Below are 288358 nucleotides of genomic sequence, written 5' to 3'. Positions count from 1 at the left end.
CATATAAAATTATATCATTCTTGGAAAGGTCATACATCAGTAAAGCAATAGATAAATGAGGGAAAAAATTAAAATAATAATTAGAAAATACAATTAGTTTAAAAGTTTTTTAAAAAGCTGCTTGCTATAGAGTTGAAAAACTATGAACTTAATGAGTCCCCTACTTAATAATATTTTTAGAAATATTGTAAAGCAGTAGAATTCTACCATAAAATATTATAAAAAAAAAAACATGTGGCATCAGGCATCAAAAAAGAAGGCAGCTGGCACATGCCTATAATCCCAGCAGCTCAGGAGGCTGAGGCCGGAGGATCATGAGTTCAAAGCCAGCCTCAGCAGAAGTGAGGCACTAAGCAACTCAGTGAGGGGAAGAATGGGGGTACAGAGGAAAATAAGAAATAAAATATTAATTTCAGTAATTCACAAGATTCCACTTACAAAACTGGCTTACCAAGATGCACGTAAAAGAAACATCAGTACATTTAAAAGGATTTGAAATATACAAACCATGCTCCATGATCACAGTGAAGTTAAATTAGATATTGGCAACAGAAAAATATCTAAAGTTCTCCCAAATATTTGAAAACAAAGTAAACCGATTCTAAGTAACCAGTGGTCAAATAATAATACAAAATGAAAATCATAAAGTATGTTGATTTTATAAAAATAAAAACATTATGTGTGAAAATTTGTAGGAAGCAGTAAGAGAGTGAATAGAAAAAAAATTATCCCACAAACTCCACATATTAAAAAGAAGTCACTTAAACATGACCTTAGCCTCCATCTTAAGAAACTAGAAAAAGAAGAGCAAATGAAACTCAAGCAGATAAAAGGATATGATAAAAATAAAACTGAAAATCAACAAAGCAAACAATAACAGATATGATATAAATAAATAAAATTGGTAATTCAATGAAACAATAAACAAAATTAGATCAATAAAATATAGAAATTTCTAGTCAGACCAGACAAGAAAAATAGGGAGAACAACTTTCCAGTGATATCACTACAAACTGTACAGATGTTAGAATCAGAATATAAGAATATATCTGCACATGTTGTTATATATTAGAAGAGAAAATAAATATTATACACTAAATAAATTTATTAATGTGAAAAATTAGATTAAACAAATTGAAAGACACAAACTACCAAAGCCCAATCAAAAGAGATAAAAACTGAATGGCCCTACACATATTAAAGATTTAATATTTAGCTCCAAATATTCCCTAAGAAAACTCCCTGATGGCTCTATTGAGAAATTCTTGATCAACATCAATTTATTGATAAAAGATTGAGTCATTTTTCTTCCCTAAAATCAGAAATAAGAGTGACCACTCCTGTCCCTTATTGTCAACATATTACTTGGGGTATTAATCATTTCAAGAGTCAAAGAAAAGTAATAGAGCATCTAATCTAGAAAGATATAAGTAAAGCTAGCATGGTATCTAACATTATTTATGTAAAATTTAAAACAGACTCTATAGACTATTAGAATTCATTAGGAAGTTTACTTAATTGCAGAATACAAAGTCAATATACAAAAATCAAATGATTTATCTATACAATATCAAAGAGCAATTGGTTACTGAACTATCAATTATGGAAGCATCTAAATATATGAAATAGTTTATGATAAATCTAACAAAAAGTGTTCAAGCTTAGACACTAAAATCTACAATACATTGATGAAAGTTATTTTAAAAGATCTATAATCCCAGCTACCCAAAGAGAGTAGGAGAATCATAAGTTTGGGTCCATCCTGGATAATTTACCAAGAAATAGAACTTAAAAGTGTCAAGAAGTAGTAGAGCATTTTTCTGGCAAGCATGTGGCCATGGGTTCATTCCATACTGGAAAAAAAATAAGTACATAAACAGAATTATATTATGTCAAATCCCAATCAAAGCATGCTTTTTTTTTATAGAATTTGGCAAAGTGATTCTAAAATCCATCTGGAAATGCACAAAACCTGTACTAGCCAAAACAACTTTGAAACAGAAGAACAAAATGAGAGGAATTATAATAATTACTTTAAAAACTTCGTAACGTACCAAAAATCTACAATAATCAAGACATGATGGCATTGGCTTTAAAATACATACCCAGATCAGTACAACAGAACAAAGATCTCAGAAATATGCCCAAACACACAGGGACAACTAGTTATTTGAAATGTTGCAAAGCCAATTTTGGAGGCAAGGATAGTTTTTGTTTTTTTTTTTTCATCAAATGATGCTGGAACAATTTTGATATCCCCAAACCAAAAGATGACCATCAATACATAACTCTCAACAGATGCAAAAATTAACTTTGATGTATCACAGATCTCAATGTAAACCTAAAAATTGTAAAAGATCTAGAGCAAAGCACAGAAGAAAATCCTTTTGGCCTTAGTTATACAAAGGTTTTTCAGACACATCACCAAAAGTATAATCCACAAAAGGAAAAATTAAGCTCGATTTAATTTCTGAATATGATGAAGAAAATGAAAAGGTCAAGTCAAAAACTGGTAGAAAATATGGGTAAATCATGTATCGTTAAAAATCTTACAATCCAGAACTCAGCAATAAAAAAACCAGTCCCTTAAAAAAAGGAATGAGCAAACAGACCCTTCACTCAATAATTTGTCATCTACATGATGGCAAATAAGCATCTTTTGCTGTTCACCATGATTATTCATTAGAGAAATGATAATTAAAACCAAAATGAGATAACGTTTTATTAGAACATCTATCCCTAGTGATGGTAAAGAAGTGGACCTTATTGAATTCTATTCACAACCAGAGGGAATGTAAAAATGGGACAAACTATTGCAAAATAGGTTGAAACTTTTTTTAAAAAGTTAATTCAACTTTCAGTTCCAGCACCAACATATGGATATCATCATTCTCACCTATACGACAAAGAAAGTCTGGCCAACCTGGAAAGAGATTACTTTTCTTGAACCTAGAAGTGAGGTTGTGTGTTGAACTGGCTTCTTGAATTCTAAGAGGCAGGTAATTGCATGTGGATTATCATGAGAATGAGAAAAAAAAAAAGTGCTGCAGTCTTAAAGGGACTCCCACACTTTCCTGAACTCTTCCTCTAGGAATTCCACCAAGTTTTCATACTGAGGCTATGAGAAAGATTCTCTCCTGGTCCTGGTCAAGGGAAGTAAAGAGTAATTATTGTGAAACACATTCAGAGCCCTCTCCACAATAAAGAAATATTGTTCAGGGAAAATCAAACACATCACCAGAGAACTATTCTGACAACTTATGCTTCTAGTAAAAGTGAATTCCTCTAAACTCCAACCCCCAACAAGATTATGATCTCATTTGAGAGAAAATAAGTCAATAAGAGACAGGTCTTCAAAGAAATAGATTGAGACTATGGCATTCAGAGAAGTTATTAAGGAGTGAGGGAGAAAAGATATATTGCTGGGAGAGGGACAAGGATATTTGGGAAGCCACACCCCTAAATTGTAGGCCCAGGAAAAGACTGAAACTGAATCAGAAGATTATTAAATGCTCCCACTCCCCCACATCCATCAATCTGCATTGTATGACTGTGACTTACAGCTACAAAGCTGGAAAACAAACTTTATCTAAGGTGTAATATGCAGAAAAGACTCAAATCCAAAAGGAGAGCCCAAAATAAGGAGACTAGAAGTTGAAACCTCTTGTACCTACAGATGTAAGACACTGAATACAGCTTGACTCCAAACCAGGTTAACAAAAATTCTCACTCCAAAGCCCTGTTTACCTCAGTTTTTATAACCTGATACATATCTAGCTTTCAATAAATATATGCCAAAAGACAAAAAAAAATACAGCCTAAAAATGCAGAACAATCATAACCAAACTCAGATATGACAAAGATGTTGGACTATCAGGAAGGCAATTAACATAACTATGATTGAGTAAATATGTTAAAGACACTAATGGGAAGAGTAGCCAACATGTTAAGAGCAGTTGGGCAATGTTAGGACAGAGGTGGTAACTATGAGAAAGGATCAAACAAAAATGCTAGAGAGTGATTTCTTTAGATTTATTGAGGGGGAAAAACTGTCAACCTAGAATTCTATTTTCAATGAAGTTATAATATCATCATTTAAAGATAGAAAAGAAGAAAACAATGATTTTTTTAGATAAACCAAAACCGAGGGAATTCACTCCCAGCAGACCTTCCCCTCATGAAATGTTAAAAGCTGTTTTTCAGGAAAATGAGAAATGTAGTTCTGAAAGTTGGCTATAAATAAAAAAAAAAGGAATAGCATAAGAAAAAGAAAGACAAAGGTAAAATAAAATCTTCTGTTTTTCTTGTTCTTAGATGATTTAAAAGATAACTTCCTTTACAGCTATAATAGGAAAAATATAATGGGTAATTATAATATATATATATATATATATATATATATATATATATAACAAAATATCAACATATATAATCGAAATAAATAAATATAAATAAATAAACAAATATATATTTGTTATATATATAATCAAATATATATATATATATATATATTTGTTATATATATAATCAAAATAAATGGTAGAAATGTCACAGGGAACAGGAAAGAAGAATCAAAATAGTTTATCATAAGGTACATCTGTAATATTGCATGTGGAACAAAAGCATTGTTTTAAAGTGGACTTAAATTCTCTAAAAATGTACATTGCAATTTCCAAGGAAATGCTAATTTTTTAAAGCAAAATATAAATGATGTGCTGAGAGAAGATAAAGAGGAATCACATAAAATGTTAACTTTAAAGTCATCAAAAGCAGTAAAAGAAGGAAAGAAAATTATAAAGAAAACAGGCAAAATATAGTTCCAAAGCTAAGAGATACATATCCAATCATATCAATTATCAGTTTAAATACAAATGTTCTAAACACACCAATTCAAAGAAACTGTTAGTGTAGGTTACAAAAACAAGACCAAAGTAGATATATACAACAACAATGCCCTCCCCCACAAAGAACAAGAACAACAACAACAACAACAACAACAAAAAACAACTTTTAAATATACAGATTCAGATGGCCTAAAAATTACATGGATGGTGAAGTGAAAGCTCTACCATGTTTATATTAAGCAAAATCTGAAGTAACTGCATTCACTTTAGGCAAAGGGGACTTTAGAACAAGAAAGTTTACCAGGGATAAAGAAAGACATTGCACGAAGTTCTTGTGATCAGTTCTCCAAATGTGACTTAACAATCAAGCATCAAAACACACCATGCAGAAACTGACTAGTCCCAATTCATGGGCAGTTTATGAAACAATGAGGTAATCAAAAGCAAGGAAAATCTAATAGAACATGTTATCCTGATGGAATCCTGAAACAGGAAAAGGGTAATACATAAAAATTAAGAAAATCTGCCAAAAGTATGGCATTTTCTAACAGTATTATGTAAATATTGGTTCATCAATTGTGACAAAAGTACCACGTTGTTGTACAAGGAGAGGCTATTTCACCTCCCACCCCCCATCCCCCTAAAATATCAGTGTAATGTCGCAATGCTCAATCTTGGATGGAGTACAAAGACAAAATATTAAGCAGAAATAATTTTAGCATTCTTACTTTACAAATCAGTTTCCCTGCCTAAAAATGTTAGGGTAAGAAAAATGCTAATCTCATAGTAGTAGAAGTTTTTACTTTGAAGGGCATCTTTTATGACAAAAAAAAAAAAATAGACTTATCTAGTATTTTACAAGAATAAACAAAAACAGAAAAAAATAATTACAGACTTCATAGTCCCAGAAAGCTCAATGATGAAGCAAAGAACAGGAATAGTAAACAAATAGAAACCAAAAAGATCCAGATTCCCATTCTCAGACACTTAGCCCGGTCCATTCCACTAAAACTTGTAGGAATGATGCCCATGCTTACAGAACAGCAATGAGTTTTTTTTGTTGTTGTTGTTGTTCAACAGAAATAGAGCTGCTGCAGGCAAAGGTAAGAGATTTTACCTTCTAGAAAATCACAGTTTCAATTTGGCTAAAATCCACATCTGATAAGTTTTTTAAGTGCCTTGTAGGCAATTTTTCTCTTCACAGTATGCACTGAGTATCAAAAGTAACCCTAGGCCTAATTTGTAACAACCATTTGAGATTATTCTATATCCTAGAAAAGATAAGAACCCTGGGCAAATGCAAGGATGGTAATTTATGAGTAAGGAATTACTGGATTTTATTTGATGCCTACTTTAGGAAAAAATATTTCTAGAAGTTAGAGGCTGCCTCCATGATCCCATTCAAGAACAATCATTAATAATAACAAAATTATTACTGCTAATTGCACATATCTCTTTGTGAGAGAGAGGAGAGAGCTACACAGAGAACAACTTGATAAACTGCAGTATGTCATGAAGTAGGCTGAGAACAGACCTGAATGAACAAGGCCTCCAAGAACAAGAAAGATAAAGCCCAAAATAAACAAAACTGATACAAAGTATTAAGAATGATGAAAGGTTTTTTTGAAATATTTGCTTGGTGAAAGAAGAATAAAAATATACAGGTCCATTACTTATAGCAGTAATGTTAGTTATAACAGCTATAATGTAATAGCCCATCTTTCTTTCTTTATCTTCTCTGTAAAAACTATACTAAACTGATGTCCATGTGTCCAGTTTCCGACTAAGTGCTTTGGGCAGATTATCTCATTAAACCCAACAATACCACCACGATGTAGATAATATGATCATTCATTTTCTTGTAACTGGGGAAATTCCACTTTGAAGAGTTTCTGTAACTTGTCCACAGTCACGGAGCAAGTGTCAGAGTGAGAATCTGAACTCAAGTATTCCAATTTCAGAATCCATGATTTTAGTCACTATGCTCCACTACATTCTATATCAATAAAGATCATTCATCAGAACGGAAATGACAGAACAAGCAAGAGTACAAGAATATCGAATCCAAGATAACCTGTGAGGCATCTGGACGTTATGTGATGATTCATCTTGGTTGTCAACTTGACTGATTGAGAGATGCCCAAGAAATCGGTAAAGCACACTTCTTAGTATATATGTAAGGGTGCTTCCAGAGCCTGTGAGTCAGTGAACTGAGGAAGGGAAGCTATAATAAACATAAATTTTAATATGTGTTCTTGGCTAAACAATAACTTCACTGTTGCAGAATAAAGGAGATGTTCCAGAAACAAAGTACAAAATTGTCCTGAGACTTGGAGGTGACATAAAATTCAACAGGAGTCTGCAGAATGCTCTATACTGGATGTTCCATAAGGAGCCATTGCTTTCAATCCTGGCCTTCAACAAGATAATAATTATCCAGTGGAGAGTGATCAGGACTACCTAGGCTCAGGAAAAAGAAAAGCACACAAGGAAAGACTGAAAGCGAATAAGTAGGCTGCTTTGTCTGGAGAGAAGCATGTGCTCATCAGTTATCATGCTTTGGGGTGAAAGTAACAGAAATTAAAGCCAAGATTAGCTTTAAAAATAAGTTGCATTTTTTCATATAAGAAGAGGTCCAGAATTGTAGTAGTTTTAAGATAGTAATGACAGACCAAACTATCAAACACAGCGAATGCATCCAACAGCAATATCTCTCTTCTGGTGTCTAATTATATGTAGAGGAAACTCCTCCCATAAGATTTCCATTAACTATATTGGAGTACTGTATCTCATTGTAATTTCTTGCTTCTTCATTTGCAAAGGAATGGTCCTACACTAATTAGGACACTCTACAGCTAATAAGGGGCCATATTTCCCTGAGGCATAATATATTCGAGACAAGGAATGTGTGTTTGGATAAAACCAAGACTTGTGGAGCTGGGGATGCGGCTCAAGCGGTAGCGTTGTCGCCTGGCATGCGTGCGGCCCGGGTTCGATCCTCAGCACCACATACAAAAAACAAAGATGTTGTGCCCGCCGAAAAAATAAAAAATAAATATTAAAAAAAAAAAAACAAGACTTGTGTTAGAAATAATAAAAGGACACCCTCCACACTTGCCACAAGAAGTCCTAAGAAAGTTTTATGGTGTCAACTGTTTAGGAGTTGCCATATGGAAATAGTTCCTAATTTGGCAGAAGGGAGTATAAGGTTAATGTGTGGAAGTTAAGGGAAGATACACAGCAAGCCAGTAACAGTTTGGATTTGCTGCATAATGATTGAGTCCATTCCACTAAATATGCTCTCTGGAAGGGGAAAAAGAAAATCCTCTACCACATGCCCTCCAAATCATCTTCCAATCAAAGCCCAGGCCACAATTCTTCACATTTCATTTTACACAAAATCATAGCCAAACAGATGAATGGAGACTGAAATTTCAGCCCTTGTCAACTTTCAAAATAATGCTGGAATCTCTGCACTGAGGCATCTGGAGCTGACAGAGATGATCCATGTTTGCCGGGCTCCTTCCCGCAGTGTTAATACCTCCTAGAGGGGTGCCCTCTCAGAATTTGCACAAAGATGCCATGTGTACTAGTTAGCCTGACAATAATTCCAATGCCTGAACTTAGTAACTTACTAAAGAAACTTGGAAAGAAAAGAATTTCTATTTCCAAATAATCACAACAAAATAAAAACTATTTTAACACTTGTTAACTTGCAAAGCTCTTTTCCATCTTTAAAGTAGGTGTTATGATTATTCTAAATTAATAGAAGAGGATGCTTGAGGCCCAAGTTTAAATAGCACCTGTGAAGAGGTGGTGGGCTTGGGTTTTTCAACCAGCACAACCTGATGTCAAATAAATGTACAATAGTAGCAAATCTTCTCCCCTCTCTTCTTTATCATTCATTTTTCTTTCTTTTTATTCATTCCTTTTCTTTTTCTTTTTTTATTCTACTGAGTTTAACAATCTTCCACTAGAAATAAATGTTTTTATAATAATAGTAATTATTAAACCCATACAATTTCGAAGAGCAAAATTCTGACTTTCCCATCCTGTATAGCCCACTGAGAATTTTTATGCTTTTTCATGCATTCAAGAAATATTCAAATTTCACAGCAATGTTCTCTTTCCAGAATTTGATTCACATATATGTTCCAATTATAACTGTTTCCAGGAAAATAATAGAGTTGATATTAGCTCCAGTTTGATATCAGTTCATTTTTTAACTCATATAGTCTCTCCTATGATGACATAGAAGTAATCTGTTAAGAATAAGTGTTTATATAAAATTATATTCAATGTGTCTCAGATTCATTAATAATGTATCTGTTGTTGCTCAGTGAAGGCTCATAATTTCCTTTCTTAATTAACATATGACATTACATATATATGTAAAACTTAGTGCCACTTTACTAAAAACAACATTGAGCAAAGAAAGTAAGATTTTTTTCCATGTGTAAGTCCATAGGTATAATTTATATTAAAAACAATTAAAAGGAAAGTCATAAAAATTGGAGACTGATAGCAGGGACTGAGAACTATTAGGTAGGAGAATAAGAGTGTTAGGGAGAGTTTTCTTTTTTTTTTTTCCACATTCTGCATCTTTATTCATCCTCTGTTGGCTGGATTCCACTGTCACATTTTTTTTCAAGAAAGGCTCATGGATAATTCTTTCTCTAAGATTTGTACTTGAGAAAGTCTGTCTATGTTTTTTTTTATTAGTTGCTCAAGACAATACAATGATCATGACGTATCATACATTTGATTCAAATAGGGTATGAATTCTCATTTTTCCACGTGCACAGATTGCAGGATCACATTGGTTATACATCCATGTGTATACATACAGCAATCCTAGTGTCAGTTATATTCTGCTGCCCTCCCTATCCCCCCCTCCCCTCCCCTCCCATCACTATTCTCTACCCATTCTACTGTGACACTTATCTCTCTCTCTCTCTCTCTCTCTCTCTCTTCCCTTCCCCCTCACACCATCGTATATGTATTTTGTGAACCCATGAGGGTCTCCTTCCATCTTCCGTGCAATTCCCCTTCTCCCTCCCTTTCCCTCCCTCCTCTTTTCCTTGTTTCGTGGTAATCTTCTTCTCATGCTCTTCCTTCCTACTCTGTTTTGAGTCACCTCCCTTATATCAGAGAAGACATTCTGCATTTGTTTTTTAGGGATTGGCTAACTTCACTTAGCATAATTTGCTCTAGTGCCATCCATTTCCCTGCAAATGCCATGATTTTGTTATTTTTTAATGCTGAGTAATATTCCATTGGGTATAAATGCCACATTTTTAAATCCATTCATCTATTGAAGGGCATCTGGGTTGGTTTCACAGTCTAGCTATTGTGAATTGTGCTGCTATGAACATTGATGTAGCTGTGTCCCTGTAGTATGCTCTTTTTAGGTCTTTGGGTATAGTCCGGGAAGGAGAATAGCTGGGTCAAATAGTGGTTCCATTCCCAGCTTTCCAAGGAATCTCCATACTGTTTTCCAAATTGGCTGCACCAGTTTGCAGTCCCACCAGCAATGTACAAGTGTACCCTTTTCTCCACATCCTCGCCAGCACTTGTTGTTGTTTGACTTCATAATGGCTGCCTTTCTTAATAGAGTGAGATGGTATCTTAGAGTGGTTTTAATTTGCATTTCTCTGATAGCTAGAGATGGTGAGCATTTTTTGTGTACTTGTTGATTGATTGTATATCTTCCTCTGTGAAGTGTCTGTTTAGATCTTTGGCCCATTTGTTGATTGGGTTGTTTGTTTTTGTTGTGGTTGTTGTTGTTGTTCAACTTTTTGAGTTCTTTGTATACTCTGGAGATTAGAGCTCTATCTGAAGTGTGAGAGATGAAAATTTGTTCCCAGGATGTAGGCTCCCTATTTACTTCACTTATTATTTCTCTTTCTGAGAAAAAAACTTTTTAATTTGAATATGTCCCATTCTTGATTTTAACTCTTGTGCTATAGGTATCCTATTAAGAAATTTGGAGCCCGACCCCACGAGATGGAGATTAGGGCCAACTTTTTCTTCTATTAGATGCAGAGTCTCTGGTTTGATTCCTAGCTCCTTGATCCATTTTGAGTTAACTTTTGTGCATGGTGAGAGAAAGGGATTCAATTTCATTTTGTTGCATATGGATTTCCAGTTTTCCCAGCACCACTTGTTGAAGATGCTATACTTTCTCCATTGCATGCTTTTAGCACCTTTGTCTAATATAAGGTAGTTGTAATCTTGTGGATTGGTCTCTGTGTCCTCTATTCTGTACCATTGGTTTACCTGCCTATTTTGGTACCAGTACCATGCTGTTTTTGTTACTATTGCTCTATAGTATAGTTTGAAATCTGGTATTGCTATACCACCTGTTTCACTCTTCCTGCTTAGAATTGCTTTAGCTATTCTGGGTCTTTTATTTCTCCAGATGAATTGCATGATTGCTTTTTCTATTTCTGCAAGGAATGCCATTGGGATTTTGACTGGTATTACATTAATCCTATAGAGTACTTTTGGTAGTATGGCCATTTTAGTGATATTAATTCTGCCTATCCATGAACAAGATATATGTTTCCTTCTTCTAAGGTCTTCTTCTATTTCCCTCTTTAGTGTTCTGTAGTTTTCATTGTTAAGGTCTTTCACCTCTTTTGTTAGGTTGATTCACGATTTTTTTTTTTTGAGGATATTGTGAATGGGGTGGTTGTCCTGATTTCCCTTTCAGAGGATTTTTCACTGATATACAGGAATGCCTTAGACTTATGAGTGTTGATTTTATATCCCGCCACTTTGCTGAATTTGTTTACTAGTTCTAGAATTTTTTTGGTAGAACCTTTTGGGTCCGTTAGATATAGGATCATGTCATCCACAAATACTGCTAATTTCATTGCTTCATTTCCTATTTTTATGCCTTTAATTTCTATCGTCTAATTGCTCTGGCCAGGGTTTAGAGAACTATGTTGAATAGGAGTGGTGAGAGAGGGCATCCCTGTCTTGTTCAGGGGGAGTTTTCAATGCATGCTTTCTTATCTTGTAAAATTTATTTTAACCATTAAATATTTATTTATTTAAAGGGACCAATAAGTCAATATTTTCTGTGAAAAACTAAAGCAAATAATGAAAGTTACATAAGAAATAAAAAAAAGAAGGAATGAAGGAAGGAAGGGAGAAGACAAGTTTGATAATACATTTTGCTTAGGTGTTAGATGATCATCACAAAGGTATTCAGGAACCTTGAAAAGGCATCACTGAGTTTCATGAAAATTCTTCTAACCCATTTTTAGATGATCCAGATCTTTGTGCACTTAAGAAGAGAGTCTAGACACAGATCCAGTTCTGCAGAGAAGAGGAGAAATACCACTGGAATCTGTAAGGACTTCTGTTAAGTTTTTAGTGACTGAGGCAGAAGACCTCACAACTTTTCCACTTTTGAGGGATAGGTAGAGAAAATGAAAAAAAAAAAAAAACAATTGATTGGATGTATCAACTGAGACTCTCTGAAAAGAGAGAAACCTCAATTCAAAAAATTAAAAGGTATGTAGGAGACCCTGTGAGACTCAATTTGAAAAAGCCTCACAAATTGAAAGGAAGCATAATTCTGTATTGGGCCGAGGCTGCACCACTACAAATGGACTCCATCTGAAAATCGTACTTGAAAATCCGGTTTCTGAGATAGGATTAGTCAACTTTTTCACTGATGTGACTAACAGATACAACCACAACAATTGTAGAAAAGGAAAAGTTTATTTGAGGGCTCATGGTTTCAGAGATCTTAGTCCATAGAAGGCTGGCTCCATTCCTTGGGGCTCAAAGTGAGGCAGAATATCATGGGGGAAGAGTGTGGCAGAGGGAAGCAGCTCACATGATGATCAAAAAGCAGAAAGATACAGAGATCTTCACTTCCCAGGTACAAATATATACCCCCAAGCCATGCCTCTAATGCCTACCTAGTCCAGCCACAACCTACCACTTCAGTTACCACCCAGTTAATGCCTATCAATCCTAATTAATTAACTGATTGGGTTAAGACTCTCACAACCCAATCATTTCTCCTCTGAACCTTCTTGCATTGTATCGCACGTGAGCTTTGGGGGGACATCTCACATCCAAACCATAACAGCAATGGCTATTAGATATATAATAAAATGTTTTGTTGGCATCTGCTGGCTATTCACTTACAAAATCAGAATCCCTTTGCAGGATTTCACTTAGGATCCTCAGTGCCTTCCAACTTAGAGGTTGGATGTTCTGCAAAATCTGTTCTATGATATAATCAGAATGAAACTCATATAAAAAATCATAATTACAATATTTCAGCAAAAAGGATATGAAGATGATATATATAAGCTAATGCCTAGTCATTTTTAATACTTGTGTTTCTTTTCTGTAATTAAAGATTCTAAGATATTTTCTCTGTTACTGTTCATATATTGGAAATTATTTTCTGTCTCTTTTCCATTTTTAGGATTTGTGTATTTCTTATGTTTACTTAGATTCCTTTTTTAAAAACATCTTATCTAAATACTTAGATTCTTAATAGAGCAGGATAATAATGTTCATATTCCCTACATAGGCATAGTCACAGAGTATAACAACATATGGCAGTTCTTTAATATAAAGGATACAAATTCTTCTATAAACAAATCTGCTAAAAATTCTTCATGCTGCAAATTCTATAATATCTTATTAAAATGAGGAAATTATATGAATAAGAACCTATTTTATACCTGTCAGAGGCTTGATGACATGTTCAAGATATACCTACAGAATGAGATTAATTTAGTTGACAAAGGTCTACTGTGTTTCATTTCTCAAGTTGCTAGACCCCCTACAAAAGTATAAAGATTAATAAGATGCAGTTTGGGCTTTGGGGGAAGTTTCAGTCCAGTATAAACATCTGATGTTGACACAGAGAGTAGTGGCAGTCTCTGCAGCTGCTTGATCCAATAAAATCAATCAAGTAAAGAAGGAATCCAAATTCTAATAAGCCTCTTTCAATGACTACTCATATTCCTTAAATATCTGTTTCCAGGACATTGCATTATACTTGGGCCTTTAAATTAGAAATGCCATAGTAGAACACAGTCATTTTATTATATGGATCCTGAAACAGGATCATTTCCGTTGATCCTTCTGTAGACTTGGATTTTGATGGGGGTGGGGGCGGTATACAGAAAACACTGTGCCAAAATATGGCATCATGGCATATAGAATATTTTAACCTGAAGAAAACTACAGAAGTAGGAAGTTCTGTCTGACATTTTCCACCCCATCACACCTAAAGCAAATACGGAAAACCTATATTCTCCTCCACTGCAACCTTCCTCCACTGAAGCGAGCCATAACACTTATGAAAATCACTCTCTGACCTTCACCCTGTCTTCACTCCTGATGACCTAAAGTGATAGCTGCCCTGCCCCATACCCAAAAGGAAGGGATGTCACACAGAGAGGCCAATAAGAATTTGAACAAACAGGTCTTGCTAAATTCCCCCAGTTTATTACCATTAGATGATACCTTGTCATCCTTCAGTCATTCTTCAGTATGACAGCCTATGAGAATACATAATTCCCTCCTGGGTCTTCTGATTTTCCTTATGAAAGCCATATCATGTAAAGCATACATTACACAAAGTGGTATGCTTTTCACTGGAAAATCTATCTTCTATTATAGGGATCTCAGCCATGAACCTTGTGATGGGTAGGGAAAAAGATATCTTATCTCTCCAATAGTACATTGATCTACTAGTACCCAAATGTCCAAGGAAGTTCAGATTACTGATATTTTTTTCTTTACCTCAGACTAAGGATCCTCCAGGCTTCTCAAGAATAAATCAGCTCCTCCTGTTGTAGAGCCTATCCCCATCCTCTACTCTTCCTCCCATGCTTACAGCTAAACAAGTTTTGCCACCATTTGTGCAGTTAGCTTTGAGCATCTCCGTGAGGACTAGTCAGTGGAATATGAATGGAAGTAATGTGCACCACTTCCAAATCTGATCCCTTAAAAATATCCCATGCATGATCCTCCATGCTCTTTCATCATCCTCAGATTGATAAAAAATAAAATAAAATAAAATAACACATGTAGTAGGCAGACTGGTGGGGAGCAAAATACATTGTTTTTTAATGTAATAAACATTACATCCTTAAACAAGAGAAGCTGATTGAAGTTATCACACCAAACTTTAACAGGTAGAGAAAGTATTGGTTGTTTGTTTGAAGGGAGCTGACAAATTTGCATTTCCATTAAGCAGTTGCCTTCAGGTTTCAAGTCAGAATTGTAAACCCTTACTTAAAATTACTAGTGAGTGGTCAGAATAGCTAAGGGATTTGAATGCAATTTTTCTCATTTCCCTTCTTAGTTCCATGAGGAATGGAAAAATACAAATTTAACTGCCTTCAGAATTTTCATCACCTTATAATTTAATTTGAGTCCTTTTGTGGCCACAAGGCATTTTTTGTAATAAAACTGAAGTGATGTGAAGGAGAGCAGCTTCTGGTAATGGATGATTTTGTCAAGAACTTTAAGTTGTATTTCTAATTCTGTCACAGACTCATTCGATTACATTATGTTAGGCAAGTTGGTATTTGTCAGGCAGTTCTGTAGGGTGACATGTTAATATTTTGAAATACTGTTTTACTATGTCAGGGGAAGTCTTGTGACGTTCTGTGCCCTGTATTTTGCTTTTACAATTGTTCTCTTTCACCTTTTCTGACTCTTCTGGCTGCCACTTCTCCAGATGCTACCTGTCTGGCAGATGTTTGCAATGAATTGAAGATGTTTGGGAAGATTCCCTGGAAGGCTGGCACTTACATTTGTATCATCTATGATAGAAACATAATTACTATGTTAATATAAATATATGTCTTCTAAAATGTCAAAATAGTTTCAGACTTTACCAATTATTTTAGTTATTATAAATGACAGTGGTTCTCCTTTCAAGGGAGAACATTTTCTAGCATCTATAAGAGATATAGTCCATATTAGGGATTAAAATAATTCAAATAATATGTATACAGGAAATGCCTTCAGGAATTTTCAACATAAAATACTTAACAAAAGATAAGCTTGCCTTGAATCAGCCACAGACCCTGCCTTTGTCAAAGCCATACAATACTTACCTTCCATTCCTTAACAGTTCTTTAAGTTTCCAAGAACAAAACTTTTCATTGGCTTGTTTATTAATTGAGGTTTCATATTTAATTTTAATGATTTACTGCTTTTTTTGCAATAACGTTTTACTTTAACACTACTCATATACTACAGTACAATTTCCTTAGAAAAGATCTATAAATGTAATGAAAGGCAAAATATTCCAAGTACCTATTTTTCATAACTTTACTAAGTGATAGGAGAGCTCATAAGTAGCAGAAATTGATGAAGTGATGAAGCAAAACAGATGGTAGAGCTGCAAACACGTGCCAACGTGCTGCAGCCTGCAGTCTGTTCCAGATTTTGCTAAGGCCAGAAACAGTGAAAATAATACCAGTAGCTCGATCCAGCAGAAAAGGCCCACGATCCCCTTGGGTCCTTAAAAGCAGGCTTCCTGGCTCCAACACAAGTAGCCCTATGTGAGGCAGTATTCCATGGAGGTGCTGTGTGTTCTGACCTTCTGGGAGTTTATATATTGAAGTATGCATTCCTTTTGAAGGAAAGCAAAGAAGTCTTCTGTAAAAGCCATACTTGAAAGAGATGAATGAACATACAGAGACAAAGTTGTTCTATATTTTTTTTTAATATGTGGCTTATTAACTTTTTTCCCTATTTGTGATTAAGAAGCTCTTTCTTTCTTTTTATTAATATAAGTGAGTGCTATGATAATATAATAGAGGTACACAAATGACTGAAGTGAGAATTCTGTTCCCAGGTTCATCCACACAATAATCTGCTAAGAAAAATTTTAAAAGAACACTGCTTGGGCAATAACAATGATGATAAAGTTAACTGGGAAATATATAAAAGTGATTTTCTTTTGGCTTTGGGGTGTCCTTTCAGTTGCCAACATGATGGCAAATTAACAATCGGACAATAAAATATATCCCTAGATCCTAACCAAGGTCATTTTGGGGGGTAGTTTTCTAATTAATGCTTATGAATAAAGCACAATGGAGTCATCAATAAAATGAATGTGAAACAGAACGCAGATAATAGTGGATTTTAATGTTTAAGGTTTGCTGGACATTAGTTGTATGCAGTGAACATTTAGAACGAAATGTTCATCACCTAGGGATTGGTAAAATAAAGCAGTATATTGTATACTGTGGAACACTGGGTATCCAAGGGATTCATTTTATACAAATATTAAATAAGATGGATGTCTTGATCCATATTTTTGTGCTACTACAGCAGAATACTTAAGACTGGGTAATTTATAAAGAATAGAAATCTATTTTCTCACAGTTCTGGAGTATGGGAAATCCAAAATCAAGGCAGCTCCATCTGGTGAAAGCCTTTATGCTACATTCTCTGGAGGAGAGGAATACCATGCCCTCACGGACAGAAAGCAGAGGGACAGAGGGAAAAAGAAAGAGAGAGAGGATGCAAACTCACTCGTGACCTAAACATCTCTCATTAGGCGCCACTTCCCAATACTGTTGCATTAGGAAGTAACATTCAAGTCCCAAGTTTTCAATTTTGTGAATATCTCAATGAAATTGACACAGGTACATTAAAACAGGTTGGAAATAATAATCTAGAACTTATGTGTAAATTAATATTAGCTATTGATATGTATGTACATAATTAATATATAACAATATATGACATGTATTAAGTGAAAGAAATCCAAATCACTTTAGCATAAACCATTCTGACATTTGTCAATCTTTCTTTCAAGGAACAAAGAATGGATTCCAACAGTGGTTTTAGATAACCATCTCTTAGAGTGGGTCTTAGGAAGAAATGGAGTAACAAAACTGGCAGGATGAATTAAGTAAGGGGAAGTACTTTGGTTGATCAAATGTTTGAGGATGGCTCCTACATAAGGAGTATTTTCAGGGTGCTCAGTTTTGAGAGCTATGAGATCCTGGTTGTAGAGCATAGATTTGATAAAATGGTGTTTCAGTCAAATAAAGATTTTGTGGAATGAGTAATGACTTATTTGAGAATCCCACAGCATAAATCATGACAATCCCACAGGAGAAGTGGAACCAGTGTCTATCACTGGCCATCACAGAGGATGAAAAAATCCATGGACTATAACAGAGAATATAGATATTAGTGCCAAATATAGACTTTACTAATTTTTAAATTAGTCATCTCTGATCACCTCATTCCACCCAATCCCAGATTATATGCTTTTCCTCTTTCCAAACATTTGAACACTGCCCTGTCCTGGAACTAAGAATAGGAAACTCAAGTACATGGGCTATGGGTCCAAGTGAACAATAATGCCTCATTATAAGCTCATACTTCATTTTAATTAGAAAGTTCTTTTATTAATGCCCCATAGGGCATCAATAATCCATAGCTCACTGTGTAATATAAATTATTTTGCTCAATCAGACCAACACTTGCATAAACATTTACAAAAGTGAGACTTTTGAAGAAAAGTTGGAATAAGAAGAGGATGAGAGAGAAAATGGACATGATACTGTTCTAAGAAAGCAGATCTAGTCTACCAGACTTGAGAGCATTTGGAATAACTACAGGCAACCTGAAGGCTCAGGGAATCTGAGGAATGGAAGATAGGTATACCTGTGACATGGAATGAAACAACAGCAATTTCCCTTTTTTTTTTCCTTAGAGCCCAAGGCCAGTTTTCCACTGAATATAATCTTTAGCTTTGGCAAGCTGTAAATACCAAGTGTCAAGTAACCACATTTATTAGAGGTCTGATCACACCAAGAATGTCTTGCAAGCAGAGACTAAACTTTATTAATCTTTTTTAGTTCTGGCATGCAATAGTAGATAAGTTGAAGATAAATAAAGATGAATAAGATGATAACTTACTTCCTTCAAGAAACTTACTGCCAAAAAGAAGTCAACTAAACAAAGTAGTTGAAGTTTCATAACAGGCATGTGTGCTGAGCACAGAGGAAATATGGAAAGAGGAGTTGGAGAGAGTGGTCAATTTGTTTGAAAAGAAAATTCAAGAGAGGTTTTATAGAGAAAGTAATGCTTTATGTTCATGATGGGAGATAAAGAGCAGAGACTAATCCAGACAAAAACAGAAGCAGCATCAACCAGTCATTGGTCTTACTGGGATCTCATTGTACCTTTAGTACTATCTCATTGATTTTAAAGCTTAAGCAATAGAGTCATTTGTAAAATGTTTTGCTCCAAAGCTAATCATTAGACAGCTGTTATCATACCATGATGCTTATCCAGCTCTATATTCATAAAGTATCATCTGTCAGATCATGGTTTATATCATCAATTCATGAACATCATGAATATTTCTGAAACAAGACATGTATTTGCTATTATTTTCTCTCATTCACAAGAAAGAAAAAAATCTAGAATTAAAATGTCCTTCTCCTAGATTAGAAAATGAGTCTATGACATATTGTGGTTCACAGTTTAAGTCACATTTCAACTTAGAAAGTTTCTTTACATTAAAATCCAAGTGGCCTTGATAATAGATTTACTGTCAGGCTAACATTCGTGAATGTTAATTGAAGGCTGTTATTTTCTGGCTATAAATTTAACTTTATTAACAGTAGTATATAATCACGCCTAGCAATCTGGCAGACACTCTTACAACACTGATACTTTGAGAAATAGTGGTGCTGTCCATTGGTAGACTGGTACTTTTAAAGTCAAAAGACTTACTGTAGCAGTAACAAACACAATTCTAAGTATGATGTCATATATTTGAGATTTTATTCACATCCCCAAAGTGCCTTTGGGAATTTACAGCATACTAAATGTGTATAGACCAAAGTCAGAGAAAAGAAAATAGTCCACAATATTCCACAAAATTATTTTCTTAAGACAGTGACACATGAGGATAGACCAGTTATATGTTGGACTTTATGAAACAGCCTCTTGTGAAGTAGAAATCTCTATTCTATGTACACAGGGCAGTGCAGGCAACCGTTGGGAGGATCTGTGTGATTCTGTGCCAAATCTAGATGTTGAAGTGATAAGGGTATTTAGAAAGCTAAATGCTTGCCTTTTTTCTGAGTTCTTGCCCATGCATGTATCAAGGCTTTGCTTGAAGAAAACAGACAGGCTCTTTAGGTGAAGGGAATAGGTAAAATGGAATAAACAGACCTGGGTCCTTCACCTACAACTGTCATACCAGCAACTCCATATAGCCAGAAGCTGCTAAGAATTTAAATCCTTAGTGTTTCGTAGGAATTGCTTCTTTTTAAAATTCCTACATGAAGCGATGATTTTCTTTAATTTTTAATGTATAAAAAATTAATGTATAAAGTGCAAAGAACATCCAATTCTACCATTCCTTTAATACTCTGAAGTATTGAGATGCAAAGATATGAAATAGCAGGGCCACATAGCTGGGACTGGGTGCATTTGGATGCCAAATATGCAGAGGACAGTCAGGAATCCAGGAGTTCACTACCAAGGGTTATGCTTATGTTAACTCAGACCTCAAGTTAAAAATAACCCTTGACTCTGAAATTCCATATGCATTATGTAATGACTAATTTCTCATATTCTCCAAGTTATACATGATTGTCCTTTGTTCATTCTTTTAACAGACTTTGATCTGGTACTTACTATAATTCAGACATGGTACTGTAAATAAGAAAAAACACAGTCCCAGTCCTTACAGAGTTTAAATCACCATAGGTACAACATAATATAATTGTATTATATAAAATCATAATGTTTCAATTTATAATAAGTAATATGAAGAAGAAAAATAGTGTGCATGATAAGAAATAATGAGAAACTAAACGCTTATTTTAGATTTGATGGTCAGAAAAGACTTTCTTCAGTACGGGATATTTAAACCCAAATTGCAAATATGAACAGGGGTAAGTCAATGGAGAATGTGGACTTTGGCATGGAGATTCTTGGCAGAGGGAGCAGCATATGCAGAGGTTTTGGCACATGTAAGACACTAAGTAAGGTAAGGTAGTGCACGTGGGGAACAGAGATTCAGGAGTGGAACACTGAGTTGAAAGTGCAAGGTGGTCAGGGTCTGGATTATATAAGGCCTCATGGATGATGCTAAAGCATTTGGATTCTATTTGAAGTGCAATGGGGTGGGGTGGCTTTGAAGCAGTTTTCAGCTGGGATGTTGACATGATCCAATTTAGATTGCTAAAATGATTTCCATTCTGATCATTATTTGACAAATCATTAAGATAAACACGGAGTAGATATGCAAAAGCCAGTATGTAATATACTGTATAACTTTCACAGATAGAGGGGCATGACAGCCACAGCAGGCAGTCAGGCAGATGCTGAGTTTTTATGGAGAAAATTCTAAAACTCACCATTTGACTTGTTTGTGTCCTGGCTTTCAACCTGTATCCTGTCACTCAGCTACTTCTCTTCACTTGATCTACACACAGGATTCTTCCCTAGCTACTAAACTTGACATTTCTTGTCTGGTTTTATATCTAGTCTCTACCATCTTTTGATATTCTTAGGACCCTAGGGACTTTGACACTTCTTAGCATACTAAGAACTAACATAAAGGGCTGATATTTTGATGCTTGTTGAAGATATAAACATGTAGATTAATGAATACTGTTTTTAGGAATTGGATTTTACTATCAACAGAATACCAATCATGATTTTACCTAGTTCTGAGGAAATAAAATTAAAATTATAACTTAATTATTATTTTTTGCTGCCTCTGATTAACAAGATGCATTGATCAGTCTTTAGGGTTTTGTCATTCTTCCTGTGAAATCTTCATAGTCTTCATTCAATTGAATTTACTGATACTCAGTAACTGGGTGTTCAAAACTTTAAAGTCAAACATGAGACACTGCAGTATGTCTGTACATTGGATATTTCTGCCCTTCTCTTTAAAGAGCAGTTGTGGGGTTTGATTTCTCCTTTGAGATTTTGATTTGACTTATGACCTCCCTGACTCTTTGTCCAACATTTTTTTCCTGGAATGAAAGAGCTGTCAAATAGTCATACCATTAAAAGTGTCAGGCAACCTAGCCCAAGCAGTCTCCTGCTGTCTTGGAGTACTTAAAATTGATTAATATTCATTTTTATGTTCTCCTGGGGTCATTTATAATATTGTGTATTTGCGGTCTCCCTACTGGGATTCATTTGACCTTGAGATAACACACATTACCAGAAGAGAATGCATCTGACACATCAAAACTAAAAAGGAAAAAGAAAAGAAAAGAAAAAAAAAAAAAAGCAAACTTAAGACATTGGAGGTACCCTTTACCTTCCTAAATGATTTATGTGGCAAATTGACAACCACATACCACAAATTAATATTTTTCCTGAAGGTTAAAATTGATGCTTGTCTATGTACTAATTAGGGAAAAAAATCAGCAAAACAGTAATAAATGCAGTTCTTTTCTGCTGCCTCACATTCCTTGGTTGTATCTCTCAGCACTACTTATTACCCATTGCCCATGGGAAACTCTACACTGTAGCCTTTGTCTTAATTCTTTGGGACTGTGTTTTCTCTTGTTTGTCACCATTGGAAATGATTTGGATCAAAAAATTCCTTTAAATTTTACCTACATTGATGCTGAGAGCCATAGCCAAGTAGGAATGACGCATGGCAATTTCCTTGTCAGCCTACCCAATGTTGCTTAGAGGGAGGACTCTCCATTGTGGAAATGGGCTTGCCTTGGACCCAGGTCATTTGCAGTGACATTGCATGAATGTTTGAGAGTTTTTATTTGAAAGGTGACCTTGCTCAGGGATTAGGGCGGATCCCGGTGGATCTGGGTTTAGGGTGGATCCTGCTGGGAATAGGGCGTATCCTGCTGCCTCAGGCGTCTGCTCCTTGAGTTCCCATTGAGTTCTCCAGGGATTCAGGGGGTATTTGGTACTCAGAGCGGTGCGTGCGTGTAGAGTGCCGGTGAGAGTTCGGGAATAAAGAATTGCTGTTTGAATCTACAAGGCTGTGAGTGGCTCGTGATTCTGTGCCCAGCCAGACTGAGGCACATTGACTCAAGAGCATGTTACTCTAGGAATATTGGGATTTTCTAAGGGACTTACAAAGAACTAGAATTTCTCAACAAAGACTTCAAGGAATAGATCTTAATTGATGGCCTTACACATGGGGATTTTTAGTGGAGTCAGTCTGAGTCTGAGTAAGTCTTCCTTCCTAATGCCCCTCAAATCAAATCAAGTAAAGATACACTACCATGCCAGCCCTGGGGAGAATCAAAGCAAGTTGTCTCTTTCTTGCAACACAACCATCTTTAAAATAGGGAAAGCATAAGATCTAGAATCAGATACGTTTACTGCCAAGTTCTAAACAGCTAGCTCAGTCTTCAAAGTGTGTGAGTGTGTGGGGGGGTTTTATTTAATATTCTTTAATTATATATCTGCCATAAATTCTGTATAATCTCCTTTAGTTACTTATGCCCTATGAGACTCATTATCCTTGAACCTAAAATGTGAATAATAACACCATCTTAAATTTAACTCAAACTACTTCAAATAAAATATGTATAGCAACATTTTTAGTGCCAAACACTGTAGATTGTCAATAAATATTATATTCTTTTACTTTAAAAAACTAACTTAATTATGTACCCCGTCTCTTTGAAACTAAAATATATACAAAATTTTATATTTATAAATAAAATGCATACATTTTTTTCTATTACAAATTGAAAAAAATACAATATTGGTAGAAATGTGATATTATTAAATTGATTTATTCACTTTTTTATTTTAAATAATATGCATTAAAAAGAAATTAATTTTAAAATATCAAAAATATGTCATGTATATTACAAAAATATCAATTAAATATGTAATAATAGCAGGATAAATCATCAAAATCCAACCCAAAACAGATACATAAAATTTTTCTGTATCTAAATTTTTTCTATTTGTATATACAAATTTTCATCTTCAAAGTTGTTTTGCATGTTTACATACTGGATAGTCAAGCAGATGGAGTAAATAAGTTATTTCACAACAAAGGTTTATAAGTCCTAATCCAAATCCTGCATCCACTCACCCATGGCTAATACCAGGGACTACTTTACCATGTGCATAAAGCATATGGTCCTGTGTGTGCTCTTTCTACCCACTTTAGCAAAGAGAGCAACCATTTAATGCACTTACATGAGCTCCTTATCAGTTTTTTTTTTTCACTTTAAACACTTCAAGTAAAATCTTTTCTTACCTAGAGAGGAAGGAACATGCTAAAGGTTTGTAACTTCTTGCCTACAGTAGCCAACACAACCAGGCCTGCTGTGATTCCAGAGAAACTTTGGAAACAGGACATAAAGGCAGGTGGCTGCTTTATAGCAAGGCACATGCCTCCCCTAGCCTGGTTTTTTAAAGTGTTTTAAATTTAGGACCCTGAATCCTCTTACCCAGTGTATTCCTTAATTCCATATCAGCTGACATGACCACTAAACACAGAGTCTGACTCCACAAAGAAAGAGGAAGTTGTTGGAGAGAAGTTTCCACCTCTATCCCTGGTCTTAATATGTTGTTCCCAATGTCTTTTCTTACCAAGTAACAAGCTGGAATAAAATGAACTTGCAACTAAATCTCAACCATCAACCTGACATTCTCCAAGCCAATTTAGAATTCTAAATAAATGTTGAGACTTAAGTGTATTTTCAACCTATTTTTAAACCTCAGAAAAAAGTTACAAAAGTGAGTGCAATCAAACATTTTTAAACCAGTTAAAACCACGTAAGTGTGTGGGAGAATGATATAAATCATGAGAGTGGAATGAGGAAAATTTTGTTTGGGTTTGGTTTTTGTCTACTATATTCCCAGAAACCAGAACAGTGTCTCTAGCCATGAAGGAGCTGTACAGCAATGCAGACTCAAAGAGAAGCCCCTAATCTGGATTTGTATATAATATCTTCTACTTGGTAAATGTTGGATACTGATTCAACTTTATAAAAATAATTTATGGTGAATAGCAACATGGACTTATAAAAGATGGCAAAGGAAAAAAGAAATGGAATGAGTCTAATATAATTTATATAAATTAAAACTCATTCACATAAAAAAAGCTTTGTGAAATATTCCCTAAGGCTCCATGTACATTGAGTGAGATAAATCAAACACATTAGCATCCTGACTTACCTTCTATAAAAGAAAAATTCTACATAGCACATGATAATTGCATGAATATTGAGAATGGACTGAGAAATGTGATTATCCAACTTTCTGGGTATAACATCCAAAAAGTAAATAAAGGAATATGATTGAAATAAGACACAATGAAAGTCCAAACAAAAATGCTAGTAGTGGAATTTGTTCTGTCTGTATTTGAAATTAATTTGAAAGTACTTATTTACTTCTTGTCACTCTGAAGTGGAGTCCAAATGTGATCAGAAAATTAGAGAATTAAAAAAAAATTGACTGATGGAAGAATTCAGAAGAAATGGTTATGAGCATTAAGTTGTCACTGCTCTTGCTGTTGTTGACCAGCTGATGCTTCATCTGATGATTTTTTGCAATCAACAATCAAGAGAGTGAGGGAAAAAGACAAAGAAAACATTCATCAGAAATTTCAAGTCTGCCTTTTATGACTCATCCAGTAAAATACTTGGCAGTACTCTATCTTCATGCAAAGAATTTTTTGCTCTTATTTATCTCTTAAAAAAATTATTGTAGATTCTTTTTGCACATACCTGGTAATCAAAAGCAATAGTTTTGGGGTTAGCACTGGTTCCCTACTGATACATTCTTCCATGTGAAAATAGATCAGTTAACATGACCCTCTTCTTTCTACCTACTTAGTCACTCCCCTTTGGAGGAAAAGTAGTGCTCTATCTTTGTGAGAAGAAATAGGGCATGAAATGGCTTGTCCTTCTGTCTGCCTTCTGTTTCAGAGAGAAGGCCTGCAGATTACTGGCACTAGTTATGCTTTTTTTGGTTTGTTTGACTAATTCTGGAGAATTGTATGCACAAAATCTACTTGCCTAACATAAAATAAGCCTTAAATCACATTATCCAATAGTTAATATTAGTAGTAGTAAAATCTTATCTGCTTCACTCTTTAATTAGTTGGTTCAGAACACAAATAGGAAAGAGAGCTTGTGCTTTATCAACTCCTATCAATCAAAAGTTACCTAAATAGGAGATGAATCCTACAGAATTTATGTCTTATTTCATTATATGGCAGAAATGCTTTAGAAGTCCCCTCAAAGCCCCATGTATTGAAGGTTTGGTTGCCAGCTGTAGTTGATATTAGGAGGTGGTAGAACCTTTAATAGTAAGGGGTAATGGAAAGAAGTTAGGTCATTGGGATGTGTCCTTGACCAGGATATTGGAACCCTGACCTCTTTTTTCTTTCCTTGGCTTCCCAGTTACCATAAGGTGAGCATTTTTCTCCACCACATTCTCTCTACCATAATGTGATACCTCAACACAGACCCAAAAGCAACAGGCCAACCAACCATGGACTAAAACCTCTGAAATAAACTCCTTTTAAGTTATTATCTCAGGTATTTTGTCACAGGAAGAGACAGTTGACTCACACAATGACTTTTTTTAAAATTCGTTTTTTAGTTGTAGATGGATGCAATACCTTTATTTTATTTATTTATTTTTATGTGGTCCTGAGGATGGAACCCAGTGCCTCATACGTTCGAGGCAAGCACTCTACCACTGAGCCACAATCCCAGACCTCACACAATGACTTTTAAGAGAATCAATAAGTCAGTAAATTTTTAAGAGATTTTATATAGGATCATTATGTTATGTCAAGCATTCTTTCTTAATTTCTTTAAAAATTTAAATTATGTAAATCCTTACTATATCTTTTTGAACTCATCATTTACGAATAAAATTTTCAGAAACTTGCTTAGTCACCATTTAATTAATTAATCCCTACTTTTATTTCATTGTTCAACAGCTCCAAGCATTTTCTAAACTTAAAACTGCAAAGCAATTGTACTGGTACCTAAGTTAGCATTCTTATTTTATAGTTTAAGTTAAAGGATAATTTCTGTCTGATCCAAGGTCACAGATATTTAATGGGAGAGGCAAGAAAATAATTCAGGATTGCTGATCTTGATCTGCTGATTTTTCTCCTCTGTTACACTAGCTCCAAGGATGAATTAAAAGTAATGGCTAGAATTTCTTAATTAATTTTATTCCCAAGGCAGCATCTCTAATAATCTATTCAACAAAGATATACAGTGGTACTTATTTTGTTTCATATGTTCTACTTGGTATTTGAAGTCAAATACAACGTAGTTTGGACATCAAGGAATTCACAATAAACTAGAGGAGGTATATGTATGAAACTAAAAATAGCTGGGGAAAAGTAAATTATAGTGACATATACTTCCTTTTAATAAAGCTTACCCAAGAAATCAAAAGCCCACTCTACTTAAGCAGCTTAAGGAGTGTTCTTAAAGATGGAGTCTCTTAAACTAAATCTTGAACCAAGAATTTGCCAAAAATTTGTGAAAGATGCAGGCTTTCTGTGAATTTAGGAACCAGGAACTACTTATCACAGTTTAATATCCCTACACTAAGTATATGACTATAGATAAGACAGGTAAGGTCTATTGGCAAGACACAAATCCCAGAGACTTCATGCACATAAAGAAGTAGGAGGTTATCCTGTAGAGACTGAGGAACTACTTCCTCCATTAAATCTCTTTTCCCATAAAATTGTTTCTTCTCTATATATCTTTTGTTTCTCTTCCATTTCAACATTAGTTTCTTGAGGTAACCAATTACTTTCCCATCATTTAGCAAACATGAGGTCTAACAATTAATATAGGAATGCTTCTGTGTTTATTCATTAAACTACTACCAGAGATATGTATTTGCGGATCATACATCATATGAAGGAATTTGTGTATGAAGTATAATTTTCCAAGCCATGCTTTGTAAATTCAACACAGGCTAGTCATCAAACCTCCTCTATAAATTTCAACTCTAAGAAGATTGTAGTCTAAATAAAGTACAGGTACACACGTGGTTTTGTTTTTTATGTATTAGAAAACGTTAATATATTGCTATAAATGGATTTGTTCTCAGGATTATGATGAAACCAATTCCTCAACACTTTGAATTAAATTAATAATCATGAGCAATGGTTATTTTATTTTTTTCCCTTAAAGTCTACATTAGCTTTTTAAGTTAAGAATGTAGTATTGCTGGGCATGGTGTGCACACCTATAATCCCAGTGTCTCTGGAGGCTGAGGCAGGAGGATCTTGAGTTCAAAGCCAGCCTCATTAAAAAGTAAGATACTAAGCAACTCAAAGAAACCCTGTCTCTAAATAAAATACAAACAAGGGCTGGGGATGTGGTTCATTGGTTGAGTGCTCCTGAGTTCAATCCCTGATACCAAAAAAAAAAAAAAACGTAGAGTTATTGCTGCCTGAATCTGGTATTGTTTGGTAAATTTCTCCAAATTACATTTTTTTCAAAGTTATTTTTTAAGTGCTTCTGAAAATTGTGTTTTATTGATTGGTAAATACAAATGATGAAATCCCAGATTGCAAATATAATTACGTTAAGTGCATAGAAACACTAAATGTGATGTTTGTTAAATTTTTTAGTTGAAATATTCAAAATTTATTTTAGTCTTTGTTGAAAATTTAATTAAGATTTTAATCTATATTTTTAAATAACATATGAATTAAATCTAGATTAAAAAAATCTAGATTTTTTAGACATTAAGTGTCTTTAACAGGTAATATAGAGTCAGTCAAGTTTTACTACACCACTTACTACTTATATGACTTTTACTTAACATTGTCTTGGTTTCTTTTTCCATAAAATGGTGAGAAAAATATGGCCAACCCATCCAGGTTTTGTGAATCTCAAATTAACTCTCTGCGTAAAATCTTAAAACATTGCCACAATATAAATATAAATAGCTATGATTATTAGTAGTCATCTAAAAATCAAATTATCATTCTAAAGTGTGCATTGTGCTTCAAACAAGTATAGAATATTCATCACATGCATTTGCAATTATGTTCTTCATATTGTGCTAAAAAGTGATAAGCATTAATATCATTTAAATCTATAACTACCATATTTATAGTAGAAAGTATTTTCTTCCCAGCTGGCACTTGTCTTAGCTTTATCGATGCTGCAACCAAAAGATCTAACAAGAACAATTTTAAGAAGGAAATGTTTATTCTGGGGGCTCATGGCTTCACAGCCAACTCCATTCCTTGGGTCCTGACGCGAGGCAGAACAACATGGCAACATCATGTGGCAGAGGAAAGCAGCTGGGAACTTGGCACCAGGAAGCAGAGAAAGAGAGCTCTGCAAAGGCATGCCCCCAATGACCCACCTCCTCTAGCCACAAATATTTTTATAGTATCTGTTTCATTTTCTTGGTTGTAAAGACCACTTTAATTTCTAGGTTGTAAATAGAGTCTCCTAAATCAATTTTTGTTTTTCATATTTTAAGATTTTTAAAATTGGGCCTAAAATATATGGAATGTTCAAGCAGTTTTCATTGTTGTTTGTTCCTATAAACAGCAGCATGTTCTTAAGTAAGTTGCAGAGCACATTCATGATGAACTTTCCCCAAACCATTAAAACGGAAAATTTCTAAACTAAAAAAATCTTCAGTCACACAAATTTCCCTAATTAACATATTTAAGCATTTTTTTTTTTTTTGAGAACCTTTCCTGATGAAGTTGAAGCTGGGTCATTATTATAGAAATAAAATAGTTAAGTTTTTGACAAAATAAAGGTTGTAAACCCATCTATCCACACACGTGTACATCAGTTACCACCCAGTTAAGACCCTCATAACCCAATCATTTCACTTCTAAACCTTCTTGTATTGTCTCAAACATGAGTTTTGGGAGGACACCACATATCTGAAGTATATAACAGCACTGTATTGTAGTGGAACCCCCTCCTCCACAGAAAATCTTAACTAAGCTTCTCCAGAAATCGTCACCATAATTGATTTTAGGACTATGAGCAAAAGAGTCTCTACAAAAGAGTTCAATACAGGTAAACTTTCTATTTTCTGGTTGCTCTAATTTACTTGGCCACTGGCCTGCCAGAAATCAGCACTCCAGGTGCTGGATGCCCCTTTACTAGTTTTTCACAAACATTTATCCAGTATAGTAGTTTGTAGAAGTGTGTTTATAAATACAAAATGTGATTTAAAAAAAAAAGAAAGATTCTTTAACAAGGCCTCTGGCCTTGAGCAGGAGCTTCACAGAGATATCTATATTTCTAAGATAAAAGAAGTTACCAATTGGGCTCCATGGTAACATCTGGCAGAGGGAGGAAAGGAAGGGTGTTGTCCTTCTCAGGTGTTGTCCTTGAAGGGTTAATTTGCCCAAACAGTGAAAGAAAAAGCTGCTTTTCTATGAACTTCTGCAGACTGTGAACTTCTGAGCCCCTCCCCTTATGTGCTAGGTATAAGGTTCTGAAACTACCTGAATTGGGGGTTCAAGTGATTAATTGATTACAGCAAAAGCTGCACCATCTGAACTTGGCTGCAGCCAAATAAAACTGTTTTCTGCTATCTTCAGTGCATTGCCTCATCTGTCCCCTACAACAGTATCTGATACATTCTGAATTCTATAGTTTACTATATTATCAAATAAAAAGAAGCTCTCTCTTTGATGACCTGATTCCTCCCATAGAAATATACATATATGCTTCTAATGCTCAACAAGAAGAAAAAGAGAATATCAAGAAATAGTGCTTTATATAATGTGCATTGTAGAAAATGTAATAATTAATATTTACCATGGCCCAGATTCAAGCCCCATGTCCATCATCATCACATCATCTTCTAAAATATCATCTTCATCTTCTTCAACATCTTATTCATCATCTAATTCACTAGTTCTAATTCACTATGAAGTTTGAATTTTCTGATCCCCTAAAACCTCAGTTTTCAAATTTTGTACTTAATTTGGTACAGTCTTCATTATTTTACTTTTATTTGGATGATAAATTATGACCCTAAGTTGCTAATTTAGACAGAGACATACATAAGTGTGAAATAATAAATTTGTAACATTTGACATGAAAATTAACTGAATCCTTTATTTCTACAATAATGAACCAGCTTTAACTTCATCAGAATAGTCTCTCAAGAATGTTTAAAAACATTAATTTGAGAAATTTGTGTGATCAAGGATTTTTTAGTTTAGAAACTATCCCTTTTAATGGTTTGGGGAAGGGTCATCTTGGATGTGCACTGCAATTTACTTAAGAATATGCCACTTTTTATAGGAAAAAGAAAAAGAAAACTGCATCCAACAAACTTTAGGCCCAATTTTTAAAATCTGTTTTTTTAAATATTTAATTTTTAGTTGTAGGTGGACACAATATCTTTATTTCATTTTTTTTATGTAGTGCTGAGAATAGAAACCAGTGCCTCATGTGTGCTAGGCAAGCACTCTACCAGTGAGTCACAACCCCACACTAAAATCTTAAAAAAAAAATAAGGAGACTCTAATTACAACCTAGAAATTAAAAAGATCTTTACAACCAAGCAAAAGAAACAAAATTTGGCATGTAAAAATATATTGATGTTGACTGGCAAACACCAGTTTAAAAACTAAAATGCAAAGGATAAAAGACAGATAAAGAGTATTAATGATGTATAAAGTTGAAGATGGTTACAAAAAGCTTAATAACTTGGAAGACACACACAAAAAAACCCCACAGGAATAGATAATTCAATAAAAAGTAAATCAAAGTGCTTGATATTTAAATGAAAATATGCTCAATCTTCAAAGAAGTCAGGAAAATAATAATTAAGCAATAATAATAATACCTAGTACTGCAGGGAATCAAAATGAAAGGAGTAATCTCATATATTTTTGCAGAAATTTTGGATAGGAATACTAGGACATCTGTTAACATTCACAATCTTCATGTCCTTTGTTCTGGCAATCTAATTCTGAAATTTGCCTAGTAAAAATAAAATGTTCAATAAGTTAGGTATATATATAAAGGGATTCATCACAGTACAGATTTATAGTATATAAATTATACACACAAACACAGACAATGGAAGATGCATAGTTCATGGTATACCGGTAAACTGATTCTGTGAAGAAAGAAAAAAGACCCTGCTTGTTGAATCTGATGTTTTTCATCTTCCTTTCATGAATGACTTTAAGCTCCCAACATGACATCACTGAACAGAGTTAGAAAAAGATGCACAAAATTGGTTCTTGTGAGACAGCACAAGTTGGCTCCCACACTCCTCTAGGTTTGCTGAGTAAACTTGATCTACTTAATGGAATTTTACACAGCTCTTCCAATGCTTTGAAGAGATTTTCTCGATATAACCATAAATGAGAGAAGGCAGAGGCAGAAAAGTGGGCGTAGAGTAGAAAAACCTTACTTTCATAAAACAAAGACGAAAGGCAAACACTATGTTTTTGTGTGCATTTGATTTATTATTATATGAACACAAAGAAGTGTACGGAGAGATACACATCAGGCTAACAGTATGGGAACCAGGAGTGGAGAGGAAGGAAGGTGATATTGGTGTAGAGAAGGAGAAAATGGGTCAGAGGAAGAAAAAAGGATGCCAAATTTACTGCGAACTTTGACAAACATATAGTGAAAAACAAGGAGCTCAGCAATAAAGTTGCTAAAGAAAGTATACGTTGTAATACAAACTGAGGCGAATAAACCAGAGGAGAGCACAAAGCTGCATCAGCACTATCCTCCCAGCCTTAACTAGCAAAGATTGTACCAGTTCCTTTGAAAGTAGGGACCTGAAACTCATCTGAAAACCTGCTTTACATCTTTTGTATTTAAAGTTGAACTTTATGACATTTTCTTTTTGATTGTAGGTCCAAAATATTCAAATATTCAATTTCATAGGGTTTAATGTAATATTTAATAATATAAAAGTGTGCTGAGTAAATAATAATCTCAATTTTTTTTCATTTAAACTATTCTGAATATCCTAAGAGCTAAAATACAAATGTGAGCTGAGTTCAAAAACATCAACAAGCAGAGCTGGGCATGAAGGCACATACCTATAATCCCAGCCACTCAGAGGCTGAGGGCAATCACAAGTTTGAGGCCAGCCTCAGGCATTTAGTCTGTCTCCAAATAAAAACTTAAAAACGCAGGGTATGTAGCTCAGTGGTAGAGAACACTTGGTTTCAGTCCCTAGTGCTTCAAAACAAACCTTTTTTTTTTTTTTTTTTTAATCAATAAGCAGGGTAGATAGATAGGTGGATAGACAGAAAATCTCAGGGCATTTTTGTTAATTTGTGCTAAGCATTGCGTAATTTCTTCCAAATGTTCTTACCATAAACAAACAAACAACAACAACAACAACAAAACCAGAATAGTTTTCATAGAATTTTTACCTGTTTTTTTTTTTTTTTTGGTGTGTGTGTGTGTGTGTGTGTATTTCAGTAAGTTTGCTTCAAGAACCCCAAGATTTCCAGGATACAGGTGGTATTGTTGCGAGTTTGCTTATAGGAAAGGTAGAAGGGGAGGCTGGCTCTTTAGATCCATGCTTTGATCAGTACACATAGGCACTTTGTTTACCTTGTGCCCTGGCAACACACTGAACAGAATTCCAAAGAAGCTTCCTGCACATCTTGCTGTTGCAAGCCATAACATCTGTTTCATCCTAAGTGCTGACACTTTGACCTCTTGGCTTTGTTCAGGCCAGTGACTACTGGACCTCTGAGAAGAGTGTCTGCTGGACTTTCTTCATATGTGATGCTGGACTTTATACACAGCCTCTTCCCTCCCTGCACCATCGAAATCCATTCTTACTTTCTCCCCCCATAATAAATGCCCCACATTAGGTTTTCTACTGTATGCAGAGGTTTGTTGTCAAGAAGCTTTGCTCTTTCTTTTATATCTCCAAAGTCTTCCAATTTATCTTTAATGTTGTGTCTTCATTAATGTTGTATCTTCCTGAATGTTCCAAATTTCTTCTTTGGCATGTTTCTTCCAAAGAACTGGAAGAGCCCCAGACGGCTCTGGATTATAATTCATTTTCTATGATGAGTGTCAACCGCCAAATGCAACCCTACATGTCTTCATGCAAGCACACTGTCCAGTACTCCAGGGTGGTGACTTTGTAAAGGCATGACAACCTTTTTCACGTGTCTTTCTCCATTAGTCCTGATGGTCTCACACACTCTAGTGTGTTCCTGTGAAATCTTTCCATATGGTTAGCTTCACCTTGAGGCCATCTCCCAGCAAGATTGAGGCACAGGGAGAATAGGATCATGCAATAAGAAGAACATATGAAGGGAGAACTTTTTACTCCAGAAAATGAGGTGATGACAGTGCTTCATAAACAAGGACTAGAGAAACTGGAAATTTCTTCCACATTGTTCCAGCCTAGGACAAAGGAGTTAAGATCTGTGCATTCCACTTACTCCTTAGCACCTGTTCCAAAGTAAATAGGGGACAGTTCTCCAGGTAGATTTTACAACTATCTCTGTGATTGTGACATTAATTCCATTACAAAGTGTCCAGGTGTGTATTTTATATGTCCAGGTGTGTATTTTATACTCAATATTGCTTCTCCTTGATTCTCTTTTTTTAAAAGAGAGAGAGAGAGAGAGAGAGAGAGAGAGAGAGAGAGAGAATTTTTTAGTATTTATTTTTTAAAGACCTTAAAAGAGCGTGCTATAGGGACACAGCTACAACAATGTTCATAGCAGCACAATTCACAATAGCTAGACTGTGGAACCAAACTAGATGCCCTTCAATAGATGAATGGATTAAAAAAATGTGGCATTTATACACAATGGAGTATTACTCTGCACTAAAAAATGACAAAATTATGGAATTTGCAGGGAAATGGATGGCACTAGAGCAGATTATGCTAAGTGAAGCTAGCCAATCCCTAAAAAATAAATGCCAAATGTCTTCTTTGATATAAGGAGAGCAACTAAGAACAGAATAGAATGGAAGAGCATGAGAAGATCACCACTAAACAGGGATGAGAGGGGGGAGGGAAAGAGAGGGAGAAGGGAAATTGCATGGTAAAGGAAGGAGACCCTCATTGTTACACAAAATTACATATAAGAGGAAGTGAGGGGAAAGGGGGAAAAAAACAAGAGAGAGGAATGAATTACAGTAGATGGGGTAGGGAGAGAAGACGGGAAAGGAGGGGATGGGAGGGGAGGGAAGCGGAGGGGGGATAGTAGAGGTTAGGAAAGGCAGCAGAATACAACATACACTAGTATGGCAGTAGGTAAAAAAGTGGATGTGTAACCGATGTGAATCTGCATTATGTATATAGGGTAAAAATGGGAGTTCATAATCCGCTTGAATCAAATGTATGAAATACGATATGTCAAGAACTTTGTAATGTTTTGAACAACTAATTAAAAAAAAAAGTTTTCGGCAGTCACAATGTCTTTGTATGTGGTGCTGAGGATCGAAAATGGGCAGCATGCATGCCAGGCGAGCACGCTACCACTTGAGCCACACCCCCAGCCCTTTATATATATATATATATATATTTTTTTTTTTTTGAGAGAGAGAGAGAAAGAGAATTTTATTTATTTTTTAGTTTTCGCGGAAACAACATCTTTGTTTGTATGTGGTGCTGAGGATTGAACCCCGGCCGCACGCATGCCAGGCGAGCGCGCTACCACTTGAGCCACATCCCCAGCCCCCTCCCTGATTCTCTTTTTCTAAAACTCATTTTAGATACATCCTGGAGTTTCTCATTCTATCTTTTTCATTTTCATTTTTCCCATTTTCTCGCATCTTTGCAGTTTGGTCTGAATCAGTCTCAACTTTATATTCCAGCTCAGTAATTCTCTCTTAAGATGTGCTAATCCATACTTAACCAGTTATATAATAATAGTACCAGTTTTGAGTATTCCTTATCTAAATTTTTGGGACCAGAAGTGTTTCGCATGTTGGAATTTGTTTCATTTTTGGAATACTTGCAAATACATGATGCAATATCTTGGAGATGAAACAAGTCTAAATGCAAAGTTAATTTATATTTCATATACACCTTACACATATAGCCTCAAGATAATTTTATATAGTATTATTTTAGTGTGCCTGGGTTATGACTGCAACCCATCCCAAGAGGCCAAGTGTGAAATTTTTCATTTGCTGATGCTCAAAAGTGTCACATTTTGGAACATTTATGAATTTGGATTTGGGGATTAGAGATGTTCAAACTGTACAACTACTAAAACCAGTTTCTATCATTTTCTATTTTGTTTAAATTCTCTAGATAACATGTTTTCAAACATTCTCATTTTAATCTTCTGGGTTCTAGTGTTTCTTTGCCTCTTTAAAGAATTTAAACATGGTTATTTTAAAGTTCTTTCCATATTGCTCTTTGATATTTCTGTGGACTTGGAGGATCATACTTTTTTATATGTTTTCTTTCTTTTTTTTTTTTTTGTTTTTTGGTTTTTGGTTTTTGTACTGGAGATTAAGACTAGTGGGGGAACTGTACCACTGAACAATATACATTCCAGCCCTTTTTATTGTTTGTTTTCAGACAGTATTTCACTAAATTGCTGAGGCTGTCCTTGAACTTGGGATCCTCTTTCCTCATTCTCCCAAGTCGCAAGGATTACAGGCATGCACAATCATGCCCAGATTTTCATGTTTTCTACCTATCATTTATGTCTTTATCTTCAGAGGTAGTTATGTTCTACCAGATACTTATGCATGGGTCTTGAAGATCCCTTCCCCCAACCATAAATTATTTCAAAGATCTGCTAGAAATTTATAGAAGTCACCAGAACCAAAGTTTTAAATTAGATTAGACCTTCCACTAGTATGCAGCATAGATTTTTAAGTCATGATTTTTCTTGAATAATTCATTCCATACTTTGGGGAAGACAGTTTTGTCCAAGGGACAATCCCCCTGTGCTCATTCATAAGTAAAGTAGAGCATTCCTAATTCTTCTCTTTTTCTATGTAGAGTGTATGGGTCAGCTTTTTACCACTGTGACAAAGAGAACAACAAGAACAACTTAGAGGAGAAAAAATTTATTTTGGCTCATGGTTTCAGAAGTTCAGTTCATGGTCAGCACATGCCATAGCTCTGGGCCCAAGGAGGTAGAGCATTGATGTCTGAAGGGTGTGGCAGAGGCAAGCTGCTTAGCTCAGCACAGCCAGGAAGCAGATAAGATGAGCTTGAGTACCAGGAGCCATTGATAATATAATCCCTAAAGGCAAAGGTCCAGTGACCTACTTCCTCCAGCCATAGGCTACCTGCCTTTGGTTACCACTGATTAATCCATTCAAATTATTAATCCACTAAGTCAATTAATCTACTTATTAGGATATAGATCTCATAATCTAATAATTTCACCTCTGAACGTTTCTGTATTGTCTCACACATGAGCTTTAGGGGAATATCTTATATCCAAACCATAACACAGAAAGTACCATTCCCATGTCCAGCATACCCAAATCCACGGACTGAAATTTAAGTCTCCAAGCTGCTAGAGGAGCCATTGTCAATGTGATTTGTGAGAAGAGGGAACTGAAACCTACCTTTCTATCTGTGCCCCTCCCCAAATTCCCCAAAGATTTCAAGATCTAGCAGGAAGTAAGCTGGACAAGCAAGAACAAGTCAAGATCCCTATTTTAGAGAAACTGGAGCAGGTTATCAAAGCAGGAACTCAGACTCAGAGAATGACAAAGCAGGGCCTCTGGGCCTCTGTATTTGGAATTCGGGCTCACTCTGGCAGTTTGTTGAAATTCTGAACTTCAATTGCTCTCTAAACAAGTACCAGAGCCTGGGGCAAGCTTACTAAGTGCAAGCTAAATGCCTGTGATTTTGAGGGAAGACTGGACAAAGAGGTAGGGGCCAAGCAGGTCACTTGTTACAGTGCTGTCTTTGGATTAGTACTATTTTCTTGTACTTATGAAATGTTGAGAAGTAGTGGGGGGGGGTCTTCATGTATATTATTTCATATATTTCTGCTATAATATTTTATGAAATACATCTTTAAATGATACTAGGATCAACAAGAAAATGATCTCAGTGAAATATTTTTTGCTCCATGCCTTACTTTTATGAATGATTTGAAAATAAAGCCAAATTATTGAAATATCTTGGAGAAAGAGGTCTCAATTCATAAAGACTATGCTAATATATATATAGGCATGAGTTTTTTTGTGAGTGAAGCTGAGGCAAGTTCAAGGCCAGCCTCAGCAACTTAGTAAGGCCCTAAAAGAAGAAACCTGTCTCAAAAAAAAGATAAAAATGGCTGGGGTTGTAGCTCACTGGTAAAGCAACCTGGGTCCAATTCCCAATACAGAAAAAAAAGAGGATATAAAGAATAACTAAAGAAATATGTTTTCTTCTGGAATAATGAAAATGTTTTGGAGCTAGATAGAAATGATGATTGCACAACATTGTGGATGTACTAAGTGCCAATGATTTGCTCACTTCAAAAGGGTTAGTGTTGATGTTGTATGGATTTTACTTCAATAAAAACATACCAGAAAATATTTTTCATGTTTACAATTCATTCAGTGTGATTATTTATTTTCTATAGTTTAACTATATTCAAAATGTGTGGTTATATGCTCAACAAGAAATATGAAAATAGTAAGTATTGCCTAATAAGAACCCCAATATTGAACTTAACATCTGTCAAGTTGCTTTTCCCAAAATATTTTCATTAGTATTTTTGTAAATATTAAAAGGTGCATTTAATCTTCTTCAATCTTGGTTTTCATATTGATTTAGCATGTCACTGTCCTTTCCATAGACATTTGTAGAATCACAAAATTTAAACACTTGGTTTCCTAATATGTAGGATTGTGGGACACATAGGTAAAGAGGAAAGAGACAGATAATAATACATTTCAAATTAAGGAAAAGAGGCTGAGAGGCTTCATATAGGCATTCTTGATTCAAAATACAGAGACCCTTACCCAAGTACACAGTGACTTCAGATTAGGCTGAAAATGAGAGGAAGTTGTATGAGTCAGGACACTTGGAATGTGAAAGCCAAGGACCCAACTACAGGATCCATGAATGAAGTCATAGGGGAAGCTTCCCTGGGGTAAGATTCAAAACAATTTTGAAGAGAAGAGAAAATGATTACCTACAAGTTCTAGCTAGTAAAATCCTGGGAAAGAACTCCAATTGGACTTTCCGAATCAATCACTAAGGTAGGATAGTATGACTGGCCTACCCAGGATCATGTGTCCATCTTCAGCCTAAAGTTCAGAATGTGTGACTGGCAGCTATCCACATGTTGGGATGAAGGAGAAGCGATTCCCAAAAGAAGATGGTACTTCTTCAGACATAGGTACATCTGATTTCATTTAGTTCTTTTAATACCCCATGACATAAGTGTTATAATCACTGGATTATATTCATTGAAACTCATGTTCAGAGAGGTTGGGACTTGTCCAAGTTGAGCACATGTAAGGCAAGAATTAAAGCCAGAGTAGATTAATCCAAGTCCATGCTCCTTTAGCTGAACTGCTAGGGATCAGTGAAGTCTAGGAGAATGACAGCTTCTTTACTAGCTACCACTAAAAACTAACTAGTGCCAGAGCCACAGTTTCTCATTTTCATGCTTTTAAATGTCTATGGCTTTCCAATTGGACCAGGTAAAAACTAGTAGAACATTGAGGAAAAACTTATGATCTTGGAAAGGTTGTACTTTGAACAGAATAGCCTTGAGCCACATCATGATGCCAAGAAAGCTGGGGTATGATGATTTTAGCCTTCACATCTCATATTCTCTGAGAGACATCTATCTCCCTACTCTTCCAAAAGTAAATAGGGTGGCATGGGCACTGAGAAAGTGGCCCAAGTGTCCAGGCCACGTTCTTAATCACCAGATTATTGTACACAAGAAAACAAGAGTATAAAATTTACTAGCAGGACCTGGAGGGACCTGGTAAGCTGTAACATTCTGCTTGTTTCATAAACCAAAATCATCTTTCCAGATTCTCTGAGAATCAAAATTCAGAGCAACCTCCACTCAAAGAATCAGATGTACAGAGAGGAGAATCATAAGTTTTATCTTGCACAAGTCCCTGTGCACATGCTTGGCTCAATGGAGAAGTGGTTAGGGTCAGGGCAGCCTCTGAACTTGCTAGGGGCACATAGCTCAAAAGTGCAAGATGTGAGATTTAAATCCAATCATCCTTACTCCAGCCCAAGCTCTTGCCATTATATGATATTGTACATGAGAGTATCCTGTATAAAAGAGAGGATTGGGAATATAAACTGAGGTTGTATGGTATTCTCCCAAAATCAAGGTGCTTATTTTACTTATGTTTAAAAAAAAAAAGTCCAACAGCAACACTTCCCTGCTACTTTATTCCTTAGCTTAATCAGCAAACACAGAAAGATAATATGTGGTTATCATATCTTAGCATCCTTTTAGCCAAGAAGAAAAAGTGCATTTTACTGCAATATACTTTTAGCCTTATTTTCCCCCTGGTCTTCTCTGTAACCCAGTAACATAAATGTTGATGAAGTCACAGACAAGAAGATGAGTGGGGAAGGGAGAGAAAGGTGGTAACCATAGTAGTATGGATTTGGAGAGTTTATCTATATGCTTGTTTTTAAATTTGTAGAGAGGAAGAGAAATTCTGGTGGATGTGCACAATGTTGAGAAAGACAGAAGAGAGGTAGAGAATTCTAGGATATTTTAGTCTGTGATATAAAAAGGAATCAGGAGCTCGCCTCCGCTCTCTTGTTATGCTTTGACAGACTTTTTAGGGCTCTAACTTGCTTTTCTTCTCTCTGTCCTTCTCTCTTCTCTCACTGTTATTGGGACAGCACTGGTCTTTCTTCTGAAGGTTGCACTATGCAGAACTAGAATGTCCTGATCCATGCTGCTCTTTCAGACCTCCTTAGTTTGATTAGAGAGTTGGTCCTACGGTATGCTTTGTGAAGCAACTTACGTCTCTTAGACAAAGGAAAACTATAGAAATATTCAAGTTTTTGAGTGGCCCATTTAGTTTATCAAAAAAAAAACACCAAAACACATACTTCCTCAGTTTCCCTATTTATCAAGTAATAAGTATTCCTTTTTTATAATTTTAAAGTAGAGCAAAAACTAAGAAATAACTAATGAGATAAAAACACCCTAGAGGCACCATGAATACCATAAACAGGACATAGCATTATGGTCTTGGTTAAATTACAACTTAGGGGCTGGGGATGTGGCTCAAGCGGTTGCGCGCTCGCCTGGCATGTGTGCAGCCCGGGTTCGATCCTCAGCACCACATACCAACAAAGATGTTGTGTCCGCCGAGAACTAAAAATAAATAAATATTAAAAATTCTCTCTCTCTCCCCCTCACTCTCTCTTAAAAAAAATAATAAATTACAACTTAGGTGGTTATATTCTATTCATTTATTTTCCTTCTGTTCTAATTCCTGACTAAAACCTATCTTTTTATGTCCCTAATTATTTGTTTCCATTCATTTATTTCTTACTCATTTTTATTTTCCTAGTCCTGCCACCCATTTTCTCTCAGACTATCAGAGATCTCCTACAATCAACCCTTCTCTCCCTCTCTGCAATCCTATACGTGATTATCTATATGCCTTGCATTCTTCTTCCCGTTATTATCATTCACAAAAACCCAAACCCACATTGATGCTAGTACATGTCTTCTGTGCTCCAACACCCAGCGCTGAGCACCTAGGCAGAAAACCACCAATCTGAACAAACAGTGACTGTCTTCAAGACAGTTTCATATCTCAACTAATTCCTCTGTTCCCATGGTCAATGTTTGTGTTTGTCCTTAGTCATCTTCCTCTTCCATTCTTATCAATAATTATTCTAGATCCCCATTTCTCGTCTTAAGTTCTCTAATCAGTTCCTACAACTTTCATTCTCGGCAGATCGTATTTTCTACTATTGAGACCTTTCAGGAATGATCCATCTCAAATTCCAAACTCCAAATATAAAAACCAAAACTCTTTTCCCTTATTACTAAGAACTCAATAGTTTTGAACAAATTACTAAACCTATGCCGTTCTGATTCTTCTGGGACACTGCTCTGTTCATCATATAACATTATATTACCTTTTACCTCTGTATTTTCAATCTCTCGTTCGCAATTTGCTCCTACCTCTGAGTCCATAAATACGTTTGTCTTTGCCAATTTAAGCAAACACATTAACTTACTTTTAATGCAACATCTCCTTCAAAGATCTACCTTTCTCATTTCTCTTCCAAACTTCTCAAAAGTTTGGTTCATATTTCTACCTCAAACTTGTCACTCTTGTAGTCATTCTGCCCACAAAGTAATAGGGATTCTACCCTCACAACTCTGGAGGAAATTCCTTCTGTTGAAATACCAGTGGCTCCTTCATACCATACCTATAGGCAAACACTATTTTTTACTATAATGGACTTCTATCTTGTAATCAGAATTGGTAGTTGTTCTGTCCAGCTTTCTAAGATCAAATAGAATCATTTAAAAGTTTGTAGTTAGTAGCCTTCACCGAAACTCTATCTTCAGCTTAAGTTTCCATGTTCCTTCTGGGTAGTCTCAGTCTATCTTTTTATTTGGGCTTTCCTCCTATGATCTCTCAATACTGTTTACCAAGGCTGTGTTGTTGGGCCATTGGTCTCACATATTTTCACTGGAGACCTCAGCCCACCATTTGTTTAATTGCCAAATATCTAAAAACTATTCATGAACTGATATCTATGGTTTAAAAATCTTCTTTGGGTTTATTTCATGTATACTAGATTCTGCCAGATAGTTCCATTTGGAGGGGTTAATACCCTCTCTAAAATTTAAATGTCTCAACTTCAGTCCATCCTTTTCCTTACAAATCTGCATTTCTGGAGTCCTTTAGACACATTAAGGGTTACATGTATACTTTTTCACCCACACGATATATATTTATTATTAATTACTCCTTCACCCTTATCTTTTCTAATCCAATAAATATCCTTTGGATTAGCCACCAAAATATTTCTTAGATCTATTTAGTCCTCTTCTTTCTTTCTATAACAGTATAAATTCTGGACATACAGCATCTTTAAAATGGATCATTAGAATAGCATCCTGAATTCCCTCAAATTCACTCTCCATATAGCCATGCACATGGTTCAAATTCATCTATATCTAATCCTTGCTTATAAGAAAAAAGACCAATATCCTAACCATGACATACCAAGTACTCCACATTCTAGATTCTACCCATTCCTCTAGTGATCCTTTACCACTTTTGATCTACTTCATGCTTCACCAAATTAGTGGAGTGTCCCAGATACCATCTAGTTTGTGACCATCTGTCTTTAAGACTTTCAGACTCTATTCCTGATCTCAAATGCCTCCAACTTTGTTTGGCCAATTCCTGCTCATCAGTTGAGAAATCTCCTCTAGGAAGACCCCTCCTCCATTTCCACCTTCTTGAATCCAGGGATTCACAGTAATTAACTTTACTGTGTTCTTTCATTGGACCATACCCCTTTGAGAGCACAGACCATAGCTTTCCATCAACCTAGCATGATGTACAATAAACCCTCAATAACATTTGGGAAAAAAGAGAATTAACTAGTAAATGTTTTTCTATCAAGAACACTTTCAACCCAAATTTCATCTAGAAACTCCCCTATGGATATCTTTCGCTAACCCCAGGTACCACTGTGGATTTTTCAGGAAGCTATCATTATTTTAATTTCTCCTACTAATGACCACCAAGATTAATTTTAATAAGCTAATGTTGAACTTTTATGCTTATCTTCCAGGAAAGCTCCTTGTTGTAGTCAATAAAAGAACAAGTTATGTTTTAAGTTTAATATTGCTTGATAAAAACACCTATGTCATCCAAGTGCATATTATTAGCCCACTGTATTCTGCTTTCTGCACCCTGCTTTTTACCTACAATAAAATGTCCCTATTTTGTTTCTCAGTCCTTTAATTCTCCCTGCCTAGTGGATTGATGGCATGTGGACTATTTTAGAGAGAACAAGGGGAAGCAAAGAACTAGAAACATTAAAATAATTCTTGAATATTCTCTCCAAGGAGTTTACATATTACAAGTGCAGAAGAATATTTTGCTACAGAACATGGGGAGAAATTGAACAGTTCTTTTCAATCTCTCTCATCCTGTAAAGAAAGCCACATTTGCTGAGAAAAGCCCTCTATGAAACAAATAGTGATTGAGAGGAGCAGGATTTGAATTTAATGTTTATCACGCACTTTACTTGAGGGATGTCAATTTGAGAGATACAAAAGCCTGTTACTTAAGTTTGGTAACTGAAATGATGCCATTTAAGGTTTCAGTTCTGATTTCACACATTGTGAGACCATCTCCAACAGCAACAGCATCAGTACTGTCACTGCCAATGGACTTATAGTGTTCTAGGGGATTGACATTGGGGATTGAACCCAGGTGTGCTTTATCACTGAACAACATCCCCAGTTCTTTATTATTATTATTATTATTATTATTATTTGGGGATAGGCTTTCTGTAAATTGCTGAGAGTCTCACTGAGTTGCTACAGCTGGCTTCCAATTTGCCATCGTCTTGCCTGAGTTTACAGGCTGGTACCACCCCACCCAGAAATATTTTTAAACACTTTTTATTCGAGCATTATTGTTATAGATAATAATAGGATTTTTCTTATGGTTTAGATATGAAGTATCCCCCAAAAGCTCATATGTGAGACAATGCAAAAAAGTTTAGAGGTGAAATGAATGGTTTATGAGAGCCTGAATCTAATCAGTGCATTCTTCCATTGAAATGGATTCACTGAGCAGTAACTTGGCAGGTGGGGTGTGGCAGGAAGAAGTAGATCACAGGGAGTGTGCCTTTGGGTTTATGTTTTGTACCTGATGAGCAGTACTTTATCTGCTTCCTTGTTGGCTTGGACTGAGCTGCTTTCCTTTGCCACACCCTTCTGCCATGATGTTCTGCCTTACCTCAGGCCACAGCTAGGAAGTCCTCCACCTGTAGACTGAGACTTCTGAAACTGAGCATCAAGAAAACTTTTCCTCCTCTATTTCATTCTTGTCAGGTCTTTGGGTCACAGTGACTGAAAAGCTGACTAAACCAAGTTTTGACATATTCATAAATGCATACATTGTAGTTTACTCCATTTCGATCCCCAGTCTTCCTCTTCACCACCCTTCCTCCCTCACCTCCTCTCTCCCTCTCTGCTCTCTCCTATGCTCCATTGGTCTTCTTTCCATTTTTTAAATTGGTGCATTTGGACTCATAATATTTACTTTATTGCAGTGCTGGGACTTAGAGCCAGGGCCTCATGAGTGCAAAGCAAGCACTCTACCACTGACTTACATTTCCATCCTGGGACTCATAATATTTTATACAAGCAAAATGATGTGTTGTATTAAAAAATAGAAATTACATTTTGTATTAACGCATATATCCAAAGTTGAGCTTAGATTCCATTTTACTTATTGCTTTAAGATGGAAAATCATCTGTAAATTCATTAACATATGCCAAATATAATAGCATAACAAAAAAGTAATGAAGGTAAATTAAATGTCATCAAAGCTTTAGTCATAAAACCCAACTATAATTATTTGTCACGATGCAATCAGTTTCTATGCATTTTATAATAACACTTTTTGTAACTTGGAAAAGTTACAATTAAGAAGATATGTACACTCTATAACTAAGGATTTATTTTTGTAACTAGATAACATTTAAAACATCCTGGATCCTTATTTTAGGAGGAGAGATCTTTTGGGAATTAGGAGATTTGGCACTTGGACTTTGAGTGGCATTAAGACCCTAAGAACCTTTCCTAAGGAATTGTGGTGGGGCTGTTATGTATTAATGTTCCTAAAGGCTTTCATGTTATTCCACAAGAGTTTGACAAGTCCTTGAGCTTCCAACGGCTCACCTCTGCTTCAGAATGTTTAAGTACATAATACTTTAATCATTAAAAGCCTCTCAATATTTATCAACCAATAATTTTCCTTCCAAATAAATTTTAATATCTTCAGGATGCCTATTTTCCTTTTCTGCCCTGCAGTGACTTTTTTCTTTCTGCTAGCAAGAGTTCTTAGTGAGAATTTGGCTTTCATTATGAAAGAGTTAATCAGGCAGTGTTTCTAAAGGGGTCCTAAAGGTACAAACAAGTTAGATTAATGGACAGGTTTCTTTGGTGGATTCCAAAATAATAGTTTACTTGACAGATGAATTTAGTATTTCACTTCAAAAGTCTACTCTAAATGTTAGTTATGCTTTAAAATTGGTACTTTTCACCTGAATTTTTACCAGTTAAGTTTTAATTAAAAAAAAAAAATCTCATGTCTTTGATTAATTCTAACATACCTACAATGAAACAATATTTAAATGACTTTAAAAGATTGTGGTCTTAAGTATCACATATATAGAAGCCAAGCTCTCATGATAATTATTTAAGTTGGAACAAATGTCAATGTACTTATTTTAGTAGTTTCTAAATGGACAGATATCTTTACTGAATGATTGAATTGAAATGTGTTTTAAAAAGTAGAAATGAAATATCTCTGGAAAAGAGGGTAATGCCTTTAAGTTGGACCAAAAAAATAAATAAAAAATAAAATAAGATGCTTTTCCAAGTGTCTCCTGACCTTATAAGGCTTCAGGAAGTATGGAGGTAAGCTCTTTCCTGAAGTGTCACAATCTCTGAGAATTGAAAGAAATTCAATTGCCAAGTGACGCTCTAATTCTCATGGCTGGGCCTGCTGTCTGGAAAAAGAGTCATGCTCCATTTAGTAATTCCAGTGTTTCTTCCTCTTCCTGTAAATGAAGGGTACCAGAGGAGGGAACATTCATTCACAAAAAAACAGAATAGAAATATGTATCCCGTGGGAAGAAGCCATTTATAGAACCAGCTAAAAATATGTATTTGGGCAGGTCAGACAAGATTTCGCAACACTGCCCCAGTGGCCATTAAGTTTGTACAGTGACTTTGAACCTATATTCACTTCTGAAGCAGGAGTCATTTGAAGCACTTGGAGAATGGAGTTGCCAAAGAGATGAATTGCTCTATGGTTAATTTCTTTGTATCAAGTTCAAACTGGCTCCCCCAAGCAGAACTTATGGATATCTGTGAAATTTAAAAAGTAATAGTCTCCTTAGGATACTTTGCTGATGACATCACCCTCATCATACAGTATTTCAAGTTGTAGTATTTTTAATTTAGTATATAATTTTATGACTTATTAAAGAAGTCATAAAAGTAACTGGGCAAGGGAAAACTGAGACATGACAGGAGAAATCCAGGTCATGGAGCTCATCAGGCACACTTGACTAGGAAACTCATCATTCTTGGATTCTAATTGATGATTTGGGGCATGCCGGGTTTTCATTACAGTTAACAGGTGTTGTTCCATAATCAGCATACGATGGAGTATAAGAAACACAGACCACACACAGGAGCCATGGGTTCTACAGCCATACTCACTGTCACACACTAATGACACCAAATCAGGATTTTAACCACTTTAAACCTCAGGTTCAAAACCAGGAGGGCCAACCAAATAATTTCTTAGGCTTTTTCTGTCTCTTGCCTCTGATTCCATGTTACAGTATCTTTGGTTCTCTCTTAGTTGTGAAGGAAGATTGTGTTGCAGTTATGTTTTAGATAGAGGAAGATTTTTGTGTTCATTCAAGTCAATATTCAAGTCCAACATTCCAATAAAAAATTCATTTTTAGCTTCAACAAAAATCATTAGGCTTTCTGGTTTGTGTATATTTTTATTCATGTGACATACAGAATGCATTCATTCCCCATCCTTCAGAAAGAAGCTGCATCTAACTTTGGGGATCAAAACGGAAAGGGCTGAGGCCACAGTCTTCCTGAGATGATGGTCCCTGTCTGCATCTGAGGCTGCTTTTTCTCTGGAAGTTTCTGAGGTGGATAGTCACCTGGTCTGTTTTTCTTCTCCCATCCCTTTATCCTCCCCAACTATACATTCTGGTATGTGCTTTTCCTTATGCAAATATTGATACAATTTACAATGATAAAAAATAGTAAACAAACAAACAAAAAAACTAAAGCTGAATGGTAAATGGTAGATTTTCAGTTTCCAAAGGGAAAGTACAACAAGAACAGAGTTCTTTACCAGAGAGTTCACTCAGGGGTACTCTCTGGACACTTCCTGAACTTTCCTTCACCCCCACCCCATAATAAAATTAGTGGCTTTCTTTTCCAAAACCTGTCTTGGCCAAACTTCACTCGGGATTTTGTTGTTGTTTTGTTTTTCTTTTTCTTTTCTTCTTCTTCTTTATTATTTTTAATTTCAGCCCTTCCTATCCCCTGGATATATTCTTCATCAGCACATTTTCTCAAACATGAGTCATACATTTTGGATTTTAACTACATAATGAAGAAATATTAAACTAACTAACTTTTGGAATGATCCTTCCTTAGGATGGGGGTGGGGGATAAATAGCCCATCTCTAATTTAAAGCCTTTATCTTTGCCCTAAATCAGAAAAATGAAGTGAAGAACATGTTTAGAAGGAGAAATACGATCCTGTCTTTTTTCACCCCCTTGGAAGTGTCTGGCCCATGTGGAGGAAGGAGGAGATGGCTCACAAAAGTAGGTCAAGGAAAGAAGAGCTTAGGAAAATCCAGGGTTAGCAACTAAACCATTGCATTAGCAGGGCCAAGTCTTGATTGCAATGTCAATCACCGAAAATGACTTTGCTGGAATGTCTACAGGTTTACAGTGGCCTGGTGGTGAGGGAGAAGAGCTGTGCCTAAATTTTGGTAGCTCTGATCTCTGTTCTTTTGATAGATTATTCTTAGAGTTAGAATATAATGACCCTACTTTCATGGACTATTACCTGGATACTCTCCAGTTCCAACATTTAGTATCTTTGGCATCTGGGTAGCCTCAAGATTGATTTACCAATATAAATACATTCATTTATAGGGCATATTAAGTGTGGTTTGGAATCAAGCATGCTATTCTTACTCAACATGAAAAATTCTGTACCAATGGACAGATAAACATAAAGGCCTTATCTTTGCCCTAAATCAGAAAAATGAAGTGAAGAGTATGTTTAGAAGGAGAAATATGATCCTGCCTTTTTCCGCTACTAGATATAAATAAAAGTCTACTAGTGATTTATATCTGATAAAGCTAGATTAGGAATTCTCTCTGGTTTCTGATGCCAAAATGAGTTTTCCTCACATGTCTGGGTACTGGAGCTGACATTTGGAAAGAGTTGGGTGTGCAAAACAGGCAACTGCTGCCTGCTGCCTCACATTCAACTGCACACAGCGGGCCTCAGAGGAGAGGCCACATCTGCTCAGCAGCCTTGAGCATATTAATGTTGGCCCTCAGGAAAAGAAAAACCCACATAGATCAACTTGAGTCAGACTCTACCATCACACCAATCATATAAATCATTCTTCCTTCCAAGGAAAGGAACAAGTGAGAGGTCAGAGAAAGGTAGATGGTCTCTGTACAATTTTCACGAGAATTGACATTTCTGTTTTATGAGCAAAGTAGAACACGGAAAGAGGGAAGGGATGGTTTCCCTTACTGTGGTAATGAGCCTGGTCATTTCTGGGAGAATAAGCTGAATCTAAAACTGAATATCAACTTTTTAAAAATTAGTATTTCTAAAAATCTGAATTCTACCCAATAACTTTGATAGTGTTACCTTTTTTTTCTTCATAGATTGTGATAGTCTCATTTTACAATTTAGTCAATAAACCTCAAGTTCTTCTTTTGTGACAGATAATGGGGTTACAACTATGCACTTGAAGAGAGCAAGACACTTGAGATAAGCAAGTGAGTAAGTAGCTTCAATCTGTGGTGAAACCAGTTGCCGCAGAGAATGATGGAGAAGGTTTTCACAGAAGAGGTGATAACCTAAAAAATAAATAACTTGAAAGATGGATAGGGGTGATGCTGGCAGGCAAAGAGAGGGAAAGCATTCAGGCAGAAAAAGCAGCATGCCCAGTGTTATGAGAAAGCTCTTCTATTTCAGGGAGCCTCAGGGAATGGGTGTGGATGGCCCAGAATTTAAGGCACATGGAAAATGATGAGAGTTGCTTCATCTGCCTCAATTACCACTGTACTATTTCCTTCACAATGGAATGATAGCACTTCACACTTCAATACAATTACACATTGGACCATGTTTCTCCTTCAAGATCAAGATGTTAAAAAAGAAAAAAAGATGACACCGAGGTATTCTTGAATATATTTCCCCCACTTAGAATTTTTTTCTGTTTGTTTAGAAAGAAGTCCGTTTAGTTCATAAATACATTTTAAATTATTTTCTGTGGTACCCGTGCCTGGGGGATTTCACTTTTTTTTAAGATCTTCCCTAAAACTCTTATTTGTGTAACTGCATTGTAAAGTCTATGAAATCTTAAGGAAATGCCTGAGAATTCATAATATATGTGGGAAAGAGGGAAAAAATCATCAAGGAAAGTTAGGCAAGTGTCAGTTCACTTAGAGCCTTGAACTCTTCATGAAGAAATTTTTGAAAGAAATGACATGATCATGTTTGTATCTCAAAAAATCTGGGAGGGATAGATCTTAAGGGGAATTACTTAAGGCATGGAGACTAATTATTAAAGCACTACAGTATTCATGGGAGAAAACAAATTATTAGATTTTAAAGACAGAGTTAATAGAAAAATGGTGGGGACTTACGGGGTATGTGGAGGTCAGTTTGACAGGATGATGTTCAGGAAATGTAGTAACTGAAAGTAGAGAAGACTGGAGTCTTTGCTCAGATTAGAAATACATCATAGGAAATGTAGTCAATGAAGCAATGAGTGGGAAAAATTATGGTATTTAATTATATATATATTTTAGTGAGGTCTTTATGGGATGGATTACTGTTGTTTTAGAATATTTTCAAAGTTAATTTAAAAGGTTCCTAGAAGTAAATCTGATTTCCCCAAATTGACAAATTTACTTTAGCAGGGGAAGTGCTATGTAAAATACATTTGGGATACAAATGATCTTTTTTGGTTGTTTTTGTTCTCAAAGGAGTGTGGTTTTAAGTCAGTTATTTATGTGGTTTGATATTCTTCCTATTAATATATTACTTCTAACTTCCATTGGGGCACCTTGGTATAGACAAAAGACAAAAAAAAGATGGAAATGCTTAGGCAATCAAAAATAAGATTTAAAAAAGCTGGAGAAAATAAAAGGGAAAAAAATGCTTAACGGAAAGATAGACTATTTCTGTCAAGTCTCCACTTCCTTCTCATTTGCTTACTCAGCGCCAGGACGTATTTTTATTCCATCAAATCTCAGGTAATGTTTCCAGTGAAACATTGTTTCTTGGTGCTTCTCCATATATTCCACAATGAGATAAATTTTCCTTAGTTAAGATCCATCTCCTTTTTTATATATATATTTTTGCAGAATCTAAAGTATCAAACCTTTAAATAATAGGAAAGAGATACATCTTTAAATATATAAATCCAGGAAATGGCTAATCCCTTAAGATTTTATGAATAGTCTACTTTTACAAGCAATCATCAAGAATTATCTGAGTGTTACTCAGAATATTAAATTGCAATTATCTATGTGACTCTAAGATGAAGTCTTAAAATACTCAATTTTTCTTCAAGGAATTAAAAATAAGTAACTGAACATGCTCTATATCTCTGGATTCATGTAGTCAAGGTGATTGATTGTTGGAGGTAAGCTATTCACATCCAGTAAATATTGCATTTCCCAAAATAAAGAAATAAAATTATATTTCACAGTTTCTTGTTGTTGTTGTTTTCTTGAACAATGGATTACATTCCCAGAAGACCTCAGTTTGGCAGAACAGGAGAGGGATGAACTGAAGTTTATCTAAATGCCTAATAATTTAAAACATAGAAATTAAGTAGAGGATGACTAAATAGTGTGGGATTCTAGCAAAATTTTAAATTATAAATTTTAAGATAAGTCAATTACTCTGGAAGAATATACAGAATTTCCTATATTACTTCCTACGACAGCATTACAGTTTCTACAAATGTAATTTGTATTAGATATGGACTAATATTAAATTTTAATATACAGATTTTGTGTAAAATAATCATCTGAATGTCTCAATGATTATTTTCTAAAGCAGTAAATTTTAGATTAAAATATATATGATGTCACAAGGCATTATTATGTATGATTATCTCTATTAAATCATTGTTCCATTGTAAATTTATGGAACAATGATTTAATAGAGATAATCATACATAATAATGCATAGTAAAAATGTCAAGCTGAAGAAAAAGAATTGACTAAAACTGTTTTTTTCTCCTGAGAGGAACCAGGCAACTATAGCCACAACCCCTTCCAGTTCCAAATTTCTGCCCCCAAACATGCCCATGTCCCAAGGAAGGATCGAAACCGATTGATCAGGACCCCCCCCTGCGACTCTGCAAAATCTTGCTGGGGACCCCAGGACACATTTTTCCCCTGACCTCTCCCACCAACTCTCTTCCTGGCTGCCTAGAAGCCTAGGCCTCAGTCTTGCCATCTTTAGTGTTTGGATATATGATGTGTCTCCCAAAAGCTCCTGCTAATAGAGGAATTGTCTAAGGTAAAATGATTAAATTATGTTATAACCTAATCAGTTCATCCTAGTTTGAATAGAGTGACTGAGGGGGATTACTGTAGGCAAGTAGGGCACAGCTAGAGGAGATGTGTCACTGGGGGAATACCCTGGAAGGGTGTGTCTTCCCTGCCACCACTTCCCTCTCTCTGTATGCTTACTGACCCACCCTGAGCTAAGCAGATTTACTCTTCTGGGCCATTTCTCCATCTTGTGGTGCCTCACCTTGGACCCAGAACAAGGGAATCAGCCATCTATAGACTAAGACTCTGAAACCAGGAGCCCCAAATAAACTTTTCCTCCTTTAAGTTGTTCCTGTTGGGTCACTGTGATACAAAGCTTACTAAAACATTTGGCAATGTAAGGTTAGTGATAGAATCACAGAAACCAGAATCACCATGGAGACAGTCATAGGAAACTAGGCTGTGACTCCCAACACCTGGCAGGTAATTCCCTGATGTCTTTTACCTCTCAGTAACCACGCCTCTCAGTGGTTGGGCTGGAAGCTGGAACCATGGGGAGGGACAGCAGAGAGATCAAGGAATAGCAGTTTGGGTCAGCTAACGCCAACAAAAGGCCAGATGCTCATCTGTGGAGGGAGGGAAACCTTGTCTATTTTTCTTTGGTTTTTACTAAACATATTTCCAAGCAATGATTGTCTATTTCCTGCTTTTAATTGATCTGGACAACACTGTGATTTTTACTTTGGCCTTTCCCTAGCATTTAGCATTTCTCCATTATTCTCTAAAATCCTCCTTAAGTAAAGAATTACAGAAGCAGATCAAGTCAAGTCCTACTGTGAAGCGCTTGGGGTCCCATGGGATGTAACAGTTAGTAATGCTGTGTAATAAATTATCTCAAGTTTTATGGATTGTGAATAAAAACCATTTGGTTTAAACACACAATGTATGTTGTTGTGGGTCAGAAATTCAGACAGGTCTCAAGGGACAGCTCATCTCTGCTCTATGGACTGTTGACTGGGGCAGCTGACTGGGGGATGAAGAATCAAGATAATCTCACTCATATCCAGGCCCTAGAAGGGTTGGCTTAGGTCTGGGACTGATTTCTCCTTCTTATGTCCTCTCTATCAATATATCAGTTCCTCTTTCAGAGTCTATCTCTTAAGCTACCTAGGGCAAATTTCCATACATGGTGGTTGGATTCCAAGAGAGTGAAAGACATTTAAGGATGACTGACACCCAGCTCTCATGTGTAGAGAGGTATGACTTGCTTTGGTCTGGAGTGCATCCAAGACCTCAGAAATTGTATAGTCTCTCTCGTCTCTCTACTCTCACGAGAATGACTAAGACTGGGACCTCCTGCTCTGTACCCTCAATATTGAAAGTATAGTTCATACAGAAGCAGCTGGGGCAAACCTGAGAATTTTTTGAACATGGAGAATCTCAGCCCCCCCAGGAGTCAGGGGAGGATATTGGTGGAAGTGGAATCACAGCTGTCATTAAGTGATGGCACTTTCAGCTGCAAGAGCCAATGTTGGAGCAGTGCCCTATGAACTGCTTTCTCTTTCACCAGGTGTTCAAGACAAAACAAGAAATCTCCAGGTGATTTCCCACCAGAAAAAAAAGAACACAACAGAAAGCCATTAGAAGAAGTAAAAGTGGGAAGGAATGCCCATGTTCATTAGAACTACAAGATAAAAGGGGTAGAGGGAAGCAGATTGTTTGGGCTAGATATGGGTAGGTTAAGGATAAGGTTTGTGCATACCCCAGGGGACAAGGAGACTTGAAGGTGATTCTAGCTGTCACTTGACCTTGAATCAACATCTCTAGCTCTGTAAAACAGAGATGGTATGCTCCAAATTCCTGACTATGTATTTCCCTTCAAGGGTGCCTGAAGGGTTTGGCAGAAAAATCCTCCAACTTTGCAGATGAGGGGTTGGTTGATGCTACCCTTATGTTATATCTCAAAGCCAATATATCCCAGAGTTTATTCTTTAATATCTATCTCTATCTCTATCTCTAGCTTTCTCCCTCTATCTCTGTCTCTGTGTCTCTCTCCTGCTAGACATTTGTTCCCCTGTCCTACGTCAACCTTCTTTCCAGTCCATGGAGTTCCTGTCCTGTCTGCCTGCCATGACCCCTCAAATCCAGCTTCCATGAGATTTCCTGAGTTGTCACTGAAAAAGCAAGTCTTTGAATGACCTCAGAACTCTGCAGCACAGTATAACTCCACCTTCCTGGGTGACCTGCTGAGGCCCACCCTCAGCTGACTCCCCTTCTCAAGATCTGAACCTTGCCATCCCATCCCCACAGCAGATTCTTTGAGTTCTAGCAGGTGAGAGTGCTGGAAGAGTATGTGTCTTCAACCTACAGCTTCTCTTCTTTTTTACTCCTTAATTGGTGCATAATAAGTATACAGAATAGTGCTTTCATTGTAGCATATCCATACATGCAAGTAACATAATTTCATTAATTTACCATACTGTTTTTGCTATAGCCGTTTCTCCCTTTCTCTGTCTGGCTAACCAATAGAGCCCACCCATTACACCCAGGAGCTCAAGATAAGCAGGGCACCTTCCCCCTTCTGTGTTTGAACCTGATAATATAGCATTCATGTTCCTAGGTTCAGCTTAGGAGGCAACTTGCTCTTAAAGCTTACCCTACCTACATGAAAACACTTCATGCCTCTAGCAAAACACTGTCTAATAGGCACAGCACAGGAAAACTGACACTTGAGCACTTGAAATGCAGCTAGTTCCAGATGAAATGTATGGATCAGTGTAAAATACATGACTTCATATACTTAAAAAGAATGCAAAAGAGCTTATTAATAATTTCATATGAGCTATATGCTAAAATGGGATATTCACGGATATTTTGGGCTATTATAAATGGTTTTATTGAAATTAAAAAACAAAGGAACTGTATTTCTTCCCTCCTGACACCTATATTCCCCTCCTGTACCTATCTTCTGCAGCTTCCAATAGTCTCCCTAAGTCCAACCAAAAGAAATTATTATCATCAGTTTTAAGATTTTGGATATGCTACCCCAAAACTCCTTAAGACATACACATTATCTATGTTGTCTATTACAATAGTTTAGATGAGTAATTTCCCCAAAACCCCATGGTATAATTTTTGGTCACCAACCTGTGGCACCTTTGGAGATTGAAGAAACATTAAGAGGTGGGACCTAATGGAAGGAAGTAAGAGAGTGCCTTTGAAGAAGATATTAGGATTATGGCCCTTCACCTCACTCTGTGCTGCCGTGAAGTACAAGGAATTCCTCTACCACATGTTCCCACCAACATGTATTATGGTACCACAAGCCTTTAACAACAGACTAAGGTTTTAAGCTTTGGAACATAGAGTATTTCATATAATTTGATAAAACAGATTTATTCAGAACCATCTTTGCAATGGCAGAGAAGAGCAAGGCAGGGGGAAATGTGGGAAGGGAAAGAGTCTCTGATGTCTCTGGCAGGTGGGGGGAAGAGGAGAGTCTTGGTGGATCCAGCTCCTGGCTGTAAGCCACACAGTGAAGCCTGAGCCAGGTAGCAAGTCTGACCTTGGAAGACTGGGGTCCGCTTTGTGACCTAAGCCAGGGCCATGCTGAGGGGATGCTCAGAGCTCAGGGTTCTCTGGCTGTCCATTGTCCTGTCTCACATGGGCATGTTCACTGGGGCCATTCTCTTGTGGAACCTAGGGGACCTGTGGCCTCGGATCATTGGAGCCCCTCTTCTAGGTTGTAAGGCGGGTCCATGGAAGCAGGCACGCAGCAGCACAGTTTCTGAAGGCAGGTGGCCATCCTAGTGAATCCCCTCCAGCCCCTGCTTCTCTCATCAGGCTGCCCTGGAGAGGTACCCTGGGAGGCCGAGCTGCCTCCTTGTGTGACCCACCTTCTAGGGTTGGGCCTGAGGTACGTCTGCCACTGGTGCCCAGGATCCTGTTGGGGGGCTAGGCTGGGAGGGGGTGTCTGCGTGGAGGAAGCACAGAGGAATGGCGGGAACACTGGCATGGGCGGCGCCCTTCTGCCCTGCCCTCTTGGCCTCTCCAGGCTGCTGGTGCTCACAGGGCAAGGCAAGCGCAGGCTCACTGGGGCATTTGTTGGGGTGGACACTGGGAGGATCCATCACGTGGCCTGGGCGAGGCCCAACCACCCGACGCACAGGCTTGACCCAGAGCGTGCAGTCAGCCCCCTGGCTTCTCTGGTGCTGGAGGATAAGGTAGGTACCCATGGCCTCATCGAATTGGCGTTTTGCCAGGGAGAGCCAGGCAGTATAGGGGTCATAACCCATGTCAACCATGATGGTCATGATGGCTGGGTCGGGCCGCTTGGGGAGTGGCTTGCTGGGACGTCGCCTGGGAGACGAGTCCTCGCCCTGCCTCAGCCATGGGTGCCCCATTACCTGCTCCAGGGTGGGCCTCTGCTTGGGGTCCACCTTCAGGATTTGCTGGATGAGGCTGCATGCTCCCTTGGACACGTGCGGAGGAAGGTCATAGCTTCCCTGTAAAATCTGCTTCAGCAGCTCATTAGTGTTGCTCGCTCTGAATGGCCTCGTCCCTGTCAGCATGAAGTAGAGAGTGACACCCAGGCTCCAGACATCGGCAGGGGGACCCTCGAATCCCTTGTCCTGGATGATTTCAGGGGCACAGTAGTGGAGAGTGCCCCTGAAGTCATGCAGCTTCTGCCCAGGTGTGAAGCTGGTGCTCAAGCCAAAGTCGATGAGCTTTATGTGGCCCCTGGCATCCACCACGAAGTTCTCAGGCTTCAGGTCCAGGTGCACGACACCCTTCTCGTGGCAGTAATGCACAACACGCACCATCTCCCTGAACACTATGCGGACCTTCTCCTCTGGTATGCCACCAGCCTTTGGGATGCGACGCCGTAGCTGTCCCCCACCTGCATGCTCCATGACCAGGTACAGATGGTGGACGGTCTCGATGACCTGGAAGAGCTGGATCATGTTTCGGTGTTCCAGGGCCATCAACCAATCCCTTTCACGCAGCACGGCCTTGTTCTCCATTGTCTTGGGCACTACCTTCACTGCCACCTCTGCCCCGCTCAGGAGATGGCGGGCTACTACCACCTGCCCAAAGCTCCCCGCCCCAATGATCCTCAGGACTCGATAATGGTCGGTGAGGGCTGACTCATAGCAGGAGCTGAGCCTCTGAGCCACTACACTACTCTCACTACTCTCTCTCTGCATCCTAAGCTGGAACACCAATTAAGGACACTAGCTGAAAAGCAAAATAACAAACCCAAACAAAACAAAAAACTAACAAACAAAAGGCAACACACAAAACAAACAAACAAACCCCAAATCAAAGAATCAACAGCAAATACCAACCATAAACACCAACCACCAACCACCAAACGTGCTAATTGGAAGTCCCACAGGTCACCACCAAGAGCTTCCTGTACTTATGGACAAAAATCCACCCACAGCCACTGTCTTATATAGCCGGTGTTTGAGATTACCTCACAGTGGCTCCTCGTGAGGTCAGAGCAAGAAATGACCAGTCACGACTGCCCATAGCCCCAGGGGTCATCTCAATGTGGGGGTGTCCAGGAATTTTTTGTCCTTCATGATATGAAGAAGAAAAGATCCCAGAAGCTCTTTGTTAATGTGGGCCATGCAGACTGATATTTACATGTTGAGAGATGAAAATCGGGAGGATGCTTCGATGGTGTTATCATCTGGAGTCTGAAAATCCATAGTAACTTTCAGCTTCTGAAGACCTCTCCATATCTACACTCAAATCATTCAATTCCCCTTTCCTCCAATTCACAATTGAAGGGGTCCAAGGGATGGGAGTGCTGCGCTCACATGGGGATGCTATAACAGAACATACTGCTCCCTGTGATGCTCTAGAGCTAGGTACTAACACCACAGGGGTTGAGTGGGAGGGAGGGTTCATCACCCCTTCCCCACAAGGTTCTCATCAGATTTCTTGATACCAACTCTGGAATGCAAAAGGTGGGGGATTGATATGCTCAAAGTGATAAGGGATCAAATACAGAAGCCTACAATCTTAGAACCAGCAAAAGTGTCCTTACCATTGGGGGAAGAATTGGAGGTGTTCCCACACACCTGGGTCTCTTCCTGCAGCTCTTACCGAAACCCCTTAGACTGGGTAATTTATGAACAATAGAAATTCACTTCCCACCCTTCTGGAGACTGGCAACTCCAAAGTCAAAGCACCTTGTTGCTGTATCCTCAGATGATGGAAGGAGTAGAGGTGTTGACCACATTCTCTCAAGCCCTGCTTTTGTTTGTTTGGGTTTGTGTTTTGTGTTCTTTGCACATACTGGCCATTGAACCCAGGGCCTCTGGCACGTCAGGAAAGTGCTCTGTCACTCAACTACTTCCCTAGGCCCCAACTTCTCTGTTTTGTCTTTTGTAAGAAATTATATCACTATGTTGCTCAAGTTGTGCTTCTGTGTGGGAGCCTCCTGCATGGGTGCCACAGGTTGAGAGCATTATAGCCTATTATAGTTCAGATGTGAGGTGTCCCATACACAGGCTCTGGTGCTGGAGCAGGAATATTCAGAAATGAAATAGTAGGATTGGGAGAAATGTAACCTTATCAGTGCATCCTACTTTGAATGGACTGACTCTCTGATGACTTAAGGCTGGTAGGGCATGTCTGGGGGAGGTAGGTCACTGGTGCCAGGCACTGGAAGGGTGCTTCATCCCTCTGATCCTTGCCCCACTCTTTTTCTGTCTCTGCTTGTGTCTCTGCCTCTTTGCTGCCTTCAGGTGAGCAGCTTTCTTCTTCTGGGATGTTCCCCCATAATGGACTGCCTTATCTTGGGTCCAGAGCAATTGTGTTGGCCATCCATGGTCTGAGACCTCTGAATCCATGATTCCCAGCTAAATGTTTCCTCCTCCAAGTTATTCTTGGCCGGTGTCATGGCCACAGTGATGGAAAAGCTCACTAAACACTGTCACACAGCTGGATGCAGTGGCACATGCCTGAATCCCAGAGGCTCTGGAGGCTGAGGCTGCAAAAGTGTGAGTTCTCATCCAGCCTAAGCAACTTTAGAAGGCACTTAGCAACTCTGCTGAGACCCTCTCTCTAATGAAATATTTTAAAAGGTCTGGGAATGTGGCTCAGTGTTTAAGCAGCCCTGGGTTCAATCTCTTGGTCCAAAGACAAAACAAAACAAAACAAAAACCACTGCCACATGCTTCTTCACCTAGTTTTGCAAAATAATTGTGTGTTTGTGTGTGTGTGTGTATGCGTGTTTAGAGGGATAAGGGGGGTGGTCTGGGAAGAGAAGCACCCTTCAGGTACACATCCCTTCCATGAGGTGGGAGTCCCTGGCCTAACCACCCTCTGAAAGTTCACCTCTCAATGTTATTCTGTTGAGATTGAAGCATCAGCAGGAACTTTGGAGAGACACACACATTCCAGCCACAGCACTTGATAGGCAAGAGCCCAGTGAGTTGGTCCCTACTAGATGTACCCTGTGTGAGGGAGTCCTTCAGGTCATCATTGGGCTAGGAACTCAGATCTCCATGAAGGCAGAAAAACCTCTGGTAGAGCAAATTCACGACCATTACAAAAGCTAGTGCCACTTCTCTTTTCCACAAGATGCAAGAGATACATGTAACAGAAAACCCCAACTCTATTCTATGGTATTAAACACACAGTACCTACACATGTAATATTGTGACATCAGCAGCTGAGGGGGTAGGGATGCAGAGGCAATTCAATAGCCTTCTCTATACTACTGAGTTTGCTCTGCTGCAGTTTCGTATCAAGGTGGTGTTGCTTTCTCACGTTATTCTTGAGGGGTGTCATGGCCACCCCACCTCAGGAACCACAAAGAAATATCTACAGGACCTACCCCAGTGAGAGCTATAAGTATTAAAATGTTTCACCACAAACATCAACTAAACAGGAGAGAAGATAGTCATAGAAGGACAAAAGTCACACCGAATCGAAAGTTGCTCTGCTCTCCTCATAGAGAGTTAACCAGACGGAATCAAGTGTTCACCTGCTCTCCTCATAAGGACGCAAGACAGGGTGATCCAGGAGCTCACGCTAGCCCCTCATGACTCCATCATGGGTAATTACATCATCATAATATCACTTCTGGAAAAAAAATCCATATACTTTAGTATGGAGTATTGAACCTACATGTGTCTTTGGAGGACATGTTTTAATCCGTAACATGTTCCAGTTCTACCTAAGAGTTTTTATCAGTGAATGTTGACTTTTGTCTTATAATTATTCTACATCAACCCATACCATTATATGTCTTTCCTGGCTTGTTCCTAAAGTGCTTTATATATTTGTATATATTGTATATTTGTATCTACATTCATGATGAACTTGAGTCTGTTCATGTTAGGTTTCCTTCATGGTTTTATTCTGGCAGTCTCCTTTGGTTTCATGGCCAGGTAATACCAGCTTCGTGAAATACACTGTGAATTATTTCCTATTCTTCTACTGCTGTTGAAACTTCTGAAACCATGAGCAAAATAAACCTTTCTTCTTAATACGTTGATTATTTTAGATTTTTGTCTTAGTGATGGAAATCTGGCTAACACATTGACCTATCTATCTCTTCCTCAACACAGATATTAACATACCTTTTTTGCAGTTTGATTTTGTTTAAATGTAATATATTTTGGATATTATTGTATCTTAATGAATATAGATATAGTTTTCTCTTTATCATAGTACTAGCATTATATAAATAAGTCATTGTTTTAGAAATTGCTTTTTCCCTAAATATTATACAAGCTTGGTTAGAAACTATACTGGCCTTTGAAGAATAGAAAATTCAACTTGCTTAGTTCCAATTCAATTATATGCAGAATGATATCTGTAAATGAAGCCATTCCCCACAAGTACAGGGATCTTAGATACTGTGTTCTGCCTCAGGGCTATTTTTAACCTTCAGAGTACAGATTTAAAAACACTTTCTATAAATATATATAATATTATATATATATATATATTATATATATATATATATATATATATATATATATATATATATATATATATATATAACAAAAACATTGAAAAAGCCAGTAGTAATCTATCAGGGAGAAATTTTCTCCCTTTTTACATTCATTCTGTACATGAATGTAAAAATGTTTTCATTGAAAATGTATTGAATCAATAATTTACCTTTATAATTTAATGACAAAATATTAACCTTTTAAGAGGATTGCAGAGCCAGAAAAAATTCTTGCTCAGGGGAAGTTCCTGCATCTGACCAGTCACTGGAGTCGTAGTTACTATCCATAGACTTTGCCTGTTGCTTAATAGTCTGAGATTCTTGAGTCAGGAAGTGAATTCCTGAGATAAATAGTCTGTGGGAATTGCTTGAGTCCTTCCCAGATTCTTATTTGGAAATCATCAGAAGTTACTTAACATCGTGGAACCTAGGGATGGAATCGATCTTGAAAGTTTACTCAGTTCCTAAGCATGTATGTCATGAATCCACAAAGTCAACACCTACTACCAGAGCTCACATGCCAGTGTAAATAGCAGAGTGTGAGTTCTGCCCTCCCCCAGACATGTCACAGGAGACCCACAAGCTGTCTTGCAAAGATCTGGGTTCCTCAGTGACAGCTTTGATTAACACAAGGTCTACTCCTCTAATTCATTAAGCCTGGGAGTCTGTTTCTTTGAGTTTCTCAGACATTGCTTTCAATTTAATGTTTCTTCTTTACTTGGAAATTTAATTATTCCACAGATTTTATTGAAAATATTGCTAAAACTTATACTATGAACTTTATTATGAAGGATTACAGATACGGAAGAATAGCTTAGTGTATCTGAAAGCATATTTTATTTGGGGAGAAAAGAATGAGCCTAACCTAGGCTGGGGAGAAAGGTCAGTGGTAGTGTTGCCTTGCATGCACAAAGTTCTGGGTTCAATCCCAGCACCACCACCCCTGCCCCGAAAATCTCTAACTTGATCAAAAAATCGATGAGTCTGGTGTCTGAAACGAGTCCTCTTTCCATTAATACATTCTTCTTGATATTCTGTTGACACAAACTCTAGAATTCTGTATGGCTTCTTTCCCAGTAAATTTTATTGCATGTGCATTCTACTGACCTTCAATACCTTTCTATCTTACAGTGAGATCTTATGAACTCAAAGACAAGAGCTGTGCCTTGTTAAAGTCAGGATTCTGTCCTCAGGATAGTACCCCCTCCCTGTCCACAGTTATGCTACATTTTTTTTAAAAAAAAAAAAAGTTATTTGTATGACAGTCACTTCATCCAGAATTCTCTGCTGCAGTGGCCTGCCTGACTACGTCTCCTGATGTCAATGACCACGTTGCGCTCATGAGAGATTGCTATTCTCATTAAGCACTGAACATAGACTAGAGCTTCTTTCTTCCTTTCTTAACATGTTACCTTGTCCTGGTTGTAAATGATTTATTCCTAAATCTACCTGAGTTACCAAAATTATTTTTGAGGATTTTTTTTTATAAAAACTAAATCTTTTTTCTGGCCTTGTAGTCATTTTGGGGGCTGACAGTGTTATAAACAATGAAATTGTTATGGTTTGTTTGGGTATGGTTGAGTGTCACCCAAGGGTCTCTTGTGATTGAGTGGTTCCTCTGCAGGCTTTATTGAGAGATGATGAAAGCTGACAGGCAAGTCCTATCTGGAAGCCCCTGGGTCACTGGTGATATGACTTGGAGGGAACATCAGACTCTCCCTCTGATTTTGTTCGGTGAAGTATGCTCTTCCTCACATAGGGCCTCTGCTAGGATAAGATGCAATTGAGAAAGTGAGTCTTCTCTGGAACTGAACCAATATAGCTGCCAAGTTCTTCAACCTTCAAAACTGTAACTAAATAAACCTTTTCTCTTTATATATTAGCTACCTCAGGTATTTTATTATAGTAATACAAAACTGAGTGGTTCAGTATGCAAGAAAGTTATTCTTGATGCCTTAAGTAGAGTGACCATTTCTATTCTTCTTGCCATAATACATTTAGTTTAAGACACTCAGCACTTATCACATTGATATACTAATTGACTGTCAAAAATTCTGTCCTATTCACCATTATAATCCAGTGTCTAACATATTGCCTGACGTGTCAGTTTTCCATAAATATTTGCCAAATGAGTAAATGAAACTTGGAGCTGAAGAGAAAGAACAATCACAGAGAATGATATGTGAATAAGCAGCAAGCAATAGAGATGTAGCATAATCACCACAGAAAATTTCTCCAAAGTTGAGTTTGTATCAGAAGTTCATCTGACATATATGCATGAGTAAATTATAAGTAAATGTGGCTATTTATGGCAACGAGGTAAGTGGTAATGGAATGGGATAGATCCTGAACCAGAGAATGGGATAATTTTTCACACACACACACACACACAAAATGTGTTATAAAGAACAGTTGGAGAAGGAATATAAATACACTTCATCACAGATTGTTTCATAGGCATTAACATGCAAGATGGCAAAATATATTTAAAGAGCATATAATCCTATGTGCCGTTTGTGTGTGTATGCATGTTTTTTTGGATTAATGGCTTTAATGAAAAGAGTATTATATAATGTTAACTCCAAAATGAAGATGAAAACAAAATGGACAAAAGAGGCAACATCATGACCAAAACAAATTGGTTTTTTTAAAGTGGATGAAGTGAAATATATAGAAGGAAAACATCTCAAAATATCAGCAGTATGTTTGGTGAAAGCATTATGGGTGACATATTTTATACATTTGAGTATTTCCTAAAATTTTATTTAATAAGAATATACCATGTTCATAATTTACAAAACTTCTTTGTTTTTTTTCCCATAGATTAATTTAATGATGTACAATGTAGTTCTCCCAGCAACTGGACAGGTTATAAATCTGTTTCTTTTAGTAAGTATAACCTTAACCATTGACTCTTTCAACACAACAGAACAATAATATTAATCTTCAAAATTACTAAAACATCAATTACAAGAACAGCCTTCCTCTTAACTGGTTTTTAATTTTTAAATTTCTATTATGAGCATTCATTTGCAAAAAATCTTTGGATTGTAATAGTTTTGGTAATGCATTGTTAATGTTGGCCAGGGGCCATGGCCCAGGCCTGTAATCCCAGAGGCTCTGGAGGCTGAGACAAGAGGATCACGAGTTCAAACCAGCTTCAACAATGACAAGGTGCTAAGAAACTCAGTGAGACCCTATCTCTAAATAAAATACAAAAACAATAGGGCTGGAGATGTGGCTTAGTTATTGAGTGCTTCTGAGTTTAATTCCCAGTACACCCCCCACCAAAAAAATCATTAATGCCAAAACCAATCATATTGTCATATCTTTGAGATAAGTTAATTATTATTATACATTTTTACTTTAAGATAATTGAAGGCAGAGACATGCATTTTTTTCACTTCTCTATAACTAGTGTCTCTAAGAAGAAGGTGTACCAAAGTAGATGGAATTAGAATCCTCATCTATTCTTTCCATGTATCAATGTACACTCACATATATGTAAATACAAATCATAATGCAAACTCACATACTGCTAAAGTCATATATGAGTCAGAGTTAGTTCCAAAATAAGATGAAGTATATAAATGCAGTTTAGTTGGGCAAATTTACTATACAAGACCCAAACCCACACTTTGAATATATGTCAGATGGAAGACCAAACAATGTATCTGTAGGGATATATATCATATATACTATTATGGTTTGGATGTGAGGTATCCCCTAAAAGCTCAAGTTTGAGACAATGCAAGAAAGTTCAGAGGAAAATGATTGGGTTCTGAGAGTATTAACCTCAGTGAATTAATCCTCTGACAGGGATTAACTGAGTGGTAACTGAAGGTGGGGGGTAAAGTATAGCTGGGGACACATTTATATATTCAAGGATCTATCTGTATCATAAAATATATCTCTCTGCTTTTACTAAAATATAGCAAGGGCACTTTCTCTGCTCCCATAACTTTTGTATTTTATATTATGCACATTTAACTTTTAAAAATACAGTTGCCAGGCAAGGGGTTTAGATCAATGTTAGTATATTTGCTTAGTAGATGCAAAACCCTGGTTTGGATCCCTAGCAATGCTAAAAAAAAAAAAAAAAAAAAAAGGAGAATAGAGTTATAAAAGCTTTAAAACCAAATTCTAAGTATTTGTATGAAAGAAACAACTATTAGTTCTAGTTATAATATCGTAAGTAAAATCACAGATGATATGATTTTAGATAAATGTTAATTGAAAGATGGCCCAACTTATATTAACAGAATATTGCTCAGTAGCAAAATTACTAGAACATCAATTACAAGAACAGCCTTCCTTTTAATTAGTTTTTAATCTTTAAATTTCCATTATGAGCATTCATTTGCAAAAAAGCCTTGGATTATAATAGCTTTGGTAATGCATTTTCTAGCTTCAATAATTAAGTTTCAAACCCACAAAAATTAATTGAGTTTTATCATGGAATTTCATAGAAATTAGTGTTTCAAAATGTATAGATGAAATGATGTAGTATTAAAGTTTATTTTTTAGATTGAATTAGAAAATGCATGAATATCACTGTATCATAATCAACCCATGGGAGAAAATATCAGAATTTACTTTTAATTTATGTGATGAATATGATGCAAATTTCATTAAATCTCTTTTATAAAGTATTTGACAATTGGGGCTGGAGATGTGGCTCAGCGGTAGTGCGCTCGCCTGGCATGCGTGCGGCCCGGGTTCGATCCTCAGCACCACATACCAACAAAGATGTTGTGTCCGCCAAGAACTAAAAAAATAAATATTAAAAAAAAATTCTCTCTCTCTCTCTCTCTCTCCCCCCTCTCTCACTCTCTCTTTTAAAAAAAAAAAGTATTTGACAATTGACTAATAAATAAATTAACCCCCAAATTATAGACTTTTATGACCATAGAAGTTTGTTGCCTGCTCTCATAACAGCCCGATTCTGACGTTTATTGTCCTGTGTAGGTAACTTCCCTTCATGAGGTGATTCAAGGACCCAGGCTTCTTTCACTTTATATCTCTTCATCTCTTGTCTTGGAATTCCTCTGCATGTATTTGGCAAATAGGAAGAAAAGAGCACAGAGAAGGCATACTTTGTAAATATCTGTATTTCTACCATTTGAAGAAATTAACTGAGTGAAAAGTCAGTTTTCTATATATGCTTATACTTCTGATTTAAATTGTTTTACTGTAAGATTCTCACAATTTCCATCACTTTGCTTTAGATTTGACCTAACTAGAATAGAGGTTTTCATTTAATTGAATGAGTATTATAATTTTGACCTTTACAAAAACATTATTTTGGAATGACTGAAAATTTTCAAACATGCTGAAGTTACAATTCATAAAGGATTAATTTGGAAAACACCTTAGAAAACACACAAATATTCAAAATAACAAAGTATTTCTCTTTTCTGTCCATTGTCAATTTTTATTCTATAATTGTTATCATTCAAATACTTAAACATTATTAAATCAGCTAGGTTTGCATTTGGTTACATTCAACAGAGAATATGGCCTACTAGGGCCTTGTCATATGAGTTTCCTGTTTTTCCCATATGAAAGTTGTCTGAGGCAAGCAGTCCAGATTGGCACGACAGCTTCATGATGTCATCCATTCCCCAACTCTTTATCTTTCTGCCCATCCATTGTAAAAATGTGGTCTTTCATCCTCATGGATGCAATGTTTACCCTTTACCTATGGCCATCACATCTGTGTTCCAGGCAGAAAGCAGTGGAAAACGCAAATGGAAAAAGTGCTTTGTTTTAGCAAGTTTTTGCCATTTAGAAAGCAATACCTTCCCGGTATATTCTTCCTACATCTTAGTGTGTACCATTGGGTAACATAGTTAGCTCAATATACTATAGCCTCAAACAAAAATCAAAGAGTTCTCTGAGGAAAAAAAGGAGTCAAACTATCAGCAGTATGTTTCATTTCTTAAGAAATACATCTAACATTTTAATAATTATTTTAAAAATTTTTTAAATTTTTTAAAAAACTGTTAAAGTCAAGACAAAAACACATGCCCTTTGTTAGTCAGCTTTGCGTCACTGTGACTAAATATCTGATCAGAACAATCTAGAGGAGGGAAAGTTTATTTTGGCTCACAGTTTCAGAGATTTAGTCCATTGTGGGCCAATTCCATTGTTCTGGGCCCAATGTGAGGGGGAGCATCATGGTAGAAGGGCATGGCAGAGGAAGCTGCTCAAGACTTGGTAGAAAAGATGAACCCTTCCAGGGCACAATCCCAGTAACCCACCTCCTTCTGCCCTGCCCCAACTACCTACAGTTACAATCCAATTAGTCCATTTCACCTAGGATTAAATGATTAGGTTACAGTTTCCATAATCTAATCATTGCTCCTCTGAACTTTCCTGCATTAACACAGGAGATTTGCAGGGAAATCTCATATCCAAACCATAATGCACTCAAACCACTCTGAACAAGAATAACTTATTCCATTTGATATCTTTTAGATACTTTCAAACATACTGCAAAATCCATCTAATAGAAAGTATATGTTTTGTAGAAATAATTTCATTGCCACCTTTTAAACTTTCCTGAAAAAGGTAAAATAATATGGATTATTTCCATCTATTAAAAGACCTGACCCAATGAAAACAATTTTGATTTCAAATAGGTTTTTAATGTCAGTCTTGAAATAAGCTTCATTGCTTTGAAAGATATTTTTAAGTGTATAAAATGTTTTCATACGTTGCATTTCTTAGGATATGTGTTTTCAAGAATTTGCCTTGTTCTGATTGCTGACATTCACTATGAGCCCAGATGTTCACAACATAGTATTAAAGTAGAAAGATATGCATATCATTATTTTATAATTCCACTTTTAATTTTACGTATTTTCGTCTGTTGTTTTAATGTTTTACTCCAAGAACTAAGAATAAGCAAGAAGTGTACTTCATAGAACTTCATGATTGTATTTTCAAAAGAAAGAAAGAAAGAAAGAAACAGTATTTGGAGTCTACAGTGACTACCTGGAAACAAATAGTAGTGTTACTTGAGAACTAACACACATGGCAAGCCAAGTCTACATGTGGCCTGAATTCAAAGTCATTGCAATGTCCACAACATGAAGTGTTCTTCAAATGTGGGTGTACATCAGTATGGGCAGATAGCTTTTCTTAAAGAAGGCACTTTGGGAGTATTCGGTGGATTCTGGAGGCAGGGTGGGACAAGAAGAGATGGAAGTAGCGTAACAAGGATCTCGATCAAGTCTACAAGTTAAATATAAAGAGAGGTTATTGCATCTGCTGATTCTCAGAAGTCCAGGACCAGTTTTAAGACATACATGAAATCCAGAAATCCTATAATACCAGGGAGCCCTAAGGGGAAAGAGGCTGCTCCAGAGTCCCTGATTTTCAGTAGGCAGCTTAGGTTGATACTGAAGCAATTGTCTACTTTTGCTGCAGAACTAAACCTGGGGAAATGTTTAATTTTGTAAGACTTTGGGTTGTTTTCACATGTTACTGAAACATTGAAAAACTGAAAGCTTTGTGCTCTGGGTTATTTGTCTAGACTAGGAACTGTGACATTGAGCTCAATCCCTTCTGGCCTAACTAGCTCATCTCTGACTCCTATCCCTCCAACCTAGGATTTTCTGATCTGTGAATGTCACAACAATATTTACAAAGTACAGAACAAACCTATGCTGACTGAAAACTGAGTTCACATTTCTAGACATAGAAACATAAAGAAGGAGACTATCAAGGATGTAAAATATTTTTCCAATATAATATAAATTGTTAGATTATTTTTTATTTTTAGCAATTTCAAAGAAAATCAAACAGAAATAAAGCAACATTGGTTGCTTTGTGGGTTTTTCACATGGTAGATTGTTCAGAGATGGAATTTAAACTTTATATATATTATTTTAACCTACAGTCTCATTTTAACTCACAAAGCTTTTATATTGTGTGAATTGTGAAATGTGTGTAAATTTGCATATGTGTACACATATGGTTTAGAGCAATGGTATATATAAAAGACATTTAAGGTTAAAACAGTGATACCTGCTTAGTAAAAAAAATCTTAAAACTTCTACAGTTTGTGTAGAAAGAATATTTAAAATGAAAGATCAAAGCTGCTTTAAAATATGGAAGAGTTTTACCAGGAAATATGTCCAAGCACTTGGTACAGTATAGGTATAATTATAAAATAGGTGCTAAGCCATAGTTAGACAGGAGCAAGAAGCTCCGGTGTATTTTTCTTTTCTGTTTTTGGTGGGGAGGTTCTGGGGATTGAACCCAGGGGTACTTTATCACTGAGCTACAATCCCATTTCTTTTTAGTTTTATTATGCAACAAGGTCTTGCTAAGTATCTCACTAAATTGTTGAGACTGGCCTCGAATTTGCAATCCTCCTGCCTCTACCACCTGCGTTGCTGGTATTACCGGTGTGTGATTCTGGGCCCTGCTCTGGTATGTTATTGCACAATAAGGTGACTATGGATAACAATAATGGTTTGTGCACTTCAAAAAGCTTTAAGAAAGGATTTGGACGTTTACAACAAAAAGAAATGATAAATGTTTGAGGAGATAGGTACATTTACTCTGATTTAAACATACAAAGTGTATATATGTATTGAAAAATCACAGGGTACCTCATTAATATGAACAATTGTTATGTCTTATGTGTGTTTAAAAATAAAATTAAAATGCTATTTTTTTCATTTTATGTTGCTTTGTTTCTTCAAAAAAGGAAAATATGGTATTAGCAGTTCAAAACTATAGGTTGACTCCCATGGAAATGAATATTAAAGTAAGTTGTCTTGGCTTGAAGTGTTGAGAACACCCATCCTCAAGAATACAGTTGAGATGAAAGGTAAGTATTTCAGTAAAAGTCTACTTGAAGTGTTCCAGGGCTATTATTATTATTTTGGGGGGTGGGTACCAGGTACTCAACCACCAAGCCACATCCCCAGGCCTATTTTGTATTTTATTTAGAGACAGGGTCTCACTGAGTTGCTTAGCATCTCACTTTTGCTGAGGCTGGCTTTGAACTTAAGATCCTCCTGTCTCAGGCTCTTGAGCCTCTGGGATCACAGGTGTGCGCCACTGTGCCCGGCTCCACGGCTATTTTTTTTTTCATGTTTATCATTAATTTAGATAAATTTCATCTTTCTCTAGTCTTTGATCAGTTTATAAATTGTTCTTTAAGGACATAAAAGTTTCACATTTTAAGCAAATGTTTATCTTCATCAGTCTCAGATCATAATTTTAAAAATCGTACTATTACCATTTCACTTGTTTTGGGAAAAAATAATTAAGTATTCTTAAAAGGCAAACAAAACAGATTTCATAAAACTTTATTTATTTAACTGCGTTTTCAAGAAAAGATTAAAAAATTGAAATAAAATATAAAATACATAAAAAATATATGTAATTTTCATAGACTAAAGAGACAGTAAAAATAAAGAAATGAGGCAAATATAGCTTTGCGGTGAACATATTTGTGTTCAAAGCACTAGTGTTAAACACTGTAGTTTATACAATGATAAATAAGAAACAGTCCTGGTCTGCAAAGACATACTCTAGTAAAGGAAGTAAGACATAAATTTAGGTAGCTAGAAGGAAAATTTTTGTAGTGGTTCAAATGGGGGAGATATGCCTGTTTGGAAAAATCTGAAATGACAAAAAGAAGTAGACTTTGTGCTTGAAAGACAACAAACTATAAGGAATTACAAAGAAACTCCTACAAGAGGTAAATACTGCATTAGTTACACAAAGTATTTTATTTTGGCGGGAAGATAAAATGTGAAAAGGAGGATGTTTAGAGATAATTGGGAAAATGTTCATTGAGTCAAGATGATACAGAAGTAAATGGTGGCTACTGTATGACATAGATGGGAACATAAAATTACTTTGATCACATAAGCAATAGGACCTGTGTTTTTGGAAGACTAGAATAATGATTGACAGGAGAAGAGATTAGATGTGGAACATGATTGTGCACTAACCCAGTGACGAATTGGGGAGCATCTACACCAGAAAGAGCCGCAATGGCACTGAGGTGGCTCATGGGAAATGTGATGTATCACCATGGTACCTGGCAAACAAGTAGATGTAGAAAGTAAGGGAGAAAGAAGCCAAGGAAATGATGAGGAGATGATGGCAATAGTATCAGTTGAGAAATGTAAAAATTTCAGAATGGATTAATGTGTCAAAATGATCAGTTTAATTTTTATTCATATTTTAAGGAAATATTGTTGCTATTTATTGATAAATGTTATTTAAACTCTGCATAGGTAGATAGGTTATTGTCCATTGAAGAAGACAGCAATATTTTTTGAAAATATGTACAAACTTAAAAGTATAATAAGCATCATAAAGAGAAATACTTACACTTGAGGCTCTGATAAAGAGTGCTTTTTGGGGTGTGCCTCCCCTCCAGAATGACACAAACTGAATTTCAAGGATGAGAAGAGACAGTCAAACAGAAGAAGAGGACATCAAAAGTTCTTCTAAATCAGAGGTTTGTGTGTGTGCTGTAAAACATGCACCATCTCTATGACAACATATTGTGAAGAGAGAAAAGATGAGTGAAAAGTGAAAGATGGCCATGTGCTGAGCAAGAGGGTGGGAAGGAAAGTGCCATCCCAGGAAGAGGACCAGAAAAGAGCCAAACCACATAGGTCCCTGCAGTTTATGTCCAAGTGTCCTTTATCTTAAAAGCTTTGGGATGATGCTGCAAAAAATTTAAGCATCTTTGGAGGAAGAAATGGTAACACAGACTGGTATGGTGGAGTGAGGTAGGGGGAAATGAACTTGCTTCAGAATGTTTTAGATGTAAATGAATATGATTTTATGATGGATTTAGCATTCCACATTAGAGAGAAGGAGGCACTACCTGAGATTAGAATAGTCTGCAGAGGGTTATGATTTACTTCTAGGTCCTTGAGTATAATTCTCTAAGATTAGGCAGTGATCCCAGGGCAGACACAGTATGTGATCAGGCACAGATAGTGGTTAGACAGGTTTATTACAGGGCATAGAAAAGACAAAAGAAAATGAGATACACCCTTAAAGTGAGATAGGTAGTCAGATCACCTAGGAACCAAAATGCTCTGAGCTAACTGAGGTTTGGTTATGTTTAGGATAGGGTGGCAAGTTGCAATGATGGTAAATGTTGATTTTCCTCTTTTGGCCCGATGCTTTTCCGTAGTCATTGCCCATTTGGGGAAAATCATATGCCTGTGCTGTGCTGCATCAAAATTAAGGGCAAACACCTGCATGCTTGGGTTGTTTGCCTTTCCTGGTCTAGTGCCATTGGCAGAAGGTTAGATAAGTGTCATCTGACCTTGGAGGAGCAGCTTGCATGTGTATGTGTTACCTTGGGAACATAATTTGTGCCCATAAATCAACTGGCAGTAGTGCTGGGCCTCTTTCTAGAATGTGGAAGAAGGCTGGTACCTCTGGGAAAATTCCTATCAGGGGCTCTTATATTTTTGTTTCCCTTTCCCACCCTTTTCCTTCTCCCATTCCTGCTCATCTCTAGCAAACTACTTAGGCTAACAGAAAGGCCAAGGTAACCTCTACATTTTTGTATTATCCAATCAAATGAACAAGATGGGATTGAGTAGAAAAAGTCCACATTAGAGGAGAAGGATGTGAGCTGAGTCTTAAACATGTACAATTTGAAGCATCAAGATTTTCAAATATCTGTAGCTATTGGAGATGAAGGAAAAACAATGTTTCTGCAGTCATTGGCAGCGATAGTTGAATCCATTGAGCAGATGAAATCCTAAAGTAGAATACAGAATGGGATGAAGGAAACCAAAGACAGAACTTTGCCATGTGAAAACAGAAGGAAGACATTCTTAGGAAGACGTCAAGGAAGGAAAAATCAGAGACAAGTAAAATCTGGATAATGAAGCATCTTGGAGTTTCATGAAGACTTAATCACTTATTTTCTTTATGTGTAATCTGTGATTTATATAATAATATGAACAGCAGCAAAATGCGCAGGCATAACCTTTGGTTATCCTCTGCATTGCCCCCTGCCCCATGAGTGTGTGTTCTCCTGTTGTGTTAGTAAATGGTTATGAAAATTACTCTTTATCGATAGTCTTGCTATATTCAATTGAGATCTAAAAAAAAAAAAAAATCCAGAAGTTAGTGGAACTTACTTTTATCTTTTATATGAAGTTAAAGAAACCACAGCTATTGTTTGAGCCTGACTTGTTGAGCTCTTGTGGCCTGGAGCCAGTTAACTCAACAATGCATGGTATCATCAATGTAACAACAAAGTCACTGCCTTACATGAAAACTATAAAAGCATATTTGCAGGATTGTTCTTGCCCTTGGAATGCTCCTTCCTTCCTTTCCTGTTTTGTTGCTGCCATAGGATGTCAGCTCAAATTTACTGTCATTGTTGTCATTTGGCCACTGAGTATCTTGAAACGTGGTATGCATTTAACCTTGTGCGAGCCCACAAGCAGGCATTCGGAAGTCTGAATCCTTTAAGGAGGTTATCAGATGGGCTGAGTGTTCTTGGAATACAAATATGACAGTGAGGTTTGTATTTTGTCCCCTTAGTGAAATGAACCCTTCAGAATTGCTTTGTGTTTCATATAAAAGTTTTAGCCTGTATAAAATATGGTTTGCTTTCTTACATATTTTCAAAACCTGTTTATGGACTTAAGCAGTGCCCTGGAATTTCATGAGAATCACCCTAATAACAACAAAAAATATCTACTTCGTGAGCAATAAGCCTAAGGTGGAGTTTCTTAACTTTCGCACTACTGGGCATTTTGGATAAGGTAGTTATCTGTTGGGGGACCTGTCCTGTGCATTGTAAGATACTTAGCAGCACTCATGGCCTCTGTCTTCTAGATCTCAGTAATACCCTCCCTCAACAGCTGCAAGTAGTGATAATGAAAAATTTCTCAAGACATTGCCAACTGTCACCTGAGGGGCAAAATCACCCCAGTGGAGAACAATTAATGCAAGAAAGATGCCTTAATAAAAAGTGAAAATGAATACAATTTATAAAATATGTACTATGTAATCATGATTTAAATCTCCTTTTGTGCTTTCTGTCATTAGGTAGTCTAATTATACTTAAAGAATAATTGAAAACTTTGAAATAGTAAAATGATCTGCAAGTAGTAGTACTCTTCTAATCTTTGTTACCCTAATGAAAAATTAAGTAAGCTTGGGGCTGGCGGCATAGCTCAGTGGTAGAGCACTTGCCTAGCCCATGTGTAGCACTGGGTTTGATCCTCAGCAACACATATAAATAAACAAAATAAAAGGTATTGTGTCCATCTACAACCAAAAATATTTTTAAAAAATTAAGTAAGCTTTTGGAGGTGGTGCTTTGATTTTTCCATTGTATTTTGAGTTTTAGTCATTCATTTATTCATTGATTCAAAAAGGTTTTTCTCTATGCTCTAGGTATTAGGTGTTGGGAACAAAATAATGAGTGGCACAAGCAAAGTTGCTGCAGTTCCAACAGAGTTTAAATTCTAATGAATGAAAACATAGTGCACAAATAACATTACATTAAGATGAGGATCAACAGAGTTTGATGTTATTGGGCAGGAATTGTCAAACTACATTGCCTTGTTTTTGCAAATAATGTTTTACCAGAACATAGCCACATTCACTTATTTCCATATTGTCAATGCTACTTTTCTGATGCAACATCAAAATCTATTAGCTCTGACAGAGAACCTACTGTCTGCAAAGCCTAAAATATTTGCTACCTGGTCCTTTACAGAAAAAGTTTGCAGATGCCTGTAATAAAATGAGATTGAGTGGCCATTTTTGATTAAGTAATTGGACGACAGCATTTCACACAGATGGCATTTTAACTAATAGCTGTCCAGAAGGAGCCAGGACTGAACTGAGAAGATGACCGGTATAAAAAGTAAATGGATAGGTTAACATAAAATCCCTCAGGCAAGAATAAACTAGTGTGGGTGAGGGTAGGAATAGTCAGAAATGAGATATGAAATACAATGTTGGGGGCTGGGGCTGTAGCTCAGTGGTAGAGCACTTGCTTTGCACATGTGAGGTACTGGGTTTGATCCTCAGCACCACATAAAAATAAATAGATAAAGATATAATACCAACTACAACAAAAAAAATTTTAAAAAAGTATGATGTTGGCCAGATCATGTAGGGCTTTGTACATAATATTAGACAGAAGGGCTTCTACTCTAAGTGAGATGGGAAGCTGAGTGAGATTTGTGAGTTTTGTGTGATGTGACATGAGTTACATTTGATCAGGAACATGCTGGCTGTTCTGCTGACAATAGGATATAAGAAGTCAAGGGAGATCAATTAGAAGGCCAGTTGACATAATACAATGGTTTCTTGTGCTGGACTGTTAATAGAGATTGAGACAGAGAACTTGAGAAAGTTTACAAAGTAGAATTTTCATGACTTGTCAATGAGGTAGATGTGAAGTATAAAGACAGAAACAGGAACAAGAATAATTCCTAATTCTTTGTCTTAAGTATTTGCATGGTTTGCAATGCTGTTTACTGATACATGAATCACAGAGAGGAAGTGAAAGCCCCTGAGGCCAGAAGTTCTCTTTTGGGTCTATCAATTATTCATGCAGATATTTAGATATATAATTCTGGAGTTGTAGGGAGAAGAAGTGAGAGTTGGAGATAAGTATTTAGAATGGTTCTAAAGATGGTATTTAAGCCCATAAGAGTGGATGAGTTCTCAGGTACAGATTAGATGGAGAAAAGCAGATCAGAGGACTGATCAGTTCCACATTTAGAGATCAACTTCAAGAAGGTGCAGCAGAAGATAATAAGAAGGAGTACCTGATAAGGAAGAATAAAACTAGGAACTTGTGGTATCTGGGAATTGTCATTTGATGAACAGACCATTATCTTGTGAGACCAATAATTTATCTTCTCATTTTAGAAGAAATTTGAGAGTTAATAAGATTGGTTGACAACTCAATATTCAGTAGCTCAATAGCATGAGGAATAAACTCAGATTTTCTTATTCATTTTACACAGAGACAGTTTGTAACTATGAGATGTATGAGATATATGCTTGGTTTGTGTCTAGTTAGCAAGTGTTTAAGGAACGATTCCCTCAATTCATTCTTCCTCCATGCAACTATAATGCAATCCCCTATCTATGGCTCCAGAACTGTTTATATGAGCAGAGTTCAGGAGTTTCCTCAAATTGTTGGGAAGAGATGTTTTTCACTGGGATAATCAGCAGTAAGAAGATGAAAATCTATAACTGCTAATGGCTAACTTGCTACCACATGGTGCCAGTACAGAGGCACCAGGATAGATGTTGGAGCTCCTGGAAACTTGGTTGGGCACTTGGTACAAAGTGCACAACTTGCTGTACCTCCTGCCATTATTTACTTAAATTGGCTTTAGTTGGCTTTTTTACCATTTGAACACTAGAATTTCTAGCACATTATTTTGTTTATATAACAGAATGTCTCTATTTGCACAAAAAAGATGCTCAGTAGCTATTAGTTAAATAAAATCAAAGTGTTTAATGATATAACATATCCTGATTTAAAATGAAGCAACCTATTTATTCAACATGGAAGAATTAAGGATTTGAAAAAAAAAATTTCCTTTAATTTCTATCAAAAACATTGTTTTCTAAGCAAACAAAAAACAAATTTCAACTGAAATTGTGGAGGTTTTCAAAACATCAACATTTCAAAAGTAGATAATTTAAATATGTGTTTTCAAAATTTAAGACCTCTCTACTTTTTCCCTTTTCTCTACTTTCATAGTTTGGTGTGATGAACAAATAAATATTTCAGCAGATATCCATAGTCTTTGAAGTGTTTTATTTACCTTCTTTCTTATTCTTGGTGATTCTTGAGGTAGAACTGGATAAGCTGGTCTACAGCCTAAGTGCTTCTTATAATTTTTTGGAGGGGTTTTATTGGGGATTTAACCCAGGGGTACTTTACCACTGAGCTACATTCCCAGCCCTTTTAATTTTTTACTTTGAGACAGGGTCCCTCCCCTAAGTTGTTTAGGCTCTTGCTAAACTTCCAAGGCTGGCCTCCAACTTGTGATCTTCCTGACTCAGAGTTGCTGGGATTACAGGCATGCACCACCACATCCAGTTTATACCTCTTTTTGTGTCCCTAAATTGCAAATGATATGATAGGCATTGCTATTATTATTATAATCATATGATGATTCTCTTCCTAAAAATTCTGCTTCCTCAGGCCTGCATGAACTTTTTTTTTTTTTTTTTTTTTTTTTTTAGTGGTGGTGACAAAAAGTACAAGTCCTCGCCTGTACTGGACAGGAAATAGCATTTTCAAGAGTTCCTCATTTCATTGGAATCAGAATGAAAAATCTGACTTATGTTTCCAACTTTAAATAAAAATGGCCATCATCTTTGTGCCATATTTTTCCTTCCTTTCTGAAATTACCAACACTATTGACTTTTTTACTGCCAGAGAGAAAGTAATCCCCTCTTTTCTGATACTACCTGAAGGACAAAGGTAGTGACATTTCATCACTGTAAGCAATCTGATTTGCCAGAGCCCACCTTCAGGTTCTATAAATACTCTGATTCATCTAGCACAGTTTTTTTTTTTTTTTAATTTTTAGCTGTAGATGGACACAATACTTTTATTTTATTTTTGTTTCTTTTTTTTTTTTTAAAGAGAGAGTGAGAGAGGAGAGAGAGAGAGAGAGAATTTTTATTATTTATTTTTTTAGTTCTCGGCGGACACAACATCTTTGTTGGTATGTGGTGCTGAGGATCGAACCCGGGCAGCACGCATGCCAGGCGAGCGCGCTACCGCTTGAGCCACATCCCCAGCCCCTCATCTAGCACAGTTTTTACACCTTGCTTGAATGTCTTTGTATCAGAAACTATAATGAATCTTGTTTGTTGGTATGAACAGGGTGGGCTTCACTGAAATTCCTGACCACCAACTTCCACAGTTAATTTTAGTCACTGCAAAGTTCATTTCCTCTATTGCTGTGTCTTTTCTGCTTCATTAAAAATCATCACTTCAAGTTTCATTTATGTTTTTTTTCTGGCCTAATCTGACCCGACTTTGTTTTTTCTACACGGCAGGTTGTTAATCAAATTTATACTGATAAAAACTAATTTCTTTCACTTTCAGCATCCCTTCCCAAATTGTCCCTACGTGTGTGTGTGTGTGTGTGTGTATGTGTGTGTATGTGTGTGTGTGTGTTGGGGTTTGAACCTTTTTTATTTTTTGTTTTGAGGCAGGGTCTCATTATTAGCTTTTTTTTTTTTTTTTTTTTTTTAACAATCCGTAAGATGGGTTAAAAAGAACTCTGAGGCTGGCTTTACCCTCTTGATCCTCTTCCCTCAACCTCCTGAATCACTGGGATTACAGGAGTGTGCCACTGTGTTGGATTTACATGTAGTGTTTTAGTGACTACTTTAACACTTTTTCTCTTTTCAATGTGGGTTTTATCATACAAGGCTCATTGAAGGCTTTTTGAAATGAATTTTACTCAGTTCAGTCCATTTCAGACTTTAAATAAACATTTTTGTTTCCACAGTGATAAGCTTCCTTATCTAGTTGAGAATTACACATTAGAAACTACTATGTGTCTGCAAAGGATAAAACTAAAATATATAAGCATAAGAATATTTCTCTTAAATCCTGATTCATCATGTCTCTTTAATTATGTATTGCATATAAAGTTATTATAAAATTTCTTCTTTTAAATTTCTAATAAAGCTTCACCTTAAAACACCTCAATAGGTTATCTGTAGGTTATCAACAGGTTAATAGGTTTACCCATTACAGGTATTAACTGAAGGTCATCTGATATGAAATGGAATTGAAGCCTCATCCTTGATCCTAGTAGAGATCCTTATGGTAGACTTGAAAAACTTCCCTAGCTTTAGGTCTGTCACTGTGGTAACCCGTCTACCAGTAGGTTTAGGTTTGTGAATATTTTTTTTTTGCATACATTCTAACTAATGGTCATGAGAAAGTTGTAATTGATAGCTTTTTCTTAAAAAAAAAACCATAAAATGGGTAAAAAAAAAAACCAGTAGTTTTTTAGATGCAATACACTTGAGTTTAAACAAATAAATGATCTGATAGACCACATTAGTGGTATATAAATCTGTCTTAATAAGCTTACAGTGTATAAAAGTGATCAAGTCAAAGTAGGCTCTGTAATCAGACTATTATAGTATTCATTTCTGAACATCACATGTTTAGGAGATACAAACAAATTGGAGTATGGCCTGAAAAGAAACACCAAAAACAAATAACTTGAAGATCAATTTAAGAAACTACAGTTATTTATCTAAGAAATAGATGGGGGGAATATACACTGTCAAACTAATATACTGTGAAGAGTTTTCTTCCAAAGAAATATTACATTTTTCTTATGACCACAATTTGGAAAACAGAGGTCACTGTCTCCAAGTACACAGACATTAGCTGTTTGTAAGGAAGAATATTTTTTCTCACCATCACAAGTGCCTAAGTGGGAATGAAATATCCTCTCAATATGTAAAGCAGAGGCTATTACACCCATAAAGTGGGATGTATTTGCAATTGAAGCTTTGGATCTTCCTAATTCAGAGGTTTTACTCTATGCTAAAGTATTTCTCCAAATATCATGATTGTTTAACCAATTATTATTAGATATTGTAATATAGAAGAAAGCAGTGAATCTCCATTAAAAAGACTTTTTTATGATGTAATATGGTCTTAAACCTAGTTGTATAAAAATGAACTCACTATAACCCCATTTTTATTCCCTTGTTTGACTTCCTTATTTTTATCAAATGTAGACGAATAGGAAAAAAGAGAGGGAGAGAGAAAGGAAGACTCATTCTTTTTAAACCACTTCAAATTAGAGTCAAATTCATGATTTTTTTTTAAAAGAAGCATGTTAATGTTCATCCCTTTAACTGCTTTTCCCTGCTAGTTCCACCATAAAATTCCAGAACCTAAACTGCCCAAACATAAACAGGTCAATAGCCTCCTAACAAGAGCCCTCACTAGTGATCTGTTCATTTTCATATTTTCTTAGAGATTCCACTATACTAATAATACATCCCTCAAATACTGATTTTATTTTACCTTATCCCTTTTCACTATAGAAAATTCAGTGTAAAATTTTGTTTTGACTTCAGAATTGGCTCAAACTAACAAAGAATTAAAACTTAATTTAACTTGTAATATCTATTAAATTTTGCCATTTTCCTTGTGAATTTTCTGGCATAGAACTGACAATGTTCTTTCCCTTGGACATACAAATTTGATTATTTATTGTGCCTCCTGCATGCATCCTGTTCCCCAACCTTTAACCCTCATCTCTGTATATTTCCTTCTCTTGGATATTCTGAAGGTGGCTAACTTTCCCAATGGGCATTCCCTTGAGTAATTTAAACACATTTCTTTCTTAATTTTATAATAGGCACTATAATTGACACTATAATTGCATATTTGTGGTATATTCATGTTAAATAAAGTAGCACTCAATTTACTGTGCATCTGAGAGAAACTCCAGCTATGTAACATAGCCCTATTGATTTTTAAACCAATGATATTGTTTATTGCACACATGAAAGCATAATTCTACAATAACATATTTTCTACAATATTTCACTCTAAAAAAAATGTAGCAAATCTCTCAGTATCTGTAGGTAGGAGAAATGCTTCCATTAGGTGTTATAAAGCTGAAGAGGCAGGGAACAAGCTATCTACAAAGGAATTTAGAAAAGAAGTTTGAGTGGAAGCAGAATGAGCCATGGAGCATCTCAAACAGTTTGTTATTTTTAGCTGTGCCAAGAAATAGCTAATTTCATGCAAGAATTACCTCACACCTGACCCACAGAAAAGACTGACTATTCTTTATATATGTATGGATACAACAGCAGAACTCTTTCATGCTTTAAAAATTAAGTAGGGAATAACATGAGAAAAAGAAGAAATACCTGTACAGCACTGAACAATTTTGCTTTTCTTTTTAAATTTTCTTTCTTTTTAGTGGAGAAGGCAGACTTATTTGGAACAAGCAACAACAACAACAACAATAAAGACTGTCAAAAGATTCAACAATTGGAAAGAACTGAAGTGACCATTTTCCGTAAGAATTTTTAAATCTTTTTTCTCCATATTCCATTAGGAAACTAACTTTAGCAGGTATTAGTGAGACCCGCCCCCCCCCCCAACCATTTATATTCAACTCAAATAATCCTTCATTTATCCTTTTATGTACATTAAAAAAAATCAATGTTCACAATTTTGATTGCTTTCTCAGCACTCTACTTATGACCTGCCAGAAGACAAAAAATTGAAAGAGATTGTTTAGAAAGCTGGCATGGGGAAGGAGAGTTGGAAATCAATTGTTTTCATCACCCTTGTCTCTTACGAAAGGCTCCTTTTATTTTCAAACTCAGTTTTCTTCACATTCAGATGCAATTTCCCTGGTAATAAAGGCTTTAATCTATATTTCATAGATACTATTCAAATGAACACTGCTTTTCACTCTATACAAAATATAAACTACATGTATCTCCTGACCTCATCCTTTCTCTTGTCCTTGCCCACTGGCCATGAGATTATATTTTTAAAGTATATCTGTTTACTCATTAATTCCAAAGATTAAATAGCAACATGAAGGCTTCTTTATCTTGCCTTTTAATATTGGAACTAGATGTTTTTTTTTTTTTTTTTTTTTTTACTAACAATGCATGTTTCCTTGTTAACAAAACAATCTTCTCTTCTTTTCCTTCTTGATTCAATTTGAACCCCACAGTTGTTCTTCTGAAATACTCATCAAAGTCCTTGATTTCTTTCATTCTGTCTCTGCAACTCCTGCTAAACTGAAACATAAACCTGTTGTGAAGCTACAATTTTGCTATCCCTTACCCTACTAGAGAAATGCACAAATCCTTTCAGGTGGGCATTACTGTCCAGTTCCACTGGATCTCCAAATTCCACTGTTCCTACAGAAGAGTTTCTCAGTCTTTTCTCTTACTTGTCCTTTTCCCTCAAAACATTTGCCACTCTCCCTAAGTTCCCTTTGATTGAAAATGACAAATTTGTCTATGCTTCATCTGGCAGAGTTGGAAGCCACCAAGTATGATCACCCTCAACCTCCTACCACCTCTGGAAAGGTATTGTTTTCGTCACTCTTGTCTCTTCCCAAAGGCTGCTTTTATTTTCAAACTCAGTTTTCTTCACATTCAGATGCAATTTCCCTGGTAATAAAGGCTTTAATCTATATTTCACAGATATTATTCTAATGAACACAACTGACTACATGCCCCTCCCCTCTGCATGTTCATGTAACTCCATTTTATTCTCAGATGTCTCCTTTTCTTTTATGCTCATAGGATAAATTGTGATTTTATCTCTTTCAAAATCATCTCATAGCATGTACATTCATGCTTAAATTTGTCTCATTAACAAATTCTGCTCTCCCCCATCCAACCTGTGTTTATATATAGGTACTATTTAAATTCTATCTTCATGCTTATACAGATTTCTTAAAAGACCAATCTCTACCTATTTTTACATCTCCAATTTTTTTTCAACCTACTCTTGAGTTGATGGTATTCCCTTTAGAGGATCTCTCAGTTGTTTATGGAGTTTTAAAAATCTTTGGCCCTGTTCCTGTATTAACTGTTGCTTTTTACATGATAATACTTCTTCCTTTAGTGTCCACTGCGGCACACTTAGTTTGTTTTGTTTTTTGATATTTACTACTTTGTACTTTATTATCTTCTCCTTTTTTCCTTTGCTTATCTCTGAATGTTGATCTTCAGGGTCTAACTCTCATTACTACTCTTATGCTATGTAATATCCTTTTATAGTTTAATAACTCTCAGGTATTATTCACTTGTTAATGCTGCCAAAAATCATATATAACCAATTGCATATTTAAAATACACATATCTTTATTTCAAAAATGCCTTAAGATTTTCATTTTCCAAACCAAATTCATTTTCCTTTTCCTGGGAATATATGGTGATTTGATATTCTCACTGCTGGTTGCTGAGGCTTTTTACCCCATCATTAAAGTTAGAATATTGGCAGCCATCCTTGAATCTCCCATCTTCTACACATCTGATATTCCTGTATTTATCAGTGACTACTAAATTAACTAATCAGTGGTTCTCAGCCTTAGTTGCTAACTAGGATCACCTAGGGAGATTTTAAAAATATCTTAGATCAATTAAAACAGAATCTTTGGGAGTAGAGTCTGGGGATCTGTTATTATAATGTACAGAGGGGTTTGGAATCTACTTTTCTTAATATCTTTCAAATACGTCACTTACATTTCACCTCTATTACCACTGTTCCCTTCCACACCATCACTTAATGCAGGGTTCCTAATTGGCCACCCGGCCTTCAGTCTTTCTCTTCTCCAATCCATTGTCAGCCTGGACAGCAGGGGAACATTCTCAAATACAGAGATTAAAAATCCCTCTCCCTAGTCTCTTCTGTTCCTATATATTCTATTCTGGCTAAGAAAACTTTCAGTAGTTTCCCATTAAAAAGGATCAAGTCCAAGTTCTTTAAGTAGATACATGAGAATTTATTTTAATTCATTCATCACTTGACACATTTTACTGTTTGTTAACCATTCGCAGCTTTCCATAAAACAAAACTGCTCATTTTTCTGTTCATAAATAGATATTTTCTTTCATTTATATTTATGCTTATAAGTAGTCTTCTATCTATAATGAAGCTTTTATGATTAATGGTTAATCCTATTAAAGTTATGTGTTGGTTTACTAATTGCTTTTTCCAACCAGGGTTGGCTGCCTTTCCTCAGTTTCTCATAATGATCTTTGCCTATAGAATTCACTGCTTTTACCCTTAGAGTTTATAACAACCTCTTTTGTGCCTGCTTTCTATTTGGGAGTAATGACTGGTGCTTAATAATCTTTGCATTTTGTGGAGACTAGAGTAATTCTTGCCATATATTTGATGTTCAAAACAGGCTTATTGAATAAATGAACAGTTAAAAATTATAATTGATAAATGTAAGATGCCTGATAGATTTTGTCTTTTAAAACAACCAAGAAGAGATTTAAAATAGAAAACGATTACGTTTTTGCACATTGACAATGGGAACTTATGGAAGACTTTCTGTAGCACTGACAAATAAATCCATATTGTTGTTTTTAGAGTTACTCTTGGAGGGAATTTGCTTCTTCTGATTGGCATATTCAGTTAAGATCTTTTGGGGCTTTATTTGGCTTTTTGAGTAGTAAAATGAATAGATAACTGGCCCATTTTAATATTAGTGTGACTAATAGTTACTCACATAATTACATTGCCTTTAACATTATAAATTAATCTCTTTGGGTTTACTATTTATATTTTTAAGGTTACAATCACCCTGGATAAACTTGCAAATTTCAAATTTTCCAAGCTGAGTGATAGGATCAGTACCAAGTTCCCCTTCAATGCTACTTTTGAATTTGTATTTTTTAATTAAAAAAAAAAACAACAACAAATTCAATGTTGTGTTAGTTTGGTGTAAATCAAAATGCATGAATATTGTAGAGAAATTATCTACAAATTTAGTCAACTCATGTCTAATGTCACAAGTGATTGCTTGTAAATTTGGAGAAAGTAAGAAAAGAAAAACTGTACAGAAGGCTAAATGTTTTGCCCTGGACAGTTTTTTTTTTAATGTCCTGTGTTTAAATCCAGGTACATAATCACATAATCTGCATTTTCCCCGATGACACCAGCCTATGACACATATAATATTAATGCCAAAGGTAAATGTTTAGATAAAAAGTTTTCATAGCTATCTCCACAAAATGTTTTAAGTAGTCTTGCTCAGAGTCTCTCAATCAAGGCTTCACATGTGCTTATAGCCAATTTGCTCATATTATTCACATATTATTCATCTACTGGCTACTCTTGTGCTTGCAAGACCTTTAGGCAGGAATCCCATCAATTCTCCTCATGTCAGGATCTTCCAGAGTACTTCTCTTACATAAGCAGACCTTATGCATACTCTCTGTAGGTTCAAATACCCATGCCTACCAGTAAGGTCCCATTCACTTTAAACTTCAGTACTGGAGACTGACTGATTTGTTCTCTGAAAATGAGCATAGTCTGTCTGTCTTTCTTTTTTCATTTTTTAAAAAATTAAAATTGGTTCCTTTTAGTTATATATGAGAGCAGAATCCATTTTAATATAATTATACAAGCATGGAATATATCTTCTTCTTCTTATTATTATTTTGGTACTTGGAATCAAACTCAGTGGCACTGGACCACTGAGTCACATCCCCAGCCCTATCTTGTATTTTTTTTTAAATTTTTTTAATTGTTGGTCGTTCAAAACATTACATAGTTCTTAATACATCATATTTCACAGTTTGATTCAAGTGGGTTATGAACTCCCAATTTTACCCCGTATACAGATTGCTGTATCACATCAGTTACCCTTCAGACACTAGAAAGGCAATATGTAAATCATATGTAGCTTGTATTTTATTTAGTGGCAGAGTATCACGGAGTTGCTTAGTGCCTTGCTGTTGCTGAGGCTGGCTTTGAATTCACAATTTTTCTGTCTCAGCCTCCCCAGCTGCTGGGATTACAGGCTTGCACCACAGTGAGTGGGTTAGAATTGCATTTTTATGGATTTACAAGGTGGTGGGATTCACTGTGTTTTTATAAATATACATGGGAAAACTGTATCACATTCATTCCACTGTCTTTCTGTTGCTTATGCCACCTCTCTTCCCTCCATTCCCCATTGTCTAATATATTTCACATCTATTCTCCCCTTCACCTCCCCCTAACCCCCTTATTGATGGTTAGCTACAACTTATCAGAGAAAACATTATACTGTTGGATTTTGGGGACTGGCTTACTTCATTTAGCAAGGTAGTCTCCAGATCCATCCAATTGTTTAGCAGACTCTTTCACCCTGGAACACTACTGCTTATGTTCTGAGGATCACAAAGTCTCCTTAAGATAACATTTTTTTTTGCGCTCTTATTTATAGTCCCTCAGTGTTTTAGTTATCTTTTTTGCTGCTGTGAATAAAAGACCTGACAAGAACAATTATAGAAAAGGAAAAGTTTTTTTTGAGGGCTCACAGTTTCAGAGGTCTTAGCCCATAGACAAGCAGGCTCCATTCCTTGCTTGGGGCTCTAGGTGGGGTAGAACATCATGGCGGAAGAGTGTGGTGGAGTGAAGCAGCTCACCTGATGATCAGAAAGCAGAAAGAGAGTACAATCACCAGATACTATATATATATATATATATATATATATATATATATATATATATATACATATATATATACACATACTAAAGGCATGCTGATAATGACCCACTTCCTTCAGCCATACCCTAAGCCCATTCAGTTTTCGCTCAGTTAATACCATAATGGGATTAATTTACTGATTAGATTAAGGCTCTAATAATCCAATCGTTTCTCCTCTAAACCTTTTTGCATTGTCTCATATATGAGCTTCTGAGGGACACTTCACATTTAAACCATAACACTCAACATGCAGTCTTTTGTTAGACTCTATCTCAAAACTGGCTCAGTTTTGTCCCAGTGGGTCTTTATTTTCCCATGCACATTAACTCCTGCTAACAATTGGCCAGGAGGGCTACTGCCCTGTCAGTTCACCAGATATAATGGAAAACTGAATCTTAGTTTAAGCTCAGCTGGGATACCTACTATACCAGAATTTAACTTGGCTTTGATAAATATCTGTTTGAGAATAAAGTTGTAATTCTTTGATTACAATATATATATATATAATATATATATATATATATATATATATATACACACACACACATATATATGTGTGTGTATAAACTATTAATATACTATATATACATATTGTATATACTGTTATATATAAATATACCACATATATGTGTGTATGTACACAAAACAGTCTGCTAATCATGCCAGCACAGTAAAAATAGTAGACAATGTGTATCTCACATACTACATCTATACGTGTAACAATATGCCATAAAACTTGTCATTTCTATCCACTTGATATGATGGATACCACATATTACAGACAGAGCCATTTTCTCATTCTCATCTCTTTCAGTTACAAAAAGAATGACAGGTGCTATAACCTGTGTTTGACTTATTCTACACTTATATAGATAGGAATATGAGTAATCTATTTAGCTAAATTGTTCTCCCTTAAGTCAACTTTTGGCTTTGTGCAGAAAAATCTTCTATAAATTGTTTCAATTCTTTTTTGATTTACTTTAAAGGTTATTCAATAAGATTTTGTGTTTTTTGCAGTCTCACCTTAGGAAATGTTACTAAAAATAAAAAAAGACATGGATGATTGAAGAATATATGGAGAGGTCAGCACTTTTATATATCAATGAAATGTAAAAATGAGTAACGATTTTTTAATTATTCACATAGAAATAATGAAATAGAAACAAAATTACTTACTGAACCATATTTTATCACTTATTGCATAGAACACATTCTTCTGTTTTCAACAAGTGAAAATTTTAACCATCTGAATTTGGGGCTGTGGAGTAAAGCATGTTTATAACAATTTAGGATCTTTTACAGTAATAATCACAGTACTAAAAGGCTTACTTGCTAGAAACTGATTAGAAGGGCTGAGAAACATTTAATCTGGCTAATTGGTTAAAGAAAGATTAGAAAGAAGCAATGCAAAAGATCACATGGAGAAGTCCAAGGTGTAGCATATATATCCAACACTATCAACTGTAGTGGAAAAAAAGTTTCAAAGCATGGAAATCCAGAGCAATTGTTAGTAGCATGTGTGGTACAAGTGAAATGAATAGAACGAAATGAAAGGCGTTTGTTTAATCTATGATCTTGTTGAAAGATGGGTCCCAGTACCGTAGTTTTTTTCATTTTAAGACTAGCCAGATGTATGCCTTTTTATGGGCACAAGGGATGGAGCCATAGAAAAAGATTAAACATGTTGGAAGAGAATGGCAGATACAGGTTGTTTTTAAAATGGAAAGACATCTATGTAGTGTAAGAGTGACTCAGAAAATATAACAGCTGAGTTCTCTTCAGTCATTTACACATTTGCTTGTAGGAATAAAAAGATGCAACATTCCCATTGTCTACTATTTTCACTGGGCCCCCATATTAGCAGACTCTTGGCCCGTCCTGTTAACTACTTGCTTTTCCATCAGCCTGATGTTTGATCTGGAATACATTTAGGAAGTTTTAGTTGGCAATCAGGCTTTATCCTTAGTCTACTCGATGTGGGGTTTATCCTTCATTTTAGAAGCTTGGTGAATGTTGCTCTTTTTAGATAGCCAAGAAGAACTACTGCCTTAGACCTGTTTGGCTGCTGTCCTGGGTAGAAGAGTTTGGCAGCCCTAGGGAGATGGATTTCTTAAGCTTGGGACCCGCCCAGAGTAGAGAAGCAACACCCTTCCAGCCTCCACTCTGTTGCTATGAAACAAAAGACTAGGAAGGTGAGCAAAGCAGGAAGTCCCGCCTTTTAGCCCCCGTCGGCTTTGGCTCCCGCTCCCTATGCTCACGCCCACCTTCCCACCACTCATTGGTTAACAACGTAGGGCATTGCCTCTCTTCTTCCATCTCCTTTCCCTTTTCCACTTTGGTTCCCAGGCAAGTCCAGGCCTATTTTCCTCCGAGTTTCTTTCCATTTGGGACCTGCGATGAGCGGGCCTTCCTTTGGGGCCATTGTGTACTGTGGAGGACGTGGACCGGGCGGTAGTGCGAGGAGGACGGGCGCCTCACATCTATTGGCTTATCCCGCTGTCGGGCAGAGCGCCGGCTCGCGGGATTGGCTCATTGGGGTGCGGCCCCTCCCTCAGCTCCGCCCCGCTCCTGAGTCTCTGTGTATGTTACAGGGGTGGGGTGTCCAGCGAGTGGTCTCCTCCTCCAGCTAGTGCTGCTGCGGCCTCCCCGAGAGTCGGGCGGGAGGGGAGAGCGGGTGTGGATTTGTCTTGACGGTAATTGTTGCCCTTCCACGTCTCGGTGGCGGAGCTCTAGGTTGCCCCTTCCCCGGGAGCGTGCTGTTACGGCGATTACACATTCCCTGTCTGGGCGACCCAAACACCCTGGGCTGCTTGCGCAGAGTGGGACCCACGCTCACGCGTGGCTCGGGACTGCACGGCGCCGAAAGGCGAGGAGGGAAGGGGGCGCTGGGGAGGCTCGACGCTTTTTTCTGGCCCGAGGGCCCTGGGCAGCCAGGCGTCTGCTATAGAGGAAGAGGGGACAGCCCCGGCTTCTAGTCGCTGTTGCCTCTGCTGTCCACAGTTTGAAGTGGTGTATTTAAAGACCGGAACCGGGCAGGCCGGGGGGAGGAGAAAGAGGGAGTAAAGGGAGACTGGAGACTGGAGGCTGGGATTGCAGACAGCCTGGGAGGTGCGTCCTCCGGGTCGCTGAGCGCGTAGCGCCGGAGGCAGACGGGACTGCGGGGCGCTGGAGGAGCTGAGGGATACTTTGTCCGCTTTCCGTTCGTCTTTCTCCCCAGCTGGGATTGGAGAGTGGCAGAGAAGAGGCCTGAGCAGGGTGGGGGCATAGACGTCCTGAAACAAAGCTTCGGATCTACCCCATCCCGCTTGGGTGAGACTGTAGGCAAGGAGGGAAAGAAGTGAACTCTGCTTTCCCTACCCGCTCTGTCAGTTTCTCACTCGCTTTTTAGAAATGGGCTATTTGTTTTTCGGTTTATTTGGCTCTTGGGAATAACTATTCACAGCTTTGGTTTAGAGAACCTTGTGTTCCTATGTCGGTACTAGGTGGTTTTAGCGGGGGAAATCCAAATCCTACGCCTTTGTTGATAACAGACATGTCCCTTATGCTTGTGTAGAACACTCTTTACATTTATATAACTTGCCAAAATCTAGCAAAGTGAAAGTGAGGTTTCTAAGTGAGGCTTCCAAAATGTATTCTAGGGGTTACAGTTGTTCTGGTGTTTTGAATTGGGATGAAGACAGAAGGGGAGAACATTGTGTTCCCAAGTAGAGTAAGGAAACCTATTTAAGTTGTGGTGGTGTTGTTAAGAGTTGGGTTAGTTAAGCTTTAGCTATTTGAAACTTGAGGATGCATCCTTAACGCTTAGTACTCTAAAAGCAAATCTAGGGTTATTGCTCTAAATTTATTTTGCGTTGAGATGGAGAATGTAATTTCACTCCATTATTGAAAAGTTGAATCTGGGAACCTTGGTTTTACTCTCACTGATGGAGGAGAATGTAGTAGTTACAAGTTAGCTTGTTCAGCTTTCTTTGAGTAAATATTGTCATACCCAACTAACTTTTCTTCTCCTTCTCCTTCTCCTTCTCCTTCTTCTATTTGCCTTTCAAAGAACTTTGATTCCAGATGGCAAATTCTATGAATGGCAGAAACCCTGGTGGTCGAGGAGGAAATCCCCGAAAAGGGCGAATTTTGGGTTTTATTGATGCTATCCAGGATGCAGTTGGGCCCCCTAAGCAAGCTGCAGCTGATCGTAGGACTGTGGAGAAAACTTGGAAACTCATGGACAAAGTGGTAAGTGGAATAGTGCCCAGGCATGGCCCTGTTCACCCTGAATATGATTTCTCAAGCTTTATTTATACATGCTATTAATTAATAATAATTATCATGAGGGCAGTAATCTTTTTGTGTGTGGACCATTTTCCTTCCTTCATTCTGTATGTTTTGAAAAGCAGGATTCAGAGCAAAGACTTGTGTTTTTTTTTTTTTTTTTTTTTTACTTTTTATCCTTCTCTACAAGGTTCAGAGTTCCTCTATATGACTCAGATATGCAAAGTTTTTACCATTGGCTGATTTTATGGGTGTATGGCCACAGTATGGTTTAGAAGTGTTTGTTCAGTCATATGTGAGGTTGTGTTGCTCTTAGATAACAAAATAGTTCATACAATATAAGAAAAGTCTCGGATGGAGCATGTGGGGCACCACTTGTGTGATACTGAGAATATTTACTGGGGAAAGAACCAGATTAGTCTTTAAGTGAGGAGGCAATATTTGAGAGAGTTTCCATTTTGATCTTTGAGAATTTGTCTTTATTAAGAAACTTTTTTTTTATGGTATACTTACAGTTTCTTTCATCTACTATTCCATTTTGAAACAGGAAACCTTTTCCATTGCACATTGTTTATTGTGAAAGGAAAATTTACGTTGGGGGTGGTGGGGCAGAGTGTGTCAGAAACTTCTGTGGTTTCTGCTTGTTGCTTTCAGATGAACTCTATAATTTCACAAGAAGAAATCAAACTGGATGTCAGTTCTTGGAGAAATCAAGTTAAAGAGGCAACCTGACCACCATATAGGGATATACTGTAAAACTGTAGCTATCAGTACTAAGTAGGTTTATGAAATAAATATGATTAAGATATAGCTTCCTGCTTTATATAAATTAAAGAATTTCTGTTTTTAAAGCAGTAACATTTTCCCTACATTTTTGTAGCACTTATGATATTATTTCATAGATATTTGGGATTAATTGTAACTTAGTTTAGCCAGGACTTTTGATACCTTTATGACTGCAGAAATGGAGATTTTAAAAAAAATCTTTCTTTGTAAGGATGTACTAAATCCTACATGAAATTATATGGCAACATTCAACTTTGCTTGGTTTGTTACTCTGTGCAAATATTGGCTACAAAAAAGCCACTGTCAGTAGAATTAGCAACACTGGCAAGTGCCAAGATTTCCTTTATTTTCTTTTATCCTATGGAAAGTACAGATAAGATAGATGAATGATGGGCCTATCATCCTATGACCAATGGTGTTAAATGCAGAGCCAAAATATTTCCACCAGATAAATATCCTTACTTTGGGGCTTCAGTGTGACCTATTTAAGCTTCTGCCAATTTATTCAAATTGTTATATTAAAGTGCTCCAGACAGAATGATGTCATAGTGTCAGAACATTGCAACTTGCTGCTTAGGGTCAGGTTTTGGTTTTAACATTGGATACTTAAGAATGAAGAGTATGTAGTAGGAAAATTGCATTTATTTGGCAGGCACAGTACTCTCTTTGCTTTTATAAAGAGTATGCCTTTGAAGGTCATTCTAGTTACCTAAATCTTTAGTTGGGGTAAGAGAAGGAATTCCAGCTTTTTCTCTAATATATTATGTAAATGGTCAACAAACAAATCAGATTTTATAGGGGAGTCTATTCTCTGTCTACACCCCTTCATTGAGTATTCAAAATTTGAATATTTGTGATGCAGATTAGAGTAGCAAATAAAGATTTATATGAGGAAGTGGTAAGCTATAGTTATTGTAAAGTCATTATTGAAACAGTAAAAAAAATGGTATGCATAATTTTGGTCTATATGTGGTTGTTAACATAAGCTTTGTCTGCTTTTAATTATTTCACCATAAGTTATGGTTAAAATGGATAGTTATTTGATGGTTCAACATCTGCCATTGTTTGTTTTATTAACCCTTTTGTGGGTTTAGGTTTAGCTTTTGTAGTTGAGGAACTTGACTCAAAAAGATATTGATTATCCAGAGTCTCTACTTAGTGGGATGTGGGTGTGGGTATTGGCAAGGGTGCTTTATTGTGGCTTTCCCTATTTATCTTCATTATTTGTCAAAGATGAAAATGGTGAATGCATCTGTGGGCTTTGTGGAAAAAAATCACAAATTGTCATAAAAGCATTCAATATGTTTATTTCTTCTCCATCACATAATAATAGAAAGGCACTGGTACTTACTAATTAGCAGTATATTTTATTGAAGTGGTAAGGTGGAAGCATCCTCCTCATGTGTTTATCTTATTTGTCAGAGGTAAGGGAAGTAGTGCATGTATCAATGTTGTCTTGATGATTGCATCAGGAACTTTTTTATTAGTCCAGAAATTAATCCCTTGGCACATTCCCTGTGTTTTTTTTTTGTTTGTTTGTTTATTTTTCTCTTAAATATCTGTATTAGCATGAGTTTAGCCTGTCAATTAGAGAAAATAGTGACTTTCAGGTCTAATTGGTTGTTAAGGAAAAGGCAAGATTAAGTGTGTAGTTGGCACCTTATTTTTATTTTATTTTTTTTAGCGCAGATCTTTGAGGTATAATATAACTACAAAGTACAATAACTTTACAGGGGATAACGAAGCAGTCTTAAACCATCAGGGAAACATCTAGGTAGTGTATGGTTTCATCATATCTTGGCCTATAGAATTTCAAATAATCAGTTGAGAGAATCCAGTTCCAACTTATTGTTCTGTTTTCAGAGTGTAGGCTTTTTCTCCAAGGTCACTTGAGAGTAGAAGAGAGTAATTGCTCAGTTGTGTTTCTTGTAAAATGTAGTGTTTTGTAACAACATCAATAGCACAGAGTTAGCATACTATGTGTACTGAGAAAAAGAATAGTAGCATATCCCAAAGCATCAAATTTATACACACTGTCTGGCCTTAACTGTGTGTATCAGTTTAGGTCAATAGCTGACCCAAGATCTCTCACATTTGTGGTGCCTTTTTAATTCTGAGACAGAACTATTACTCATGAATGTAAACCTAGGTTCAGATACATTCAAAATGAAATGTGGAGTTGATTCCAAAGTTATTGCAAAGACAGACTTTTAAAAACACTTAATAAGCATTTGTTGAGGGCTTACTTTGTTTCTACTAAGTGCTTATTTCTGAGCATGCAAAGCTAGATAAAACATAGCCTTGCCCTTGGCCTGTCCAGAAACTCAGAGAATAGCACCAGAGTCAGGCATGTAAATGGATGATTGCCATATAGTATGTAAAGGACTGTAATACAGGCAGACCCAAGCGAAGTATAGTGGAAGCAGAGTGGAGAACAGCCACCTTGTTTTTCTGGCCACTATTCAGATAGTTTTATGTCTATATTCTGCTAGACATTGCCTTTTAGGAACAGCATTGTTGTGCCTTTATTGGAAATGCTGAGGTGAAGGTAAGGAAATGATTTCTAATCATTATGGTTGAAATCATAATTTATTAATATGAGGTTCCTGAGTGTGGTTTTCACAAGAGTCTTAGCCAGGTGATGGAAAGCAGAAGAAACAATTTTCTATCTAATAGATGCTAAATGTACGGAGCATACGTGGATGCTCGGGAAATTAGAAAATAATTAATTAATGCTAAAGAGCAAAGCAAGTTGAGTACCCATCTACGTTTTTGTCTTGCTGTCCTTGTCATTTATTTGGAAATTACATTACTGAAAGAGTTTTAAAAGCATTGAAAAAAGTGATGATGCCAAATAGACTTTTCCAGCCATTTACTTCTCGTACATTTAGTACATTTGTCAAAATTAAAATATAATTCATTCTCTCTTATAATTTCACTGTGACCAGATATATTTCAAAGTTTGAAATCAAAGATGCTTAGATTATATACAAATATTTTTAAAATGTAAAAGTTTGTTTTTAAGTTGAATTTTTTCACATTTCTAAAAAATATTTTTCATGGAGTGAAAGTGAGATTTTTAGATGCAAGTTGTTTGTGTTTGTTGATTTTGAGCCTCTCACCTTCCTAGAGACTTGATATGGCATATCATTTATTTGAGTTATTATTCTTCAAATATTTCCTTTTCCTCATTGAGGTTGTTCTGCCTTAGCAGTCCTGGGCCCTGATAGACTTGGAAAGGGGATAGTTGCACATTAAGTGTCTGGACAACTTTGTTAGGATCCAGTTAAATTTTGAATTGTTGCTAAGATAACTGAAGTGATCCCAAAGTTTGCTACTTGTGATTTCTAGGAAAACCTTCAATTGATGAAATAAAAGATTTAAAGGACTCCTACCAGGAGTTACCATGGTTTATTCCTGTGATAGAAGATCTACTATAGAATGAATGCTTCAGTCCGTTGGTAATCTTTTAACTCTTCAAATTTTCACTAGAATTGAATTGACTTCCTTTTTTTTTCAAATGTTGCTTTATGTGCTATGACTTCTTCCTTCATTTATTAAATCCCAACTGTAAAAAGATAGATGTTTCTAAATAACTATGCCACACAGGAGAATGTCATAAGTGCTGTGGCACAGAATGTGGTGGAGGTGATGTTGCTTGCTGAGAGTGAAAAGCTGGGTATAGAAGGAATCATGAATTTGGTACTGTCTAGGTGTGTTTTTGGATTATAATGAAGTAGTAGGCATCCTAGGCTGAAAGGGTAATAAGCGATTGTTGAGTGAAGTTTTGACTGCTTTGAAAATTTGGATTTAATGTATTTGATAGGAAGATAATCATTGAAGTATTTTGTACAGGGAGAGGAAAAATTAGCACTATCCCTTGATATCTTACCCTTTACATTATGAAGATTGGATACTGAAGGCAGGAAAAATGATGAAGAAGAATTAAAGCAGTGTGGGTAAGAAATCATCAAGGGCTGGCCTGGAGAATTGACAGTAGTTACAGCAAGTATTGGTTCAGAAGTGGAAGACATTTTGGAGGTAACATCTACGTGACCCTACAGGGTTAGTATATGAAAGAAAAGCTGAAGTGAAAGTGACTCTTGAGGTTTTCAGCCTAGTTGACTTTGAAGGCGGTGATGCCCTTAGTGAGATAAGGAACATAGGAAGGAAAAGAGGAAGCTCGGGGGTTGGCCTATAAGTTTGTTTGGGGCCATGCTGACTGAATTTGACCTCCCAGTGAAATCCATTTTGAAGTCAGAATGAGTGTGCAGTTAAAAAGAAGTTGGAACTAGAGACCTGTATTTGGTAGATGTGTCCGTAGGTTAGCATCTTAGTGGTGGACTTATCTTATGCAGGGAAGAGAGTCAGACACAAAACCAGAGAAGCAAAATTTTGGAGCATAGGGAGTATAATTAGATGGTAGTAAAGAAAAGAGAATCCTACAAAGAACAGGGATAAGAAAGGTAGAAAAAATAATTGGGGTATATTGATTTCTTGGGGAGAAACAACATTCAGAAGAAAGTAGTTTCAAGTTCTGATAACAGTAAGTTCAAGTTCAGGTAGGGAAAACCAAACAGCAAAAAGTATGGACTCATTGAATTTCATAACTCAAGGCCATTGTTGATCTTTATAGAGTAACTTCACTTATATGATGAGGTTATATTAAATGAGTAAATCATTTAAAAATTATTCTGGAGTTGTAACAACTGATAAATAGGAAGAATGTTTTGACTGAGAATTTAAGGAGAGTTGAAACTAACTTGTGGAGTGTGTGTGACAGGGTTCATGATAGGAGAGGTTATAGATTGATGGGAAGGAAAGAATGATCTAAGCTGTAAGGGAAAGAGAAATAACAGAAGAAGCAGTATCCTAGATTATAATGTGGGAGGGAAAAGCTAGGAATAAGTAGCAGAGTTAACAAGTAGCAGATAAATGTAACTTCCACTTGGGCAAGAAGGAAGTGAAGGAATAAACAGAGAAGTTTTGAAAGAATTTGTAAGTTTTATGTTGGATTGTTAGGAAGTAAATGGAGGCATATATTTGTAATTTTAATATTGTATATTATAGAATAGACATTATATATTCTAGCCAGTCTTTTAGGTATTAACTGGGTAAATAAGTAAAACATTGAAATGAAAATCTGTTTTCATCTTTTATATTAAGATCATCTTATATGCTGTGTGACTTTAATATTACTACTATGTAATTTTTATGTACTTTGTTTATTAAATTTTGTTTCTTAAAAATGTTTTTATAGATTGTTAATTTTTTCCTTGGAAATGAAAATGTATTTTGGTAATACTCAATATTTTATAGCTTTTTAGCATATTAATATTTAAATAATTATTAAGGTCACTCTTATAGCAATAGATTTTAAAAGTAATTATTAATGTTCTACCGTTAAAAGATTGGGTACTTTATCCCCCAAATGCTAGATGATTCTATGTGGTATGACCTAGGCTTAGACATACTTTCTGCATAGAACATTCTAGACTTTTTAAAGTTTTCAGGTAGCATGAAGAACTTTATCAGTCAAAAGAATTTTTAAAAATCATGACTTTTAACAAAGTGTGTAGTACCTTTGATCTCATTTCCAAACCTTGACTAGATCTGCAGAGAATATAAAATATGGACAGAAAAAAATACTAGAAAAAAAATGAGTACTGATTATGTATGGGGCACGAAGCAGAGCACTTTGCATTCTCTCTTCTTAGAATTTTAATACTGTAAGATATTTCCCCAAGAAGAAGCCTGCCCAAGATTCTAAAGTTAGTAAGGAGAAGGGCCTAATCCTAGTTTGCTTGATTCTGTATTGTACATTCATAATAAAAGAGTCAAGCACACTGCTATATGGAATATGATTATTCCTTTTACCCTGGGAAGTAAATCAAAAGGGTATTTCCACCAAATATTTCATATCATCAAATTCTTCTCCAAATTTTGTACTAATTTTTAGGGAGGTTTACTCAATGATGACATGGATTTTCTTCGTAATTATTGAACAAATGATGTTATATTTTCTGAAATATGAAACATCTTTCCTTACATTTTTCCCCTTCTCCTTCTGTATGCCTTCCCTCCATATTTATTGTACATCTACTTTATGCAAAGTCATGTGAGGAAAACACATAAGTCCCCCATGTTTAAGGAAGTTACACTCTCATTTGGAAGAAAGATAGTGAATTGACAAATTCTCAATTGATGTTTTAAGTAAAGCTTGTTGGTTCCTTAGTGTTATTTCTTATGTCAACCTTCCAAAGAAATCATCATTGAAAACCTTAAAGGAATTGGTAGTTTTCTCCAAATCTTACTGTAATTAGACTTATGACCAATTTTATATTTTTGTTTTGCCTAATTAAAATTCTATAGAACATTGTATTATCTTATACATTTTATATTTTATACCTTAAACTTTTATATATTTAGTGAGCTGCTGAATTAATATGGGATGAACCCAAAGAACTATTAGATAATATTTGCAGGAGGAGGACAGGAATTTCCATACTTGCTTTAGAAAATGAGATATTTTGGGCCAGTACTTACCTAGCATGCAAAAAAAAAAAAAAAAAAAAAGTCTTCATGGAGTATGTAATTTGATCCAGTGAATGCTCTGTGAGATAAGGTGTTTTGGAATGAAAGTTTTGTACCGTAAGATATGATCCTTTATTGTTGAAATTTCTATTTATTTTATAAAATTTCATTCATATGTTTCAGGAGTTGCTTTGAACCTTGTTTGCAAGGAATATTTTAGCTGATCTAATAACTCTTTCTTACATTTTTGGCTGAAAATTTAAATTAAGGAGCTGCTAGACATCTCTTTAAATGCAAGAATATTCCCAGAATAATTAATGGCTTTGAATTTATTGTAGCAGTAACAAATCCTGATTTTATATTTGTGCCCTTGCATATATATGGTGAAATATATATGTATGTGAATACACATTTTATTGAAATACATATACAGTACAAGCTTTTTAAACATATTTTTATGTACTTGAAGCAGTGCAGACTACATGTACAGAGTTGTCTTAACAAATCTTTGTATACATTTAAATACAGAAGTCAGTTATGCACTGATAAGGACTAGGGATGTAGTTCAGTGGGCATTGTATATATGATATATACTTGCCTAGTATATATGAGGCCCTGGTTTCTATCCCCTAAACCACTAAAACAAGAACAATGACAAAAAAATTGAATGAGAGAGTACCTGATTCTTAAGTCCAAACATCAGGGTTCTGAGCAGCAACCTTAGCTAGTTTCATTTCTATTTTAGTATTGACATTTCAAAATGAGCAAGTTTTTCTTGGTGATTCTAAAGTCCTCTTTAGGACTCCAAAATTCTTCGAGTCGATAGTCATATATATAAGGAACTCAAAAAACAACCCAAATTCAGCTAACCCAATCATCATATAGGCAAATGAATTAAATAAATATTTCTCAAGAGAAATACAAATTCTAATGAATATGTGAAAAAATATGCAACATGGCTAATGATCAAGGAAATGCAAATCAAAAGTACATTGAGATTTTATCTCATTCCAGTTAGAATGGCAATCATCAAGAACAAAAATAAATGCTCATGAGAATATTGGGGAAAGGAAACATTTATACACTGTTGGTTGGATTGTAAATTAGTCTAATCACTATGGAATCCTCAAAAGACTAGAAAGAGAACCATCACATGATGCAGCTATAATACTTCTTACTGTTTATCCTGAAAAATTAAAGTCAGCATACTGTCGTGATACATGCATACCCATGTTTATAGCAGTGCAGTTCACAATAGCTAAGTTATAGAACCATTCTAGGTGTCTGACAACAGATGAAATGATAAAGAAAATAAGGTATATATTCACAGTTTTACTCAGCTATAAAGAAAAGAAATTATGTCATTGCCAGGAAAACAGATGGCAACTTGAGAGCATTACATTAAATGAAATAAGTGAGACTTAGAAAGTCAAAGGTCATGTGTCTTCCCTCATGCCTGGAAGCTAGAGAGAAGACAAGAAAAAATTAAGGGTGATATTATGAAAATGGAAGGGAGACCAGTAGAGTATATGAAGGGGAATGGCAAGACAGAGGAAGGAACTAAATGGGAAGATACTAGAGAATGAAATTGACCACATTATGTTATGTGCATATAAAATATGTCACAATCCTACTACTATGTGTAATTATAGTTCACCAATAAAAAGAAATTAAAAGAAGTCATTGACTGCAATGGAGTTTGCAGCCTAATTCCAATACTAAATGTTTTGACTTTTAGCTCAAGAGAAGAGTAATATTACTAAAGAAAACAATTCTTTTTGGCACAAGTTGGTGTCATAAGAAATTTACCTTTTTATAATGTGACTGTGGATTTGTTTCTTTGTGAAATCTCTTCTCTATTGGGACCAACTTTCATTCTAGGGAGCAACTCATTTATTTCTAGAAAAGGGCTAAGTCATTTGAATCTGAACATGAATCTTGTGTTTAGCTTGATTTTTCTCCTTAATATACTTTTTCTAGAAAAGCCATTTTTTTTCTTTCCCTGGCTTTTTCAGTTCCTTGAACATAACAGGCACTCAATAAATATTTATTGAATCGAATTGAATTTGACTTGCTTTGAAGTCATAGTCCTGGTGTAGGGTTATTCATTTTCGGCAGGAGCCGTCATAAGTCACAGGGTTTAATAGTAATCCCACTGATGAACTGCACACTCAGTGGCATATAGAAGTTCAGCATTGCACACTGTATTTTCCAAGTGCAAATTTAGAAAACAGTGTAGCACACAGAGGCTTGAAGAACCAACTCCAGCCTATTTCAGATCTCCTGTGCCACTTACCTACAGCCTTCCCATGCTTCTATCTTTTACTCTCTCAATATGTTTTGCCCTCTCATGCCTCTAAAGCCTTTCACACTGCTCTCTCTGGAATATTCTTATTTTTTTAATGTTTTGTTCCAAATTTAGGTATGCTTTTCTTGATGGTCTTATGAACTTGTGTAAGTTGCTGCTTTTCTCCTGTGGCACTTTGTACTCTCCTTTATCATGGTCCTAAATTCTCCTATAATTCTTTCTTAAGCCTCAAGGCTTTCTCACTAGAAAATTCCTTGAGGGCAGGTCTTGTGATTTATTCCTCTCTGTATTCCTATTGCCTAAAACAGTGCCTGATATATAAAATAAACCTTTGTTGAGTTAACAAATGGGTTCTGAAGTTCATGTAAATTTACAAATGGAATAAAATAAAAATGGAAATGAGTTTAGAAGGGACCATTAATTATATGCCTGATTCTAATTAAATTGTAATATAGTTAGAAAGATCAGCTTGAGATTCAGAAGATGCAGGCTTTTGTGTTGAATTAATGATTTTTTAATAGTTCCTTAATCTTTGTAGTTCTTAGTTTCCTTATCTGAAAGTGAATGAATTGGATGGGATCTTTATTAAGATCCCTTAGAGCAAGAATTACATTGTTCCTAAGTTAATTATAGAGAACTAGGTCTTTTCTGCCAGACTCCTTAAGGCAGGAAGTATATTCTAGTCATCTATAATTTCTTGGCACTAAGCTTAGTACCTGATATATAATAGTTATTTAAATAGTTTTACCCAATGAAATAATACATTCCAACATGGAAATAAAATTTAAATAAAGCAAATGAGGAAAAGACCAGGTAAATAATAGTGGAATGAATAGCCCTAAAGTTTAAAAATATCTTTCAAAGAACAGTTTTTTTAATGTCTGAAAAAATACCTGACAGAAATTTTTCATTAGTCATTTAAAAAAATGACCAGTGGAGGAAATGAATTTGAAGCTGCTTTGTCCACTAACTACAAGTTAATGATTAGTCAGTATGTGACATGTACAAATACATGTTACTGAAATTAAACTCTGTCTGCTTTAGGAAGTTGGTAGTAGTATTCTTCAAATTCTGTGTACTTGTGATAGTATCTTTTGGTTTAAAGAATGGAGAAACCATATCCTATTTCAAGCAGGATTTGTTAAATCACAGACATATTTGTATCTTTATTTATTATTTTAAAAATTTATATATGACAGCGGAATTCATTACAATTCTTATTACACATATAGAGCACAGTTTTTTATATCTCTGGTTGTATACAAAGTATATTCACACCAATTTGTGTCTTTATACACATACTTTGAATAATGATGTACATCACATTCCACCATCATTTCTAACCCAAACCCCCTCCCTTCCCCTCCAACCCTTCTGCCCTATCTAGAGTTCCTTTATTCCTCCCATGTTCCCCCTCCCTCTCCCACTATGAATCAGCCTCTTTATATCAGTCTTTTGGGCACAATGAGCTTTCCTAGTTATATCAATGTATCACAGAAGTACAAAAGTGATAGAAAAGCTTTATACATTAATAAAGATTTTGTGTTATTTAATAAATGAGATGCCATCCTACCTTTTGAGAAATTTTTCAGAGATCAAAATAATTTTGTTATATTTAAAATAAACCTGTATCTTTGGGTTATTAATTTGAATACTTGTAGAATATGATTATGAAAATAAAATATGATACATTAGATAAAAAACATTATATGTGTATGAGTCTGTACATTTCCTCCAGAATAATTCAACTGGTCAGTACATCCATCATTCATTTATTAGTTATATACTATGTGCTAAAGAATTCCATTTTACACACTATATGTAAAGTGGAAGGTATGATATGATAATGCCCTAGGTTAATGTGAGAATTAGTTGTCTTAATTTAAAGGCTGATCCTTGGTAGTCTGATCCAGATCTTCCTCTTCCCTATGCTATAATTTCTTAAAGAAAGCAATGGGATAACATAAAAATTGTTTTTTTATTTGCTGTTACCTTAATTGATTGTGTTTGTGGTTCTTGAAATGATTATGGTTCAACTTTTTTCTGTTTGTCCTAGGCATTTGTTGTGAGTATCCAGGGGAAGATTCATGTTTTTTGAAAATTAAAACCCTTACCATTCGGAGGAACCTTCTAAAGATAACAGATACAAAAGTGAAATACAAAATTGGATATGAAAGTGAATTTCTTTCTCGAATTTTTCAGCTTGATGAAACTCTCATATAAAAGTTGTGAAGTTTTTCACAACACATAGTGAAAAATTTAAAGCTGATAAATCTACAGATACCAGTAACATAATCTAACTAGTTTTTTTGGCTCTGGTTTTTTTTTTTTTTTGATACCAGGAATTGAACCTAGAGAGGCTTAAACATTGAGCCATATCCCTAGCCCTTTTTATTTTTTATTTTGAGACAGGGTGTCAGTAATTTGCTTAGGGTCTTCCTAAGTTGCTGAGGCTGGCTTTGAACTTGCTTTCCTCCTGCCTCCTGAGTTGCTGGGATTACAGTTATATACCACTACTCCTGGATATGGTTTTTGATTCTCTTTTATTACTCACGCATAACTTCCGATCCTTGGTGAATTGGACCTTTCTTCTGCTATCATAGATAGCAGGCACTGTAGGCACTTGAAATATTCCTGGAACCATTCTTTATATATATATATATATATATATATATATATATATATATATATATATATATAATTTAAATTTTGAGAAAAAATGCATTTTAGGTACACAATATATTTTATATGCACAGTAAGACAAATTAACATGTCCAATTACCTTCTATAATTAGTTACCTTTGGTTTTGTGATGAAAACACCTAAAATCTATTCTCCTGGCAACTTGTCAACATATAAGGTGATATTAACTACTCTCCTCATGCTGTGTATTAGATCTCTAGATTTGTTCATTCTACTTAACTAGCAAATGTACCCTTTCACCTGCTTCTCCCCATTTTCTTCCTCCTCCTTGCTACTCTGTTTCTATTTATATGTGTAAGTTTTACATTCTTTATATAAATGAAATCAGTTTCTTTCTGTGCCTTTCTTATTTTGGACTGCTGACAATAATTTCTTTATAGAAGTGACTGCACATCTTACATACAGCTTCCACTAAACCCAAAATGTGAAGGTCCAACTCAGCTTCTCATCAGCAAGATACCAGAAATGCCATTGGTCAGTCCAGTCCACCCAATGGGGGATAAAGTTTGATATAAGGAAAGTTATACTGGAAGGAGACAAATTTTAATCAATTATATTTAAAACATTTTACTATTAAAAAGTTTAAAAAGTATATATTATTTATATATTTTATTTATGTATATTTATATATAAATAAATATTATGAGGACCTTAGAAGAATGCCATGCATACATGGGAACAGAAGCTTACACTTCACCATTTTCTCAGTAAATCTGACTTTTTGTGTACTCTTTGTCTTTTGTGAATTACTGCACTATTACACTATGTGTACTTTTGTGCATTTCCCAAAGATTTTGTTTTAAGGAATGTTTAATTGAATGGTTCTTTTTAATTTTTTTGATAGGTATTTTCTGTATAACCATTTATTTTTTATTTAGTTGTTCTTTTTAGATGCACACGACAGTAGAGTGTATTTTGACATAATTTACATACATGGAGTACAATTTATTCTAATTAGAATTCCATTCTTTCAGTTTTACGTGATGTGGAGTTTCGCTCGTGGTGTATTCATATATGAACATAGGAAAGTTCTGTCCCATTCATTCTGTCTTTCCTATTCCCACCCCCCATCCTCTGCTTCATTCCCCTTTGTATAATCCAGTGAATTTCTACCCACCCACCCCTTGCCTTATTGTGTGTGAGTATCCATGTATCAGAGGCAATGTTTGGAATTGGACAGTTCTTGCTATTCCAGTTGGAAGGATAAAATGATCTGAGCTTATTTACTCTTGGCTAAATCACATGAGCATGTGGAAGTGACTACACCCTTTTCTGAGGGCAGAGGCATTTTCAGTTCTGCAGGCAGCTTTGAATGCCCCTGTGGTTGGGTGGCATCTGCTGCAGTGACTGGGCCGTTACATCTTAATGTTTATAGGCCTAGTAGAAGATGGGGGAGGCGGAAAAGACTCCTTCTGACCTGACACCCATTTAACTACTTAATAACTCAGTTGTTAAAATTGTACCTCTTTGTTTTATTCTCCTCAGGGTAGAGAAACATTATATCAAAACATTAATTAAAATCTATGAGAGAGCTTTAGCTGGGAGTTCAGTGTAGTAAAATAATGTCTAAATGTGGGACCTGGTTTGCTAGCTGATAAGGTCTATTTCCTTGTTTTCATTAAAAAAAAAAAAAGAAAGGAATCAGTGGTATACAGTGATCAGTACACTGGAATTCTGTTAAACTCTGTACTTAAGACATTGTAGAAGATAATTAAATTTTAGGGGTTGAAAGTTTAAGGATGTGGTATAAGTAAAGTCTGCACTGAAAAAGAAGAGAATAGGATTTGATTGTATTAAAACTAACGTGAAAATTTGCTAGTTCTTTGTAAACAGGAGTTAGTAACTTAATATCATAATTAATATTATGGAAAATGAAGAAATATGGCAAGTTCTATTCATTTCTCCTTTTTCTTTGAAGAAAAACAGTCATGATTCATTTGAGAATATTTTATTTTTATCTTTGTTTTTAGGTAAGACTGTGCCAAAATCCCAAACTTCAATTGAAAAATAGTCCACCTTATATACTTGATATTTTACCTGATACATATCAGCATTTGCGACTCATATTGAGCAAATATGATGACAACCAGAAACTTGCCCAACTGAGTGAGAATGAGTATTTTAAAATTTACATTGATAGTCTAATGAAGAAGTCAAAACGAGCAATAAGACTTTTTAAAGAAGGCAAAGAGAGGATGTATGAAGAACAGTCACAGGACAGGTAAGAATATTTCAGATTTTTAAAATTTTTTAATATTATCATTAATGTTGCCCTTTTTTTCATCTTATAGTTGATCACCATGTATTTGTTTTGGAGAAAATGTCATTCACTTTTTGTATTTGCTTTTCATATTATTTAAAATTTTACATAAATTTGTTTATGATTATAGCTAGTTCATGAGCATGTTCTTATTTTTCTAATTGACTTTATTTTAAAGATTAGTTTGAGGTTCATAGAAAAGTTGTGAGAAAGTACAGTTTCCACCCCCTGTTTGTGTAATTCACATTTGTTGTTTGTGAGGTACATTTGTTATAGTTGGTGAACCGATATTAATACATTGACTAAAATCTAGAGTTTACATTAGGGTTTACTGTTTGTTTCATGGTTCTATGGTTAATAAATGCATAGTGTCATTATCTACCAGAATAGTAGCATAAAAAATAGTTTCAAGGTTCTAAAAATGCTCTGTGCTCCACCTGTTTTCCCCACCCTCCCTCTATGATCTTTTGACTGTCTCCATAGTTGTCTTCACCTGATGACATATAGTGGGACTCATACAGTATGTAACTTTCTGACTGGCTTCTTTCACTTAATACACTTTAAGGATCCTCCATATCTTATCGTAGCTTGATAGTTCATTTCTTTATAATACTAAATAATACTCCATTGTATGTTTATGCCACAGTTTGTTTTTCTGCTCACATATTGGAGAACATCTTGATTATTTCCAATTTTTGGCAGTTACGTGCAAAGCTACTATAAACATTTGTGCATGCAGGGTTTAGTAGGGATGTAAACTTCCAACTCATTTGAGTAAACGCCTAAGAACATGGTTGCTGGATTATGTGATATGCCCACGCTTGGCTTTGTGAGTTCCTAGACTGTCTTCTAAAGTGGCTATACCATTTCACATCCCCACCACGGATGAATGAGAATTCTCAGTGCTTCATTTCCACACCCACATTTGGGATTGGAGACAAAGCTGTTTAAGACACAGCTGGATTGAATCTCTGCGTGTGGTAGCCGTACATAGGAGATATGTAGTGTAGTCTCCATAGTTATTATTGCATGGCAACCTGAACTGTGGTGGTGAAGGCTGAAGGGACATCAGCTGAATCCTCCTTTTACAGCTAGGGTTCTTAACATTGAAACTCTTCATTAATGTTCGTAGTTTGGCTTTTTCATTATTAAATTTCATGATCTATATTAAGCCTAGTAAAGAATATGGTAGATTTTTTTCTCCATTTCTGGGCTATTCTAAATTTACCTAGAGTATTTGCCAATATAATGAAAATCTATTTCTGGCTGGAAAACCTATATTAATTAAAATATACAGTGTCTTAACATTGATTATATCTAGTTTAAGATACTTACCTCTCTGAATTTTTGTATACCTTACATTAGGAAAACCTCTAAGAAACCTTTAATGTTGCTTTTAGGTTGGAAAAACCTAGCCTCATTTAGTTTAGGGTTGTATAATGGAGAATTAAGTTATCTACGTTTGTGGACTCTAAAGCTGACTGTAAATACTGGTTAAAGAAATACTCACAGTACATATAGTCATCAAATTCAAACTGAAAAACCCTCTGCCAAAGGTAAAATGACATAATTTTTTATATATTTAAATTTTTTTCTTTGAATTAATGTTGGATCCTCCGTATAATTGTAAGTCTAACCAATTATGTAACCTCACTTAATATTCTTGGTCTACAACTGACAACATCTGAGAGTTGTGAGTCTTTGTAGCTTTAAAGCCGCATGTAACAAGGGGAATTTGAATTGCCACAGAGTTCTAGAAGTAAGATAGAGAAGTATCACAGTGATTATTTATTCTTACAGGCTTTCTGAGATAGTCTAAGTTATGGGAAGTCAGGTGTTTATGTGAAAACCGTAGTGGGTTCTTTTTTTTTTTTTTTTTTTTGTGCCAGGGATTGAATCCAGGGGTGCTTAACCACTGAGCCATATCCCCATCTCTTTTTATGTTTTGTTTTGAGTCAGCATCTCACTAAGTTGGTTAGTTGCTGAGAATGGCCTTAAACTTGCAATTCTCCTGCCTCAGCCTCCTGAGCTCCTGGGATTACAGGTGTACACCACCAAGTCCAACTGAAAACTATATTTTTCACTTGGTAGACCTGCCATTGATCTAATGAAACTAAACTGTTTTACAAATGTCAATTTGTATAATTCTTATTCAAATTTAGTATCCCTGGAGTTCTTGGTGATCCAGTTAAGTCATCCATTAAATTTTATGTTGTAGGATATTAGGACACTAACAAGGTGTGTGATTTCTGGATTTAGAAACTTGAGCGGAAATTGGATTTTGATTGGATGTAATAATGAGGTGGTAAACTTGTATTCCACTTTCACATCTTCCATAGCAATTTGAAACATTTTCTAACTCAGTAGATGTTTTATACTTATCATTATAATTATAAATTTTAATGGTTTTGGCTTTTTTAACATTTCATGGGAGATGTCTATAAATTTTGCTTGATTATGTACAGATATCTGTAGACAAAGTTAGATCACTTAGTGCTGTCTGATCATGTTGAGGCAACTCTGAAAATTGTTTGTGTTCGTGTTTAATTGTCCAAGTGCATTTTTCTTGTTCCTTCCTAAATTCAACCACAGGCAACATTTATTAGTTTCTGTGCTGATATAGCATATCCCTAATGGTTTTACTATCATCCATGTTCCATTTTCTGATGATATTCTGTAGCCAGGTTTTTTTTTAATGCAAAATTTACATTACATAATTGTCTAATCATAATTTGTAATAATGTACTAAACTTGGTACACCATGAAAAGGACTTTTGATTTGATTGTTCTTGTAGTAATATAGTTGTTGTACACAATCACTTCTAAGTTCCCTTAGGATTCTGAATACAAACTGGAATGAGGTGTGCTAATACACCTGGAACTCTGGGTATTCTGCTCTGTAGAACATAACAGAAACTCCGGAGAATGTTCTTATACTGTTAGACAACAGTACTATTTAGAAGAATGATTCTACTCAACATGTAAGACAAACTGATTATTAGGAATATCATAAATTCTCTGAAAAATCTCTTTGTACAAATAGCTTGCTAGGGACAGTAGTATCATTAAGCTAAAATTGAATGACATTAATATTAGAAGTGGCAATTTGAAATTCATTGACTAAATCAGTATCACCTCAAGTGACTCTACATTATATCGAATAAAATTGGAATGAGTTCATGAATCAAAATGTTTATCTTAATGTTCTTGCATCTCTGTTGTGCCACTAGTAAACTTCTTTCTGGATTGATTTTAAATATAAAGTAAATAGAAAAAAATTTAGGTATCAATTCCAAAACTGGTTCTGTTTTGATGATTGCTAAAGAATGAGTAGCTTGAAATTTTAAAATAATTTCACATAAACGTAATATACATTGAATATTATAAATATTTAAATAAACGAAATTCAAAAAATGAATGGCAGTCAATGCATTTCCTAGATACTCAGGTCCTATAGGAGGAGTGAGGTAAAAATTATAATTTAAGTAAAACTATTTGTTACTGAAACAGACATTTAAGGCACAGTGAAAACCTCTTGCTTTGGAGAATGGCCAGAATGGTGATTTCCATTAGAGGCGAGGTATGAGTAGGCAGTGTACCTCTCTTCATGGTTACAGTGAACCTCCCTCTCTGGTGTCGCTTTCCCCCATGTGCTGTGTACTTTTTGTCTATTATTTTTTTCTCTCTACAAACAATTGAACTTCACACTGAGTTTGTGCTTCTACAGTGTCTAAACCATTTTGGGCTTCCATTTCTGGAAAGAGTAAAGTGATTTCTGGCACCCACAATGTTTACATGTATCTGAGGAAGGGAGTTATGAAACATGTAGTTTGGAGTAAAAGAAGAGGAGACACTTTTTATCAGATTGCTATTTTTAGTGACAAAAGTCAAAAGAGGTGTGAAGGTAATTTTATTGCTGACAAATGTACCATGGACTGGAGGTACCTTGTGTAAATCTATTGGCAGTTTTATCAATTGACCTTTTAAATAGTAAAATTTATTCTTTCATCAGAAAGTATGTATTCATCAGCTGCTCTGCAGGACCTGGTACTGAGGACCATGATTTTGAGAACATCCAGAGATGATTGTTTAAGGATATTCAAGTCTTCCCTATTTTAGAACTGCATTCGTCGGTTAGGGAGATACAATCCATTTCCCCTCCAATACTTGGCTTTACCACTGAAACAAAACCAAAAGTCAACTGAAGAGGAAAAAAATAGTACTGTGTTCAACAAATCTGAAGAATATGAAATCTTTAAAAACATTCATGTCAAAGAGGAAAACATAGATGTTGTCTTATTCATATCATTTCAAAGTCCCTGGTTCATTCTTCGTACACTGGTGTTATAGAAGACAAATCAACTTCTAGATAGAATGGGATGTATGTGTGGGGAGGAGTGTTTGCTTGTTTCACGTGATAACATCTAGACTGCTTAAAATTTAATAGAAAAGTATTTCAACATAGAAAAATTAATCCTTGAGGAGGTTAAACATTATTTGAGAGTTCTCAAAAGCATCAAGGAAAATCTTTGTCTCATTTGACCTGGCTAAACAAAAGAATGCATAATCTGCTTTTCCTCTTAGAGTATTGTAAGTGTATGCTTGCTAGCTACTATACTTGCATTGTAATTTGTGAGATAATGTACCAAGAATGTTTAGAATATTCTTGAAGTATTAAAATATATAATTAGGTTAAAAGTTGAATAAAACAAACAAAAATATGTATTCAAACCCTGCAGCTATATAATAAAACAAAAAGCTATAAACTTGTTGTCTTTATATCACTGTGTAATATCATTGCTTTTGGCAAGAACAATATGGTATTAATTTAAATGCTTAAATTTGTATAATTAAAAATGCTTGTTGATCACATGCTCATCAAAGTCGTTTTGAAATTCCTCATGGCTTTTCAGTTCACCACCTAAATAGATTGACCTGTATATTACAATTTGGGCTTTAACAAGTAGTTTTAATAATTATTGGACCTCACAGAATCATAACCTTGCTTAAAGTGCCACATTTAGCACCATGTTTTCTCATAGGCAGCTCTGTATGTTGGAGAGAAAATGAAGAAAGAGGGCTGTTTAACACTGTATAGGAATGCTGGGTCAAGGAATCTCATGGTCTGAGGCCATTTCTGTTCCTAGTTTTCTCAGTAACTTTAGTTTGTTTCCTGACTCCAATCTACAGCTTTTACTTTTAAATTTACTTTCTGGATATTCACAAGATTTTCATCTCATATATTTTAACATCATAAAATGAAGATGTGCTTATTTCAGACTAAGTACTGGTCTTGGTACATAATTCTATTTAATTCTTTTTCAAATCCAGTACTAGTTTTTAGTAAAAAAAAAAAAATTTGTTACTACAATAATTATTTGTAGCAGAATGAATCATAGGGAGATTTTGTCTTTCATAAATAAATGGCACTGTATTGAATGCCTTCTGTGAAGTATTTATTGTGGAATGATGTATGAAAGAGAATGGTTTTTGTTCATTTACATAATTTTACAATTTAAAAAATTAACCTACTCTTTGTATCTCTTTTTCTGTTTGTTCATACTGAAAATTACAATTACTTTGAGTTTCATGAGCACAAGGGATGACTAAAAGTAGAAAATATGATTTCTAAATAATCAGACTGCAAATTTCTTTTGAGCACAAGTTTTAAAATATTCAGTTGTTATTTAAATTTTTTGTACATACATTTTAGACGTTTTTTTTCTTTAAACGTGAAACTAGAGAAATAAAACATAATTTTTGCTTTTTCAAAATAATTTCTCTCTCTCTCTCTCTCTCTCTCTCTCTCTCACACACACACACACACACACACACACACACACACACAAAAGATTCAGAAGAAAAATAGTAATACCCAATCCAATCCTGTTATGTCTGAAGTGTGTCTGCCAGGTAGGAAATGGAATTTTCTTTAGAAAACTTAAACATATTCCTGAGATTGCTTTACCATAAATGAATAAAGAGTTTATTTAGTCTTTATTAGAATATTTTCATGCATATTGCAAGCATCTGAGAAATGTGAATAGACTTTTCTCAAGTCTGGAAATGAAGGGGCTCATTTCTTTAACACACCATGAAAGTAGAGGCCACAGTAAGTTATTTAGACAACTGTTTTTAAAGTTAAACAAAGGGAGTCTGTTAAGAGTGGGCAGGTGAGAGCTTGCAGACTCTTTGACTGTTAAGGACTTTATGGCCCTCTGTATTTGGCTAACTGCACCCCCTGCTGCTTTGCTAACTAGATAAAAAGTTTTTTCTTGTTGAAGTGAAGTGAAACAGTTCCTCTTCTCCACCCCCAGCAATTTTTTGGGGGGCTACATTTTTCAAAGTACAAAAGAAGACAAAAATTTATTCATGTGTTATTTAAAATTAATTTGACTTAAAATTTTTTTATGAACTATTGACATGTTTATGATTTGTCTATTTATTTTTAGCCCCATGTTAATTCTGTCAACCCCTAACTCCTGTTTCTTAGTAAAATTTTTTTGGCATTTATTTTAATTTTTTTAAAGTTGGATTATATGTTATACACACATAATATTTACATAATATTTAGATTTTTAAATGGGGGAATTTTTCCTGCAGATTAGAGTTCATTAAATCTTTATAAATTCCTGAGATAAACATTACATGATAAGACAATAAGTAAACTCACAAGATTCAAGTGAACTTGGCTTTATGGTTGAATACCTTTTATGTTTTTAGTCTTAAGGCAGCTTATTAAAATTGATGTTTTCTTTTCAGTAAATATCTGGTGACATTCAAATTTGATAATTAAAATCCAGAAGCACTCAAGAAAGAATGCCTGTTTTTACTTTCATAATAACAATACTCCCACAAAGAAGGTTGATGAATGATGTCTTTCAAGTGGCAGATTTGTTATTTAGTTAGAGAAAGCTCCTTTGGCAGTTTCTTACAAAACTAAATTAAAGTCTGTTTATAAAACAGACAAGCTGCAGTGATAATCCTGTAGCCTGAGGAGTGCTTGGTTATGTAGCCTGAGAAGAGTCTTGTTTTTCAGTGATTTTACAAAGAAGCAGAGTTTCCAGGAATCTAAACAGATTAGCATTCAGTGCTAATTGGCTAGGGTGTAAAATAGTACTTAATTCTGACTATTTTGAAGTGAAGTACCTTGTAAGTATTCCATTCTCTCAATCCATTTTTAATATTAATCTTTGTCTCCTTCTACTCATTGAACATGAGTTCTTGTTTTAGTATACATTAGTTGTTTATAGATGTGCTAATTATCCCAGCATACATTTATGAGGTCTTTCCAGAAAGTACTATTTACAGACTAAAATTATAGCAGTTGAAGCCCATCTTGTTCAGGATAGCCACTGAGGAACAGATTAAACTGAAAGGTAATTTAGATGTATTATTGAAGTGTATTGTTGTAAACACTGGGTCCATGTATACCTATATACTACTTTCACAAATAAATTACAAATATGTGACTGTATTAATTTCTTCAGGCTGTCATAACAAAGTACAACAAACTGGGTAATTTAAGCAAGAGAAATGACAGTTGTGGAGGCTGAAAGTCTGAAATGGAGGTGCCTACAGGCTCTCAGAACTCTGTAGGGAAGGATGCTTGCTTGCCTCTCAGCTGTCCATGGCCCCAGGCACTCCTTGGCTTGTGGCCCAGAGACTCCAGCCTTTGCCTGTGGGGGGTCACCTGATGTCCTCCTCCCTGTATATCTGTGGCCAGATTTCTTACTTATCAGGACTTCACTTTTATTAAATCAGGGTCTGTACTAATCACTGCATCTTAACCTCATTGTGTCTGCAAAGGCAATATTTCCAAATAAAGTCACATTCATAAGTAAAGTTGAGGTTAGAATTTCAACATCTTTTTAGAGCATATAGTTCAACTCATGATAGTGACTGATTATGGCCAGATACAGTCTATACTTAGGAGAAGTTGAAACTCCTTAGAGTATACGTCATAAAAATGTAAAAAACTCTGCTTGGTAGAATATGCCAAAGAAAATTACTTGAAAGTGATTTTGGAAAGCTTTATATATTCAAGTAGTTTTTGTAGCACCCCCTCACCCCCGCCCGGATTTATACTAGAATGAATGATGAATTAATTTACTGGTTATTTTTTGGTATATATTGAAAACCATGGTGAATTCAACATTTAATAATAATAAATTTTCCTATGTTGACATAAATACTTTGTCAAACTATAATATTCATACTGATTTTAAAATATTAAATGCCATTTCCCTTTAGAACATTTAAATAATACAGATATGTATATTTAATTAAAAGTTATAGTATTTCTAACCCTGTTTATCCATTGATTAAGGGTCCGTGTTTTATTCATTCTTTAATTTGTGCTAAGCTCTGGATGATTAATTAAAGTAATTATGACTTACATCACAATCATCAAAACTGTTTATTTCTCTTTTGCAGATCAAAATTAAATAGAAAGTATTTATTATGCTGGTAGTTTATAGAGAAGCCTACAACAGATTTATGTGTTTAATATTGTGAAGTTTTATAGTAAGTGAGATTTCAAGTCAAATTTTAGATAATCAATTTAAGGATTATAGTTTAAATAAGAGTAAACAAGTGGCATGTTGAGTGGCATAAATCTGGGGTCAGCAAACTATACAAAGCCAGATAATAAATATATTAGATTTTGCCAGATGATAATGTCTGGCAACTAGTCAACTCTGCCCTTGTAGTAGAAAGGAAATTAATTGGCATGACTGTATTCTGATTAAACTTTATTTACAAACACACTAGACTGCTTTTGGCCTTTGGGCTGCAGTATACCAGCTCTTACGTTAAAATACTAATCTAATTTTTGGACAATAAAATATAAGAAGTATTTTATCAACAGTCTGCATATAAAGGTGTCATCAATGAGAAACGTGTTTGGCTAACAGGGTGATGCCTCATAGGTTACATAGAGGGATATATACTTTGCATAGTGCTGCCAGAGTCCGAGGATCTTTCTGGTTTGGAATCCGCTTCTTTAGCAGGTTGGGTTTTACTTGCATTCTGTTCCTCTCATGGTTGTAGAATTCCTGGTGCAGCTCTGTAGTTGTTATGGCTATGCCACAGAGCAAGGGGGTGGGAGCAGGACACATGTCTGTTCCTTTTATCTTGAGTCAAAGAAAGTACCAGAGTCTTTCCCGACTTGCTTCATCCACTAAATTCTTCTTGGGTCTTTATCTCTGGTTACAAAATTGGAATTGGCTGTATTGAAAAACTTAAATACAGTCTCTATAATAGAGGAAGGCAAGGAAGAAAAGGAACTGAGAAAAGGTGTTTAGTTAGTCCATGGTATGTGTCAAAATAGAAAACCAGATAGCCATAGACGCCATTTATTTCTTTGGTATAACTTAGCTTTAGGACTTATTTCTTTAAAAATATATTGTCAAGAACTGTGAAGAGACTTGAGTGTGAAGTTTATTTGCCAGATACAGGCAAAAATAGGAAAATCTTTGGTCAGGGAGAAAGGACTATCATGGGGGCAGGAGTAGGCTGGGGAGGTCATCATTTGTGCCATACTCCTGTACCCCCAGTTCCTACAGGATAGTAGGGACACTTGTGTGTGTGTGTGTGTGTGTGTGTGTGTGTGACTTGTATCTTAGAAGAACCCCAACACTTCAGTCATTCACAACAGACAGCTAACCATTATGACCTTTGCCCTGGAAAGGAATACTCTCTTTAATGTCCTGGACAATAAACTTTCTCTTTGTTCTAGAGGGAGACACTATCATTATCATCCTCAGCTATTGCTGTATGAATTTCCTCAAAGGATAGTCCCAAACAAAGGCATTCAAGTGTGTCTGGTCATATGACATGACCAGAGACCAGATATGTGTGACCTATAATTTTCTCCTCGAATATTTATATTCAGTTCTTTCTTAGAAACCATAATTGATTCTTAAGTTCTGCCTTTAAAATGCTGCTTAAAACTGAGGATGTAATGATATTCTTCTGTTGTTAGTAAGACCATAATCTTAGGTTCTGCCATTCTAATAAATTATCTATGTATATGACATATCTAGTGTCATATATGTGAAATAGCATGTTGTCCAGACGAATGGTTTTCTTTTTCTTTGTTTTTTTTTTTTTTTTTTAACTTTCCTGGGAATGGGAATTCAGGGCCTTACTCACACAAGGCAAATGCTCTATGACTGAGTCCTACACCCAGTCAGTAAAAACTTAAAAAAAAAAATTAAAATTAAAGAAGAAACAAATATAGTGATGGATTCATCTCAAGCCTTTTTACACTCTAAAAGAGAAGACAATTCTGTTCTTTACCTTTTCTTTGAGGATACTTCATTCTCTTTTAAACTTTGTATACATAAGCTTATATTCCAAATTGGTTTCACTAAGTAAGGAAGATTGAAATTATGTGTTATAAAAAAAAATATTTATTTTGGTTATCAGCGATGATGTCCAGACCTCAAAGATAAGTGGCAAGTTGTCTAATTGCATTCTCTGGGGAAGTGACATTGGTGTGGAAGTTACACAACTTGACAGGTGTACATATGTGTTCATATAATGTATTTTTAAGTGCTATCTCATTACCAGTTGGCATGTCTGGCCTGCAGCTGTTGCCACGTGAAGGGTATTAGCATTGTAATGCTTTCTCAGTTTTGTTTCAGGGGGACTCATTTAAACAAGCAGCACATTTTATGGTTTTGAAAATGACTATTTTCTCTTCTTCATTAAACCTGCATTAATATTGTGTGCCAGCTGGTCAATGAAACTTTTTTTTCCTTTTAAATAAGACAGTTTGTATTTATTAGTTAAATCCAAAAGGAATATTTAAAACTTTGTTGCTTAAGCACACTTTCTTAAAAAAATCTACATTTTTTCTTAAAAAAAATCTTTTACTTTGTCTAGTCTGCAGTTTCTTCCTTCTTTGTTTCCTTTTCTTTTTTGTTTCTTTTTTATACCTAAATATTTAGCTTTGCTTGGATTCTAACACAGAGCAAATTCTTACAAAATATGTAATTTTTCCTATGTAATTCTAATTTTAGTTTATTCTCCTGACAAATGCAAGTGTAAAATTATGTTTTTACAAGGCAAGCGAAGTATTGAAGTGTGTAATTTATCATAATGTTTTTTTTTTTTTTTTTTTTTTTACTTTATCAGTAGTTGGTAAACTATAGCCTGTAGGCCAGATCTATCCTGTGATCTTTTTCTTTTTTTTTTTAAATATTGATTTATAGGGCTGGGATTCTGGCTCAGTGGTAGAGAGCTCGACTCACATGTGTGAGACCCGGGTTCGATCCTCACCACCACATAAAAATAAATAAACAAGATAAAGATAAAAAAATAATAATTTATTTTTTAGGTGTAGATGGACACAATACAATGCCTTTATTTTTATGTGGTGCTGAGGATTGAACCTGGGTCCCACCCATGCTAGGCGAACACTATACTACTAAGCCACAATCCTAGCCCCCTGTGCTCCTTTTTAAAGTACATTTTCAGTGGCACACAGACATGCCTGTTCATTTACTTAATGTCTGTGTTTACAGTGGCAGAGTTTAAATAGTTGCCACATACTGTATGGCCTGTAAAGATGAAAATATTTAGTATCTGGGCCTTTGTTGAAAAAATTTGCCAACTACTGAGTTTATCAGTGTGGGATCTGAGCACTCATGATTTTGAAAAGTATCCTTGCCATTTCTAATACTCTGTCTGCTCTGCAAACTCTGTGAGTCAAATCAACTCATTTTATGTATAAGGATACCAAGGAGCATTGAAGTGGTACTGGTGGGAATAGAATCCTGAGTGTGTAGAATCATTTCACCTTATTAAACTTTCTTTATCACTACCATAGGAGTCCACTCCCACCTATAAGTCACTTAAAGAATACCCAGGAAGGATATTTTTCTGTTAGACTTTTAGGGGGGTTTTGTTGGAAAAGATGATTGAAAACTCATTTAATGTTCTTTTCAGCTTAACCTACTCACTAACCCTAGAATTCACATTTGTGTGCCTGTCTTTTATTCTGCTTTTGCCCTCTCACTTCTCTGTTTTCCCCTGGTTGTGCAGATCCTCTTTTCTATGAGATTCCTGCCCTGCCCCATTCCTATCTTCCTCTGTTCAGCTTTTTCTGATCGCTCCAGCCAGAATGTCTCTCTGTCCTTTGACTATAGCATTTATCAGGGTCTTTCCTGTGGCACTTAATTATGTATTGTCAGCTTTTGCTATCTTTGTTAAATGGTGACAAGACATGCACTGAGTGTCTCATAAAATTTTAAAGGGGAAAATCATTTCTATGTCTCTCCCACAGCATTCAGAATTGTGCATCATACTTGGCAAACACTTAGAATAATAATGATTATTTCTCCGGGTTACTGTGGGATTATTTGAAAATCCTCATTTATTCCTAGATTATGAGTTTCCAGGGCCTAGAGAGAGGGGGTAAAGAGAAAATTTTACATCGGAAATTGTCTGTTAAAGACTCTAAATTAGTCTGCCTTTTAGAATTTGTAAGTAAACTGTGAATATCACCTTCAGATTTGGCAGTGAGTGCCAGTGAGTTTGGAAGAAAAAAGTTGGCTAATACTGTTATTATTTATTATAGAATAATTATATTTTAAAACAATTTTAATTCTGCATATGTATAAATATCTTTAATGCAGTACTATTCTTGGACAAAGTTCATGAAATTACTACAGTTTTGAAGCACTTGTTTAATAGAGTACCCTGGCAGCTTCTTTAGTACCTGTAGGATAAATCCTTAAGAGAAGTTCCCAGCTTTACTGTTCTGCCTGCCCTTGAGACTATACCATGAGCTTATACAGCTCACTTAATTGACTCAGTAGTTCTCTATGTGAATGCATATGAGTGTTTTCACTTCCTCCTATTCTTATTTTAACATTTCTTCAAAGACAATTTTTGTTTCTTGTTTCTTTCGGAAGACACAAGACTTTTCAGCAACTGGGGAATCCTCCCAAAAATCTATGCTTTCAACATGAATGGTGCAGTTTCGTTTGGTCTGTGTTACTGAGAGAAGTACTCCATCCTCTTCTCAGCTTGCTCTGCAGCAGATGGTTGTTATGTTGTTCACAACTCCTGAGGGAGTGCATAAATAACGTGCACAAATAATACAAAACACCTTGACCTGGGAATTGTTTTGTGTTCTTGTTGATGGTGTTCCTTGATTCAGATAAGGATTTTCAAGCTTGAAAACTGCTTTTCAACTTTCAGCAAAGATGATTTTGTATTTACTTAACTGCCATCTCCTTTTTTAATTTTTTATTATGTCTTTGTGATGCTAGGGATTGGACTCAGGGCCTTGTGCATGCTAGGGCAAGTGCCCTGCCACTATGGTAGGTCCCCAGGCTGCTATGTTCTTTTCTTCCCTTTTAAAAGGCAAGTTAGGGTAGTTGGATTTGGTATCCTTGCCACATATGCTGCCCTGCTTCTTCTTCCTTTTTCATATTTGAGTGAGCATATTAGTTCTGAGATACATCTGAGACATTTTGGATACGTAAGCAGGGCTTTTGTAGAAAGGAATTGCTCTTTTCTTACATCAGCCACATAGACTAAGAAACAGACTTGAAAGGAAAACAGAGGCATGTGTGTTCTCCCTGCCTGCTATTGTTGCGCCCCCTCACATAGCTGTTAGGATTTGTCAGCAGTTTGTTTTGACTCACTGTATCATGGTGGGGGTGGTTTTGTGTGTTTTTGTAAGTTAACTAGTGTAGGATGTCAGTTATCTCAGCTTTACCATTTGTATTGGCTATGATCCCTCCATGTAAAGAAACAGTCACATTTACCCTATTTCTCAGGCCAGATTTTGATACTGAAACTTTGCCCTTAAAATATTTCCAAATTGTTTTTTCTCTTCTTACAATCACAAAGGTCAAAACCTGGCCTTTTCTTATTTCACATTGCCTCTATGACGTGTTCTGGTATTTCCCCAAACTACTTAGGGAACCCATTTGAGTTGTCCTTTTCAATTTATTTTGATAGTTTTTCTATAATAGGAATTAATTTTTATTTATTATGGTAAGATTAGGAACACTTCCAAATCCACATTTTCTTTCCTGGGAAGTAGTTTTAGACACAGATAACACTCTGGATTTATTTATTTATTTATTTGTTTATTTATTTATTTATTTATTTATTTATGATACTAGAGATTGAACCTGGGGCACTTAACCATTGAGCCACATCCCCAGTTCTTTATTTTTTAATTTTGAGACAGGGTCTCACTAACTTGCTAAAGGTCTCCCTAAACTGCTGAGGCTGGCTTTGAACTTGGATCTTTTTGCTTCAGCCTCTTACCACTGGGATTACAGGCATGTATCATCATACCCTGCTCCCACTAGATTATTTTGATCAGGTGTGAGCACGTCCATGGTTGCTCTGTTGAAAGGAGAAGAAGGGGTGAAGAGGTATCCTGGGCAGATCTGTCTTGACCTTTCCACTGTTTCCTAAGAAAAGTGGCACCACTGGGAGTTGTGCAACACTGTGGTCTTCCCACATCTTTCTCAAGATGTTGAGCTTGGGAAGTAAAGCTTTATAGATGAGATACAAAAGGCAAACAGTTTACCTCTAATTATCCAAGGCTACTGTTATATTTAAAGGTCAGTGTGGATGTCTGGTGTCCCAGATAACTTTATATTATGTAACTATTCTTTATTTCCTTCCTCTACTGTTTGTGTGGCATCTTTCCAGCAGCAAGTTGAATTCTTCTTTGTATGCAATTTATTGTAAACTGTCTTATAGGTGGACTTACAACTGGGAAGCTTAAATAACTAGAATGTTTTCAGTATTTTTGTTACTTGATATTTGAGACAGGTGTCAAGTAAACAAGGCAAGAGCAGGACTTTATTTGCTGTACTGCAATCTCAAACTACTGTAAAGAATTTTAATCAGATATTATTGTAAAATGTTTCCAATTCACTGCACGTCATTGAAGCTCAGACAGAATTGGGGAGTGTGCATCAAGTATTTTACTCTATTTGCAATCCACACGGCACCTAATTGATCTGGGACTAGTGGGTTATATTTTTAAGAGTGTAAATATTTCACTAAGTGTCCATCTGCCTTAGAGTGAAAAAATTTCTACTTAATTTCAACCAATACTGTTTTAAATTTCTAGTAGGAATATTGAATCAAGTCTGTGGAATTGAAAGATTTAGAAATTCCTCCTGAAATCTTACCATTAACTCATTTTAATTTGTCCTTCTGGTCATTATTTCTGATTTCCCACAGCTTCACTGGGTTGTTTTTTTTTTTTTTTTCTTTGCTTTCATTTTCATTGAGATAGTAGTTGTTACAAACTTTAAAATTCACTTCACAAAAGGATTTCTCTGAAATCAGCACCAAATGGGTTTTTCCGAGTTGAAGCTAGCTTTTAGAATTATACATTGTATAGGAAAAAAATTCATATATGCAAAATTTCTCAGCTTATTCTTTGTAAAAGCACCTTTCCTTTGCACAAATAATTGTGAAGATGTTAGAAAAGCAGTTGCTTCTCAACATTAAAAATAAACAGCCTTGAAAAATGGCTGGTGCTGGTAGTTTATGAAGGTTAACAAGTAATATGTGAAAAGGCAGCCTGTCCTTGGGTTGTGAAATGTTGCATAGCTTGCGCACCTCATCAGCTCTGGAATGGCTTATGTTGATAGTTCAATTGGCAAACAAGAAAGGCTTCCAATGAAAGGTCCTATTCATGACTTTTCTTCAAGACTGAAGTATTTCTGAAAAAGAGTATCTTGTGATATAGCATTAGTAAACTTAATAGTTGAACTTTCTTTAATTGGTGTATATATCCTTAGAGAAAATAACATATTAGAATTTTGAGAAAGACCTGTGTAAACCAATCATGTGTATATGTTTTTAAACACAAATGAGTCTTTTTGCTTTTTGTTTTTCAGTTTGATATTTAGTCCAGTAATAAAGATAACAGCATTGCAAAGTTATTTATCATGTGTCTTTTAATGACACATGGCTCTTAATGACAAAGATAAGTTCTGAGGACTACAGTCGCTGTGCAAACATCATAGAGTGTGCTTACACAATCTAGATGGTATAGGTCAATCACTTAATGTAGCCTCTTGATTATATTGAGACCTGAAAAACACTAGATGGGTGAGGCTGATGATGGTTAGACATGGCATATTATTTTGTTATAAACTTTTTTTTTTGATAAGCAGAAAGGAGTACACTCTAAAATCATGATAAAAGTACAGTAAACACTTGAACCAGTTACAGTTGTTTATTACGTATACAAGGGTTATGTCCTAAATATAGTTGTATGTGCTACACTTGTATGTGGCTCACAAGCATAGCAGATTCCTTTACACCAGCATTACTGCCGCAGTCCGGCTGCAGCAAACTAACTGGGGGTTGAAGAACAACTTGTGTAGATTGATACAGCAGGAGTGGAAGCCGTTTATTGTAGGACAACAGAGGTATTTATACATTCCACATAGCTTATCTTAATTAACATAAACTCGATACAGCAGTTAACCAATAAGGAATCTCCACACTTAATGGCTCGCTGGCCTTACTTCACAAACCACTCCCTCTGGCATTTTGCGAGGCGCCATCTTGACTTTTTTACAGACTAACAATTACCACAAGCACATGAGTAATGCATTGTTCTCATGTCACTAGATGACAGGGCATTTTCAGTTCTTCATAATCTTACAGGACCATAGTGGTCTGTGTGGTCTGTGATTGACCTAAATGACCTTATTCAATATATTAGCTATATATTATTCTTTTGGTTTCTCTTCAATTCTAGAAGTATATTTGTAGTTCCTTTAGCTCTTTCATTGGTTTAAGTAGCAGTTAGCATTGTTTGATAGGAAGGATACCATCTCTTGTGTACAAGTATATAAGAAATAGTTTCTTGGATTCTGGGTAGAAATCTACTATATTATGAGTTTAAGAATTCTTTGTGCTCATGAAGTCAGTAGTGAAAAAGAAGTGTAGAATCTGATATTCCTATTTAGGCTGGATCTTCCCTATGTAACCTTTTATCATTAGAGTTTAACCCAGTTCTTTGTGTTTTGTTTTTGAATGTTGAACTCATTTTTATGTACAATGAAGAAGTTTTTGCTTTTCAGCTTCCTGGACTGTTGTGTTTATTTTTAAGTTGACAGATAAAAAAAATTGTGTATGACATACAACATGATACTCTGATACACACACACACACACACACACACACCTGGAAGAATGGCTAAGTCAAGCTAATTAACATAACCATTACCTCACATACTTACTTCTGTGTGTATGTGTGTGTGTGTGTGTGTGTTGAGAACACATGAACTTTGCAGTCAGTGATTTTCAAGTACAGAATACATTAGTATTGACCACAGTCATCATTTTGCACAGAGAGTTCCTTGAAGCTGGTGTCACTCTGGTCTGAGTAAAATATTCTGCCCCATCGGCCTCCTTTCATCCACACCCCGCCCCCACTCTCCTGGTGAAATTTTTATTGATATATTCTTTAATGACATTGGTTAAATCTCTTTTGCAGCTAACAAAAAGTAAAATGGAGAGAAGTTATTTAGTGAATAATTGGAGAAGTCAGATTAATTCTGGACATGGCAACCTTAAGATCTAGAAAAATAGTTACTTTTGGTTTTACTAAAAAAAATGAAGGTTTTACTTAATCTTGAAGTTCTAATTATTTTGGGATACAAATCTTTAGTGATTGTTTAAATGTCTCAAAAGCAGCTTTATATAAAATTAAGAATTTTCATGTTAAAATTTATGCTGCTCCAAGATTTTAAAAAGAAAATGCCTGTTATTCATTATTGATGTTAAGTGACTTCAAAGAGGAGCATATTAAATTTTTGAAATTTCCATGAATAATAAAATTATTTGAATTATAACAATAATACCTAGGAGTGAGTCTTATTTTCCTTCATATCATGAGTAAACTTGAACATTTTTACTTATAGTTCCACTGGATCTTAAAAATAAATCATTAATAACATTTCTTTAAAAACAAAAAGAAACTCTTAAGCAGAAAAGTAAAATATCTTTCTGAATATTACTTTAAAAGCCAAATGAATTGTGAAAAAGTGAAAAGTATACATTTTTATCTTACATTTAAATTTTTAATTATTGTCTTTTGCTGGATGAGGAAATTAATAAGACTATCTCAAAGGAAAATAGCTGGTCTTCTTTCATTATTCTGCTAGAGGCAAGGTCAGGATTCTGGAATGTTTTCTAGAACCATCATAACTAATGAATTGTAGCTACTTGCTATAGAAAGAATTCTATTATTTGCTAGCCTCTAAATCCATTTTCATTATTTAAGATCATGAGACTGAAATCAGTAGAAACCATGGTGTCTACAACCTGTAGAAATAAGACAAAAAAATTGCATTTATATGAAGGGTTTATTATTAATATCTCACCCTAATCTGCTTTTGTAGCCCCATCTCGAGATGTTATTCTTGAGTCTTCGTGCTCCAGTTACTCATCATTTGTCAGTTTTTCAGTCTTTCAGTACTTCTATTGGCTGGATTTTTTTTTTTTCAACTACCTAACTCTTGCTAATCCTTCAGATTTTAACTTAAATGTCAAGTTCTCAGAAAGGCCTTCTTTTACCAATCATTCTAAGATTTTCCACACCTTATTTTCTTTCATGGTACCATCTTATCTTCCTTCTAGAACTGGTCACAATTTTACTTCTATTTTCATCCCTCGTACCCCAGAACCTACCCCAGTTCCTGTACATCAGCTACTTAGTGAATATGTACTGAAGGAATGAGGGATGGGTATACATTCATCTGAAGCTATATTCTATTTAAGGAGCATTATAAAACATGGAAGGCATTATTAAATTATATGTAGATATTATTAAACCTTTAAGCATTATTAAACCTTTATATTAAGCCTTTATATTAGTTTATTTCCTGTTTGCTATTATAGGACACCTGAGACTAGGTAATTTATGAACAAGAGAGGATTAATTAATTTACAGTTCTGGATGCGGGAAGCCCAAGGTTGGATGGCTGCATCTGATTGTCTTTGGTGGAATGCCTAAATATTCTGTAAGTATGGAGGAAAAGAGGAAAGGCAAAAAGGCATGCGCAGAAAAGGTCACAAGGTTAGAGAGGAAGCAAAGGAAAGCTGAAGAAACCAACTTTCTTTATTATAAATAACTCTTCAAGCAACTAATGCAGCCCTAGAGGCAGGAGAACTCATGGCATTAATCCATTCATGAAAGAGAGCCCACCATCCAGACCCCATTTCCCAGCTCTGCTGCACTGAAGAATTAATTAAGCCTCAGTAGGAGTTTTGATGGGGACAAACCATAGTCAAACCACAGCAGGAGGTAGTGTTGGTTTGTTTTTGTTTTGCTCAATTTTATCAATTTTATGTTTTTTTCTGAGGACGGAAGGAGAAAGTTAATAGTGTATAAGCCAGAGAAATTTAATTAAATTTGGCTTGTTAATCTGGTATGGTCCAGAGGTATTTCTTTTAATCAGCTGGGGATTATATTTTCATGTGACATTTTAGAAAGGATAATAAAGGCCATGCAGCCACATGCATAACTCTTTTGCTTGCTGATCCATAATTAGAACCAGTGTTTGTGTAGAATCTGTGTTTGTGTAGAACCAAAACATCGGAATCACAAGTGAAACCACTTTCCACATATTTAATTATTTGTTGTGTATTAGTTTGATAATTAGCATATTTAAAGGTTTTACTGAAAATTATAAAATTGGAACCAATGTACCTATGTTATATTTCTTATTAATGCAGATTAAAGTAAAATTTCAAAATTCATCTATCAGAACTGCAATTGAGTAGATTTTTGGTTGTAACTATTAAGTCTGAACATATTGTGAATATATGATTGCATATATAATGTATACATTATATATAGAAATCTTTGTGCACTTATTCTGTCATGAAACAGATGAATAGTATTTCACAAGTATTTAGACATTACCTTGTACCTTCTTGAAATAATTGTATTCAGAGCTTTAAAAATTATACCATGCTATCTTAACAACAATTTTATAATGGTTTCTTATTTCAAAATGTACCACTGTAAAACCCCTTTGAGTAGTTTTTGGCTTAATCTACTTTTCTTACCCATTTTCTACAGTATCCCATTGCTTAATATCTCCTACTGCAGTATCCCATCTTGTAACTTTATTTGGTTTTCTTAATTTGAAATAATTAAAACAAAATCACTTTACTTTCTTGCTTACTTTGTTCCTAGTTGTCTAATCTCAGTTTCTGGGTTGTGCCAATATATTTTCTACTTTATGTCCTCTAAATTTCTTCTTCTTCCTGAAGTTTTTCCCTTAACTTTCTGTATTGGGGGAGGGAGGAGGAATAAAATCTGAAGTAAATATTACCTCTTTAGATGGTTCTTTGACTCTTTCAAATAGGTTGTTACAGTTAGTGCTCTAAATGTTTCCTGATACTTTCTTCCTACTCCTGTTATAACTGATGTTCTTATTCGTGAAGCATTTTCTGAATAGTCAAGTGCTAGAACTTGTGCTTTCTTGATCTTTTAATATCTATCAAAATATTATAGTTTGTGGTGTAGGAACCGAGTTCTGTCTTGATCCTTTGATGCCTTTGTCTGGTTGAGGGACATTCAGGATCCTCAAGATTCATTGATGAGGCAGGATCTGGGAAGCTTTTGTGGGGAAGCACATTGGACTAATGATCAAATAGTTCTTGGGTAGGAGTTAGGTATACACAGGCAAACACATCATGGAAGATGTTTTAAGCAGGCATGAAGTACACTCCCACCACAGAAGTATGCAAAAGCATGTTGTATTGGGCTTCATGGTGTTGGATGTTTCAGTGGTGTAAGACAGGGGGATTTTGATTTCTTTTTTTATACTTTTTTTTTTAAATTTTGCTCTTCTGATTTTCAACCATGAGCGTGGTTATTTTTATGATATTAGAGAACGTATGTTAGAAAAAACAAGAAAGTACGTCACTCTGAGAGTACACAACAGACATTAAATGACAAAGGTTTGCATTTTGATGATCTGATGAGTTAGCTGTCTCTCATCACTTCTACTCATTTTGAAGTTTGAGCTGGTGATTCTTAATTTTGTGTTTTGCGTGATTTAATTTTATACTACATGGCACGTTATAGGTACAGTGGGTAACAGTGAATACTCAATTGAATTAATTTTGGGTATCAGAGTCTGACTTTTAAATTTAGTGATTTTTCTTCATTTTGTCTTCTCTTAATCATAATTGAAGTGAAATGCCTGAGGTAACCAACTTGATAAAGAGGAAGATTTTATTTGGCACACAGATTTGGAGATTTGAGGGCATGAAAGTTTATTGGCCTTGTTCTGGTGATGATCATGTGGTGAATGGCAATGGTGAGAACATGTGCCCGAGTGAGTGCCAATCTCACACAGGAGCAGACAGAGAGGGTCAGGGCCAGGCATCCTGCTTTTATAATAGTCCTCTCATGAGAACTCAGGGGTCACAGGTAAACTTTAACCTGAAGCTCTAGTTATCTAAAGACCAAGGTTCCACCTCCCAAAGGTTCCAGCCCCTCCTAATTCCACCATCCTGGGACCAAGCCTTTAATCACCTTTGAGGGACACTCATTCCATAACATTGTATGTTCTAATTGAAGTTGTAGTAGGTCTTTTACTTCACTTCAGGCTCTTTCAGTTACACACACAGGTGTGTGCTTTTCTTTGATATTCAACCATAGCTTTGTCTCTCAAATGTCAGGTACTTTACTGTTTTACATATTTAACTTCAAAACTTAATCCTAGCAGGTATTTTATTTATTTATGGGAAAAACACTTTCAGAGACAGAAGAGGTCTTTTATAAGAGAAAATAAATCTAGTTTTCATCTGTCTTTACAAACAAATCTGATAGATTTTTCTCATTATATATGTTTCATAAGATTGATTCTGTATCACAGTTATTAGCATTTCCTGTAACAGAAGAAAAACATTCAGACCCTTGTAGTGCTGAGTCAGGGGAAAGTATTACGTATGGTGGAGGAAAAGTCTGATAGGAAATATTGCTTCCGCTAGGAAATTAAATACAATGATCTAAGTGTTGAATAAACAATTGATCACCTTATTAGGCAATTTTGTACACCTACTCAATGACTTTAATTAGAAATTTTTTTTTCCTCATGATTCATGAAGATTTATAAGGCAATGATACTATAGAAGGTCTTACAAGTTGTTTTTGATGTTGATAGCAATCCATTATTTCAGGGAAGGATTGAAAGTATAACTATAGTTGCACATTATTCTGTTTTGCTCTCTTATTTGTTTTTAAACATCTGAAGCATTTGAATCCCCCAATAAGTGATAAGAGAGGCAAGTTATAAGTTTAGTGATGAGAGGTAAGCTAAATGTACCTGATAGTTGGAGTTCTTGAGTTTACAGGTACCTTGACTAATTGCTATAAAGTGAGATTTCCCTTTAAATTAAAAGTCAGTTTTAGAAATGTTAGTAGGGCTGTTTTGATTAGATTTTCAGCAATTATAAATGATTTGTTCTGATTAAAATGGCTTTCAACAGTTGTTATTGCTCTTGGGATAATAAAAATATGAAGAAATGTGAAAATTATAGTAATGTATCATCTTATTTTAAAAACCTGTGATGGGCTGGGATTGTGGCTCAGTGGTAGAGCACTCACCTAGCAGGGGCGGGACCCAGGTTCGATCCTCAGCACCACATAAAAATAAAAGGCATTGTGTTGTGTTCATTTACACCTAAAAAATAAATATTAAAAAAACTGTGATATTCTAGAGTAAGTGATGTGACATTGTAAAATTAAAATGAATGCAAATTAAGTTTGAAAGGATTTTCTTATTAAAAATTTGGGCCATCCTTGGGGTTGGGGTTGGGATTGTGGCTCAGTGGGAGAACACTGGCCTAGCATGTGTGAAGTCCTGGGTTGGATCCTCAGCACCACAAAAAAATAAATAAAAAAATAAAGGGACGATACCTTTGTGTCTAACTACAGCTAAAAAAATTTTTTGGCTATCCTAACTATAACTGAAAGGTTTGTGAAAGGACATAGAGCTAGGAATTATTGATATAGTCTTTTCTCATAGAGTTAGAGAAGGAAAGAATGGGGAAAATTGATTTTAGCAGTATATCTTTTTCCTATGATAAACATAGCTGCAGTTTTGTGTGTGGGAGTTCATCTTCTGCCTTCACTGTGACAATGTCTTTACTGTAAGATAGTGGCATTCATTACATTTATCTCACCTGTGTGGTATGTTCAATACTGAAGTGTTTACTTTGTTATAAGCTACTTCAAAGCAGATTAGAAAACTAACCTGCATTTCCTAAAGTAGGCATATTTCATGAACTACATAAAAATAATATTTTTTAATAAAATTTTTCATTACATTAGAGAATATCACAGTGTCTCTTTTGTAGTTACTACATAGAGGAATAGAAAGTCAAACAAAATTGATTTTTACTAAATTTTTTTTTAATGTTCTGGAAGAAAGTAACTTAAGGAGAATTGCAGCAAGTTGTACATGTTAAGTGGCATAGAAGTTCCTTAGAAGCCTGTGTTCTGCTGTGGTTGAAATGTCTTCTCACTTCCATGACCTGCTTCATTACTGCTAATGTAGGTGATACCCTGAAATGTCACTAGAGAAAGGTGTGTAAAACTTCATTTGACCTTTCTGTATTCACAGCCAAGCTACCTTACACCTTCTGATTCTCTTTAAAATAAAGTAGATTGTGTTCAGGACAGAAAGTTTATTTTTTAAAAAGCTTTAATTTTTATTTTAGATGTAATCATCTCATAAATGTACGTCTCAAAGAAAATGAACAGTGTTTTGCCCCAGGGTCAGAGATAATGCTATTTAAACTTATTGCTGCAAGTTTATATATTTTCTGTTCAATCCTAAATAGTGTAGGAATGAAATGGAGAAAAATATTTTGTTGTTAATTCAAAAATTGCTTAGTATTTCATATAATTCTACCCTTAAGGTATATTAGCATCTAATTATTTTCTCCTTTAAAAAAAGATGAAAATTAAAAACTTTAAAAAAATTTTGACTTGCTTCATTCAGTGAAACATCATTCACTATCTAATGAAAATAATTTTGTGGTTTCCATCCTCATCTGTATCAAAGATTGCCTCCAGAATTCATTTTATATCTTTCCTGTCATAACATCACCCTCCTTTTTATCTATCCATAATAAAGATAGTATTTCCGGGGCCCACATGGAGCTGATGTGCCCTGGGAGTACGTTTTGACAATTGGATTGAGTAGACTTGAGCTGTGCAGCTTCTAGATTACACCCTTAAGGGAGGCTGTGTGCACTCTTCCTGTCTTTCTGCTTCCTGCTAGCTAGAATGTGAGATGGGCATGAGTCATCATCTCTGGCCAGGTAAAGGAGGATGATGCTGTAGGGATAGCAGAACTTCAAGGGAGAAGGAGCCTGGGTCCTTGATTACCTCATAGACTGTCTGCTAGACTTAGCACAAGAAGGAAATAGATATCAATGTCAGTGAGTATTGCTCTGTGTCTTTGTCAGACACAGCAAAATCTACATGCTGAAACCTGTCACCATTATGGACGGTATCCACTTTTTTGCTGCATTTTTTCTGTTTTTATGAGGTTTAAATTTTGCATAATGAAATGTGAAGGCATTGTCACATGAAATGGAGTTTTATTAAGTGTACCCTGCTTAGCTGAAGGAAAGCACCTGATTCATACTAACAAAGCTCTTCAATGTTATATCATCGTGATTTATTCTGCACAGTTGTTTGATGTTAAGCTGTTTTGTGACAGTCTCTAACTCTGTTGGATTTTATGACCCAATGAGGCTTAAACAGGATGTTATCTATTGATAGTCCAGGTTTCCTGTTTTTAGTCTTTGTGTCTTCCATGCCATACCTTCCTTTCTTTTTCTTCTCCCCATCCCCCATGTATTTCCCTTCCCCTATGCATCTTGTTGGTGTCTGGGTGAGGCTTGTGTTGTTCTGCTCATGGACCCTAATAGAAACCAGGTGCCTGGTGTTATTCCTGAACATACACACTGGCGAAATTCAGTCATTTACTTGGGGAATTTGTGGACTCATTATAATGGATGGAAAAAGGCCTTGTACTTTGCAGCCTTTTAAACTGAGTAATACCACTTACAAGAAATCGTGAATGTTATGGGAACCGACTTCCGTGTGGGAGATGAGTACTAGGAAAAAAAAAAGTTTCATAATGATGAATGAGAGATTTTCAGAAAGCATTATTTGGTTTGTTGTTTTCAGTCCAAAAGGCAGCTTACATCATCATGCTGGATATGGGATATAGCTTCACTGAATGACAAGGGTTTGGTCCAAAGTTGTTTAGTTACATTTCATTATATCAAAATACTCTATACTTGGCAAAATAATTGTAAACTATGCTTGAAGCTGTATGTGGGGAAAATTTGAAAGGACCATGTTATAGTATAGGAACAAGGCATATCTTTCTAATGATATTTTCCCCAGACTTTATATTTGTGCCTGTGCCATATTGCATCATAGTCTGTACATGTAGCTCAATGCATACAAATGACAGGCATCTTGCACTTTAAACAAAACAGAACAAAAAACCGGAAACTGAACATATGTAGTTTTCCTTGCCTGTGATTTATTCACATTTTAAAATTCATTTTATATGTGAGTGGGAAAGGAGAGGGAATATTTCCTTCCATGTTAATATAGAAAAGCCTTTAACAAAATAGTTTTTCATCTTCTGATCCTGGAAGCAGTATTAGAATTCATTTGGTACACCAGAGTCATGTGTATACTGTTGCTCTCTCTTCATTTTCAGAAATCTTTCTGTCAAGTCTTCCACTGTCTTCTGATTTCATTAGCAAGACACATTCTTGTAGATGCCACTGTCAATCTTCATAGCATACTCTAGCATTTGAAGGGAACTTTTCCCCACAGTCTTTTTGTACTATTATTGACATTTTAACCAACTCTGATACACACATGGATGGCGTCACTAACAGGAACTGTTACCATTGTTCCATTCAACCATGTGTATCTCTGGCCACATCATGGTACCATCTGGAATCTTTTATCCCAGAATGCTATTCTGTAGACACCCTCCAGCCTCCTACTTCTTTTATTTTGTTGTACCCATTAAACCTGCTCTTTAGCTTCTTTGGTGTTTTAGTCACTTTTTTTTTTTTAATGCTTTGACCAAAAGACCTTATGAGAGCAATTTTAAGGAGGAAAAATTTATTTGGGGGCCCATTGGTTTCAGAGGTCTTAGTCCATGGACTGTTGACTCCATTCTTTGAGGCCTGAGGTGAGGTAGAACATCATGGCAGAAGAGTGTGGCAGAGGAAAGCGATTCAGAACATGGCACCAGGAAGCAGAGAGAGCTCCACTCAACAAGGACAAAATATATACCTTAAAGGCACTCCTCCAGGGACCCACCTCTTCTAAGCACATGCTACTTGCCTATAGCTGTGACCCAGGTAATCCCTACCAGAGGATTAATGCACTAATTAGGTTAAGGCTCTCGTAACTCAGTCATTTCACCTCTAAACTTTGCATTGTCTCACACATGAGCTTTTGGGGGACAGCTCATATCTAAACCATACATTTGGTGTTCCCTCTTATTTCTATCCACTCAATCTTTTGGTGCCTTTATTTTCTTCAGGCTTCTCTCATATCCATACTTAGTTTGGATTCCATGAGTTAGGAGCCAGACAGATCTGAATTGAAGCCCTGGCTTTCCAAGTTACTAATTGTTCAATTGGCATAATCTACCAAATTCTCTGAGTCACAGTGTCCTACTTCTAAGTAGGGTACTGTAACATCCACCTGGTGAAGTGGTTGATAGGCCAACTGCTTAATATAGTTGACTGTCTGATTCCAAGCACTTAGTAGTTATTAATAATAGCTAAATTATTAATCGCTGCTTTTATCTTTAATATGAGATTATTTGAGAGAATGATAGAAGAAGATTGGAGGAAGTTGGTGGCAAACTTGGCGGAAGATTAAGGAGCACAGAGTTGAGCTTAAAAATCTGTGAAGAACCATTGTAGGTTCTTAAGCAGTGAAGTGGTACCATGTAAAATGCACATAAAAGCTTATTTCAGTACAGTTTATGTGATAGTGGTAAAGATTGGTGAATGGAGTAGGAAATTTGTTGGATTTTATATTGAGCAGTTAGGGTGTTTTCCAGGTTAGCATGTCTTACTTAATACTTTGTCTCCTTTTAATGGAGACCATGTTTTATACTGCATTGTTACATGGTTTTATTACTTCTTTATGAATGACTTAATAGAGAGCATTTTATGTATGTAGTAAATGGGAGTGTGTTCATTTCTCTGGTCAAGGAGATAATGGATTTTTTGAATTGTCTATTATCTTATTGCTCTATGGGAATTATACAGTGAACAGCACTGGGGACATGGGATACTGGAGCCATTTAAAACCCAGTGTGCTTGACTTGAAGCTTTAAGACCATTTGGATTTGTGTTTAGGTAATGAATAAAAATGATATTCTTAAGAATTTAAATCTTAATAAATTGATTGTGTTGAATTTCTAGAAATTTTTATGTTATCATAATAGTCTTAAAGATACTGTTCAGATTTGAAATGAAATATGAGTGGAAAATTTGGGGATCTACCTGTTGATATGGTACATTGTTTATCATTCTGAAAAGTGAAAGTTTAACATCAGCTTATGATGGTGACATCAACCCTTTTTATATTAATGCCTTCACATGTTTTCCTGAGGAAGAGTCAGTCAAAATACCAACTAATGGCAAAGCACTTTGTACCTTGAAACTAATGTAATGAGAAGCTGATTTTATTCTAGTCACCGAGGCAGGAGATACATGGCAGCAAATTCTGCAGTTGTTAATTTACTTTGCTCCAAATTTGTATTAATTCATTTATTTATTCATCATTTCCTTCAGTGATGCTGAAAGAGGAGGAGGTAGAATACCACAATGAAGTCAGTAAATACAAAACGCTAGTAGTAAGTTTTTAGCAATATGTCTATTTGAGGAAGAATGCTATAGAGTAAGAGGATAGCTGCAGAGAGGATACTTAATAGTAATGCTGTAGCTGCTGTTTTGGTCATCTTCTAGGTCATCCTAAAACTTTTGTAATGAATGAGAACTTACTGCTTCTTTAAGATCTACATCTAAGAGAGGGAAGGTCGATTGGTGACCTTTCCCTCTCAGTGCCTGGAGAGAGATGGAAGAATGGAGGAGACATCCCACCCTTACTGCCCTTGCTGCCTTTTCAGGGTTACTGCATCTCTCTGTGTGGTCAGCTTCCTCCTCCTCATTCCGTCTGCTGTTCCACAGTTGGCATCACCATCCTATTTTAAGATGTTATTACCAGAAGTCAGTTGTGAATAGGTGTAGATCACAAGATGGGCACCAGAGAAAGGCACAAAGAAGAAAGAGGCCCAGAGAGGGGAGGCTGGATTCACAAAGGCAGGCTGACTATACTTCACAGTTTTCCTGAGCGAAGGCTATGTTTGTGGTATTTTATCTGCTGTGTGACAGACATATATGGCATTTGATTTAGTTTCCAGGTATGTGTTTGTGAACTTGATTGGATGGCAGAGCACTAGCTATAGTCCAGTTTACATGCAGAGCAGAGGAGCTTTTTGACACTTGAATTTAGTCACTGGTAACAGTTTCCACAAATAAAGCACCTCATAAGGCCCTTCATAGGTAAAATTGCATTGCAAAGGAAGAAGACTGCCATACCCTGCCCTTCCTGTATTACTCCACATGGATCCTGCAAGAGTGAACCGGCCTACCGAGAGAATTCTGGTGGATTTGGGAGCTTGTAAATCTGGAGTTTGGGGACTACTGAGGTCACAGTAAGAAAATGCCACTAAGCTTAAGGTTGTGATTCTCATTTAACTGCCTGCTTCTCAGGAGGACTGATGGTGGGGAGAAGCAGGAGTTCTAGGGGACCTATGAATACAAAAGGTGAAGTAGGAATGGTGACAATATTGGAGAAATGTAAAGGATCTTATTTGGATTTTTTTTTAAAGGAAGAAAAAGGGACATAGTGGGGTGATTCAAGTCAGTTCTTCAGAATTAATAGTAGGACTAGGTTGAGTGAAGGGTGGCACTGAGGGAAGGGAAAATATGGAGAAATTGTAAGAATGAGAGCTCAAATGAGCTCTTTAGGGTTTTTTGACTTGGGATTGAAGAGAATTTCTGGGTGTAGAGTTCAGAGTACCCTGGCCAGTTATAGCTCAGCATAAGAGATTAGTTACAACTTGAAATTAAGAGGGTAATTGTGGCCCAGACAGATAAGCATCCTCCTTTTCAAAGTCAGGATTGCTGAGATGCATGGCTCAATCCTTCTTTGGTAGTAGGAAGAGCAAGCCAGTTGGAAGGCAGTTCCTTTGTAAACCCAAGGGTGCAGAAGACTGAACTGGTTTGGAATAGATTGATTTGAAAGTAGACTAAGCTAATCAAGTAGTATGAAATCTCCTAAATGTTCTTTAAACTGTTTCTTTGAACTCAAGATTTTCCTATAATGTTATACAAATGGTTTGTAGGTCTGAGGAGTGTCAGAGTTCAAGAGCTGTGGCAAATGGGGAAAATGCAAATCCTACTAGTTCAGTCAGGAAAAGCTCTCCTTTGCCCTTTCCCTAAGCTGTATGGATGGAAGGCCTCCAACAGAGGCAGAGGTGACACCAGGCCAGGGAGCCTTCTGTTTCAGGCTGCCCCCCCCCCATCTGTGTAGTTGTGTCACTGGCACTGATCATAGCCAGAAACAGCTGTTTCAGTGGAGTTCAGACTTGCTGTCTATTTTTGGTAGGAGCAGGAAGCATGTCAGAGGCGATGTTTGAGTTTTAGGGCCTTTCGTAAGGGTCTAAGATAAAGCTGTTTAGACCTTCTGCCCTCTGTCATTTCACTTATCGAATTCAAGCACAGCCTTTTAATTCAACACACTTAACTTCTGGGGATGAATAGTGCATTGAACAGATTCTATAAACAAGTGCTTTTCTCAGCCATAAACAGGAACACAGGCAGCACAAAGATAGCATGTCAGCGAAGGCACGGGTGAGGAAAGGGGCAAGGCTCAAGAACTTCTCTGCTCTGCTTTGGGAAGCAATTCTGTCCTTTGGTTTAAGAAGCAGTGAAGTAGCCAGGCATCATGGCACTTGCCTGGAATCCTAGTAACTCTGGAGACTGAGTCAGGAGGATTACAAGTTCAAGGCCAGCCTTGTCAACTTTGTGAGACCTCGGCAACTTAGTGAGACCCTGTGTCAAAATGAAAAGGACTGGAGATGTAGTTCAGTGATAAAGCACCCCTGGGTTCAACAACCAGTACCAAAGTTGGGGGGAGCCGTGAAGTTATAAGGAACAGAAAATACTGATGTACCTAAAGGCAATTATTGAGTTTAGTTTGATAGATAAAGTTACTGGATAATTGCTTGTTGGTTAAACAAATATTGCATTTTAAAGAAACCATAAGATGGAAAAGCACAACAAACTGCACAGGATTTTTTGGGGTACAAAGAATAGCAGAGGAGACTGAAGAAAATTTTCATAGTAGGCCCCTCTTTCCCCATCCATATGTAAAGGGTTCTAGTGTTATCCATTTCCCTCTTTTAGATTTCATTTGTTTGTTTAGTTTGGCCCTGAGTATGCATGAGCAATACTAACTTCCCAGCAAATGTAACTAAGTGTGAACTTTATTTTAGTTGACGTTCAAAGAAAAGAGATCCAACACACTGTACCCAATGCAGAAGATACAAGTTTGATCAGAATTGACCAGCCATGCAAACACTAGAATTTTTACCTGCTAGAATGCTCAGCCTGAGAAGAGGATCCAAACTCTTACAGGTGTTAGAGCACTAGCTGGCCTGAGAACAGGTAGGGCATTTTGTTTATCTTTCAGCCAGCTTTTATTTAGTAGTTTTCCAGTGCCTCTTGCATTAGAGATCCTTTTACCTGTTGTCTCCCTTCAAAAGTGTAATTTGTTTTTAAATAGGTTAAACACTGTCAGTGTGTATCTGCATGGCATATATATTAATATATAAATGCAGATGAATAAAACAGAAAGATATGAATTATAATTTACAATTATAAATGACAACTTAAATAAATGACTTCTCCATACAATGAGGCATTTTCTTTTATAAATATAATAAACTATATCTTTGCTGGTATGGAATTGTCTTGAAGGTATTAAGCAAGCAAAAAGAAAATAATACAAGATGCAGAAAAGTGTATTTAGTGAGGAAACAGGGATTTACATAGACATAGGTGTTCATCTCTGTTTTAATATTTGGGCTGAGGGGAGAAGTGAGAAGGAATGAAATTACCACCTTGGAAGTGAGAATCTCTTGTTTCTTCTGAGTCTGGAGGAAAGAAATTGGGCAAAGATGGAGAAACACTAAACAGATAAAAAGTCAGTTGAGGAAAAGAGAGAGATAATTCAATGAGGGCAAATCCTGTTTTAGTTCACTGGTATACATTTAAATTCCTGGGAATCTTGAGAAAGCTAGGTTACCAGTTGGAGGATTGTAGTACTTACTTAACCTGTGTGTTCAGGGAAGAGAGTCCAAATGCACACTTGGCATTGGCATTTCTGTGGTACCCTGACATTGGTAATCATCTTCTCTTTCTGTCTGTGCTGCAAAGATTGCTTTCTTCTTCATTCTTTCTTTCCCAGTAACATTTATGTGAATGTGTACTCTTATTGTGTAATTTTAACATTCTGTCTATAGGGTACTTTCTGTGATGGGATAGTGTTTTAGGACTAGAAAGGGCTTAGGAGTTAAACCATTTGCTTTGGTGTTTGACTCTTAAATGAATGAGTAAACCTTTGGATTGTTTATTTGACATTGAGAGATTTATGGATCTCTTGGGCTCAGGTGTCACATTTGAATGGGAGGTTCCATATATCTGATCTTTAAGGTAACTAAATTTACTGAATAATTTTAGCTAGGCACTCAATTGTTTTGTATATAGATATATTTTTGTGTTTGGATATAAGAAACAGAACAATGTATTGGACATAGCTTTCCTGTGTTCATATATGAATATACTAACAGTGAAACTCCACATCATGTATAACCACAAGAATGAGATTCTAACTAGAATGTTATATGCCATGTGTGTAAAAAATATGTCAAAATACACTCTACTGTCATAAATATCTAAAAAGAACAAATAACAATAAAAAAGAAACAGAACAAGTACCTGGATCAGGTTTCTTTTTCTTCTTCTTCTTCTTCTGTTTTTTTTTTTTTTTTTTGGTCATTGATGGACCTTGTTTTATTTAGGTATATGTGGTGCTGAGAATTGAACCCAGTGCCTCACACATGCTAGGCAAGCACTGTAGCACTGAGCTACAACTCCAGCCCTAGATCAGGTTTCTTTATTTTATAAAATTAGGAAGAGAGAAACAGTATTTTTCTTAGGCATTTTCATGGTAACCAAGTATTGGGGATTATGGTATCCTGTGTACCTCATGATCCTCCTTTATTATCCTCCCTCAGGAATTTAGGTAAACTACTCTTAAGAACAGATCTCATGTACTTCCCATAAAAATGTTGGAGCTTTAATTTTCATAAAATTAAAATTTCACTTTCCTTAGTAAAGATCAAAATGGAGCAAGAGGTAGCAAAGACAGAAAATAACTTTCCAGGACTTTAGAGGCAAAGTGAATATTCACACCATCACTTCTAGTCATTTCCTTTTACTGGGGCAGAATCTAGTTTTCCTGTTCTTGATTTCTAGAGTATGAAATCCTTAAAACATTGTCCCAAACAATTTTGTTCTGTACATTTTTGTTTGTGGAATTCATACAACTTAATTATAGAAGAGGCTTAAAACAAAATACCTGTGTTCTCTCTCTCTGAGCTGCAACAGTTATGTTTCTTAATTACCATAAAACAAAGAATGGGATGAGTGGTTGTAATTTGACACCTTGGTCTTCTGTTTACTTGTATTATAATTTTCTCCCTAAATTCAAATTAAATCTTGCTTCTGCTATTTAAATTCTTTCTGGTAGCTTCTTTCCCAACTATAACATACTTACATAAGTGAGATTTTGCTACAAATATAACATTTTTATTCCAGGGATATATTTTCTAAAATATTTCTAATATTTTCTAATAGGAAAGTGGTGTACCAGTGGAACTTTGTAATTGTTTGACACTCTGTACATCAACTAAACCTGAAAGTGGCATCCACTTAAAGTAATTTGCTCTACATCAATTAGTGCAAACTTCTGAGGATACTGTATTTCTATAAATGAGAGTTTAAAGTTTTCAGGAGCATGTGAACAAATAAATAAATACAAAAGAAACAGAACAACAGAAAACCAATATTTTTGATTATTTTTGACCAGAATCTGTACTGTTTTTGTGTATCCTACTTTCATACTGTTATGTTTTTGATGAATATACTAATCAGATTTTCAGGGAAACTTGATGCTCTAACTCATATATTTCTATTTCTGTTTCTTTTAAAGTGGTTTTTACATTGATTCATCATGTTCTGTTAAGGTATTAAGCCAGACTTAGTCTATATCTAGCATTTTAATATGTAGCACAGGGAAGTGACCTTGTAACTACTTGTGAGTAGAAGGATTTCTGTTTTGTAGATTGGTAAGTGCAGTTGTGAAATGAAATCAAAGAGTTGAGTTGAAATCAACTTTTTCTTTTTCACTCTGGTTTTGCTAATTTTCACTGAATATTTTTTTAAACAAATTAATAGCACAGGGGAAATGGCCTCACCTTTCTAAATTTAACTCTCTAGATTCTATACTGTATATTTGATAAACTGCTAAACAAATACTAAACAAAACAACAAAAAAGTGCTATTTTTAAAAAAAGTTTTCAAAGTGGTTTGAAATGACCAATTAAATTAAAATAGTTGCAGACCCTGTTTATAATTATAACCTGTGCAGTTATTCATTTTTCCAAACCTCTATAGGCTTTTCATATGTTTATTGATTGAAGTATCCTTGCAGTTTCTGCTGTATTCAGAATTAAACAAAGTATTTACATTAAATTCAGTGGTAATATAAAATTGCATTTGTTATATATTTATCATCAAGAGTGATTAACATTATCTAGATATTTTTGCTGGTGTATTTATTTTGAAGTTTCATTTGCTGTCTAATCCCCAAAACTGTCAATGTAATTTCAATTTCCTAGCATTACTAACCTGAAAAAGTTTTATTGTCCTTGTACTTCAGTTTTAAATTGCTCTAATACTTTCAGTAGACATTACTACTAACATGAACTCACTTTGCTATTTTTTAAATATCTTTCCACTTGCCCTAACTGCATTGTGAATATCTGGAGATTTTATACCTCAAGACTTCTTTGTTTCAATGTAGAAGTATAATCTCAATAAATATTGATTTTTGATGATGATAAAATATTAAAATGACTCATTTACTAAACTAGTAAATGACTCATTTACTAAATGGAATTATTATGGAATATCTTTGGTTTTTGTCTAGAATCTGATTTTATAACATTAGGTCTTTACATATATTTTATTACTTTCCATTTTTTGGAATAATTGTCAGACATTTTTTTTTCTTTTTTTTTTAAGTTGTAGATGGACACAATACATTTATCTATCTATCTATCTATCTATCTATCTATCTATCTATTTATTTATTTATTTATGGTACTGGGGATTGAACCCAGAGGTGCTTAACTATTGAGCCCCATCCCCAGCCCTTTTTTTATATTTTATTTAGATACAGGGTCTCACTGAGTTGCTAAGGGATTTGATAGATTGCTGAGGCTGTCCTTGAACCTGTGATCCTCCTGCCTCGGCCTTTTGAATCACCGGGATTACAGGCATGCACATGATTACTTATTTATTTTTATGTGGTGCTGAGGATCGAACTCAGTGCATTACACTTGCTACTTGCTAGGCAAGCGCTCTACCACTGAGTTAGAGCCACAGCCCCGGAAGTTTCTTTATGATAACTTTGTATTAATTCTGATAAAATTGGTAGTGTTTTTGAAGAGCCACTTAATATTATTGTGACATAGTTAAAGGAAAGGATATGGATTTCTAGAAATTTTAATTTTAAACAAGATAATATAATAAAGTTTTAGAAAAAAGTTGTTTATTTTTGCAGTTTTTTTTTTTTTAAATTCTAGGAAACAAGTTTTGACATAGGGAATTAAAAGGCTAAATTGATAGACATAAAATACAATAAGGTAAACTGTTTTACTGGTTATGACACTGTCCCTTGCTTTATTTCTGTGTTTACAGTACCCGAGCTACTTGACCTGTTTATTAAATGCAAGCACATTTCCCATAGAAATAGTCACTTTTATGTCTGCCTTTATTGCCAGACTAGGGGTGTACAAAACTCTTAAAGTGTTCCAAACTAATAATAATTCCTTAAATTTTGAAATGCTGTGGTTTTCAGATCTTGCTCTACTAAGGTTTCTTTTGACCTTATTTTTCAACTCAGTGTTCTGGCCTCTCCTTTGCTTCCCATTGCTTTTTAAAAATATTCACTGCTGGTTTTCAGTGATGTTATCTTGCTTTTTCCTTTTGCTACTTCTAATCTACTCCATCTACTCCATTTTTCTTGTTGGGTTCTCTTCCTCCTACATGCCAGTATTCTCTAAAATTTTTGTTAGTGTCACCAGCCTTCAGGTCACCACCAGTGTCCGTGCATCCCCTCCCCACCCCACCCTCCCTTTTAAAAATCTCTCCTCTTCATTTAGTATTGGGTTCTGTTGAATCTCCTCTTCCTTATCATGGCTTCCTTAGTTACTGCTTCTCCTTCTAGAGCTCTGATTACTCATGTCTGCTCTCCAGTATCCTGTTCTCCATGATGCTCCAGCTAGAGAAGGCTTCCTTAACACTCGAATCCCATGTGAGCATTTGATATCTTTTTTGTAATCTGGTGTGTTTACATATTCCATCTAATTTCTTACTATTTCAGACTTGTCTCCTTTTTTTTTTTTTTTTCATTCCTTTGTAACCCTAAAAACATGCCATGGCAGTTCTTGTCTCTGTGTCTTTAGCATATTTCTCTCTCACTCATCAGAATCTGTTCATTCCTACCCACCCATTCCTAAACTGACTTTTCCATGTTGCCTACACCTGGCTGATTTCTCCTTTTTGGCACTGTATTGGATTTTGAGAGCATGGCTATCAGAGTATGCCAAAGCATACTTTGTTTTGTATTACAGTAGTTCCCTTTATCCACAGTTCCAGATATCTTGATCAACTTCAGCCTAAAAACATTAAGTGGAAAATTTCAGACATAAAAAATTCTTACGTTTTATGTTGTGTGCCATTCTGAGTAGCATCATGAAATCTTGTGCCATCCTGCTTCATCCCCTCTAGGATATGAATCATCTTTTTGTCTATTGTATCTATACTGTATATACTACCTGCCTGTTAGTTACCTAATTAGTAGCTATCTTAGTTATCATGTCAACTACTACATTATCACAGTGTTTGTTTTCTTGTAACCCTTATTTTACATAATAAAAACTTCCAAATTTAATAGTAATGACACCAGCAATTCCTACATTTCATAGAGAATCCAACCAAAGTTAAAAGTCCTCAACTCAATAAGGGAAGGGAGAAAGAAAAAATTAAACTGAGACTGCTAAGATCTAATGTTAGAATGAACATGTATGTACAACTTGGTACCATCTGTGGTCTTAGGCAATTATTGGTGTTCTTGGAACTTATCCTCATGGACAAATGTAGGGTGGGGGATCTACTGTACTTGAATTGTAGTAGACTTTCCATCTAGTGGAAATGTAAATTCCTTTCACAAAGACCATATATTATTTGGTATCCACTGCAGCAGTGCTATGCTCAGATTTTATTGCTAAGTAAACTTGATGGGTGATTGAATTGATTAAGGAAATAATATATCAGCTTTAAACCAGAAAATCTTTCTTAAAAGTATATATCTTTGATCTTTGTATGTGAAAGCATAAAGTCTAATTTAATTTATGTACAATTCACCCCTGTAATTAATTCTGAAAGATACAGTGCTCCTTTTTATAGACTATTTTCTGGGGATTTTTAATTTATCTACTGATTTAATTTATCTACTTATTTATTCATTTTTAATTCATTGTAAATTTTTATTTTTATTTTTTAGTGGATTATGGTTATGCATAATAATGGGGTTCATTTGTACACATTCATAAATGTATATGACATAGTTTTCTCTGTTTCAATCTCCAATATGTCTTCTTTTCCTCCCTCCTCCCTCTCCCTGATCTATTTCTTCTGCCATATTGATCTTCCTTCTGTTTATTTAACTGGTAGTCCTATATAAAATTGGAATAAATCGTGATGTATTCATACACACACATAGCATGATTCTGTCAACTTCATTATCTAGTTTTCCCCCTTTCCTTTTCTTCCTCCCTCTCCTTTGGTCTCCCTTGTCTATTCTATTGATATCCCTTCTGTTTTTTTTTTTTTTTTAAGATCTCTCCTTTTTATTCTGTTTTTCTCTCAAGCTTCTCATATATAAGAGAAAATGTTTAACTCTTGATTTTATGAGTGTGGCTCATTCAGCATGGTGTTCTCTTATTCCATCCATTTATCAGCAAATGACACAGTTTCATTCTTCTTATGCCCAAGTACAACTCCACTGTGTATATGTACCACATTTTTTTGGTGGTGGTCGGGGTCCCAGGGATTGAACCCAGAGATACTTAACCACTTAGCCACATCTCCAGCCCATTTCATATTTTATATTGAGACAGGGGCTTGCTAATAAGTTGTTTGGGGCCTTGCTGAGTTGCTCTAGTTGGCTTTGAAATTGCAATCTTCCTACCTCTGCCTCCTAAGCCTCTAGAATTACAGGTGTGTGCCACTGTGCCTGGCTCTACCATATTTTCTTTATCTATTCATCTATCAATGGCACCAAGGTCTGGTTTTATAATTTGGCTATTGTGGATTATGCTGCTATAAATATCACTATGCCTATATTACTTAGTTTATTTGGATAAATACCAAGGAGTTGGATATCTGAGTCACATGGTTGTTCCATTCCTAGTCTTCTCAGGAATCTCCATACAGTTGTTCAAAGTGGCTGAACTAATTTGCGTTCCACCAACAATGTGTAAGTGTACATTTTCCCTCACATCCTTGTTGGCAGTTAGCATTTTTTGTATTCTTGATGGTTGTCATTCTAACAGGATTGACATTTCTAAGAGGAAATCTCAGTGTAGTTTTGATTTCATCTCCCTTATTGATAAGGATGTTGAATATTTTTTCATATTTGTTGGCCATTTGATTTTCTTTTTTGAGGAATCTTTGGATAAATTTTTGCCCATTCACTCAGTATGTTATCAGTTTTTTGTTTTTTTTGGTGTTAAGATTTTTGAATTCTTTATACATTCTCTTATTAATCCCTGATTAGAAGAGTAGCTGACAAAGACTTTTTCCTTTTCTGTGGATTCTCTCTTCATATTCTTGTTTCCTTTCCTATGAAAAAACTTTTTTTTTTTGCTTTTTAAATTGAATTCTATCCCACTTATTGATTCTTGGTTTTATTTCTTGGGTTTTAGGAGCCTTATTAAGGAAGTCATTACCTGTCTCTATGTGTTAGAGTGTTGTCCTATCTTTTCTTCTAGCAGTGTCACTGTTTCTGGTCTGATTCCTAGGTTGAATCACTTTGAGTTGATTTTTATGCAGGGTGCCATATAGAGTTTTAGTTTTGTTCTTTTACATGTGGAATTCCAGCATCATTTGTTAAAAAGGCTATCTTTTGTCCAACATATGTTTTTGGCGTTTTTGTCAAGGATCATCAGATGACTCTATCAATGTGAATCTGACTGTGTGTCTTCTATTTTTTTTCATTGGTCTTCATGTCTGTTTATGACAGTACCATGTAGTTTTGTGACTGTAACTGAAGTATAATTTGAGGTCAGGTGTTGTGATGCCTCTAGCCTTGCTTTTGTTGCTCAGGATTGCTTTGGTTCTTCTGGGTCTGTTTTTCGTCCATGTAAATTTAGGACTGTTTTGTTTAACATAGGGAATAACAACAAAAAAAAATTGTGAGAATTCCGTTAAGGCATCCATAACCTTAATTATGCCCAGTTGCTTAGCAGAGCAAAATCAAGCTTTTGAAGAAAGAGAAGGTTACATGCTAAATGTGAAGGAGTCTAAATGGTTTACAAAAAAATAACTGACAGGTTTTTTTCAAGTGACTCTGGGGGCAATAGACTTATTAATGAAAAAATTAATAGTGGCAGTCACTGTATTAATTTCATGGTTTTGCAAAGTGCAAAACAATATTAAATCACTTGACACTTATGCAATCTTTGTTAATTTCATTGAATCTGATAAAAGTTATCATTGATAGTACATTGTATTATAAAACCATTTAAATGGTTGTTATTGTGGTTTTTGCTTATCATCCTTTGAAAATAATGGGTATTTTTATTTATATTTACCAAATTTATGGGAATAAAATTTTTTTCTTATTCAATAAAGATGTAGGTACCTATAGATATGTAAGGAATTCTTTGTGTATTTAAAGCTCAGATTGCTCTAAAGGAATTTCCAAATTAAGAAAACAATATACGTATACTAGAGTATGATTTTTGCATAGAAATGTACTGGAAATTGCTTTCAGAAAAGTATAAATACAAAGTATGAATGTATGTATAATATGAGTATGTATGTATAATATGTATAATATGTATGTATAATATGAGTATGTATAATATGAGTTGTAATGCATTCCTCTGTCATATACATACAAACTTAATTAAAAAAAGAGAAGTATAAATAAAGAACTCTTGAGCACAAAGAGATTTCTTACACTGGACTGGCCTGATTACTGAGAGTTTTGTGGAAAAAAACAGCATTTGAATCCATCTTCAGAAACAGATTGGTTATTGGTGGGCTGAGGATAAGAGATAGAGGGACTGTCAGTACAAGATATGTGGGATGGAGAGAAAATTTGTTTCTGGATGTAGGTGATAGTAGATCTTGGAGGTATTTCAGTCCTAGACTATGGAATTTTGTCACATTCATTAGGAAATGAGGAATAATTGAAGAACAGTGAAATGATCAAAGATATGTTTATGAAGATTTGATCCTACTGTCCAGGGTAAATTGGGACTCTGTGAAATTGTTAGTTGGTGCGTTCCTATGAAGCTGTTGAGGTACTATAAGTAAGAAAAAATTGATGCCTTAAGAGAATAGCAGTGGGAATAGGAAAAAAAAGGAATGGGCACAAGAGTGACTTCAGAACAATCAGCAAAACTTCATATCATTAATGTCACTCCATTAATCTATTTAGTCATTCTTTCAGCATCTGTTACACATGTATTCTATGCCCTTCTAATATATTCTTTGGTGGGAAGTTCTTAATTGATTGAATTATTTTAGTTTTAGCATCAAAAGGTGTTTTCTGTCACGACAAATAAGATTTGTTCCAGAATTTAAATAGTGTTACATCTAGCATTATATAGAACAAAACAAAATGAAAGTAACAGTTAGCCTCAGGAATGCTGATCATTTGATTTAGGCATATCAACAAGTCCCCATATCTAGATTCTACTTTGTAAATTTTATTTTTTATCCCATTGTATTTTCTCATTATCTTTATGAACATATAAACAGAAAGCACATAAAAGCTTTGGATTGGAGAATTTAAATTTGTCCAGAATCTATTCAGATTTTAGGTTTCATTCATTGATTTCTCAAGTCATTGGGTATGATTATTTGGACATAAAATTCAGGTGATGTTTCTTTTCATTTTCATTATAGAGAATTAAAGAAAGAAAGAAAGAAACAACATACAATCAAAGTTGTTTAGTTGAACTGCATTTGAAGCCAGACTACAGATGTGGTTTCAATACCGTCAATCAACTTTTCCTGTCTTAAGATCTTTCTGCATGGGAGAGTATAATAGGCCTTGCAGGCAGTTGTATTAGATAGACATTCTTCATTGAAATGCTGCCTGATTTGATGGAGACGAAAAGCAGACTTCCCAGAAGTCTGGAAGAATAGGAAACAGTCATGGTTTTCTAAGAGTAGTTGAGTAATACTATACTTGGTGTTTTTGTTATTGGAGTTTTTTGGTGTAGGCGTACCCTTAATCTTGTAATATTGCTTCCATATGTGTAGTAGCTTGTGTCTCATATGTCTCTCTCCATAGAGTTGTATATTCTTTAATCTTTCTGTGAGAAATTATAAATATTGTATTGTTTTTTAGCCCTAGAGAACATAACCTTATAAACCTTGAAAGGCTTATTTTTTTCTAGCTTTATTGAGGAATAATGAACAGTTGAAACTAATTTATAATTGTAATTTGAACTTATTTTATAGTAAAAAAATGCTGATATTTATTTTCTCATTTTTTTATTGGTGCATTGTCATTGTACATATTGATGTGTTTGTTGTTACATATTCACGCATACAACACACATTACACACTATAAAAACATGATTTGACCAATATCACTCCCCAGCACTTTCCTCTAAGAATGTCCCTTTGATTTTTAGGAGACCACCACCGTGACCTTTGTTTTCCTTTTTACTCTCTAGTTTCCGCATATGAGAGAAAACATACAATTCCTAATGTGTTTGACTTATATCACTTAACATGGTGGAGTATTGACTCTCTTTTCTTCTAAGGAGTTGCATAGTTTCTGGTCTAATTCCCAGGTCTTTGTTCCAGTTTTAGTTGATTTTTGAGCAGGATGAGAGATAAGGATATAGACTGATTCTTCCACATATGGATGGATAACCAGTTGTCCCACACTATTTGTTAAAACTGCTGTCTTTTCTCCAGTGTATGTTTTTGACACCTTTGTCAAGTATCAGATGACTGTAGATGTGTGGATTTGTCTCTGCATCTTCTGTTCTGTACCATTGGTCTATGTGTCTGTTTTTATGCCAGTACCATGCAGTTTTTGTTACTCTCTCTCTGTAATATAATTTGAAGTCAGGTATTGTGATGCCTCCAACATTGCTTTTTTTGGCCTTTAGAATTGCTTCAGCATTTATTGGCCTTTTATTCTTCCAAATGATATTTAGAAGGAGGAGAAATGATTGTTTGTTAAAACATTACTCAAAAATATCTGCATAAATATTGTGCACATTACAACTATATGTTGTAAATATAGTAATTAAGGAGCCACATACTTTAATGTGAATGGTTTAGAATAATTAAACATATTTTTCTGAAGAGTGAGTTTTCTTTTATTTCCATATTTGTCATTAGCAGTCTTTAAAATACTTTCTATTAAACAATGCAACAGAAATAAGCCCCTCATTGGAAGCTTTGTTTGATTTAATTGATTTGATATCCTTGTGCTTTATGTTTGTATTTGATATTTAGGAAGGAAGTATTATTATGAAGTGAAATATTTTCTCCAGTTTTTTCTTAATCATTTTATCACATTTCTTCTTTCCAGGGTAAATGGCCTGTCATTATGTCTGTATTGTGTTTTGCTGACGTAGCTGGATTTTATCCATCTCCAAAGTATTATTTTGGCAGGTTAGCTTTAATAGCATTTGAAATAATGCTTTTGAATTAATATATGCAACTTTATTCTTTGTTTTATCCCTTAAAATGTACTTTTCCATCCAATTCTCTTAATAACTCTGAGACATAAATGATTTTATTTACATTTTCTAGAAAAAAAAAATTCATAGACTGTCAGTTTAAATGACCTGCCTAAGATAACTAAGGTGAAATAAAAAATTAGGACTCTTACATAAAGTTACTGATTTTATTTAAAAAAGTAGTCTAGGAGAAGCTTAGGAATTATTCTATGTAAAGTTTGTATAGAAACAGGAAGGGCAAAGCATAAGCATCCCTGGGCTTTGTCAGGGCTCACATTTAAACATGGCATGTGAGATCCTCCTGGTGTTGGCCTTTTGACTTCTCTCCCTTTACCACACACAGGGTTTCCCTGGTTCCTTTGTCATTTTGATGCTGATCATTTTTAGCACTTTATAAATTGCTCTGCTCTTTTGAAACAGAGCTTTTGCTTTTGCTTATTTCTGTCTGGAGCTGTCATTTCTTCCTCTTGGTGTTCTTCAGATAACATCTACCTCAGGAAAGGGGTTCCACAATTGGCACAGTTTGGGTATTTTGTTTGCTTGCTAGTTTTGTTCCTGCCTTTCCCTCTGACCTGTGATCCTGTGTTGTTTGTGATGTGTCTAGTTCTGTTTTTACTCATTGTTGTGTTCACAATGACTAGCACAACTATTGAGACATAACAGGTGCTCAGTAAATATTTGTTAGATGAATGTATGGGTGTAAGATAGTTTCTGTCCTTGCTGAAATTTGTAACATAGGATTTTAACATTCATGACAAACCTGTCATATTGGTCAGTTTCTGCTTTACCAATCTGTCTTATTTTACTGTGTACCTCTAGCAGCAAAGCAGGAACGTGAATATTATTGGAGGCTTATGTCATGGGAGGTCAGGTTAAAAAAGCAAACAAATTTGAAAAGACGATGGAAGAAATGGAGGGAGATCAAGACTTAACAAGTGATTTTTCATAGGGTCACAGAATTTCAGAGCTGGATGGAATGCTGGGATTTTTTTTAGGAAAATCTCTCTCTTCAAAATTTTATTTTAAAAAGCTCAACATCTGTAGCACAGTGTTAAAATCTGTAGCTCAGTGTCTTTGCAGGAAACTGACATTGGTATCCACAGAGCTCTTTCAGATTTCTCCAGTTACATATATGTTTTTTTGAGAGAGTATGTTGCATATGTAAGTCAGCCATTTTTAGGATGGGAAAATAGAAGTTTATAGTTTTGCTTCAGTGACTTGTTCAAGGTCATTAAGCCATGAGGTGAAAAAAAATGATTTTTAAACTCCATGTTGCTGTTGCCCACCAGCCATGAAATTCTGTCCCAGTATTCTCCAAGTATCAGGATTGTTCATTAGCATTAGTGCCAGAATTTGACGAATCTTCCTTTGTAGAAAGATATTAACTATGCCTCTTAGCTAACTGTGTTTATACTGAGTCAAAAAATTTAGTTTTATCAACTTGGATCTGTGTCAGAAATTGGAATGAAAGTCTTACTTTTGATTTTGCCCAGCAGGAGTCCTCCACTATTCAGGGAAAGGCCTAATTAAGGTTTCCTGAAACTGCCTTTTAATCACTTGGATTAGAATAAAAAAGAAATGTTTTTAATCACATACATATCTGCTAATGCTTTTCTTCTGGTATCTAATTGCTTTGATAATAAAAAGTAGTAATAAAAGTGGAGACTTAATAGGTTTTAAACATGTGGCTTCTGAACTACATATGTTATAGAATATGTATACTTAGTACATTAAGTAGTGTTTTAAACTTATACCTATGCAGGCCTTAAGTGCCTGAAATCGATCAACAGGCAGCCTTACTTAGTATTTCCTGGAAGTAGCAGACCCTCACACCTAACAAGCAGTACAGAGAAATTAATAGAGAGTTTGACTTTGTGTTGGTATTTGAGTTTAAAAAAATCAAATTTCTTCCCACGTTGCAAATAAATTGACTATAGGACAATGATTTATAACTATAAATTATTTTCCCAAACTTTGGAATATCTCTGACTCGCTTCCTAAGTTCTCTAGCATTTGACATTAACAGTACAGTTTTAAAATTTCCTCTGACCTTTAATTTTGAGATTTAGAAATAAAGTGAGAATTAGCTATTTCTCCCCTAAGTGATTCAAGTTATATGTATTCCTAGCTTCTACTTTGTTTTTGTTATTTCTCTAAATAGGCTAGCTGGTGTGTGATGGTATAGCTTGTGTTTTAAATGTGTAATTCTTAGGAATTTAGAATTAAAAAAAATTAATCTACTTCAAATAAATATGATTCACAGAAGGAAAATTCAAGGCATTTTAATTATGTTCTTATATTTTACAAGGAAAACATTTCTTAAAGATTTGGACTTCAGAAGCTTTATTTTAGTAATAGAGCATGCTACCATGAATATTACGAGAAATATAATTACATTTATTGGATAAAATGAGGGAAAATATTCTCCAGTATAAAATCTCTTTGAATTGACACTATTTCCACACTGATTGATTTTTAAATCCATAGCAGAACCAGTTTAACTTAATTTGTAGAATTCTTAGTTATTAGGGAGAACTGGTTCTCTGCTTCTAAATGTCCCATCTTCATAGAAGCAAGATGCTAGGGCATGAAAACCAGATGTGTAGTTTACCGTTACTTTATTTTTTTTGCTATATACTGTTAAATTGTGTATGTGACCTTTGCCCCACTTCAGCTCTGGTCTCTTTGAGAAAGTAGTTAAGCAAGGAGGATTTGCAAAGGAAGACAATAAGAACAGTGTTTGGCAGTTTGCTGGCTAGCCTGGGATTTGTACACATTCCTATCTCCCACTTATTGGGTTTATGACTTTAATGACCTAAACATAATGAACATAAAGCAGACCTTTTATTAGATACATTGGGATTAAAAAGAAATCCCAATAGTGGTGAGGTTATTCTTTTGGTTGTTATTCTTAAAAGACTATACACATTCTTAAAAAATAAGGAAAAGGCTATTCATAGGCTCCCAAGCAGCTATGTGACAGGAGCACTGTGCTGAGCTGGTTGTAAGGTCTCTTGCTAACCCTCCAGGATTTTAAGCTTTGAGAGACATCATGTGACTATCAATACAGTTTTCAACAGTGATGTTTTGTCCCTTTGATTTGATTGTACTGCATCAATAACCTCCTAAGATTAAACCAAACATTGGGTCCACTTGATTCCTGAGATCCTCTTAGATGAAATATATGTTGTTTTTGTCCTTAATTTGTCTATTAAACTACATTTGATTTTATTACAATAAGCTTTTAGTGTAATAAAACCAAAGGTAATTTTTCAAAATTTGATTTGTGTGTGTATTTGTGTTTCCATCTCTCCATTCATATGTTTATCCACGTTTCTTTCTGTGCATTTGGTGTTCGTGTCTGTGTTGCCCAGAACTCTGCATGGCAGATAACTTAAAATATTTCAGAATTGAATGAAAAAACAAATCTGTCCAAGTGGTGGCGTGTTTTGTGTTTTTATTTAAAACACAATTAATTGGTCTTATAATTGGATTCTGGTCTTATAATCCAAAAGCTACAATTAAGTCAGCTAACACATTACTCTGTATTAGAATTTTTCTTAATTTATTTGCAGTGTTCCTAGTTTTTTTTTTGATCTAATATACTTTTGCATTTATCTTAAATTATTTCTTAAAATCATCACAGAAAAGCATTTGGATCAATAATCACTAAGTTTCTATAAGCAAATAACCAGATAAACAAACAAAAATATTTATTTTTTAAAAATACCTGCAAAGAATAATATCTAATGCAGTTCTCATCGACATGTACTTTGATTTGAATGTATAAAGTATCTTATTTTTAGAAACTCAAAAGAGATTTAAGTCATAGATTGTGTGTGTATGTGTGTGAGAGAGGGAGGGAGGGAGGGAGGGAGGGAGGGAGAGAGAGAGAGAGAGAGAGAGAGAGAGAGAGAGAGAGAGAGAGAGAGATGTGTGTGTGCTGGGACTTGAACCTATGGCCTCATGCATGCCTGGCAAGTTCTCTACCACTGAGACTTTGTTACCTTTAAGAACAATTTTTAAGCCAATGTGGTGGCACATGACTGTGGTTTAAGCTAATTGGGAGGATGAGGGGGGAGGATAACTTGAGCCCAGGAGTTCCAGACCAATCTGGGCATCATAGTGAGACTTCATTTCAAAAAAGAAGTCATTATATATTTATTATGTATAAAGTATGTGCAGGGAAACAAAAGAAACATGAAATAAGACTTCTCCCTTCAAGAAATTTAAAAGAGTATAGATAAATACAGTGCAATAACAAAGTTTATGATAAAGCATGAAACTGACATAATGTTTATATTATGAAAACACAGAATTTGCCCTAATGTGATCTCAAATGAATACTTGGACAACTTATCTGTAAAATCAAAACTGCAAAAACAAATACACGTGTAGGTCCTTAGAGAAACAAACATTACTGAAATATGTGGGACAGGGAGTAGGTGTGACATCAGATTGGAGAAAGAGAATAAAATTTATAATTTAGCTTGGACTTTTATAGTTTCAATGTTAAAGATTTTTTTTTAAAGAAACCTACCATTTTACATCATTTTAAATGAAAATGCAAAATAATTTTGAAGAAGGTAGGGAATTATCTTAATATTTTTCTTTTAAAATTTGTATGGAAGAGACTTTTCATATTGCTTTTAGAAGGGTCTGTTGAAGAAAGATGTTAGTATGGAGGCTTAAATAGCCAAGCTGGCCAAACAGCTAAAGCATCAGCAGTATCTTTTAGGAAAAGTTCTGTAAACATATGTTTCTTTTTGGAGACTTGTTTTCTGATTACATGGAACAGTGATACATTCATTACTTCTACGGCGTGGTATAATGACAGTACTGATTGAGGCATCTGGAGAGTTCAGTTCTAGTCGAGGGCCTACTTCTATTTGTATGATAGCAGGCAGGTCCCCTGGACCTCTTTGCTTAGCCAGTAATTCTAGGAGTTACCCAACATCATCTCTAAGGTCCTTTCCAGGTCTCCATTGATATATTATATTCAACTTCAAAAATTATAATCTGAATAATCTTTGGGCCTAACTAATAAGATAATCTTGAGAAGGATCACTGTTTTATTTATATTTTTCTTTAAAGCAAATAAGGTGGTGTTTGGTTGTATGTACTTTTTAAGCTTTAAATATATGTCAAAAGTGTGTGTGGGTGTGTGTGTTTATGTCTGTGTAGTTGCATTAAAGTGAAAATTTTACTTTTAAATTTAAACCCAAGGCAAACGTCATTCACCGTGTTCTTTATTTAGTAAACATTTATTCTATCAATCCCTGTTATATGCAGATCATAGATCATAGGAGTCAGGTAAACCAAGTGTCCCTATCTATCTGTCTATCTTCCTCTGTAATGAAATGTGTTTTAATCTTAATTGTAAGTGTTTTTCTGAACATAAAACTATGTATTGAACTAATAAAAATGTTTACTAGACTCACTGAAGTTTCAGGATTCTTTTAAAGATGATATTTCTAGTTTGGGCGATAATTGAATTGGTCATAATAAAAAAATACTTATCATGATTTTTTGTTGTTGTTTTTCTGGAGGAAAAGTTAAATCTTTAGGAAAATTAGTGATCTATCTTCCTGCAGAATTTTATCTGGTAAAATTTATTTCAGTGATAGCTGTTTATATCTGTAGAAATTCACTTGAAAAAGTTTTCCTTTGTATAATGAATGGTATTCTACTGGATGTATATCTTATGAACTACTCTAAGTACTAATTGACCTAAATATTTAGTTTGGTGTTAGTCAAAAGTAACTCATGGCTATAATTAGATAGTGAGTAAGCCTAAAAGAATTTTATTCATGTCCTTGAGCAGCTAAATAACAGTAGCCTAGAAATGCATATGGTTCTGTTTTTAGGTTTGTAACCAAAGTGATTGCGTTAAATTTTTTTTAAGAGTTTTGAAGCAATGGAAAATATTTTACACAAATTAGCCTCATTTAAGTTTCTTTAATTCTGGTAAATTAGACTTAGTTTTCCAAGCAACCCATACTGTTATTGGTCAGTATTTTAAATAGCTTTTGGATTTTTTTGCTGTATCCTCTTTTTTACCCATTGATTTGGAAGTTAAAAATGAAAATAACTTGGTATAACACGTGCTGCTTCCTGTGCTGCAACTCTTTTCTTCGAGTTGCTTTCAGCTAGCTAGCTAGCTGGCAGAACTTAGTAGGGGATGAGGTTCATCATATCTTTAGTGACCTTTAAAAGGAATATCCGCTTGCTGATAACAGATAGTGATCTCATACCATCTATTTTTTGAGAATTCTTACTAAGTCAGTTCATTAAATCATATAAATAAAATAACAAATTCTACTTTTATAGTGGAGTTTGGTGAGTATTTGAGAATATTGGCAGATTTCTTTTGAGAACTGTGTTCATTGCCTTGAAATTTCACTTGTGTTCTGAATATAGTTGTTGGTTGTTTTTGTTCTCGCAATGCTAGGGTTTAAACCGAGAGTGTTATGCATGCTAGTCAAGTAGCACCACTCAGCTATACCTTCAACCCTTGTTAAGTTTGTTGGGACCAGTCTAGATACAGTATGTTTGCCTCAGTGAATACAGAAATTTATTTCTTAATTCATTAATTCAACACACGCTACATGTAATGCAACATTTAATCAAGAATTAAAAGTCTTGGGGTTGGGGTTGTGGCTCAGTGGTAGAGCACTTGCCTAGCATGTGTGAGGAACTGGGTTTGATCCTTATAAAAATAAAATAAAGCACCACATAAGAATAAAATAAAGGTCCATTGACAACTAAAAACAGAATTAAAAATCTCTCCCAATTTCTCAGTTTTTAAACCCAGGTCAGATCTTACTCATCTTTTATATATGTATCTCAAACATTTATCACACAGCTCCTGCAGTGTGCAGATCATGGGACTAGATCATTTCTAAACATGAACTACCCAGACATTGATGGCTAGTGTGTGAGGGAATAGACTGGAGGAGAGGAATGAATAGGTTGCCACAGTTGTTTGGTCTGGACATGGTGGGGGGCCAAGCTCTGAAACAGCAGTTATGGAGGTGGTGGTTATGGAAGTAAATCTGCAGTGAGGATGAGGAGCTGATGGCTGTAATGTTGCTTCCTTTTTGAGATGGTTGGTATGGAAGGGTCCTAGGGCTGAGGCGCTTTTTCACTACACAATGAGAAGAAAGGGAAAACAATTCTTGTATTGGATCATATACAAGTGGATTCAAAGGTCCTGAAAGAGGAGATTAAGAACTAAAGAGAAAAAGAAAGAAAGCAATAGAAGATATAACAGACGTTGGGAACTGATGAACTTAAAGGTCAACAATCGAAATATAATGCAAGCACATTCCACTTAAAGTTATCTAATAGCTATCTTAGACAAGTAAAAAAGTATGAGATTATTTTTAATAATAATGTAATGCAACATTAAATCAAGAATTAAAAATCTTGGGGCATTTATTTTAATAACATATCTCATGTAACATAAAATGTCTAAAATACCTTATAAAAATAACTTCTTAACTAAGTATATTGTTCTTTTTTTTTCATATTGTCTAGTGAATGTTTGCATTTAAGACACATCTCTATTTATGCTAATCAAGTCTAAAGTGCTGAATTGCACATGTGCTTGACAACCACTGTTTGGGCAGTTCATGTTTAGGAAGCCATTGCTTTAAGTCATCTCTATCTATATATCTATCTCTATCTATGTAATGCTGCAGTTAGGCAGTTTTATGTGCAGAGTTACATGTGAAAACTGCCAATTCCATGTAATTAAAATGTAGCTTAAAAGGAAAGCACATAGGCTCTTGAGTGAATACAAGAAAGTTACTCTCAACATTATCCTAAAAAGTACTCCTGAGTGAATGTTTGCTATTTTCATTAACTGTTCCTACTTTTAAATATTTTTAAGTTGGCACACAGTTTTGAGGGAAAATGTAACTTAAAAGTTGCAGTGAAAATTAACAATAACAAAAAAGTTGCAGTGAAAATATAACCCCTTCAAGAGGTATAACATAACAAACTTATGTTCATTCAATATTTTAAAGTATATAATCAACTTTATTAACTTTTTTATATTAATCAACCTTCAGATTATTTTAATCTGATTCTCCACTAAGTGTGGACTGACTTCCCATCCATCACTTCCAGTTGGAATAATAGAACAATTAAAAGAATCACTGCAAAGAATTCTAGGACACAGAGGAAGGCACAAATGAGCCAGAGTCCCTATAATCCCCCGATTTTCAGCTTGAGGAAGATAGATGACATGAAAAGAGTGCTTTGAGCAGGGCTCCTTCTCACTGAGCTTTGGGGATCTCGGGGAGGTGGTCCATTCCAGGAAAATAAATTCCGACCATCTTTATGGTACCCTCGACACTTTGAAAGGAGCTGTGTTTAATAGCAAATGGCAGTTAGGGTAGACAATCTGAAACATACAAACTGCCATATAAAGATAAATCAACAGGGGTTTGAAAAATATATCCCAGGCCTCATAAATTCACAGCCTCTCTTCTCCAATCCTGAGCCTAAAGAAATAAATAAAGGTTTCATAATTATTCTACAAATTGTGTATTCTAAATCTCTTGGGTAATTATCAGAACTAAGAATTACACATTACAATAATCACAACTAGCAAATTACCTGGAATTGCTTGCTCAGTGAGTATCTTTCAGCAACCAAAATTTGTACATAAAATGACTATGCATGAGAGTTATTTATAATGGAGAGCTCGTTAGCCTTGGTTTGTGGGAAGAATTTGCTGATTCCTCTAATTTAATTTTCATCTACATATCAGGTTTAAATATTACCTGCCTCAGTGTTGAAGAATTCCCCTGTTCTTAGAATCAAGAATTATGATCATAATTATACTGGCAAACTGGAATACTGTATATACATGTATGTATCTATTAGTTTCTTCATTCATATATTAATCTTCTTGCTAACATTTATTAATTTTTACAATTATTAAATGAAGATTGAAATCTTCTAAATATTTTAGGGAGCATCTAATTTAATAGTACAATCCATTGATGACTATAAATTGTCTAAGCTTACTTCTTCAGTAGCTGTTTCCCAAAGCACTGATTGAGGGTGTATCTGATGGAGCTGATTATACATCTTCCTAATTCTCTCTAAACATTTCAAAATATAGAGACATATAAATGATTTTTATAGGTATATGACTTTATGATTTGAACATTTTTGTCATATTTAGTCTTCTCTATGAGTCCTTTGGCCACGCTATGGGACCTACATTGTGGTGAACATTGATGTCTGTGATTTTAATTTGGTCTCTGGTGCCCATGCACTTTCACTTAAATCTCTACTTGGCAACTTTGGAGAACATTCGTTCGTAACTTCTTTTGTCTCAGATACCTTTAAGAATCTAGTAGAGATCTCTGGATTCTTTCTGCCAGAAAAGCATCATAAGCACATGGACAATTTTACATCAGGTTAAGGAGGAATTAATGAATTTTAGAAGTAAACGGGGAACTGGTGCACTTGGAGAGGACTGGACGTGGAAGGGGAAACTGGTGCCTGATAAACACCACCTGCTAACTTAACTGCAGATTCTAAGCAAGAAAGTTACAGTAAGGAATCAGGCTGGAGGCCAAGCCAGGTAATGAAGAACCACAGGAGATCCACATCCTCTATGGTTGGCCTTAGGTGCGTTTGTCAGGTTCTTCTTGAGGTAGTTCAGATTTATGTCACATTAGTGATTTGTTTACAAAAATATCTTAAAAATTATTAAGGTAATTCAGCTAGTTAGTTTTGACAAATTGATATTCCTTATTATTTCTGGTTTTAATATATGTGTTCTTTAATTTATATGTTTGGAAAGGCTGTTCCCAGTATCTCTTAGAATCCAAGCAACTTCCTCTTCTTCCCCTCACATCTTTTGGAGTTTTCAGAGTTTCTCCTAGGTTACAGCTCAGAGGTCAAGCTGACAGAGGTGGAGTTCTGAGCCTGGTACCATTTCTGGATGATTTTTAGTAAACATCTCTATCTTTAATCTTATACCCAGGAATTTTAACAGGCCTTGTTGCCGCTGCTGTTGTTAGCAGTTGATTAACTTATAGCCGTATTTGGCCAATCCCAAACAGCAACAACAGCAAAAGAGTCTTCAAAATGGGGAGTGGTTGAGGCCCAGCCACTTGTAGAAAACCCCTTAGCTGTTTCTTGTACCACTCAGGCAGGGAAGTAGACTAGTTCACGTAAATGAATGCAGTGATGTGGTTTAGCACATCAAAGCTCTTTGAAAAATGAAAATTAAAATTGTTCAGACCTGTCTTAATGCTTAATGCTCACTTAAAATGCTCGATGACTAATTTGACTAGCCATTTATTAGCAGATTACTCATTTTAACCTTTGAATTCATTATACTCTAAGTAGCTAAACACATTTTACATAATCTCTAATGCATTAAAATATTAAAATATGATATGCTTTCTCATTAAAAATTGTATCTTTAACCACTTTTATAAGCATGGTATTTAACACAGTGATTAAGTGTCATGTTGGCCTTCTATACCTGCATTTTGCCAGCTATTAAAGTTATAGACCATTTATCTGTTAATAGTGGCTGCTGCTGTTTCTTGTGCTATTTTCCTCAGTGCTCTAAAGGTTATTTTTATTAATAAGCCAATGTTTGAGCCCCAAAGAGAAGTAGATTCTTTTGAAAATTTGGCTTTCAACTGGCTAAAGTCAAGAGTGATCTAAAAAGTTGCTTTTTTTTTCCCCTGTGAAAGTTTATCAGTGAAATATTTAAGACATATGTTTTAAGGCTCTTCCCAGAATATTGTTTAAAAAACAGAACTAGAATTCTGATATTCTGACTTGTTGTCAAGTGTTTTTACCAGGACATCACATAGTTTCATAAAAGTTTGGATTTTAGTATATTAGAAATACTCATAAAATTATGGTCCTTCTCTATTTAGTCCAGAAAGTTACACATTTTCTCTATTTTTGTCTAGAAATATGAAACTTAATAGCTAAGATTCAGTCATAGCCTCATTTATGACATTTCAGAAATTAGGAGCTAAAAATTAGAAACATTCACGTATCTTTTAACTTGCCCACATTCTCTGGAAGCAAATCAGGCAAAGAAATAACCCAACTGAGATTGTCTTAAACTAGATTAAACTTATGTTATTATTTCTTCAGCAGTAATTATAAATGTTTGTGTTATGATATGAGTCATTCTGTAGGAGAAGTTTCTTTCATCCTGTGGTTGGAGTTAGGACTGCAGTATACATGATAAAGTATACTTTATCAATAAATGGTATTAATGATAGCAAAGGTAGAAACTAGAGTAGTGCTTTAGGAACATAATTTTGAGAACATCAAGACCTTCACAACCTCTGCTTCTGTTGTGTTTGTAATGGCTCCTTTGCCTAAGAACTCATGTGAACAAATTTGGTTTCATGGGTAGAGCGAGTCTGTAGATCCTCAAGAGAGAAGCAAAGGCACATGCATACAGGCACACTAGGAAACTGTAGTTACTTTGTAATGTATTTCATAAACATTTCTGCATGGATTACCATTTGTTTTAAGGCTTTAAGGTATAAGATAGTTATCACTTTGGAAAAAAAGGAGGGGACACTTTTTATGAGAATTACTTTTCTAAATATGCTACACATCTTCTCGTTTTTAATTTGGGGAATTGTTCTATTCTCACCTTATGTGGAAATAAGATCCTTGGAAACATTTTTTTTTTTTAATTGTGTATCTCTAACAAATGGGTTCAATAAGTGACAGGTTTACATTTTGAGATGCTTCTAGATAGCACGCTTCTTTTAAAAATATGATTATATTTTTGTGTATTTTGGAGTCACCATGGGGAACATCTTTGGAGTACGTTTACCAGTCTATGCTAAGGGTTGCATGTGGTTGGGTCAGCGAGCGGGATGGTGGTGTTTGGTGTAGATTATTGAAAATATATGCTAAAATCCCAATAGCCAAGAGAATATTCTTTGATGCTTTGATCACCTCACACTTCAAAACTGAATGTTTAAAATATTTTTTTCTGAAATGCATTTTTATTATTTGTTTTGCTAACCTTAAACAAATTTTTTTTTGTATTATTTATTTGGTACCAGGATTGAACTCAGTAATATTTGACCACAGAGCCACATCCCCAGTGGTGTTTTTTGTTTGTTTGTTTGTTTTGAGAAAGGATCTCAATAAGTTGCTGAGGACTTTACTGCTGAAACTGGCCTTGAACTTGTGATCCTCCTGCCTTGGGCTCTTGAGTCCCTGGGATTGCAAGGGTGTGCCACCATGCCTGACTTTATGCTAACCTTTTAATTGTGAATAGGACTATGTGTGAAAGAGATTCAAAGAAACTTTATAACAATTGTTGCCTCTTCTATTTAATAAATATTTATTAACTATACCTATTTATAGTCTTATATATGTGTATGTTCTATGACTGAGCTGTACCTCCTGCCTTCTAATCATAGTTCACAGAAATGTAAGCTAGCCAAGGTAGTTGTAGTAGGGCCACCCTGTAATTCCAGCAAGTTGGGAGGCTAGGGCAGGAGGATCATGTGTTTGAGGCCAGCCTGGGCAACTTAGTGAGATGCAGTCTTGGCATAAAACAATAAAAAGGGTGAGGGATTTAGTTCAGTGGTAGAGCACCCCTGGATTCAATCCCTAGTACAACCCCCTGACACACAGTAAGGCAAGAAGTAGCTTTTCCATGCTTAAATGTTCTCTTATGCAACACGTACATAAAATATCTTTGTTTTCTCCTGCTTTATTTTATTTATTTTTTCTTACTACCTTCTTTGTCGACCTTTTTTCTTCATTTTTTTTCTCAATTGCAGGATCTTCTTCTTTTGTTTATTTTTTTCTCATTATTTATCATTGATCTTTTCTCCCATTACTGTTCTTTTCTGTTTCCATCTTCAGTATTCTGGTCACTTCTGTATATTTCATTTTTCCATGTAGACATGTTAGATCCTGAAAGATCAATAACTAGTTATCACCACTGAGATCTCATGTTGTCTTTTACCACTATTGATACTTCCTTTAAGAGAAATGAGACCCTTTTACTGTTCTAATTAACTGTTGGCATTCTCTGTGATGTTCTGCCATCTAAAACAAAATAAATGCCTCCATAAACATCTGGCCCCTTCTTACACACACATACACCAGCAGGCAGTTAGGAGATTTTAACATCTAGACCTGCAGCTTGTCATTTGAAATCTTTAGTGTTTGCATAAACTCTTGTCACTCAAAATAAGGTAAGGGGGAAGATAAGGGTAGTTCTTGGGTTTTAAGAGAGGAAGTCTCCTTCCCCCACCCCTAATTTCAATCTTTAACATCTGGTTCTGACTACAGATGGGATAAAAAATAAATAAATAAAAGAGTTAAATCTCCCTTCAGCCTGCTCTTACCTCGAACAGTTTGATCTCTGGTAATATTTCTATTTTTATTGTAGTCTGTAGGGTCAGATGTTTTTGTTAGTGATTTGTAACAGGAGATCAGAAAGCTATGCCTAATGCTTTATAGTTCTCTGAGTATTTATAGTGTTACATGCCAACATTTCAAATCTCTAGATGGGGTTAGATTTAATAATTCTTTAATGAAACCTTGAAGGATATAAATTGTTGTTGAATCCCATGTGTTTCTCTTTTGTTTTTGAGACAAAACAAAAATCAGAGACAGTTAATTAATCTACTGATTTGCATTTGATTATTTTGACTTTTGAATAAATAATAAATTCACATGAATAGAATTCAGACACTACTGTGGGATACCTGTGCTTTTAAAATAGTACATTTAAAAAATATTGAAGCAAGCTTTTATATCTCCATTCAATATAGCAATTTTGAAGTAGCATTTTTGAAAAAAAATATATTTTAATTTGCTGAGGTTATCTTGGACATTAGCCCATCGCCTATAGAAAGTAAATATGACCCTGCTTCTGATAATGCATGTCCAATTAATGTATAGAAGGACTAGATCTGGGCCTGTTCTCCACGTGGCACTGGATGCAGCTTGGTAATTAGCCTTTACAGTTCTCCATTGCAGTGGGTATAAGCCAAAGGCAACTGTACCACTCTTGAATCTGGATAGATTAATAAAAAGGATGGAGCATCCATTTTCCATTATTGTTTCTATTTAAGTGTGCAGAACTCTGTGATTCCTATTGAAGAGAGATTCATTTCACCTGTGAAAATCAAGTTGTCCTGATATCTGAATCAAGTTATAAACTTGAAGTAAATTACCAACTTAAATCAGGTCTAATTTTACCTACATGTTTTACATGCATATATCATGGATATGAAAGCACTGTATATACAAACTCAATTTTTATTGAAATCAGATTTTATTATGTGAACCACTGGTTGAACTTTTCAATGGAAGGAAGACGGAAAATGCATTAAAAAGAACCCCCAAACTCATACTATTACTATTTACATGTAAGTTGAAACAATAACAAACAAAATACAACAACAACTGTGAGCCGGTCTTGTTTCTGATTTTAGCTTCAATTCATGGACTTAGGTTAAAGTGAAACTGTGGCGATTTCATATTTAGCTTTAGGGGCGGGCTTTGATAGAAAAGCAGCTGCAGGGAGGGCCACCTCCTGAGGTCATAAGCTGGGTTTAGGGAGTTAATGTTAAAATGGAACCAGAATTTCTTCCTCTTTCTTTCCTCAGAGAAGAGGGAAAATAAATATGTTTTAAACACACTCAACAGGTATCTATCCTCATATGTTACATATTATGTTATGCACATTTGTGTCTGGTTCCTTTTGTTCAACATTATGATATTTCTCCTTATTGTTGCATATTGTAGCAGTTTGTTCATTTTCAATATTGTGTAGTAGTGTTTTATAAATGTTTCACAATTTTCCTGTTCTGTTGATGAAAACTTGTCCTGAGTAATGTTGCTATGAAAGTTCTTGTACATGTCTTTTGGTGAACATATATATTCATTTGTGATGGATAAATAGCTAAGAATAAGGTGGCTGCATTGTGGGGTGTGCATATACTTTCTTTTAGGAGAATAGTCCACTAAAATGTGGTTAGCCCACAGGAAAGTATTTCCTGTTTGTATTAGGGGCAGTAATAACATATGTATAATTTCAGTATAAGTAGCAATTCAAAGACTGGATTCTATCCCCTCATTGGTCATTGGCATTAGACTGTCACAGGGCCTCTGAGTTTGTAACAAAACTTCAATTAAAATGGAGATCAAAATAATTGATTTCTTCTATCTCTACAGTTCTGTGATTCTCAAAAACATCTTATAGAAGTATTCTTTGGTAAATATCTGCTAATTCTGGTGGAACAAGAGTACCTAGTAAGGTTGATGTCAGATTGTAATATTTTTACAATAATTAAGTAGTGTATGGATATGCAGAGATGTCTCTGGGTTCTTTAGTAAGCAAATGATAGTAATGGGCTAATTCATTTAAGACCCATATTTTAAAATGATTTTTTCTTCTTTTGGCTATAATTATCAGGAAGTTTGAAAATGTTCAAAATTATCTTATAGAAATAGAATTTTATTTTTCAAGTAATTGGATAACTTGGAATTTTGTGTCCAAAAAAAAAAAACCTTTGTATTTCATGTTAAACTTCCAGTTGGGCTCACTGAGTTAAATGAGAACCATTGTCTCCTGTCTTATTTTTAGTATTGTTAGGTTATTATAGTAGTCCATTCTTTTTCCTTGTGACCTTTTCTGGTTCACAACAGATCTGTTTCAGAGTTGGAAAAATGAGCTAATATTTCATGGGTAAGTAATAACTAATTGTTTGCAGGTTGTTTAGTTCACTTTTATGAGAAGTTTCTTCATTACTTTTTATTTTGTTTCTTTTTCAAAACTTTTGGTGTGTACCTCACTGGACTCTTCAATTGTGATTAGAGGTGTGTGGAGCTCCTGCAAGGTGGAATCCTGACCATGCATGATTCTCCAGACAGGAGTTCCTCTGTGCCCTTCTGTGGTCTGGAACTGGAAGTAATAGCAGGCATTTTAATGAAGTTAAATTTATCTCATTAAAGGAATACTTTTCCCCTAAGATTTTTGACCTTTTCTTGTGGTATGAAAGTGTTATTCAGTGACAAGTATGTTATAGGTTTTGTGTTAATGCTTTTATTGGTGAAATAAATAGGAGTCCTATGTCAATTTTCCCTATTTTTGTGGTTAAACATTTCAGGGCCTTTTAAATAAAAACATCAGAAAATCAGTGGTTTATAGAACACCTTCCTCCATCAGTTATTTTATATTGAAAGACTTGCTTCTCTGCATGGCAGATTTTCAGACCCTTAGTTAATTTGACCCTTGATTTGTTTCTCCAAGCCAGTTCTTCTTAAAGAGTGTCTTCCTGCATTTTAGTTTCATTCTCTCAGGTGCTAGAATGTGGTGGCTACAGCTGATCTCACAAACTTGGCCACTGCCTGGCTTCCTTCCACTTAGCTGTGTTGTGTTCATTACCCCACCACGGAGTGCACCAAGGTCTGTCTGTCTCTGATTAGTGGTTCTCATGACAAAATAAGATAGCAGAGATAAATTGACATTTGCCAAGTATATTTTTGCTGGTGGGTAGGCGATTGCTTTTTTTATTATGGAGTTAGAAGGCGATATACAGTGGTGGGAGGAATCAGATATAGGGTGGGAGGGGGAGTACCTTATTGGTGCATTTGCAGAAGAAAATTTTTATTTCCCTGCTGGCAGGTCTAACCTTTTGTTTTCTTGATAATCTGAAGGATAGAACCAGGCATAACAGACAGATGGCTTGCATTTATGGATCTCAAAAATTAATGGAGATTGATGGAGATTTTAAAGGGCCAGACTAACTTACTTCTTCCTTGGAGAGTTTACATAGGTCAGCCACACGGACAATGAACCAGGGATGTGTGTTGTCATCTTGTATTTCCTGTAGAAGGAAGAAGCATGGAAACAGCAGCTCTCTCTCTGACCTCTGGCAATCTGTTAGAACATCAGAAGAATATTTTTTTTTTCTCCCAGGAGAGAAATGTGGGGATAAACTGGGGTGTGGTGATGAGGGTATTATCCATCTAATGTTGATATTTACAACAGTGAAAAGTACAGACTGTCCTAGGACTGGGCCTTCAAGGACTAAGGCTGAGTCCTTTAGGGTTATTGAGCAAGAAGGATGACAAATGAAAGTCCCACCAATGTTGTTCTTGAGATCTGACCTAAAAGAGAAGGTAAATCACTCTAAAACAATGATGTGCCTACTTCTGGTGACTTTAGCAGGCTCCTTACAGGTTGGTAGTGTCACCAGAGGGACTGATAAGTGTGTGGTTCATGACGACAAGAGTCAATTCCCTTTCACAAATCTTTAAATAGGTGTTTAGATCCTGATACTTCTTTAGATGCAGTTTTACTTAGAGGAAGAGCAAAAATAAAGAGACTTTGGTAGTTCCTATGAAGCCAGGGAAGGTGTTCAGACAGTAAGCTTGCCCATGATCTACTTGGAGATCTTATTAAAATGCATGTGCTGATAAGGCAGTTCTGGGATAGGGCCTGAGATTGTGCATTTTTAGAGTTCTGAAGTGATGTCATTTTGGTCTGAGGCTCAGAGTTTTACTATCACTGTTAGATGTTTATTTGAATAAGTAGTGTCCCTCATACTTCTGTATGTTTAGCTTTTTTTTTATACTGAAGTAGAAAAATGCTATTCACAATAAAGAAGATATATATTATTATTCCCTGTGGTAATTATCATATAGCTCTATCATGGGAAGAATGGTGGTAAATATAGATTTTAATAGAATCCAAATTGAATCCAATAGCCAACATTTTGAAAACACATTCCAGTCAGAAAGCAATGTGGACTACACATTGCTATTTGTAGACATCTCCATGTGGCACTACACTCAACGTGTGTGACACTAAACAGCTGTCTGGAAAACAGATTTTTGTGACAGATTTTGACACAGGGAGTATATCCAGCCTCCATAAAGCCTAATGGAAAAATTTAAGGCTCAGCTGCAGTTCATTTCTAAAGAGCAAATTGTAGTATATCACATAGAATCAAGCAGGGTTTACTTCTGAGAACTTTGAGGGGTCTCCCTATCCAGGGAATTACCTAAGAGGATGGCAAATGTTGGCATGGTAATTGCCTGGCTGTTGATAATGTGTGTTTGAGTTTGGTTGTACTCAGGTTAGTATTCTATTTTTGATCATGAAAAAGATACATTTCTTTACTACTCTAAATATTTATCTGATGACTCATCTCTGGAAGTGAGGGAATTACTGTGGTATTTTGAAATGGAGACACATCTTTTCAGAAGTACATCAGCAATGTGATCTCTGAGCCTGTTTCAAATGGTAATACTCCAGGGATTGAGAGTCTGCCAAAACAGAACATCTGCTTCGAAGACCTAGGCTTCTGGTGCATTCCTCTCTGTGCACTATGGTTTCTTTTCTTTCCTTTTGTTTCTTGCTTGTTTTCTCAGTTTGTTAACTCTAGATTATATTCTTTCAAGGACATAGGGAAGAAAAACTCACAATTCATTTATTATCTAACAGCAGCAAAAGCTTCTCCAGCGAAGCTTTTCAATTTGAATAAAGATTTAAGGATTCCTAATTATTAAATTGTATTTGTGATACATTTAATCTAATGTGTTTTCTCTTTCAGTCCCTCCACTCCTCCCTTTTTTGCTCATGCAGTTTTCCCTGATGGATCATGGTTGCATGTGTAGACCTCTGCATCCTTGAGCAGCACAAGTAGAGGGTGGGCCTGTGCTGGTTCATGGACAGGCCTCTTTCCTGAAAGCCCATCACTCTGACCCTGTATTGTGTCATGTTTTCAGAATGATCTATACCTGTATGCTTTACTGTACTAGTCCTAAGCTTGCTGCTTTTTATCATGTTCTTCTGTCTTGTTCTGCTTCTCTTAACCCTTTCTAGAAAGCTAAGCAGTCGAACATTTTCTCCTTTTAACTTCTGTGCTTCACAAGCTCCATGAATGTACACCAATTGTACAATTACAATTGTAATTGTTTTTTAGTATTTAATCTCAACAGTTACTATACTAAAAATTCTTGACAAGGAGTGTGGACTGGTCTTCAACTTCTGTTTCCATTTCATATTATAGTGGCAGATTACAGCAGGTCCTCAAAAAATATTGTTAGAGTGAATAAACTTTAAGCCAGTGAGATTCCATGTATGTAGGTCACAATTTCCATGCTTATAAAACCACTGAGAAAGCTAGGCTTTTATACAAAACTGTGTTACAAGTAAGGTACACAAGAAAATGAAGAGATGAACTACTGATGATTAACTAATAATCTTTGTTGATTATTTGTAGCTTCCCCTCCTTTTAATATTTAATCCCCTAAGACATAATTAGGCAGGAAATAACTAAGAGTAAAATTTTTATTAATCAGTAAGTATGTAATCTTCCCATCATTGTAATGTTTACCTGAAACATTAACAATTATTATTTTCTTTTGAAATATTCTGACTTTAAAAGATATTTATCTTTTAAATTTTAAATGACTGATTTCTCCAGTAGAGAAATAATGCTTGACTTTGAGCTTAGAGTATAAATTAAATCCAGCAAGTCTTGGGTATAGTAGTGCATCTACTATATGATCATTCACTTGAAGCCTTAACATGGGTACACAGAAACAGTGTTCTTCTGTTTATATGTATTTAAAAATATCTTCTGAAAATTATTGCAGTGATGGTTCAGGTACTGTTGAGAAGCAAAATAATTGTGTTTTTTAAAAGTGTGTGTATTTTAAATAAGATTATTTAGTACTACTTGACTTTTAAGTAGAGACCCCAGTGAATAGCACTAGACAAGTCAATATCCAGGTTGATTTCTAGACATTAGACACATTTAAATTATGTTGAATTGTCTTCAGGAAGCACATGATTTAAATGGCAGCTCAATTAAAGACTCTGCTATAAAGTCTATAAATATTTCCAACTCTTTGCTTATATTTTATCTCTCTCTCTCTCTCTCTCTCTCTCTCTCTCTCTCATCTATCCATCCATCCATCCATCCATCCATATAAAATGACAGGAGGTTTTCTGCCTTTGAGCACCAAATGGCAGCTTAATTAAAGACTCTGCTATAAAGTCTATAAATATTTCCATCTCTTTGCTTATATTTTATCTCTATCTATTTATCTATCTATATAAAATAAAATGACAGGAGGTTCTCTGCCTTTGAGCACCTAAGTCTTATAAATTTAAGTATTTTGTTGGTATAAGTCAGTAGATTAGATTAATAATATTTTCCTAGGTCAGTTCATTATATGGATAGCTGAATAAATATGTTTTGGAAATTAATTGCAGTCATTCCTTCTCAGTCAAATCTTAGTAGGCTGATTTCTAATTAGAATAATCCAAATTAGAAAATACAGAAAGTGTAAAATATACGATTTTTAAAATGAGGGCTGGGGATACAGCTCAACCAAATAAAGAAAAATAAAATAAAATAAAATAAGAAATAATACTTTATTTGATAGAAATAAAATGTTAAAATAATATTTGATATTTTGTTCACAGGTAATTTGCTCATTCATATCTATAAAGGGTCCAATTCTTTTTACTGTTAATCTTAATTATGGTAATGTTTTAATCAGTTTTGTGTTGCTATGACCAAAAGACCTGATAAGAACTACCTAGTAGAGGAAAACTTTATTTGGCTCACAGTTTCAGAGGTTCAGTCTATGGCTTGCAGACCCCATAGCTTTGGTAGGTGAGACTGAACATCCTGGTGGAAGGACATGACAGAGGAAATCATCCTAGGACTTGTTAACCAGGAAGCAGAGAGGTTGAGCTCCACTCAGCAGAGTAAAACATAAAACCCAAGTTCATGCCCTCAGTGAATTACTGCTTCCAGCCACACCCGACCTACCTACAGCTGCCACCCAGTGAATCAATCCACTGATTAGGTTACAACTCTCATAACCTAATCATTTAATATCCGAACATTCTTGCATTGTCTCATACATGAACATTGGGGGACACCTCAAATCTAAACCATAACAGGTAATATGGTAGTTTCCCCCCTTATCCTTGAGTTCAGTTTCTGTAATTTCAATTATTCATAGTAAACTGCAGTCCAAAAATACTAACTGGAGCATTCTCCAAATAAGTAATTTATAAGCTTTAAATTCCCATTTTGCACAACATGATAAAAATCTTGCATCATCATGCTCTGTCTTGCCCAGAATCATCTTTTTGTCTAACATGTGTGTGTAGTTCACGCTACCTTCCCATTATTCACTTAGAATCTGTCTCTGTTGTTGGATCAACTGTCATGGTACTACAGTCTTTGTAACCCTCATTTTCCTTAGTAATGTTCGCAAAGTACAAGAGTACTGATTCTGACAAATTTAATATGAAAAGAAAAACTGTGTAGTGCTTTCCTTAAGTGAAAAGGTGAAAATTCCCAGGGTAGGAAAAACTAACATACATAGATAGGGTTCAGTACTTTCTGTGTTTTCAGGTATCCACTGGGGAATCTTAGAATACATCCCACTGCAGATCATGAAAGACTACTGCAATAATGGTAAATTGAGAGCACTAATGGAAGTATAAGTTGAATTTCCATAATCTAAAAATTCAGCATATGAAATTTTTTGAGCCCTGGCATTATTCCATAGCTGGAGAATTTCACACTATGAAAGTCTGCATGTATAAAATTATTAAAAATATTATATAAAATTATTTTTAGGCTATGTTTCTAAAGTATATAGGAAACATAAATGAAGAACATGTGTAGATTTGGGGCCCATCTCCAAGATAAGTCCTGTGTATGCAAATATTCCCAAATCTGAAAAATGTCCCAAATCTGAAACATTCTTGGTCTCAAGCATTTTGAATAAGAGATAGTGTACTATCAAAGGCTTACTATGTATCAGTTTCCTAACTCAGTTATTTACTGCTGTATATAGCAAACCACTCCAAACTGAGGTGTGATGAACAACAGTTGTTATTTGCATGGCTTTGTGTATTGGTTGGATGCTTCTTTTTCATGTAATGCTGGTCGGGCTTCTAGTTCTGTTGGGAGGTTTAGCAGCCTCACATACATAGCCTTTCATTCTGCCTTGTAGCAGGGGGTTCATGTAGACCTTTCCACAAGCTTGCCTGGACTTCCTCACATCATGGTACCCGATTCCAAGAACACTTTCAAAGAGCAGAGGCAGAATTGCAAATGTCATAAGACTGAGCTTCACCTTATCATTTCTACTCTTCCCACAATTACAGTTATTATTTCTTCTGCATTCTGTGGATCAAAGCAAGTCACTGATTATGCCATAATGAGACTTCTCTCTGTAAGAAGATTTACATGAATTTTCGGGTATCTTTAATCTCCACAAATTCTGAGTTAACTACTGTTATAATTTATACTTTTAAAGTGAGAAAACTAACTCTTAGGCTAAGTTGGTGCCCAAGGATATACAGTAACTAAGTGTTGCTTGAAATAGGTGCAGTTTTGATCCTCAAGCTGGGGCTTTTACCCGTTGTAATATACTGCCTTCAGTGGTGCTGTACTCCAAAGCCAATTATCTGAGGATAGTTTTATTGATGCTAGGAATGATTCTATTTGTGGTTGCTGAGATTATCAGTGTATTTGGATTATATTGTTGAGTAGCCATGATGTAGTAGAAGTTGCCAGTCTCTCCAAATTTGGATATTTCTTAATCACTGAGTAAGATGAAAGGTGAAAGTCTTAGATCTGATGTTGTTTTGTGCCTACTACATATATTAGCACATTCCCCCCTGCCAAGAACAAATAAATAAAATCCGTTTTTTAAACCCAAATGTTCCCAGTGGGCATAATCTGTTCTACTGCAGTCCACATTTTTCATATGGTTTCAATATTTTCATGTTTACTATTCATTAACATGAAACGTGGAGATTTTAAATTTCCCTTTTTTGGTTGTTTCTGCTGCTTTGTGGTTTTGTTTTGAGAACTAGTTTTATTTGTGGGTTTTTCTTTGTTGAAAAAAATTTAAAAAGGCAGAGGCGCCTATGCTGTAAGGAACAAAGCAAAAATCAAGGCTTCCAAATTTACTAATGAAAGTTATTGTACTTACTAAAATTTGAATTTTCTGTTAGATATTTGGTAATCTGATGTCAGAATTTCAGCAGTGTATGAGACACACTGAGGAAAGTTTGTAAGTTGAAAACACAATTCAGCTTGTTGTATTTTGACATTAACTGTGAATTTTGAAATGGAATCACAGTTTTTTCCTGTAGCACATGGCCTTTTCAGTGCCAGAGCTATCTAGTCACGTGCTGCTGATAAGAATATAAGTGGTGATCATCCCAGAGACTGTTACAGGGTCTTAGAATTTGTATCCCACACCCTCTTCATTTTATAGAGGAAGATCTTTAGGCAAGAGAAGGTTCATGGCAGACCTGTTTATAGAACCCAAGGCTATCAGCACAATGCTTCCTCTACAATATACTAGTATTACACTATTATTAGGAGTATAGTATCCACTTATCCAGGAAGGTCCTAGCACCACTACTCATCTATGGAATAAGTTGTATCTATTATAACTTTTTCCAGCTTAAAAAAAGTCTTAGACTTTTAAAAAATATGTCTATTCTTGTATTTAGAATATTTAAGACTTTTATAGTGATTCAGAGAAATTGTATTGTTTATAACTGGTAGGTTATCACAGCCATATTTTTCTATGATTTCATTGCCTTTTAATTTTCCATTTTGAAAGACAATATCTGTCCAGCATATTCTCACTGCTTTGAAAAGATAGCATTTCTCAATGAGGCAACTGATGTTTAAAGTACCCCCTTCTCTTGAATTGTTATCATATGTACATATCATACCCATACATCTGGTAAATAAATGTGATCAGTAAATCTTCTAGTCGTGTGTAGCTAAACTTTTCTTTTATGGCAAAATTACATATAACGTGCTAATTGATCAAACTGTTTGGGGTTTTCCTTTCCTTAAGCATAAAATAATTTGAGTTGTATGCTTTTTTAGGAGATTGTTATTAAAGGTAGGAAATGAAGTCAGCATCTAGTTTTAGGATCCAGACTCATTCTTTCTGAGCAGTTCTTAATACTATGAACCTAAGTGTTTAATCCTTTACATTATCTGCTTAGTTCAAAAATATGAAATTAATTTATAATTAAAAGGACTTCTTTAGGAGAAGGATTGGGAAAAATACTGGTGTGCCTTTTGTGAATGTTCTATGAAGAGAAGACTAATGCTATACTTTTTAGAAAATTGGGAATCAGTGGTCCTGTAAATGGCTTGTGGTGAGTGCACTGGAGATACCTGTTGGACAGCCACAGCAGCACAGTTGCCAGGGGGCCATTCAGAGGATGGGGCATTGCAATCAGTCTGGAAGCCCATTCACTCTTCTGTAGGCACATTTCAGATTTTCCTGAGAAAAACAGTATAATTGCTTTTCCATGGCATTTTTGGTTCTTGTCCTATTTTCAATAAGAATTAAAGAATTAAGGAAAAAAAATCCATTTATAAGAATTCTACTACTCAGGGATTATTATAGTTAATATCATTTTTTGAATGTTTTATAGTTTTTTTCTTCTTTTTCTACTTATAAATTATACTATGGCATTAGCTTCCCCCCTCCTTGGTGCCAGAGATTGAACCAGGGGTGCTCATTGAGCCACGGGTGCTCATTGAGCCACATCTCAGCCCTTTTGTAATTTTTCATTTTCTTTTTGAAACAGGGTTTCACTAAGATGTTTATTAAAACCTTGCCAAGTTGCTGAGGATGGTTTTGAACTTGTGATCCTCCTGCCTTAGCCTCCCAAGCCACTGGAATTATAAGTGTGCCACCATGCCTGGCACAATCAGTTTTTAAAAGAGCCAATTATGAAAAGGGTTGTACTGGGCACACTATTTATTATCCTGCTTTTTATTTCACACTTTGCATTTCATCCCTTCTGCCTCCCTTTACGATGCTGTAATGTGATATCCTTATCAAATCATACCTAAAACGAATGGTAATTGCTTGGTAGTTTGTACTTTTTGTTGTTGTTGTTATATTTGGGCCAACCATTTGGAAAAGGTAATTTTTGTTCCAGGGGAGGACACAGAATAAATCTCAAAGTTGTAGTTTTCTTTTGTCAGGACAGGCACAACATGAGCGCCAGGGAGATGAGCCATCTCTTTCCTCCTCATGTGGTTCCTTCTTCTTTCCACTTGCTCCATTCTAAGAGAGCAAGGTTGAAGTGAGACAAAAGGTATCAGTAAGGAAAATTTCCAGAGCCAAAAGGAGGAATAAACTGCCAGGGAACAGTTAGTGTGATGGGAAACTATGCTCTGCTTTTTTACTTCCTCAGAAAGTATGGCAAATGTGTTCCACATAGTGAATTTCTGCAAACTACACATGAGGAATATAGCATTAGTTTCCTTTTATCTTTGTGATACTCTCTTTCCCATTTGTGAAGAAGGGGGAAAAATGATAAGGAGAGAAAAGAAAAGGTCTCAGAGTTCACAGAGCAAAAATTTTGTTTTCTGATGTAGGGTCAAACCCCAGACTTAATTTTATTAAATCTGCTTTTAGTTAAAAAAAAAAATCTTTTTCACCCAGATTTGGAAAATAGATGCATTAATATACAATGTTTCTATGAAGTACTTTTTATACTATTTCTGTCTCTTTGTTCATTAGCATTCCTTGGGGGGTCGGATATCCTTTCTTATTTATAGGTTTTCAAATATTTTTATGGTCTCTGAAATTCTCTGAACCAAGAACATTCTTTTAGGTGTCTACTGCGTGTAAAAGCTTTTGCGGGTATAAGAATTTCTCCAGCAAAGATTTTTGATATGATAGAAGAGAAATGCACTATGTATATGAAATAACCTGGAATGCCCTTCAGGGAAAACCAGGTTGTGACAGTTATGCTGTGGCCTTTAATAGCCTGATCGATCATATATGGGAGGGGGAAAGAGGAGGGTATCCTGGGAGTATTTTGATCTGAAACTGGTGCAGCTAAGAGTTCAACAGGCTGGGGCTGGAGTTGTGGCTCAGAGGTAGAGCACTTGCCTAGTATGCTTGAGGCAAAACTGGGTTCGATTCTCAGCACCACATATAAATAAATGAATAAAATAAAAGTCCATAAATAACTAAAAAAATATTTTTTTAAAAAAGAGTTCAACAGGCTATGCCATGGAGATTATGTCAGAGGAGAAGGAAGGAATGGCTTTAGCCACAGTGTGAACCAGGGAACACAGGAGATTTTTTTCAATAATTTAGAGAGAACTCAGAGAATTAATGTGAGAAATTGTGGGAAGGTAGTGTGGTCCCATGGACAGTAGAAATTCTGAAAGAAAATACTATTTTAGGAGAATTTTAAGCTATATTCCATTGAGTAGAAACAAAATTAAAGCCTTTTAAAATAAAAATGGTAGAGTAGGGAATGTTACAGATAAAAGAAAACAATTTCTTACCAGGTGAAGGAGAGCTTGGAAAAAAACTGATGATATCTTTTTTATTTATATATTTATAATTAAGACAGAGTATCAGAAGCAGTAAATACAGACTAATTAGGATTATTCAGATTGCTGCTTTACTGTAGTTTTATATTTATTTTTTATGGGAGACTAAATGGCAAAAAAATGAATCCAGATTTCTTTTTAAAAATTATTGTTGCTGTTGTTCTTCTAAGGTCAAGTTTGTTGTTGTTGTTATTATTGTTTTGATAAGACTCTCCTTTATCACATTACCCCAGGTCATGAAAGTATAGTCATAATTTTTAGTGTTTCTTTTTCTTGTGAAAAAGAACCAAAGAAAACAAAGTTCTTCTGTGTTCTGGTTGTTTCTATTTGAATCTCATAGCAATCACAACTTTTTACAATATTCTACCAACTAAAAATATTCTTTTTATTGGTAGAATATTCAATCACATTTTATCTTAAAGGAGAGGAAGTACGGTTTTTCTGTTTCTGTCTCAATAGATTGGTCTACATTTTTAAAATTTATTTTCCAGAAGGATACTTGTTACAGATTAGTTTTAGTAAAAACAAGGTCATTACTAAAGGCAAAAGAGTCTTATTGAAGTAGGTATTTATTAGGCTTTTAAACCAAGTATGAGTGATCATATCATATTTTAGTAGATTTTCATAGTAAATTTTCCAGATAAAACCATTTGTTGAAATCATCAAAGAGTTGTTAATCCTACTTTGGCATCGCCACAAAGTTTAAAAAATAACTGGCACTAAAAAAATCATTTGGGAAGCTTTATGAAAGGCATCAAGGTAAGATTTATTATAGTCCTTGTCTTTATGCATACTGCAGTTATAATCCTTGTACTTTTAAAAATCCATATGAGAGGCCCTGTTCAATTCTGGAGCTTTCTATTTCCTAACTTAATTCATCTCTCCTCCATGGTAGCTTTCAAATATCATCTCCCAGGAATCATAAACTTTTCTTTCTGACACTGATTGCCACCTTGTACTGGTTCTGTCTCAGCTTTATTTTCATTGTATTGTTCATTACCTTTAGAGATCTTTGAGACCCTTGAATTCATTAAGAGTAATATTCTGTCATCTTTTTCTTTGTATCTTCAGTGTCTAGATGAAGTCTGGTATATAATAGGTATTCTTTAAAAGTCTGGAATAAATGACTGAATGGATATCAAGTACTAGCTCATTATTTGCTGTTTATGGAATTATGAAAGACTACCCTCAGGCTTGAAAACCTTAAAGTGAGAAGGTTCTCCAGATTAATGGATGATAATGCTATATGGAAAAAATACTACTCTATTTTACTATAACTATTTATTATTAATTAATGGAATTAATAAATTTATTTATTTAATGTATTTTTTATTTTACTTAGCAGTGTGAGGCACTTCCCTGCATGCCTTATTTGTTCCTTACAAGAGCTCTGTGAGGCACTTATTTTATTTAAAAATTTTTGAGGTGAAGAAACTGATTCAGAGAGGTTAAATAACTTGTTTCAAGACTTACATGCAGAGTCAGGATAGGAATCCAGTACTCTCAAACTTCAGGGTCAAACTCTTTAATATAGGATATTTGAAAAATTATGCAGAATATACTTTAAGTATCTTTTGTACTTTTCTAAGGATATTACATTTCCAAATAATCAGCATATCATTTCATATTTGAGTTATTTAAATAGGACATTGAGTTATTTAAAATTGACCATTTTTAGTTATTTATTTTAAAAAGAGACATTTGCTCTAGGAGCAGAATCCTTGTTTTGAGGGACAGCCCTTTGCTTTTAATAATTAAGCCTTCACAGATAACACATTTAACAGATTGGTAAGTAGAGATCAAAGACTGCCCACTCTCCCAGCCTAAAATTCTGAATTGGCCTTACTAGCCATGCTGAGGTAGGTCTTAGCCAAGGGAGATGTAGGACCTTGTTTTGGTTATGCAATGTTTTGAATTGACTTCCATGTATTACATTCCTTTTTATTTTGTAGTTCATTTTACAAGAAGTAAAATGGGGTAGGTTGAAGATTGCTTACTGCTTGTTTTTCAGGTTAGATGGTTGAGTTGATTCATGGCTTTGGGTAGACTGTGAATCTTCAATAGTTTGGACTCTTGTTTATTTTTTTTGTTTTTGTATTTATTTATTCAAAGTGCTGGGGATTGAACCCATGTTAGGTATTTGTTTCAACACAGAGCTACACTCTCAGTTCAGTATTTGAACTTTTAACATCTTCTTTTCACTCCCCTTAGAGGTATTGAAAACTTTAAAGCATTTGGGCAGAGGCAATGAATAACAATCCAGTTTTATGTAAGACCTCCAGAGCCCATCTTTATAATGCACTGTGTTCTCATGGGGGAGAAATGAAAGGCAAGGTTTACATCAGCCTAGCCTCCTCACTACTTAGGAATCAGAATGTTCCCAAGGTCAAAAAACGGTGTGAAGTAACTCTCTAAACCCATCTTGGAGGGCACTATGTCACAAATACAGTGTAAATTGCTCTTTAACTAGACATGAGTCTCATTTTAAGTGTTGCTGTTTATATTCTTTATGTCCTGCCTTTCTTTTTATGTTGAATTTGTTTCACCTTGTAAAGATTAAGAGGAGCATGTTCTAGCTTTTAAATGTGAGGATTGAATTATTAATAGTTTTTGGACAAAAACTGGTCCTCCATTTCTTCTACCAAAAGCAGTACATTCTCACAAACTTTGTACCTCACTGAAATAAAGTGTCATTTAAAATTTTTTATTAATTAAGCATTTAAACCATTTTATTTCCTCATCGATATGTAGCACAGCTGTTTCTCAAAAGGAGCAAGTGCAGGGACGACATGCAATCTAATTAGATAACATTCTTTGTGTGTTTCATATTTAGTGGTTGCAAATCAAATTAATAAATTTTTAATTCATTTTTTGAAATTTAATTCATCAAGCCATTAGGGGTGTACTACCCCTACCACATTGTATTGTAATGATCCCTTCATTTATTGTATGTGCCATATTAAGGGTTAGAGTGTGTCATTCTACATTGGACCTTAAATACCTCTGGTATCCTTATACTGTTGGTGGTGGTTACCACAAACTTGTAAGACTTGTTCAGAAACAGTGAAGTTCTGTCATTCCATTAGAGTCTCATTATGTGAATTCATTCTGGTTCAACTCCAAAGTTTAATGTGGACTCCATATAGTAACTTGATTTTCTAGAGAAATTGGTCCATGCCATTACAAGGAAATACACTATAGATGGCTGAATTCAGGACAAAACAAGTACCTTGTAACTTAGCTGATGTCCTTGGTATTGCTAATGCATTTCATATACTTTTTTTTTTTTTAACTGTAGCTAACTTTGCTTCTCCTCCATTTTTTGTTATGTTTTGTTTAATTTTTAGTCCCCCTCTCTTTTCTTCAGTTTCCTCTAGTATCAACCTCTTGAATAGTTTACCAAATATTGACATCTACTTTTTGATTACATGGTTTTTTAAAATACTTTTATTGTGAAATCGTTTTTTTAGAAAAAAATTCCACACAAAACCAATTAAAAAGGGCTCACCTTATAGTTAATGAAGATATGTAATAGTAAATATGTACCTTGTGTTATAAACGAAAGAACCTGTATTGTAAAATTTCATCTAAAATTAGTTAACAGTATAAGATTATTGAGTCTTGTCTTTGTGGACAGATTTTCATTTTTTTCCCCATTGTTTGGGGGTAGGAGAGTTTCAGTGACAGAAACATTCTCTATTAGTAAGTATCAAATCCCTTTTTAAGCAGTCAACATTTCTGGTTGTAGGATGGAAATCACGTGGATTTAGGGAAAATTGGCTAAGTATAGAATAATTGCAGAAGAGGAGAAAGCATTTAATTACAAAGAACTTGCATAAATGTTGCCTTTCTCTGTGTCTAGATGGTTAGAGATAATTGTATTCTTGTATTTTATTTTCAAAATTGAAGGTTATTAAAAAAGTCAGTATCTAGGGTGCAGAGTGGGTTAGGAAATTAAAGAAAGCACATACTGCATAGCAAAATAGAGTTAAAAAATCACACAATCAAATAAAAAAGAAAATCTACTTGCTGTGAAAATGAATTTAAATGTCATGAAAAAGTAGATTTAAAACTGTGAGTTCCTTTATTACCTTAGTGTGGACTGTAACCCTTATAAATCAATCTCTTCAATAATAAATTTCCATAATGACCATTTACATATATGTTCTATGTGTGTACACACATGTGAGTATAAATGTAAAAAGTCATAAATGTAAATATATTCTAGTGTATATGAAAAATAAGGTAACACAAAACTAATATGTTCAAATACTTTTTACCAACATGAGTTTGAGTTTAAAGACTAAAGGCAGAATATATTTTTGCATTGGCTTAGTTTAATCAAAAAGTTAAATATGTGTTGACATACATGCAGGAACTAGAAAATGGAACTATATGTATATTTTACAAATATCCAGTGGTTATATAGATACTAGTAGTGATTATTAGAACTTCTAGCTTATAAATTATGAAATTTTATTAGTTCCGTTTAAAAGTTAAAAACCTACATAACCAGTGGACTTACCTATCCAAAACAGGTTATCATTGGCTTTGTGCTTCAGACTTTATATTGAGTAAGTACAAATGAAAAGCATTTGGATATGATTAAAGAACAAAGAAGGAAGGACATGGAGAGCAACCAATTCAGAAAATAAGGAACACTTGGTTTACCTAATTATAACCATCTTGATTTTTCATTTTTCTTTTTATGTATCAATTGGAAGTGTAGTGGAAAGTTAACCCTTCAGCCTAATTATCAGAATAAATTCATTGCAGATTTTCTAAGGTAACTGTGCTTTCCTTAAAGTTAAATCTTAAAAGTCATTTGCAGTTTGTATTGGCCACAATTAATTCCTTTGATATAGTATAACAGTTTTTTCTTTTCATTTTCAAAGACTGAAAATCTATATTTATCATCATCTATATGAGGATGTATTGATATAAACGAGGGGTTATGCTACATGTAATCCCAGTGGCTGGGAAGGCTGAGGCAGGAGAATCACAAGTTTGAGGCCAACCTCAGCAACTCAGCAAAGCCCTAAGCAATTTAGAGAGAACCCTGTCTCAAAATAAAGAATAAAGAGGGTGGGGGCTGGGTCCCAGTGGTTAAGTGCCCCTGGGTTCAATCCCTGGTACCAAAAAACAAAACAAAAAAAATTCAACTGAGTAATGGAAGATTTGCACTTGGATTAGGTTGAGGTGTGCAGAAATGTGACTGGATCTAAGAAAATGATGGATGGAGCATTTATGTATAACTGTAATGAATTCTGAGATTGTTATTGTAAGTCAAGCACTAAAATAAAGCCCAACTTCTGACTCTCATTTTATAAGACTTCTCATAAATGATAAATGCTATGAAAAGTAGCAGACATTTTTGTTTCTACAGTGAAACAATACAGTTTATTCAGATAACAGTTTTCACTATTGATTTCTCTTTATTTTTCCTTTCCCCACTTTTTATAATGAGCTTCTAATTTATTCTGTATTCATTTTATGTAGGAAGCTATATGGGTTTTTTGATAAATTTTTTAGAGTGACATCCATTGACTTTTTTTTAGAGGACCTTCTTGCTTTTTTGGAGTTTGTTGATTAGTTAATTGAGTCATTAAACTTGGGTGCTTAAGTAAAAATGGGACAAAGAACCAGAAATTTTAATGACAAAGGCATGTGGAAGCATTATATGGTTTTACTTGCTGCAAATGCTTTATGTGGATGTCTATCTCTGTGTTAATTTTCCAGTCCTAAAGCATTTGTTTCTACCTCAGCCCTTGTACAGTCACAAAATAGTTAAAACTTCACAATGGAAATTTGTTTTGTATATGTGTGCCTATTGGATTTTCGTGATTCTGCACAAACAAAAATATAGAAAACCAAGGTTTAATTTTAGTTTTTTTGTGTGTTTCAATTGCTGCTCTTTTATCCAGCACTAGCAGTTTGGGGTTGATCAACATAATTAATGTTGTAAACTTAATAGTAAGAATCATTGCAGATAATAATATTATTTTTCAACAGGAGTCATGTAAATCATTAGAATCCCCAGAAACATGGAAATTAGAACAGAGGTGACACCTGAATCTCCTTCCTTTCTATTTGATTTTTTTTTTTTTTTTTGGTGGTACTAGGGATTGAACCCAGGGCCTTGTGCATGCAAGGCAAGCACTTTACCAACTGAGCTGTATCTCCAACCCTTAAATTTTCCTCTTTTCTAAATCATTTCTTTTTTCATATCATCACAACTTTTTCCATTTAACACAGAGACTTCTTCATCCATTTTGGCTCCCCATTTCTTATAGTAGAATTATTTAATGGGTCAATGTACTGCACTGGGAACTTCAAAGATATGCACAATGTGAAGCCCATCATCAGAAAATCTGATTTTGGGGTAGGAGTGTCAAGTGTATTTGATAAAAATTTTGCTCATTGATCTGGATTTCTCCTTATGTCATGTGTAAATCAGATTCTTCCTGTTACTCTCTGTTCTAGCCATGCAAACATAGATGTTATAAAAATGCTTAGTTCTGTTTCCTAACTGTGTACTTCTTATATGCTTTTCTAATGCCTACAATACCTTTTCCTTCCCTCACTTACATTCCTTTCTCTCCACTCCAGTTCTTCGTCTTTCACACAACTACTGTCTTCCTAGATTTTCTTTTAATGGCAGTTTCCCCCCTTGCTTTCCCAGATAGAAATAGTCACTCTGTCTTTTGTGTTTGGCATTTTGTGTTTGACTTCATTTCAAGTGTTTATCTCTACCATTTAACTGTGTGCTCAGAAAATCATGTAATCCATATTGTTTATGTTGATGTTAAGTTAATAGATGGGTAAATAATAAAGTGAAATCCTGTTAGGAATTTACATGTACAGTGTTTTCTGTGATCATTGTTTTTAGGGATGATAGTAAGTTGAAATTTATGATCTAACATCAAAACCTAGAAATATCTACATATATCATTTTACTTAGTAAATTCCCATTAAAACTTATGTGCATATGTATTTATTTTTCTTTTCATTTTTTCCTTTTATGTCCACAGACGAAATCTTACAAAACTGTCCCTTATCTTCAGTCACATGCTGGCAGAAATCAAAGCAATCTTTCCCAATGGTCAGTTTCAGGGAGATAACTTTCGTATCACAAAAGCAGATGCTGCTGAATTCTGGAGAAAGTTTTTCGGAGACAAGTAAGTAGAAATCATTTTTAGTATTTGGATCCATCTTTCAAGGGTGACCTAGACTTACCTACAGTTCTGTATGATTTTTTATTATTTCAAAGTAAATATCAGATAGCATTATGTATTTTATGGGAATTTGTTGAATTACTTTTTACTCTGTGAAGAAGAGGTGTATAAGACAGTTTCTACATACGAGAAATTTTTAACTTTTTATACCTTATTACACACCTAAGACACATATACAAAATAGAAGGTTGAAGAGTATATGCTTTAAAAAATGACATAAATAAATTGTGCTGACAATTCAGGAGGAAACAGCTGCTCTATGATTGCAGAAATCAAGGACTGCTTCCTGAAGGATTTGAGATGGTGAAATTGGTTAAGATCTGAAGCGAAAGTGTGAAGAGGCCTTAACAGCCTATTTCAGCCTGTCTTTGTAGTTTTGTACAAACAGTATTATGTATCAATAAGTAGTGTTATCACAAAGCTGTATTACACCACAAAGTAGCTGGGTAAAGATGTTTTCCAATAGATGGTTACTCTCAGACTCAAAATCTGATGAGTTTGGTAAATAATAGAAATTGGAGATCTGAAGTCAGAATAATTTACATGAAGATTATAAAATTTTTGTCTGAAATTTCTTAGTAAGATAATGAAGAAGTAAGCACCAGGAGGCAAACATTTTCCTTAGGAAACTTTTAGAGGTCCACTTAAATGAGAGAGGACCCTTAGAATATCCTTGAAGCTTGGCTGAACAGTAAAGGGGAAGAGTTATGTCTTATATGTAGATTATTGTTTTTATCTTTTGTTTAAGAGTCTAGATTTATTCCGTAACTGGTGAAATTGGATGGTTTCAGTGCTTTGAAACTGATGTACTGTAGCACTGATTTTCTTTTTCCCCCCCTGTACAATGTGTCATGCTTATCTTAGCTAGCACCATGACTAGAATGTACTTGGTTGATATGCATTTTAATAGATACATAGTTTATTGGCTTCAAAATATTGGTTAAGATCAGAAGCTAAAGTGTGAAGAGGCCTTAACAGCCTATTTCAGTCTGTCTTTTACTTCTTATTAAAGTCTGATTTTTACTTCTTATTAAAGTGTATTCTGAACTATTTTTACACTGTAAAGGGGGAAATGCCATTATTGCCATTCACACGTACACTGTGTGTTCTACAAACCTAGCTATTTGTAATGTTCTTATATATATTCACAATGAGGAATTAGAAAGGATAAGGCTCATCTTCATTGCTTCATCTGAATTAAATTGCCAGGAGTATGCTAATTAAATGTTTGCAACTGATATAAAGCTCTAAGGGCTTGGGGAGTTGTGGAGGAAGAACATGAAGGTTTTGCAGCTCTGTAAACCTCTTGCAAACAGTTGGTAACCTTCAAAGTAAACTTCCTCTTAAAATTTTAAGAAAAAACACAGGACAAACTGTTCATTTCTTTTTGAAAACTGAAATTTTTGGTGAGTTATAAAATTGTTTCCTTGTCATAAGGTCAGTAAAAAATGGAAAGATTGTTAAAATGTTTCAAGAGAGGAGTTTGCTTTGCTGGCACTGGAACCTGCAGAGAATTATGCATTTGAGACATCTTTATTTCCATTTATTTATAACCACAGATGTCAAGGGACTAAAATTTCTGTTCAAATACTACATCAGTGAAATCACTACTACATCAAATGGGAGATTCTTGAAATACCAGTTAAATGCTCCCCTATATCCCAGATCCTTACATTTGTCTCCATAACCCACTGGCTCCAGAAAGCTACATGATTTGTCCTTAACATTATTTTTAGGATGAGAGCCAAATTTCAAGTCATTTCCAGACTTACACATATTTCTATAGTCATTCAAATCAATGATAACTGTATGAGATTATTGGAGAAACTTTCTTTGTATTCTCCAGAGATTTTCACCTTGTAGTCTTAGAGTAGTTTATTGAATTAATGAGAAAATGAATGAATAGTGTAATCTTTCAAGGGCTGAATTCTTTTATATTCTTTAATACCAGTTTGTGTTTTTGCTTAACCTGATTCTCCTGCAGAAGCATTCCTGACATTGTTCTCACTGCACGTGGTTGATGCTGTGTGAGCCACTTTCATTTAACCTAGATATTGCCTTTAAACTGGACAACAGCATGGTGTTCAAAACAGAACCATTGAGAGGCTGGTTCTAAAATCAGCCAAACATATTATGACTTTTTTTTCAAATTTTTTTTTAATGTTTACTTTTTTAGTTTTCGGCGGACACAACATCTTTGTTGGTATGTGGTGCTGAGGATCGAACCCGGGCCGCACGCATGCCAGACGAGCGCGTTACCGTTGAGCCACATCCCCAGCCCATATTATGACTTTTTAAAATATACCTTTTATCTTAAGGATTCTTATTGTTCCTTATTTTCCAAAAGGAACTGAGTCAATAATGAAACATTAAAATTGAATTAAAATTGAGAATACACTATTGATCATATTAATAGAACTCATAAAGAGAATTTCAGGATTCATACTTTATTAAGATAGGCAGTAGAAAAACAACCATATGCCTAATGCTTTATTTCTGTGCTTCCCAAAGTTGTTAACATTATGGCAGGCTTAGCTCTCTGCTTAGGCCCCAAGTCCATTAGCCAAGAGATTCTGCCTGCTTTGAAGCCCCAAAGAGATCAACTAAAAAAAAATAATAAATGTCATGGCAAACTGACTGGGCATGCCTGAATTTTTATTTAATATTTTAATAGTTTTGTTCTGCTTTTGGTTTTTTGTCTGTTAAAGAGGAAATGATAGAAATACATTGGAAAAGAAAAATGGTATTATGAAATAAATGTGTGTAACTAAATTGTACAAAATAAGATAGTACCAAACTGAATCTTTATATTTTGGAATGGTAGTTTATAATCCATAAACTTTTAAGCATGCAGCTCATGAAGTGTGTTACAAGATGTGGAAGGAAGGGAGGAAGGAAGGAAGGAAGGAAGGAAGGAAGGAAGGGAGGGAGGAAGGAAGGAAGGAAGGAAGGAAGGAAATAAATAGGTAGGACTCTGGGTGGCAGTTATTTTTCTAAGCAAGATAGGTAGCAATTAGAGATTTAGTCATAAAAATTGTAATTCATTAAGAATCAATTATAATTCCAGTATTCTCTTAGGTATCCTCTCCTCCATATACTTAGTTTAAAGTTCTTGTTTTCAAAAGATCAGACTCTTGTGGATTACTGCAACAGCCTTCTGATTGGTATTCCTATCTTCAGTACAGCCTATCCAGTTGATCTTCTGAGATCAGTGAACTATATTGAAAAAGAGGTAATCAGTCCAGTCTTTTGCCAAAAGTGCTCCTATGAATATTGGTTCTGGAAGAAAATATTCTAAAATCTTATTAAAATAATAAACTTTAGGAATATTTTCTTCTGGCATCATCTCTTTGAACTCAGCTTATCTGCAAAGAAGCAAACTATTCAACACTCCTGTTTCCTCTTGCATATTTCCCTTTTTACACACCTCAGTATCATTGTTTTCTTCCCTCTGCTTGGGTCACTCATGCCCTACCCAGTATTGCCACATCTAAAGTTTTCTCTGACTGCCCTCATCTGAAGTGGTTACCTCTACACTGTTGTCTTATTTTGCATTATATCATAAGCTTCAAAAATTCACCTTTATTTATTCACATTTGTGTTTCTCAAGTCTCATGGCAATGTATCATATATACACTTTCAGGAATGAGTGTACATTTAATTGAGTTGAGAAGTAGAAGGATGTGCAGGAGCCTTGCGTATGTGTGAGACAAAAGATGAGAAGACAGCTCTTTTGCCTCACTGACAGGCAGCATGGTTCGGCTTGTACATGCAGGCTCTAGAGCCAGAGCACCCTTATGCAGGTTTTGAATGCAGCGCTTCCTAGCTTTGTCACTTAGGAAGCTGTGTGGTTTCTCCTTGTATCTGTTTCCCCTTTTATAATACCTACCAGGATACTGATAATACCTACCATGTAGGGTTGCCATGGAGGTTAAGAAGGCTGAAATCTACTTATAAGGCCCATAAAACTATTTGACACATAAAAAGCAGTCTATTTATGAAGTAATTAACCAGTTCAAATCTTGATCTTACCATAAGTGCCGTGAATATATTTATTATTAATTATAAATTTAATATAATTAGTATTTGACTTAGTATGATGGAAGTTCCATACTCCCAAGCAATCAAAAAGCAAAAGTTGAAAAGAATGAAAAGTTAAAAAATAAAGGCACTATGGTATTATGTATATTCTGTATAAAAGTTAATTGAAGATAAAAATGATATTGCTTATGGGGGTCATCTATTTATACTTCAGTGTATTGCCTCTGCCTTTGATTTCCTGGGGAAGTGGTATATATGGTCCTTCTTGGGGTTTCCTGTATTTTCCTTTCTCTTTTAATAAGAAACAAGGGAAATGATTTCTTTTTCTTTCCTATGAGTAAGATATCTGTTCTTCTCACATATTAACTACAAGAGTTTTCCCTCTGGTTAAATAAAAGACAACATATTTATTTTTAATTAAAAGAAAAGTTACAATTGACTTTAAGGACTTTTACAGTGAAACTATGTAGCAGGTTTTTCAGAAAGAAAGAAAAAATAACTGAAATGAAACTCAAAGCCTTTCTAGTTAATATGTCTGTTGTTTAGCTGGCTCCCATTATTGACTGATTTTTTTAAAAAAAGTCAAATTATCTTTATGTCAATAGGTAAACAAAAGTTACAAACTTATTGTAGGCTTATTGAAAGAAGATGTCAAACCATAATTTTATGATTATGAGCAATCTGTATTTAGTTTGGGTAAGACAGGGTATACAGAGATGATAAATACTTAAAATCTGTTCTTTACCATTAAAAAGTATTTCAGAGATATCACAGGGAGCAAGTTAATTTCCTAGTAATTATTTACTATGGTTATCAGAGGAGTTCTGGACCTCTGTGAAGAAGTCAGAATTTTGTGTAGGTTATATATATTAATAAGGAGCCTCTCATTGTGTCCAGTGGGGAGTGCCCTGAGTAGAACTGGATCGTTATGGTGTCTGCTGTAGTTCAAAACAAGGGTATACAGCAACTTCAAGTTTATATTAATGAATCCCCTTCCTCCTCCTTCTCCTCTTTGATAATCTTCTTTATCTTTTTTTTTCTTTTTTCTTCTCCTCTTTACCCTGAATAGCTTAAGTGACATTTACTTCACTAAAATATAGCTTCTGGTTCACATCTTTGAAACTTGGTTTTACTAGAACCAAGAGCATGTTTAGAGAATGAACATGAATTAACTAAATCAGCAAACCAATCTATATTTTATTTTATTCATTTACAAAGATTTATTTCACTGTCAGGCACAGGAGAATGCTTGCATCACTGTAGATAAATTTTACATGGAACAATATTATACTCAGAACATTTCTTGGTAAGCACAGAATTCAAATAAGGGGTGGTGGTTTATAGTGTGTAATAGGGTCTCTCCCCTATCTCAAGAATCAGCATAGGTGAAACTGCTGGCTCTTTCTCCTTTACTATGCTCTAAAAGCTCTCCTTTTCTTGCCATTTTGTCTTTTGTTTTTCATAAGCTAAGTTATATTTTAAAACGCTGTTCTTTGGAGCCCTAAGAACAATTGAAAACCATTGCTAGGTTTTAAGTAGGGAAGTGGTCAAACTTGCACATTAGATAGATCGCTCTTGCTGTATTATGAATAATAAATTTGAGTAGTAGTCACCAAATCCTGATCATACTCTTTATTCCTAATTTATGACTGTTCCTAATTAATTCCTAATTATGACTTCTCAAGCACAAAGTATCTACCTATCAATCATCTGCATATGTACATATGTATATTTATATCTATCTATTACTCTGTAAAAATATATAGAATAATGTTCATAATAGAAATAAAGGAAATACTATGATATAAAATTTAAAAATTATATAAAATGCAAATAGAATTTCAGTTCTTCTTCTAGTCCTGGAAAGGATCATCTGTATACCCCCTGGGGTCTATGGCTGTCACACACTTTAGAAACTAATACTTAAGGAGAGAAATAAAGTAGGAGACTGGCATAGATTATAGTGGCTAAATTAAAGTTCATGGATTTGAAAATGATATGAAGATAAAATTAATAGGACTTGATTATTAAAAAGATGTTCCTGGAGTCCAGTGTGAAGCCTCAGTCTGTGATTTTAAAGGCTGGATAGCATTTATTGAGATAGGAAAAACAGGAAGAAGCAATTTGGCAACAGGTCGTTTGGTGGTCACTTCTATATATCTAAATAAGTGTGCGTGGAAATATTGATTAGTAGATTGGCTATACGGCCTTGAGGTTATGGAAAAAAACAGAGAGAGACTTTAGATTTGTCAGTACATTTATGTTGATAGATTGATAATCTGTGTAATGATTTCTTTTCCTTCATGCAATATTAAATATTTTTTTAAAGTGATTTGCAAACTTTTAAACATTGTTGGTTTTACAAAAACATTGTTTTAAATTTTATGGAAGAAATGTGATAGGTAAGAATTGTGTGTGCAGCAGCAGGTCAGAATTGAGATTGAGCAATGATTGGCTGCATGTGGTACCAGCTGCCCTCTCTAGGTTTCTCCTCCATTGTTACATTTCTTACATGATACATTTCCATTATCTGCCTGCCCTCAGATAAGTGATTTTATACTCTCTGAAAGATCCTTAAAATCACTGGACTAATTAATATAGATTGGAAAGAAGGTATAGAGAGAATAAAAAGGAAAGTCACTTAAAGAATTCTGATGAATGAAATATGTACCAAAGGAATTTAAGGAATTTTGGAGTAGTCATTGGATAAGTATGGACAGAAATCTTGGGAATATGGCATTATAAGAACCCAAAGGAAGATATGATTTAAAGAGAAAGATCAATCAGTTAATAGTAGTAAAGGATCAAACTAGTTTAAAAAAAAGAAAGTTTACCTAACTGTAGTAAGGAGGCATTAATAATCTGATTTGTCTTCTCTTTAAAATTCTAAACTCTTTCATGACACATCATTTTAAGCTACTTATATGATTATTCTCAGATGTTATTTTACATTTTTACTTTTTGAACATTTAATCCTACTAAAATTTTTAAATGTTGTTTTTTTTTTAGTGATTCATGACTTCATTATAATGTTGTTTTATTTCAGGCTAGTTTACAGTAAAATTACATTATATTTTATAAGGAGATTCCATATGAAAATATTCAGAGAAATACTGATTTACTTACAAAATATTTAATGATGTTCCCTGGACTCAAAGAGGTCCTGGTTCTTAATCCCTCTGAATGCTTGCTGCCTTCTCTGCTAAGTGTTTCTATCTTAGAGGGTCAAGAAAAAGTTTCCCTCTTTGGAGCACAGAGCTTATTTGCTTATGTGTTAGTAGAAGTATTTCTCTCTGGGTCAGAGAGCACATCTGCTTATTGCCCATCAGAAAAGACTTGGGCTTCTTTAGTTCTAGGTCCTACTCCAGTAACAAAACCCAGGGTATGCAGAATTTAGCAGCTCTGAGCACCATCTTGGAGGAATGAGGAAAAAGTTCAAGAAACGGCTGATATTCTGACTACCACTTGCTGTAACAAAGTCCTTTAGCTCTGCTGGGAGACCTGGTGTCTTCTGCCATTATGCATTAAGCTGTGATCGGCTCAGTGGTCAGCTTGCTTTCAGGGTTTAGAATGGTTTCCTGCTGGTAGACAAACTGTTTGTTACTTAATAGTAATGAGTAAAACACTAAATAGATTTATTTTCCCTCCATAGTTTTATTTTTATGTTGTTATTGAAGAATAACACTAATATTCTTTAATAACAAAGTAGTTATTCAAAATATTATCAATAGTTTCTCTTACTGAAAGAAGCTTTTGGTGGATCTAATTATGCATGGCATGTACCTGGTTTCTCCTGTCAGAGCTTTGGAAGCATTATTGGAAGTTCTTTTTCTTTTGCCTCAATTTACTTCATACTTCTAGCAGTCTTGATTCATTGATTGCTTGTTAACTTAGTTGACTTATATTGAGAGATTTATGAAGAATTTGTTTCATTATTGACTTTTTTATTTCTTTGTAAAGCTGAGCTCTTATTGTTAGAAGGGAGAAAATTTTAAAGCCTTACTTATACTCTCCTGTCCAAAGCTTATTAATTTTAGTGTACAAAATTTCGTGATATCATTTAATCAGACTGCAATGGACCAAAGACATCTTGCATGACCCATTAGCTATTGTATCTCATGAACTTACCAAGCATTACTAAACTTTCAGAGATAATACAATCAAGACTAGTTGTGCTTCGTAAAGAAAAGAACAGTCATCTCTTGTTCTAAGACCAGAATCTTACTCTTGTTCTATAGTAATATCTACTAAGTATGAAAATTAAAACTGTAAATTTAACCCATTTTTATGAATTTTATGTTTGCAAATTCTTTCCCTATTTTTTTTCTGCAAATAAGCTGTATTTCCAGTGTCCAAAAATCGATATAATTAGGTATAAAGTAATTTTATGGCTATAGTTAATTTATTTTTATGATTAAGGTTAGTATGTGAGAACAAAAGTTAGAAAGGAGATTTATCACACGAATGAAGTTATTGAGTATATAAAGAATAATGCAAATGAGGCTTTTCTTATTTTGGTAGTCTCATAAAAATTATGATTCTGAGTTTAGGTTTCAGAATGAAAATGAGAATGATAGTTTTCCACTGTGTAGAGAAATAATGCTTGTCTGTACCATAGAGTGCTGTGAACTTTTTGGCAAGGCAAAGAAATCTATCACAAATACTCAATATCTGTGTTTTTCTCTATGAAAGTCAGTAATTTTCATTTCTGAGGAAGAATTGTCAGATCTAATTATTAATATCCTAGGCAACTATGGTACTTTTCTATCAATGATGAATTTTCAAAAGGCAATGATTTTATCAAAGTGGTTTTGATATGCTTTCTGTAGACTGCTGGGAAACCATGGTATTCCTTTTTTTCTAATGTCTCTAATGATAAAATTATGACCTTTTCCTCTATCATGAATGATGAGGGCAGTGATAACTTGGTAAGAACCTATTTTCATATTCTTTAAGAAATAGAGTCATCATATAAAAAATAAATTTAAGTAAGAACTATATATGAAATGTCAGCACATTTAGTAATCACAGTTCTAATGTTTTACATCCGTAAGAAAAACTCAAAAGTTTATCAAATATCTTATGAATATTCTATCTTCTAAACAAAATAATACTCAATTTAAAGATGACACTGAATATATTTTTATTGATCAAGGTGAATTTTCTGAAAATTTCAACATAAAATTAAAAGTGTGAGATGGGTTAATAGATATGTTTCAAGTCAAGATGGCATATGTTCCTGAGCTAAAATGAATTTTAAACTCCCACCACCATCACCACTAACAGAGGCACAAATCAGCAATCAGCAAATGTGTTGATAGTCTTGATTTTATTTTTACTTGTCCATATCCAAATTTCTTTCTTTATAATCTTGGATTTTTAATGTAACATTTTTCAAATTTTAACATATAGAGAAAAGTCCACAAATAATAAATGCAAGGTGAGAAATTTTCATAAAACAAACATGCCAATGTAAACTCTCCCTAATTAAGATGGTAGTATATCACCTGCAGCTAAAAAGCCCTCATCTTCCCTTAGCAAGTCCTGTGTAGTCATCAGCTGCCCACTGTGTTCTCACTGGAGCAGAATGGAATCATGCATAGTTGAAACCATACCAATTATACAAATTTATACAAATGTACCTTAAGGATAAATTTGGCTTCCTTGATTATTATGTTTGTGGAATTCCTCTCTGTTAGCATGTAACAATACTTTGTTCATTCTCTTTGTTCCATTGCTATTCATCCTATCGTTGACAGACACTGACTTATTCCTCTTTTTGCATTATTATTAATAGTAAACATTTCTTGTGCATTTTAAGTGCATTTAGTGCATTTCTGATGGGTGTATGTATTTAGTATAAATATGGTTTTAGCTTTAGTGGTTTTCCAGGGCTGTTGTTGATACCTGTTAATTTGCCTAAAGGTTCCCGTTGCTCCATATCTTTCTCAACACTTTACAGTGTCATCCATCTTTTTCAAACAAGTCATTTTATTTTAGTAGAGTGACAATGCATTGCATCAGGGAAATAACTTATGAAGTGGAACACATCTTTGTATGCTTATTGAACATTTTGATTTCCTTTGATTGCATATGTGTGAAAATTACTCATTTTGTTTCTACTTATTTGTTTTTAGAAGTTTTTATACATTATAGATATGAATCTTTTATTGATTATAGGTATGTTAATAGTTTATTTTAATATATGACTTTGTTTTTCATTTTGATTATGATAACCTCATTAATAGAGGTTTTAAATTTATGTTTTCCTTTATGCTTTCAGCATTTGGGATCCTGTTTAATTTTTTTTTTCCTGCTCCAAAGTAATGCAGACTTTTTTTTTATGTTTCATCTAAAAAACTTTATTGCTTTGCCTTTTGCATTTAGGTGTGAGATGTGTTGGAAATTAATTTTTCTTTAATATGGTGGGAAGTAGTGGTCAAGAATTAATTTCTTTGAAGGGTTTATCCATTTGACTCAGCAAAATTTTTTGAAAACTACGTTTTTTTCATCATTGCTGCTCATATGTAATTGATATTGGCATATTGTTTCTAGTTATTGGTGCATTTGGTTCTAAAATTTTAGTTTTGTTTCATCTGTCTTTCTATCCAGGTGTCAGTGCCACAATATTCATTAATTTAGAGTTTGGGTTGGTAAGCTTGTTGGTATTATTATTACTGAAGCTTGTCTTTTTAAATCTTGGCTCTTGGCATTAACTATAAAGTTTAGAATCAGTATATTCTTACTCTAACAGTACATCCTGGGATTTTTGATTGAAGTTGTATTAAATCCATAAATCATCTTGAACAGCATTGACATATTTATAATACTGAGCCTGCCGTTCTACTAAAGCATAATATCTTTTTATTTATGTCTTTTATATTTCTGTGCATGTATGTGTGCATGTGTGAGTTTGTGTTTTAGCTTTGGTCTTTTTCTGTTAGCTTTATTCCCATTTAATATGACATTGTAAAAACCAAAGTTTTTAAAAATTTATTTTCTAGTTACATATTGGAGTTACATAGAAGAAGATTTTTTTTAAATTTTGGTCTTATATGCAGCAATTATTTTGTGATTTCTTGTAGTTTATAATTTTAAAAAAAATTTTTACATATAAAACTATATGATAGGAAAATATTAACATATGTCAGTAATTCTTTCTATGGCTACATAATATACATTTTAAAATTTTAATATACTTTGCATAGTTTTTTGATTCATTAGAGCATGTAGAAAAATAAAATGTTAAAAACCATGAACAAATCAGAAAGATAAAATGTTAAAGAAGTCACTTGCACTCCTTACATTGTCCACTGGCATTCTTTTAACTTTTGAAGATCTCTTTAGACATAGAAATAGCTTTGAATATTAAGTCATATAGGACATATGGGAATAATTTTGAAAATTCTATTTCATTTAATAATATGCCACGAACAAATTTTACATGAAAAATATTTTTCAGTACAATTTCAATTGTAAAATATTCTATCACTGTTATAAATATTTTTTGTTTTTGCTGTTATAAATATTCTTTCATGGAAGAGGCTCTTGGGCAAAGTTTTGTACTGCTATATATTTTTTGGATATGAATATCTGAAGGCAAACCCCTGTAGAAGTAGTCTTTCTGAGTATATTTTTGAAACTTGTTTCCAAACTTGTTGCCTTCTAGAAGTACTGTGTAAATTCTCATTCACAACAAAAGTATACCTAACCTACCCCTCTCTCTCTCTCTCTCTCTCTCTCTCTCTCTCTCTCTCTCTCTCATTACAAATAAAACCAATAGCTTTTTATAAATTAGAAGTTTTACAAAACTATCTTACCTTTTTTTTGGTTATCATTTTCCTAACACTCTTTTATTCCTTTTACTTACATCTTAAAATTGCAGGATTTTCAAACTAGACTATTTGACAGACTTTTCTACACTTTTACCCAGCAGGAGATAGTCCTCGAAGATTGAGTGTGTGTCTACTGTTGACCCACTGACACATTTTCAGTTTTGTTTTCCTGCATCTGATTGATCTTATTTTTTTTATTTTCTCTGAAAGGTTACCTACCATGTGTTTTAAGACCTTTAAAGATAATTATTCTTGGTTTTTGGCAGATAGATTAGGAGTAATTTTCTAATAGAATTATAGTAGAGCCTTATATATAAAATTTTTGTCTCTGATGACATTATAACTCACATAATGTCAAATGTTATCAAAGGATTTCCATGTAGTAACTGGAGGTCCCAGCCCCTGTTCACTTATTGGAAATTTAAAGATCCTGAAATCACACTGTTAGAACAAGTGGCTGGCTGCTCATTGATTTGTGTTCTTTTTCTTGCAGACTGACAGTTACTCATCCTTTTCAGTGTATCTTTAAACTCATTCAGCTTGAAGTTAATGTGGTTTGTAATTGTAAGTGGCAAGAACAGATTCAAGTTGTCTGAATTGGTGAGAGTTAATTGGCCTGTTAACTTTTTTCAATTCTTTTTCTTTCTCTTCCCCTTTCTTTCTCTTCCTAGAACTTTGCCACTACTTTAGTTTCTACATGTTTTTAAAACAATTTACTGTTAACTTTTTCTCTCACTAGCTTCGTCTCCCAGGATGAGGTAGTAGGAAACACCACAGGCTTGTCGCTGCGATTGTGTTTAAAAGGGCAAAAAAAATTATTCTCTCCCAGCCCCACCCACCCTGTACAACTCTGGAAAAAATGTTGTAGCCACCTCAAATCCTATTTCGGAAGTATAGGTCTTGCATGCAGTAGCTGTAGAACAATCTATTGTTTGTTTGTTTTTAAAGACCTCTTTGTATTCTATTTTTATTCTTTAAAATGCCTCCCACTTTAATCCCCTCACCTCCTACATAGGGCTGTTTTATTGGGCTGATCAAAGGAGGAGAATCTCTTGAACAAACCTTTTTGTCTGATAAATTAGCTACATAATGCCTAGCTTCTTAATCCTTGTTACCACCCTTAATTAAGGTTCCATTGAAATAATGCCTGTTTGGGCCTTAGGTTTATCACAAAGGAACTGTAATAAAGTTTCATTTACCCAAGTAGCTTTCCTTTTTGTTAATTGTTCTAAGGTGGTATGGTGACAGAAATTATGTAAGTTTGTACATTTTATATAATGTGCTTTGGTGTTCCCCTGGTATTATGATTTACTTATGTCTAAAATATTAGATGATAATAATTTTTATGAGGCACATTAAAGATGTCTGTTCAATCATTTTTTTAACTTTTATATTTTATACATAAAACAAATACCAAGGGTTTTTATTTTTCCAGTATATTTATTTTTTATACTTTATACACAAAACAGAATAATTATTTTCCATACAAAAGAGATAGTTATCTGTGCTCTGCTGAAGCCAAGTAGTTCTTTGATCAACTCTTTTCCCTCTATGGTTATATCCTTTGTGTGTGTTGAGTATTGGAAACTTTAATTTGGAAAAGAAAAACGTGCCGCTTAGGCAGTACTTTCATGGTCACTGTAATGAAGCTGGACATAATTGCATATTTACACTTCACTATAAACCAGTGGCTTTCTAGTATTATTAAAAGTTTTACTTGTTCTTTTAAAACAGCAGCATTTTGTTAACCTTAATCAGAGTCTGACGTGTGTTTCTTCTAAATGGCGTCTGATGTGGTGTCTCTCTTCAGTTCTCTGTGGTTTCCTGTTTTTTTTTTTTTCATACATATAGAAGAGCCTTTTGAGGTATTAAGACTCATATTTTTTCTTTTATATAATAGTACATCAAACCTAAACTTTCTTACAAATACAGCATAGTATTATAAGCCTGTCTCATCTTTTATTTATGTTACTTCCTACAGACTCCTGGAATTTCTCCAGCCCTTAGTGTATCCATATTCCAGCACTTCTTATATATTCTCCCTCTCTATTTTTTAGGACTACAAATCTTATTTCTACTCCCAAAGTGTATACCTTTTAAGGATAGAGATGGTATCTTGTATTTCTACAGTAGTAGATACAGCAGATAGGTGTCCCTCAAAGTGTTGCTCCCCAATCCAGCAGTGTGAACATTACCTGGGAACTTGTTAGAACTGTAAATCTTCAAGCCCTACCCAGGCGGGAAGAATATTTGGATGGGAGATCAGCAAACTTTGTTTATAAGCCCTTCATATAATTTGGATGTGCACTGAAGTTCCACAAACACTGCTATAGATAGTTATTCATTAATATGAAAGTGGTAATTTAGTGGTGTACTTCTTTGGGAGGTTTGGTCTATGGTGAGGCCAGGCAGGATTAACACTTCTGCTTAGGGCTTTTATTTCTCAGGAGACAATGGTAAGGAAAAACCTATAGTTTGATTGTTGGCTACATTTTAAGAGGGTGCACTTAGGTCTTATGCAATCATATTTTGTAAACTACAGTTTAAATGTTTTAAAATATAATTGTTTCTTCATTTCATATATTCAGGAATAGGCATTTGCCATTCTAAAGAAGTAAGCTTACTAAGGAGAGCATAACAGGCTTTACTGATTTTCATTGGAGGGATGAGGGTAGGGAGTGTTGGAAAATGTTCATATGAGGGTATGTTGGGAGGGAGACCTTTGTCTACTACTATCCTGTGCTTTCCTTAATTATTGAAACACATACTATGTTACATATTAAAATTTTTTGATTAATGAAAATGAATTAATAAGTAGATGTATATTTCCAAGAGATAGCCATTATAATTACTGTTTTTAAAAGGTAGGTTTATCATTGCATTCATATGGAAAAATAAATAACATGAGATTTTGTCTCTGCAGAAAACATCAGGGAAGGATTAGATATGTCTTGATAATTTTCCAATTTAATCTTTTGAGATGGTGAATACACATTATTCTTGTGTAATGAATAAAAGATTTCTGCTATTATGCATACCCATAATCTTATAAATATTTTTAAAAAAAACAGAAAGGGAGAATTTAATATTGATTCAGAGTTAAATAACCTTGTATAAATAAATCAAGAAATCATGATACATAGAACTTTGACCCAAATACATGCTTTTGTGTGTTTGTAGAGATATCTTGATAGCTAAAGGCTATTTGAGAGAAAAATTAATTCTTTGTCATATTCTTAGAAAATAAAAATAATCAATTTAGGAAAACCGATTACATGTGACCTGAATTATGACAGTATTCTCAACTCTTTATTTTATTACAAATATATTATTTTTATTTATTTGTGCTGTTTCAATGGAAGGTATATCTTTAATGACCCTTTAATCAATTACATGTTTTGTTTTTTCCTTTTACAGAACCATTGTACCATGGAAAGTATTCAGACAGTGCCTTCATGAGGTTCATCAAATTAGCTCTGGCCTGGAAGCAATGGCTTTAAAATCAACAATTGATTTAACTTGCAATGATTACATTTCAGTTTTTGAATTTGATATTTTTACCAGGCTATTTCAGGTAAGCTGTAGACCTGCTTAATCTATCCGTCCTTTCGTTTCTTCCCTTCTCCCTCCTACGTGTATACATGGATGTGTGTGTTTTTGTACCTGTCTTTGTCTCTCTTACACATATACCCAAATTTATGGAAAAGTCTTATTTTTAGCTGTCTATAATTTTATTCACATAAGTGTTTGATCATTTCTGTAAGTTTAGATGAGGCATTTTGGAGTAAATATGGAGTTTCAGGTCCAGTAAGCCCTGTCAGTTTTGAAAAGACTCATGTAAAGGAGCTTTGTTTGAAACTCCCTATATAGTTTCTCACTTTATTTTGTTCACCTTTCAGCCCAGTTCTGATAGAATGCACCACTGCCGATGGCCATTTGCTAGAGTTGTATCTCAACTAACTTTCTCTCTCTCTCTCTCTCTCTCTCTCTCTCTCTCTCTCTCTCACATTGGTTTGTTTTAGTTGTACATGCCAATAGAGTCTATTTTGATATAATTATAAATGCACGGAATATATCTTTTTCTAATCCAATCTCCATTTCCTCCCTTCCTTCTCCCCTCTCTCAACCTCTCCTTTCTTCCCTCTACTCTACTAGTTTCTCTGCCATTTACCCATATTTATCTTTTTTCTTTCATTTTTTTTGTAATAGTTACTTTTGTAAAAAAAAAAAAAGTTAATTTCTTGTGGATGTACACATGTGCACTCAGGTGTATCCATGTATATATATAGGAATGTTATGTCAGATTCATTACACTGTCTTTCCTTACCTATCTCTCCTCCCTTCACTTCATTCCTCTTTGTCTACTACATCAATCTTTCTTCTTACCATCACCATCCCAGACTTATTTTGGGTTAGCTTCTACATATCAGAGAAAACATATGACCTTTGGCTTTTGGTGACTGACTTATTTCACGTAGTATGATGGTTTCAAGATCCATCCATTTACAAGCAAATGTTAAAAAGTAATTCATCTTTATGGCTAAGTAATACTCCATTGTATATATATACACCACATTTTCTTTATCCATTCATCTGTTAAATGGTACCTAGGTTGCTATATAGCTTAGTTATTGTGAATTGTGCTGCTATAAAAATTGATGTGGCTGTGTCAGTACCTGATTTTAAATCCGTTGGATATATACCAAGGTTCAGGATAACTGGGTCAAATGGTGGTTCTATTCCTAGTTGGTTTTTGTTTGTTTGTTTTTGAGTACCAAGGATTGAACTTGGGGGCACTTGACCACTGAGCTACATCTCTGGCCCTATTTTGTATTTTATTTAGAGACAAGGTCTCACTGAGTTGCCTAGTGCCTCACTTTTTTCTGAGGCTTGCTTGAATTCTCTATCCTCCTGTTTCAGCCTCCTGAGCTGCTGGGATTATAGGTGTGGGCCATCATGCGCAGCCCATTCCTAATTTTTTGAAGAATCTTCATATTCCTTTCTAAAGTGGTTGCAGTCCCACCAGCAATGTATGGGTGCACCTTTTCCCCCACATCCCCTCTGACATTTATTGTTACTTATGTTCTTGATAATTGCCATTCTGTTGGAGTGAGATGAAATCTCAGTTTGGTTTTAATTTGCATTTCTCTTTGCCTATGGCATTCATTAGGTCAGAAGGTGAAGAGTAAAGTTAGAAATAGTAAACTGTTGTATAAAGAAAGATACTGTGATTTTATATTGTTTTAAAAAATGTTTCATTCATTGAATCTTATGAAATGAACATTTTTCCATGTCAACATAATATACTTAATTGATAGGATTTTTCAATTCCTGTATACTATTCCATAGAAACTGTTATGTAACAAAGCTCTCCTGTTGAAAATTCAGATATTTATACCTGTGATTTCCCTAGGATTAACAGCTTTAAGATAGACATTTTTATTCTATTCATTGTTTTACTCAATCCTCTATAATTGTTTACACCTTCTGTGTGTAAAGAAGTGAATAATATGGGCAGTAGTATCATGTGGAAGCTACCTTTTGTTCTTTGCATAACTTCATGTAATTATTTTTAACATTAAGACTCAAAATTTGTCTTTTTTGAGTTTGGCTTTGCCACTAAATGTATATTATTTATGGGATTCAATTCAGGTAGTCATAAAATGAGAGTCCTGCTTAAAATTTTTGTTTTCCTAGTAATATAAATTATATTGTGAGATAAATCAATTAGAAGCCAGAGTTATATTCTGATACAGTTTTTCATTAATTTAACCTAAACCATGATGTATTGTTATTGAAACATGCTTTCAACACATGTTAGAACATAGAATTAGTTTCATTTTTTTTCACACTGTATGAATTTTTCCTCTGATTTACAACTGCTTGGACCGAGCTGGCAAAGACTCAGTGACAGATTTGATGCAAGGAAGCAACATTGCACAGGATTAACTTTTAATTTATTAAATAACTCATTAATATAAGACAGATGAACTCCTGTCAGTATATGTAGAGTGAATTTTACTTTATTAATTTTTTAAAATCAGAATTCTGCCTTGCATTTAGAATAAAAAGTTAGATAAGATACTAAAAAGAGTGTGTTTTGTTTATTTTAAAACGTATAGTTGTTTGATGATTATTCCCTTGTTATGGATAGGGTGGCGGCTTATCATTTTATAATAGAAGCTCTCTTTTCTTTAGAAGTTTCTGATAATTTTACAGAATAAATACATTAAATATTTTTATTTAATATAATACAAGACTCTGCATATAATAGGAGCTTTGCTTCTTCACCATGTGAAGGAAGAAAACAAAAGTCATATTCACACATTAAACCTAATTGCTCAGTTTAAGAAGTATCTATTTTTTGTGAGAAGCTTGGGTAACTTTTTAGTGTGAGTATTAAATGCTAAAATGCCTTGGAGTTATATATTAAAGGCATGAGAGCAACTTAATTTTGGTTAAATGCTTACCCAAACTACTGCTTAATATGAGTACTTATTTTCTGATAAGCTGTTTCACGTTAAATCAGCTTGAGCAACCTTGATACCCTAAGGTTTATGTATCTTGTTTATGTTTACTGAGCTGGGAAAAGAAAGGGGTCCTTTTAAGTACAACTACTGTGAAAAGTTTGAGCTAATAAAACCAAAAAAATGAGCCACGAAATGCTTCATCTCTTTAAAAAAAAAAAGCATAATTACAGAAGTAGCTGAAAAACTTTCATTTGTTCTATTTACTGATAACTTCTGGCATTTTTCATTTATTCAGATGCTTTGACTAGAAACATACAAGTGCCGTAAAACATGATAAAATTTGTTCTACAAGATTTAACTTTTCCTGATCTTCTATTTTTACATTATTTTAAACGTTGAGGGTTAATTTTCTTAAATTTATTATATTAATTTAGCGTTTATGTTTGCATAGTCTATATAAACATGTTTTATTAATACGGTAACTGTGAACATTTTACTATAGAGTGATACTGGTGGTTAGTGAACTCTTCCAGCTCTGAATGATTGGGGGTGGGGTACTTATCAAATAGAATCTGAAAGGCAGTAAGGTGCATTCAGGATCTGGGGTTTGAAGGAAGGAATTCAGTGTAAGGGTATGAAGGAAGGGGCCAGCAGAAGTCCAGATGAAGATGAGGATTACATAGTGAATGAAAGAAGTAAAAGAGATCTTTCTTTCTTTTGCCTCTCATCATTCCTTACCAGGTATACCTTGAATGAATGCTGTGGCGTCCTTAGAAGTTTCTCACTGTGATTGTGTAGTCATCTTTCTCATTTGGTCTTCTCTTGTCTGCCTTTAACCTTCTCTTTCTCCTCTCCAGGTAATTGAGGGATATTGGGCTAGGCAGGTGCTACAGTCTTGAAGTGGAATGTGAGGATTTGCTTCTCTCTTTCCTTTCTCTGGGTCTGCACTTCACTTCCCTTTCTCCTAGTGTTAGAGAGGACTTGGTCATTGAGAAATGGGCACTAAATTTGTAGAGTTTCAGGATAAGAAAGGAATATTTGGGGGAATATCCTAGACACTTTAGAATGGGGAAAAATAAGAGAGGGAGCAGGTCATTAGTTGTAGTGAAGAATGACGGGGTATGTCTGGGTACATTAGCTGAGGACCCTCTATCAGCTTAAGTAATAAGTCAGTAATTGGTTCTTGAAATAGCATCATTTAGGAAAATGCAGGGACTAGTGTCTTTAATTCACTGCATTAATTTCTATAGTTGTTTTAAAAAATTCATGTAGCTTTGTGTTCATGTGTGTGAAAAAGACTTCCATTAATGGAGAATATGAATTACAAGATTCTTATTCAAAGCACTTTGTTTGCCTTCTTTAAGCCATTAGTTTGAAAGATACTTTAATATGCACACACACAAGTACCACATGCTTCTGATTCTTCTGAGTGGGTTGTGTTCACAAGAAAAACAGCACAGACTCATTTTATTACATAAATATTTTTGCAATTAGAAGCTGACCCTCTGGATTATGTACTAAGAACTTGTTGTTAAATACTGTAGCAGTTGGCCATAAACTCCAATTTTTTATTTTTCACTTGAATTTTGAGCTATGTACTGTTTCTCTATAAAGTTGAGCATTTTTTAAAACAATTCTTTCATTGTCATATATGGACTTTAATGAGTGTGACTCCAGTATTTGATATTCTTTCTACCATTGTTCTTTGTAAATGGGGGGGCAAAACAAAAATACCTAGAATAATAATTATTTCTCAGTTGTTTTTCTTTTGACATGTGCTGATATTTTTCCAAGTATTGTTTTATGCATTTTCAGTCATGCCTTAAGAAGGAAATTAAAAACATGCTTTTTATTTTTAAGTGCAGAGACACAACCTTTGATGTTAGTATTCTCCAGAGCTCCCTTTTAACCCAATTAGTTGTTTTAGTGAGATGGGGAAATACCCCAAAGATATTTCTTGTTATGTCAAAAAAAGGCTAAAATACTTTTTATTACTAAATCATTCTTTCCCTTGTTATTCTCATCTCAAGAGACATAATCCTTGAAGAATTCTGCCTTGTAAATTGGAAATTTGGTTTATAATAATGAAGAACAAGTCTCAAAACAAACAAAAGCAGGAACTCCTACCAATGATCTTGTCTAGGATAACTGTTTCAACAGCATAAATTTGGCAACATAAATACCTTTTTTTTCTTTTATGTAGAAGATTTATGAACCTGGAACATCAAATATAGTGTGCTGCCAATTTCTTGGAATAAATGTGCCTTCAGCCTCAAAAATATTGCACAGATGATTCATCTACACCCTCAAGCAAAGTTGTCTATCACTGGCTGTCTTTTTTCTCTTGATTGGTAACTAGAGGGACAGCTAATCAGATTAGAGAGAAATTGATGCATTGATAGAAACCAAATATTTATGTGAAAAGTTTTTATATAACTCACTTTTAAACTATAAACCTTTGCTAACTTTATAGCTGTGAAAGGTAAACCAAAAGTGAGAACAGTATCTTGTTACCATGGAAAGAACACTAGTACAAGTCACTATTTAGGGAATCTGTTTAAAAACAATCATCCCTGCCTGATTAGTATGTATCTGATACTGTTAATGGCTTTGGTATCTGTGAATGACTGAGATAGGCATGTTCCTTATCCTTAGCGGGCTTGTGGTAAATGTGTAAGTTTTTCCAAAACACTTAAATTCTATCATATGATTTCTAAGTATAAAATGAGGCATCTGAGTGCATAGTAGTAGCCAAAACAGACAGACTGGCAGATTAGGAATATGACAAGATGTAACAGTTGTTTTAAAAAATTATTTTAGACATGACAATAGAGTGTGTTTTGACATATTGTACATACATGGAATATAACTTACTCTAATTAGTATCCCATTCTTGTGTTGTACGTGATGTGGAGTTTTATTAGTTGTGTATGTATTGTTGTCTGATTCATTCAATGGTTTTTCCTATTACCATCCCATCGTCCCTCCCTTCATTTCCCTTTGTCTATACTTGTGAACTTCTGTTCTTCCCTTGTCCCCCTCAAGATGTAACAGTTTTAAAGAGACATTATTTTTTAGAAAGAAATTTATTGTCTTCATCACCAACATCAATGGTTATAAGTTATGATATTTCCTGCAAAGTTAATTAGGCTTTACATAGATTAGTTTACTTTTGTCAAAAGTTTTCATATTGTTTCCGGGTATTTTTGAACACATTCAATTAGGTTGTATGAGAGTACATATATATAAGTATTTATAAATACATATAGATAGACACACATGCCTTGATGCTCACTGAGAGTAACATTTGGAAAGAGGAAGCGCATGGATATCTGGGGGAAGGAAGTTTAAGTAAAAGAATCAGCAAAAACAAAGACTCTGAGATGACTAAGGGGTTTGTGTTCAGGACAAGAACTGAAAGGTCAGAACGACTGGAGAAATAGCAGAAAGAATAATAACAGTTGGAGACAGAAAGAGAGTTGGGTATCAAACCCTATTAGGTCAGTCCATTAAGTCTTTATGGGCAATTCACAAGGACTGTGACTCTTATTTAAGAAGGTTTTAAACTAAAGAGTATGAGGTTTATGCTTCCAAATGATCAGAATGCTGTACTAAAAATAGACTAGAGAGTACATGGATTTCCTTTTTGCTCTCTGTATTCTGGTCTTAGGAAATTTCTTTTCCTTCTAATCCCATTTCTTTTCTGCAAACAAGAACAAACTATTCCATGTTTGCTAATAGCTAGGAAAGGCTAACACATAAGCTCATATTAACTTCAGAAATATCTGGGGGAATTGCATTAAGTATATGAAGAAATGGGTTGGTATGTAATCAGTAGTTGATATTCTCTAGGTAATCTCCTTCAATTTATTTGTATTTTTAGCCTTGGGGCTCTATTTTACGGAATTGGAATTTCTTAGCTGTAACACATCCAGGTTATATGGCATTTCTCACATATGATGAAGTTAAAGCACGGCTACAGAAGTACAGTGCCAAACCTGGAAGGTAAGACCTTTTACCAATAATATGTAATGAGTTTAAAGAAAAATCCTCTATGATTTATTTCTAAGTAAGGGATGGGGTGGAAGAGCCAATAAAACAAAATGTACTTCTTAATTGAGTCTTTTAAATTGATAGATTGTGTTTGTTCTGAAGTTTCATGTTCATAAAGTGATAGGGAATGGGCTTCTATGTAATTTGATGAAGATTCATTAGTCTTCCCTGTTTGGCTTTTCCATTTAGAATAAGATATTAACGTATTGATTGTTTTGTGATTCTTTTCTTTGTGTACAAAAATTACATGTATAAATTTGAATACTTGAATATTGTGTTGAAGTTAAAATAAATAGAGCAGATTTATGTTTATTATTTTTTTAAAAAAATATTCTTTTAGTAGTTGATGGGCACGATATCTTTATTTATTTTTTTTTATGTGGTCCTGAGGATCAAACCCAGTGCCTCACATGTGTGAGGCAGGCACTTTACCACTAAGCTACAGCCCCAGTCCCTTATGTTCATTATTTTAAAGGTGTTTTGAAGACATTTAATTAGGTTCTGTGATAAGTCCATAAAAGTATGTATGTAATCAGTAGTTATACATGTAAGTATACACACAGGTTCAGGATAAATACATATAAGTACATAAGCACATTGTTATAATTAAATCAATTTCATGTCCTGGAAAGCTTTTTCTTTAATAGCCCATGCTGTTTTTATAGCCTAAGCATTTATAATTTATTTTTCAAATGATGACATTGAGTGAGACACACAATGATTGCATGTTTGGTCAAACTTTCTGGCTTTGACCACAAAAGCACACATTATTTAGTAACAAGTCCAGAAAATCTGTTTTCTCCCAGGCTGAGTACTTTTTTCCCTGTCCCATCTAAAAATGAGTTAGGCAAATAGTAGGTACTGAGGCATCTGTGCTGCACCAGGCAATGTGCTGGGTACAGCAGTAGTGACATTGGAGACCTGTCTTCGGGACTGTCACAGGATAGTGGGAGATATCATTCTAAAGTCCATTAATATACTGATTTTCAAATAGAGATTGTTTATTTTCAAAATGAGTTTGGTTTGTTTTATTTTTTTAAGTCTACCTCTTCATTCTAGGATCATTTTTATTTAATTTGTAGTGCATAGGGTGTTTGTCTTGTAACAAAATCTTCTTATGTATAATCCAGTTTTAATTGCTATCATTATCATGTCATAATGAAAATTTCCATTTTATAAAAATTGCTATGCCATAGGAAAAACAGCTGGTGGTACAGAAAACATTGACTTCCATTAATGTCTTCTGATTAGATAGAAGAGAATTGATTATTGTGACTCTGAGAACAGGTCAGATACTTTGTATGTTAACTAGGACTTAGATTTAGTTTTATTCAAACTTCTCTCATGACCATATTTTTGTATACCTAGAGATGAAATGGGTAATCTCTCGCAATTGTCATAAGTGTGATGCGAATATTTAAAATGTGTTTAGGGAAACTCTTCATGAACATATCAAATACCTTTGGTAAATATTTGCTTTGCAGGATATGTTTAACTGGTCTTTCTCCTTTGTTTTGTACTAAGGAAAATAGTTGGGTCTATTCCAAGGACATTTGTGTTCCAACTAACAAACTATTAGTTACCTGATGAAATATGTTTGAGGACTGGGGGTATAGCTCAGTGGTAGACCACTTGTGTAGCATGCACAAGGTCCTAGGTTCAGTCTCTAGCAGCAGGAAGAAAAAAATATGTTTGAGAATCACAGGATACATCCCTTGGATAACATTTAGTGTTAAAGAATGACATGAACTACCCTGCAAACATAAAACTATTTCATCTGATTGTTATTCATGCCATTGTTGGAGAGTAATATGCTAGAAATACAGCAAAAGTTCACTTCATGAAGCTGGAAAGAAGTAGCTACCAACAAAAAAGATCAGCAGCAAGTGATATTAAGAGTTGTGCAAGTGAAACTGTAGAGCAAAAAAGTTCAGAGAGGAAGAAATTATTCCAAAAGCCATATTGTTGCTCCCACCAGTTTTTACTAATGCTATAGTCTGCCCACATGAATTGCTTGAACTTCTGTATAATCAGTTTTAGAAACACCATTAGTTATCTCCCAAATTATATTTTATAGTGACTTTTTATGATTTTATGGTTATTCTCATAACATCACAACCATTATTCTGGGCAGAATTATTTTATCTGATTCTGATTGAGGATGGCAATAGTTGATAGGTTACTATCTTGTGTTCAGGCTCTCTAGGGAAGTATTTTTTAGACTGCTTTGACAAAGGTCCTTTCTGATGGTTTTATCACATGTGACGTTCCTAATGTTAAAAAAATCACAATTTATTTATTTCTTTAAAAACTCAATTTCCTTGATAGAGAAATCACATTTTACCATTAAACATACAACTTAATTAAAGCCCATAACTGAATCGCCATTACAAATGCTAAATTACATTTGTAAAATTTTTTTATATAGTACATGATTCATTGATTAGGAAATTAAGGTCTTATTTCTCTTATTTCTTACATTTATATAGTAACTCAAATGTAGCTAACAGATATGGAAATCATGGTGGCAAGGTTGAGTATAATGCACATAAATAGAAATTATCCAAACTGAAATAGACAGCTAAGTGAATAAATAAATGATGAATAAATAAATTTAGAGTCAAACTAATGTCTGCTTTCATTTGGAGATTAATTTTAAGGAATTTGTCATTCATTTGATTTATGGTTTTGAGGTGTTTTGACTTTCTATTGAAAGATATTTAACTTGGTGGAGTTAAATGGAAAATTTGAGCTTATCCAGATTGCTTTTTCATTAATATACTTCTACGCTTTTGAGATTCATTTAAAGATGAATCACTGAAATGTGTGAAAGAAAATGTATTATTTTAAATCAAGTTATTTTTCAATGAAAATGGATAATTTTGATGTTTAAATTACAAAGTAATATGTTGAATTCAACAGTAGAAACTAGTTCAGTTTCTGAGTTGAACAAATTAAATTTACTTATTTTATTGTTACTTTCCAAAATTAATTCATGTCACAGCCATTTTATACCAGCAGCATTTTCACAACAGTATCCTTGATGGTTATTGTCATAAATCACTTGGTAGTTTTAGAACTTCATTTTTTTCTCATGAAACTCTTGAGATATTTAAATGAAAAGAAATGAGTATCAGTGTCATACACATCAATATACAGAGAAGTATAATGGTGTTAAAACATGTTAAAAGAAAATTTTAGCAGGAATTCTAAATCATTCTGTGTATTCTTTTGCTTAAAAACAAAACAAAAAAAAATTCCTTAGTTGTTGTAACACTTTTTGACCGAACTTGGACATAATTTTCTCTTTGTTTTGTAGCTACATTTTCCGGTTAAGCTGCACTCGACTGGGACAGTGGGCCATTGGCTATGTGACTGGGGATGGCAATATCTTACAGACCATACCTCACAACAAGCCTTTATTTCAAGCCCTGATTGATGGCAGCAGGGAAGGATTGTAAGTATAAGAAATGGGAATCAGGGTGTTTAAAGTCCATCAGATGTGAAAAGTAGTTACTGCCTAGTGATGAAGGACCAGAGAAGGAGGCTGGCAATCTGTTTGCTTTTTAATCTCAAGACTTAGAAATGGATATTTCTTAGTTCTTTTTGTTTCTCTCTTTAAATAGTCATGTTAAGGCAGCCTAGTTTTTTAGTCTAACCATATGCTGTAGCAAACACATTCTAGTATCAAATTACATGTTTATATATTTCATAGGAAAAATCAAGACCTAATAGGACTTGTCAAATGGATGGTGAATATTAAAAGTAAATTCTTGCAAATAATTAACTCTCCTTGTCTCATGTAAAGCTAAAATTCCTAGTCATACTATTTCTTTTGACTGGTGGTGCTGGATTTTCCTTTTCTCCTTCTTAGCCTTTTCTCCTCCACCTCCTTTCCTTTTCTTCTTTGTATACCTTCCTTTATTCACACTAATAATGAATTCATAGTTCAAAATTATATGTTAATAGCTAAATTCAGTTAATTTCATGCTATTCTCTTCTAAAATATAAAATCTAATTCTTCTCCTTTGTCAACTAATGACTTTTCTCCCTCATAGAACATCTTGACAATCTATTTGGCCCATTATTGAAAATATATCTTGGTTCTTAACAATTTTAGTCCTGTGTTCTCCTCTTTATGCTTGTATCTCAGTGTCACTTCAGCACACTATTTTTACCCCTTGCCTTGCTGAGTAACTTGGAAATGTGTGTAGTCCAACTTGCAGCATCAATTGGGATGGACTGTGGTGGAAACCTGGAAGGAGGTAGTCTACCGAGTTAGCAAAGACCAAATGATTTGAGTTTTCCCTTTTCCTAAGTTATTACTAAAAAACACAAACAGACATCAAAAAATAAAAATAAAATAGACAAAATAAAAAATAGAACTCAAGGGGTCTATGTGAAGAAAACAAATGTATTTTTTTAAAAGCTACAAGTTTTCAAGACATTAGTTATGTAGTAATTGCACACAGCAAGTTGTGGGACCAAATGTCTCTTTCTCTCTTTTTTTTTCTAGTTTTCATAAATATGCTATTTTTACCTTGCCTCCAGTGCATTAAAGATTCATATATGTAGCCTTTGATTCACTATGATTCTAGCTTGCTTTTTTAGAAAATTCACTTGAAAGTTTTAATTCATAAAGAGAATAGAGTGGGCCAATCTGTACATAGAATAATATTGATATTCTCGTTTGTATTTTTATTATTTTTCATCTATTTTTCAAAGTCAATTAAAAAGTAACAAATTGTAATATTTATTCAGTATAGCAAAGTCCCTAGATTCTTATGCAAGTTAATATTCACACACACACACACACACACACACACACACACACACACTTGGGAATCTTCAGAGGGACTGGCTAATTGAATCCAAACTTCAAAAGTAGACTAGGATAAAATAGATTTTTGTATGTTAGTTAGAGGTTTTCTGAGGATCAGTAAAACGACAGGATATCATCTGACCCACTATCATCAAGGTCAGCTATTTTTCTTTCTAGTTAATCTACCATAGTATGATATATTTTGATCAAGAGGTTTATTTTGATGATCAGCCAAGATTTCTTCACTGCCATTGACAGTAGCTCATCAGCAGTTCCCTGGTAGGTCAGAAATCTTAGAGTTGCCTCCATGGGGCAGATAGAACTGTTTATTCTTTCCTCTGGCATCCTTGTTTTAATTTTTGCAATTTTTTATTTCTGATTTTTTCCTACAATTTCTGTATTTTTGAAGTGTGATAAAATATTTCACAATAATTCCTTAAATGGACATTTTAGAATGTGAAAATCAGATTGCTTATCAGCTTTTGCTTATTATTCCTCATTTAATATTTGATTAATTTTTAAACTGATCCCCATAATAACACTTGAAATTTGGGTCATATGCAAATGTAATTAGCTCCTTTCCTTAATTAAATAAAAAAATGATCTCACTGATCTGTCACTTATTGTATAAGAATTGTCTGTATATTAAGTTCATTTTTCTTAGTTTTCTAGGGTAATTCTAATACTTAGTTGCCAACATGTTTTATAGATTTTTCATTTAAAGATAAGCATTTTTTGATTATGTCACAGAATAATTTTGTATAGTTTTAAAATATTTATACCTGTACTATTTTATTTTTAATCTTTAAACCCTCGAATTACTATGCTATTAAACAGGATAAATCATAATATAATAAATTGATGATATCTAGTGATAAAATTACCAGATTTTTTTTAGCCAGAAATATTTGCCAACATAATAACCTTGACTTTCCATCAATTTCTGAATAATGAGTAAAAACTTTTGAATTAACACAGGACGAAGGTGTCATTATGGGTAACTTAGTTCAGATTTCCATTCTCTGTGACAATAAAACCTTCTGCCTATACAGCATTCTGTGTTTATGGCTTTATTGGAGTCAGTGAAAGATAGATCTGTAAAACAGTTTATGATTTTTAAAAATATGTATATGTGTGGGCAGGTGCACGTGTGGCTCTATTAGAGAAAATAGAAGGTGATTCAGAAGAATGAGACTGGGAAACTATAGGAAAAGAAACACTACAGAAGTGGTCTAAGGACTTGTAGGAAAGTAATGACATTATTTCTGTTTTTCTCTTCATATGATATTAAACATGCTATAAAATGATATAATTAACATTCCCTTGGTTTCAGATGAAGGATGTATTAATTGTAAATAAATGTATACTCATACTTTTAGAATAGAATGTAATTGATCAGTAAAATAAATTTTTAATTTTTATAAAGAACACATAATAGAGGTATTTAATTGAAATGATTGCTTTAGTGGCTGAGTCTTTATTATGTATTTGTTATATGGGTGTCATTTCTAGATTTTAAGTCCCCTAAAAATGATTTGCAATATTATGAAAATGAAAGATTTTATTGATTGGCTATAAAAAAAGGAAGCATGAATATATGTTTGAATATGGAAGATTAAATACACTTAAATATAATGAAAACTTGTATATTTAAGGTAATAAAGTTTCTGTTTAAATCCAGTTATCTTTATCCTGATGGGAGGAGTTATAATCCTGATTTAACTGGATTATGTGAGCCTACACCCCATGATCATATAAAAGTTACACAGGTAAGAATGATTTCTGGAAATATAATTAATAAGTATTTATAATACCTTTGAAATAAATCAGAATTTCTTTTTATACTATGGCTAAAACTGTGTACAAACATGGAATCCTAAGAGTGAAAAGAAATTACATAACTTTGCATAAAAATTCAGCTTTAATGCTTTTGCTTATAATACAAGATTGACATTTATACAGAGATTGATAAATCCATAGGCAGGCAGACACATGTCAGGAGATAACCTCAACAAAGAAAAATATAAAAATAGATTAGAAGAGTTTTATGCCATGGTTTTTAGAGTCAAGAGTTTTATGCCATGGTTTTTAGAAGACGATTGGAGTTCATGAAGTTTTCCTAAGTCCATTGTTGGTAATCTCATAGATAATGAATATATCCTCCCACTTATGCACAAGAGTTCCATACAGCACGATATTCACAGTAGGATTTTTCATAAAAGTGAAAAATTACAACATATCAAAGTGTTCGATAATAGATAACTATGGGAATGTGATGTTTTATTTATGTGAAGTTATCCAGATGGCAGTGTAGCTGTACATACTTGCAAGAGATCTTCTGCGTCTTGTTTTATTAAATAAAAAATCCAATCATGTAAAGCTCAATTTTTTTGTAAAACTACAATATGTAAGTTCAAGTTTTGTAAATAAATAAATAAGAAATTATATATAAACGTACAAATAAGCATTCCAAAACCACCAAATTGGTAATGGTGTTTAGCTAAGGAGGAAAATAATTGTGGTATCAGTGAGAGATTGAAGTTGGATGTGAATATTTTATTTTGTAGACAGTATAATATAAAATATTTTGTATTTTAGATTTGTTTCTATAATAAAAAAGACCAATGAAAAAATGAAATCAGAGAGAAATCTTTTTTTCATAATAAATTACTTTATTTGTAATTCTCCAGGTTTCAGTCTCTTTAGTCTTGATTTTATTAAGTGAATCACCTTGTTGACATGTTTTGTGTTCAGCTTGCATATAGCTTTTATATTTATTATATGATTTCCATTTTAAAATTATTTAATGATTTTGTAGTGTATTTTCTAGTGTGTAAAAGGATACCAATCACAGAGAAAGATATTTCCCCTTTATGAAACCATTATTTAGAAATAAATCTTCAGGAGTAATATCTTTCCCTTTAGTTATTCATAAGTATCCTTACTCCTAAGGTTGCATTGAGTTATGCATCTCTGAATAACCTTATTATAATTATTTTATAGTTATAAACCTGTTGTTTGGATAGTCATAATCACTACCTACACATATCTATTACTTCAGAAATGTCAGTAATTTATAACTGATACTGGATTCCTTTGGATAATAGTTCTTTTCTATCTTTATCCATTCTGTCATATTTTTCTTTAATTTTCCAAATTATGTATATTCTCACATATACATACATCATAGTAGATATGATTTTTTATATTTGTGTGTGTGCATATATAATTATGTCTGTGTATGTGTGTGTAAATATAATTTAATCATGTAATCTCTTTTAGTAGATTAAATAATAAATACTGCCATGAATTTAATCTCTCTCAGAGTAGAGTTCATTGTAGGCACTTATTGAACTGAAACATTGCTTTATACAGATTTTTACTTCATGATTTGTTTTGTCTCTTATAAGCAACTTGTAAAATACTTTCTTTGCATTTACCAGTCTATCTGTATCTTCTTTGTGACATAGATCTTTTCAATATTTGAACATTGAGAAATAGCTCCAATTAATGTCCTAAATTTAAAAACCTAGTAATTAATAAACCAGTTTTCAATTACTAAGTGACTATTTTTTTTTACATTGTTAGGGAAAATGAACTTTCAAGTCAGACATGTAAGATAAAATTTGAGAAAAATAATTGAGGCTTACTGAGACTCAGGTATTTTTCTTAAATTCAACATATGTTATACATTGGAGATTATGTGAAAGAGTAAGTACAGTCACAATGTGTAGGGTGCAGGAAGAGCAGATGTCAATGGTCTTTTGATTCTGAGATTTCTAAAGATATGTAAAAGTTATAAAATTTAATGGTCATCCAGAATGGCTTTTTTTTTCAATTTGATAGTGAAATTAGATGAGCATGTTGCAGTTACAAAGAAAATAAAGTCATTTATGTTGCCACTTTAAAACCCTGTGTTTTATCTTTTTGAAGCACAATGGCTGTTGAAATGAGTCTCCTCTTATGGGAATAATAAGAAACCTGAAATAATCCAACGTATTAAAAAAAACTTATAAAATTTCTGATAAAAGCTCAGATGCTTTAAAAATTGATTTTGTGGACCAAATATTGATTATCAATTTAAAACATGTCTTAAATGGTCACATTTCTGACAGGATCAAGTGTGAGATATTTACTGTAAGTTATTTTACTTGAGAAAATTTAATATTAATGGTTCATACTAGAAATGCATTAACACTGCCTCTTTTCCACCCCCATATTCCAGGAACAATATGAATTATATTGTGAAATGGGCTCCACTTTTCAGCTCTGTAAAATTTGTGCAGAGAATGACAAAGATGTCAAGATTGAGCCTTGTGGGCATTTGATGTGCACCTCTTGCCTTACAGCATGGCAGGTATAATCAAGGTTCATTTAGCAACCTATATGTCTTGTTTATATTCCCTATGATATTTTTCTTTCAGTTTCTTCCTCTTACAATTCAGGAAATAATACTATAAGTGCTTTATTTGAAATGATTGTTTTAGAAGGCTCATGTTTGAGTTTATATGATTGATTTTTTGCTATTCTATAATTATGTTTCTTTTGCATGTAAAACAATTTTTTATTAGTTCCTAAGTAGTAGTATTTCTTCAATACAATACATTAACTTCAGGATAACACATAGATATTATCAACTAACCATTTTTATTACTGTAGGTCAGATTCTACTCACAGATTGTGAAGCAAAATAAAGTATAGTAGATAAATCTTATGTTGATATTTTCAACCAAATTTCTTTTATCCGGAGGAGAAGTTACTGTCTTACATGTCTTCCATTTCCTTCTAGGGCTAAACTAGGACTGTCAGAGAAAAACATCTCCCAAACATTTTCCACCACAACAGGCTTTGAAATTTCCAGTCCATAGAAGCCAAATCTAAAATGAACTCCATATCTATAGGCAGGCATGTGATGAATATAAATTAAATTTATTTGATGCTTTATAATAGGGCCTAGAAAATAACTGGTTTGCCTGAGGACTTTTTTATCTTTCCTTAACTGTAATAAAAGTTGGGGACTTTAAAATGGAGTTTTGAAGCTGGGTGCAGTGGCTCACATCTATAATCCCAGCAATTTAGGAGACTGAGGCAGGAGGATTGTAAATTCAAGGTCACAAACTTAGTGAGATTCTGTCTCAAAATAAAAGAAGTTTTATAAAGGGCTGGAGATGTGGCTCGGTGAAAAAAAAAAAGAAAAAGAACTTTGGACCGAATTTCCTGCCCAGTTTTGATTGTTTGGAAAATTCATCAAATATTTTGAACAAATTTTTGCAACTGATGTTTAGCATAGTTATATTAAAATCAGAAAAATGGGGTTTAAAAAATACAATTTTTAAATCTTTAAAAAAAGTTTGCTGGTGAGTGTACAATTGACATCCCTATTGAGCCATCTTAGTCCTTGATCATCTCTCTCCGTCCCTGGACATCTGCATTATATGAGGAAGGCTAGGCTGTGAGGTTCATACAGGAAGTGGGCAGCCTCAGACACTGGTGCCTGTTGAGCTCTTTATACTTGGTAATAAAATATAATGATTTTCATGTTTTCATAGTCTTTAAAAAGGGCCTCCGTTAGTTGGTGTTGGTGTTGTTGGGGGAGATTTTTAAAAATGGATCAGGAAAAAGAAGAACTTGGGGGAAAACTATAATTGGTTGACATTTTCAAACCTTTCTGAATTCAGACATCTTTGCTAGCTCAGTAAAGTTGTTTAATGTCCCACACTTCTCTCCTTCAATATTATTTTGGTTTATATTTTACCTTATGCTTTTCTCAATATTCTTCTCTTTATTTCTTATTGTCCCTTCATTATTTTGATGTCTTTTGCCTACAATAGGAGAATGTTGTAGGAGGCTCAGTGTGGCATCAGAAAAAAATTATTCTTATATATACTTGACTGCTATTTAATTTAAAAGTAATAGTTCTGTAAACTTGTGATATCTTTTTAAAACTGACTTCCAGTACACTTAGGCATGCTGGAAGAAGACAAATCATCAGTTTGCTAGTGTGTCCCAAGCATTTCGGTAGACGATATTACAGAGTTGTTGTTGGCTGTGTGACTACCAGGAAGGGACTACTGAGGACTGGTGTGCCAGATACCCTCTCAGTATGTTAGGATGCGTGTTAAACTGGCAGATGCCAGATTATATTTGTCATCCCTTTGAATTGTGGTGTAGTGGTGTGATTCTTACAGTTACAGAGATGCTAAACGTTTTGTATTTTTCTCTAAAGAAAACCAGAATTTGAGACTTGTGGGGATTCCTAGTACTGTCTTCCTCCATGTAAGGCTCGTGTATTTCAGCCAGTTGTTTCGGGCTCCAGTCTTACTGTTATACAGTTTATACGTGTGGCAGGAATTCTTTAATTTAATGCTATGCTTAGTATCCAGGGGTTAAGTAAGTTAAGAATCAAACTTCTATTAGCTTGGCAGAAATTTTGGATTAGTAAAATTTGTTGTTTAAAACATTGTATAATACATCTGTTTACCTAGTAGCCCAGGGTAAGTTTAAAATATAGCTGAGTTTAAAAGTATAGTGTAAAAGTAAAACAATAAAATTATTGTTTTTAATTATGTATACTTCCTGAAAGAAAATGAATCTTTCTTTTAAATTTCTGGGATCATTATTATTTATTTTATTTGTCAAGTTTGTAAATAATTTGTAAAAGGTCTGCTACCTACAAAAGATATTTCCCAGTTGTTATTGCTGTACTATTAATGTTCCTCCCTTTACATTTCTTGATTCACATTGTTCCTTTTCATATTGACTTAGTGACCCTATATGAAGATTTGTCCAGTAATATTTATGAATAGTTAACATTTGCTATTTCCCTTTTTTACATTGAAGTGCTTCTCATTTTTACTTTTAGAATTTGGGGAAGTGCATAAATTGTTAAGCATTGAAAGCAGTGTCTAGGTTAAATTTTAGCAGAAGTTATATGAAAAAATAATAACAAAATAGTACTTTAGTAACTGAAGTCATAAAATATGATAAATTCAGAAGTGTTCAAAAGGTTGAAATAAGTTATGCTACTATAGAGTAATGTTATATCATATTGATCATCATTTTACATAGTGGTAGTTAATCAGTACATATGGATTGTATGCTAGATGTAAAAAAAAAGAGGTCTCATATTTTAAATAAAAAGATAATTTTGTAGATCAGTTGTGAAAAGCCTTATAATCTCTTTGTTCAGAAAAGTCCAGTTCTCTGCTGAGAAGTATCTATGATCTTTCAGAGGCCTTTTATCATGCTCTTGATCTGAGAAGGAGTCTTAGAAATTGTAGGCCTCAGATCCATCTGTTCCATGCAGTAGCCATTGTGTGATTCCCTTCAGCTTCCCACATTTTGATTTTTTCCACATATATATTTGAACCCTGTTATTTACTTGTATTGTTTGCAATATTGCTGGCACTAACCCTGAGGTAGGTTTCTATTTATTTATTTATTTTTTTTACACCAAGAAACATCTACAGTGATTTCAAATTCAAGTTTTTCTTCTTCCTTATTCCTAAATACAGTTGTTCTTTGTAGGCAAGGTTTGAGAATTCTAAAGTGGTATTTCATAGTCTCTATATCTCATTGGGATCTTACTCGTCAAGGAAGTTTCAACTTTTGAAAATTTCACTTTTGCATAACCCAGCCATTCTACATTTACATAAGTTTTCACACATTGGTGCTTCCTGCGAACCAGCAGATTTGTTTTGGCAGTTTTCATGTCATTGCATGAACGGCAATGTTTTGTGATCATTTAAGCATGTTATTGTAAAAAGGTCCCTGTTATTTAATCAAAAGTCTTATAGAATTAATTCAGTTAAAAACATTATATATTCTAAAAACCTCATCTGAAGCTTCATTCTGGGGCTTACTGGAGTTAACCTAAATGATGATGAATGTGTGAATGAAAAGAACAAAATCATAGAATGTTTCTTTGGTTCTGCATTGTATTATCAAACATTGTATGCTTGTAGATGTAGGGGGAAATGTTTTGGGGATAAGGGCTCTGAATGTGGGTGCAGGTAACAAGGTCTATTGCTCTTTTTCAACTTTTCTCTTATTCAGAAATAATGGAATACTATGTTTGCTGATGTTAAAGTCAGTTTTGTTATTTGATTTATGTGATTGTTTGTATTTTCTATTAGAGAAAAGATTAAGTTTTCAAGTTAAATTGTATAGAGGGATAATCTGTTGTTTTGCTTACCCTAATTGGTTTGATAGAAGCAAATCTAGATGGTTTCAATCCTAATTATCTAAGATCTCAAATTTATTTATTTATTTAGGTAACATTCATGGGGCAGCCTCTGAGTCCCCCTTCTGTACTAATCTGTGACCTAAAAGGAACACTCAGGGACTGTTCCTACCTTCAAGAAGTTAAAATTCAACCTGAAAGTTTTATAAAGGGGGTGGTATTAATAATTATGTAAAGGAGTATCCTGTTATTCTTCAAATTTAATTTTGGATGGTAGGCATTTTTCGTTGCTTTCTGCTACTTTGGTTGACGCATGCTGATATGAAAATGATTTTAAAGGCTGCATGTCTGCCAAGAAGCTTATGATAAATCAGTCAGAATCCAATAGGAAATATTAAACCTTGACCATAAAACATAATGTGTTCAGCCAGTGTGCATTTTTATCAAGTCATTCTTCACCAACGTTTTCTTCCATTTGATGCCCTACTTTGGTTTAATTGAAATTCATTAGAGACTTAAATTTTATGTAATTAACAGAAAACCTAAGAAATGCAGGGTAGCAGTGACAGTTAGTTGTTACAGGCTGCAAGTGGTTACTCTTTAATTGCTGTCATAATGGCCCATTAGTCATGCCCCTGAAGAGGTGTCAGATGCTTTTTTCTCCTTCTGAAACATCTGTGTTATTTAATAAATTGAATAAGCATGCGAGAGTTGGCCACAGAATACTAAGTTGAGTAATCACCTTTCCAGAGGCGTCCTTTGCAGCAGCTTTGCTCTGGGTGTGGTGTTGCTGCTCTACCCTTGGTTAACAAAGCTTGGTGAGTTTCCTTTCACTTCCACATGTTAATAGGATATTAACAAAACATTTATCTTTATAGCCTTGAGCTTCTCCACATTTTCTTTTGTGCAGTGATGTTTTATTTAGTGATATTTTATTTAGTGATGCTGCAGAGTTATCACATGAGGTATAATCTAAAGAATTGTTTGGTTGTGTTTTTTCAAGGGATCTAAAAAATGACTTCTGTGCTTCTGAATGGCAGAAACTAAGTACTTCAAGTCTCCCTTCCAAAACTAAAATGACTACCTTTGTTAAGTGAGGCTGTGTTTTGAATTACTGCCAAGAATGTCAATTCAATTAAAAGTAAAATTGTTTTGTTTTTTTAACCAGTAATTTTTCTTCCTTCATATTTATTTAGAAGAACTGAAAGGAAAGATATTGGCATGTTCAAAACAGTAATTCAAGAAAAAATTCAGGAGATAAAAATCAGTGAGTTCTGATTTTAATGCTGTATGTGAATAAAGAGATTTATAGATGTCCTGTATCTAGAGAGCACTGTTGGGGAAATGTGTAGTTGCCCAAGAGATGAGAAGCAAGGTCAAATGATTATATCTTAGTAAGAGATAGTTCTTTATTTATCTTCCTTCAGAAGCAACCAACCTTCAAATGTGCTGCCTTATTGAAATTTTGTAACTATAATACGAAAAGTGTGAAAATAACATTAGCCTTTGAGAATGTTTTAAATTGGTAATTTTGTCTTTGATTACATGTTGTATCTTTTTGCATAAAGTCAATGAACTAGAATGTAAGAGTTTCTCTTTCAATTTGAGAACAATAAAGGGCCTGTAGGAGTTGTCCAAAAATGTTAGTGACATCACAAACTAGAGTAATGTGGTAGGGATGAAAAGGAGGAGACAGATTTGAAGAAATGAAATCTTGTGGAAAGCCAGGAGTGGTTGCGTACGTCTCTGTCACTGAGAGGCTGAGGAGGAGGATCCCAAGTTCAATGCCAACCTCTGCAACTTAGTGAGGCCCTAATCAATATTGAGTCCCTGTCTTGGTGTAAGAAATAAAAAGGCCTGGGGAGGTGCCTCAGTGGTTAAGTGTCCCTGAGTTCAATCCCTAGTAACCCCCAGAAGAAGAAAAAGAAAGAAGAAAGGAGAAATCTTGTGTAGTAGACACTTGACTCTAGGTCCAGTGACTAAATAGGTCAGCCCTCACTGTGGTATGATACACCAAGAAGTAGCAAACATTAACACTTCGGGTACACTCTTTCACTCTAACACAGACATTTTGTAGGTGTTTTGAAGCTGATTGTGTTAAATAAAATGTCTTCACAGTGTAAACTCACAAATTTCATACATTAATATTTTCAGTTGGATTTGAGCAACAAATAATAAAAACTATTATTCTGTAAAAATATATCCTAAGTAATGCTGTCAATACATAGACAAGTTTTCTATCTTCCTATTAAAGACCTGAAACTTCTAGGTAAGCAGAATATTCATTGATCATTATAATTTCATTCATTTCAATATTCTCAATTTGAGCAAAATAGTTTGATTTTTTTCTACTAATAAATAATGAGTTAAGGACAGCTGTACTTAAACTATTTTAATCTAGGCTATGAATCTGACACTGATGAACTACTATATTCCATTATGAGAGGTTAGATATTTAATGACAAGCTCTCAAAACAAACCTCCTTCTTGTGATTTCCTTCTTGGTACTGCTTAACTTTGACCTTCATCAAATTGTGTAAACTCTCAATTTTATTATTGGTAAGAAGGAAATAGTAATTATGCCTAAATTATAAGGTTAAATGAGTTAATATTTAGGTAGTGTTTTCAACAGGGCTTATAATTTAACTTATTGTATTTCCAAATGTGATAACTGATCATATCATTTAGGAGATATATTTAGAATTATGGTTAAATAATGTATACTTATAATTCTATGATTTTTAAATCATATTCATTTAATTGATAAATGGGATTCCCATGGAAATATGAGTTTGATCTCAAATGCTAAGATATGTGTCCTTAGTTTTGTGACGTTTCTTTGTTTTGTGAATATTTTATATTAATTATGTCAACTGGAATTTGTATCACACTTTTTAGAGACTTAAACTAATCTATCTCAGGACAGCATGGTGGAAGAGTGCGATGGAGGAAAGCAGCTCACATGATGACCAGGAAGGAGAGAGAGAGAGAGACAGACACACAGACAGACAGACACATTACACTTGCCAGATAAAAATATATACTCCAAGATGCACCTTCAGTTGTGCATTATCTTATACCTTGCAAATAAGATCCCATGACCTTGTGATGCTACATCATGTACAACCAGAGAAATGAAAAGTTGTTATATTATAATTTCATTCATTGTGTACAATGAATCATAATGCAATCTGCTGTCATATAGACCTACTTAAAATTAACTAACTAATTAATAAAAAAAGAAAGATGCAATGACCTGCTCCACGTCACACAGCATAATTGGTGGAGGTAGAAGTCTAAGCCCAATGTCCTAATTTAGAATGTCTGTGCACTATTTCTGATTCACCATGCATGTTTTATGGGCCTCCCAAATCAGTTAAAGAGTCTAGATTCACTAGAGTCTGCTCCTGTTATCTATCATATAAAAAGCATCAAACCCAAAAGTACTCTGGAACATCTAGTCTAAGATTACTATTGACTGTTTTCATTTATTATTTCCTTCATTCTTTCATTAAGAAGTTACTGAGCATCTGTGAGAAGTACCATACAATGATACTTCACACACACACACACACACACACACACACACACACACACACAAAATATAAATGAACTCCGCAGTCAAACTCATGAAGTTGCATGTATTTGCTAGGGCCCTTAATGTGTATTGTTTATGTGGGAAGAAGGCATAGTGATTGACCATAAGTCAGAGTTTGCCTTTAATAATCATTTGGAAGCAAATACATTGGACTACATGTAATGTTTGCCTTAAAAATATTTAAGAGAAAATAAGATAACAGTGGGCCTCTCTGAACAACTTTTAAATAGAATATGGAAAGTTACTGATAAGTTATAGTAGGGATGATGAGATGGTATTGATGATATTGATTTCAATTTTTGCATAGGGTCTTGGTGGGGAAAGGGGAATTTGAATATGAGGTTTAAATTTTCCTTTCTGCTCCTGTCACTCTTTAATTTATTCTGAGGTTGCCCAAAATATATCATTAACTTTTAGTATTGATGGTTGGGATGAGGGTCTGAATTATTTTATCATGACTATATTACACAGGTAAATTTTAGATATATGTGGTATTCACTGGTAACTTCTGTATTCTTCAAGTTGGAAGTATCTCTTATTTGAAGAAGTGAAATTTACTAAATTAGAATAAATGGAGTCCTGAGTACTTCCGCTTAACATTCACAGAATGTTAATACATTGTGGACTAGAAAAGAAGTTATTTATTGTTCTTTCTTCTTCATTAACATATGTTCTGTGACCTTGCATTAAGTTTGTGTTGACAGAAACATTATTTTAATTATTGAGCCACAATCCCGATGAGTTATATATTCATTATAGACATTCTTCATGTGTATTCAGTCAACCACATGACAGAAACTAGGGCAGAGTAACCAAAGTGGCATTTGGGAATTTATGGTTAAAGTTATTTGCATGTGACTCTAGTCAGTTTATACACAAAGTGATGGGTGTTGTGACATTAAGTAAGTGTCATTAAGGAGGCACAGTCAGTGTGATCCCTTTGCAAATCAAAATGAATGTACACTGCAGCTGTTTAGCTGATTCATGAGGTAAAGTCTCAACAACAGGTAAAGATGAACCGAAAATATCTTCTATGATATTTACTCTCATAATAGCTACTCTTAACACACATCAACAATTTGTATACAATTAAACTTTTGGATAGGGGGGTTAAAGAAAAAAACCTAAATTCAGTTTTAGATGAACAGTTCCTAGTGTTTTTCTTTGTATTATGAAGACACTTGTTGTCTTTCTTTTTCTCCTCCTTCAAAACTAGCATCTTTCCAGTTACCCTCCTGGGGAAGTAGACCCTGTAAACTGGAGTCATCCTTATCCACAGCAGCATGTAAATCAACCTTGGGAGTTCCAACAAGATGCTGGGTAACCAAATAGTTGGTTACACATTCTAAGCACTGCACTCAGAAATAATCTGACTTAAATGATTCAGATTGAGTAAAGTAAGTTTTAGTTATTAAAATCACATGTTGTTAGTTCTTTAAAAGTTGCTGCTTTGAATTACACATACTAAAATATTTATTGATAAATTTATGTAATGTGTAGGATATGTTACAGAATAACCCAAAAGTGGAGGGAGCAAATGAAGACATGGATAAAACTAGGTTGAGTGTGAAATGAAAATTGTTGAGGGTGGGGGAGGAGGTGGTTCGTTAAATCTTTTACTTTTGTGTGTCTGAAATTTTCTATATTATGTAGGAAATGTCCACTTAGGTCTCAGAGTACTATTTTCCATTCTTTCTGCACAAAAGACACAAAACCCACGGATTTTCACAGCTTGTTTACATATAATAGAACTAGCTTTTTGAGGTTGTTTTTTGTAGGTCTATAAGAAAAGTCTACCCCAGCCACAGAGTATGGATCCCTTTTGACTCTTATGATAGGAGATTTTGTGTAGATGATAACACATACTGAATTTAATGTTCTTACTTTTAAAAGATTGAAAGTTTGGATTTTTGTAAATATTTATTCCTATATTAAATATCAACATGAGGGCTGAGGCTGTAGCTCAGTGGCAGCGTTTGCCTTGCATGTGTGAGGCACTAGGTTTGATCCTTAGCGCCACATAAAAATAAACAAAGGCATTCTGTCCATCTACAGTTACAAAAAAAAATTAAATCCACATGAAGAGGTTATTTTAAATGTAGAATTAAGTCTTAGTTGTATCATATTGCAAAATGATGGATCAAAGTTGCTTTGAAGCCCACCAGAACTGAATATATGTGGCAGTAGACATCCAAGGATTTTATATAGATGAATTAGTACCTCTTCACACCACCTGCTTCAACAACTTGGACATCCAGGGTTTTTTCTTAAAGAAAAAAAGATGAACAAGAAAATATTGCAGGGTTTTTTTTTTTCTATTAAGCAATCCAAAGAGTGTTTTCTTTTGACAGTTCACATGATAAAGGAGACATTTAATTTGTTATTCCAGAAGAACTTTAAAGAAACTACCTAGTACAGGATTTGCCCCTGAATGATATGTGGTAACTATCCAATGAGAGGAGAGCTGGAGATTTATTCTGCCACTGACCTGAGCATTGTTGTAGGGCGGGTAGATAAACATTTTTCCATAAAACAAATGGACAGAACAGTCCAAAATTAGACACAGGACATTTCATTTTGCATCTTTATTTAATTTATAAAATGATACTACTTTATTTCACTTCTCCTTTAAAATAAGTTAATGATTTTGACTGTTTTTAAAATAACATACGACTGAAGTCAGAGTATAATGCAAAACAAAAATAGCATTGTAAATACTGTGTACCATTTATCTCTAGAAGAAAGGATGAAAAAAAAAAGTCTTATTCTTATTCCCTAATAATTGTGAGTTCTTCATGTAGTTAGAGAAATGAATTCAGGAGACTTTGAGCAAAATCTCCAATCATTACCAATAAATGGCATTCATTTGAACAGATCTTTTTTTTTTTTTCACTATATACTTTGAAAGCAAGATTAAGAGCAAAACTTAATATCTCACAGTTTAATCATCCAAATGAGCTACTTCAAGATGGAAGGCCTTTAGGATACATGATAGCTTCTATATAAAAATGTATTTTTCCTCACTAATTCCTTACAAATCAAGATTTTAAAAAACCTAGGCAATTAACATATTTAGCCATAGCTATATCCTCAGGAACTTTTTCAAAATAGTCTTTGAAATGTGTTTTTCTTATTGATGCTGTTTTATCTATTATGAACTTTTACCCAAATCTGCTTTTCATAGAATACTTAATGAGCACTGTTGTCTTTTCATACATAGGGACATGATTAAATTTTCGGTATTCTGTAAGGCTTAAAGCCTTGATACGTTAGAATTTTAAGTGAACATTGAGGAAAATGAAGAATTAGACTCCTTCCTTTCTTTCTTCTTCCCCCAATTCCTACCCACACATCTCTTTTGTGCCTTTTTTTACAGATGTAGAACATTGGTATGTCTTGGAACTGTTTGTTTGTAATAAAGACTAACCAGTGCATTTTGTTTGTTTAGGAGTCAGATGGCCAGGGCTGCCCCTTTTGTCGCTGTGAAATAAAAGGAACTGAGCCCATAATCGTGGACCCCTTTGACCCCAGAGATGAAGGCTCCAGGTGCTGCAGTATCATTGACCCCTTTGGCATGCCAATGCTTGACTTGGACGACGATGATGATCATGATCGAGAGGAATCTTTGATGATGAATCGTTTGGCAAATGTTCGAAAGGTAAAACTAGAAAAATGATTTTAGTTAGGGTGGTGTGAGGACATGAATGTCCACAAATTAAGGATGAGTGTATTGAGGCTTGGGAGGAAAAGGATTCTGGATTCAAAAGTAAGATGAAAATGTAAGTTGTGTTGACAGGCTCACAAAATCATTGGTGGAGGACTAGTCTGCTTAAGGTACTCACACTGGTTTTAATCTTCACAATGACAGTTAGAGAGAGTGTTTGTATGGAATGAGACATTAAGACTATCTTAAGACATGTGTGAACAAAAATTTAATAAAGGGCACTCTTAAAACTGAACTCTGCTGAAACTATTCTTTGTTCAGTATAGAAGAAGCCTCTGATAGAATTATTTTCTTAGCAAGGACATCCTGTCATTTTGTTTCTAAGAGGTCATGTAAGATTTGTGAATCTGCTGTAGTCTGGGATTTGCTCATCATCATTGCCAGTTCACTGGGAATGGACGCTACTGTCCTTTGGAGTTTGTGTAAGCCAGCTCACAAAAGACGATTCAGTGAACCAAAAATGCCAGTTGAGTAATTATAAATCAGAAATGTAGTAGTCAAGAGGACTGTACTCTTGGATATCAGACTACTCTCTGTACAGAAATAAACTTAAAATTCAGGTTACATTAAGAAGCTTTGTGCTTCAAAAATTAGAAATGGGAGCAAGTGTTATGCAAGGGCCCACAGATAGGGTGCCACTCTTCCTGCTGACTCATGCAGACAAGGCTAATCAGTCATAGCACTCTTGCCCACTGAGTTTAGGCTTGGCCTACAAAACCTTTCACTGTGATTCATTATGATTTGGCAGGTAACATGAAGACTGTTTGCCATACAGGTGAAGTGATGATAATGTGGTATGGCATCAGATTGTGTTCCTTGTGTAATTCTATCACCATAGTAGGAAAATACCTGCTGTAGAAAACAGAGGATGTTTTTTTTTAATTACCTCAAGGCCGTATCAAACTTTGCCCGATGGCAAACTCTTGCATTTTCTGCTCCAGTGTTCTATGCTGACCAAAGATATTATCTTAGCATTTTTTATAAAAAATATTTTTCCATATAAAGATATGTTGGTATCACAACACGTCTACTCTCAAATCTTGCTTTGCACTGGGATGCCTTTTTTTCTTCACATCATTAGCTTTTCATAAATTTCCCAAACTAACTCACAGAAACTATAATATATTTCAACCTTGATGCCAATAACTATATTTAGTGTTTAGTTTAGTATCCCATTGACCCAAGATACAGATGAGAGGAAGTCATTCCACAGCAGTCCTAAAAGATGAAGAAGGAAAAAAAAAATTTCAGATTGAAACAGCACTGAGACTTGAGTCTCAAACCAGTTCTAGTTCTGACTTTAGGAAGACCTAGAATAAAGCCCCAGCTGTGTTATAAAGTAATACTGGAATCTTAGGCAAATTACTTAAAATTCTTTCTTCCTCAGTTTCCTGCTTTATGAATATGAACGATGACTTCCCATTGAGTCCTGTGATGATCAAATGAGATCTAGGATTTAAAAAGATAGTGTCATGTCACTGAAATTATGAATGTTCACTACTTAATCACACATATTAATTAAATTAATAATAATGTATGGTAAACATTCAAGGATACATCCCATAATCTGAATTAGTTGAAATTATTTTACCTGTGAAAAAGCTCCATGTAGGATATTGGAAATATTGTTATCTGTGAAGTAGAACACAGAGCTCTGAATCCTGGTATCCCACTCACTCACATGGCCAGGTCACCCAAATACTTGAAGCCTCAACTCAATTCTGAAAAATGATAGAATAGCATCTACCTCCCAGAGTTGTTGAGACGATAAAATAGTGTATGTTATTAATATTGGTTTTATTGATTTATGGGCATTTTTTCAATGAAGTACAATAACTTTTACATGAAACATATATTTAAATGATTATATAGGTACCTGCATAATTGCATTGATTTTACAACTTGGTCTGCAAAGCCTCAACTATCTGCTGTCAGGCCCCTTATGCAGAAGTTTGCAGTCTCAGTTTGAGGACATGATGTGCATTTAAAGAATGTTTATTGAACACATGGATGATGGGGAATGACAGAAAAGTATTTGAGAAACATCCAACAGTGCAAGTAGTTCAAGGGACCTGGGTGGTAATGCTTTCTAGCAGGAAAAAAGCATTTCAATATTCTTTACTAAATGGGTTTTCTTTTTTCATTATTCCACATAGAGACGGGGGCTGAAAATTTAAAGTAATTCTTTTAAGAACTTTTATACCTTACTGCTTGAGAAAAGGATACTTCCTTTTAGGAGTTTGGGAAGAGTTGCAGTCTTGCCCTGTTTTCCATTGAATTAAGGAAAACTTGAGGTTCCCTTCAGTGATGGCAGTGATAGGCAACAGGAAACCATAGTAACCTACAATGAGAAGCAGCTTGTCCCAAGGTGACTGTGGTGGTTGACCTTGATGTTTTCACCTACTCCCAAGACCATGCATACTTGCTTCTCTCTGGCATACTGGTAAGCTTTCCACTGGGGAGCTAAGCGGTTTTGACATTAATTCTCTGTGTCCCAGAATTCACACTTCAGTGGGTTGTGTCAACTAGCAGAGCTTTCACTACAGTCAGCCTTAGACTTTCCTATGGCAGTTATTTATTTTAGAAATTTAAAGATCTTATAGTAGTTATTTGTTTTTAGGTTGAGGAATCATATATTAATTAAATGTCAGTATTCCACCGGTATGCCTCTAGTCAGTTAACAGATTTTGAATTTTAGAGTATCTTGTCAATGTCTGCACTTAACTTTCAATAAAACCTACATTTTGGTATACATAACAAGCATGAATTCTTTCTAAATAATTGGAATATTGTTATGACATTATGTTTCTGTAGTATTTCATATGCACTTTAAACTAAATTTTATATTTAGATGACGGGTTTCTCTAGTCTAATGATTTTTCCATTAGACAATTGATTCTCAAGTCCATGGACAATATCTTGTTTATCCTGTGTTCCTTGATACTTAACCACACTCAGTAAACATTTTACTAAATGAATTAACAAGTATATGAACATGTGCACACACAGTGTTCCTGGAGAGCAGGGTTCTACTTTTTTTATCTTTACTCCAATCTGAAGATGAAATATACATATGCAAACAGCCAGGTCTAGTAGATTTTATCCAGTTCTGGATTATAGGAGAGGTATGACAAACATCACATGGTTACTTTGACACAACAGCTCCTCTATATGGGTTTTATTCCCATCTCTTTTATGATCATTCTATTGTCTCATTCATTCATTTTCTCATTCATTTACTCAAAATCTTTTCATTTTCTCAACTCAGAAAATGACTACTATTCATTGCCGGCAAAGTGATTCAGTTTTTTTACCTGCCATTTCAGATGTTCATTTTTCTCTTCTTCTGTGAGCTAGTTGATGACTATATTGTAAAATTGTTTCTGCCCAGCTTAAGCACATTGCACTCTTTAAATTAGTCATGCTTCCATCATAGCATGGAAGACTGAATTGATTGTATATTCCTGTTACCATGGTGATGTCCTACAGCTGGAGTTTATAAATAGTGGCATGCTGGACGAATAGCATGTATTTTTATTACTTGTTTTATACCACATATTTTAATAATGACAATCTTTACAGAAGCAAATAGAACATGTAAGTCTATCAAACATTAAATCAACTGTGTTCCTAATAGAAGGTATTTTATGATTTTTACTAGAAGATGTTTTAGATTTGGCTCGAATTTGTATCATAGCTTGAATTTTTGAGCTGTCAGATTTCCAGGATAATTGGATTGGACCTAATGCCTCTGCAGAAGGCCAGGTGTAGTTGGTAAAAAGTCACAGTCTTCTAACTTCAGTAATATTAGAGCTAGGAAGAGGTATTTCTTGCTACACAGAGATTTGCTTCATTTTCTTAAATATGTAAGAAAGTCTTACATCAGCAATTATGTTGATGAAATATGTCACCAAGTATATAAAATTAATTGCAAAATAAACAATTTGCATAAAAACGTGTCTGTGAACTGATCTAGTGAATGCACCTAGACTAGTTCCTATGGCCTTTAACATTATATTTTCTTAAAACAATATTTAAAATTTAATAAATGACTGACTACATTAGAATAAAAGCAGGTATGATCAGAGATTAAGGGAATTATTATTATTCTATATATTTGTTTTAGATTCTCCTGATGTTTCCTTCATCAATTTAAATGTCTGTTGCTAATGAAAACTATATCAACTAATTTTTTCTTTTTGTAATAATAATATGTGAAAAAAGGCTTCGTAATATCCCTGATCCTGAAGAAAGGGTTATGTATGCAAATTACAGTGCTTTTTTAGTATTTTTTAGGTATTGCCTTTTTGTTTTTTATTTAGTTCCCAGCCAGAGTGTGAGAGTCCATGTTGGCACAGTAAGGGCAATTAAACAAAAGAGAAATACAGAATTAAAAAGAAACAGAATGTAGAACATTTCCCTCAACTAGGAATATTATACCTCCCGAGGGTATTCAGAAATATAGAGAGAGAGATTTTTTTTTTTTTTTTTTTGGTTTCCATAATGATATAAGGGTGTTGGAACTGGTACTGAGTGGGCAGGGCTAACTGTCTTGGTTCCATCCAAGAATAATTCTGACTACAGTGCCGGGGTCCTCACCTGTGCCTTGCCGCACTCCTCAATGCAGTAAGAGGTTTGTTATTTTATCACATTCTGTTTCCTGATTTTTCCAAAAGTTCTCTGTGCAAAATAGTGGTATTTCCATATTAATGAACAAAAGAAACTACTACCTCATCCAGCTGCTGTGTGATGTTTTAGATGAGCTTGAATACCTTCATAAATGACTTGAATATGTAGCATATTAGGGGAAGCAGGTGCTTCAGCTCATACTCAGTCTGAATCTACCTCCTCTAGCCCAACTGTCAGTTTCTTTTAAGAATTTCGTGTGCCTTGGGCTTCTTTTCACTCATAGGGCCTCACATAGTGCCTAACACACAGTAGGCCCTTAAGAAGGTTTTGTTTTTTTTTTTCTGCTGAATAATCAGTGGTGCCCACTGTTCTGTATTGTTTTACAGTAGAGCTAGAATCCTAGAATCCTGGAATCCTACTACATAAATTCTTGTCTGCCTTTGCTACTTAGTATCTATGTGCCTTGCATTTTGGAATTCCCCTTGTACATTGGGTACCTAACTATGAAAGCCAGTCTCTCAGAGTTGAGATTAAACGAGTTAATACAGATAAAGCCAGGTGAAGAGTGCTGGCCCATGGTAAATAAGTATTTGTTATTATTCACATTGTATTTCATAAATTTAAAACACCTAAAACGGCAAGTGCAGTAGTGCATGCCATCCATCTTAGTGACTTGAGGTCTGAAGCAGGGGGATGCAAGTTTGAGGCCAGTGTAGCAGCTTAGTGAAGCACTAAGCAACTTAGTGAGACCCTGTCTCAAAATAAAAACTGAAAAGGGCTGTGGATGTAGCACCTTTAGGTTCAATCCCCAGTATTAATCAATCAATCATTCATATAGAGCTCCGAAAATACTCTGGTATTCAGAATTCAATATAAGTATATTTTGAGACATCTGTGGAGGTTTTTATATTAGATACTCCTACCTTTCTTTTTACTGGGGAATAATTAGACACCAAAACATTGCTGTTTAGCAAGCAGTTGTTTGCTTTTCTTTAATATACTACTATGCATAGTTTAATTGCATGACCACATTAAAATAATTTACTGCTAAGCCATGTTTCATGTTTGAGAGTCAGAAAATGCAAAGTTGCCTATATGTCAGCTGATATTTTCAGTATTTAATAATCCGTTAGTTTATGGTATCCTTATTTTCTATATTAATAAGTGAATAAAATAATTAAATGTTCTCTAAAATAGGAAGAAGAACTACACTAACCAAATAGTAATTTTTGTTGTTTAAACCAGCTTTACCTGGTGTATTGGGAGCAACAATGATTTCACATGAAGACATTTTTTTCTGTAACTGAAATTTATACCTTTAATATTCAGAATGTTCTTATTTCTCAGCCATTTTTATGGAAATGTTTCTGAATTATATGTTTCCCTTCCCTTCCTTCTCAAAATTGCTTATGCAGCTGAGTGAACCAAAGGGCATATGAAGCCTTTACAAACACCAAAGACATATTTCAAGGTCCTTCAGAGAAGAAGTGTCGCCCTTGTGTAGTTATAGTGTTTATTATTTTAATAGGGTAGTGCCCTTGGGGTAACTACCATGGGTGAGAAGGTTTTATATGAAAGTAGAACCTCTTGGAAATTTTGGTAACTACCTTCCTGTCAAACATCAAAGGGAAGTCACTTCTTAGCTGGGTGTGGTGCCTTACTCCTGTAATCCCAGCAACTTGGGAGGCTGAGGCAGGAGAACTGCAAGTTTGAGACTACCCTCAGCAACTTAGTAAGACAACTTAGTGAGATCTATCTCTACATAAAAGATAAAAGGCCTGAGGATGTAGCTCAGTGGTAATGTAAAGTGCCCCTACATTCAATCCCCAGTTTCAAAGAAAAAAAAAAAGAGAAGTATTCACATCTTACTCCTAGTATTTCTCCCTTTCTCATGTGTTAGTTTCTGTTTTCCTTTTCTTTATTACTTCTAATTTGTAGTATTTGAAAATTTCCAGAAGTTACTAATGGAACACAGATATTAGTTCATCTTTGTTTTGCACACAGATCAGATATTCATATTCTTTAATTAGGTAGCATAGTGGCTTCATTTTCTTCCTGTAGGAAGAAATGCAACAGAATTTTCCCATATTTAGGACTTCTCTGTTTCATTCTAAGTTTCTCTCTCCCTAAATTCTTATAGATTGAAACTGGAAGGACAATTATGGATAAGCAGGATAATTGTACTGCTTTTAAACCACATTTCTCATACAAACTTTTGTTTATATAAAAGGGACCAGTGTTACAGGTATTCCACAATAGATTACATGAGACATTTATACTTGAACTATAAACTACACATGGTGTGTGGCTATATGCACGAATGTTGCAACAGTGTGTAGTTTCTGAATAATATTCTCTGCGGGTTATTTTAAATAAGTAATATGAGAAAGTAAGAAACAAGATAATGGTTAGCAGCAAAGAAAATAGACTATTTTCTTGCATGTGATAAAAATTTTATCAATGTCCTTTCATTAATTTTCATGCATTTAGGGAAAACATTGACTCCCTCAGTCCTTCACACCCTCCTAATTATAAACATGTATCTACCTTGTTCAGATACGAAAATTCATTAAGTAAAAATCTTGCTGGAACTATTATAAAATTGACTGATTATCTCTGGGATTGTCAGAATTCTTACCTTTTTAGTAATTGGAGAGGTTTCTTTCTGTCCTGTTTTTATAATAGCCTGACTGGGCTTGAAGTTTCTTACCAAATGTTTTGCCATTTCCATAATAATGGATCTTAATAAAGTTTTTTTTTTAAATCATCCTTTAAAGGTGTGGGTAAAATGAAGAGTGACTAAATTAGAAGGAATCCTGGAATTTTGTTCATAATTGCTGAGGGTACTGTGATGGGCTTTTGACTACTTTACATCTTGGGCTTTTCTGTCAGGATTTTATGTTAAAATTGAAAATGCCATAGCCTTTATCTGTTATAGTAGTCATTAGCGTCACATTCTAAATGCTAAAGGATTTTGTAAATTTTGTCAGAGAAAGAAATAACAGAATTTTTTTTTTTACTTCTTCTGTCAGCAGAGAGCTGGGGAAATTTGGTAGGTATGTAGATATAAAACAATTCAGTGTAGCCTTTAAATTTCTAGAGTACCCAGATCCCAATTTGTGAAAGGCGTATTCAGCAGCTACCTGTACTGAAGAACTTCAGAGGAATTACTAGTTAGATATGCTGGTGTGATGATGCTATGGACAGAAATCAAGGCAGGCCAGCCTTTGGATTTTGAAAAAAAAATAATTGAAACTAAAAAGATAATTTATTCTAAAGTTCTAAAATCATGTGTATTACTATGGAAAAAATAGAATTATCTAAAAATAAAGATAAGTAAATGGAATTATACTCAATGTTTTCCCTAAATGCATGAAAAAAGAAAAAATTAATGATTTTGAATAGAGTGCAGTACATACTGTGTAATTAATTCAGTGTCCATAACCTATTTTATGCTTTATTAATAAGTTAATTACTTCATTTTTTCTTATATTTCTTGTTCTATATTCAAAAAGTTCTATGATTCTTTCTGTAAAATATATATGCTTTAAAGATTTCTTTGTAAAACTACTCTATGAAAGTGGAAAGTTGAGAACACATAAATGTTTTTAACAGGAGAATGGTTATGTAAATGCCAGTACATCTATATGATGTGCTCTTTAAAATCTGTTCAGGACGAATATTTAATGGCAGCTAAAATTCTTTTGGTGGACTGTGAACCAATGTAGAGTGAATGGTGGTTAGTAACAATCATCAATAGCTATGTTTTTTAAAAAATATTTTTATATTTTTCTATAATTCTAAAATTTTCTATGGTGAAAGTATATTCTCTATATTGAATAAAGAAAAAGGTAAATAAGAAGAAATTGAAGACACAAAGGGGGTTTCAAAACAACTTTAACCCACAATAGCAAACAGTTTGCCAAGATATATGACCCCAAATTTAGGAACCTATTCCTAAACTACTGTTCCTTCTGTAATTTGCTCTTTCTATATTTAAAACACTCTAAGAAAAAAGTAAAAGTGGGGCTGGGGATGTGGCTCAAGCAGTAGTGTGCTCACCTGGCATGCATGCGGCCCGGGTTCGATCCTCAGCACCACATACAAACAAGGATGTTGTGTCCGCTGAAAGCTAAAAAATAAATATTAATATTCTCTCTCTCTCTCTCTCTCTCTCTTAAAAAAAGGAAAAAGTAAAAGAAAAAATTTGTACTTAAGTCAATTATAAGTTACTTTGTCTAGTGTCACTGTTAGTAACAGCAAATGATAAGGCACTTGTGTATGGCTTTTGAATGCATTATAAGACTTTTTTTTAGTTGTTTGGGTTCGTTAGTTTTACTTTATTTGGTCTGAAAGAATAGTTGGGACAAAATAAAAATAACAAGGTTGGGACTATTTAAAGATGTCTCTGATGGAATTATTTTTTAGTAGTAAAGATGAGTAAGCTGTGCCTAGAATTTTGGAAGTATTTTAAGAGATTGAATTTTCGTTTCTTCCACATCAAAATAGTATTTCTAACTATATTGTCAAAATAGAAAAATATTTTTCATTTTCCAATCAAGAGGGTCCATATCAACAAAATCCTAGCTGTGATTAATCAGAATTTAAAAAAATACTTTACTGTTATTCAACCCAAGTTGTTTTATGCTTATATATGAAGTATGCATTTTTATACAGAAGGGAGATAGTGATTAAAAGGCATACTAGACTAAGTTAGCCTGGTTCACAGCCTGTGAATTTAATACTTGCCAGGAGATGATTCCATGCTTGTTGGTTATTATTATTTTCCCCAAACAATTCCATTATCACTTATGGGAAGCAGAGAATGATAAATGCTCTAGTGATCTGAGAATGGAGATTAGAATTGTGGAAGAATAAGATTAGAGGAATTGTTTGGGGGCGTGAGGAGGTGTCCAGGGAGTCATTTTAGGGAATGATATAAAGTGGTAGAGTAAGGGGTGGCCACATCCCTTTGTCAGGTCTCAGCTTTAGAGTCATTTGTTTTACCTGATGACTACAGGTGCTGGGGAAATTCTGTTACACTACAACTGAAATCCTTTAAAATGCCAAAAAGAAAAAAAAGAAAAAGAAAATGCAAATATAGAGACAGTGTTGGAGTTTAAGGGAGAAAAATGTGTATTTTGTTTCTCCTTGAGGGAAACAGGGCAAACTTTTTATTCTTTAAAATAAGCGAATATATTTGGATGTAATGAGTATTTAATATTCATGAAACTTAATGATATGGGCTGGGCTGTTTGACATTGTGCTCAGTGTCTTTTCTTCTAAGACTTTCAAACAGGAAAAAGAAAAATATAATTTCGGATTACTCAAGTACATTAAAGTGAGCCTTCATATGAAAATCATCTACTATCTATTTCAGTTTTGGGTTTGTTTGTTTTGTTTTATTTTGCTTTGTTTTTGGTTCTGGGGATTGTACCTGGGGTGCTTGCTTAATCACTGAGCCTCATCTTCAGCCCTTTTTATTTTATTTATTTATTTATTTATTTATTTATTTATTTATTTATTTATTTTTGAAACATTGTCTCACTGAATTAGCTATGGCCTCACAAAATTGGTGAGGCAAGCTTTGAACTCAGGATCCTCCTGCCTCAGCCTCCTGAGCTGAGTCACTGGGATTACAGATATGCACTTCTGTGCCTGACCTGTTTTCAGATTTTCACACAACTTGAATTTTACCAACAATATAAATTATTGCAAAGGTTTGGTTATCCTAATTGTAGAATTGTTCATAGAAACAGCAGAAAGTTCAGCAAAGAATAATGCATTACCATCCAAAGGTTATAGTTAAATTATCTACTTTTACATGGAAATTTTACTATAATTTAGAAGAACTCAGGAAAATTAATGTTATGGGAAATTTAGTCTATATAATCAATAAAGATGAAACAGTTGTTGTTCCTTCACATAATAATATTTTTTTTCATAAACTCTTTCTAACTAAACCAACTGAGGAGAACAGTAAATAATCACCTACAGAACACAATATAAATGGTGCTAAGCAAGCTCTGCTTCTAATTACATTTACAAAGCTGCAGGGAATCCGCCTGTCTTTATCCAAAAATTCAAGTTTATTACTTTGCCACACACATTGGTTCAGATATGTGTTCTGAGGATTTTCATTATGCCCTTTCAGTATCTAACAAGCTGTTCACCCATTTCAAATCAAGTCTATCTGATTATTTAAACAAGCTAAGAATATAGTTAACTGCTTAAACATTAGTTAGTAATTAATCCAGTCTAGGACTAAAGTCAGATTCTAAAGGTGGTGATGGGCTGTTGACTCTGTCAGAATTATGTGTCCTTTTTTAGGTAATGAGGGAAGTGGGAAATATTTGCAGAGGAAAAAATGCCTCGAGGAGCATAGATCCTATTTGGCAATCTTTGCAGTGTGTGCAACTAGCACTGAAAAATGTCTGGAAATCACTAAATGAATGAAATCATACACATCCTCTGTGTGTGTGTGGTGGGGGTGGGATATTGTTTGAGCTAGGAACTGTGTGAATTGCTTTTCTTTTTATTCTTCTTTTTAAAGGACGACAGTAGCCAGATCAGCAAAGTATTTTTAATTAGAGAGCAGTTTTGCTAGTTCTAAGAATACATAATAAAAATAGTGGGTCTTGATCTGCAGTGCTACAGTTCTGTGATATAAATAGTTTAAAGTCATACATGCTTTCTGTTCTGTTTATGATTATTTCAGAATTGATTTTGTTCCAGAAGTTCTGAATTTGTAATCACGTGAGGCCCTGTGACTTTTTGGGTAGAATTATCCTTCTATTGAGAATCTCTAGCTGCTTTTTCCTTTTTCAATTTAGTAATAATGGGAAAAAATTATACTTACCCCAGTGAGCCAAAAGGTAGATGAAGAAGAATCGTGAAATTACCAAGAAGAAAAGTTTCTTAAAATTGTCATGCAAGGGCTAGGGTTGTCGCTCAGAGGCAGAGCACTTGCCTACATCTGCAAATCCCTGGATTCAGTCCTTAGCACCATATACACACAAAAAAATTTCATATAAAATTAAGTCTAATTTTATTGAACTAGTTTAAGTTATTTTGCACAAAATGAGAAAGATAGAAAGTTTTCAGTTTAGCAAATGTCATGACAATTTTCAGGCATATCTGAGGCATGGTCAAGAAGCTTCTGCTTAGCCACTCAGATTTATTTTATTTTACTTTTCTTTTTAAATTTTTTAATTGACATAATATTTGTGTATATTTATGGAGTATAGTATGGTAATTTTATATATGTACTTTAATGTATAATTAATAAATCACTTCCATATCCTCATTTATAATTTCTGTAATTATATAATTTCTGAAAACTTGGAACTCTTCTACTTACTTAAAAATACATAATAAATTATTGTACTCTATAATTGCCCTACAGTGCTATAGCACACTAATTCCTCCTGTCAACTGTATTTTGTTGCCCATTATCTAAAGTCTCACAATCCTTCCTCCTATCACACCCTTCCTAGAGCTTCTAGTGACCACTGCTATACCGTCTCCTTATATGGGGTGAACATTTTAGCTTCTACCTATAAGTGAGATATACAGTGTTTTCCTTTTTGTGCCTGATTTATTTCATTTACATAATGTTCCATCCATGTTGCCACAAATGATGTGATTTTATTCCTTATTATGGTTGAATAATATTCCATTATGTATGTACACATTTTCTTTATCTGTTCTTACACTGATAGACGTTATTCTGTATCGTGATTATTATGAAGTATGCATCAATAAATATAGGCATGCAGGTATCTCTGATAAAGATTTCATTTTCTTTGGATATATATATAGCTTATAGCCACTCACATTTATTTTTTAAAAGCCTATACAAAGGGAGGCATAACTCCTCACTAATTAAATTTCAGCTGGTTGTTGACTTCCTTGGAAGCACTATAGGAAGGAAGAGAAAAAGAAACTTGACACTTTGACAAACTGTTGAGTTTTGCTATTGATAAACTATATATCAGGCAAGTAATCAAGGTCAACATCAGCAGTGATGGATCATGTTCATATTATAGACCCTTTGATATGAGATGGTCAAGATGACACTTTCCTTCTGTGGTCCTCTTCCCAAAAATTTCTAACCCCAGGCTAATCATTAAAACATCTGACAAATCCCAATAAAGGAGCATTATAAAATATCTGACCAATACTTCATAAAACTCTCGTTCATCAAGACAAATGAGTGTCAATAAACTGTTAGAGCCAAGAGGAAATTTAGGGGGCATGATGACTAAAACTAGTGTAGAACTCCAGTTGTGATGCTGGGGCAGACAAAGGACCTTGGGTGGAAACTACGAAAATGTGAATAAATTATAAATTTTAATTCATTAATCAAAAGTTTTACACAATGTAACTTCATGTAGATATAAACACAGTTCTATTGTTCCATCTCAGTTAGGTAAAGATAGAATAGCTAACTCTTCCTCAGTGTTGCTGGAGTTCAAACTAAATGATTAGGTATTGACATTAACTTCTTTTATAAAAGTAAGAAAGGTTAGTAGGAAAATGGCTGAAGAGCAAGCTTAAGACTATAAAGAACAGCATTCAGAAGGAGATGAATATCAAAGTATATTAAGATTAATATAGTGGATTACAAAATTAAGCCTACATCTTCGAAGAGTCGGTAACATAGCCTTAAGAGGGAAACCTCCTGATTTTATCAAAACAGAATATTGTTTATTCTAGTATAGTTATTTGATTAACTATAATGGCTTTTATGTTAAATAGCAATCTGATGATATGAATTAAGGCAGACACAAAGATGAACCAGTTCTTCCAAAATAGAAAAAGTCCTTGCTACTGGATTAAAAAAAATAAATTGTAGCTATAGATCAACAGAATGACTTTATTTTGTTTATTTTTTATGTGGTAGTGATCAAACCCAGGGTTTTACAGGTGCTAGGCAAGTGCTCTGCCACTGAGCTATAGCAGTTTTTCTCACCTGACAAATGAAAAACTTATAATAGCATAAAATCTTACCAACTTTTGGCAGAAATATAGACTTTTTTAGATTTCATTAATTGTTTAAAAAATTAACTTGGAAGATTTCTTTTCAATGTGAAGGTTTAAGAAAAAAATTATTTGGACATAAACCTATTTATTTTAAGCATAATGTTATTTTTAAACCCCACCCAATTTAACTGGTTTGCAGTAATACAGACTTTATACTGGACACATTTCATACGCAACAAAGCAATTCGTAACTTTTAGAATGTACGAAGTTTTAAGAAGATTTTATAATCTGGATAACCAAGAATGATAGCATTAGTTCATTGTGTATTTTCATCTCCTCAATATATAGACCAATTTCTTGAAGAATTTTTGAACCTGATTGCAATAGACTTCTGCTCTTCTTCCTAGGTACTTTGCAATGCATAGAAGAAACCTATCAATCTATTCTTTCACAATATTAACCTAAAGGGATAATGGGAGCTCCCCCATCCATTATTCAAAGTTTATTTTAAGAAACACTCAATAGCAGACACCTTATTCAAAGAGAACTTCTCCTTAATAACCAGAAAGCATACACTCTGCATGTGGAAGAAATGGCACCATCTTTCTCATTTTCTTTTCTAGTGCACTGACAGGCAGAACTCACCAGTCACATCACCAGGATCCTCTCCCCTTGCACAGAGAAGAAAGCCTCACTCGGACCCTCTCCAGATCCCACATCTCAACCTGCCACCAGTGCCTCCTCGCCTGGACCTAATTCAGAAAGGCATAGTGCGTTCTCCCTGTGGTAGTCCAACTGGTTCACCAAAGGTAAACCTATTTCATTAGAAACAGAGATAACAATTCTATGTGACAATTATTAATTGCTTAGGTTCTTTTAAATCCATTACTCATATTTCTTGTGTTTTTAATTGTTTATGGACAACTTTGATGGGCTTCTCATTTTGTTTATGGTGAGCCAATTATATTCCTTGCTTTATTACCATAAAAGTTACATAATTATTCAGAGAGAGCACACGACTGTTGCCCCCTGATTTGCTAAAATAAAAAGCACTGTAAGTATAGTTATTCTGTAAAATGGATTTAAAAGGTCATTATAGGCATTAAAATAACTTGCATGCTGTTATCAAATGATATTTTACACTCATTTTCATAATGTCATGACAAGAAAAATGTGATGGGAGTATATTTGCATAAGGGCTTAAGGTGTGATAAATTATCACCCATGTTTCAAGGTGACTCAGAAGAGAGAATTATATGTACATTTTATACCCAGAGGAATTAATTACAACAAATTACAATATTTGCAAAGTAATTACATTACTGTTTAATATTAAAGGCATAATTCTAACTCTGTAAATTTAAACCTACTGTCTATTTTAGTTTTATGTGGATTCTTTTTTTTCTAAATTTGATACTAAGGACATATTTTCTTTATTAATTGTAAGATTTAAAAACTAATTCCACTTAATAATATGCTTTATAATCCAAAATTAGTAGGATGTGCAATAATTTTAGCAGTATTTGCTTTTCCTGAATTATAGTTAATTTGGTTTAAAGCTTATATGAAGACCTATTTAGGATGTGACTTAGGATTATGTAAACATATAACATTATTTTTTTACTGATCTCTCCTAATATTAAAGCACAAACTATTCATTAGATGAACCACATAAATAAAAATCAGATACTATGAAAGACACGGAATATGTTTATAGGTAATACCATTTAAAATGAGATTGATTTATTTTTCCATTTCATAAGTCCATGAAAAATTCAAGCACTTCTATAAAATTGCTGCTCTATTATTTGTGATATTTTTCTATTCCCATAATAACTGATTAAGCAAAGAACCAGAATATATTTGCCATGTCAATTCTATTGTATTGTAATAATGAAAACAAAAATTCAAAATAAGTAAAATAATCTCAATTAATTTTGTGGATTCTTTGTGTGTCTCTGCTGAATCCTAGAAATGTCCAAAAAAATAATTATTGATATGATATTGTAATGTCAATCAAAGTGATGATTTTGATCTTTCTGTATTTTCTATAACATAACATTTGCATTTACATTTTCATTTCTTCAAAAACTTCTAATGAAATGCATTTATGTAAGTTTTCCATTTTTTTAATATTTATTTTTTAGTTGTAGTTGGACAAAATACCTTTATTTGTTTATTTATTTTTATGTGGTGCTGATGATCAAACCCAGGGCCTTGCATGTGCTAGGTGAGCACTCTACTGCTGAGCCACAAACCCAGCCCCACGTTTTCTATTTTTAAAATTTAAAATTAACAAATGACAAAAAGAAACGACTTAGATGTCTATCTAATATTGTTTCTTATAGTTTAGAAAACAAATACAATAAAATAGTAGTCTGGAAGTCTAATTTCATTGCCTGGCACAAATTTAGTTGTCTTTTTCTCTTGTGTCTCTTTAGTCTTCTCCTTGCATGGTGAGAAAACAAGACAAACCACTCCCAGCACCACCTCCTCCCTTAAGAGATCCTCCTCCTCCTCCACCTGAAAGGCCTCCCCCTATCCCACCTGACAACAGACTGAGTCGACACTTCCACCATGTGGAAGGTGTGCCTTCCAGGGACCAGCCAATGCCTCTTGAAGCCTGGTGCCCTCGGGATATGTTTGGGACTAACCAGTTGGTGGGATGTCGGATCCTGGGCGATGGCTCTCCAAAGCCTGGAATCACAGCAAGTTCACACACAAATGGAAGGCACAGTAGAATGGGCTCTGACCCTGTGCTCATGCGGAAACACAGACGCCATGACTTGCCTTTAGAAGGAGCCAAGGTAAGAAATATGCAATGTAGCAGCTAAGCATCTACCAAATCTACCAACAGGTGGTAGTAGAACTTTAGGTTGTGTTTTTCAGGAGATAGGAGTTTTTTTTTTTTTTTTTCCTTCCTAATGTGGACTTTCTTTCAAGTCTTTAATTATCTCCAAGTTATAAATAATTAGAAGCTCATTAAAACTATAACTTAAACGAAGTCAGTAAGAAGGTTCTAAGTAATGATTTAATTTAGTATGGAAATGCTAGACAATTTGCCAGAGATTTTTTTCACCTTTCCTTATTTCATCTGCCAAAATTTCTCCCATTAATAACTTGGTGGTGGTACACTCAGCACTCAATTGTATTTTTTTAAACTCTCCCTATTCTTTCAAAGTTAAAAAAAATTATACAATTTTATACACATGCATTATAAATCAGCCATTAGCATTTGTTGTTATATAGAACATTACACTTTAGGCAGCTGGGTAAAATGAACTTTTCACATAACAAAATTATGAAACCCAGTTCACTTACAAAAATAAGCTGTTTCCCCATAAAACTGAAAGAGTTTCTCATACTTGTTGAGTTTTCTCTTGAGTATCTTAAGGTATCTTTACACTATCATTTACATGTACAAGAAAGAATTTAATTGTTCAGAGACCTAAAGAGGCAGCACAGAATTCAAGAGTATAGATTTCTTCATAGTCCCTTGGTGAACCTGAACTGTAATGAATACTTTTATTTACTTCCATTATATTTTGGCTCTAAGATCTGATCATTGCCATCTGTGTCCACTGGAAGAAGATTTGGCTCTTTTGAAATGTATAATATTAAAGTGACCCTATCTCCCTTAATTGAAAATGGTTGTTTTAGGGTATGTTATCTATTTCTTTAAAGTAATTTTTTAAAGTTGATGAATTCATCATTGGTGAGTTCATCTTATATTCAGGAAACAAGGAACAAGTGTGAGATATGACATGTATTCAGTTCTTTGGGGTTGTGTGTGTGTGTTGGTACAGTGATAATGCAAACTGCTTATAACACTATATCAGTGGTGTTCTAGGGCAGCCAGGATAGGAAGAATCAAAACTCTCAGGTGCACATTCTAAACAAAAGGAATGGAGTAGTAGTGGTTTCCTGTGCCTCTGCCAGTGACTCAGCTTGGTACTGGCATTCCCTACTAAGAATATGAGCATTTCTAAAGGTTCCTTGGAGGTCACATAAATGTAATGCAAGTGTTAAAAAAAAGCACTCAGAAAAGCAATTTGATAACCCTCTTTGAATATAGAGAACCTATACTCAAAAAAATTTCTTCACTTAAGAATCCTAGCTAGAGGTACTTGCTGTTATTTTTTTAAAAATTTCTGCTTTAGCCTCTGTTCATTCATACATGATCACACTTGTCTTGAGAAGAGAATTGGAACAAGCTTTAATGTGAATAAACTGGTCATACTTCAGCAGCATGTTATAATGTATTTTCTGAGTGGACTTCAGAAACACTTAAAATATAATAATTATCATAGCCAATTCATTGAAGACCTCTTGTTTCAGGGTTCTTCCAGAAAATATGTTATATTGTTTTAATGCTAATATAAAGCTTCCCGTGTAAGCCCTACAATACTGGCTGTTAATATTTTATGAGATGTTATAGTTTCAAAAATTGGAGTGCAATTTCTCAGATTACAAATATGAAATTTATTTTATTAACTATATGAAAGATAAAATGGTGATTTCACTTATAAAGATTTCTTTCAGCGATTTTCTAAATTTTCATCTTCTGATCATTGATGTAAATATTATACCAGAGAACATTGAGTGAAATGCAAAATTTCTCTCTCACTCAGAACTGGATTTTTAATCTTTAGTTTAATCTAAATTACCCTCATTAAGATTCCTTAAGATGCAATCTCATATATTGTATATATTAGTACTATAGTGTTTATATCCTGAAACTTAAATTTAGGTTACCACTGAAATTGGTGTTTCCAACCAAATTAGACTTCCAAGATACCTAATTTTGACCTTGTTGGTTGACTTCTAATGTAGATTATTAAGAAGGATTTATATATATATATATATATATATATATATATATATATATATATATATATATATATAGTTAATGCATTAATTGCTATAAAACAGAACATATCTCCTCTTTTATTATCTTTATGAGGGAAAAGTGGTTCCACTTTTATTAGCCCATAGGGAATATCACAACTTACATAAAGTAGAAAAGACTGAATTCCTCTTCTTATTTCTTTTTTGGGAGACACACAGGCTAACTTTAAGTAACAACTGACCCAAGACTGAGTTAATCCAGGATCTTGTGGCTCTTAGTTTCTGTGATCCTGGGTTGGAATCTGTTACCAGGCTCTGAAACCAGATGTGTGTTTCACTTCCTGCTCTAACATTTGCTGGCGTTGAGGTTATGAGCAACTTACTTCATCTTTACCCGCCCCCAACCCCATTTATTTTAATCGCTTTATAAAGTGGAATAATAGTAGCATGTGGTATCTTGGAGACTAGTTAGCCTCCAAATACCTAATTCCTCATACCTGGGGATTCAGGAATAAAACTGAAAATAACAGCCAGATGTAGGATATCAGAATAAGTTGTAACAGCTGACATTTTTGTTCAAAATAGTTTCTTCTTCCTCCTCCTCCTCCTCTCCTCCTCCTTCTCCTCCTTCTCCTCCTTCTCCTCCTTCTCCTCCTTCTCCTCCTCCTTCTCCTCCTTCTCCTCCTTCTCCTCCTCCTTCTCCTTCTTCTCTTTCTTCTCCTCCTTCTCCTCCTTCTCCCTCTCCTTCTTCTCTTCCTTCTCCTCCTTCTCCTCCTCCTCCTCCTCCTTCTCCTCCAAAATCATTGTATGTTTTCCCCTCTATTTAGCATGGTTTTGAATGCATACTGGGGAAGGACTCAATAATTTGGTTACCATTATTACAGTATTTAAGCTAATGATAGAGGCAGAAGCCTAGATACCTGCTAGAGTAGGAGGTGGATAGCTGAAGGACAGAGGATGAGGGAATTGGAAGAAGATGTTCAGAATACACAGGATCACAAACAGGTTTTTAATGTATCTTGCTGGCTCTGGCCTTCAGAGGATGGCAAATAAAGTTTAAAATATAGTTATCTATTTATCTTTATAAGAATATTAGTTTTAAACAGGCAGATCACAGATAATAAGAAAAGTAGACAGATGAAAAGAAATGAGGATAATTTTGGTTTTTAAAGAGACTACTAATTTTAATGAAAAGGGCTCTTCATACCTAGTGCACAGTTTGTGAGGTTTTGTTTATTTTGTTTTATTTTATCAGAGGGACAAAGGTGTGGAGATTTAGATATTTGAAGGCTGAATTATTATCTTCACATAACCCATTAATTGCTTTAAATGTCAGCAAATATACTTTTGGGGACAAATAGTAAAATTGCCATTGTTATTATTTGAGGCTTAGTTGTTTTCTTTAGGGATAATACTTCAAATATCACCTTCCATTTTAAAGATAAGAAATCTTAGATTGGTCATAAAAGGGTAAATAAAAGATAAATGTACATATGGAATCATACCAGGGGAATTTTGAAACTATAACCTATGTGTGGGCAAGCTCCCCCTGGTACACACACACCATTATCTGCTGTCTGTGTGCTGGCTCCCATTGTCCACTAGAGCTACTGGCCTTTTTAATTTGCATCCACTTTCACAAGATAAATGGTAAGGAGAGTTGGAATAAATTAAATTCTAATTACTCTACTTGCTAAATTATAGAGAGCTTTGAGGAAAACAATACAAAAGATTTTTAAAAAAGAAAAGAAACCTCTAATTCATATTCCAAATGAAGTGTAAGAATTTTCCATAATGTTCATTCACTCTCTTTTCTCTTCCCTCTCTCACCTAGCATTATGAAAAGCTAACTAAGTTAATACTTTAATTTTAACACAAATCTACAAGCTTAGAGTTGTTAGGTTTATTTATCTTGTTTTATGGTAAGAGTTCCTTTCCTGTAGCAATATTTCCATTCTCTGCAATTTTCAGATCCTAGCCACATTATAAACCTGTTTCTTAATAAACTCCCTGTTAGCTAAATGTTGCGTGTTATTGTTGTTGTTGTTTTTACTTAACCTAAGGTGAAAATATTGGAACTAAAATATTTTAAAACATGATAAAAACTTGAAATTTATCTATTACTTCTAAATGTTAACATTGTCCCCAGCTATCATTGTTTGTTCCCTTAAGAGATTAAGGATACTGCTATATCTTATGTGATAAAAACCATCTTTATCTTGTCATGTTACTTATAGTGACATTGTTCTAAAGATGACCAACCTTATTATAATAATCTTTTGAAGATGTTGCCCAGATAAGTGCATCATATGATCACTCCCTTTTGAGATTGTGGCTTTTTGTACTTTTGATGAAGAGGCATGTGTTAATGAATGACCTTTAACTTATCTGTAAATGTCAAATGCCATCTTTCAAAATATAAGTCCTCTGATTACACTTATCTTCAGGGTCCCAAATGTTTTAACCTTCTGTTTTGGACAGTATCTGAGTCATAAAAAAACATTTTGAATGTCAAAATTAGGATTATATGATACCTAAAAACATGAAAAATATGAATGTAGGATAATATAGATTTATATTATTGACCTAGACTGTAGTTCTTCTACAAACCTAAACTTTCAGTAATGTATTCTTATTCCTTCAACTTGATTCAGCTATTTAGGTACTTAGGATGTTCCAAACACTATGGGGAATACAAAGATGAATGAAGCATATTCTAGTGAGGACAAAACAGGTATGTGATTAAGTGAAGTGGTAAGGCAAATGGGAAGTATCCATAAAAGGAAACATGAAATTCAGAAAGGCAGCATAGAAAGAGAAATAAATTCAAGAGGGTCACTGGCTATGGACATTTAAAGACTGGAGCTTTTTTTTTTTTTTTTTTTTTTGGTAGGCATGACAGGAAGGAATACACAGAGGTGGAAAAATACGTGTAGTGATATGAGGTGGATTTATGTGGAGCGTAGGGCATACAGAGAAGAGGCAGGTGATACAAAACTATGGCTATGTAGTTTGAATCATGTGGAGGTCTTGAATTCTACATGAAGTCATCTTAATTCTGTAGGCAGGAAAGAGCTTTTAAAGTTGTTTTGGCAGAAGAATGATAGAATCAGTATTATGAATGCCAAGCATTTAAGTCATTAGTATTTCCAGTGGAATTTTGGTATATTTGGGACAGTACACTAAGAAGGCAGACAAAAGATATTTCCTTAGCTGAGGCAATGACGTTTCCTTGTGATACCATTACTGCGCAGATTTGATAAATGATTGTTTGTTTATTTACTATTAGCAAACAGTTTTTCAGAATTCTAAAGCACATAAAATATTTATGTTTAACTCCAGGAACTTGTGATGTACTACACCTCCCTCAGGTAGTGGTAGCTATGCCTGATTTAATGAGATGAATGAGGTAGGTTCATGGATTTCAGAATGATGTAGTGCTACATTTTGCTCTCCAACCACTATCAAAAAATGTGTGTGATCACTTTAGATGAATGGAATTATGAACTTCACTTTACTACTATACATTCAGACCTTTATGTAATCTCGGTTTATTGATTAGGAGGAATTTGGTGCATATTTTAGAAGGAATTTATAGGAAGATGAGCCATTAAACAAATTACATAGATTTTCCAAGAGTGTTTCGGTAATTCAGTGATCTTCTAGCTGCACCAGAGGAAAGCCATTTCATTGGTTAGTTCTTCTATTAATAAGGTCAGTTAAGCCAATCTAGTCAGTGTTCATTTAATTCCTACTCTGTGTAAAGCACCTAAGGAAATGTGCTGTAAAATAAATTTAAGAGTCTTTTTTCAGTGTAGTGTGAATTCTTGGCCATAAAACATAAATATATAAAGAATAAGCAAAATATCATTAGATGCCCAGCACTAAATGAATGTTTCAGAAAAAGCACTGTGACATTTCAGAGTCAAGAAAAATTTTTTAGTCACTGTATATCAATAACAGTATCTTTAAAGTAATTAAATGAATGTGCTATTTGCACTTTAAAGTATATTAACTGATTATTTCACAAAATTAATTTCCTCAATTTATTGCCTTCACAAAGAAAGAGTTACTTCATTAACTGTACTTTGTGGTTCTGTCATTGATACACTTCACTGCCTGTTTGAGTTCTCTTTATGAAATTTAATGGGAATACATAAAAATATTTTGCAAGCTCTGATTAATACATTTATTCTGTCATTTACATAATGCACACAATGAAAGCATTTTTAATATCAATAGATGATTGAATGCATTAGATTTTGTTTCAGGTATGTTCTCAGTGTTTTGATTATAAAATAATGACTGGTTTATTGTTAAATTAGCTCTAATATCACAAACTATCATTTTCCTATGTCCTTTTTATTTGATTGTGACTGAAATTTTATTATGTATATACATGTTAGATACTTTGTTCTGAAAGTACAGATTATTGCATGTACAATCCACATTTAATTTTCCAGGATTCATTTTAAATGTATTTGTGACAGAAGCAAAGAGATTTGATTGTAGAAATCTTAGCATTATATTTACTCTGGAAGCTTGCAAAGAGCTCCAATTAAGAATGACTTCAAAAGCCCATTATTATAGTGCATATTTGTGATTTGATATATGTATTTATCAGTTAAAAGGCATTTTTATGGTAAAGGATCTCATTGAACTATGTAATGATTAATATCTGTTAGAAAATTTCTTCTATTAAACTTCAGAAAACTTTGCCATGTTCTGTTATTTGGCATATAGTCAAAACATTCATGATAAAATCACATTATTTAAATTGATATATTTTGTCATGCTATCAGTATAGTATATACTGATATATCTAATGAGGGAGATTTCAAAAAACAGAAATAGGAACTAAAGACTAGGGCCTGGTTTTTAGAGTGAAAAACTTTAATGCTATAACGTTAGATTTTATAGTTTTTGAAGTGCAAACACTGATTAATTTAAAATGTGTTCATTTAACTTGTTTTCTTTCTTATTTTTAGTTGATAAGTAAGGGTATGGATTTTTCAGTTTTGAATTTTAAAGCTTCAACACTATTTTAGAAGTATGACAGAGGAAAAAGTTAAGTCTAGATCCTCGATTGAATTACCTTTAACTGTTCAAGTTATATTATATCCTTTTTGCCCCACCATTAGTCTGCCTTTTTTATATGAAGTAATAAGAGTTTACAAAAGAGATACATGATAAAAATCTAGTTATTACTTTCAAATCTTAAAATATATTTAATCTTTTCTTGTGATAATGTCTTTGCCAAATTATTTTTTCCTGTAAAAGGCAACTTAAAAGTTGCCCTGATTTCAAGTTGTCAGAGTAACAAAGAGCAGTTGTTCTGACACTTCCTGTAATGTGTACAGGAGAAACCTGGAAATCAGAATTTTCTAACTGGAGTAATGACTTCCTGGCTCTCCATGGAAGCCATGAGCAAGTTAACAATAGTGGCTTGTACTCACAAACTGAAAATCACATAATAGTCCCTCTCAATTATGCTTAAGAGTCATATTTTTTTCTTTTTTTCTCTCTCTCTTTAAATCTAACCTGCTACTGCCTTGGGTAGTGGTAAAACATCACTGTGATGCTACTGATTACACTATTAGTATATCTAAATACACTATTATATTTCATAAGTTTAAAAAAATTGGACATGATATAAATCTTCCTAAATTCTAAGATATACTCTTGTTTTAAATTCCTTCAGTAGTTGAAACCATCTGATTTTTTTTCAGGTCTTTTCCAATGGTCACCTTGGAAGTGAAGAATATGATGTTCCACCTCGGCTTTCTCCTCCTCCTCCAGTTACTACCCTTCTCCCTAGCATAAAGTGAGTTTTATTTAATTTGGAGATCATTTGTCCATACATATAAAGACAGGATAATTGTGGTTTTGAGGTTCTCAATGCAGAAATGACACAAAAAATAGGAATCAATAATGGAAAAAATAATCCAGTTACAGTTATAAACTCAAGTACCAGAAATCAAGATTCTTCCCATTTCTAAGCTGGCAACTGAGTCTCATCTTCTAAAGGTTTATCTAATCTCTTGAGATTGTGCATAGGAAAATGGGGCCAGAAAGCTAAGTATATCCTGTATTCAAGAAGAGGGTAGGGCAGTATAGGGAGCTGTCTTTCAGTTTCTCTCTCTTCCTCAGAGGCATCACATTTTATCCCTATTCTACAGTTTGACATCAGAAAATAGTCTCCATTTCCTCCAAGTTCCCTGTTTCTCAAATCCATTAATTCCCTAAGTCCTGCTGATTATTCTTTTGGAGTTTTTTGTATTCAACTAATCTTCCTATTCCTGCCTTTGTCTGGCTGGACTCTGAAAGAGCCTTCTATCTGATCATCTCATGTGGTCACAGAATTAGCATCAGTGGATTTAAAGCTAGAAAATGAGTTAATCTGGGTGTCTCATTTGAAACGGAGATATGGAGGTACACTTAACACTTGAGTGATTTGAGTGATATGACCCCAGGTTAAAGTCAAGCATCTAGCTCTCTTTCTCCTGCTCTGTTCACTGTAGCTAATGTCATTTAATTCTGCTTACAGCAGATCTCTTTCCCACTTCAGAACTACCACTGCTTCTCCCTCATTTCTCTCAAGCTATCCATATATTCTTTTGATATGTAAGATGCAACAGAATTTTATCCAACTAAAAACTTTTCCAGCAATTCCTAACATTTGCCCTGTAATTATGTCTGTATGATTTTTTTTTCTGGTTTCATGAGTTTTCTATTTGTTCCCTCTTATTCTCTATCTTTTTAGAAACTTCATCCTTAATGTCCTTGTCTCAAGCTCTATTTCTTGATGAAAACTTCTGTGACTACTTCTGTTTAATAATTAATACTGATTTGTACTCTTTTGTTTAGTTCTGTACATTTCATCATATGTTCTGCTATTTTGTTTTCTAATTTTAAAAAGATAATAAAGTTTTAAAGTCCAAACCCTTGTCTGTATTCTCCAATTCTTCCCTGGAGAATTCTCAATTGTTGATTGATTGATATTAATTTTGTCTTCTGAAGCCCTCATTTCTAATTGAAAATCTTAGCTTCTTAGCTCCTTACTCTGTAGTCACTGAACTCCCACTACATATAGGAAAAGAAGGATAAGCTAAATCTCAGCCCCCAAGAAATTTACATTCTACTTTAGAAAATAAAATTAAGTATATGAAATCACTAGAGAAAATTTGTCACTAAATGAAGTAATACAACTTGTTAGTTTCAGACATTTTGAAGGAGAATCTCTTATAGGCTGTGTAAGTCAAAGATGTTTCCTAGAGGGTACAGTCACGTCCAGAGTCATGAGGAATGACACGATTAGATAAGGTAGTGTATGAGGGAAAACATGAGTGTAAACTTGAGAGCGTTCAGGGGACAGTGGGACACAACTAAATGGATCATTTTTCAGTGGAGACTTTCCTTGGAGGTGCCACGTATTCATCAGACATGGTAGCAGAAACAATTACACATGTTATGTGCAGGGAACTGAAAAATCAGTGCATACATGTGATGGTATTCTAGTCCCAAATGAAATCTATGTATATTTTATATAATAAAACATCTAAACTTAGTTCTCTTTGTTAATTCAAACAACTTCAGAAAATGAGAGAAATGAAATCTTCAATTAGACTTTCACATTGCTTATTAAATTCATATGGCCAAGTGTAATAACAGGTAGAGGTTGTAGTTTGCTTCATTAGTACTTAATATTGTACCTGCTTTTCCTGTAAGTAAATCAAAAGTAGCAAAATCAGAGTATACTATATTTTACTGATATTTTTCTAATACTTTAGTTTGTCAGATCAGCCATCTCATTATGCTTTCTTCCCATTTACTCTTGATGTTTTCTTCAAAAACAATTCAATTGTTTTACCTAGAGAAATATTTTAATAATGCATATTTAACAGCACATTAGTTTTCTATTTTGCATGCTGCAAATTAGCCATATTAGTAATAAGTGTGTTAGATTTTAATGGCACACTTATTTTTTCATCTTCTTTTTGTTTTTGATTCCATAGGTGGCAGTTGTTCATTATAGGAAGTATGTAAATTATATGAAAGAAACAACACATATGTATACCATATATATCAATGTCCAGAGTTATCATTTGGACAATTTTAAATTTAGACATTTTTAACACCAGTTAGATAGTATTGTAGAGATAATTTCATGCCCTTCTTTGCCACAAACATTAGTATAATTATAAGCATTTTTCTTAATTGTTTATGCACTATTTATTATGAAACCAGCATGGAATTCTGAAGTGAATAGTAGAATAAAATCAGACTGGTTTGTGGACTTTGCTTTAGTATGAAGTATTTGTCTTTGTGTGAAGAAGGTAAATTTCTCTGGACCTTACTTTCTCCATCTGATTAATCAGAGGATCAGTTTATCTTAAATAATCTCTCAAATCCTTTTAAGGGGCCACCTCTTAGGTTCTACACAATATATTTTTTAAAGTTTATTTATGGTGCTAATTATATAGAAATTTTAGAACATGAATGTTCATTTATACTTGGATGATCACAACCCTTTCCTGAAACCAGTATAAATTGTATTAATAACTACTGATAATATTATTATTAATATTATTATATCGTTGGATATGATCATTATCATCATTATTTGTCTGCTTTGGCTTCATTAGAGTCTACAGCCAGAGTACAATGATAATATACCCTTGGTTCTGGAGGGTCACAGAGAAAAAAAGTCTTAGCAAAATCTCATTTACTGAAATGGGGATGTTGGACATTCAAGTACCCATTGCTATGTTAATGTGTTTTTCAAACTCAGACTAAAGCAAAATCTTACAGTTATCCCACATGTTGACAATCTCAAGATTAAATTCCAGAATATCAAAGCTAGCATTTAGCTTTTAATCTATACTACCCTGTTTTATATTTATTGAAGTGTATTTGTTAAATAAACATATGAAGTTGTAAAAGTGGGCAGAAATTATAATTATTTTATAAGTATTCTTAATTTTTTGAAATAATGGTTTTTCATGATGGTTTCTACTTAATTAACATCATTGACAGAGCTATAAATATGAAGTTTAGGTAAATACTTTAAATATGGATAATATTTATTTTTTAGAGGAGGAATAAAAATCTTATATGAATTATTTTTACTTTGCTTTTCATATTATGTATTTACTAACTTATGTTTATGTTGAAATATTTGATTATTTAAATTAAACTAAATGAAACTCTGGGCATTATTTATTGGCAGATTAACAGATATTATTAAAGTAATAGTAGAGTTTTTACTTCTAGATAAGATAATGTTCTAGAGTGCTAAGGAATATAATTTCTTTATAAGAATTATTTTTCTTGTATCTTGTCATTTAGAAGTGTGGACCTTTCATATTCTGGAATGATTATCATAGGTTTTCAAATATCTATGAATCAGTATTATATTTGGCTTATGTTTTTTTTTAAAAAAAAGAGATGTTATTATTGATTATTGTTATGATTTTTTATAAACAGATAAGGTACTGATGTTTTAGGATCCATGAATACAGAATCCACATTTTGTGTCAATATTCCATTTTCATCTCATTGCTGTTCAGCAAGCAGTTGGAGATTCAGCAAGAACCAGATAAAATAAAATCCTCTTTGGAATTTATGGTCTTATTAAGGAGAACAGAAAGTAAACAAATAACTATATTGTATCTTGTCAGCTAGTGACTCTTAGGAGGAAAAATAAGCCCAGAAAGGTAAATAATGACAGAGTTCTTACTCTCAGTGAGGTCCTAAGAAAAAACCCTTCTGAAAAGGTAACATTTAAATAGAAACACCTAAAAAGCAAGGGAGCCAGCTGCCAGAGTATTCATGTCAGGTGTTGACACAGGACAGAACACAAGTTCAAAGTGACTTCAGATCTGTTTTTCTAGTTTCTAGTCAGTTAAATTGCTTATAATTAAAGCTTATCTGAAAGCTTAATTGTATATCACACTGACTTTTCTCAATATCATGAAAGAACCTTCAAACATAGCATATATATTTAACTCATTTTAATATTTTTGGGGAAATGATTTATATGTGGCAATCATGCAATAATCATTTCTGTTATTGCTGTCTTTTGTTTTCCCTCTTCTCTGGGTTATGATCTTTCTGAGTTAGGTATGTTCCTTGTTTGGTTTGAAATACTGTAGCACAAGAAATGTAGAATAATGTTTATGACAAGTTCTCAAGATTCTGTTTTAATTAAAAAATAATTTATTACTTTACTTTTAAATATTATTAAATGAAAAGAGATTTATATGTGTAGAAAACAAGCAAAACAGTATCACAATTTCTGAACTGCAAAATGTTTCTACAAATGATTGATCTTTTATTGCTTACTGGCTTGCTCATTTCTCTATTAGCCATTCATTATTTTTGTCTAAAAAGCTTGTAAGTGTTCAGGTACAAGCATACCATTCAAATCTTTAGTGGACCCAAAGGCCCTAAAATGTTTTGTAATTCAAGACAGAAATATAAGAGTAACATAGTTTAGTCTTTAGAAAACACAGCATCAATGAATAGTCATGTATTAAATACACATTGTGGAAAGATTAATTGAGGTTTAAAGAAATCATTGAATTTAAGGGTCAATGATTTCACATATACATAATAAAATGGATGTCTATGCTTATTTATTTTTCTGGGAAAGCTAAGGAGTAATTGAAGTGTCAGAAATTACTCAATTTAGGAAAGAAAACTACTTGGTAAGGGTAATGTTCAAGATATAAATTACAAGGATTAAAGCTGATAGAGAAGTTGACCCCTCAGATTATATGCTTCAACCCAGGAATATGAAAATGAGTATAAAATGCCCTGGAGGAATGCATTTGTGAGTCTTTAGTTTTGAAATGTAAAAGTTTCTGATTAAGTACAACATTATAAAATATCTCCTGAGCATTCATGTTTCTTGGTGTATTCCAATGTGCATATGTAGACAATGAACATGTTAAGAGAAGGCTTCAATAACTAATACGCAATGATGAATTCAATAAATGTACAGGTTGCAGGGAAGATGGTTTTGCATGTTTTAGAGAGTATGTCCCTATGCGTTTCCAGAATCTTAACTCAGGAATGAGAGCAACCATAACAGAACACAGGAGCAATGTATGACGATAATATAAAATTAGTGCAATAACAGATGTAAATGGCAGCATGCTTTAGTTGGTCCCTTTAAGTTGGAACCAGCCAAATTTGATTTGTCCTTAAAATTTTTCATTAACTAAATCAAAAACTGAAATTTTTCTATGTTCCATAAGCTAGAATTCTTTTATCCTGCCAAAGAAATATATATATGAGGAAATAGTGAATAATTATAAATCTAATTGTTTTACCAATTATTTATTTGCAAGAAAAATTGAGCCTACTTTTTTGAGTTATTGAAGGGGGAAAAAGTTCCACCTGCAATTACAAATAGGGTAGTTTTCTTAATTTCATTTTTTTATTTGGTGCTGAGAATCTAACCCAATGCCTCACACACATTAAGCAAGCACTGTAACACTGAGCCACAATCCTAGCCCACAAATAAAGTTTTTACATGGACTTTATGTTTGATATTTCAGAGAAACAAAGTTCTTTACACTTTTTACCTTTGTCTTCTATTTCCATTTGCAATAGAAACTGCTTTCATTTTTTCCTTTCAGAACATTTTTTAAATATATTTTATACCTTTATTTTATTTTTTTGTGTGGTGTTGAGGATTGAACCCAGTGCCTCTCCCATGTGCTAGGCAAGCACTCTAACACTGAACCACAACCCCAGTTCCAGAACATTCTTTAAAAAAATTTAAAGTAATGAAAAAGTGTGCTGGATTGATATTCTAATTAATTGGCTTGTTTTTGATTCAAGCAGAGTATTATAGTTGTAGGATGATTTCATATTGAACAGAAAAATCTGAAACTTTAAAACTTTATTAAAATGGTAATAAATGAGAAAAAAACATTTTGTCATATTTAGGTACAAGTTCCACTTGACATGTTTTTTACATTTCTAAATATAATTCACCAAAATCCATATTTAAGTTATCAATCCATAACTAGGAAGTTTTACTAGTAAGTTGTTATTATTCAGTAGAATATTAGATGAGTTTTTTTTTTCCAGAAATGCTTAATCAATTGATTTGCAGCACAAAAAAAGAGTAGATGAAATTTACATACACAGAATTCTTTGTCATTAAAGATAACATATAACATTAGCCAAAACAGGTGTTATTTTAAAAATTGTCCATTGACTCACAATGAAATGCTTCTTTGTAAGCTATTGAATCTTTGGAAGTAACCTACAGATATTAGAACATTACTGACATTGATGTGGTTGTTGAATAGTTGGTCAAAATATTTCCTTTTTCTTTGTGCAGTACATGCTTTTGTACCATAGGGAAAAAAATGATCCATTATGAATGAAAGTATGTGAGGACATGGAAAAGATTACATAGTACTCATTTCATTTTGTAATAGAACCTGTTCTGGTACCTGAGACAGCTAAATTGATGTCTGTGTGCACAAGTGCTTATGTAAAAGTAAAGTTTTAAAACCCTGCTCTAATGCCATTACTATTCTATAGCCCACGTACCTACCTACCTTCAAGGTTTAACCTTGGAAGTAAATCATAGTCGGTGTAACCCTTAGCTGATTCTTGAGGTTCTTAGTATGTGCTCTGGGCTGTGACAGCAGACCTTCCAACACTGTAACACTGTACTTTCATCTCTCCAATTACTGTCATTTGAATTCTAACATAGCTCTAACAAACGAAAATGCAAATATCATATTGAAAAATTCTTCAAAGGGGTAAAAATAAACTTTTGAAAAATCTTAGGAAAGATTTTTCTTTGAACTTCATAGAGATTTAACTATATGGTTGAAACTTGAAACCTTTAGGTCTTTCAAAATATCTTCCTGTAATGGGCAGAAAGAACCACCCACTCCCCACCAAATTGTTTTTCTATTCTAACTACCACTAAAGAGAAAATCTGAAATTCTCCAATGTGCACAACTTTTTGTGCATATGTTAGGAATGTTCAGCTTCCAAAGTTTTTGCAAATATTTCAAAAAACTTTTTTTTAATTCTTAGAATACTTCTGTTTCTGGGCATTTCAGACAAGGGATAGTTAACCTAGGGGTAAGAGGAAATCAAAATGAAAAATCCATTTTAGGCTTGATAGTTTTGTATACCAAAGGCCTCTTGCTCCCTCTACAGAAGGTGCTACAAAATTGCGGTCTCTTATTTGGGAATATTTTGGTTCATTCTTTCTTTAGCTTTCTTTCCCTCCTTCTTCTCCTTCCTCTCTTTCTTGGAAGAGATTTCATCATGATGTCCATGATGATCAACAAAAAAGTTTTGTATCCATATGTATTTCCATTGTCTTGCAATTGGCAAGGTTGGTTTTGTGCTTTTCTCCCTCAAGTATTTTTTCCATGGAACCAAAATGGGTTAAATTAAATTCCGTTAGCAACAATTATGAAAAATAATACTTTTTGTTTTTTGCATTTGTTTTATTTTGTTTACCCAAATGGATAAGTAAAATTCTTGAAATTTTAGTATTAGGTACTTATTTTAATGACTTTAATTCTCTTTTATTTAGCCCAGGAAATTAAGCTAATAATGTGTTTCAGAGCCATAACAAGTTCTCTTATCTGGTTCTAATTATCCCATTCATTTTCAGTTCTTAGTTGTTGGTGGTAGTTTAAATAAAACTAATAACTTGGATTATCACTTCACCTTGCAGTTTAGTTTCATTGAACTAAAGGATTTTCTTCAACTATAGGTAATATTCGCAAGAGACAAAAAGTTTGACTCTTCTGTGGAGACTACATTAATATATAAAAAAACTATGACATGCATATTTTTGTCATCTTAGTTTAATCATTTAAGTTAAACTAGGAAAAAATGTTAATATTTTAATAGCTTTGGTTTGAATATTGTGTGTGTTTTCTCTTCTAACTCCAAGATCTTTTCTTTTATTTGATAGATTATTGTTTTTTTCTCATGTGCCATTTAAAATTATTAAGTCTGAGAATTTTATAATCTTGTCAAGAAAGTCTTAACCAACTGTTGAAAGTCCTTTCCATTTGTATTTAGTATATGAACAACTCCCCTGATGTTACCCTGTAATTGAAAAATGAATGTAAGTGACCTAGTAGCTTCTTTGATTTGATATATCATATCAGACTCTCTTGTTTCAAACATGTATTGTGCTTAAACTAGGTTCATTTTTTCCCCCCTTGGTAGGTGTACTGGTCCGTTAGCAAATTCTCTTACAGAGAAAACAAGAGAACTAGGAGAGGAAGATGACGATGAATACAAGATTCCTTCATCCCATCCTGTTCCCCCAAATTCACAACCATCTCATTGTCATAATGTAAAACCTTCCATTCGGTAAGCATATGGGAAGCTTTGCATCATCTAACTTCTGCATAAGCATTATCATTTGTGGGGTTTGTTTTTATATAGTTGAATCAGATATTTGGGGTTAAAAATTCCTGATTTCCTGCTCAAAGCTTCCTCTTTCTATATAGTATTTTTTGTATTGCTTTTAAGGAGAAAACTAAATGTAATGGAATGTTTTGTTGCCCTCTAAAAACTAATTAGATGTGGTTATATATTATATATAATGATTAATTCATGCATTTTGAATAAGCTGTTTTAATATATGTTATCAGTTCCAAGCACATATATCATAAAAAAAATTAGCGCTTAGAAACTAACTCTAAGGTGTTATACCAACCTTCCTTAGTATTTTTCTTCATGATGTGAAGACCAGTATGATTCATATTCGTTTCCCTTTACAACTACAACTTCTACTCACATCTTGTAGAAGTGAAAAAAAAACTAAAATTGTTTTACTTAACTGTTTTCATTTTTTAACCAAATTCTATTTTACCTTCCCTTTGATCAAATAAGAATATAAGCAATAGTGGTTTTGTTGTTTCTTCTTTCCATTGTTCATTATTCTTGCTATACTAGGAATATCCTAGGTGTTTGAAGTAGCAGTCACTTTGAGAATTATCAGTAATGGGTGCTGTGTATAGAAATATCATTTATCTAGAAGCATTATTTCACATGTATATAATTGAATCATTAAGCTATAACCTAGTAATATTTCTGTACTTTATATCTAACTGACACATATAAGATAATCAGTGATCCAATCTCATCTTCAAAATGACCTCTCTAAGCTCCAGTTTCCCATGTGGACCATTTCTGAAACTGCTGGGCACACAGAATAGAGCTCAGATGCTGCTGGTATCTCCTGACTTGACAGGGTGGGAGAGCAGTTGGACACTAGCCCTCTGGGCCATCATCACTTAGTGTGTCATTTCCTTTGAGGTCAAGCCAATCCTCTGAAAGCATGTATGAGTGGAGTATTTCCTTCTTTTCAGATGGAAAGACTTAGCAGTGTTTTAATGCCTTTCTTCAAATATCTCACTGAAATAGATAATGAAATAAAAGGGTAAGAGAAGCAAATCTTCATTAACCAAAGTTCTGTCTTAAGTGATGCTGGTTAGAATTATCAGCACTCTGCAGAATTATTAACCAGGCTTAGTAACACTCTGCATTCCAGGGCTTCATTTTTCAAAGCAAGAATCAGTGTACTTCTTGCTAATTGCTAGTGTTTAAGACAGTTGTTGAAAAAAATAATAATCATTGAGAAGACAAAGAAATAGCTGGGAGGCGATTTGTTATATCAAAAGGACCAAGTGTCTGCTGATAGAGAAAAAAGTTATTCCTTCTCATCACATATAAATTGTCACAATTTTCAGTTCCTTTAGCTCTTACAAATGAGCAGTAATTTTTTAAAAACTGAAATAGGATAAACTTTTTTGTTCTTCTTGGGAGTCTTATTTTTTTTTCATTGCTGGAGTAGTGAGGAGTATAATTTTAAGATGTTAAATTTTAATTGTCACATCATAGTGGATGATATTTTGGTGGCAGGCCTCCCAAATCATGAAAATAAATTTGAATTATAACCATCATTACCATCTTTCTTTTGTTGTAGAGAAGTAATAAATGCTGATAATTCCTAAACTTAATTGGAGTGAATTCTTTATCTAATTTCTTCTTGAAAGCTGATAGATGAAGCCTCTTCTTATGTCCTCTCCAAAGCACTCTTTAAACTTAACACTTCCTCTCCCTCTGTGTTTCCCACCTTTGGAACATCAGGAGAAGAAAATTGTCAATATGTGGAAAAAGTGAAACAGTAAATGAATAATTCAGTTCAGTTTCAGTAAAAATCCATCATTATTATGAAGATTCAATACATGATAACTATTTTTAAATGAACCATATCTGGCTCCTTAAAGAGAAGTGGCCACCAGAGAGAATAGAAATGAATTTCAGATGAAGCACTCTTGCAATATCTATTCAAATACCCACTATCTCCTCCATTATGTATGTACTTTTACTTTGCTCTAAGAATTCAGAGTAATTCAATGGAAAGTAAAATGTAAACTTTGCTTTCTGTAGCTCTTTGTTAGTAGATTGTTACACAGCTAGATGCTGAAGACAAAAGGCCCTCCTTCTCTATTCACTATTGTCTTCCCATGGCTCAGTTTTACCCATTGTGTTCTTAGTATGATTTCAAAAGTATCAATACCAACCACAGACAATCTTTTGTAGTGATTATTAACTTTTACGTACACTCAGATTAAAATTATTTGCTGTGTACTCAACACTTAAGTCATTTTTCCACAGCAACAGAGAGCCAGAGCTGTGTTCACAACAGTAGTGAAGTAGTATTAGGCTTTAGGTCTTTGAATATACATTTGGAATTTTAATGGAATTACTGCAAGTTTAATAATTGTCCTTCTTTTGTGGGCTGTATATACCAACATTGATGCTTTTTCCAGAAAAGACAATATATTTAGTTTCAAACTTTATATGAACAGGAGTACTAGTTCCCTCTACCAGACCCCAGTGATTTTTAAAGGAACTCTGAAATCCTTATATAATTTTGTCCTCCTATCTCTGCTTTAGGTCTTGTGATAATGGCCATTGTATCCTGAATGGAACACATGGTACATCTTCAGAGGTGAAGAAATCAAACATCCCTGACTTAGGCATATATTTAAAGGGTATGTATAGAATACATTCTACTTTGCAATCTATACCTTAATAGTCAGAATTTAAAGGCAAAATTCCATTCCCTTACTGTACTGAAAATACATTAAGGTTTTGTGTTATCCTCTAGGAGATGTTTTTGAGTCAGCCTCTGATCCAGTGCCATTACCACCTGCCAGGCCTCCAACTCGGGACAATCCAAAGCATGGTTCTTCACTCAACAGGACGCCCTCTGATTATGATCTTCTCATCCCTCCATTAGGTTGAAACTTTAAAAACATTTTAAACGACCCCTCCCACCTTTTCTCCCCATCTCTGCATTATTAGAATTCAGAGTTGAACCTAATGCAGACTCATTGGGTTGTGAACTAGCCTGAAATTAGCCAGAATGGGTTCTCTAAGTGATGGTAGCTCCCAAGTTCATGTGACCATTACTTCATTCAGATGAGTAAAGTAATAGAATAGAAGATGGTTTTAAGTTAAATTGTGAAATTCCAGGTGATAACATTTAAATTTTTTTGTACGTGAATTTTCTATAATAATGCATCACTTTTGTAATCAGAGCAAAGCAATAAGTCTGGATTTTTTCAGAACTAGATCCTACTATGTAGTTCTTTTAAAACTTAAAAAAAAAAAAAGGAAAGAGATGATATAAGAGCTGGCCATGAACAGTGTTTTATCTCGAGGTCTTTTTCCTAAATACAGGCTAAAAACAAAAGAGCATTATTTGCCCTTTATGTCCTTGTGTTCTAGTACTTTTAAGTGATGATTTGAAATGTTGATATTTTCTTCAAGTGTACTTATCTTTATTTTAGTATGAAATGATCAGTCCCACTTACACTAATAAAATTATGGAAAATTATGTATTTGTAGAAAACTAAGAATAAATCTGTTTTATTCTAACTATTACAACTACAACATAAGGAATTTTAATTTCTTTGTGTCAAATTATAAGGAAACACACTAGAGTGTATCTGTGTGAATATAGGTGGAGGTGCACCAAGGTGTGTGTGTATGTTGAAATTAGCAGTAATTTCTTTAATTAGAGGAAGATTTTTCACCCTAATTTTAGAGGATGACATTACAGATTCAAAATAACAAGTTTCACCATAACATAAAAAATAATAAGATTCTCTGAAATGACTGTTAGGCCACCAGAAATATGAAAGGAACCTTCTCTTTTCTCTGGAATGTCATTAAACAGTGTTTTCAAACAGTGGAAATGTCTTTTATTCCTGTTCCCTCTGTAGTTCAGGGCTTCATTCTCACCCATAGTCATTACTAGAGCCTCCTAACTTTTTTATCTTTTTTTTTTCTTCCTTCTACTTCTTCCTCTACACTGTTTTTGACACTTGACCCCAGTCTTCATGACCTAGATCAGCACTGTCCAGTAGAACTTTCTGTGGAGATTTAAGGGGTCTATATATGAGCATATTTGAGAGATTGTGTAACTGAATTTTGTTAATTTAAAATTAAATAGCCATATGAGGACAATTACTGCCTTATTAGAGAACGCAGGTGCTGCGACCTGTCTTTTGACCTCAGCCTCCCTCTAGTTTTGTTGGGATTTTCATTCTTTGTTCCTATTATTCACTCTGCTTAGAAGACCCCATCTTTGAATTTCATGAATAAATGTTTTTGAGCCCTCTGATATTGCATGTTTCCTGTTCTTCAGCACTTCACTGAGTGCCACTAGTCTACATTTTTCTCTCCTTTCTTCTAGTACATGTATCTCTCTTACGGGACAAACCATTTTTACCTGTGAATCATTTTGAACATTTTTTACCTCCTTTTGTGGAATCTAAACTCCTTGAGACAAGAGGCTTATACTTTTGATCTTCATATCACTCAGTTTGCCTAGTATGGTATGTTGTATTTAGTAGTTGAAAAAGAATTTGAATATGACGGTGTCACTGCTAAAGATTGCAGTAACAATGCTGTGTCTCCCATACCTTTAAATAAATTTATTTATTTGGTACTAGGGATTGAGCCCAGGTGCGATTAACCACTAAGCCACATTTCTAGTCCTTTTTATTTCTTTATTTTGCTTAAGGCCTCATTCAGTTGCTGAGGCTGGCTTTGAACTTGTGATTCTTCTGCCTCAGCCTCCCAAGTTGCTGGCATGTGCCACTGTGCCCATTTTTGATGATCTAAGAAAATATTCTGAATAATTTTTCAAGGCAGACTCAGTGAATGGTAAAACTTTTAAAAAAATATGTCTTTATGTTTAAGTCATTCAACATAAATACCTATGAATTTTATTATTGGAAGCTGTATGTATATATATGTACCCTATCTTAGAAAGTATTTGAGGTAGCTTTAGAAACACTGTATAGTACAATTCAATTTTCTTGAAGATTCAAAATAAGGGGAAATATAAGTAGAGTAGTAAGGTGTGATAGGGAAAAATAAGTAGAAATAAAACCACATTGTAATATTCTATACTTCTTAAAACTGACAGCTTAAAAAGATGTAAGTAATCCTTCAGACCTTAAAAGGGAGACCCATATTTAACTGTTTTTTAGAGATAGCAGTTAAATTAAAAATATTACGATTCTCTCTTCTAGCTGCATTTTCTGTATATTATAGCAGTTAATCAAATATTTGGAATATTAGTTGAAATTAGTTAAAATCCATTGGAACAAATTTTATGAAATAATCTAAACTGTGGCATTAAATTTTATGTGCATGGTATGATTTTCTAATTAAAGGTTGTAAATTGTTTTTGTTGCATAGAATTGTTTTGATGGTGTGATTGATAATAATTTTTAGTTCCAAGTTCCACTTTCCTAACACTACAAAGCTTACAAAATAATCATGAGCTGCTTTATAACCTACAGTATTGCTTGTAATAGAAAGACCTGGGAGGTTGGAAAAGTTTGCATGGGTGTATTTGAATGTGTGTATCTGTTTCCAAACACTCCCACAAAATAATTAGATCCCATTATCAAAGTCGGTGAACTGCTGGATAAACCTTGCAAGTGAAGTTCTTTATAAACAGCAAGAGAAAATCAATCTTTGCTTTTGCTTGACACTGTGTTTTGATTAATGAAGTTCTGCTGTTGATATTGACCTTTCTTCAAATGCAGGTGAAGATGCTTTTGATGCCCTACCCCCATCCCTCCCACCTCCTCCACCTCCTGCGAGGCATAGTCTCATTGAGCATTCAAAACCTCCTGGCTCCAGTAGCCGGCCATCCTCAGGACAGGACCTTTTTCTTCTTCCTTCAGGTAAGAGGGAAAAAAGCCAAAGGAAACTTCTCACTTAAAGCAAAAATATTTCTAAGATCATACTATCAAATACATATTGTGTTATTGATTCCTAAGTGTCTACTACCCAAGCAGAAAAACTCCTTGGTGGTAAAAGTAGCAATGGAATGGTTTTATCGGTTGATTCAATGCCAAAAAAAGTACAAAGATGGGAAGAACAACAAGGTATCATAGAATTTAGAAATAGTGCTATAGAGTTTATCCAATACAAATAATACCTTTATTTATTTGGGGGTTACAAAACACATGGCATGGTGGCATATGCCTGTATTTCCAGCAACTTGGAATGCTGAGGCAAGAGCATTGCAAGTTTGAGACCAGCCTCCACAACTTTTTGAGACCCTGTCTCAAAATAAAAAAAATAAAAAGAACTGGGGAGAAAATTCAGGAGTAAAGTACCCTTGGGTTCAATCCCCAGTACCAAACAAAAAACAACAACAACAAAAAAAAAATTAGAATGACTTAGTGATTCAGCTCATGTTCAGGGGCTGAAAATAAGTTCTGCCTATTCCCAGCATAATGCTTTTTCCCCCTTAGGAGTTTTAAAATTTTACAAGATATTCCTTAATGTGATGATTTTATTCAAAACATAAGAATTAGATAGATCATGGAAAGTTTTTAAAAAGTTCTCAGTTTATTCTTTGGTTACTCTTGCATACCTCAATTGGAAAGTGGTTTATTTTTCCAAAATAATTCTGTTTAATTTTTTATTAGTAAATATTGAGTCATTCATTGTGATAGATGCCTCCTGTCCTCGTGGAGCTTATAGATTCAGTGGATGCTCCTAAAAAGCAAGTGTTCTAACCACTCTGGTCCAAGCAGAAAATATGGATGACTGGTTAGTCATTTACTCCTGTAGTTAAGTAAAACACTGAAACATGTTGCTGCTTTTTTTCACTTACACTTATTCAAATCTTTTTATTTTAATATATGAACTTTATAATTATTTTTTAAATTGTCATTCTAAATGTTAGTTAAGCATTCATGTAACTAAGTTAATTCTACATAATCTGGCTAGGTTCCTACAACATACCAATCACCTTTTCTGGATGTGACTTAAGCCCCAGTGGATGAAGTTCAATGTGGTTTCTTTTAATGTAAAGCTTTCCAGAAACTAGAAAAGAACATTTTACATTATTTAGTAAAATGTACTTTTTCCTGTATCAGAAGAATTAATTGTTAAATATTTTAATTCTTTGTTCTAATTACAATGTTCATTGTCATTTATATAAAATCTTCATAAATCACATTTCAAGATTAATCACTAAAATAAATTAGTACTTCAGCCAGGTATGGTGACAACTTGGGAGGCTAAAGGAAGAAGATTACAAGTTCAAAGCCAGCTTTAGCAGCTTAGCGAGGCCCTAGGCAATTTAGCAAGTCCCTGCCTCAAAATAAAAAGGACTGGGGATGTGGCTCAGTGGTTAAGTGCCCCTGGATTCAATCCCTGGTACCAAAGTATTATTTAAAAATAAATAAATAAATACACAAAATACTTCAAATTGAAAATATCACCTGTATTTAATAAAATGAAAGTTACATAAATCATTTGTATATGTGCCTGTTTTACTTTTACTCGGCTGCCTGAGAGCTCAGCAGCAGCTGTGCCTAACACAGCGTGAGGCTCACATGGGGATAAGGTGATGGTATCACTTGAGCCTTTCAATATTCTTATCCCCATCTTATATGGAAGTATTCTGAATCTATTCCCAAGAATACTAACATATCCTGATATTCATAATTCTCAGAAAAATATTGAAACTTCTTTTCCTTTTTCAACCTTTTATATCATTAACATGACAGATTTTTAGTCTGTACTATATCTTGCATGAACTCCACGGTGATGGTTATTTTTATTCAATATAAAGCCAATTCTCCTTTTCCAAGGGGATTTTTATTATTTTACACAGAATCACAGAACATAAATGTTTCTTTTGGCTAATAAACATTTGAGTGTTTTTCAAAATATTTAAGGAATTGTACTAACAAAAAAATATAGTGGGAGAGTCTTAACAGCAGATCCACACCTAAGAATTGAGCATAGTGAAAAAATACTCTGTGGAACTAAAGCTCAAGTCTGTAGTTTTAGAATCATAAAAGGTCAACAAAGGTGTTATTGCCAATCTTTAACCCTAGGTAAATTTTACTGCTGTCATTTTCACTGCTCAATCTATGTAGTCATGGTTCAGTATAAAGATAAATGGTTTTTAAGAATTATTGAGATTTGGTTTCCTTGAGAAAATAGTTTTCCCTAATTAAAGGCATGGGATGGTTGCCTTAGAAAAAGAGGTTGGATTTTCTTGTGATACATTAAACTCCTAATCGAGCTCACTTCCTTGTTTAGCATGCCCTGCACAGTGGACTTGAGTCCAGCTTTCCAGCCTTATCTAGAGTTTGCAATTCTGATTCCAGTTGTTTCTCCATTGGCACCTCATGACTCCCTCAGGATCAGGGAGGGGAAGCCACGCAGGGGAGTGACTCTGGTTCTTCTTTTATCTGTTTCCTATTTTAGACATACAAGATTTATTTTGGCAAAGTAGTAATGCCCCCCTGCTGTATATGAGCCATCTATTCTAGACAGGCCAGTCATACCTTAACAAAGCCTAGAGTCTTCAACAAAAGCCTCACAATGTTCTGTATCCAAACCCCAGGCTCCTTCTAGAATGTATGTACTTTCTTCTGTATGATTGAAAAGTATTCCTTTGTGCTGGTGGGTTGTAATAGGTGCCCCTCCTGCCACTTTATGCCAGAGCCCTGTGCTTGAGGAGTAAGACAAGGCCAGTTGTTAAGTCTTGCACATACCCTTTACCCCGTGTTTGTACAGTGTGTAAAGTATACAATATATTCAGAAGGCCTTACACCCCTCTCTTTTACTTTCTCCTCTGGAATATTTTTGGAAGTCCTTTATTTAGTCTTTTTTAAGTCACAATTTAACTCTAAAAGCAAGCAAAATTGATTTTATTGAAGGTTTTGTTTTTCTATTTGGACTCAAATGTAGTTACATAGGTAAAATACAAAAAACAATTGGATCGTTAGCAATAGTTACTGAAAGGATCTGGGGGTATTGTTAACTGTAACTTTTATGAAGCACTATTATAAGTAGCTGCCCAGGGAAACTCATGGCATTTGGGGTTTGCACTGACAGAATTCAAGTCAGAGGAGCAGATCTTCATGGCATTCACCCTATGTGGAGACCACTGCATTCAGATGTTGACAGATTAAAGGAATAGAAGGGCGAAATCTCAGACCATGGTTTCCAGATCAGCAGCATCTGCATCTCCTGGGAAATTGCTTTAAAATGAAAATTTAGGGCTTTTACTAAATCAGAAACTCTGGGAGTAATACCCAGCGATATGTATTTTCACAAGCCCTTTGGCATTTTCTGGTGCAGGCTCATGTTTTAGAAACACTGTGCTAGAGAATTTCCAAAGAACTGCCATCAGGACCACAAAGGAAATTCATACCACCCCTGGAAACTATAGTGCCTTGAAGGATCTAAGGCTGTTTAACCCAGACCTTGAGTATATATTAGAATTGTCTGCAATTACAGTTGTTAAAGAAGGATTATATTTCTTTCATTTCACTTCACAAGTAAGAAGTGTTGACAATGAAATTTTCATTCATCATAAGAAGTCGTCTTCTAAATTATCCAGAATTATGATAGCTCAGGGGCTGTGGTTTCACAAATAATAGAGGATTTCAGTGGCCAGATCACTACATTTTGGAGATTTTGTGAACATGAGATGAAGAGTGAGGGCAGCAAGAGGAAGAACTTTGTTTTAACTAAATGGTTCATGAGGTTCCTCCCAATAATTAGATTCTACATTGGTTATATTCTTTCAAAATTTGGGAGTTAACTGATAAATCTTCCAGATTATGGACAGGCACAAAGGGAATGTTCTGTTGTTTTAACTGTTCAGTTTTTGGTTCTTTTTCTACTCTTCAGTAAATATTTGGAAGTGTTTCAGATAGGAAAAAAAAAAGTTTCATCTTGTATTCTCTCAAAGAATCATTGATAGGTTTTCTTCCATTTTTTTTTTTTGGCCCATGCATGTGTAAGTTCATATTTATATCAAATTTATTTCATTGTATATTCTACTTACAAACTTCTTAATGTTATGAGCATCATTAATGTTGTTAAATATTCTTACACAACATAATTTTTATTCATGCACACTCTTTCCTTAGTTACCAAACTTTTTCTCCCATTTTTTCTTTAGTTTTTTATAATCTCCAAATAAAAAGTTTTCAATTTTGTATTGCCATGCTATAAAAATCACAAACAGAAGAACTTTACTTTTTACAATAGATTGATAAATGAATACATACAATGAGAATCAAACACATTATCATATAAACAATACATTGGCTATGGTACTTTTAATTTGTATGTTTTAATCCTAAATTTGAAATATTAGACATGACTTTAGTTACTTTTTGAAGAATTTGTTTTGGAAAAGCTTTATTGCTTTTCACAATGTCCTTATCTCAGAGCACAGCTAGTAGCTGTTAGACAGTGTAGTGATTGTGGTGTATATAGTGTCCTTCCACTTGAAGCCTGAATGCTTCCAGCTTTGTAACTTCCCAACCGGAGCCCTATTTACCCCGTACCTAACCAACAGCAAGCTTGGTGTGAAGCAAGACAGAACAGAGTGGTGATTCAGAACTGAATCATAAGTATTTTTGCTATTTTTGGTAACTTTTTTTGCATCTAGTTCCATTTTAAGTAAAATTAATAGAGCAGCATAGTATAGCTATGTTTTAATCATCTATTTGTGGTGCTGAATTATATCCAGATTTTACTTACTAGTCTCAGATAACTAGAAATAACATAAGTCCATCATATGTAACATAAAATTGTATCAGATAAAATTATAAACTACCCGTAAGGAAATACGCAGTACTGTAAAATATAATCTTTCTTCTGACTTATGTTTTATCAGCAGCATTCAGAGTGTACAAGAACTTAAAGTACATTTTATTGACTATTTAAATCTAAATATTTGGGATATTTCCAAATTTATTCAGAAACCCCATGTTTGGGTTTCTATAACAACCAGAATATCAACATTTATCACATGGATTTCAGTTCATCTTCTCATTCCTTCCTAAAATGTTTTGGCAGAATTAGTGAGGCTGAACCACTGACTCAATATTGAAAGCTCAAAATCTGGAAATTATTTTAATCTTGAAATCAATGAAAGCAAGCAAAGTAACCTTCTTAAAGTCAAAAAGTTCCCAGCAAAGCCAGTGATAATTTTTTTATCCCAAAAAGGGTTTTAATAAATTAATGGCTTTGAATCCTGACTTACATTGTCTAGTCACAACTTACTATACAGATAGCTGATCTAAGCATGTATTTTCTTTTTGAATAGTCATATTTCTATATATTATTAATGTCAAACTCAAAGTTAACAAAATAAAACTTACTCTTAATATTTACAATTTTGTTTTATGTTAGCAATTCAAGTTTTACTGTTTGATTTATGAAACTCCAAATCTGTGTGGATTTATTTTTTGTAATTAAAGGAAAATATTAAGACAAATATTTGCCAAGTAGATGCTCTCCGAGTTAGGGGATATAATTTAAACAGCATGCATAAGACAGGATCCCTGCCCTCAGAGGAACCTGTGGTCCCTTTGGAGATACTGCCAACAGAAAAAGATAATGTAAGAGGAATCTGAGTTGTATGTGGTAGCCAGGTAAATTATTAGTGAGCCAAAAATTGCTGGAAATAGGAGTCAGTTCTAAGGATCAAAGTCCATATAAAACTAAATTTATATTTTTAATGATTTAATATAACAGTACTGAAAATCTCTTTCTCCCTTTCATTCCAACTACTAAATGTAGTCAGAAGGAATAATAATAATCTTTACAGAATCTACAATTTATATTTTTCACAATTTAGATGCCCTGTCTCTGATTGTCAGTGTGTTTTTTAATTTAAAAAAAAAGCAAATCTTAATGCATATTTAAAAATGTTATCAATGGCATATTGTTTTTTCACAATTGGATTACTGTTCAGTGAACCAACTAACAATACTGATTTTGAGCATAGGATGTCCAATATAGTATTGTTAATAAAAGCACCTGATATGTATAATAAGTACAGAAGAATTACATACGTGAATTCATTTAATCCCCACAGATCTCAAATTTCAGGTCACTTTTATAGATTTTGTCTACCTAATGCTTAGAGAGATTAAGTGATTTGAAAATATTGTTAAAGTCAATTTTATAACCCAATTTTCTTCCACTTGTTCTTTTGAACAACTTCCATTCATTGTAAAGGACAGATTGGGATAGAAATTAAAAATCAGGGTAAAAATGGGAGTTCATAACCCACTTGAATCAAAGTGTGAAATATGATATATCAAGAACTATGTAATGTTTTGAACAATCAACAATAAAAAAAGAAAAAAAAGAAATTAAAAATCAGAAGCAGTTTGCATCAACAATTTTACAATTAACTAAGAGATCTGCAAAGTGTAAAAAAAAAAATTGATCCTTTATTATCCAGAAATAAATGGGATGACATATTTGAGCAAGTGATATATAAAGTAGAAAATATGCAGGCAGAGTAGAAAATGGTTACTATTAGTCATGGGATTAGTTTTCTGATTTTTTTTTTTTAATAAGCTGTAGTCTTTATAGAAATTTTCTGGTTATTTTTCTTCAGCCAGTTGATAGAGATCATCCTTCTAATTTCAAAATTATCTTTACTTCTAAGATCCCTTTTTGGATCCAGCAAGTGGCCAAGTTCCTTTGCCTCCCGCAAGGAGATTACCAGGAGAAACTGTCAAATCCAACAGAACATCACAGGACTATGATCAGCTTCCTTCATCTTCAGGTGGGTTGGCTAATAATCGTAATAACAATACCTTAAGTTTATATGGTGCTTTTTGCTTTTCAGAGTGCCTTTCTTTTCTTTATATAATTTAATGAGCACTGCCTGTCCAAAAAAGTATTTTATTCTTACCACCTTTGCGTTTTGCTTATAAAGCTTGCATTATGAAAGGAATGCTCACAGTACAGCCTCGGGGAAAAGAGAAAAATCAGACTTAATATCGTCTTTGATCACTCAGTAAAGCCACTTTCTTCAATTCAAGATTCATTCATTCTTTAACTTTTGTTTTGCCTTATCAGATCAGGGAAGTGGGGGAAAATCTCTTTGTACATTGAAATGCCATGTTCTCTCATTTATCCATTAAGGCAGAATTCTCTTTAGAATTAATACTAGCACCAAGCAGTATTATTCTATAAGCTGTTAGTTCTCATAGTTTGTTTTATAGCTCCTGTGCAGTGTTCCACTGTTAACCATGAAGTTCCAGTATATTCCATTTTGGAGAATACAGATTATACTCATACCATCAGTAACAAAGCCCTGCTGCTTTGCCTCCTAGGAGGCCTTCCCTGTCTACTGTATCCCAGTAGCACCCCCATATTCTGTAGTTGCTCTATGTCCCCTTTTGCTTCATAGTACCTGTCACTACCTGAAGTTGCATTATTCTTTCCATGCTTGCCTATTGTTTATCTTCTCTGCTAAAGTACATTTTGAAGATAGGCATGTTATTTGGTCTGTTGCTTGCCTTAGCTGGAGCTACTGTACCTGAATACTGTAGATGAAGGTAGCTTAAAAATCAAACTCATTTCTCACATTTCTGGAGACTGGGAAGTCCAAAATCAAGGTACTGGTGTTTGGGGTCTGGAAAGGGCTTTCTTATATACGTGATCATCTTTTCCCTGTGTCCTTGCAACAGCAAAGGAAGGCTCTGGGGTCTCTTAAGGGGACATTAATTCCTTGCAGGGAGGCTCCACCTTTATTACATAATCACCATAAAGACTTCAGTGGACATGAACATTCAGTCCATAGCACTGCTGTAGCCCCAGATATTCAAAAGCATGCCTAGCACATGTTTCTTGGGTGGATAGATAGGTGATGGGTAGATAACTGAAGGACGAATGGATGCATGCATGGATGGATGGATGGGTACGTATATGAGTAGGTAGATGATGATACATGAGGTATGCAGAATTCCCTCTATAGTTTTCCATGTTTTAACTTTTGCATATAATTCAGGATAACATAGAAAATTTTACTAACCTTTCATGTTCTCTTACCAGTTTATTTTAGTTTCTCAGGTTTCAGGTATATCCATGTGAGGCCTATAGTGCTATTCAAAATGATAGATTTGATAATAAGTCATTAAAATCAAATAGAGATGATATCATATAAAAGAAAAAGCAAATCCTTTAAGGAAATAACATTAAGATACAATTTTGAGAAAATTATCACGACTGATTTAAAATGACATTTTCAACACCACCAACTCTGGATTGAAAAAAACATACTCAAGTTATGGAAAGAATTGTGGCCACAGTGTTATTTTCACAGTTACTTTACTGTTTTCTTTATATTATATGAGTGTTGTGGAGCCCAGAAAAACAGCACTCACATGTATGATTCCCAGGGATACAAAACCCAATTAGCATTACACTAAGAATTTCAGGAAAAACTTTTGAGTAACAAAAACCTTGCTGAAATATCCCCACATAGCCATTTAGAAGAAGCCCGATCTAGTTTTTGCCTAAGCAATAAAAATAGTACTGATGATTACTCTGAGGGCCCCATATAGCTATAACAACAAATATTTCAATATGCTCTATAAACTGTCTTCACAAACACAAAAGAAAATAAAAAAACTTGATTTCCAACTATTATTTGCACACACATACAGCTCACTGGGCTATCTGGCTGTCCACTGATACATTTCACACAAGCACAGAGCTTGTGCTGGCTCTCTGAATTAAGTCTTTCCATTCACAACCTGAGACTGGATGAGAGGATGCTATGTGCTTTCAGGATTCCAGTTGCCTTACTTTGTAGTAACTAATCTGTTTTTACCAAAGTCTCTTAAAATGAGAATTCTGGTGTGATTGTTGCACTTTATAAATTCAATTTCGATTATCTTTTATAGATAGCTAAATAATTCTTAATAACTTATTTATGGATATGTTTCTGTGAAGAGTATTTCTAAAGAATTCCAAAATATAGTTTCATTAATATAAAAATATCTGTCTTATCTAAATATAATGTGTGCACAAACATGCATGTCTACATGTACAAAAGAGCCTTCCAAATGTTTTATTCTTCCCAGAGAAAATATTTTATAATTTTCTTCAAGATTTTTAAAGTTAACTATTTATATTTAATCACATAAATCTTATTCTGATTATGTTTATGATATACTTAACTAACCAGTATTAAATTCACATATAATATAATGTATATGGGGCAAATTTTTTGCTACTTTTACATGGGTGTGTTATTCATCCATGTAACATATAGCCATATCTATAATATCTCTGTTAAACTTTTTACAAAATGTTTAGTTTGCCTTCTGCTTATAATTATATTTTGTTAGAGTTTGAATTCTTTAAAAAATCTATAGTTCTTGTGCTGAACAAAATTAACCTTGACGATTTTTCATAGCATTAGTATTTACAAGGAAGTTCAATGTTTCACTTGAAAATGATGTTAGAATTTTATGCAACATGTATTAATTATGTTTGTAACTAGTGAAATATCTCATTGACAAATATATCTCATAGGAGATCTCATTATAAAAGGAATTAATTTTAATACTATATTTCCTTTACTAGATTAAAAGAAAACTGAAGGATGTAATGTAAATTTTATATTACCACAATATTTTGTAGTCATCTTTGCAAAAATCTCAACTGGAAATCATGGCTTCACTTCACACAGGGGATAGAACTGTACAGTGATTTCAAAACCTGGATTCTGGTCATTTTCACATGACCTTAAAAAAGCCTACATGCTTCCAGTACTTTCAACACTAGCAAAATCTGTCACTGTGAGCAGCTCAGATCTATAAAACTAACAGAGGGGATCGGAGTCTATTTCATTTTGGTGGTCATTTTATGAATTATAAAAGTAGTACAAGTACATTGGGACATAAAATGGAATTACAAAAAAATCAGTAGGAAAAAGTAGTCACTTATAACCCTATCATCAATAAGCAGCATTATTTCTATTTTGGAGCACTCTTTTCTAATGTTCTGTTCATGCACATTTTTATATAGTTAAGATCACACTCAATATGGCAATTCTATCTCAATTACATTTAACATAGTATCATAAATATCTTACCACATCATTAATTTTTTTAATAAATGTCATTTAAATTATTGTATGATAGTTTATCATTTTTATGTGCTGTCAAACACTACTGTAGTATTTTAAAAGTCTAACAGAAACCCTAACTTTTTATGGAAGAAAGCTTAAGACATTAAAGACCTTGGCTTTTGTCTAGAAATACAGAAACTGGGTTGATAGTTATGGCTAAACAGGACTTAGTATAACAAGTAGAAAATGAAAAATGTAATTAGTCAATATAGTAGCATTTGCTTCTTAGACACATCTTTCAAAATATGGGGAAAGGGCAAAGTTTAGATAATGAAGGAAGAAATAAGAACACCACTGAAGTGGAAGTTCCATTGACTCCTATCTGTAGATTATGTAGATACCCACAAGTGGGACTGACTTTTTTTTTTAACACCACAGTCTGCGTAAGAGGAATATGTGGAAATTTGTTTTTCCTGATTATTCCCTGCCCCTATAACAAATAAAGTTGAATGCCACTGACATGCTTGATCTCCATGTGCTATGGATTCTTTGGAGGGTCACACACCATTTTATCACCTGTGATTGTTTTTAGTTCATCCTACAAGAACCAATTTTTAGTTCTTTGAGGATCCTGCTGCTCCTATCTAGTATGCATGACCTAGAAAAATCATTCTAGGTAGTATTCCAGCCATGTTTTACATCAGTCTATTTCCTGTATCATTCAAAGCTTTTCTCTTTGCTTTTCCAAATGTTCAAACAATGAAAACTGAACCAAGATTTACTCTTAAACCAGGGCTTTTCAAACCTTTCTTCCCCCAAACAAGTGTTAACTGTGAACAATACAAGTGTTAGCTAAAAGTAGACAGCTGCCTGCAAGAAATGGCTTCCAAGTCTGTTTTATTACAAAAATTCATGCAAGCCCTACACTTCACTCCTTGGTACATTTGCATTTCAGTAACTAAAGCATATTAATGTCCTCACATCTTTGAGTACTCCAGGAAGATGTACTCTTTGTATCCTTTGGCCCTAACTTTTCTCGAACTTGTTTTGATATGCTGTCATTTTCATTGGAGTTCAAAAATACTATCATCATGAACAGCCATATAGACAGGTTCTCTATATATATTAATGGGGTTCATTGTGACATTTCCATATGTGCAGTGTACTGATCAAATTCAACATCCTGTTTCGCCTCATCCCCACCCTTTCCCAATCCTAGTTATCCCTATTTTACTTAAGATCTTTTTTGTTGTTTTTTTCACATGTGAATGAATGTGAAGTACTTGTCTTTCGGTTTGACTTATTTCACTTAACAGTACCTTCCAGTTCCATTCATTTTGCTGCAAATGACAGATTTTCATTCTTCTTTATGGATGAATAATACTCAAATTGTGTGCGTGTGCGTGTGTGTGTGTGCGGGGAAGGGGGGGGTGTAACAGTTTCTTTATCCATTCATCTATTGCTGGGTACCTAGGCTAATTCCATATCTTAGCTATTGTGAATAGTACTGCCATAAACATGGGTCTGTTGGTGTCTCTTTGGTATGCTGATTCCATTTACTTCGACTATATACCCAGGAGTGGGACAACTTGATCATGAGAGTTCTATTTTTAGTTTTTTGAGGAACCTCCATACTATTCTCCATATTGGCTGTACTAGTTTGCATTCTCACCAGTGGTATTGAAAAGTTCATTTTCTACATTCTCCTCTCCTGTTATTTTTGTTTGTTGTTTGATAATTTTCCATCTAACTGGAATGACATATATCTCATCATAGTTCTGATTTGGATTTCTCTGATGGCTAATAATACCAAATATTTTTAATATACTTGGTGGCCATTTGAATTTCTTCTTTTGAGAAGTAGCCACTCAGATCATTCGCTCATTTTTTTATTATTTGTTTTTTATGTTTATGTGCTTTTTATGTTAATCCTTTATTGGATAAATAGTTGACAGATATTCCCATTCTGTAGGTTGACTCTACTTTGTTGTTCCTTCTGCTATGCAAAAGCTTTTTAGTTTGGTGTCAGCCCATTTGTTAGTTTTTGAATTGATTTCTTATGCATTGGAGTCCCATTCAGAAAATTATTCCCTGTCTTGAAGTTGTTCCCCTATATTTTTTCTTCCCAGTAGTTTCAGAGTTTTTGAGTTGGTTTTCGTATATGATAAGAAACGGGTCAAGTTTCAGTCCTCTCCATTTGTTGAGGCTCTCCTTTCTCTAACATGTTTTCGTGCTTGTGTCAGTTCGTTGGCTCTAGAGGCATAGGTTTATTTCTTTGATTGCTTTTCTATTCCATGGGTCTGTGTGTTTGTTTTTATGCCAAAATCTTGCTGTTTTGCTTCCTGTGGATCTCAGTATGACTGGATCTCAGTATGACTTGAAGTCAAGAGTGATGCCTCCAGCTTTGTCTTTTTTTGTTCAAGATTGCTTTGGCTGTTCAGGGTTTTTTGTATTTCCATATAAATTTTAGGATTGTTTTTTCTAGTTCTATGAAGAATGTCATTAATGTTTTGGTATGGATTGCTTTGAAGCTATAGATTGGTTTGGATAGTATGGACATTTTAACAATATTAATTATTCAAGTCTATGAACATGTGAGGGTTTTCCTGTGTGTATGTGCTCATTTTTTTGTAATTTTCATTGTAGAGGTCTTCTATTTCCTTGGTTAAGTTTACCCCCTAGGTATTCTTTTTTAAATAACCTAGGTATTTTTTTAAAGCTATTTTGATTTCATCAAATTGATTGTTGATATATAGAAAAACAAAAAGGGTTTTGTATGTTGACATTTGTATCCTATTACTTTACTGAATTTGTTTATAAGTTCTAATAGTCTTCTTAGGTTTTTCTGCGTCTGTAATGGTGTCCCATACAAAAAAGGATAATTTGACTTCTTCCGTTCCTCTTTTATGTCTTTTATTTCTTTGTCTTGCCTAATTACTCTGCCTAAAACCTTTAGTATTATACTGAATAAGAGTGGTGAGAATGGATATACATGTCTTGCTCCTAATGTTAGAGGAAATTAGTGTTTTCAGCTTTTCTCCTTTCAGATGAGGTTGGCTGTAGGTTTGTCATAGAGAGCCTTTATTTTGTTGATAAACAATTTTTCCATCCCTAATTTGTTCAGGGCTTTTCTCATGATAGGATGCCAAGTTTTATCCGATGCTTTTTCTGCATCTGTTGTAATAATCATGATTTTAATCCTTTATTCTGTTGATGTGATATATTGTTTGTTGATTTGCATGTGTTGAACCATTCTTGCATCCCTAGGATGAAAACAGCTTGCTCTTGGTGAATGACATTCTGACGTGCTATTGAATTCAATTTGATAGGCCTTTGTTAACAATTTTTACATCTTTGTTCTTCTGAGATATTGGTCTGTGTTCTTCGTTGTGTCCTTGTCTGGTGAAGGTAATGGATTTATGGCTTTAAAGAATGAGTTTGGAAGGGTTCCCTCCATTTCAGTTCTTTGCAATAGTTTGGGGAAAATTGATGTCAGTACTTCTCATTTAAAGTTTGGCTCTGGGCTTTTCTTTGTTGAACTTTTATTACCTATTCAGTCTCATTATTTGTTATTACCTATTCATATTTTTATGTCTTCATGTCAGTTTTTGTGGGTCATCTATATCCAGACATTTGTCCATTTCTTCTAGGTTTTTCCAGTTTGTAAGCTTAGTTTTTCATAATAATCCCTGATGAGTCTTTGCATTTCTGTAGTTTTGGTTGATGTAATGTCTTGTTTTTGTCTCTAATTTCATTTATTTGGATCCTCTCTCATCTTTCTTGATTATTCCAGCTAAAAGTTTGTTGATTTTGTTTTCAAAGAACCAATTGTTTTATTTGTCTTTATTATTGCTTGTTTAGTCTCTATTTTGTTTACATTGGTTTTGATATTTATTGTTTCCTTCTGAATTTGAGTTTGGGTTTGTTTTGCTTTTTCAAAACCTTAAGAGATATATTAAGTTGTGTATTATGTTAAGTTGTTTATTTGAAATTTTTTGATGCAAGTGCTCATTACTATACACTTCCCTAATAATACCACTTTTACTGCATCAAACAAGTTTTAGTATGTTTCCATTTTCATTTGAGAAATTTTTAAATTTCCCTGTGACTTCATTGATGACCCCAGCATTCATTCAGAAGTCTTTTGTTCAGTCTCCACTCATTTGTTATACTATCTAAAATTTCTTTTGTTGTTGACTACTAGTTTTATTCCATTGTGATCAGGAAAGATACAGGATCTGATTTCATTTTTTTTTATTTGTTCAACTTGTATTGAGATCTAAAGTTCCATGTGCTGTTAAAAAGAATGTGTTTCTCAGCTATTGGATAGAATGCAATAAATCTGTAAATGTCTAAGTCCATTTAATCTGTAGTATAACTCCTTATTTGTTGATATTTTTCTGGTGATATGCCTGTTGATGAATGTGGGGTGTTTAAATCCCCCCACCATTGTTTTGGAACATTTCTTTCCCTTTAAATCTAAATAGTATTTGTTTTATAAAGTTGGTTACTTCAATATCGGGTGCATATAGATTTACAGTTATTAGATTTTCTTGCTGAATTGATCCTTTGATCATTATATAGTGACCTTTTTTTAACTTTTTGCAGTTTTTGTCTTAAAAGTCATTTTGTCATATGTAAATATAGCCATTCTTGCTCAGTTTAGATTTCCATTTGCTTAGAATACTCTTTCCATCCTTTCATTTTCAGTCTATGTATCTATGTCTTTATTGTGAAGTGATTTTCTTCTAGGCAACATACTGTTGACTAATTTATCTATTTGGACAATCTGTATCTTTTAATTGGAAATTTTAACATGTTTATATTCAAGGTTATTGATAAGTAGGGACTTATTCTAATCATTTTGTTGATGTTCTGGTTATTTTGAATATTCTTTGTGTTTGATGACTTATTGTATTGATAATGTTTGATTCTCTTCTCTGATCTATCTTCTACAGGGATGTATACTGTCACATATTCTCATCATGGTAGTTATCTTTCTTCCACTTCTGGGTGTAGAACTCCCTTCAGTGTCTTTGGTAAGGCTGGTATGCTGGTCATGATTTCCCTTAGTTTTTGCTTATCTTGGTACATCTTTATTTCTCTATTTTTGAAGGTACCTTACTGGGTATAGTAATTGTGGTTATTAATTACTTTCTTTCAGAACATGGAGTATGTCATTCCATTCCCTCCTGGCCTGCGAGGTTTCTGCTAAGAAATTTGCTATTAGTCTAATGGAATGCCTTTAAATGTGATTTGACATTTTGCTCTTGGAGATGTTAATTTCTTTGTCTTGTACTTGATGGACTATAATATGCTCTGGTAAAGATCTCTTCTGGTCATGTCTGTTTGGGTTCATCTGGATGTGAACATTAATATCTTTCCCAACACTAGGGAAGTTTTCTACAATTATTTCATTGAATAAGTTTTCTAGGCTCTTAACATTTTTCTTATTACCTTTGAGTATTCCAGAAAAATGCTAATGTTTGTTCATTTAATAATGTCCCAAAGTGATTTTGAATGAATATATAATCCACATCATCTTAATGGTATACTTCAAAAAAAAAAAGTCTTTAAGTTTTGATATTCTTTCTTTTGCTTGATCTAGTCTATTGTTGAAATTCTCTAGTAAGATTTCTAGTAAAATCTTCATTCCCAAGATTTCTATTTGGTTCTTTTACAGAATCTCTACTTCTTTCCTCAGTTCCTCATTCATATCTCTGCACCACCTTCCTTACTTAACTTAATTATTTATCTATATTCTCTTGGATCTCTTTCGGCATTTTTACAATCATTTTTTAAAATTTTTTTCTCAGACATTTCATGCATTTCATTCATAACAGATTCGGAATCTGTTACTAAAGAGTTCTTATGTTCTTTTGGAGATATATTACCTGTGTTTTCAAATTTCTTGTGTTCCTGCATTGATAGTTGTACATCTGGTAGATCAGATATCTCTATCATCTCTATCACTTCTACAGAGTCTTCTTAGTAAGTGGCTTTCTCATGAAGGTGTGTCTTGGGATTAGTTTGATATGAAGTGTTGGCTTTGTTTCTAGTTTGACACCCTAATCTAATCTCCCTGTGGTTTCATTAGCAGTGATTAGTGAGTTTGGGCAGGGTGTGCCATATTGGAGTTGGAGAGACTCATTGTCACCACAGACCACAAAAAAGTGGGGACATCCTAGCAGCCCAGGCACGTATGGTGTAGAAAATAATGGGTGAGGGCTGATCACTGGATGGCTGTCCCTATAATAAGAGAAGCCTCTAGCACTGTCTTCTACTAGTCAGTGGTGGGGACCTAGATGCTGCACAGGGAGAAGTGGTGGTGGCAACTGCAACATCCCCTCTCTGGTGTTCACAAGCAGTCCTGACAGCCATGCATGGTCAGATATGGTACACAGACAGAAGGTGGCTGCATAGGTAGGGTGGCAGCAGAACTGTGGTATTCTTCACTACTCTCGCTGTGGTAGTACCCCAGTCTAAGAGTATAACCTCAACCAGAGCGGAGCAAAATTGCACTTGGCACCCCTGGGTGGGGCAAACGCTGAAGCAGTAGAGTTGTTCAGGCCCCCCCAGCATGCCTTTGTGGGGGCAGCAGCAGAGGGAATCCCAGTGTTAGCTTCCTGCCCCATCATCAACAGGCAACAGAATGCTCAGCGCAGGGGGAAGGACACACTGTACCTGCCTTTAGTCCTGGCACTGTCTTAAGTTCACACATGTCTGGCCTCATTCTTGATCTAAGAGGGCAAGCACCCTAATCCCAAGCATGGTGCACTCCATTCCCTCTGTCTCAACACCAATCCCCTGCAGGGCACCAAGCAGGCATGGGTCAGAGTCACTCAGAGTTAAATTGGGTTTGCAAGGCAGCTGTTCTCCAAGCCACTGCAGTGAAATGTCTTTGGAAAATCTGGAAATGGGACTGCACAAGGTTTCTGACCCCTTAAGCAGTTCAAACCCAGAAAATAGCTCCCTTCTCAGATGTCTCTTGGTTATAGCACCCAGTGGGTCACCAGGAAATGATGTGAGAACTTTTTTGAAGGCAAAGCTACCTTGCAGTTTTTAGGTTATTTATCTAAGTGAGTTACAGGCCTGTGAGGAATGTGAACCATTCCAGTAGCCAGGATTGCTAGGACTCTCACTTTTACCCTTATCTCTACAAATGGGAGACTCCTCCTCCTGTGGGCGTGGAGCTGAGGCTGCAGATGCCAGCATATTTTGTGTTTCTTACTAAGGTTTTGTCCCAGCTCTCTGAATTACAATATTCCAGCCTCTTTCTTGCTGCTTTCCAGCATTCTTCCACAGTCACTTGCCTCAGAATGCAGTGATACATGAATCACTTTGGTTCTTTGTGGAGGATACCAGTGCTGGGCTCCTCTAGTCAGCCACCTTCTCTCAGGTTCTTGCTTTTCTTGGTCTGGCTGATAAGTTCTTTTTCAGTGTTATCTGCCAAGATCAGAGATACACATGTTTATCAAACAAAGTCATAATTCTTAACAGTTGCCAATTATGCTATTAGATGTGTCTCTAGCTGCCACAGTATCTTTCTCACTTCAGTTGAATGTTAACTGTTCCTTTTAAACATGCATGACATGTGTGTGCCTCTCAGTAATTTGTACAAAATCAAAATAGTAGTATTAGAGATCTCTTAGAAAATTACCAGCAGGATACAAGGTATTTATGACTTGTGTTTAAGTCTAGATGCTTTTCTTTCCTCAAAAGTACCTCAGAACAAATTATTTCAACATATGAATTTCATGATGGTTGATTAAAGGAAAACTTACTAGAATTTATAAGCATTTTTTAACATGATTAAAATCAAAGTATAATTTATTGTTCTTCTCTGCCTGGTAATGAAAATATTTAATAGAAAAATGAATGGAATCACAAAACCTACTAAAAATGCAATTTAACAGACCATAATGATTTCAGATGTTTAATTACAGAGGCAAAACCATATAGATTTTAGCGAGATCAAGGAATTGCATGTTCTTATATATGAGCAGACTTTAAAATACATTTCCTATAATTCTGATATTTTTTAAAACTAGATACTATCCTCGAAGCAAAAAATTAAAAATAAGGCTATTATCTAATTTCATGTAGAAACAAATATGTTAATCCTGGTGCTTTTATTTTTATGTAGGTAATGCTGATATTGCCAGAATTGTGAATGGGATAATTTTTGTTTTTTTGGTTACCTTTTCATGGAAAGAAATATCATCCATGTCTTTATTTAAAAAGAAAATATTAAATGTGTCTAATCAATTTTTATGACTTAAATTGATTATTATTGGAAATATCAGTCAGTGTACAGTACCTTCTGAAGCCACTGGAATAGGTAGCAAGGCAGAGAGCAGGAGCCAGAGGGGACATTTTGTGCCTGAGGCATTTGGCTTGGAGCCACTTCACTTTTGCTTCTTGTCCTTGGATTTGTTGCTTGGCATTTGCCAGCTGTAAGTCTTGTCTAGAAACTTGTCTAGAAATGTATTGCTGTTTGATGGCATAAATTTGACTTCTTATTTAATCCTTTTGCGTTTTGGTAACATAGGCTTTTTAAGTACTGTACAGAGTATAGCTATAGGGATGAACATACCCTGTCCAGTTAGCAAGGCCATGCCCTGGGATCTGCATGGGGAGGAGGCCTGGAATTAATTTTCTCTTAAGGACACTGTTCATTCATGGGCACCAATCTCATTGATTTCACTTTGAGAAACTACTATCATTGGGAAACTGATGTAGAATCCATTTCTCCACTCCTGATGTTTATTCTAGCCTTTCTTTTTCTCGTATACATCCTGCTACATGGGAATCTGGATAAATTGTTGAGCACAGTGTCATGTTTAATTCTGTTCAACCTGTTGATTAATAAAGTCAAAGCCTTTGCTCTGTTCTTTTAATTTTTTTTTCTCTAGCCTCAGTAAAGCATAGAATTATAGATCTGAAAAATTAGGCAGGAAGAGACCATACAAAAAGTGTCTTGAGTTTCTCTGCTGTGACACAGGTGGGATAGAGGGGGTGGTCCTCATGTGTATGTATGAGCTTAGAGAGTTTCTTTTGGTAGAAACCTCCCCAGACTCTTCCTCTGGGGACCATCAGCCACAGCCTGTGCCAGGGTTCAGAAAGATAAATTGTACAGCTAAATAAAGTAAAACCTTCCTCTTTTAGACAGTAGTTTCCTTCTGTACCTCTTATTTCATATGATTTGAAAAATAAAATGTAAAATCTAAAATTGAATGCATAAATTTCTCGAACTACAAATACATATTCTACTACAACTTCTCTAATGTTCAAAATGAGAATATTACCTGTCTCACAATGAAATGGAAGGGTAAAAGTTTGTAAAGATGGTGGAAAATTATATTATTTTACTTAAAATAACACCACTATGTTTTAATGTCTTCATTTTTATCTGTTTCAATGGTCTCTCTCTTTAAAATCTACACAGATGGTTCACAAGCACCAGCCAGACCCCCCAAACCACGACCCCGCAGGACTGCACCAGAAATTCACCACAGAAAACCCCATGGGCCTGAGGCAGCATTGGAAAATGTCGATGCAAAAATTGCAAAACTCATGGGAGAGGGTTATGCCTTTGAAGAGGTGAAGAGAGCCTTAGAGATAGCCCAGAATAATGTTGAAGTGGCCCGTAGCATCCTCCGAGAATTTGCCTTTCCTCCTCCAGTCTCCCCACGTCTAAATCTATAGCAGCCAGAACTGTAGATACCACAGCGGAAAGAAGTTGACAAATATTCCAGGAGTATGGAAAGAGGATTGAGATGGAATTCAAGAGGGAGAGCATCTCGGGAGGGAGGCCAGAGTGCAGCTTCACAGAAGTCTGTTACTTGCTCAGGATGTTGATTCTGCGGCTTCCTTGTTTTTGCTAGCCATACTTTTAAATCAGGGTTGAACTGACAAAAATAATTTAAAGACGTTTACTTCCCATGAACTTTGAATCTGTGAAATGCTTTTCCTTGTTTACAAGTTGACGAAGTTGAAGTTTGTTTTTGTTTTTGATACCTGTACTGTGTTCTTGACGGACCCTTTGTAGAGTGGTCAGGTCTGCTGTAACATTTCCCATCAACTCTTGCTGTCCATGTCAGCAGCTAAAGCACCTCTTCATTTTGGTCTCTGCCATCCATGCCCCAAGCCCAACCCCTAGGTCCAGTTCCATTTCTCTCATTTACAAGATGCTTTAAAGGTTCTGATTTTCAACATATCAAACTAATGCAAAAAAGAAAAACAGTAGTGAAGACCATACACATTTTGAGTCTTTTCTTTGGAAACCATCACTGTTGACAGATGGGAAAAAACCTGAATGTATAAAGCATATATTTGTCAATTAACTGCCTTTTCTAAGGGTTTTTTACGTAATATAGAGGAGATTCTCTTGGTAGGTTTTGTAACCTTTAATTTTCCACATGTTCTGTCTCTGTCATCCCAGGGTGCCACAATGCTGTAAAAATCAAAAAACATGAGAAAGCAACTACTGCAGATGTGAGAGACATACACTTGCACAAGACAATGCCATACTGAAGTAATATAATGAGGTCCCCTGATACTTAGCCCTGCATTACTTTCAGGAAGCCATCTCCCCAAAATATATTAAACTAAAAATAAAATCATGGACATATCTTTTCCAAAGTGGAACAGATTTCATTTCCTATTTGTGCGATCAGACCCTGGTTTCGAACAGCCATGGGATCCACTTCACACTGCAATGGGATTATTAAATCTTTGGTGCACTGTTAAGTTTCAATGCTACTGTGGCAATGTTTTTGCAAAATTCTTACTAATTTCTCTTTCCAAATTCGGGTTCATATTTGATTTGTAGATGCGATCATTGTTCCACATTGCTTCAATCAGTCAGGTAAAAGAAATTAATATAATTTTGCCTTTTTTCAAAATAGGTTTCTTCAGAAACCATGTTATTACTTTTAATAGATCTATAAATATTTATTGAGCATCTACAATGTGCTTGGCACTATTAGGCACTGTGTTTTTAAGCACAAACTCTCACAGGCTGATTCCAATATAATGGGTTTGTTGTTTTTTATATGCATTTTTGATGGCAGAAGTCTCTGATGGACAAAACCTGGAAGGTTTCCATTATAGCCTCAGGATTTTCCAATAGTTTTTTTTTTTTCCCCCCATTCCTAATGAGAAGTTAGTGAAGAAATGATAGACAAAACTCTCCCTATATAAAATGCCTGAACCCACAGAAAGTTTTCTAACTATGGACAAATTGTGGGTTTCTGCATTTTTCTACCACTCCATTCTTAACTTCACCCATCACTTTTGTGTTGTTAAAAAAAAAAAAAAAATGCATCAGAGAGTGAGACTCTCCTCAGGACATGATAGGACATCAGCTAGGTCTGATGAAACTAAAGTTGTACAAGACTTGTGCAGACAGGCAAGTTGACCCAGGGCGGGGAACTCGCAAATTCCTTTGCAAAGTGACACACACCCTTTCTTTACAGTCTGGCTTTCTTGAGGACTCACAGGCCATGCATAGTTTGTACTCTTGTATGAATTTCTTCAGATGACTAAGCTGGTTATGTCCCTAAAGGGGGATTTTTAAATTTGCCTTAGATGCTGTTCCTTTGAGTAAATAGTACCATTTTTTTACACTTTTAGAATAGCATTGACAATTCTCTTTTGCTTTGTGAACTCCATGTTATGAGTTTTAACTTGTTTTTTCAGTTTTTGATGTCACATTGGAATAGCACTGTATATTTGGGGCTTTTTATGACTCACCAATGATAGGTGAAGTCGAAAAGCCAAAAGTTGCCACTTTTTTTGTGATGTTTTAGAGAATGAAGTAAAATAAGAACATTAGGAAACAGTACATTCTCATTCAGTTTTCAAGTAATAATGAAAATTTTCAGTGAGAAATTAAAAAGAAAAGACAATGATATAGTAATTTTGGACTTGAAAATTTTTTGGAAGGGGACTTTTATAGTTTTCTAGCCTCCACCAAAATCTCTATGCATCTTGTACTCAGTAGCAGCCATTAGTTTTTTCATTAAGTAAAATAAATCAAAAATTTATATCAAATGGAATAAGGGAAACTGTCACACTATGGTGAAAACTCATAGCTACACGTTGCCTATGATGTCATGCTCATAAAGAATTTTTGAGGAGAAAATTAAACCAGATTTTTTATTATATATAGTGACATCCTGTTAATAGGAAACGTTCCCAACCTTCTTTCACTGTAATCCAGTAAGTTAAACCTTTCTCCCAATTCTTAAGATTTGGTAATATTATTCTTTAAGCCAATATTTATTATTCATGAGATTACAACAAAATCATGACCAATATTAACCCCCACAACCAAATATCCTCTCTTTAAAATCCTGACATTTCTGGGGTAGAACAATTTATCATAATATTTCAGTACATTTATCTCCATAATCTGTTTTGGGTTTATGTTCCCCTAGATATCTGATAATCACAGCCAAATTTTCTAGAATTGAATCAAAGCATTTTATGCTCAACTTAGAATTCCTTCCATGAATGCAGCGACAAGACCTTTAGCTCTGCCCCGTCTGTTTCTCTGCCCACATTGCAAATAGTCTTAATGATGGAGCCCCAATTGTAACCTCAAAGGGCTCATTTGTTAACTTGGTATTTCATATTATGAAGACACCTTTGCAAGTTGTTTTTGGTGTGTGAACTTTAATATTTTTCAGTTCCAGAAGCATTTCCTGGACATATTTTTTCTTCTTACATTTTCAACTTGAAGCTTTAATTTGCACTGAATTATCTAATCTGGTTTCAAAAAAAAATTTCAAACTCATCCATTTGTAAGCAAATTACCGTTTGTTTTAAATAATACAGGTACTGCCTGATAACCTGGAATTTTATGTTTCTAATGAGAGTTTCCAGAAGAAGATGGCAAGAGAGTGAAGTGTTTTCTTCCCCATGACCATTTTGTTGTTTTTTAATGCCTTTTAAAAAAAACTTGTCCAATGTGGCAAAATAGTTATGTGTTTGATTAATTTATATTTTATTCATTCTTTTTCAATTCTGGTTATTTTGTACCATCGAGGACTTTTTCTGTTCTTTTAAGGTATTTTATAAAATGAACGTTAACAAAATGTTGAGTTGGTATTTTATTTTTCAAATGAATGCAAGTATTTCAGAGCATTTATACATTGTGATTATGCTTCATATTCAGAAAAAGACATTTAATAGCTAGCTGGACAAAGGGGTGTGAGGTGTCTATCCTAGATGGTTTAGTTATTAAATACCAAGACCATGTAACTTTAAGGAAATCTAATAGATAAACTTCCCTCATACCAAGAACTCAAATGAAGGTTATATTAAAGTTCCCAGTAATAAAAACCATATTTGGGAAAGGCTGAAGTTCTTTGAGATGAAATACTAGATAACTGACAATTCCCAATCAACAGTTATATCCTCTCTTTAAAAACCTGACATTTCTAATCATTGGAAAAATACTGGTGGTGGGGGAACAGATTTTTTAAATGTTAATTTATTTTATATCAAGAACCATAGAATATTTTTCAATTAATTAGGATTTGAAAAGTCAGACATAGTAATAGTAATTATTCCCTTGAAACACAGGCACCGAAATAGAAGATACACAAGGAATAATTCGAGTAAAATGAATGCTGTATGAAAGTCACCATATTGTACTGGAATTGCGTGTTTATGCTAAGTGCTTAAGAATAAATTATTGGCCCCTTACTGTGAAGAAGGAGCTTGCTATTGAAGCATTCAATACTGTCAACAATCATGCTTCTTTTAGAACCCCAAGAGGAAAATCTGGATGACAAATTCTCTATGGAGACTATAAAGTCACTGGCTGTTCAGTATTTTATCAGCCTAAATAATGAGCAAAGTTTGTTGTTTAAAAAAAAAAAAAAAGGTGACCAGGTGAAAGCTTCTCAATGAGGAACAGCACACATGATAAAACATTGTTATTTGGGCAGAGGGCAGAGGTAGTGAGCCTGAGGATGGGAGAGAAGGGCTGTGGACTTGGAGGTGATACTGGGCAGGCCACTCAGGACCCCAGAGACGGGAGCAGGAGTCCCTGGTTGGAGGCCAGAGACAAGCAACCATGGAAATAACAATGACTTCTCAACACAGAAGAATTGGGATGTGCCAAACAGGAACTGTTGCATCAAATGGCAATCTGATGGCAAGGCTAAAAGAAATCTAATGTTCATGCTTCTATGTGCTTTTGTTCATTTTCAAAGGAAACCTGGAAAATTATTCTTACCTATTTTTGCTGGGTTTTCATCCCTACTGCCTATCCTCTTTGGGCTGTAAATAATAACTCCCTTATATTTTAAATGCCCTCTGATTGCTTTCTGTGGCTCTAGGGAATGACAGAATGAAGCTTCTGAAGTTCAAATCCAAGGTCACACCTGTAGGTGAAATCCCTGGTGGCTCTCTGGTAGGGATTCCACATCTGCAACCTCTCCTTCCACAGTTCCTCTTTACTTCTGCTGAGCTTACAGTTGCCAAAGTGTATCCCATGTCTGCATGAAATAGTCCTAAATTAGCTCTGTCCCTTCATCCAGACTGGCTAACTCATTCTTCAAAATCCAGTTCAAGTATTGTATCGGTGAAGCATATTCTGTCTTACCCTACAAGCCCAGTGGAGTTTGCCACCTTTCATGTCTTACACAGCACCAATCTTATGACACTAACCATGTGGTTTCCAATTACTCCACCTTTGGCCTCAGCAAGACTGAACTTCAGGAGAGGAAGGATGCCGATGTTATATCTATGTCCCACTCTCATACAGAGCCCTGCAGGGTACACAATGAAATACTTCAAAAATACGAACAGTTGCACATTTGAGCAGCCAATAGTGGAAACAGTCCTGAGTTCTAGTCCCAGCTCAGCCGCTTGCTACCTCTGTGGAAAATATCTTTTGCTCTGATCTCTTGCTTCACACATAGACTAGAAGATGTATAAAAGCACTTGCTAAATGTGATCACCCTAGATGCCTTTGTTTTTATTCTTTAGGTGGGGACCAAAAATTATTTAATAACTGAAAAATATTAGATTTACAACATAAAAATTAGGAGATTTAAAAACTTATTTTGATAG

The 288358-nt window shown here is 34.5% G+C and overlaps 2 protein-coding genes across 5 annotated transcripts; one reads left to right on the top strand and one right to left on the bottom strand.

Moving 5' to 3' along the window:
* Positions 1–56232: 56232 nt before the first annotated feature.
* On the bottom strand, positions 56233–57540 carry LOC144253417 (sperm motility kinase X-like). The gene has a single exon (XM_077795518.1). The coding sequence runs from the start codon at positions 57538–57540 to the stop codon at positions 56233–56235; it is 1308 nt and encodes a 435-aa protein (XP_077651644.1).
* Positions 57541–89166: 31626 nt separating this feature from the next.
* Cblb (Cbl proto-oncogene B) lies at positions 89167–286041 on the top strand. Of its 4 annotated transcripts, none has more exons than XM_026406444.2 (19): positions 89167–89250; positions 90606–90787; positions 105125–105375; positions 181399–181545; positions 196896–197052; positions 203832–203953; positions 207321–207458; positions 210505–210592; positions 213049–213180; positions 224052–224261; positions 238566–238751; positions 240384–240749; positions 248520–248614; positions 257020–257166; positions 259765–259862; positions 259979–260110; positions 262938–263078; positions 269849–269968; positions 282717–286041. In XM_026406444.2, the coding sequence occupies exons 2-19, from the start codon at positions 90620–90622 to the stop codon at positions 282974–282976; spliced, it is 2958 nt and encodes a 985-aa protein (XP_026262229.1). In that variant the 5' UTR covers positions 89167–89250; positions 90606–90619; the 3' UTR covers positions 282977–286041. The 4 variants fall into 4 exon arrangements, with proteins under 4 accessions (XP_026262229.1, XP_026262228.1, XP_026262231.1 ...); XM_026406443.2 differs by lacking the exon at positions 89167–89250 and adding an exon at positions 89672–89866; XM_026406446.2 differs by lacking the exons at positions 89167–89250; positions 213049–213180 and adding an exon at positions 89672–89866.
* The last annotated feature ends 2317 nt before the right edge of the window (positions 286042–288358 follow it).

The sequence above is a fragment of the Urocitellus parryii genome, chromosome 2, assembly GCF_045843805.1.
Source record: "Urocitellus parryii isolate mUroPar1 chromosome 2, mUroPar1.hap1, whole genome shotgun sequence".
NCBI lineage: Eukaryota > Metazoa > Chordata > Mammalia > Rodentia > Sciuridae > Urocitellus > Urocitellus parryii.
Note: the sequence above shows the minus strand (reverse complement) of the source record. Positions and strands in the feature narration are given on the sequence as shown.

Excerpts from the sequence above, each read along its gene's own strand:
- LOC144253417 (XM_077795518.1), bottom strand. The coding sequence starts at position 57,540 with ATGCAGAGAGAGAGTAGTGAGAGTAGTGTAGTGGCTCAGAGGCTCAGC.
- Cblb (XM_026406444.2), top strand. The coding sequence starts at position 90,620 with ATGGCAAATTCTATGAATGGCAGAAACCCTGGTGGTCGAGGAGGAAAT. Across the intron at positions 207,459-210,504 it reads GATGGCAGCAGGGAAGGATT|TTATCTTTATCCTGATGGGA; the intron begins GTAAGTATAAGA and ends GTTTAAATCCAG. Across the intron at positions 269,969-282,716 it reads TCAGCTTCCTTCATCTTCAG|ATGGTTCACAAGCACCAGCC; the intron begins GTGGGTTGGCTA and ends AAATCTACACAG.